Raw genomic sequence first — 288358 nt, 5'->3', positions numbered from 1 at the left:
ATAGATAAAGTTCCAACAATTGCAAAAAATACAATAGCTAGTTGAATATAAAACACCCAGTTTTGTCCGTTACCGTGTGGTAAGATAAGCCATGTTGCATCAAGTTAAGCCGTAGCCATGGCTAACACAGTCCCCCAACATGAATGTTAAAATTAATGACTTTTTTCTGTTCAGTTTAAATTCAAAAGGAAGGAAATCTATCATGAAGATGTATCACAGTAGGATACGTAAACTTCACGAGACGTGTATGCATATTTTTCGGATGATTTGACTTGATCACTTATAATCGATATCTCTATATATATGCTGAAATAAAGAAGATCAAATATCTTCTTCTCTAAAAAAAACAAAAAGAAAAAACTCCTCTTAGAAAACAGCAAAACAGAGGCAGTTGCAAGTTTTTGCTCTGTTTTGCTGCCCTCTCTCTCTCCTCAACTCTCTCTCTAAGTTTGTTATGCAGAGCCTACTTCAAAGCTCTTCGGTTTTCGACTAACAACTGGTATCAGAGCTTGGTTCTCCCACGTATCAGGTGAATCAAAAATTTCTCAGACCCGATGGCAACCTCAGTAACTACCCCTGCTCCGCAGTTCAATGGAGAAAATTACCATGTGTGGACAATAAAGATGAGAGCTCACCTCAAAGCTCTGGGTTTATGGGACGTTATTATAGACGATAGCGAACCAACCCCACTACAAGAAACTGCTACATTGAACCATATTAAAAGACATGAGGAAGAGAAGACCAAGAAACCAAAAGCATTTGCTTGTCTTTTCTCAGCGGTTTCGGACAGGGTTTTCTCTAGGATTATGAACTATGAATCACCCAAGGAAGCGTGGGAGAAACTGAAGGAAGAGTTTGATGGAGGAGACAGAAACAAGAAGATCAAGCTACTGAGGTTAAAAAGTGAATTTGCATTACTCAGAATGCAAGAAAATGAGTCTGTTAGGGACTATGCCTCCAAACTCTCGGATATTGTGAATAAAATGAGATTGTTGGGGGAGGACTTTCCTGAATCAAGGGTGGTAGAACAAATTCTTATAAGCTTACCACCAAAATTTGAGTCTAAAATCTCAGCTTTAGAGGAACTTGCAGATATTGATAAGATTTCTTCAGTTGAACTAATCAATAAACTGCAAACACAGGAGCAACGTGTCAACATGCATGCTCGTGTACCTATTGAAGGAGCCTTATTCTCATCTCAAATCAAAGCTACCCCTTCAAATCAGTATCAAGGGAGAAGGAATGGAAGAAATCAAACTGGAAACCAAAGTTCCAGAAAACAGAAGAAGTATCCTCCTTGCAGCATTTGCTCCCTCACAAATCATTTTGAGAATGAATGCTTGTATAAGGGAAAAAAAGCTATCCAATGCAACTTCTGCAAAAGACTGGGCCATAAGGAGAAGTTCTGTCGACAAAAACAAAAGCTGGAAGCGGCACAATCTAAGCAGGAGTTGCAACATGTAAATGTCACTGAGATATATAGTGAGCAAAGTAATACAATACTTGTTGCTTCAAGTGAATTGATAGTGGAAGATGACAGCCTCTGGGTTGTTGATAGTGGTTGCACTTCACACATGTGCAAGAATGAAGCCATGTTTGTGTCACTTGACAAATCAGCAACAGGCCAAGTAAGACTTGGAAATGGCATGATGGAAACCATTGAAGGTAAAGGCAACATTGCCATTGAAACCAAAGATGGCAGGAAACTTATCACTGATGTAAATTTTGTTTCTACCCTCTCCCAGAATCTACTCAGTATTAATCAGATGACTGATCGAGGCTACTCGGTTGGATTCAAGGATAACTGCTGCAGGATATATGATCCTGAGGATCGCTTGATTGCCTTCATCCAAAAGAAGAATAAAGTCTAGTCCTTGAAACTCAGAGAAGTAGTTGAAAGAGCCAGTGTTGCCTCTGTAACTGAAGGCGAGATTTGGCACAGGCGCCTTGGGTATTTTCATGCGGTTGGGCTACAACAACTGCAGAAGGAAAGTCTAACCAAGGACTTCCTAAATTTTGTTGTCACTGAGACAGTATGTGGAGCATGTCAGATGGGGAAATTGGCAAGAAACTCATTTCCTCTGCAAGCAGATTGGAGAGCGAAAGAGAAGCTGACACTTATCCATTCTGACATTTGTGGTCCAATGACAGAAAACTCTATGAGTGGTTGTAAGTATTTTGGCTTGTTCATAGATGATTTTTCCAGGATGATTTGGGTTTGTTTCCTGCAGAATAAAGCTCAAATTTTTGGTGAATTCAAGAGGTTCAAAGTTATTGCAGAGAAAGAAAGTGGCAGCGTACTGAGGTGCCTAAGGACAGATAATGAGCTTGAATTCAATTCCAGCCAATTCAATGATTTCTGTTATGAGAATGGGATCAAAAGGCAGCTCACGACACCATATTCTCCTCAGCAAAATGGTGTCTCAGAGAGGAAGAACAGAACCATTATGGAAATGGCAAGAAGCATGCTTGCTGACAAACACCTGCCTAAAGCCTTGTGGGCTGAGACAGTGAACACTGCTGTGTTCCTGCTTAACATGCTGCCTACAAAGGCTGTAAAATAGATGACACCGGTGGAGGCTTGGAGTGGCATCAAACCATCAACTAAGTATCTAAAGGTGTTTGGATAAGTGTGCTACTGCCATGTCTCGGATGACAAGAGATCCAAGCTAGATATGAAGGCTGAGTTGGGAATATTTTTGGGATACAGTACTGAAGCAAAAACATACAGAATTCTAAACCTGAGAACCAACAAGCTTATGATTCGAAGAAATGTAACGGTGGATGAAAACAGCTACTGGAATTGGGAGAAGCAAAAAGTCGAACGAGACTGTGTAACATATGAAGAAGGAAAGAAATCAGTGACAGTATCAAACTCAACTCAGAAAGATAAAGATGATGAAGATGGTGAAAATGATGACGATGATGAAGAATGTGAAGCAGAAGAGAGAATAAAATTGAAAAGTCTGGCTGACATCTATGAAAAGTGCAGTTTTGCCTCAAAAGAACCTTCCTCTGTTGAGGAAGCACTTCAGCAGCAAGAGTGGAGACTTGCTATGGAAGAGGAAATCAGAATGATTGACAAAAGGAAAATGAAAGAGTTCAAGCTGAAATTGGAGAAGGAATTTGAGATGTCTGATCTTGGAGAAGCTACCTACTTCCTGGGAATGGAAATTCATCAAAGCAGCTTGGGTATTTTTCTTTCACAAGGTAAGTATGCCAAAGAAATTCTAAATAAATTCAATATGAATCACTGTAAAACAGTATCTACACCACTGGTGTCCAACCTGAAATTGTCAAATGATGAGAAAGGTAGCCAAGTTGAAGAAGGGAATTACAGAAGTCTAATTGGGAGCCTTCTGTATCTCACAGCTAGCAGACCAGATATTTTGTTTGCAGTAAGTTTACTTTCAAGATACATGGCTTCACCGAGGGAATCACACTTCCAAGCTGTCAAACATGTGCTGAGGTACTTGAAAGGAACCTGGAATTTTGGTGTTCAATTCAAAGCAAGAGCAGAAGGTGGATTAGTCGGCTACAGTGACAGTGATTGGGCAGGAAGCGTAGAAGATGCACGTAGCACAACTGGGTACTTGTTCAAAATAGGCTCCGGTGTTTTTTCATGGGCATCTAAGAAACAGGATACTGTGGCTCAATCCATAGCTGAGGCTGAGTATGTAGCCACAGCTACAGCAACTAACCAAGCAATTTGGTTGAGGAAGGTGTTCAACGATCTAAAGCTGGAAGAACAATCACCTACAATGTTGTATGTTGACAACAAGTCTGCAATCGCCATTGTGAAAAATCCTGTAATGCACGGGAGAACTAAACACATCAACGTTAAGTATCATGCTATACGTGAGGCTGAGAGGAATCAAGAAATCAAGCTGATACATTGCTCCACTGATGATCAGCTTGCGGACATTCTAACCAAGGTCCTGTCTAAAGCTAAATTTGAGGATTTATGAGAAAAAATAGGGGTTGGTGGAAAAAGTCATTAAGAGGGAGTGTTAAAATTAATGACTTTTTTCTGTTCAGTTTAAATTCAAAAGGAAGGAAATCCATCGTGAAGATGTATCACAGTAGGATACGTAAACTTCACGAGACGTGTATGCATATTTTTCGGATGATTTGACTTGATCACTTGTAATCGATATCTCTATATATATGCTGAAATAAAGAAGATCAAATATCTTCTTCTCTCAAAAAACAGAAAGAAAAAACTCCTCTTAGAAAACAGCAAAACAGAGGCAGTTGCAGGTTTTTGCTCTGTTTTGCTGCCCTCTCTCTCTCCTCAACTCTCTCTCTAAGTTTGTTCTGCAGAGCCTACTTCAAAGCTCTTCGGTTTTCGACTAACAATGAACTTATGAACAATTTTTAGGAGCCACTTCAAACTATCATAATTTCCAGGAATTAGAGTTAAAAGAAGAGTGACAATGCACAAGGACAAGAACAAAACAAGAGTGTTACTTATCTAAAAGATCTTGAAAGCTGTGGTTTTATTAACTGTTGATTGACCTTTAAGAGCTCCATCGGTAAAGACACCGCCGGAAGGATTCATTCCGGCAGTATAAGAAACTGAGGCAATCAAAATGCATACAAGCTTATTCTGCATTATACTTTTTTTAATGGAATTTCTATATCAAAACTAATTATGGTATCTAAAAATTATGACTTTTTTAGTAGCAAAGAGAGGCAAAAAGCTAAAAAATTAAGAGCTCTTCAAGAACATCTTGAACCAAAAAAATTCTCATGGCATTGTTCGTGATAAGTTATTAGAGATCACCTACATATAAGCATGCAGATGAAAACCAGGCTATAATGAGAAGCTAGAAAACTAAGAGGTCCTCAAGTACATTCTGAACAAATAAATTCTCACGACATCGTTCGTGATAATTTATTAGAATTCACCTGACACATGAGCATATAGATAAAGACTAAACTATAATGAGAAACCAAAAAACTAAAAGCTCCTCAAGCACATCCTGATCTAAGAAACTCCTATGACATTGGTCGTAATAAATTATTGGAGATCACCTGACACATTAACATACAGATGAAGACCAAGCTATAATGAGAAACCAAAAAAATAAGAGCTCTTCAAGTATATCCTGAACTAAGAAACTCACATGGCATCATTTGTGATAAGTTATTGGAGATGACCTTAGCATGCAAATGAAGACCAAGCTATAACGAGAAGTCAAAAAATTAAGAGCTCTTCAAATACATCCTAAGCCAAAAAACTCCAATGACATTGTTCTTGTTGGAGATCATCTGACACATGAGCATATAGATAAAGACTAAAATATAATGAAAAGTCAAGATTCATCAACGAATCAGTGCATAATGAAATGAATTAAGTTGATTGTTGCAGCACTAATAAGTTATAAATTGATTATACGTTATATTTTGGTTTATTCATATTATATTATGATTAAACTAAAAGTCAATCCGAGAATAAATCAAGGCGACTTGATTCGGTTTAGTTTTTTTTGTAATATTCTTAAATTAAATAATTATTATTATTTGGATTATAAAAAAATTATAAGTAAATTAGACTCTCATAACTTAAACATTATGTCAAAGTAAAAGTAAAATATTTGATAAATCAAAATATTGAAAAGAAAAAAGAATTAGTATATTCAAAATATACAGCTAATAAACACCAAAACATACTGCTGAGTTCATTAATTCATAAGATATGATGAACTTATTTAACATGAAACAATGACAAGGTGAAAATAAGGGAATTTAGCGTTTGAATTGAAAGATTCTTCATCATAGTCTAGTAAATTTAGGATGAGATGAATCCTTCCTCTTGCGGGGATGTGGGGACGTGGATTTTGAATATATCCTTGCAATTATTCCAGACCTTTCTTTGCTGCGACTCCTTTCCCTTTCTGGAGACGACATAGTTTGTCTAAAATTTTCGTATGACACATCATTGTAGTAGTTTTTGTCGAAATTGATCGACATGTCTGTGTCTGATTCATTTTGATATGACATTTTATCTTCGCTTGATGTTTTTTTTTGTAGTTATTTTTTTGATATCGATGTGTCAGTTTAGAGGGTTGTGAGCTTTTTTTGTTAAGAGACTGATGAGATTCAGAATGTTGTGGTCTAATTTTTATAAGGGAATGAGAAGGAGAAGATTTAGAGGATGGAGTGATTTCTCTAGGGGAACGAGAAGGAGAAGATTTTGAGGATGGAGAGATTTCTCCATGTGAACGAGAAGGGGAAGATTTAAAGGGTTGATTGGTTTTTACAAGGGAATGAGAAGGAGGCAAATTTGACTCCTGACTGATATCTGTAGAGGAAGAAGAATGAGAAGATTTAACGGGCGGGTTGACTCTTCGAGGAGAATGAGAAGGAGAAGCATTAAAGGGTGGGTTGACTTCTCCAGGGGAATGAGAAGGAGAGGAATCTTGCTGGAAGCAATTACAACATTGCTTAATGGGATTATATGTATAAAAAACAAATAGAGTTCCAACAGTGGCAAAAAGTACGATGGCTAGTTGAACATAAAACACCCAGTTTTGTTCATTACCGCGCGGTAAGATGAGCCATGTTGCAGCAAGGTAAGCTGCAGCCATGGCAAACACAGCTCCCCACATGAACTTGTGAACAATCTTTAGGAGCCACTTCAAACTTTCATAATTTCCAGGAATTAAGGTTAGAAGAAGAGTGACGATGCACAAGGACAAGAACAAAGCAAGAGTGTTACTTATCTGAAAGATTTTGAAAGCTGTGGTTTTGTTCACTGTTGATTGACCTTTAAGAGGTCCATCGGTAAAGACACCGCCGGGAGGATTAATTCCGGCCGTATAAGAAACTGTGGCGATCAAAATGCATACAAGCGAGATCGTGTTTCTTGCATTTTGCAATGCTTCCATATGAATCTGATCAGCAAGCTGGGATCTGTCTCCTCTGTTGCTTGAATTCTGGCGCTCACGTGTTTGACTCATTTTCACTAGCCGCCTGCAGGGACGTACCTCAAAGCTCTCTGAAAATGGCTGGAATATTGAAATCAAGATGAGATGAGTTCACTCGTGGTCTTTTTCTAATAATACACCTATCAATCATTGTGTATAACAATTATAGTTGACCCAGGAGATGAGTGAGAACGATGATCAGTACCCAACAACTACGCCATGCAACTTGACAAAATTAACAATAATTAAACACTGCACCAGTCCTCGTCAGTTCACCAAAAAAGTCATTTTTAAATTAAACCTTGTTTTTATCTGGCTTCATTGTCAACAACCAATAAGTTTATCCATGTAAAGATAATTTATAAATTATATATATATATATATATATATATATATAAAGATCTTCATCTCAAGTATATATACATATATGTATTTATTAGTGTTATTATTATTTGGATTGAGAAAGAGTTATAAGCAAATTAGACTCCTAAGAGCTCGAGCATTTCTTTAATCCTGGCTAGGCCGAAGCTTATCCTCTTGCAAAATCTGCCTTAGCTCCCAAATAGAAATATATATGAAGGATAATATTTATATATTGAGAGACATAATACGTATTTGAACACAGGGGTGGAGAAAAAAATTACACCCATTAGGTTTTGTTCATTAATCAACTAAGTCCTGATATAATCGCTAGCTAAGTGACAAAAAAAAAAGTGAAGGATGGAAGAAGCTGAAGAGAAAACAGAGTGGGAGACGTATCATGGAAGGAGAAAGTATGAAGCTGACTAGATCAAAAGAACGTGAGGAGGAGAAGTTTTGATCTATCGAGGAAAGAAGATTAAGTCTAGTATCGGTGTTTGTAGACGATCTCGATCAGGCAATGGAAAGAAATCATCTTGCAAGGTCTTCCACAAAGTTTGAAGAGGTGAAGGATACTTTTATTTTCCAGAGAGTGTAGATAGAGCGACATAGATAAAATGCAGAGGGGTTCCTTTCCATGCTTGGTAGGAGAGATTCTTCAAGAAATTAGGTAATAGGTTTGGGAGGCATGTGAAGTTGGATGAAAACACATATGCAGAAATAGCTTATGAAGAGATAAGAATCTCCTTCGAATTACCAGCAGCTCATTATACAGTTCCAATAGTCCTGGTAGTTAAAGTATATGGAGATGTCTTCTGGATTGAATTGGAGGAGGAGAAACAATCAACGAACAGCCGGGAAGATCATGGAAGAGAGATGGATAGGTATATATGCAACTCATGGGGAATATACCATAATGATTGGTTGGAAAATCGACAAGAACAAAGAAGGAAAGTGGTATTCAAATGTTCAGAAAATGAACTCCATAAAGTGGAAATGTGACGGGGACTAGTCACAAGTTTCTACTTGTGTGCAAACCGCAGGCTTGGGAGAAGGAAGAAGCTGAGAAGACACATTGTAAAAGGAAAACAAGATGTTACTACTTTGAAGGTACTTTTACCTTTTATCATGCTAATAAACTCAAGATGTTCAAGAACGAGATGAGGAATTGACAGGAACAAAAAGATCTTAATGAAGAGACTGATGAAACTATTAGAGCGTGACAGAACAATCCAAATATGTCGTAGGATAGCAGGGATATTTGAAACAAGAAGTTGTAAAATACGGCACTTCCTCCGTGCCCAAGAAAGCATTTGAGATGATAATTCGAGGATTAGATGGTTGAAAGAGGGCTGAAGATGTCTTTCTTTAATACAAGATATGGAATGCGGTGTATGATTATGATGGTATTAGATCACTTGGTTCGTATGGTTTCTACTTTATCTTTTTGAGAAATCACTACGATATAATTAAAGATAATTTTCAAAAATTTATGTAGGATTTCCATATAAGCTGTAAATCTGTTCGTTTCATTAATATTACTTTCATCTCCTTATTCCCGAGTTCTCGAATCATTAGTGAATTTTTTGAAACATCAAGCGGTGCGTGAAGAAAAGAATGGTATCCTTAGCAAATAATAATGAACTGAAAAACACCTGAACAAACTGTTGACTTCATTAATTTATAAAATATGATAAGCTTACTTAACATGAAGCAATGACAAGCTGAAACTAAGGAAGTCTAGCTTTGAATTAAAAGGTTCTTCAGAACAATGAGTTAATTATAGGAAAAAATGAATCAAAACGTTTTATGTGATTCCTTTTAGTTTGACCATTCCGGTTAGGAGAAGTTGATTGTGAATATGTCCTTTCAGAACTTTCTTTATTACGACTCCTTATTTCTGGAGACGACATAGTATGTATAGAATTGATCGACATGTCTGTGTCTGATTCACTTTGATATGACGTACCGTCTTTGGCTGATATCTTCTTTTTGCTGTTGTTTTCCGAGAGTAGCGATGTGTTGGTTGAGGACGTGTTCCACGATGGAATTTAGATCTTGTGTGTAGTGGAATCTGGACGTCGGGTGCGGTACTGTGCAACGAAGGGGTCGACTCAATTTCAAGTGATTGTAAATTAGTTTATTTAAACCATGCAAACATGAAAGAAAATGCAGCCCTTTTTCTTGTATCATCTTCTCACAATTTTGTCGAAGCACAGAAACAGAGAACTTTGCAGGGTTATGCTCTGTTTCTGTGCCCTCTCTCTCTCTCTCTCTCTCTTACTTTTTTTCTCTACAAAAGCTACCGAATTAGTTTTTGAAAGCAGCAAATTTTCATGTTAAAATATTACATGGATATTTTCAGAGAGTTGTGAGCTTTTTTATTAAGAGACTGACGAAATTCAGAAAATTGTGCCCTAATTTTTGCAGAGGAATAAAGAGGAGAAGGTTTAGGGGATGGAATGATTTCTTTAAGGGACTTGACTTCTCCCAAGGAAACAGAAGCAACAGAAGATTCAAACTGTTGATTGGTTTCTCCACGGGGATGAGAAGGAGAAAGATCTCAAAGGGCATGAGAAGGTTGAGAGAGCTCTTACCGGAAGCAATTACACCATTGTTTAATGGGATGATAAAGTTCCAACAATTACAAAAAGTACGATAGCTGGTTGAATATAAAACACCCAGTTTTGTCCATTATCGTGTGGTAAGATAAGTCATGTTGCAGCAAGGTAAGCCGTAGCCATAGCTAACACAGCGCACCACATGAACTTATGAACAATCTTTAGGAGCAACTTCAAACTATCATAATTTCCAGGAATTAGAGTTAAAAGAAGAGTGACAATGCACAAGGGAAAGAACAAAGCAAGAGTGTTACTTAATCTGAAAGATCTTGAAAGCTGTGGTTTTGTTAACTGTTGATCAGTCTTTAACATCCTGTTTGAATAAATTTTAGTGATGGTTAATTAATGTATGGTAATTGGATAACAATGACATAAGATGGGAATGATAAATTTTTTTTATATTTGGATGATTGTATATTAATGTATGTTAATAATATATTTTTATTTGAATGATAGGATAGTATAGTTGTATTTTCAGTCAAGTTACTAATTTACCCATAACTATTATGTTAATTGTGTATATAAGAAATATATAATAAAAAAATTTAAATTTTTTACCAATATACATTTGTATTTAAATAAATAATTATTACAAAATAAATTTTTATATTTAATAAAATAAATAATAAATTGTGATGATAAAAATAGAATTAAGTATATTATATGAGAGTATAAAGGAAAAAAAAAAGTAATATGTCAGTCAAATACCACCACTGATTCGGTAATTTTAAAATTTATTTCAAATTTGTCGGTCAGATATCATTTGTTAATATTGAAAGTTGGAACAAACATGATTTTCTTACACCCGTAGAATATCATACATTAAAATTCTATCATTTATTACGATCCAAACAGAGTGTAAGAGGTCCATCGATAAAGACACCGTCAGAAGGATTTATTCGGCAGAATAAGAAACTGTGGCAATCAAAATACATACAAGCGAGATTGTATTTCTTGCATTCTGCAATGTTGGGATTTGTCTTCCCTGTTGCTTGAATTGTGGAGCTCCTAGGTTTGACTCATTTTCATCAAGCAGCTGCAGGGACGTATCTCAAAGCTCTCTGCAAATGGCTAAGATGAGTGATAATTATAATTGTATGACAATCATAGTTGACCAAGGAGATGAATGAGAAATTGACAAAACAAAAACCCTAATTGTTAACAATTATAGTTGACCCTGGAGATTTTTTTATTCTGCGTTATACTTTTTTTAATGGAATTTTTATATCAAAACTAATTATGATACTTGGTTAAAAACTTAATTAATCATGAATTTTTTTTTAGTAGCAAAGAGAGGCAAAAGGCTAAAAAACTAAGAGCTCTCCAAAGCACATCTTGAGCCAAGAAACTTTCGTGGCATTGTTCGTGATAAGTTATTGGAGATCACTTGACACATGAGCATGCAGATGAAGACCAAGGTATAATGAGAAGTCAAAAAATTAAGAGTTCCTCAAGTACATCCTGAACTTAAAAACTCATATGACATCATTTGTGATAAATTGTTAGAAATCACTTAACACATGAACATGTAGATGAAGACCAAGGTATAACGAGAAGCCGAAAAACTAAGAGCTCCTCAAGCACATCCTCTACTAAGAAACTCCTATGACATCGTTTGTGATCAATTATTGGATATCACTTAACACATAAGCATGCAGATAAATATCAAGTTATAACGAGAAGTAAAAAAACTAAGAGTTCTTCAAACATATCGTGAACCAAAAAACTCCAATGACATTGTTCTTATTGGAGATCACGTGACCTATGAGCACACAGATAAAGATTAAGCTATAATAAAAAGTCAAAATTCGTCAATCAGTCAGTGCATAAGTTGATTATTGCAACGCTAATGAGTTACAAATTAATTGTAGGTTATATTTTGCTTTATTCATATTATATTATTATTAAACTAAAAGTCAATCAGAAAGGCAACTTGATTTGAGAGTTAAATTTTTTATTAAAAAAAACATTCTTAAATTAAATAATTACAATTATTTGGATTTAAATAAAAATTATAAGCAAATTAAACTCTCATATCTTAAACATTATGTTAAGTAAAAGTAAAATATTTGATAAATCAAAATATTAAAAAGAAGAAAGAATTAATATGTTCAAAATATAAAGTTAAGAGACAATAAAACACACCGCTAAGTTCATTAATTCATAAGATATGATGAACTTATTTAACATGAAGTAATGATAAGGTGAAAATAAGCGAATTTAGCATCTGAAGTGAAAGATTCTTCATCACAGTTTAGTAAATTTAGGATGAGATGAACCCTTCCTTTTGCGGGGACGTGGATTTTGAATATATCTTTGTAATTATTCCAGACCTTTCTTTCCTGCGACTCCTTTCTCTTTCTGGAGATGACATAGTTTGTCTAAAATTCTGATATGACATATCATTGTAGTCTTTGTCAAAATTGATCGACATGTCTGTGTCTGATTCATTTTGATACAACATTTTGTCTTCACCTGATGTCTTTTTTTTTGTACTTGTTTTTTGAATATTGATGTGTGGTTTTACGGAATTGTGAGCTTTTTTCATTGAGAGACCGATGAGATTCAAAATGTTGTTGTCTAATTTTTATATGGGAATGAGAAGGAGAAGATTTAAAGGATAGAGTTATTTCTCCGAGGGAATGAGAAGGAGAAGATTTTAACCGTCAATTGATCTCTATGGCGGAATGAGAATGAGAAGATTTAAAGGATGGAGAGATTTCTCCATGCAAACGAGAGGGGGAAAATTTAAAGGGTTGATTGATTTCTACAAGGGAATGAGAAGAAGACGATTTTAACTGCCGACTGATCTCTCTAAAGGAAGAAGAAGGAGAAGACTTAACGGGTCGGTTGACTCCTCTAGGAGAATGAGAAGGAGAAGATCTAAACTGTTGATTGGTTTCTCCAAGGGGATGAGAAGGAGAAGCTTTGAAGGGTCGGTTGACTTCTCCAAGAGGATGAGAAGGAGAGGAATCTTGGTTGAAGCAATTACAACATTGTTTAATGGGATTATACATACAAAAGACAAACAAAGTTCCAACAGTGGCGAAAACTACAATAGCTAGTTGAACATAGAACACCCAGTTTTGTCCATTACCATGGGGTAAGATGAGCCATGTTGAAGTAATGTAAGCCGTAGCCATTGCTAATACAGCCCCCCACATGAACTTATGAACAATCTTTAGGAGCCACTTCAAACTTTCATAATTGTTAGGAATTAGAGTTAGAAGAAGAATGACAATGCACAAGGACAAGAACAAAGCAAGGGTGTTACTTATCTGAAAGATCTTGAAAGCTGTGGTTTTGCTAAGTGTTGATTGACCTTTAAGAGGTCCATCGGTAACGACACCGCCGGGAGGATTCATTCCGGCAGTATAAGAAACTGTGGCGATCAAAATGCATACAAGCGAGATCGTGTTTCTTTGCATTTTGCAATGCTTCCATATGAATCTGATCAGCGAGCTGGGATCTGTCTCCTCTGTTGCTTGAATTCTGAGGCTCATGTGTTTGACCCATTTTCATCAGCCAGTTGCAGGGACGTCACTCGAAGCTCTCTGCAAATGACTGGAATACTGAAACCAAGACGGGATGAACTGACTCTTGGTCCTTTCCTAATAATACACCTATCAATCATTGTGTATAACAACTATAGTTGACCCAGGAGAGAGCGAGAACAACAATCAGTTCACAACAACTACGCCATGCAACTTGACGAAATTAACATTGAGCAAACACTTCATCAATCCTCGTCATTTCTTTAATCCTAACTCTGCTGAGCTTATCATCTTGCAAAATCTGCTTTTAGCTTCCTGCATGTTCATGGCCCCCAGTACGTCTATCAGTTTTCCAAGCGAATGAATATCAACTTTTAAATTCTTATTCCCAGTTTTCTATAAAATATTTAGATTTCCACAGTATTCTCAATTATTAAATAATTCAACACAGAAATTCCCCTCTTGAACATTTTCTTATATACATCAATACATTACTATGTTATATGTTCTCATATTTTACTCTCATTATATTAATCATTTTGCAACTTAGATATACGCGAAGGAATTAACTTTGTTTTGCAAAGTTTGGAGAAGGCAAAGAATACTTTTATTACCAGGAAGAAAAAAACTTTGATTTGATGGATGATGATCAAAATAGTGAAGCTCCAACTATGTCCTATCAGATGAGTTGTCTAAAGAAACGGGAGAAGTAACGAAGATAAGAAAGCAGTGGATTTAAAAGGAAATGGAAGAAGCAGATGGTCTACCAAAATTCATGGGAGAAATGAATGCTAAAGCCTTGCTAAGTAGCAGCCCAACGAAAAAGAAGAATATGCTAATTGTTACAGCGAAGGGGATCGAACTCCATGACAATGAAATACAACAGAGAGCTCGTAATGAAATACAACAGCATGGGTGCGTGTAAATATATATATATATAAACACACACCAGTAAAGAGAGAAAGAGAAAGAGACCGTAAAACGCACGACAAACAGACGCAAATAAGTAGAATAAGTAAGGATCTAAAGCTTTCACAGTTTATTTCTCACATTGAAAGAAGCTAATTAACAATGAAAGTTGGCATACATACATATACATATATATATGTGTCATCATTTGACAAGATCATGAATATTCTGAACAAACTTATCAATATAACCACTCATTAAACCTGAGCTTCCCAGTGTTTCCTTCCACTTAGCATGATTCTTCCTCACCAAATCACCCTCTTCGCTATCTTTATTCATCACACATTTAATGGCATTGCAAAGATTCTCCTTTGACACCCATCCATTGTCCTCTTTTTTCACCTCTACAGCAACATTCAATTCATCCGCCAAAAGCTTCGTGTTCAACATCTGGTCACCCAGGTGAGGCACCAAAACTATCTGACAGTCGCTAATCAATGACTCCCACATCGACCCAAATCCACAATGATTCACAAAACAACCCACAGATGGGTGAACCAAAATCAATGGCTGCTGAACCCATGAACCCCAAACAACTCCTCTTCCTCTAACTCTCTGCTCGAACCCTTCCGGAAAAGCTTCTTCAATGGTTGATGCCCCAGCCGGTGGTTTTAGAGCTACCAGAAATGGTAAACCAGTGAGTTCAAACCCAAGCAAAAGTTCTTGAAATTGGTCTTTTTCAAGAATGAGTTGGCTACCGAATGCGCAAAAAACGACTGAATTTGGTTCAAACCCACCTAGCCATTTAACCCATTTCTCATCTAATGCCACTGTTTTCTCCGGTTCAGGTAAAACCGGACCGGTTAAGAAAACAGGTTTTTGATACTGACTCCCTAAGTAATCACAGAATTTTCCTTCTATTTCGCTGCATGTTCTTATCGCAATCGCATCGGAATTCTTCAATGCAATTGTTACCCGCTCGTAGAACGAGATCCCGTCTCCGAAAGGCAGCGATATAAACATCAAATTACGAGCATCTTGGCCTTTAAGCACCACTTTGGATGATGGGTACCCAGCGGGAGGCTCTGCAATTTCTTCCTCTGTAATGGGTTTGTCCTTACGAACATTTCGAGCCGGGACTATGGCGATGGCGATTGCCGCGGCGCAAACCACGTTGTAACATATAGTTTTGATGCCGAGCGGCTTTGTTATTTCTGGGATCCAATGAGCATTGTCGTACAAAACCAAGTTGGGTTTTGCCCGAACGATGAATTCTTGGACTTGGTCACGCGCAAGATCCATGGCTATGGCGAGCAAATGGTTCAAGAAAATGGGTATTTCAGAGGCTGTCTCGGTGCCAACCGGGAGTCCATCGACGTGGGGAATGGTTACAAGATGGAAGGTGATGAGATGAGGATGGAGATTCAGATGTTGCAGTTGCTGTTGAGCTTTCTTGGGTAGAAGATAAGTGACCTTGTGGCCTTTCTCGGCTAGCTTGTTAGCGAGATGGAGGTAGGGAGTCATGTGGCCCATTGCAAGCCATGGAAACATTGCTACGTGAAGGTTTGAGCCATTATTGGGATCCGCCATTATTGCTGTCTATTTTGTGTGAAGAATGTTCTTTGATTTTGGTTATTGGCCATGTGTATTCAATCTCACGTATATATAGCCACAGGGCTTTACTGTTATATGCGTTATACATACAGATGATTTTAGAGGGTTGTCCTTGTAATCTTCTTCGTAAAAATATATTTTTTCAACTAAAACAAAAAAAAAAATTGAAGTTTACAGAGTGCCACAGAAGGTGCAAAAGGATTGCAGGTATAGATGGTGAAGAACTAACCAAAGACTAATTATAAGATGTTTCAGAAATATAAATAAATAAATAAATTATCAAAACTTATAAATATGTTATCTCATAATATTTAAATTTTTTTAAATAAAAATTTATATATTTTATTAATTAAATAACACTTATATATTAATTATAATACAATCAATCATAATAAAATTTATAATATTATAATTTTTTTAATAAAAACAAATACAAAACATACATTTTATCTTATAATATAACATGAAATTTAATTGTACCACCATCAAATAATGTAAGTCAATTCACTTGTGTTGTTGTAGAACATCTTATAATTATTGTATTTTCAAATTAATATATATATATATATATATATATATAACATCGCATTTTAATTTTTAAGAAAAATATACAAAATACAAAACTCACCATCGTTATTAAATAATGGTATGTTGTAGTTATTTCAATTATAGAAATATAATCACCCGTCATTTTATTAAAACTAAATCTAAATTAATCAATACAATTCCATCAATATAATAATGAATTAAGTCATAAATTATTAATTTAAATATTATGTGTAGGTCATCATATACTCATAAAGTGACCAACTTTACGTTTTAATAAAATCTGAACTCTGTGACTTTCAAATGAGATTATAAAAATTTAATTATTAAACCATCGTGGTGGTAGTTGAAGATGGTAGGCATTAATACCTTGTAATAATACGTTGTGAATATTAATAAAAACGTACACGTGACACTTGATATTGTAAGAAAATATAATGATGGTCCGACGCTCTTAGTAAATTTTGAAATGTCATAAATACTATTTGCTATGGTGGTTGAAGATGATTGAAGAGTACATTAAGAATATTGATAAAGAGTACAATTTTTGAATACGTGACACTTTAAGAAAATTTAATGGTGCTCTAATATTTTTAGTAAAATTTGAAATGTCAAATATACTATTCATTAAAATGTTAGGATAAATTTTTAATCTTCTAAATATATTTTGACTTTTCATACATTACTATTTTTTTACTTTAATTACTCTTTAATATTAACTTCTTAGTTTACATATATTTATATATATATGTATATATTTTCCCTTTTTATTATCTATTTTTATTGCATATATTATGTTTAGTTTATATTTTAAATTTTAATTTTATGTTGTTGAATTCAATAGTTTTTATTATTCAAAAATCTATAATTAAGAATGTTAACTTGGTAACAATGCATTAATTTTATTTTATAAGTATTTTGTATTGTTGTTTAATATCTTCTATTATAATTAATTTGATATCTAACATGATGATTATAAAGACCTGAAACCTTAGAGGAAATAAATTTGTATTTCTAAATGTAGAAGCGAACAATATAGTTTATCATAATTAATAACCGAATGATTAGATAACCAAATAAAAAATACAGGAGAAACCAAATAAACCAGATAATCGAGAAGACTATATGAATTATCAATTTAAACATGCACAATATAATAGAAAATAAGTTAGGCAGTACATAAGAATAAACAAAGAGTCTGGATAAGTGTGAACCAATCAGTTATGACTCCACTAGTGACCTGTAATATTTTTAAGAATTTTCTAATTTTTTAGAAAACATACATTTATCGATTATTAATCCTCAATTTACTGTAACTAAGAAGATGGTGAGGGATCCTTACTAGGATCAGTGTTTCAAAATGTTATCTTATCTACTACACCTCTCAACGAGTCCTGGATTTCTTAAATTTTTCTTGCAAGTAATAAAATTTGCGTGCGATTTAGGGACTAAGTTGCCTTTTTATATCGTTAACTTTTGTCATTTTCTATTTTTTCTATTATATAATGAGAAATTATAGATATGATACCTGTACATATTACAAATTCATATTTAAATTTGATGTGTTTTAATTGATCACTTTTAAACATACTTAATAAATTAATAATCTGTTAAAAGTCCGCATTAAACCCATTTGTTGATAAAAAAATCTAATTATTATTATTTTTTTTAGATCATCTTATAATTATTTTGCATTCTCAAGATTAAAATTAAAAAATTATTAAATAGTCGTTAGACATGCACATAAATGTCGTTACAAGAAATAAATTTTTGTTTCGTGGCCACTCTATAATGTGTGCATGTCATATCAATTATTTGTCTTAGTAATTAAGAGGCTGAAAAATATGACTTGTATATATATATATATATATATATAGATATAGATATATAGATATATATATATATATAATTACATTAAAGCCCTATTATATGGTGACATCCAAATAATATTTAATGGGCTGGAATCATATTTGACATGGAATTAAGTTTAGGCCCACCGACTATAATTTTATAATTTAAATTGGGTTCTCATCTTTTTTATTCTCTCTCTTTTATTTATAATTTTTTTAATAAAAAAATTAAATTTAATCAATAAATAGACTTGAAATATGATATAATCCATTTTTTTCTTCTTAATTTAGTTATTGCAAATTGGTTTTTCTAATTATTTTTTTGAAAATTTTCTTTATATATATATATATATATATATAAACAATTAAATAGACTAACGAAAACAATCAGATACGAGTATTACACAGTTTAAATCAAAAAATACTAAATATACTACTCGTAGGAAAAGATTGCAGTAAGGTGTGGCCCTCTCGTGAATCCATCATAAACCAAGTTCGCGAAATAATCAACGGTAAAAAAGTTTTTTTTTTTACTTAAATTAAAAAAAAAATCATTTTTTTTACAAAATTTATTGTATTTTCCTTCAAATTTTATACGTTAATTAATCTATTTGGCGTATAATAATAAAATAAGCGCACAGACATTTTTATTGAATAAATTTTTATTTTAAATATTATGTAACATTTAATATATTAAAAATATTTAATTATTTTAATAAAATAAAAAATTTAAAAAAATAAATACGTCAGATATCACATGATATTTAAAATAAAAATTTATTCAATTAAAAATAGACACGTGTTTAGCTTTTTTATTATCTATTGAGAAATCTTAATAATATTTAATATGTATAAATTAATATATATGTATATATATATATATATATGTTTAAAGTAGATCAATTAGAATCCAAAAAAGAAATGAATTAAAGTAGTTTTACCCAAAAAAAGAAAAGCCTCTTATTCTTATGTTAAAATAGAAAAAGCTGAAAAGCTCAAACTTTTGGTGTAATTGAGAGTCGGATTAGCAAAGGTATAATATGCATCAAAAAGGGGAAGCAAATTTTGTACGCACAGACTTTTCTGTGTATTGATTCCACTTTCTAATGCCTGGGATCCCAATTCTCACAGCAAATTGGCTGGAAAGATGCCAAATTTCTGAGTCGGTGGCTCAGTTTTTTTACCCTCGTCCCCATCATGACAACACCCTTTGCAGCTCACCATTAGTAGATTTCGACACCTGCTTTATTTGATTTTGAATACGTTTAGATCATCTGTAACCTTAGCTGTCGCATAATAGACAAAAGAAAATACAAAGACAGAAACATCTCTCTTGCTTCTGTTGCTTCACAAACAGAAGGAACTTCACATGGCTTGTTTGCTGGCACGACAAGAGTCTTCTTGCATTACGATTAAATTCCACCCTCTTGAAGTTTTCTGTCATGGATTCATAATTGGACCTAATTAAAGAACATCCCCATGCTCGTATACCCTTTTCTCTCCCCCATAAAATATTCAGTCTTCTGACCTCACAGCACATGGTTTCTTCGGCCCACATGGCTTCTTCCCCTGCCCCATTTGCGGCTTTGAATTAGATAACTACACAATAAAATGATATACTATGGATGACCACAAGGATCCCCATGTGGGTCTCTTTAAATATTCCTTATTGTAGTTGATAAGTGTCTTCTTCTTCTTCGTCTTCTTCTCCTTCTCCTCCTTGTTTCTGCAGGTATGGAGACCACAATTGATATTCAAAAGTTGGAGTCCTCTCCTAGTGGTGGAGTTGACATAGAAGTAGATGTACATGTCGATGATCTATTCGACGAGTGCTGGTTCTACGGTAATCTGTTGGTCAACAGAAGAGCTAGGATGCCGAGGTGTTATTCTGATCCTTGTTCTTCGTCAAACTTCAACCAAGAAATTTCAAAGAATTCACACACTGCAAATTCTCAATCCACTAATGGCGGTTTGGTTCGTGCACCATCTTTGCCACCTTATATAGGTAGAAAAGATGAAGTTCAGCGAAGAGGAAAATTGGGCAGGCAATTATCTGATCGAATCTTGCCGCAGCAACCTACTAAACCGGAAGGAATTCAGAAAGAAAATGAAACCAGAAGAATCAAACCAGCTGCAGCCACTCATTCATCGTTGCAAAGAACACAAACCTTGCCGTCTTATATAGGCAGGGATCAAGATAAAGACAGTGATGCTCTGATGAGCACATTGATTCTTGAAGCATTGGCTAGCTCATCCAAAACCTCCCCTCACAGAGTAACTCCAAAGGTATAACCTTTACCGACACTATAATTCCCAGTTTCTTTATTAATATATATATATATATATATATTTATAAGACTTGCAATACGTTACCAATACAGAGTCCTAGCAGTTCAAGACATCGGCCACCGAGGAACCCAGATGTAGAAAGTATCAGCAACAAACATGATATGAAAGAAACAAGAAAGGAAAGCTTGAACCAGAAGAAACTGAGGAAAAGCTTGAGCTACCTTGAGGTAGAAGAATTACGAGGTTTCGAGGAGTTGGGATTCAGATTTGACAAGAGAAGAGAAGATGATCCAAATGAATTAGGTTACAAGATGGTGATGATGATGAGAAGTAGGCCTTATAATTGGTCTCAGTCATGGATGGAGAGGAGCTGTGCACCTCTCATTCCAACTTGGGTTGCCAAAAACTCTGCAGAAGACATGAAAGCTCACATCAAGTTCTGGGCAAGAACTGTCGCCACTAACGTGCGCCAAGAGTGTTAACGAAAAAACAAAGTTTAACCATATTGAGTTGACTGTAATTGGATTTAATAAAGAGCTTCACTACATTCATGATTCTGTACAGTTCACAATTTCATATTTTAATGAAATTCTTTCATTTTTACAGCCCGTTACAGTCGGGTTTCGTTCTCTCTGTTTTCCACAAATTATTTACTCCTAAACGGCACCGTTCGACTATCAAATAGAAGAAACAAAATGTTGAAAAATCCATAGAAGATATTTCGCCAAGTATCAGCGAACACCATTAAATCCAGAAATCTGAAAATCAAGAAGATACATATAATCGCACACGCATACCCTTCCAAGCTTCTAAAGAAGACGACGAACACAATGCTATAACTTTGTGTAAACTGAAAATTTGGTAACCCGAAAGGCAATACGAGAGAATGTCTGTGTTGCAGACCCACAATTATCTTCTGACCCCCAGCTTCCCTCCCTCCTTCTCTCATCATCAAAGTCACTCTTTCTCTCCTCTAATCTCAGTCCGCGCACCCGCTTCTCTCTTCACTCTGTCAGCTCTTCCTCGGACCAGGCCTGATACATGGCCCGCTCGAGTCCCCGAATCCAGTATACGCGTTGCTGCAGCAGAAGAAGAAGGCCCCATTGAGCTGCCACAGACTTCGTCGTCTACCTCCACCATTTTCGCTACAACCGACGACCCTTCTACTCTCCAGGTGGCCACCAGTGTTCTCCTCACTGGAGCCATTTCTATCTTCCTCTTTCGCTCGCTTCGCCGACGGGCTAAGCGCGCAAAAGAACTGGTAAAGCATCCGTTTTGTTCTTTAACCCTTTATTCTACTCTGTTTTTATTGTATATGTCTTTTTTTAAAGAAAAAAAACTCTGGTTCCTCGTGAAATTTGGTAGGGTTTTTTTATGTTTCTAAATTGATATTTCGTTGCAGAATTTACTTGCTTCATTCTCCTCCTTCATATATCTTATTTGTTTCACTATAGGCTACGTAATTATGTGGATTTTTTGCTGTTTCTGTTTTATGCAAAGCTAAGATCATATGTTTACTTCTGAGTTTGTTTTACTGGCCATCCAATACAATACCAGTTCGAAATTTTGATGAATCAGGCTTTATTTTTTTTCCGATTTCGTTGGTATTTTCTTTTGCGCGTCAATAGATTCTTCAGCGTGAATCTTTTAGATTTTTTCTGTTGGTTCCAAGCCATTTTGATTAGGCTAGTTGCTTTCAATTTGCATTCTGAGAACTGGGCTTAGCTTTTTTTTGAATCACTTTGTTATGTGCTAATATGATGTTTCTTTTAGTCCCTCTGTATGTGTTAATCATTTTGAGGAAATGTATTTTGTTGTTTGTAGAGATTTAGATCTTCAGAGGTAAAGAAGTCATTGAAGGATGAAGCATTGGATAACTTGAAAGCAATGGGGTCAGTTTCAATTCAACCTAAGTCCTCACCATCCCCAGTTCAAGCATTTTTAGGTGGAATAACTGCTGGTGTGATTGCCCTGATTCTTTACAAGTTCACCCTTACTATTGAGGCAGCTCTGAACCGCCAGACAATTTCAGATAATTTCTCGGTTCGTTCCTTCATAGCGTTTCGAAATGTTTTTTTTTTCTGAACTACATGTTCAAACCCATTGATTCTGCTAGTTTTCCTTTTTTTTTTCCACTGATAGTGTTGTTTAACTAATGAGGTTGCTTATTGCTTATGCTGGTCTGAACATCATTGCAAAAACTAATTTCCTACTTGGGTGAAAGCAATAGGCTTCAGATTGCCTTTTCAAAGGACTGCAACTTTTTGTCTGCATTTTTAATTTATCAGCTATGCAACATGGAAAGTAGAAACAAGTAGAAAAAGACAGCACCGATAAACAATATAATACTCGTTCTTTAAAATTTAATCAACAGAGAATAATATGAGAGAAGGATGGGAATCATATAAAAGTGCTTCAAAGTCATCAGTATCTCAATGCTCTATCTCTATTTGGCTAACCACTCAAAATCCAGGAGTTGTAATAATGGTCCTGAAAACATGATGGAGCCACTTGATTTTCATTGTAAGTATGACTATGTTTCCTCATTAAGAAGAAGCATAACACAGATCTTGTCTTATGTATCACGAAAGAACAGGGGCAAAAAGTTGAAGAAGGAACGATCATGAGGTTACACCTATACTACTTGAGAAGATAACGGGTTTACTCGTGTTTTCATAAAACAAAAAAACTATGGCAATATTTTCCTGTTAAGAGGGAGGACCTCTTTCTTTTTCTTAGGAAGAACAAGGGAAAAATAGGCTAGCACCATGGAGAATCAATATTCATTAGATAGCATCTCAGAGGAGCCATCATCCAAGCTCTTGATATTTATATTTTGAAAATCCGTCTAACGAAAATTAAGTTTATGGCTTTTTAGTATTCTATTGTTTTTAGCTCATTTCTTATGTCTTCGTAGTTGGAATTTCCATTCGCTCATGTAGTATTAAGTCCGTTCAAATGCTAACTACATACATTTTACCGATAAATCTACGGTTCACTCTCCCGAAGTTCCATCGGATCTTACTTTCTCCAAGAGCCTTGTCAATAGAAAATTATTCCATTAACAGCTTAAGTTTTTGGGTCAAGTTGGAGTAGCTCATGGATTCGACCATCAGTTAGGTTATGGTTCCCACCCTGTTTTTCTTTGAAGTCATTGTCTTTGTACTTCAATATTAACAACTTGAAAATATCTCTTTGAAGATTAAATTTTAAGAATACAGTTTATACATGCTACAAATTTTTGCTAGCATGTTTGCTGATGTGCTGATAAGTTAGTCTGTGACTGCAATGCTCTTTCATCGATATTATCATATGATGCAGCACATGGACTTCTCTTTTTATCAAATGAATATTTTCTTTGGATAGGAAAGTGATGGAGTTTTTGGGTAAGGGGTAGGATGGAAACTAATAGCGCAGTGAAACCATAGCTCTCACCTGATCTTGATTGGTTTCTTGCTTTCATACCTTCTATTTTCATATTCAGCATGGTTTCTTGCCTTTGAGAAACTACTGCTGCAGTGAAACCGCGGCTCGTACCTGATTTGATCTGTTTCTTGCCCCCATATATTCTACTTTCATATTCAGCATGGTTTCTTGCCTTTGGAGAAAATTAGTTTAAATTATTTGGATTGTTTGCATCAAATATTCATCACATGAGTCTGACTTTTACTGTGTTCCTGCATTTCAGGTTCGGCAAATAACAATAACCGTAAGGTAGCTTTCATGCTAGTGTCTTCCAGTAATGAATATGTAACAATTTATGTCTGAAAATCATGGTTGTCCCTTCTCCTCTATTTTTCAGGACTGTTGTGAATGGATTGTGCTACCTTGCAACATTTGTCTTTGGAATCAACTCTATTGGTTTATTCCTTTTATCTGGTCAGCTTGCGATCAACTCTTTCGTGGGAGAATCTACAAATGAAAAAAATGAAAGTAAAGGTGAAGAGCAGATAGCATCACTGAATTCAGTGACTGAGAATCCTTCAGATAACACTGAATTAAATAGCCGTGAAGAGAACCAAAATTCAGATGGTAAGCAATGATGGTAGAGAGAAACAAACTTAAAGCAAAAGGAACAGGTTGCTGTTCTTCAAATTTGTAAGACAGTTGTATCTCGAAATCTCTCACGCTCTTATATCATCTCATGTTGTTGATGTCCATCCTCAAATATTTCTATGCAATAAGAGTATATTGTTGCAGAAGATGACATGGGCGTAACATTCTGATATCTTCTAGGAGGTTCAGGCCCCTGAGTTTCTTCTCCATGTTGAGTTTAGCGTGCCACTTATTTTTCATCCAATCTAAATTATATTATTCATTGATATTTTTTAAGGAAAATCTATAGAAGATGGAGAGACATTTCATGACCATACACGTATTTGGGAGGATCATTATGATTATAGTATATATTTTTTTAATTCTGGAAAAGCTTTTATGGTAAATTTTCATAGACCAGAAAAGGCTCTGGAAAACTGATGATTATATCCAATGTAATTCACGAATTCAAAAATCATGGCAGGGAACTTGGTGAAATTAGAGATTTCTTTTTATCTTTTGTTACTTCCTCATTGTATTTGCTTGAGATGAAGATGATACGACTGCTTGAAAAGAGAGAAGAAAAGGGAGACAAATCTTGAGATCTCTCACATAATGATGCCTGAAGTAAAAAGAGCAAAAACACCATTTATTTCTGCTTCTTTATATTGCTGAGCAACATGACAGTCATAAAAGCTTCTCAATCAAGGAATACCAACAGATCAGCCTTGAAGGATTTGGTCTTACTTTTTTGCTTTGCTTGCCATTTTGGAGGATTTGTGGCTTGAATCAACTTGAAATCCTAATTTTGAAGCTGGCAACTCGGTGAGCCTACTGAAGTTGATGAAAAGGTAGAAACTGACTCTTAATATCCATGTTTAAGCTTTTACTTTCTTGTTCCTTGGTCTATGTTCAAATCCCGAGTGAATTGATCCTCAGCATATTCTTCTTAATGTTCATTGTAGACCTTGACCTCCTGAAATTTGCATGCAATCCCTTTAGCTGTCATGTTGATTCTCAGCGATCCTTGCTACTGTATTTATTTCCTTTTCAATCTTCTAATCAGAGCATGGTTCTCTGCAGGCTTGAATTTCTGTAGCAGGATTACAGTTGAGTCAAGAACGTCCAGAACAATGACCATGATCCCAGAAGCAGCAAATACCAGTTGTGGACCAAACATCCACAGCAGCAAAGTTTGTGGCAAAGTAGATGGCTTGCAGGCCAGCTGACTAAAAGGTACTTCCTCCTATTTCAGCCGTCTGCATGGCAGCTAAATGACTGGTATGTCTGTGTTTGGCCTTCTGAACCAGCACCTATATGACTGGTGTATCTTTGTTTGACATGCTGATGAGGAAACTGGCATGCACAAAATTCTTACATATTGAAGTCATTAGAAACATACTAGAATACTGGTATATTTGAAGGAGATGATGGATGAGCTTGTGTCTTGCTAGATCAGAGCCCCCCGATTTATGTCCCAAGTAGAGAGCTTGGGATGGAAAAATTGAACCCAAGAAAGTAATGCTGATATGGTGCCACTAATGGCTGTAAATGATAAACCTCCATCCTTTTGCGTAAACACTCCAGTTATAGAGTTTCCTTCTCGATCATTAGATAGAGTCTGGTCTGCAACATACTCTTGATCCAAGCCTTTTGCTATGATTCTCATAGCCAATGACACAGGGGTCTCAGAATACTTTAGGTTTCTGTGAACAAAATAGACATGATTACAAGAGAAAATCAACAGTCCACTAGGGACCAAGACCCATCCCCCAAAACCATTTGTTTGTCTCTTCCAATCAAGTACAGAGAAAATGTATAGGATTTTATTTGTCTCATATAAACTCGGACTTTTTGACCAAAAGGTGAACCCTTTAGTGAATTGTTGAAGTAATAACCCTCTGGTGGCTTGTCTCACGTGGGATCGGTTAATAATGGTGAGAGGCTGGAAGCAGCACGTGAAAAGCTGCCTTTTATTCACATCTTCATGCGGTGTATACTCTTATGTTTACTCCCTTTCTTTGTCAGTTTTGGTTGCAATCTTTTCTATTATTTCACAGAAGAAAGAAAGGGTAAATTTTATATTGTCTTTAACTTATGAGTTGTGTTACAATTGAGTCTTAATCTTTTTGTCTTTCGTGTTTTCTTGACATACTGTGATTTCAAACTTAATAGACTATTTTCAACTTTCCCATATATCATCTGAAGGGAAAGAAATAAAAGCTCTTTCAACTTTATTTGGGATTAATAGGGAAAAGACATATCAAAAATTTAAAACCACCATCTAAAGTGATTAATTTTGGAAGGCTATATATATATATATATATATACACAGTAAATCTTACACAAAGAACTTTGCTACACATGCTGCATTGATGTTTTGAATAGAGAATGAGATATGTGCCCTTTCAAATAAGGTCTACTAATTTATTTGTATAGAAATTTTCTTGCTTACACCATAGGCTCAGTATAGAACAAAAGAAATGATAAACAGAAGGAGACACTTTTCTGTCTCTTACTTTTGTTGCTTTTCATTTCTTTAATGACTTGTATGAGAATTTGTGCCCTCATTTTAGTGCCAATCTAAAACCCCATGACAGCCACTTTGCAATAGCAAAAGATTGTTTAGATTTTCCTACTCATAAAACAATTCGTCATAATAGAAAACAAGAAACCTAAATCTTAGAAACCCTTTTTTCTTGTTTCACAAAAGTTGGTATTCATGAATCATCAAAACACAATGATCCTTAAAAGCTAAAGAAAGCTTCATCACACGAGTTCATTATAATGCACACTGTGTGTATTTATGGAGGTATATGTAGGTGTATATCATGGCCCCATTGCATATAGATAAAACCCATTTAAGCAGATAACCAATTCTGAAAATTTCTTTCTGATTTTCTTTATTTAATTTTGTTGTCGTCTTTATTCAGCATGATAAAAAGGAGAAGACACCAGGTGCCCAAATAATGCATTAGACCTGGAAAGGCTGAAATCTCTTTAAAAGATGAGCACCAATTTGTTGCCCTTGAAACTTGAAACAATTGCAGACCATGATTGAGAGAATTGACTGTACCAGGCACCTATCTTTTATTATATTAATCCCATTCATTACAACTTATCATGCTCACTCAATGGTGGAAGGATTTCAAATATTTTACCGAGTCATCTTTCACTCTGTTTCTGATTCAAATTTTAATTATTTCAAGGAAAAAAAAAAAGAATTCGAAGGATTTTTGTGAGAGAATGGAATGAATTCTGCATGCATATGAAATTTTCTAGTGCACATGTTAAAGGGTAGGGATCAAAAGAGAAGAAAAAACGAGCGTCTTCGTTTTATTTTTCGGATACATTCTCAAATCCCACAGGGACGAAGATCGAAAGAGATTCTTTATAGTTTGCACCACAGAGTACGTGAATTGCATCTTTACTTATTTATCGTTCGAGTGATTATTTCTATTTTTTCTTCAAATATTTTCGATATTTTCTTGGAGTGTCTTTGCATTATCATTGTCAAATTCTCCAAATAAAATCTTTAGGAACTACAAATCAAGACCTTCAAAAGTAGGTAGTGCTAAGAAAATTCAGAATCTACAACTTAAAAGTTACAATTACAACCTACTTGATGACCACTTGATCACCACCTTTAACATAGAGCCCCTACTTATTGGAACTAATACAACATAGTTTCAAACCTTATCTCAACATATATCCCATGATGTTTCTTAGCAACCTATAATTGAAATGTGATAATGTCTTGACCTTGTTGACCACTTTGGACCACCATTCGTTATACATTATTTGGAGACATATCACATAACAAACTTGACTAAACATCTAATCCCATCCCACTTTTAATAATTCCAACTATCAATCAAATCACTATCCATCCATCCATCCATCAATCTGCCAACATCACACTCATCTAACGGCTGCTAATTCACCCCTAGTGGGCCCATTTTGATCCCTGTCAGACACATTACTAACATGCACTGCACTCTACCATTACCCTACTACCAAATTCACATAACAAACCATCAATAAAAATCCAAACTTTCTCTATGAAGCATCAATAAAAATCCCAACTTTCTCTATGAAGCATCAATAAAAATCCAAACTTTTTTTGTGAAGCGTCAGTAGAAATTCAGACTTCTTTTCCTTGATACTTCTTGTTATGTGCTCGCTATAAAAATATGCAATTCAAAGGAGGTACATGTAATGGAAAAGGACCAAAAAGATGAAAAGAATTGCTAGAAAAAGTAAATTTCAAAAATGAAAACTTTTTTACAGACACATATTAGGCTTTAAAAATGCAGTAAAATTACTCTGCATAAAGAAAGAAAAGCTACAATTACCCATGCAAACTTACCACACTTTGTTTTTTACCATATACCCTTTGCAAGCAGGCTCAAAACCCAACTCCAGCCGCGCCGATACCGAGTGTCGTCGGCCGATGGGGCTCAAGCTTCCTATTCTTCCAAAAACAATTCTCGGGCGCAAGCTTGGTTGAGGACCTCATCGGCTCAGACTTACAGCGAGTGAGAACGAACGGCTCGTAACTGTTGGCTCCGACCAGCTTCTGGTCAATCATTGTAGCCATGGAGGAGCCGCCGTTGGTCGCTATTAGAGATGGAGGTGCGGCAGGGAAGGAGCAGGAAGACCTCGGCGGCTGCAGTAGTAGCTTGTTAGCTGGCGGCTTGGTGGTAAACGGGGGCTGCATAAGATTTTTCGAAGCTATGCTGATTCTCTTCTTCGTCTCATCGCCGACGTTGGTCTTCTTGACGGGCGGCCTCTCCGGTAACCATCTGATGAAATCAGTACTACAAACCCATGTCTCCTTGGATACCTCCATTGACAGCTTTGGCTCGCACATCATCAGCAATAAGCAGTCTGGCAACAGTGGATCCTGAGTCGTTTCTCTCGCTGACTCTTCTTCTTTACTTCCCGGGAACTTTGACTCTGGACCCGGGTCTGGCTCCAGCGCCTCCGGGTCTTCAAGTACGGATCTTTCATGGGTCACTGTCTCTTCTTCCTCCTCTTTCTCACTTGTCCCTTTCTCTTCTGCTGCTACTACTGTTAATTCTTGAGTCTCCACTGAATCTTCTTCAGGTTCTTCCTCTGTACTAGTTTTGATTGCATCTTCAGCTTCAATATGTTTTTCTTGTTCCACTTCATTTTCGAGATCATTCTCGGTTTCATGGATCAAAGATGAGACAGCTTCATTTTCTGGATCGTCAAGGATTTCTGGTCGTGAAACATTCAACTCAGATTCCTCTACTGATTCTGTCTGCTTTGCTTCTACTGATTCTGTATACAGGCCTTCTGCCTCTGCCTCATGTCCATCTTCTCGATTCTTATAGGCGCTACTTTCCGATGCATTGAAGATATCAGGGCTTGTTCCTTGGTCATCACTTTCTCCTTCATCTTCAGTTTCTTCTGTCTGCAAAGCTGAACTTGTTTCCGCTTGCTGGTTTTCTTGTTTTTCAATAGATTCAGAAGTAGTCGCTCTTTCACATACCTCAGCCCGATCTTCATGCTCTGTTTCTCGCTCAACTCCCACTTGCAGCTCTCCTCTGAGTTCCGTATCCCTCTGTTTTTGCTCATTTTCTTCTTCCTCTTCTTCTTCCCCTTCTTCTTCTTCTTCTTCTTTTTCTTCTTCTCCTTGTTTTTCTTCTTCTTCTTCTTCTTTCTCTCCTTGTTCATCTTCATCTGGAGGCATGGGTGACTCCCAGAACCGGTTAGCGAGAGCTGCCATCTTCACTGGGTCAGATCTGCAACGCATCAGCAGCAACGCGTTCTTGGGCGGTATACAGATGCTGACTCTGGCTTCCTCTTCCTCGTTCTTGTCCTGGCATTGTGCGTTCTCGATTTCGAGTTCGTCGATTTCAATATTATCAAATATGTGTCTCCTTCTCCTCTCCGTGGGACTGTTCATGCTGTCTCTCCTTTCCTCCTCTTCTTCTCCGACCACCAACTCTATCTCCCTCGCTTTCCCTTCTCCTTCTTGCACCGCAACCAGCCACCGCGCAAATACTGCCCCGCAGGAACTGCTGTTTCCATTACCGTTCCCGGCTGACCCCAAAGCTTTCCCTTGTTTATCCCTCTGATTCGCCATGCAAGAAGACCTGCAGGGCAAGAAGCAGTTGAATTCAGCACCGAATGCCCTTAACGCTTCGCATATTGTGATGGGTAAATGGACCCATCTCTGATTCCTGTGCGGCAAACACTCCTGAGGCTGCTGCTGCTGCTGCTGCTGGTGATGGTGAAACTGACTGTCCAGATTGTACTCCTGATTTACACAGCTCTCTACATTGTTGCCTCTGCTATTCTGGTCTACTTTCCTAAAACTGACCTCCCCTCTTCTCTTAGATCTCGCTCTAATCTTCTTGCTCTGCTTCTTGGTCTTGACTCTGACTTGGCCTATACAAGTAACTTTAGGAGAAGATGGTTCAGGGTTTTCAAAAGCGCAGCCACGTTTCTTGCCGTTGGTGGGGAACATTGGGGAGGCTTGGCCACCTTTCATGCTGCCATTACTCCTGAGTCTCCTGCTGAGGGAGGAAGAGAGAGAGATTTGAGAGGGTTCCCTTGTACGGCCGGGGCTGAGAATAGACTTCGAAGATATTTTCATGGAGGAAGAGGAAGAAAGGCGCGAGGTGAAGCAAATGAAAAGCTCGCTCGATGCGTTACTGCCGCTATTGTTGCTGTTGATGCTACTGCTACGATGGGGTCTATCTGCGTCCATCATTGGAGATAGAATATTTTTTACAGTATGATTTTAGCCATAACTCGAAAATAATTACAACGCAAGAGATTTTCTTTTTTTTTTTCCCTTTTTCTCCGAAGGAGAGAGAACGACGGATAGTGTTTGTTTGGATGTATGGTTTTGTGCGTTTGAGTTTTCAGAGTTTACTGTAAACACCGTAATGGAGTCACGAAAAGAGAGAGAGAGAGTAGAAGGTGGAAGATGACGACATGCTCCTTGTCTTTAGCAAAACGTTAACTGGTAAAAAAAAAAAACTGGTGGATTCTTTTTGGGTGGTGGTGGGTCATGTGAAATGACGAAACTGCCCTTGAAGATCTCCAAAACCATTGACAGATGACTTCTGCTGGAGACCTGGGAATTAGAGGAAGAAGAAGAAGAAGCACAAGATGCTAAGATGATCTTGCGGTCATACAAATCGGTGGACCACGTGAAGTGAGAGTCAAAGAGTTTCACGTGTTCTCACATACACACAACACACGGTTGAAGAAGAAAGTAGAAAAGGTGACAGAAATCTTCACACGGACTTAGTCAACGGGGATTGGGTTGACCTCCCTCTTTCGTTACTCGCCTAAACATGCAATCTTTTTACGAGTGAAACGCACGTGCTTTGTTACTATAAGACTAAGAGACGTAGTTTTGTAAACTCTAACGTTGAATTTGGTTGATTTTTTTTTAGTAATTTAATAAAATAACAATTGCACTATATTCGAAAAAATTTATATATTAATGTACGGTAACGATAGTTGTTCTGTTTGGATTGATAGGATGATATAGTCGTATAAACTAATCGACGATTTAGAACAACTGGAGAGGGAAAATGAAGAAAACGTGATAGCAGATCCTGAAATTCGTTCAAGAAAAACCAAACATGTAGTGATTTTTACTGATAACTAATAGAATAACGATATTTGTACTAACATCAAAGATACTAATAATTATGAGGAAAGAGACGAAGTAGCTTTAATACGTTATTCACAACAATTAAATTTTCGTCGAGACATAATCAAACGATCCATGCGTCGGTCGTATGTTCAGTTAAACTACTAATTTATTTCTATCTTATCGTGTGTAATATTAATTAAAAAATATAAAAAAAATTTATTTAATTTATATAATTAAATTATTTAAATTGTAATTTTTAATAAAAGAAATTTAATACTTAATGTAAGAAAAATAAAATTTGGGATTTAAGGGTAAAACGGAAATTCACAAGTAATTGTGAAAAGTAAAATGAGAAGAAACATATTCTAACTGTTAAAAACTACAGAATCGGTGGTTAAAAACTAATTTACTACTAAAAATTATCCAATCAATCGTACCATTTATTCGAAAGTGATTTAAACGAGAGAAACTCAGTGAATTATCGTACCGTACATTAATGATTTATTATCTAAACTCCGCGATATAAATCGAGATATCGGAATCTAAAGCCATGTTCCCAAAAAGAAATGCACATTATGAAAACGTGGCCAGGTCATGGCATTACCCGTTTGGACGAGAGGGGCAAAAAAGTAAATTTGAAAAGTTTACGGGGTGTTTTTTGGGAATATGAAAATTATCCCACTCGTGCGTGTGGCCGTTTTTTTGTGGTACGTGAAAAAAAGGACGGAGGAGGGAGTGGCAGTTTCGAAATTAAGTGGAAAAGTATGGGGGTTTTGATAAGGGAAGATCACATGGGTAGAGGGCGAAGTGAAAAGAGCAAAGAGAAGAATCCAAAGGTGCACGTGACTGACCACAACCCGACCCAACTCTTTGCATTAAACCAACTAATCATGATCCTGCCACGTAGACACGTTTGTATTTTCGGACCCCACGCGCCTTCCTTTATCGTGCAATCACTCACCTCATCATTGCTTAATTTCTGTACTCTGTTTTTTTTTTTTTTTTTTTCTTTTGTCATTTTCCTTTTTAGCTTATTAATATTGGAATAATATTTAATATTTATTGTTGTATATTCATTATTCATTATTTTAATATTTTCTCCTTTGGAATTTTTTTTTCTCTAAAATATTTAAAAACATATACTTTGTATTATTATTATAAATTATTTAAATGTGTCGGTATAAATTTATAATGCTCGGAGGAAATTTAAAATTTTGGGAAATTATCATTGTTTTAGACTTTGAAAAATTAAGGAGAAAATGAAGTGGTGAAGATGATTGGGAAGTGTTTTTCTCTTAATTTTTTTAAAAAAATTAATTTATTTTTGGAAGGCAATACTTACTCTCGATCTTAATTAAAGTGAACAATTATAGAATCTATCGTGATAACATTAATTTTTTATGTTGTGTTGACCTTATTAGAGACGAAAATAGAGTGTGTCCTGGGAAGCTTTAACAAGAAAATGGGTAGTTGTTCAATGTTGCAATGCGAGCTTTAGGGGTTCTTAGATGGTCTTCAGCTAGCACGAACTGCTAGATACTGTTATATTATTCTTGATATTGATAATTCTTTAGTTGTAGAATTGTTTATTAAGAACTGTTGTTACTTAATGCTGATGCTGCTCTTGTCTGAATTATCAATAACTTGTTATTAAATGATTTACGTATTAAAATTCAATATATATTTCGCGAATGGAATAAATGCCCCAATTAATTGATAAATTTTAGTTTCTCGTTGTAACTTGATCTTTATCAGTATGTTCATATATCAGGTGATCTCCAACAACTTATCATAAACGATGTCATGGGAGTTTCTTAGCTCAAGATGGATAGTTTCTTAGTTCTTATCAGTATACTTTTTGACTCTTTTTGAAATAAAAAAATAATTTATTTTTATTTATATTACAAATTCTAAAAATATACATGATAATAATATAACAAAAATACATAAAAAAACATAAAAGGGTATAAAAAAGTAGACAATAAATCTTCTTCAAATTCATCATGTCACAAAGTTTCTCACAACTTCCACTTATATTATTGTATTAGGACATGAATTAGAAAATAAATTATAAAATTAATGAGGAAGTTATGGTAAGAAAAGAGATATAAAAATTTATAACTTATGAAATTTGAAGAATTCAATAACATTATCCATTGGATGTACGTTTTAAGATAGAAATATTATATAAAATTCGGTGAATATATCTATCGATCATTAAATTATAAGTAAGATTAATTATTAGAAGCAAAAGTATAATGTTAATTCATTATTATAAAAATAATCTTAATTTAATCAAAAATATAATATGAGAATAAATCTCTCCCTCATTCGTACTTAGAATATAAATAAAATAAACAGACAGTAATCATGGTACGACTGTGCACGCGCATGGAAAGGCGTGTGACCATGAAACCGATGCAGTTCAAAGAACCGAAGGCCTCGTTGGCAGAGAGAGACTCTGTGTGATGTACAACGTTCGCGTCGCACGCAATCACATAGAGAATCGCACACGATCAGCGCGTGATTTAACTATAAAAAAAAAAAAAAAAAAAAAACTAATCTGCTGTGTAAAGAACCACCGTAGACCATGTGGAATCTAAGAAATCTAACCAACGAATTATCTCCACGTCATGCGGTCAGACAGATTTGTCAATTACTGACTGAAAACCTATTTGGGTATTGTGGTAGGGTCGTGCAAAGAACTATAATTTAAATGGGGAGAGGGAGTTAGAACCGCCAAAAGGCTTAAATGAGTGAGTCAAAGGTTTTGCTTTGAATTGGGAATGGGGTTTTGACCGAACATTTACACCACAACCAGACAAAACCAGCTATTAAAAGCAGGGTCTCGCTTTAATAAATAAGGGGGAGATGATCCTAAGGAAGCCAGCTGTGGGAGGTTGGATGATAGGAATTGGATCCATGTTTACCAGAGGAATCTGGTTTAAGAACAGGTGGTCCATGGTTGGACTGGGAGGATTAAGCCCGGCTGACTTCACTGACTGTGCTGATTTACTCAAAGGATGGGATGGGGCTTAACTTATATTGGATCTAACCAAGCTGTTCCCATAAGAAAAAAGCAACCTTTCTACTTTTTTTATATACTCTATCCTGGATTTTTCAACAAAAAACAAAACACCACCCTGGTTTTTTTTGTTGGCTGTATCATATTTTGACAAACAACTAAACTCTTTTGACAGTACAAAAGAACAGATTCTCAGAGTTTTGCAACTTCTGAAGTCCTAACTGAATTCCAAAGTTACCCTCGTTTAATTTCTAGTTTTAATTCTCATGTTGGTCTTCATATACATATTGAAATACAAAATGTTATATTTGAAATACCACCACCACCAACACTTTCAACTTATTGATGATTAGAATTTAATCTACACCTTAGATGTAGGAACTGAATTTCTACCATCAAAACGTTCAAGATGCGGATGAGAGTAATTCAAGTATAGCAAATCATATCTTAATTGTGAGTACTAAGACCAACCTAAGAATTAGATACTGAACCAAACTCAGTCCTATATAGAAAGAGGAAGAGGACTCACAATACAGTAACCCCTCTCCAGAGGAAAGGTCAAAACTAAAAAAGAACATTTACATAAAGAGTTCATCTACGGTGCCCGATAGCACGTGATACTGTACCCTTATATTTATCCACTGCTGAATTCTGTTTCGTACAATTAAGTAGTGGCATCCAACAGTGATATAAGGGCACCGTACCATGAGAGAACCGTAGATAATACCTTTACATAAACACAAAAGCTAAATTAGCATAAATGATTTGTGAATGAGGACATTAGAACCAGCTTGTCGAATTATACTTCAGTTGAGTTCCAATACTACTTTACCAGGAATGTGCTTCCTGTCCTTGGCCTCGTGAGCCTCCTTCACTTGTGTGATTGGAAACGTTTTCTCCACGGGTATTTTTAGCTTTCCAGCTTCCACTAGCCTTCGGATCTCATCTAAACCTTCTGAGTCAGCCCTCATATACGTCCACCAATATTCTGGCCCATCAAAATACAAAATAGGAATTGGGTAATCAGATGCAGAATGTCCCATATCTTTTACTTATGTGAAAAACTAATTTAGATACAAATAAAGAGAAAAATGTAATATTTTGAATATTTTAAAAACAGGTGAAGAAAAAACAGCTAAGGGAAGTCCCAACTACCACAACCAACAGTGAAGAGAGAAGCCGGGCGAGGGATATCTAAGATGTACCCATAAATTTTTATCACATGCGCTCATGTCACATAATAGATTAAGTCATTTCTTATTAGCTTAAGATTTTAAATAAAAAGGTTTAACTTTATTATTTAACAAAGTATCAGGATTATAAATTCAGTGTTCAAATTTTGGCCGCCACCCAATTCCTATTATTAATTTGAGCACAAGGCAATTTTTACTTATGCTTGATCTACAAGTTCAGCCCAGTAAACTTTAGCATAAAGGGTGCCTTAATATGCAAATAATAGATTAAGTAATTTTCTATCAGCTCAAGCTTTTGGCAAAATAGTTCGACTCTATCATTTAAGAATCTGACAATATCTGGCACGAGGGCTGTGAAGTTAACTTGGTGACTCCTCCAGCGATAAAGATATCTCATGTTCATCTGCCATTTTAATTCTTAGGATGCGATATAGCTATTCCGGACTAAGTCAGATATCACCTATTGAACATGACATAAAGATTGAAAAACAAATCCTGGAGAACCCTTATGTAGTCCTGGTTAAAGCAAGGAAATCTTAAACAGTAACTGTTACCGACACTTTGTGTCTATATGCACATGGATATAGTGAAACTCAGCTACAGGAAGGCATCAAGGGAAAAGCTCCTCCAGAAAGGGTGAGAATTATTATTATTTTTTTAAACCTCGGCTTTTCTAGTTATTAAGGTAATAAGATTGCTTCTTGTAACTAAATACTGAAAGAAAGTATCCTACTACAGCCAAAATATTCTTATGCACATTTTAGATCAGATTTCTGTATGCATTGATTTATATGGGAAAATATACTATACTAAAGATGGTAAGTAATTTGTAATCCAATTCTCATGCCAACGAACTATTAAAAGGTAAAAATTATCCGCAGTTTGAACTCTGAATCAAAACAGGAAGAAGGAAAAGTGAGGAAAAAACTTTCCAGCTGATGCATATTTCCAAAAAGTAGCCTGCTCAAAGAATAATGTAGTAGAAGAATTTTAGTACCTATTCCATGAGAATAACGATATTGAAGCTGTTTCTTCAACAAAATACCCGTAGCTACAGGAATCCCAATTGCTAATCCATAACTGTCAGCCAATGATGCTGCCTCACCCTTTAAGAAAAGGGAACAAAATGTTAGATGTTTATGCAGAACATTTAACACATAAACAGTCAAAGAATTCTTCATCAAAGAAAACAAAGATGTCTCATTTCTTACCTGAAGTGTCATATAATTTCCTCCTCTGTTCAAAAAATTGATCCCTATTCTTTCTGTCTCTGGTACACCAATAGTATCCAAGACAGCATCAAATTTCCCCTTTATTGACAATTCAATATCCTGTAACCCAATCAGATCACCTATCAGAGAATTCATTTCGAGAATAGCTAACTAGCAGTTATTCATCTAACGAGGCACTAAAACTGAATGGTCACATAATCCAGAGGGAAACAGATGACCTCCGCAGTGTAGTCAACAGCTTGCTCAGCACCAGCTGCCAGAATCCGATCTACACTTTGACTTCCACAGGTAGTTGTAACGCGGCACCCCGCAGCCACTGCAAGCTGAATTGCAGCAAAACCTACTGCTCCTCCCCCACCCACAACTAATAGCCTCTGCCTGTATTAGAAAATTTTGAAAATGTAGTTGCGAGGAAACACAAAGTAATAGTTTGCATATAAAAATCCAGCATCAGTCCACCTAGAATTATATGCCAACCTCTTCTCAGCACTAGTTTTTGAAGTTGGCTCCTAGAAAGTTGCTTTAAGGCTATTCCTTTTATGAGTAGCCAAATTTGATTTACTACTATATCTCAAAGCAGAGGCTAAAAGTTAAATAACAAGAAAAAAATCTTGGAATACGAATATTGATGAGCAAATGGAGCTAACAAGGAGGAAGGGTAAAGCCATCGCTAATCATCAGGGGAAAAAGGTAAACATCGAACAGTAGTAGCTAGTGAGCAAATTATTTGACCTCTTCCGTCAATAAGTCCCAAATCCATGGCCAATACTGACCATATTGCCTTATAATAAAGATGAAGGACGTTCAGCACGGAGGAAAGACATCTTAAGCAAGCTTGTATTGCAGGGGAAAAAGGAGACAAGGTAAAAGAGAGCAGTTTGCCAATGCTAACACCCAGAAAATAAATGAATAAATAAAAGAAAAAAGGAGATTTCTTGGAACAAAGTTGATTGTCACAGCAATGGGAACATACCCTCCAGTTATCCTAGCAGTACTTTTTAGAGCACGCCAGGCAGTCAGTGCTGCAAAAGGAATGGCACTCGCTTCCTATACAAGCATGTTTAACAGTGAAAATGTAGCAAATAGATGTTACATCAACCAGAAACAAGTTACACAAAAGCAGTAGTGATTATTTTAAAAGTGCATTAAATGGAGAAAAACAAACTTTGTAAGTATTTTACAGGTTGCTTCCACTAACAAATTACTACTATAAGGGGCAGTGAGAAAGAAAGTTCTCCTTCAAAAGATTTTTCTGAGGGACACGTGAAGTTAGAATAAAATTTAGAGACTGGGATATTATGATTTAGAAACGCAATAAATGTATAACTATGTCCTGCAATCCAATCAGACATACACTCTTACGAGCTCCTGCACCAAACTATAAGGAAACCCCCCAAAAAAGGAAAAGAATGGTATTTTATATCTAGATCAAAAGAAAATAATCAAACACTTAAGGGCCCCAATGGAGCCATATAAACCACCAAGAGAAATCAAGATATTTTCTCTAGCTATAATAAAAAAATTCCAAAAATTACCACATGAGTAACTGACAATGGTTTTGGAGTAAGTTCATCTTCTGAAAGAACTGCATAGTCAGTATAAGTACCCCTCACAGCAGTTGGATGCAGCGCACCAAAAACTTCTTGACCAACAGTTAGCGACCGCACTGAACTGCCAACAGCTGCAACTTCACCACTAACATCACGACCTAATATGATGGGCAGAAGTGGTTCAAATATGGAACGGCCATAACCAGATCGCATCTGAAAAAATTAAATTCAGAACATGATAAAAGAAGTCGACTATAGTTCATTCAATGAACATGAATACGTTGATGCCTGAGGACGATCCAAAAAAAAAGTGGCATTAACCTTTTTAGCAGTTACTAGAAGTTCATAAAAGCCGAAGAAAAGCATCATCACGGTAATTCAAGAAGTTTATAACTGAAGGAGGAACCTAAACTAAGCATTAAACAATCTTATGCTGAATCTACTACACTAACTTGATATCGAGATTAATAACAGAATTTCAGATAGATTCTGGACATTCCATTCCGGCCAAATTCTAATTCTATCTTCTCTACCCGATTCCATTTCAATTTCCCGTGCTTTTTCAGCAACCAGACATGCATGAATAATAAGTACCTAAATAATCGAAACAAAGATCAATCCCTTGCCCTGCCATTTTCGCACCAATTCAATCCATTTCGCGCTTTTCTCTCAGCCAACAAAGGCCAAAGTAAACGAAAACAATAATGGAAAAAGAAAGAAATAAGGAAGATAAAAGCAACTAGAAAGAACTTCAACGAGAACCAGAGATGGATCAACTTACTCTGGTATCGAGAGGATTGATAGAGACAGCTCGAGCACGGACGAGGACCTCATTGGGCTTGAGATCAGGGACCGATACATTGGGCCGAAGCTCCAGCACGCCGGGCCCACCGAACCGCGGGAGCACCACCGCCCTGCAATTGGTGACGACGCAACGAATCGAACCTAGCCTCAACTGCTGGCAAAGCGAATAAACGCCATTCCAGTAATTGCTACGACTATTATAAGACGCTAATTTGAAGACTCGCATTTCTTTCAACGATTTCTGATTTTTTTAAAAAAAAAAATTTACTGATCTCAGTTCTTATGTTTTCACCTTTGTTTCTTTTTCTTGGAGCTTTGTGTGATTTTGAATCCACCTGGTTTTCTCAGGGAGTGAGGGTTTTCAGTTTTTGATTGCAGCGTTGGGCGAGCGAGAGAAGAAGACGACGTGTCCCTGTTCGCATCCGCAGTTCGGCTGTAATATTTACTTTTAATTTCTTTTAAACATTATTATAATAATTTATTTATAAAATTTACTTTAAAAATGTGTATTAAATGTATATGTTAATTATACCATATCCTATTTTTATAACTAATTAATTAATTAAACTATAGGTTATATTTTTATTTTTATTTTAAAATCATTTAATTAAGCTTAAATTAAGTACTAATATGTTAAATAGTAATACATTAAATTGAATTATTTTTTTAAAATTTTTTTTTTCAATATCTTTTATAGTTATGAATCAATATTTTTTTTTTATCATTTATTACATATTAAAATTTATTTTTCGTATAATATTTTTAATTTAATAAATTATTATTAATAGGTGTAACATATAATATACTCATGCACTATATTCAAAATATACAATTCTTAATTTTACGTGAAAAATTCTTTAATCTGAAAGTAAAGAGAAAAATCACGAAATCGTAGTTTAATTTTCAACTAATAAATTTTTAATCTTCATAATTATTCAACTATTCTTTTATATTAAATACGAGATTATTGTTGTATTCAACCTACGTCCATGAAGTTTCACCATGGCCATAATTGTGTTCGAGAAATTAAATTATCTAATTAATTTTAAATAAGAAAAAAAAATAAAACAATAGAAATAACAATAATAATACAAAAAACATCGAAATTTTTACGTAGAAACTATTCAGTTCAAAGTTTTTACATCGAAATTTTTACATATGGGACCGTAGTCTGATTTTTAACTGACAATAGTTATTTATCACAGTTCCCAAATAATTCTTCTACGAGGTTATCATTCCATTCATCTTACTCATGTAATTTTTCTCTATCAACTATAAGGTTGTTATTTCATTCAACCTCCTCTTACAGTTCTTCTTTATCAACTATGAGATTATCTTTCCGTTCAATCTCCTCCCACAATTCATCTATATCAGCTACAGGGTTGTCATTCTGTTCAACCTTCTCCTACAGTTCTTCTCTATCAACTGTGACATTGTCTTTTTGTTCAATCTCCTTCCACAATTCATCTATATCGACTGCGAAGTTTTCATTCCGTTCAACCTCCTTCTGCAATGGTGCAGCAACGATCATCTCCTCAACTATTTCTCCATCATTATACTCGGTTGCCAACGGTGCAGCAATGGCCAAAGGATTGATGTCCCCCATCGCCAAGGGTGAAACAACGATCATCTCTTCAACTATTTTTCTATCATTATATTCCGCCGTCAAGAGTGCAGTAGTGGCCAATGGATTGATATTTCCCACCACCAAGGATGCAGCAACGATCATCTCTTCAACTATTTCTTTATCATTAAACTCTGCCGCCAATGGTGTAGCAGTGGTCAATGGATTGATGTTCTCCGCTGCTATAGGTGCAGTAATGGTCATCTCCTCAGCTATTTCTCCGTCATTATACTCTGACACCAAGGGTGCAGCATTGGCCAATGGATTGATATCCCCCGCTGCCAAAGGTGTTGCATTCAATTTTCTCTTTTGAGTGTTGTTGTTATCTCGTTGATGATATACCGATTTAATTTTTGTTGGTTGTTGTAGTTTATCCATATTTTTGTTTCTAATTTTGCAGAGTACGTAATCGTCTGACTGTGTAAATTAAAAAGATTATATATATTAAAAAAAATTCATAATAATTTCAAAAGAAACTATTAAATAACATTTTTGATATAAATATAAAACAAAAAATATAAAAATTTAATATTATAATAATCAAGTTAATATTGGTATATTAGCACATAAGTGTATGTATAAAAGAAAATTTAAATTTCCTCCCAACATTATTCACAAATAAAATTTGGACCCTCCATATAGATTCAAGAAACTGTAATAAGAGACTTGCAAAAGTATGCATGAAAACTGATGATGATGGAATCTGAACCTTCAGATGATGGATTATAAAAGTGATTCATATAATATAATATATATATATATATATATATAAAAGAATCATTAGTTCTAATTTTACTCCTATATACACATATATATATATATACTTTTCACGAATACAAGAAACAGATGGCATACAAGGAAAGAGCAAGAAAATAAAAGCTTAAAGTTTATGTGTGCAAGAGCTGATGATGGTGGACAAGTACTGTATGGTTCTAATGAGGACTTGGAACAAGAACTCAGCATCTTCCCACAAAAGTCTTGAATATTCATGAATCTCAGTGGCAAATGGCAAGAAGTTGATTGCAATGCGAGAAATATAATATAAAAGAAACATACGTATATGTATATAAATATATATACAAACAAAGAAGAAAAAACTACTATAACTATATCCATACAATGCAAGAAGCTGATCAAAGAACTTCAAGAAAGTAAGAGTATCACATGTATATAACATAAAAAAAAAAATTACGCCTGCGATTCGGCGCATGGGAAAACTCGGACTGAAGAAATTATAGAAACGATACATATATATATGTAAAAGATCAGAGAAAGAATTATATATATATATATATATATTCTCCATGCAAGAAGCTGATTGCAGAAAGTAAAGAAAGAAAGCAAGAGAGAATACTCACATCCCGTAGGGAATACTCATGCATTATCCAGCGACCGTTCTCGGTGTTCTTCTTCTTATCCTCAAACCTAAGCATCTTCTTGAACCCTACAACGTTTTCCTCCCAGTCGACAACCTCCAGGGATCTCTCCATTTTCCATGTACCGCAACCGACCCTTCTCTCCATTCTTGTTTTGCTTTTCTTCTTCAGACTTGTAAACACATAAAACGTGGTCGGTTCATTCTTGTCGAACACCAGCCATGGCTCTTTCTCATACGGATCGACCTCAGTCACTCCGCCCCCTTCATATTCTCCTCTCAGCTTCATTTCAAGAATCTGAAACAGTTCTTCATCGTTCGGTGTAAAATGGAAACCAATCCTTGCGACGTCCATCACCATTCTCAACTCGTAAACTCTCACAAATCTGCTTCGAATCCTTTTGTTTTCGTCTTTCTTGCGTTTCTTTCTTTCTCTCTCTCTCTCTCTCTCTCTCGCTCTGCGTATTTCTCTCTCGCGTACTCCTTTCTTGCACCCCATTCTCTATATATATATAACACATACACACAAATATTTCTATATTTTTTCAATTAATATATATTCATATATTATATACAATATTAGATTAATTATGTATAGCTCTCGATAAACTTTTCAAAATATAATCAGTTAATTTATATATGATAAGTTTACGTATTAAATATTTTTAATATTAATCATATATTTTATATAAAATTTAATGACATGTAATACTTATTATTAATATATATATATATATATATATTGATCGAAAATTGAAAAAGAAACTAAATTAAACAAAAAATTTGATTTTTTACTTTCAATGAAAAATTTAAATTTTGTTTAATTTAGTTTCTATTTCGATTAAATTAGTGCTTTCAATTTGTATTTTAAAATTGTATATTTTATATAAAATTATATAAATTAATTAACATTAATAATAATATAATGATGATGAAGTTAAAAAAAAATAAATTGAAATATGGTTTTCAATATTTTCTACATATTTACTTTATTTATCTTTTGATTATTCTATAATATCTAATTTCTCTGTATTTTTGTTATAATTTATTTTAAAATTAATATACCAAATTTAGTCTTGAATTTTAATCTCTAATTTTACTAAATTAATTTTAATTTATTTTTTAAAACAAATAGTTTTGTACTATTATCATATAAAAAATATAGATAATATTCTAGTCAATTTTTTTTTATATAAATTAATTTTTCTTGTGACGTAAAAGATTATTAGTCTTACATTTCGAACTCAACAAAACAAATAATTCGCATACAAGCAACTCACGCACTTCTATTTCTATTCCTTTTCGAAATAGCTAACTTCAGTACGAACTTATGAGAGCGATACATTGATGTCCGAGGCAAAACTCTCCCGGACACGAAAATCAGAAAATGATCGGGTAGCTCTCGCTACTCGGGGAGGGATGTGGTTTAATCTTTTCAATACGTTAATTTAGTTGTCTTCATACTTCATCCTTGATGTGGAGAATCAAAAAGTGTTTACAATGAAAGAAAATGGAGGGGTAAAATTCCACCCCTTCACTTCCGTCTCTATAAAAACCCTAAAGAAAAAGAAGATCATTTTTTTTCCCTTCTATCTGTATCTGTCGAAACATACCCTAAGCAAATCCATGATCATTAAGTTAAAGCTGATCAATCAAGGATGACGGAACCGAAATGATCTTTAATAATTAATATGTAAATGAAGCTCCTACAAAAGTTCAAAGAGAGTGAATTACAAAACCTGTTCAGTTTCCCTACTTTCTCTACTGAATGTTTTCTCCAGAGCCACCAGAAATGGCACTGGCAGCAATCCCTGTGGCCAACGGCCCACCGACACCACTAGGATGAACAACAGGGTTGCCTGCATTCATCCCACTAACAACTACATGTTTTGCTTCTGGAAATGTAGCTTGAGTGGTTACGGAAGCATTACCATGCAAAACAGGGGCTGTTGCAGATATGTCCGAGCTGCTGTGCTGCTTCTGTGTTATCTCAGCGGATGCACTGACAACTCTCGGCGCATTGGCTGCAGGTTGATCCAAAATGGTTTTCTGCTGGTCAATGGTAGCCGAATCGTTTGTAGCATGAAGTTGCTGCAACCTGTAATCAGTCTCAGGCCGACGACAAACCTTCTTCAATGGCACAATTTCCTGAGGTTTACAAAATTAAGAACAAGCATGTAACACACACATCACATCCTCCATGACAATAAGAAATTAGAAATCCAGTGGTTCAAATGCTAACCTGTCATTGGTATACAGAATATAAGGAGAAAAATAGCGTTAAGACCACACACAAATCAAATATACGTCTATGTTTCAAGAAAGATTAAACTTTTGCACTTGGATGACCAGTGTGTTAATTGCACAAAATCTTTCGCAAAAAAATCCAAATGAACAAGGAAAAGAGTGATTTGTAGGCTACATTTGAAACAACCTTAAATGAAATTTTTATTTACAAATGCAACTTCCTTTAACTAAAAATTTGGGAAAATATTCTCTAAAATGATAAAAATAAACGGAATTCAAAATGCATTATTCCAATTGTATACAAAATTCCAAATAAGAGCAATTTTTATTTTCATCTAATATCTCTTCTAGTAGAATTAAGTGCAAATTTGTGAATGAACTACTCAAAATTTTAGATTTTTCTAAACAGAACCTTCTTAATGTTACTGTAACCTACTACATTTTTATGATTCAATGGAAATCAGTTTCCCCCAGTTCCCCCTTTCTGCATTTTTCCACCTCTTGTAACTATTAGATAAAAAATGTTAGTCATCAAATGCTCAGAAATGATTGAGAGCTGCAAAAAACAGGGAAAAAGAAAAGAAGAGGGGATGCAGGGAATTAGATTTTCTTGGACGATCAAGCATTGAAAATTTGATATTAACACAGATTTTAAAGTATTCATATTCCAAATAGATGCCTACCTATAACTTCACTAAAATCTAAAGTTGCAATATCCATCCACCTGCTGCACCTCAAAAAGTTATTTGCAAAACATTTCTACCATACCATTCAGAATTTTTTTTTTTTTCGAACTAAACATTTTTATGATTCTTTGTCGTTTATTGTACAAGATTTAACAAACATGTCAATTGTTAGATCATCCAGATAAGATTGTCTTTTCATTATCAGTATTTATTCATATTCATCTGGGTTGGCTAGTTGCATGGATTTACACAAGATAAACTTGTTTTTGGTATTCATTCATGATAATCAATTAATAGTTTAAATAGGTTAGGATTGTCAATAATTCCGTACTGTTCATGACCCCATCTGGAAGCCACACATCATAGAAATTATATATAAATGTGGGTAATCTTGCAACAAGCAAGCACACAACTAAGAAGGAAAACAATTTAAAAAAAGAAGACATGAATGAACTATTATAATATAAGTTATACCTCAGTCTGATCATGATCATAACGCACTAGAAACCGACATCGACATCCTCTTACATCGTGTCTTCTTCTTTGTGCATCAAGAACATGGGCATCAAAATAAAGAGCCTGATCTTTACCTTCCTGAAAAAAGAAGAGCATTGGACAAAGGATTTTGGAGCAGATCTGAACATTAAATCATGTTTAGCTTTCAACTGTATTTACAAGTAGAGAATCCCACCTGAAAACACAGTATAAGGTCTCCAGGAAGAACAGCAACGCATTCAGCTGCTTCACATGGGAGAGACCGCTGCCTAACATGCTTTTTGACATTAACCCACTCATCCTCCTCTGGTCCAAAACCAGCAAACCGAACTTGTACTTCCTGACGATAGACAGAAAATTTGAAACATAAAAAAAAAAGGACAAAGCACTAAGACAGAAGGTAGGAATCGGGATTTCCAGTCGAATCAAAGATCCTCATAAGAGCTGCATTGTAACTGGAACTTGAAAGACTTAACACTAAGACAACACCTAGTTTGAAAATAGTAGAATGAATAAAGCGGAAAAATGTTTGATGAGATAGAATAAACAAATTACCGGATCACCTGCATCCAAATTTCTATGAGATAGAAACATTTGAACATCATACCTAAAGAAAGAAAATAGAGAATTACACAATTGATTTGGTCATCAAGTAAAATGATCATTATAATAATATGAAGTGAAAGCTTCATGAATCAGCTTTCAGAATTCGTAACTTGAATGACCAGAAATACTTACCACGCACCATCTCTAGCAGATTTAGCTTCAAATTCCAAGTACGAACTTTCTGAAGCACTCCTCACCATGCTAGGAACTGAAAAAGAAAGACAACATATATATGTATAAGAACTGAACATAGCTGATCCGTACATTGTCAAGATGGAAATTTCGACAATTACTAACATAGAAGCTAGCAGAAGATTTCCAAATTATAGTTACCCAAAGCCTAGACATTCTCCTTACAGATATTTTGCCGAATTTCTAGCCCATTCAAAATTTAGAGGTTGTTTGAAATTAAAAAATATAACAGACTACTTTAAGTTATATAATTTCTTACTCGAAAAAAATAAATTGCTACGTGTTTGGACAAGATACTGATTGCAAAAACAAAACAAATTATTTTTCATTACAAAATTAATTAAAATATATTAATTACAAAAATTTTATTATTTCTATTAGTTTGTGTATATTTTTTAATTTTAAGAAAATAGAAAGAAAGTAAATAAGTAAATTAGTTAGATAAAAAAACAAAAACCTAAAAAGTTAGAAATAAGGCGTTTATTTTCTAACTTCTTGAAGTCTCTTTCAAAAACTTAATAAGCATGAACACGAAGATTAGATAAGGATCCTTATAACTGTTTATAAGCAACAAATGAATAATCTCAAAGATCCTCTAAATGGAAAGATCAATCGACAACTTAAAAAGATAACAATGACAAATTTCAATTCGAAGTTAGATCAAAACAGTACATCTGAACAAGCAATTGTGAAAAGCCCAAATTCAAGGAAATAAAAACTACATCAAGTCTTTGATAACAGAGCAGAACCCATCCTACCTGAAGGAGCAGGTATTTGAGCAGGCATGTGTGCCGGCATTGGAGTGGGTATAGGAGCAACTAAAGGTTGAGGCATATTTCTCACTAGAGGTGGATCATCTCGGGGCATGGATGATACATTCAACTTCCCTGGAGCCTTGCTAGATTTTGCTCTTATAGCATAGCGTCTATTTTGGAACCAATTCCAAACCTAAAACAAAAATTATATAATAAGACACCCAATTCTCAAATGATTCTCCTTCAGAAGGGAGCGAAGTAAATACATCTTCTTACTTGCTTAAATTGCACCGCAATCTTCCCTTTTCGATCTGCTGACTCACTACAACCAATAAGAAGTGCATCCATTTCAAATCAAACCAAGGAGGAGAAAATGAACCATAAAATATCTGGTGTTCTTAATTGGATATCAATCATACCTGAACCTCTCTGCTAGTCCTACAAGAATGTCACGAAGCGGCATTGCATTATTGTGCTGTTGCAGAATAGCTTCCATCTCAGCAACCTTAACCAAGATGCAACAAATGAGTATTGAATTTCCAGGAAATAAAGAAAAACTTATTGGCACGCACTGCCAACCCCACAACTGATCACATTCACAATAGATTGAGAGTGAGTATAATGATTCTCTATAACAATTATAGCAGGTCATTGATAATGAGCTCAAAATTGTTTAATATGTAGAGATACAAAACAAGTCCTAGAAAATTTACAAAAATTCTGTCATTGCATGAAAATTATTTTGTGCACAGAATAATCTTAAGTCAATGCCTTTGAACCACAAGAAGTTCTCAAGTCATTTGGATGGAGATTCATACTGAATCATGATTTTGCAGGGAATAACACATGGAACAAACACAAGGCAGGAAAAGGATAACTTGAAACAAAAGAACATTAAGATCTCAAAATTTTCAAAACTAAATTAGCACTATAGTTGCTTTATAGAACAAACTCCTAAAGGCAGACCACAATCACTACCAGATTAATCACCACAATATGTGTTTGCATGTAACCAAGTTAGAATAATGGATGTGGAAGATGAATTAGGATCCAAGTTAGACAGGAATGAAAAAGCTATTAGTTAGCAATAACAAATACTAGCCTGATTGTAACTGAAAGTGGCTGTTAGTCATTGTTCATTAGCTGGTAAATAATCAACAAGGGCCATAAATACTGAGAAATGGAAACATGCATGTAACGAAGAATCAACAAATACTCCTGTCTCTCTTCACTATTTGTTTCTCTTCTATTGGAATTTCCAAATATCAGAGGTATAAGAGCATCTTTTGGGGCAACAAAGGTGGTCTCTGAAAATACAACATGCAAGATTTTAGACAATTGGATGAGGTAAACTAGGAAACCTGGAGACAAGGGGTGACCAGTTTGATCAAGTTACCCAGAAAACAGAAGGTAATATGAACAAAATAAAACAAATGTTCGGACACCACAGTGACCATAATTTGATCAAGTTATCAGAACAGTGACCAACAGCGGAAGCTAAAATGGAAATGCAGCAGATGAGTCTCAAAAGGAACCGTTAAATCGGATGGAAGATGGCAACTCAGGTATGCAAAAAAAAAAACTTAAAACTGGAATGGGTGATTTGCATTGCATAAGCCTAAGGTGAAATTCCCAGAGTTTGAAAGGGAAAACCTTAGGAGGCTGGGTGTACATGGCAAAAAAGTTTTTTGACATTGAAGAAAGACCTAGAGAATTAAAGGTCGAGAATTGTGTCAGTATATATCTGGAGGGCAAGGCATTGGGGTGGCATCAGATGTACATGAAGATTAGATTGAGAAATGAGTGGCTTAGATGATAAGAGTAACTGCGGTTTTTGAATGCTAAATTTGGAAAGACCCTTTACTATACCTAATGGCTGAACTCACAAATTTAAGGTAAACTTGTTCCTTTTGATACTTTTGATGCCTTGTTGAGTAAAATTTCATACCAAATAAATACTGCCCAGCCATTTTTTAACTGGTTTAAAACCAGACCTTCAAGCCCCAGTGAGAACACAACAATGTTTAAATATCCATCATGCCTGTGCATTAGCCCAGTTACAAGAGGATGTACTAACCACTATATACCATCAACCTTACTCTTATAGCCCATCTTATTTTGGACTGCCTTTTTATCTACCAAATCTCAAGTATAAATAGTGAAATTGTACCAGACAACCAAACTCAAAATAGTAGGACTCATTAATACCTATAGCCAGTAGGCACCACCGCTCACTGAAGTGATCCTTCCACCAACCAGCCTACTGGTCTACACCCACCCTCTAACAAATAATCCGGACTGATAACAAAGCCAAGTACTGGAACCATCAAGCTTTCTCCACAAGATACTGAAAATAAAATAAGTAAAGACTTTTGCTACCTTTGTGATGAAAAATATGTTATAAATGTGAAAACAAAAATCAACTAATGGTAGCAGTACACAGAAAAGTAGAACAAGAAAAGGAAGAGGAGGCAAGGATTAAGCACAAAGATTTAGTTGAAGAGGAAGATTCTTGTATTTTCACATATTCTATGGAGTATGAAAAGCCACACAATATCACCAATTCAATGAGGGTAGTGGGAATGTATGGAAAAGGAGACTACATATACTTGTCAATTTAAGTGGTTGCCATAAATTTACAAATGCTCGAGTTACAAATGCAATTGGATGGTGACAAACTCCCAATTAAGCCAATAATAGTGGAAGTGGCAAGTTGAGAATCAGGCCTGTAACTTGGATGATGCAAGGACAACAGTACAGGCAGATTTCCTCACCTTACCACTGAGAAGCAAAAGTAGTCCTGGGAATCAAATGAATGTAGTGTGAATTTAAAAGGCTGTTACAAAGAGTAATAATGGGTGAGGCTATGTGGTGAATCTACCACCATAATCAAACAAATATCTGAAAATATGAAGCTGAAGTTACTGCAGAAAACCCCAACTGCATATATGTTTCTAGTGCAAGTGCAAGGAACAGAATCAGCAAAATCCACACAAGAACAGTACCTTGTGCAATAGAGCCACACTGGAATAATAGCAAGATATGTTTGAAAATCCCAAATTCCATGCCACCCAAATGCTCCAAGAATCATAGAATTCTTTTTGATAGATCCAAAGATGGTCAAAGAATTATTAGAAGCAGGAGCTATACAATCTAGCAATAATGATTCTTCATCTCTTACAGTCCTTGTAAAGAAAAGATGGCACGTGAAGAATGTGCAAAGATCACAAAGAGTTGAATAAGTGGAGAGTAAAGGATAAATTCCCAATACCAATCATCGAAGAACTGTTGGATGTGTTAGGGGGTCCACAATCTTTTATATGTTGGACCTGCAATCTTGTTATCACCAGATTCACTTAGCTGAACAGGATGTCCAGGAAAACTATATTCAAGGCACTGAAGGGCATTACAAATTCTTGGTAATGCCTTGTGGCTTAACCAACCTATACTAGAATAGTTTTATCTTTGTTTCTTTCTCTTCTTTGAACCAAGTTATGAATGCAGATTTCATTGGCTCCCTAGCAACTACCACAGGTTAATAAAAAATTGTGCAGTGTTTCATTAACCACTCATAGACATGCTAAAAACAGATATGTCAGAGTGTTCAGAAATAGAAGTTCAAGCATTTGAGTTTTAAAAAGTTGCTGTAACACAAGCACCAGTCTTGGCCTTACCAAGTTTCCAATATACAGTCATAGTGGAAACTAATGCAAATCAAGGGGCATTGAACAGTGAGAGATGACATTCCATTGCCTTCATACGCAAAAACCTTTTTACCAGTTAATTGCAATTCTATTTGCAGTATCCAAATCGCAGCAGTACTTTGTGGTCAGAAAGTTTATCATAACACGAATCACCATAGTCCTAAATACTTGCTAGAACAAAGAATTGCTCCTCACAATCAGCTAAACTCGTTATCTAAATTTATGGGTTTAGATTATGAAATTAAGTACCCAAAAGAGGCAAGGAGAATAGGGCAACCAAAGCCTTCAATCCTATACTAGCAGGCCAAATTCTGGCCCTTAAAGTCTCTTCTGTCGTTACAACTACTAGAAGAGGTCAAGGATAATTGCCTAAAGAACCTGCCACATAAGACCTGATATACGATTGAAGGATGGGAAACTCACTAATTCCTATTCACATGGCAACAAAATATGTTGCAAAGGAAAGGCAGATTGGTATGTGGCTATAATCCTAAGTTGAGGTCTAAGGGCTAAAAGGATTTTATAAATCAGGTAGAGCAAGTAACTTGGGAATGCAAGCTACTTTTGAATAACATCTTTACACTTCTGTTGAGAAGGAGTGATGAAGGATATTCAGAAGCAAATCCAACAGCATGACGTCATTTTTCAAGAATATAACATTGAGTTAGTGGTTTATCCAAGACTTTCGCAGCCACTGCCAGTACTAGAGGTACTGCAGATGATACTTCAACGGACTTTATTGAGGGTTACCAAAGCCAACTGGCAGGAACATTACTTTTGTAGTTGTGGACCGCCACATAAAATATGCTCGCTTCATGCTGTTGGGACAGCCTTGACAACAATCAAGGCAAAGATATTTCCAGATGTTGTCTTTAAATTCCATTAGTTACCAGCTACAATTGTTAATGATATGGCATTTCTCTAAATACCTCTTGGCAGGAATTATTTCAACTCCAAGTGGTAAATCTTACATATCCCACAGCTTATCATCCTTAGACAAATTACCAGATTGAGGTGGTGAACTGGTGTCTCGAAACATATTTGAGATGCACGTGCCATGACAAAATCAAGAATGGGCAATGGAAAAGGTTATTGGATAGGATTAGAGGGTTGTGACGTGGGTATTGATGGGAAAAACTATATCTGTAACGGGTATGGGCAACTATGGAGAGGCAGATACAGGTAGGAAAAAGTCTTTACCTGTCCCATAACTGTCCTGCCCCTTTATGCTTTTTAAAATTATGTTATGTATATCTCTATACATATACATATGTTGGAGTTGTTTTGAGATTTTAATTTTGGATATTCTTATTAAGTTTGCGTTTGAATTTTGTGGGTTGTCTATGGATGGTGAACGACAGTGTTATTTCTAACAGTAACTTAGATTTTTTTTATTAGATTATAAATATTAAATGATTAGGGTTTTTAAGCAGGTAACTAGAAGGCTGAGGGGTGTAGGAAGCATGGGAGATTACCTTGGGGCAAATATGAGTAAATATGTACCTGCCTTGCATATAGGACTGATACAGTAAAGAATTTTCTTAAAGAGGGTGAGTTGGGGATCAGTGTACTTGCCCAATATATTTCAATTGGTCATTAGTAGATCAGATGAACTGGTTATCAGTTGCATAATTCTGGTATAATACCAGGAACAATACATACAACCACTTTTATAATTCCATTTGAGGCTTTATATGGATATCCTGCTCCATTCCAAATTTGATACTCTGCCAGTGACCCAAAGATAAACAGCACGCAAAGTTATATGGTGGACAGAGAATGGAAACACTTAAGGGCGCTAAAGTTCAAAGTGCCTAGGGCAGGGCATACAATGGAAGAGTTGTACAACACACATTGCATAGGGAGTGCTCAACATTAGAGACACTGTCCTCGTTTTCCTGCACCTATACTGTCAACAACCAGTAGTTCAGAGCAGCAATCAAAGACTAGACACCATTTACAAAGCGCCATTTAGAATACTGGATGCTCCAGAAAAAGGGCCATAAACATCCTTAATCCTCTTGAAAATTACAACGCTCAGACCTAAACTCAATCCAACAAACGTAAATTAAGCAAAACAATGATCAATCATGTAACAAATTCCAACCAAACTAAGGATTAACTACCATTTCAAGATAGAATTGAATCCAACCAAAAACAGATTCCATAAAGTCACAAGCAGAAAAAGCATTAGGCAAATATACATAACCGTAGAACTTCAGAAAATAATCATAATCCAGTCAAGTACAACACAGATACTAAAGACTTCGAAAATTGAACAGATAAAAAAAACCTGCAATCAAAACGACGCAGTCCGTAGTTAGAACTCAAAATCAAAAAAATTAATCACCCATTCACCAAAAACACTCGCATAAACTGCAAATACACCACACACAAAAAAAACACGTGAATAATCAACTGAAGAGTAAATTTGAAGAAAATAAACAAAACCTCGGTTTGAGTAAAGCGGAAGGCGGGGCCTCCATTACTCGGAGGACGACCCATGTTTTCTCCTCCTCCTTCTCTTCCTTCTCCTTAACCAACCTCAAAAAAACAGTTCGAGAGGAGGAGCCCAAAAGCATCCGTTAAAGAAGCAAGCAGTAATTCACAGAGACAACAAACTGACTCGATTGCAAGAAGGAAAAAAAAAATGTTGTTTAAGAGAGAGACAAATTTTTGTTTGAATATTTGAAGGCAGAACAAAAGGGAAGGGGGGAGCGAGAGAGAGAGCGAGAGAGAGAGGGAGATCCTCCGGGTCCGACCCGGACGGTTATTCGATCGGGTCGTGGCTGCAAAATTGAGGCAACGAGATTGAGTTAGGATTGGGTTTTGCAAAACCCAAAATAATTCTCGCCGATGACACACACACACACGTGTATATATATATATATACATATATATTAAATTAAATTAAAAAATATATGCCATAATTTTTTTAATTAAAATTAAAAGCATATATATATATATTAAAATATATTATATTTTTATAATGACATTTAAGTTGTGAATTTTTATTAAAAAAATATATATTATCATGCATGAAATACATAAAAATACTAAAGAACTATAAATAATATAATTAAAAAATGAATTTCTAACTAATAAAAATACGCTCAATTTTATATTTAAATATCAAATTCGACACCATTTACATTTACATATTTTCATCTTTTTTTTTACAGTAATTTTTGTATAAAAATATATTATATTTGGCTACAGTAATTTGTATAAAATAATTTTTATGAAGCAAATAATAACACAATTCGACATTACTCCGAACACAAATATTTATACACAAATAAATCACCATACTCAATTGCGCGATTATGCTTGTAATTGAACTTTTCCGAAAACGTTTGCGGTCCCGTCCGCAACTTAGTTACGGTGCTGTCTAAATTTTGTTGTAAGGTTTCGAAACTGGATTAAAACTTTTCAAAGAAAATTCAGAGACTCACAAGCTTAATACGCGAAAAGGTATGTGCCGAATACTATTCCCATGCTATACAGAAACAACACAAATCCATTGCAAAATCCACCACAATCACCAGAGCCTTTGCTTTAGATTATTTAGGGGGCACATATCATCACTACAATTAACATGTCTGTATCTATGACATCCTTTTTCCATTATTACAACACATCATATGCTTCTAAGCACCATCATCTTCGAGGTTGTTGACCCGTTCGCATTCATCAATCCACTCACTGTATCTGCAGCACATAATTCTTAGTCAGACACAAATCAGAAAGAGGATATAACTGTAACTCTGAGCAAAAGCGCTGTTAGTTTCAACTTACATGTCTATGGGTTCGGTCAAAGCTGCCGAGAAAAAAGGAAAAACAAAGAACCATCAGTTGTCAATTACAGAAAACAAAACAAGGGCAAGCTCAGACAAGAGTAGGAAGCAGTAATTGTAACATATCATAATATTTGGGAATTGTATTGCGCTCTTGATACTTGTAATTTCACTTGAAAAAGAACTGCTAAAACCCTAAACAAGTTATCAATTGTATCAGGGAAAATTATTCTGATCTATAGTTATTCCATTACCCACCGAGAAACAGTTACTCAAGCAGCAGACAGAAACAAGGGTGTCGTTTACGAAAGTTGGATTTGATGCTACTAGAGCAATCTAATGTCTTCTCAATATTGACATCCATCAATAACATTTCCCATAATTTTAAATCAAAACTGATAGTACCTCGCGGGCTAAAAAAGTAACCTGTAATGTTGGTTCCAACGTTTGAAGTTATAAAAAATAATTTTTTTTTGAGCTCCAACATAGTTCCTAATTATCAGACCTAAGATAAAATAAACTGAGAGCATCATGAATCAACCAAGTGTTACAGATTTGAAGTAACCCATTTTCAAAACTATTCTAATATTTTCTTATCTAATTCTTTAACACGAATGAAGGTTAACCATCGCAGATCTGCATCATGAATTGTCTTCATTTTTGTAGTTACCACTTTATTTAGAAGAAAATGAGAAGAGATCTATTGACATGGTACCATGGGGGTGTAAGAAAATACAAACAACTTACGAATCGATGAAACTGTTAAGGTTCCTACATTCTCTAACCTGCCTATTTCTGAACTCCATCAGAATTTGGAGATCATTACTTTGGGTCATTAATTTATTATCTTCTTTATGAATTCTATTTATTTATGATTTTTTGGCTTACTATTGTCAGTAACTTCTGGAGGATAGCTCTTCCTCCTTTCTTTGACTAAACTGGAAGCCAACAGAAACTTTTGCCTCCCTGAAACAACCGTCCATCAAAATCAAAAACCATACTGCTGGGCGGGTATCTAAAACTCTCCTATTTCCCTAACAGAAGTTATGATATAAACTGAAACATTCTAAAAAATAATAGATGACAATGCTAATATCACTCTCACAAGTTCATATTCACCCTCCCACAATGTTAAAAACTGAATATAGCAAATCGTTAAAGATGTGTACTAAAATTGGGACCAGTGGAAAAAATGTTTTCCATAATAAAGAAAAACCAATGACACTTACTGACACCACCTATTTTTTCTCGTGCTCAATTTTCTTTAAGAGGTATTGTTCTCAAATGTAAAAGGTTTAAGTCTAAACATAATTTTATTGATATAGGACAAACTAGGGATCAATTCACGTACTTAAGGCGTTGGGACAAAACCTAGATATCACATTTAAAATTTCTTCAGCATCATACTTAAGACGTGATTGCATATAACCAGAAAAAATGAAAAAAATCTCAGGCACATTTTATTGAATAACTGAACTTCTACCAAAAGTGGGACTACAAGGTATTTATAGGCTACCTGAGTAACCTTTCCTAGATAGGATTTGACTAAAAATTTCCCAATGTATAGATACGATACTATTACTACTAACAGAAATATGATTATTCTAGATTTAAAAGATATGTAATTCTTAATCTATTTAGGAAATCAAGAATAAATCTATTCTGCATCATTTTTTGTAAAGTTCACAAAATCTAAGCCTATCCATACTTGTAAATGTTAACTACTAACAAAGTCAATCTCCCTAATTGGACCAAACTTTATTACACACATGGAGACCAAGGCACGAAAAAGGGTTCCCATTACCCTAATAACGTATAAGGAAGGAAGTACAATTTGAAAGTCAGAGTATTTATACATTTGACGGTGGCAGTTATTTATTTATTTTTTTCTAAATAAAAGTAGAAAGTTGTATTGAAGTAAAGGTACCAAGGGGCCACCGCCCATTTACAAAAAATTTACAGATCTATTAAACAATCGACAATAGAGCCAAGATCATCAAAGCATTCGATGTTATGTAATATCAGTATCACATACCTGTGATTGTTGTGCTGAAGCTTTCTTGGCAGATACTACAGACAGCCTCTCCAATCATGTTCTTCATATCACTAGGACCAGACAAATCTCCCAGATTAGTTAGAAAAAAATAATGCCACAGAAAGCATGCAAATAGATGAGTACAGAGTAAACAACACAAAAGTCATGCACATAGGTATGTAGAAAAAACCAAAATAGCTCAGTCTTTTCTTATAGCATGAAGTCACGTGTCTCAAGATAAATAGACAAAACAAAAGACAAAGAAAAATCTGAATGTTCAAGGTTGAGACATTTTCTTCATCTAAGCTGATTTTAGGTGAGACACATTCCATAAATACAACGATGAACAAAATCAAGTTTAGAAATGCTAAATATAAATTTTTGCAATTATAGCAGTAATAAAGTAACAAAACTCCATTTGGAAGTCGATACAGAAATTTTTGGATAGTTAAAACTTTTTATTAAGTCGGATACAGAAATTTTCGGATAATTAAAACTTTCTATTGAGAGAATCAAATCATTTGAATTTGATATAGAAAAAAATAAATTGGTATAAAAAGGAAAAATAAATTGAATCAACACTTACATACGACACTCGACGCTGGTCCCATGATTGCAGAAAGGACAGCTAAAAACAGTATCAAGCTTATCCATTCGCTTCTTAGGCGGTGGCTTTGCTCTGGATTTCCTTTTCCCCATTTTTTCACTGGAAGCCTGTCCCAAATCAATCATTCAAATAATAAGTTGAAGCTTTTAATAAGCAGAAACAACAGAAAATACATTTATATAATATCATTCCACAACAAGATACACAATTCATGATGCAGGGAAGGAAACTGAAGTGCCATTCAACTGAGTAATTTAACTGAAATGCATAAAATCCTATACATTCTCGTTTCAATATCCAAAGTACTAAAATTTGTAACTAACCCAGATCAACTGGGAAGCCTCAAAATAAGCGTTGGAGACGTTCGTCCAACGGGAAAGAAACCCTACACAAATAACAAGAAGTTAATAAAAGAACCAACATTAACTAAAACCTTTTTCCACTTCGGAATAGTTTTACAACCCAAGTGCCAAAGAAGAGAAATAAAAAAGCAAAAGAAACCCCCCATGGACAGAAACCAAGACAGGCGCAAAACATGCAAATCGATTGTTCTAAAAAAATATTAAAGAAAATTACTAACACAAGCTTTTGACTCGATCTCAATTTGGCTGACAAGGAAAAAAAAAAAATATATATATATATACATATATAAGGGGTAACGCGAAGCAAAATTCAGCGAGAATAAAAACCCTAAAAGAATTATGTTCTGACATAAAACAAATTAACCAGGAAACCACCTTAATTCCAGCAGAGTATATAAGAAATTATTCATAAGATTAGCACTAAGAATATGAAACTAGGGCTCCAAGAACTCGATGTCGTCCGCACAAAAGACAGGCGGATAACTAAATTAAACGTCAAACCCTAGAGGGACATCCATATCAAAAAATTAATTATTATCAAAAGACCTAATTAATCAAAGATAGAGAGTCGTAGCTACACAATAAGTATTTAGATTCACACAAATACCTAAATCAGACGCAGACCAGAACACGAGAGAACGAAAGAGAAGAAGGAACGAGAAAAGAGAAGGAGCCTTTTATAGTTGAAAAATCCGGACCGTGGTCTATTCGGATAAAGAAAACGGAAATCGGCCACGGAACGATGTCGTTTTACGTTAGGGTGGTTATAGTAATTTTACATTACATGTAAATATAAAACTTATATTATGAATTTTAGAAAAATAAACTCTCGAGTTCTGAAAATTTATCAAAAATAAAATGGTCAATATTATATATATATATATATATATATGTTTTTTACAATAAAAATAAGTGTTTTGAGGCAAAAGTATAAAATATTTTTGCTTTTAATAAAAACAAAGTTAGAAGCTATAAATATATGATTTTGAGAAGGAATGTAGATAATATTTTTAATTGGTATATTTATTAATTTTATATAATTTAAATCCATATGTTAAATATTTTATATGTTAATTTAGTTTTTGAAAATACAAGTATTTTGTATTTATTAATTAAAAAATATTATATATAGATATATTTATCTTATAATCTTATGCATAGTATCTTTAATATAATAAACTATCTAATCAATTTTAAATAAAAAAAATAGAAATACAAAAATAACAACAATAATACAATAAACATCGAAATTTTTATATAGAAACCATTCAATTTAAAGTTTTTACATATGAAACTGTAATTCAATTTTATAATAATAATAATTATTCATCATAGTTCCCTAATCATTCTTCTACGAAGTTGTCACTCTATTCAACCACCTTACGCAATTCTTCTCTATCAACCACGAAGTTGTCACTCCGTTCAACCTCCTCCCGAGAGTCTTCTCTATCAACTGCAAGGTTGTCTTTCTGTTTAATCTCTTCCCATAATTCATTTATATCAATTACGAGATTGTCATTCCATTCAATCTCCTCACGTAATTCTTCTCTATCAGCTACGAAGTTATCACTCCATTCAACCTATTTCCGTAATTCTTCTCTATCAACTGCGATGTTGTCTTTCCATTCAATCTCCTCCCATAATTCATCTATATCAACTACGAGGTTGTCATTCCATTCAACCTCTCGCAATTCTTCTATATCAACCACGAAGTTGTCACTCCATTCAAGTTGATCCCACAATTCTTCTCTATCAACTGCGAGGTTGTCTTTCCGTTCAATCTCCTCCCATAATTCATCTATATCAACTACGAAATTGTCATTCCATTAAACCTCTTTCCCGAATTCTTCTCTATCAACCACTAAGTTGTTACTCCATTCAACCTCCCCCCACAATTCTTCTATATCAACAATGAGGTTGTCTTTCCGACCAATCTCCTTCCACAATTCATCTATATCAAATACGAGATTGTCATTCTGCTCAACCTCATCCTGCAATGGTGCAGCAACGGTCATCTCTTCAGCTATTTCTCCATCATTATACTCCGCCGCCAAGGGTATAGCAGTGGCCAATGGATTGATATCCCTCGCCACCAAGGGTGCTGTAATGGTCATCTCCTCAACTACTTCTCTATCATTGTACTCTGTTGTCAATGGTGCAACAGTGGCCAATGAATTGATGTCTTCTGACGCCAAGGGTTCAGCAACTGTCATCTCCTCAACCAATTCTCTGTTATTATACTCCGTTGCCAATAGAGCAGCAGTGGTAAATGGATTGATGTCTCCTGTTGCCAATGGTGCAGTAGTGATCATCTCCTCAACGATCCATACATCACCAGTGGTAGACATTACAAATGATGAATTGATGCACTGGATTTTATTTTGATTATGGTCTTTTGTACCAGTGCTCAATTTTCTTTTGTGAGTATTGTTGCTGTTATTTTGTTGATGATATACCAATTTAATTTTTGTTGCTTGGTGAAGTTTATCTATACTTTTGTTTCTAATTTTGCAGAGTACGTAATTGTCAAACTGTACAAATTAAACAAAAATACATATTAGTTTTACTTTAAAAAAAATCCGATAATAATTCAAATTGAAAATATTGAATAACATTCTTGATGTAAATTATAAAGTAATCAAGATAGAAAATTGAGATTGAAGCAAACAAGCAAGTATCCACATATTAGTAGTGTATATATGTATATACAAAATTTCACTCCCTGTGAAAAAGATTTGGACTTCCTTCTAACATTAATCATAAAGAAAACTTAAACCCTCCCGCAGAGACTTGCAAATAAATGAATCGAAGCTTATGGAGGTGGAATCCTTAAGATGATGAATATATGGTTGTAGTACACTAATTTTGACTCTGCGAGTTTCTGATAGTCCCCATAAAAGCTCCAACTAATGATAACGATGAAGATGAAATCTTTGTGGCTTCTTTCTTCGTCACGAATGATCGCAACGCACAAATTCATTTGTAAGAATATATATATATATATATATATATATGGCTGGCTAGATGTTGTACAGCGAACATCACGTAGAAAGGTGTAAGGAACAGATAATGAGGTTCTACTGCAATACAACTCAGAATTTCTATATATATTCCATGCACTTCATGAATATAGTATAGTGTAGAAGAAAAATTAAACTCCGACGACTACGCACATGGAAGAACCCATATAAAGAAAGTAAAGAAAGGATATATACATATATACACACACACACACACGTCAAAGAAACTGATCGGAGAGAAAGAAAGAAAGAAAGAAAGAAAGAATGAATGAAAGAAAGCAAGAAAGAAAGCAAGAGAGAATACTCACGTCCCGTAGGGAATACTCGTGCATGATCCACCGACCATTCTCTGTGTTCTTCTTCTTCTCTTCAAACGTAAGCATCTTCTTGAACCCTATAACGTTTTCCTCCCAGTCGACGACCTCCGCGGATCTCTCCATTTTCCATGTACCGCAACCGACCTTTCTCTCCATTCTTGATCGGCTTTTCTTCTTCAGACTTGTAAACACATAAAACGTGGTCGGTTCATTCTTGTCGAACACCAGCCATGGCTCTTTCTCATACGGATCAGCCTCAATCACTGCACCCACTTCATACTCTCCTCTCAGCTCCATTGCAAGAATCTGAAACAGCTCTTCATCGCTCGGCGTAAAATGGAAACCAATCCTTTCGACGTCCATCACCACTCTCAACTCGTGAACTCTCACAAATCTGCTTCGAATCTTCTTGTTTTCGTCTTTCTTGCGTTTCTTTCTCTCTCTCTCTCTCTCTCTCTCTCTCTCTCTCTCTCTCTCTCTGCGTATTTCTCTCTCGCGTACTCCTTTCTTGGACCCCATTCCCTATATATATAACACATACGCACAAATATTTATAAATTTTTTCAATAATATACATAGCCGTATATTATGCGGATTAATTATATTTAATTAGTTTATATATAATAAATTACATACATATAAATATTTTTTATATTAATCATAACGAGTATAAGAATATTATATAGTTAAATATATATATATATCACAATAAGTATAATAATTTTATCTTTAACATCTCACAAAATTGAAATTAATGTCAGAATTCGATGGCCAAATCATATTTCATATTCTTTAAACTATTGTGTTAACAATGAAAAGAGTAGCATTTAAATATTGGACATGTAAATTCTCTAAATTACTGTGCTAATAGGAAGAAATCAACTAGAGGATTAAATAATAATAATAATGATGTATGAAATTATGAAATAATAATAATAATAATAACAATGATGTATGAAATTATATATATATGTATTATATAATAATAAGTTAGTGTTCAAAATATAATAAATATACTTTCATAAAACAAAGCAAGCATGATCATCCTGAACCCACAATCAATTCCTGGAAGAACATTCAAAGCATTATAAATTGAAGTAAAATGAGAAAGACATATATATATATATATATATATAGAACAGAGATGGAGTCTCCACTGTTTCAGGCTCCTCTATTTCTCCCTCATTCAATACAAAAAAAAAATCTCTCACCTTCGGCGTTCACCCTTTCTTCTTCTGGATTTTTCTATGGAGATTTTTCAGAAACTATAGTAAAATGAGAAAGACATATATATATATATATATATATATATAGAACATAGATGGAGTCTCCACTGTTTCAGGCTCCTCTATTTCTCCTTCATTCAATACAAAAAAAAAATCTTTCACCTTCGGCGTTCACCCTTTCTTCTTCAAGATTTTTCTATGGAGATTTTTCAGAAACAGAAGAATCCTCACCCAACAACACTGTTTGTATCCCTCCAAAACCCCTCTCGGCCTCCCTCTCTTCTCCTCTGTTTTCCTCATGGAAACCCGTTCGGGAAAGCTCCTCTCGGTCTGTTTTCTTCACCCTCAAAACGTTTTTTCTTCTTCGTCTTCTTCCTCCTCCAGCCGCTTCCCGCCTGCGAAAAAGAAGACATGTAAAGCATGTCCCTAAAACGATGCCGTTTCTGGAAGGCTGTAAAGGAGGCCCGCACGTTCTGGGCCGACGGGAAGAAAGCAAAAACAATTGAGCTGGGCCTGTTGGGGATTAATTTGGGCTTTTAAAATTGTATATTATTTATCTGGTAATTAATTTGGTTTTTGGAAATAAAAATATTTTGTATTTATTAATTAAAAATTATTAATATATAGATATATTTATCTTGTAATCTATTTAAAATAAAATTATGAAAATATTTCCATAACTATGTTTGAGAAATATACAAACACAAACTTTTGAAAGATAAAAAAATAAATAATGTATTAAAATTTACTTTTATGTTAAGGTATGTATGATGTAATAAATCATTTAATTAATTTTAAATAAGTAAAAAAAAAATAGAAAGATAGAAATAACAACAATAATATTAAAAAAATCAAAATTTTTTACACTGAAACCATTCAGTCTAAAGTTTTTACATCGAAATTTTTACATAGAGGACTGTAGTCTAATTTTTAACTAATAATAACTATTCATCACAGTTCCCTAATAATTCTTCCACGAAGTTGTCGTTCCATTCAATCTCCTCCTGCAATTTATCTCTATCAGTTACGAGATTGTCACTCCATTTAACTTCTTCCTGCAATTCTTCTCTATCAACTACGAGATTGTCTTTCTGTTCAATCTCATCCCACAATTTATCTATATCAAATACGAGGTTGTCATTCCATTCAACCTCCTCCTGCGAGGGTGCAGCGACGGTCATCCCCTCAACTATTTCTCCATCATTATACTCTGGCGCCAAGGGTGTAGCAGTAGCCAATGGATTGATGTCTCCCACCGCCAAGGGTGCAGCAGTGACCAATGGATCGATGTTCCCTATTGCCAAAGGTGCAGTAATAGCCATCTCCTCAACTGTTCTTGTATCATTAGTAGTAGGTATTACAAATGATGAATTGATGCACTGAATTTTATACTGAGTATGGTCTTCTGCATCAACATTCAATTTTCTTTTTCGAACGTTGTTGTCGTTATCTTGTTGATGATATACCAATTTAATTCTTATTGATTGTTGTCGTTTGTCTAGATTTTTGTTTCTAATTTTGCAGAGTACGTAATCGTCTGACTGCGTAAATTAAAAAAAGTTACATATATATATTAAAAAATTGATAATAATTTCAAATAAAACTTTTAAAAAATATTTTTAATATAAAATATAAAGCAATGAATATAGAAATTTAATATTACTGTAATCAAATTAATATTGGCGTATTAGCATTAAAAGTGTACATATAACAGAAAAATTAAATTTTCTCCCAACATTATTCACAAATAAAATTTGGATCGTTCATGCAGATTCAAGAAATGGTAATAAAAGACTTGCAAACGTATGCATGGAAACTGATGGAGATAGAATCTGAACCTTCAGATGATAGATTATAGAAGTGATTCATATAATATAATATAATATATATTATACAAAAGAAACATTAGTTCTAATTTTACACCAATATATATATATATATATATTTTTCACCAATACAAGAAACAGATGGCATACAAGGATTAGAGCAAGAAAATAAAATCTTGAAGTTTATGTGTGCAGCAGCTGATGATGGCGGACAAGTACTGTATGGTTCTAATGAGGACCTGGAACAAGAACTCAGCATCTTCCCACAAAAGTCTTGAATATTCATGAATCTCAGTGGCAAATGGCAAGAAGCTGATTGCAATGCGAGAAATATAATATAAAAGAAACATACGTATATGTATATAAATATATATACAAACAAAGAAGAAAGAACTACTATAACTACATCCATACGATGCAAGAAGCTGATCAAAGAACTTCAAGAAAGTAAGAGTATCACATGTATATAACATAAAAAAAAAAAAATTACGCCTACGATTCGGGGCATGGGAAAACTCGGACTGAAGAAATTATAGAAACGATACATATATATATATATGTAAAAGATCAAAGAAAGAATTACAGTGTGTGTATATATATATATATATATTCTCCATGCAAGAAGCCGATTGCAGAAAGTAAAGAAAGAAAGCAAGAGAGAATACTCACATCCCGTAGGGAATACTCGTGCATTATCCAGCGACCGTTCTCGGTGTTCTTCTTCTTCTCCTCAAACGTAAGCATCTTCTTGAACCCTACAACGTTTTCGTCCCAGTCGACAATCTCCAGGGATCTCTCCATTTTCCATGCACCGCAACCGACCCTTCTCTCCATTCTTGTTTTGCTTTTCTTCTTCAGACTTGTAAACACATAAAACGTGGTCGGTTCATTCTTGTCGAACACCAGCCACGGCTCTTTCTCATACGGATCAACCTCAGTCACTCCGCCCCCTTCATATTCTCCTCTCAGTTTCGTTCCAAGAATCTGAAACAGCTCTTCATCGCTCGGCGTAAAATGGAAACCAATCCTTGCGAAGTCCATCACCACTCTCACAACTCGTAAACTCTCACAAATCTGCTTCGAATCTTTTTGTTTTCGTCTTTCTTGCGTTTCTTTCTTTCTCTCTCTCTCTCTCTCTTTCGCTCTGCGTATTTCTCTCTCGCTCTGCGTATTTCTCTCTCGCGTATTCCTTTCTTGCAACCCATTCTCTCTCTATATATATAACACATACACACAAATATTTCTATATTTTTTCAATTAATATACATAGCCGTGTATTATCCGACATCGGATTAATTATATATACATAACCGTATAGCATGCGACATCGGATTAATATATATATATATATATATATGAAAGAAGCATTAGTTCTAATTTTACTCCTATATACACACACACATATATATATATATGAAAGAAGCATTAGTTCTAATTTTACTCCTATATACACATATATATATATACTTTTCACGAATACAAGAAACAGATGGCATACAAGGAAAGAGCAAGAAAATAAAAGCTTAAAGTTTATGTGTGCAGCAGCTGATGATGGCGGGCAAGTACTGTATGGTTCTAATGAGGACTTGGAACAAGAACTCAGCATCTTCCCACAAAAGTCTTGAATATTGATGAATCTCAGTGGCAAATGGCAAGAAGCTGATTGCAATGCGAGAAATATAATATAAAAGAAACATACGTATATGTATATAAATATATATACAAACAAAGAAGAAAGAACTACTATAACTATATCCATACGATGCAAGAAGCTGATCAAAGAACTTCAAGAAACAAAGATCACAGAACAGGCATGTCCAAGGCTCGTAGAACATCCTTGAATTCAAAATCTCGTGTTTCTTTATTAAACCGTTCAACGAGTTTGTACCTCGTATCATTCAGATAGAAAGACTGAACCGTCTCCAGAAGCCACTTCGCTTCTTCATCGGTGAGCTTGATGGTGAACACGACATCTCCCCGTATAAGTACCAAGTCCTTGGTTTCTGCAAATTCAGTGTAAAAAGTTGGAGTCAAGTAGGGAGCTGCTTGAGTTCCTCTTGCCTTGTAATCTTCATGACCAGCGAAAAGGATGTGTGGCATCTGCACTGCATATAAAATAGAATAAAAACCTATAGAAATAACAATTTCTTCAGCAGTAATGGATCTAGTTTAATTTCAGTTCAAATTTCACTTTATGAAATAGGAACAAAAATAAATATAAATGAAATAATAATTTAATTCATCAATATATACCACATACATTTTATTTCGAAAATTAATAATTTAATTTCAAGTAAATTACATGTCCAATTTAAATTTTGTTTTAGTTATTCTTTCCTAACTGTGAATGCAAATTTATCATTTTTTTTTATTGAGTCAAAGATATGATTAATAAAATTGTGACTGCCTGGTGAGAGAGATATGATTCAAGAGAGGTGAGAGTCTGATACCTGATTTAAATGGAGGGTGAGGCCATCACCTGTCGCTGTAGGGTGGGTGACTAGCGAATGCTGAGTAGGGAAGATCGTTGATCAGGGACAGGTGTGACTGGTGAATGTGAGTGAGAGTGTGAGAATGTGAGATATTAGATAAGATGAGAGAGAGAAATAGTTAGAGTCATAAAGATGAGAGAGAGAGCTGAGTAGATCTTAGAGAGAGAGCTTTGGTGGTTCTGCCATCATGGTCTGGACAACTCATGGCTGGATCTCTTCTGGTTCGACTGAGAGACAAAGTCTGAGGGAGTACGGGTTCAGTTGAGGCGCCAAGGGCTGAGAATGTAAGTGGATTGTGGGTGATGGTGTTTGAATCCAAGGCTTAATATATGATTTTGAGAAGGAATGTAGATAATATTTTTAATTGGTATATTTATTAATTTTATATAATTAAATATTTTATATGTTAATTTGGTTTTTGGAAATACAAGTATTTTGTATTTATTAATTAAAAAATACTATATATAGATATATTTATCTTATAATCTTATGTATAGTATCTTTAATATAATAAACTATCTACTAATCAATTTTAAATAAATAAATAAATAATAGAAATAAAAAAATAACAACAATAATACAATAAACATCGAAATTTTTATATAAAAACCATTCAATTTAAAGGTTTTACATATGAAACAGTAATTTAATTTTATAATAATAATAATTATTCATCGTAGTTCCCTAATCATTCTTCTACGAAGTTGTCACTCTATTCAACCACCTTACGCAATTCTTCTCTATCAACCACGAAGTTGTCACTCCGTTCAACCTCCTCCCGCAAGTCTTCTCTATCAACTGCAAGGTTGTCTTTCTGTTTAATCTCTTCCCATAATTCATTTATATCAATTACGAGATTGTCATTCCATTCAATCTCCTCACGTAATTCTTCTCTATCAACTACGAAGTTATCACTCCATTCAACCTATTTCCGTAATTCTTCTCTATCAACTGCGATGTTGTCTTTCCATTCAATCTCCTCCCATAATTCATCTATATCAACTACGAGGTTGTCATTCCATTCAACCTCTCGCAATTCTTCTATATCAACCACGAAGTTGTCACTCCATTCAACTTGCTCCCACAATTCTTCTCTATCAACTGCGAGGTTGTCATTCCGTTCAATCTCCTCCCATAATTCATCTATATCAACTACGAGATTGTCATTCCATTCAACCTCCTTCCCGAATTCTTCTCTATCAACCACTAAGTTGTTACTCCATTCAACCTCCTTCCCGAATTCTTCTCTATCAACCACTAAGTTGTTACTCCATTCAACCTCCCCCCACAATTCTTCTATATCAACAATGAGGTTGTCTTTCCGACCAATCTCCTTCCACAATTCATCTATATCAAATACGAGATTGTCATTCTGCTCAACCTCATCCTGCAATGGTGCAGCAACGGTCATCTCTTCAGCTATTTCTCCATCATTATACTCCGCCGCCAAGGGTATAGCAGTGGCCAATGGATTAATATCCCTCGCCACCAAGGGTGCTGTAATGGTCATCTCCTCAACTACTTCTCTATCATTGTACTCTGTTGTCAATGGTGCAACAGTGGCCAATGAATTGATGTCTTCTGACGCCAAGGGTTCAGCAACTGTCATCTCCTCAACCAATTCTCTGTTATTATACTCCGTTGCCAATAGAGCAGCAGCGGTAAATGGATTGATGTCTCCTGCTGCCAATGGTGCAGTAATGATCATCTCCTCAACGATTCTTACATCACCAGTAGTAGACATTACAAATGATGAATTGATACACTGGATTTTATTTTGATTATGGTCTTCTGTATCAGCGCTCAATTTTCTTTTGTAAGTGTTGTTGCTGTTATCTTGTTGATGATATGCCAATTTAATTTTTGTTGGTTGTTGAAGTTTATCTATACTTTTGTTTTTAATTTTGCAGAGTACATAATCGTCAAACTGTACAAATTAAATAAAAATACATATTAGTTTTACTTTAAAAAAAAAAACCGAAAATAATTCTAGATGTAAATTATAAAGTAATCAAGATAGAAAATTGAGATTGAAGCAAACAAGCAAATATCCGCATATTAGTACAGTAGTGTCTATATGTATATACAAAATTTCACTCCCTGTGAAAAAGATTTGGACTTCCTTCTAACATTAATCATAAAGAAAACTTAAACCCTCCCGCAGAGACTTGCAAATAAATGAATCGAAGCTTATGGAGGTGGAATCCATAAGATGATGAATATATGGTTGTAGTACACTAATTTTGACTCTGCGAGTTTCTGATAGTCCCCATAAAAGCTCCAACTAATGATAACGATGAAGATGAAATCTTTGTGGCTTCTTTCTTCGTCACGAATGATCGCAACGCACAAATTCATTTGTAAGAATATATATATATATATATGGCTGGCTAGATGTTGTACAGCGAACATCACGTAGAGAGGTGTAAGGAACAGATAATGAGGTTCTACTGCAATACAACTCAGAATTTCTATATATATTCCATGCACTTCATGAATATAGTATAGTGTAGAAGAAAAATTAAACTCCAACGACTACGTACATGGAAGAACCCATATAAAGAAAGTAAAGAAATGATATATACATATATACACACACACACACACACGTCAAAGAAACTGATCGGAGAGAAAGAAAGAAAGAAAGAAAGAAAGAATGAATGAAAGAAAGCAAGAAAGAAAGCAAGAGAGAATACTCACGTCCCGTAGGGAATACTCGTGCATGATCCACCGACCATTCTCTGTGTTCTTCTTCTTCTCTTCAAACGTAAGCATCTTCTTGAACCCTATAACGTTTTCCTCCCAGTCGACGACCTCCGCGGATCTCTCCATTTTCCATGTACCGCACCGACCTTTCTCTCCATTCTTGATCGGCTTTTCTTCTTCAGACTTGTAAACACATAAAACGTGGTCGGTTCATTCTTGTCGAACACCAGCCATGGCTCTTTCTCATACGGATCAGCCTCAATCACTGCACCCACTTCATACTCTCCTCTCAGCTCCATTGCAAGAATCTGAAACAGCTCTTCATCGCTCGGCGTAAAATGGAAACCAATCCTTTCGACGTCCATCACCACTCTCAACTCGTGAACTCTCACAAATATGCTTCGAATCTTCTTGTTTTCGTCTTTCTTGCGTTTCTTTCTCTCTCTCTCTCTCTCTGTCTCTCTCTCTCTCTCTGCGTATTTCTCTCTAGCGTACTCCTTTCTTGGACCCCATTCTCTATATATAACATATACGCACAAATATTTATAAATTTTTTCAATTAATATACATAGCCGTATATTATGCGGATTAATTATATTTAATTAGTTTATATATAATAAATTACATACATATAAATATTTTTTATATTAATCATAACGAGTATAAGAATATTATATAGTTAAATATATATATATATATATCACAATAAGTATAAGAACTTTATCTTTAACATCTCACAAAATTGAAATTAATGTCAGAATTCGATGGCCAAATCATATTTCATATTCTTTAAACTATTGTGTTAACAATGAAAAGAGTAGTATTTAAATATTGGACATGTAAATTCTCTAAATTACTGTGCTAATATGAAGAAATCAACTAGAGGATTAAATAATAATAATAATAATGTATGAAATTATGAAATAATAATAATAATAATACAATAATAATAACAATGATGTATGAAATTATATATATATGTATTATATAATAATAAGTTAGTGTTCAAAATATAATAAATATACTTTCATAAAACAAAGCAAGCATGATCATCCTGAACCCACAATCAATTCCTGGAAGAACATTCAAAGCATTATAAATTGAAGTAAAATGAGAAAGACATATATATATATATATATATATATATATAGAACAGAGATGGAGTCTCCACTGTTTCAGGCTCCTCTATTTCTCCCTCATTCAATACAAAAAAAAAATCTCTCACCTTCGGCGTTCACCCTTTCTTCTTCTGGATTTTTCTATGGAGATTTTTCAGAAACTATAGTAAAATGAGAAAGACATATATATATATATATATAGAACAGAGATGGAGTCTCCACTGTTTCAGGCTCCTCTATTTCTCCTTCATTCAATACAAAAAAAAAAAATCTTTCGCCTTCGGCGTTCACCCTTTCTTCTTCAAGATTTTTCTATGGAGATTTTTCAGAAACAGAAGAATCCTCACCCAACAACACTGTTTGTATCCCTCCAAAACCCCTCTCGGCCTCCCTCTCTTCTCCTCTGTTTTCCTCATGGAAACCCGTTCGGGAAAGCTCCTCTCGGTCTGTTTTCTTCTCCCTCAAAACGTTTTTTCTTCTTCGTCTTCTTCCTCCTCCAGCCGCTTCCCGCCTGCGAAAAAGAAGACATGTAAAGCATGTCCCTAAAACGATGCCGTTTCTGGAAGTCCGTAAAGGAGGCCCGCACGGGCTGGGCCCACGGGAAGAAAGCAAAAACAATTGAGCTGGGCCTGTTGGGGATTAATTTGGGCTTTTAAAATTGTATATTATTTATCTGGTAATTAATTTGGTTTTTGGAAATAAAAATATTTTGTATTTATTAATTAAAAATTATTAATATATAGATATATTTATCTTGTAATCTATTTAAAATAAAATTATGAAAATATTTCCATAACTATGTTTGAGAAATATACAAACACAAACTTTTGAAAGATAAAAAAATAAATAATGTATTAAAATTTACTTTTATGTTAAGGTATGTATGATGTAATAAATCATTTAATTAATTTTAAATAAGTAAAAAAAAATAGAAAGATAGAAATAACAACAATAATATTAAAAAAATCAAAATTTTTTACACTGAAACCATTCAGTCTAAAGTTTTTACATCGAAATTTTTACATAGAGGACTGTAGTCTAATTTTTAACTAATAATAACTATTCATCACAGTTCCCTAATAATTCTTCTACGAAGTTGTCGCTCCATTCAATCTCCTCCTGCAATTTATCTCTATCAGCTACGAGATTGTCACTCCATTTAACTTCTTCCTGCAATTCTTCTCTATCAACTACGAGATTGTCTTTCTGTTCAATCTCATCCCACAATTTATCTATATCAAATACGAGGTTGTCATTCCATTCAACCTCCTCCTGCGAGGGTGCAGCGACGGTCATCCCCTCAACTATTTCTCCATCATTATACTCTGGCGCCAAATGTGTAGCAGTAGCCAATGGATTGATGTCTCCCACCGCCAAAGGTGCAGCAGTGACCAATGGATCGATGTTCCTTATTGCCAAAGGTGCAGTAATAGCCATCTCCTCAACTGTTCTTGTATCATTAGTAGTAGGTATTACAAATGATGAATTGATGCACTGAATTTTATACTGAGTATGGTCTTCTGCATCAACATTCAATTTTCTTTTTCGAACGTTGTTGTCGTTATCTTGTTGATGATATACCAATTTAATTCTTGCTGACTGTTGTAGTTTATCTAGATTTTTGTTTCTAATTTTGCAGAGTACGTAATCGTCTGGCTGCGTAAATTAAAAAAAATTATATATATATATTAAAAAATTGATAATAATTTCAAATAAAACTTTTAAATAATATTTTTAATATAAAATATAAAGCAATGAATATAGAAATTTAATATTGCTGTAATCAAATTAATATTGGGGTATTAGCATTAAAAGTGTATATATAACAGAAAAAGTTAAATTTTCTCCCAACATTATTCACAAATAAAATTTGAATCGTTCATGCAGATTCAAGAAATGGTAATAAAAGACTTGCAAACGTATGCATGGAAACTGATGGAGATGGAATCTGAACCTTCAGATGATGGATTATTGAAGTGATTCATATAATATAATATAATATATATATAGAAAAGAAACATTAGTTCTAATTTTACACCTATATACATGTATATATATATATATATATATATATTTTTCACCAATACAAGAAACAGATGGCATACAAGGATTAGAGCAAGAAAATAAAATCTTGAAGTTTATGTGTGCAGCAGCTGATGATGGCGGACAAGTACTGTATGGTTCTAATGAGGACCTGGAACAAGAACTCAGCATCTTCCCACAAAAGTCTTGAATATTCATGAATCTCAGTGGCAAATGGCAAGAAGCTGATTGCAATGCGAGAAATATAATATAAAAGAAACATACGTATATGTATATAAATATATATACAAACAAAGAAGAAAGAACTACTATAACTACATCCATACGATGCAAGAAGCTGATCAAAGAACTTCAAGAAAGTAAGAGTATCACATGTATATAACATAAAAAAAAAAAAATTACGCCTACGATTCGGGGCATGGGAAAACTCGGACTGAAGAAATTATAGAAACGATACATATATATATATATGTAAAAGATCAAAGAAAGAATTACAGTGTGTGTATATATATATATATATATTCTCCATGCAAGAAGCCGATTGCAGAAAGTAAAGAAAGAAAGCAAGAGAGAATACTCACATCCCGTAGGGAATACTCGTGCATTATCCAGCGACCGTTCTCGGTGTTCTTCTTCTTCTCCTCAAACGTAAGCATCTTCTTGAACCCTACAACGTTTTCGTCCCAGTCGACAATCTCCAGGGATCTCTCCATTTTCCATGCACCGCAACCGACCCTTCTCTCCATTCTTGTTTTGCTTTTCTTCTTCAGACTTGTAAACACATAAAACGTGGTCGGTTCATTCTTGTCGAACACCAGCCACGGCTCTTTCTCATACGGATCAACCTCAGTCACTCCGCCCCCTTCATATTCTCCTCTCAGTTTCGTTCCAAGAATCTGAAACAGCTCTTCATCGCTCGGCGTAAAATGGAAACCAATCCTTGCGAAGTCCATCACCACTCTCACAACTCGTAAACTCTCACAAATCTGCTTCGAATCTTTTTGTTTTCGTCTTTCTTGCGTTTCTTTCTTTCTCTCTCTCTCTCTCTCTTTCGCTCTGCGTATTTCTCTCTCGCTCTGCGTATTTCTCTCTCGCGTATTCCTTTCTTGCAACCCATTCTCTCTCTATATATATAACACATACACACAAATATTTCTATATTTTTTCAATTAATATACATAGCCGTGTATTATCCGACATCGGATTAATTATATATACATAACCGTATAGCATGCGACATCGGATTAATATATATATATATATATATATATGAAAGAAGCATTAGTTCTAATTTTACTCCTATATACACACACAAATATATATATATATGAAAGAAGCATTAGTTCTAATTTTACTCCTATATACACATATATATATATACTTTTCACGAATACAAGAAACAGATGGCATACAAGGAAAGAGCAAGAAAATAAAAGCTTAAAGTTTATGTGTGCAGCAGCTGATGATGGCGGGCAAGTACTGTATGGTTCTAATGAGGACTTGGAACAAGAACTCAGCATCTTCCCACAAAAGTCTTGAATATTGATGAATCTCAGTGGCAAATGGCAAGAAGCTGATTGCAATGCGAGAAATATAATATAAAAGAAACATACGTATATGTATATAAATATATATACAAACAAAGAAGAAAGAACTACTATAACTATATCCATACGATGCAAGAAGCTGATCAAAGAACTTCAAGAAACAAAGATCACAGAACAGGCATGTCCAAGGCTCGTAGAACATCCTTGAATTCAAAATCTCGTGTTTCTTTATTAAACCGTTCAACGAGTTTGTACCTCGTATCATTCAGATAGAAAGACTGAACCGTCTCCAGAAGCCACTTCGCTTCTTCATCGGTGAGCTTGATGGTGAACACGACATCTCCCCGTATAAGTACCAAGTCCTTGGTTTCTGCAAATTCAGTGTAAAAAGTTGGAGTCAAGTAGGGAGCTGCTTGAGTTCCTCTTGCCTTGTAATCTTCATGACCAGCGAAAAGGATGTGTGGCATCTGCACTGCATATAAAATAGAATAAAAACCTATAGAAATAACAATTTCTTCAGCAGTAATGGATCTAGTTTAATTTCAGTTCAAATTTTACTTTATGAAATATGAACAAAAATAAATATAAATGAAACAATAATTTAATTCATCAATATATACCACATACATTTTATTTCGAAAATTAATAATTTAATTTCAAGTAAATTACATGTCCAATTTAAATTTTGTTTTAGTTATTCTTTCCTAAATGTGAATACAAATTTATCATTTTTTTTTATTGAGTCAAAGATATGATTAATAAAATTGTGACTGCCTGGTGAGAGAGATATGATTCAAGAGAGGTGAGAGTCTGATACCTGATTTAAATGGAGGGTGAGGCCATCACCTGTCGCTGTAGGGTGGGTGACTAGCGAATGCTGAGTAGGGAAGATCGTTGATCAGGGACAGGTGTGACTGGTGAATGTGAGTGAGAGTGTGAGAATGTGAGATATTAGATAAGATGAGAGAGAGAAATAGTTAGAGTCATAAAGATGAGAGAGAGAGCTGAGTAGATCTTAGAGAGAGAGCTTTGGTGGTTCTGCCATCATGGTCTGGACAACTCATGGCTGGATCTCTTCTGGTTCGACTGAGAGACAAAGTCTGAGGGAGTACGGGTTCAGTTGAGGCGCCAAGGGCTGAGAACGTAAGTGGATTGTGGGTGATGGTGTTTGAATCCAAGGCTTAATATATGATTTTGAGAAGGAATGTAGATAATATTTTTAATTGGTATATTTATTAATTTTATATAATTAAATATTTTATATGTTAATTTGGTTTTTGGAAATACAAGTATTTTGTATTTATTAATTAAAAAATACTATATATAGATATATTTATCTTATAATCTTATGTATAGTATCTTTAATATAATAAACTATCTAATCAATTTTAAATAAATAAATAAATAATAGAAATAAAAAAATAACAACAATAATACAATAAACATCGAAATTTTTATATAAAAACCATTCAATTTAAAGGTTTTACATATGAAACAGTAATTTAATTTTATAATAATAATAATTATTCATCGTAGTTCCCTAATCATTCTTCTACGAAGTTGTCACTCTATTCAACCACCTTACGCAATTCTTCTCTATCAACCACGAAGTTGTCACTCCGTTCAACCTCCTCCCGCAAGTCTTCTCTATCAACTGCAAGGTTGTCTTTCTGTTTAATCTCTTCCCATAATTCATTTATATCAATTACGAGATTGTCATTCCATTCAATCTCCTCACGTAATTCTTCTCTATCAACTACGAAGTTATCACTCCATTCAACCTATTTCCGTAATTCTTCTCTATCAACTGCGATGTTGTCTTTCCATTCAATCTCCTCCCATAATTCATCTATATCAACTACGAGGTTGTCATTCCATTCAACCTCTCGCAATTCTTCTATATCAACCACGAAGTTGTCACTCCATTCAACTTGCTCCCACAATTCTTCTCTATCAACTGCGAGGTTGTCATTCCGTTCAATCTCCTCCCATAATTCATCTATATCAACTACGAGATTGTCATTCCATTCAACCTCCTTCCCGAATTCTTCTCTATCAACCACTAAGTTGTTACTCCATTCAACCTCCCCCCACAATTCTTCTATATCAACAATGAGGTTGTCTTTCCGACCAATCTCCTTCCACAATTCATCTATATCAAATACGAGATTGTCATTCTGCTCAACCTCATCCTGCAATGGTGCAGCAACGGTCATCTCTTCAGCTATTTCTCCATCATTATACTCCGCCGCCAAGGGTATAGCAGTGGCCAATGGATTGATATCCCTCGCCACCAAGGGTGCTGTAATGGTCATCTCCTACACTACTTCTCTATCATTGTACTCTGTTGTCAATGGTGCAACAGTGGCCAATGAATTGATGTCTTCTGACGCCAAGGGTTCAGCAACTGTCATCTCCTCAACCAATTCTCTGTTATTATACTCCGTTGCCAATAGAGCAGCAGCGGTAAATGGATTGATGTCTCCTGCTGCCAATGGTGCAGTAATGATCATCTCCTCAACGATTCTTACATCACCAGTAGTAGACATTACAAATGATGAATTGATACACTGGATTTTATTTTGATTATGGTCTTCTGTATCAGCGCTCAATTTTCTTTTGTAAGTGTTGTTGCTGTTATCTTGTTGATGATATGCGAATTTAATTTTTGTTGGTTGTTGAAGTTTATCTATACTTTTGTTTCTAATTTTGCAGAGTACATAATCGTCAAACTGTACAAATTAAATAAAAATACATATTAGTTTTACTTTAAAAAAAAAAAACCGAAAATAATTCTAGATGTAAATTATAAAGTAATCAAGATAGAAAATTGAGATTGAAGCAAACAAGCAAATATCCGCATATTAGTACAGTAGTGTCTATATGTATATACAAAATTTCACTCCCTGTGAAAAAGATTTGGACTTCCTTCTAACATTAATCATAAAGAAAACTTAAACCCTCCCGCAGAGACTTGCAAATAAATGAATCGAAGCTTATGGAGGTGGAATCCATAAGATGATGAATATATGGTTGTAGTACACTAATTTTGACTCTGCGAGTTTCTGATAGTCCCCATAAAAGCTCCAACTAATGATAACGATGAAGATGAAATCTTTGTGGCTTCTTTCTTCGTCACGAATGATCGCAACGCACAAATTCATTTGTAAGAATATATATATATATATGGCTGGCTAGATGTTGTACAGCGAACATCACGTAGAGAGGTGTAAGGAACAGATAATGAGGTTCTACTGCAATACAACTCAGAATTTCTATATATATTCCATGCACTTCATGAATATAGTATAGTGTAGAAGAAAAATTAAACTCCAACGACTACGTACATGGAAGAACCCATATAAAGAAAGTAAAGAAAGGATATATACATATATACACACACACACACACGTCAAAGAAACTGATCGGAGAGAAAGAAAGAAAGAAAGAAAGAAAGAAAGAATGAAACAAAGCAAGAAAGAAAGCAAGAGAGAATACTCACGTCCCGTAGGGAATACTCGTGCATGATCCACCGACCATTCTCTGTGTTCTTCTTCTTCTCTTCAAACGTAAGCATCTTCTTGAACCCTATAACGTTTTCCTCCCAGTCGACGACCTCCGCGGATCTCTCCATTTTCCATGTACCGCAACCGACCTTTCTCTCCATTCTTGATCGGCTTTTCTTCTTCAGACTTGTAAACACATAAAACGTGGTCGGTTCATTCTTGTCGAACACCAGCCATGGCTCTTTCTCATACGGATCAGCCTCAATCACTGCACCCACTTCATACTCTCCTCTCAGCTCCATTGCAAGAATCTGAAACAGCTCTTCATCGCTCGGCGTAAAATGGAAACCAATCCTTTCGACGTCCATCACCACTCTCAACTCGTGAACTCTCACAAATCTGCTTCGAATCTTCTTGTTTTCGTCTTTCTTGCGTTTCTTTCTCTCTCTCTCTCTCTCTCTCTGTCTCTCTCTCTCTCTCTCTGCGTATTTCTCTCTCGCGTACTCCTTTCTTGGACCCCATTCTCTATATATATAACACATACGCACAAATATTTATAAATTTTTTCAATTAATATACATAGCCGTATATTATGCGGATTAATTATATTTAATTAGTTTATATATAATAAATTACATACATATAAATATTTTTTATATTAATCATAACGAGTATAAGAATATTATATAGTTAAATATATATATATATCACAATAAGTATAAGAATTTTATCTTTAACATCTCACAAAATTGAAATTAATGTCAGAATTCGATGGCCAAATCATATTTCATATTCTTTAAACTATTGTGTTAACAATGAAAAGAGTAGCATTTAAATATTGGACATGTAAATTCTCTAAATTACTGTGCTAATAGGAAGAAATCAACTAGAGGATTAAATAATAATAATAATTATGTATGAAATTATGAAATAATAATAATAATAATAACAATGATGTATGAAATTATATATATATGTATTATATAATAATAAGTTAGTGTTCAAAATATAATAAATATACTTTCATAAAACAAAGCAAGCATGATCATCCTGAACCCACAATCAATTCCTGGAAGAACATTCAAAGCATTATAAATTGAAGTAAAATGAGAAAGACATATATATATATATATATATATAGAACAGAGATGGAGTCTCCACTGTTTCAGGCTCCTCTATTTCTCCCTCATTCAATACAAAAAAAAAATCTCTCACCTTCGGCGTTCACCCTTTCTTCTTCTGGATTTTTCTATGGAGATTTTTCAGAAACTATAGTAAAATGAGAAAGACATATATATATATATATATATAGAACATAGATGGAGTCTCCACTGTTTCAGGCTCCTCTATTTCTCCTTCATTCAATACAAAAAAAAAATCTTTCACCTTCGGCGTTCACCCTTTCTTCTTCAAGATTTTTCTATGGAGATTTTTCAGAAACAGAAGAATCCTCACCCAACAACACTGTTTGTATCCCTCCAAAACCCCTCTCGGCCTCCCTCTCTTCTCCTCTGTTTTCCTCATGGAAACCCGTTCGGGAAAGCTCCTCTCGGTCTGTTTTCTTCTCCCTCAAAACGTTTTTTCTTCTTCGTCTTCTTCCTCCTCCAGCCGCTTCCCGCCTGCGAAAAAGAAGACATGTAAAGCATGTCCCTAAAACGATGCCGTTTCTGGAAGTCTGTAAAGGAGGCCCGCACGGGCTGGGCCCACGGGAAGAAAGCAAAAACAATTGAGCTGGGCATGTTGGGGATTAATTTGGGCTTTTAAAATTGTATATTATTTATCTGGTAATTAATTTGGTTTTTGGAAATAAAAATATTTTGTATTTATTAATTAAAAATTATTAATATATAGATATATTTATCTTGTAATCTATTTAAAATAAAATTATGAAAATATTTCCATAACTATGTTTGAGAAATATACAAACACAAACTTTTGAAAGATAAAAAAATAAATAATGTATTAAAATTTACTTTTATGTTAAGGTATGTATGATGTAATAAATCATTTAATTAATTTTAAATAAGTAGAAAAAAATAGAAAGATAGAAATAACAACAATAATATTAAAAAAATCAAAATTTTTTACACTGAAACCATTCAGTCTAAAGTTTTTACATCGAAATTTTTACATAGAGGACTGTAGTCTAATTTGCAACTAATAATAACTATTCATCACAGTTCCTTAATAATTCTTCTACGAAGTTGTCGCTCCATTCAATCTCCTCCTGCAATTTATCTCTATCAGCTACGAGATTGTCACTCCATTTAACCTCCTCCTGTAATTCTTCTCTATCAACTACGAGATTGTCTTTCTGTTCAATCTCATCCCACAATTTATCTATATCAAATACGAGGTTGTCATTCCATTCAACCTCCTCCTGCGAGGGTGCAGCGACGGTCATCCCCTCAACTATTTCTCCATCATTATACTCTGGCGCTAAGGGTGTAGCAGTAGCCAATGGATTGATGTCTCCCACCACCAAGGGTGTAGCAGTAGCCAATGGATTGATGTCTCCCACCACCAAGGGTGCAGCAGTGGCCAATAGATCGATGTTCCCTATTGCCAAAGGTGCAGTAATAGCCATCTCCTCAACTGTTCTTGTATCATTAGTAGTAGGTATTACAAATGATGAATTGATGCACTGAATTTTATATTGAGTATGGTCTTCTGCATCAACATTCAATTTTCTTTTTCGAACGTTGTTGTTGTTATCTTGTTGATGATATACCAATTTAATTCTTGCTGACTGTTGTAGTTTATCTAGGTTTTTGTTTCTAATTTTGCAGAGTACGTAATCGTCTGACTGCGTAAATTAAAAAAAATTATATATATATTAAAAAATTAATAATAATTTAAAATAAAACTGTTAAATAATATTTTTAATATAAAATATAAAGCAATGAATATAGAAATTTAATATTGCTGTAATCAAATTAATATTGGGGTATTAGCATTAAAAGTGTATATATAACAGAAAAATTAAATTTTCTCCCAACATTATTCACAAATAAAATTTGAATCGTTCATGCAGATTCAAGAAATGGTAATAAAAGACTTGCAAACGTATGCATGGAAATTGATGGAGATGGAATCTGAACCTTCAGATGATGGATTATAGAAGTGATTCATATAATATAATAATATATATATATATGAAAGAAGCATTAGTTCTAATTTTACACCTATATACATCTATATATATATATATATATATATTTTTCACCAATACAAGAAACAGATGGCATACAAGGATTAGAGCAAGAAAATAAAATCTTGAAGTTTATGTGTGCAGCAGCTGATGATGGCGGACAAGTAGTGTATGGTTCTATTGAGGACCTGGAACAAGAACTCAGCATCTTCCCACAAAAGTCTTGAATATTCATGAATCTCAGTGGCAAATGGCAAGAAGCTGATTGCAATGCAAGAAATATTATATAAAAGAAACATACGTATATGTATATAAATATATATACAAACAACGAAGAAAGAACTACTATAACTATATCCATACGATGCAAGAAGCTGATCAAAGAACTTCAAGAAAGTAAGAGTATGACATGTATACAGCATATAAAAAAAAATTACGCCTACGATTACGCGCATGGGAAAACTCGGACTGAAGAAATTATAGAAACGATACATATATATATGTAAAAGATCGAAGAAAGAATTACAGTGTGTGTATATATATATATATATATTCTCCATGCAAGAAGCCGATTGCAGAAAGTAAAGAAAGAAAGCAAGAGAGAATACTCACATCCCGTAGGGAATACTCGTGCATTATCCAGCGACCGTTCTCGCTGTTCTTCTTCTTCTCCTCAAACGTAAGCATCTTCTTGAACCCTACAACGTTTTCGTCCCAGTCGACAATCTCCAGGGATCTCTCCATTTTCCATGTACCGCAACCGACCCTTCTCTCCATTCTTGTTTTGCTTTTCTTCTTCAGACTTGTAAACACATAAAACGTGGTCGGTTCATTCTTGTCGAACACCAGCCACGGCTCTTTCTCATACGGATCAACCTCAGTCACTCCGCCCCCTTCATATTCTCCCCTCAGCTTCATTCCAAGAATCTGAAACAGCTCTTCATCGCTCGGCGTAAAATGGAAACCAATCCTTGCGAAGTCCATCACCACTCTCACAACTCGTAAACTCTCACAAATCTGCTTCGAATCTTTTTGTTTTCGTCTTTCTTGCGTTTCTTTCTCTCTCTCTCTCTCTCTCTCTTTCGCTCTGCGTATTTCTCTCTCGCTCTGCGTATTTCTCTCTCGCGTATTCCTTTCTTGCAACCCATTCTCTCTCTATATATATAACACATACACACAAATATTTCTATATTTTTTCAATTAATATACATAGCCGTGTATTATCCGATATCGGATTAATTATATATACATAACCGTATAGCATGCGACATCGGATTAATATATATATATATATATGAAAGAAGCATTAGTTCTAATTTTACTCCTATATACACATATATATATATACTTTTCACGAATACAAGAAACAGATGGCATACAAGGAAAGAGCAAGAAAATAAAAGCTTAAAGTTTATGTGTGCAGCAGCTGATGATGGCGGACAAGTACTGTATGGTTCTAATGAGGACTTGGAACAAGAACTCAGCATCTTCCCACGAAAGTCTTGAATATTCATGAATCTCAGTGACAAATGGCAAGAAGCTGATTGCAATGCGAGAAATATAATATAAAAGAAACATACGTATATGTATATAAATATATATACAAACAAAGAAGAAAGAACTACTATAACTATATCCATACGATGCAAGAAGCTGATCAAAGAACTTCAAGAAAGTAAGAGTATCACATGTATATAACATAAAAAAAAAAAAATTAAGCCTACGATTCGGGGCATGGGAAAACTCGGACTGAAGAAATTATAGAAACGATACATATATATATGTAAAAGATCGAAGAAAGAATTACAGTGTGTGTGTATATATATATATTCTCCATGCAAGAAGCCGATTGCAGAAAGTAAAGAAAGAAAGCAAGAGAGAATACTCACATCCCGTAGGGAATACTAGTGCATTATCCAGCGACCGTTCTCGCTGTTCTTCTTCTTCTCCTCAAACGTAAGCATCTTCTTGAACCCTACAACGTTTTCGTCCCAGTCGACAATCTCCAGGGATCTCTCCATTTTCCATGTACCGCAACCGACCCTTCTCTCCATTCTTGTTTTGCTTTTCTTCTTCAGACTTGTAAACATATAAAACGTGGTCGGTTCATTCTTGTCGAACACCAGCCACGGCTCTTTCTCATACGGATCAACCTCAGTCACTCCGCCCCCTTCATATTCTCCCCTCAGCTTCATTCCAAGAATCTGAAACAGCTCTTCATCGCTCGGCGTAAAATGGAAACCAATCCTTGCGACGTCCATCACCACTCTCACAACTCGTAAACTCTCACAAATCTGCTTCGAATCTTTTTGTTTTCGTCTTTCTTGCGTTTCTTTCTTTCTCTCTCTCTCTCTCTCGCTCTGCGTATTTCTCTCTCGCTCTCTCTCGCGTACTCCTTTCTTGCACCCCATTCTCTATATATATATAACACATACTGTAACACCAATTGAAATAAAATTACATTTTATTATTTTTATTTTTATTTAATTTATTTTAATTTGATTTAATTTATTGAAAAATAAAAATAATAATAATGACAAAATTGGGTAAAATATTATTTGGATTTAATTGAAATTGATTTTGGGAAAAAATGGTGAAAATTTGGATTCTTGGGGTATTTTTGAGAAGAAAATCGAAAGCCTGAGGTCAAAACGCAATTTAAAAAAATTGCACCACGTCAGCAGCCACGTCAGCGGCCGGTTAGCGGCACGGTCAGCAGCCCCGGCCAACCAGGACGCGCCACGTGACAAGAAAACGATGACCAGGGGACGGGCCACGTGGGCGATCCGCGTGCGCGCGATAGGACGGCCCAGATCCGTTCCCGCGCGTACGGAATGCTCAGATCAAACGTGCGCAAGGAAGGCCCAGATTCACGCGCACAGACGGCCCAGATTGCATCGCGATGGACGGATCAGATTTAATTCCAATTAAATCACGATCGAACGATCCAGATTTAATCTTGATGGACGGTTGAGATTAAAAGGCAAAGGGTATAAATAACCCCATCCACACCTGACCACAAAAACCCTAGCCGCCAATATCTCGCCGGAGAAGAAGAACCAGACGCCGGAGGAGCCGGACGCCGCCACCCGCCGCCGCACCGGGGAAGTTTCCGACCGCCAATGGAGGTAAATTTTCTCTCCCTTGCTCGTTTTTCGATGCTGAGTCCACCTATGGCCAAATCGGAGCCAAACCACCGGCCAAACGGCCGAAAAACCCAGCCGAAGCCCAGCGGCGCCGCCGCGCCCCTCCTCGATTTTTGCCTCCGATGAGGCCCTTCCCGGCCTCCGTTCGATGCAAATTTTATACCAATGTGATCACCGTTCTTTTCTCTACATGTTGGTCGGAGCCAAACATCAAAACACGACTCACGCCGGAGGAGCCGCCGCACCCGAGAGCATCACCGCCGGTAAGTTTCGATTTTTTGTGATTTTTTGGCCCACCGAGGGCTCTAGGATTGTTTTATCACAGGGACCGATGCAAGTGTGGCCGAATTCGGCCGAAAACGGCCAACCCGAGGCAAATCGCCACCGCAAGCAGCGGTGCCGTCACCGGAACACGGCGGAGCTGCCGTGCCAGAATTGCGATATTGGCCGAAAGGGGCCCTAGGTCTGATTTGAGATTTTTTGGGACACGTGCAGGTACCGGTAGTACGTTTCAGTTTTTCGGAAAAAATTCAGGGAAATTAGGGACAGCCTGTAGGCGCACTGTAGAGTCGAATTCAGATCCCAAAACGAGTAAGGACCCCTCATCCTATTTCCTATTACGGTATTAAAGCTAAATAAATAATTAAACTGTACTGTGTGACTTTATATATGTATAATTGACTAAGGTTGCCAATGGAGCCCGAGTCTGATATAGTATTAGTCTGTTATTGTTTAATCTAATTTTCAGTATTAAATGCAGTATGATATCTGATGTATTTATTTTATGGTTTCGTATGCATGAATCATGGTTTCTTTTATTATGGTTGATATTATGATTAACCCGATATTCTGTTGTCTTGTTTGGTGTCAATTACTGGGTTACATGTTGTGTATGATTGAATGATTGAGATCAAGAAAAAAGGCAAAAAGGTTATATGAATTGATAAATAGATAATGTGAACAGTCTGACTAGATATTTTGGGAGATGGTGGACGGACCGGGTCCGTAGGGAACCATACCGGGAAAGTGGTCTCTCATACCGGACGGGGTATGGAAACCTTATGTGTTTTGGCGCTCATACCGGACGGGGTATGGAGACGGCTCGTTTCACCCTCATACCAGACGGGGTATTGAGGTTCATGGTTTTGGCGCCCATACCGGACGGGGTATGGGGACGGCCCTGGAATCAGATTGTAAATGTTAATGGTTCATGTGTAGAGGGGACCCCCTATGGATCCCCAGGGATACTAGTAGGCTAGTAAAAGAGGAAATCTATTTCCTGATGACTGAAATGTAAAGGTGTGATATATGTTATGTTATAAAGTGTGTATGATTTCATGATATTATAAAATTATTGTTTTCATGGATCTCGCCGAGGTAAGTGGACAGTAAAAGATTTTATTACTGATTAATGAATTTGTTATAAATGATGCTCCATTGGTCATTTTTGTTTTCTACCCACCTTTATTTCCGTGGCAGTGAGATAGTGTGATGTCTTTACTGGGCTGGTGTAGCTCATTCCTTATTTAACCATTTCAGATTAGGAAGACGTTATTCCCGAGCCCGTTCCTCAGGAAGACGACGAATGGGACCCCTAAAAACTTTATAGTTATATTTTTAGTTTTTATTTCGAGTATCTTTCTTAGTTAGTTTTTAATTTCATGTTTTGAGTACGTTTTGGTTATTGTGTAAGGGATGTTAATCAAAATTTTTATTACGCTTCCGCATTTGACATTTTTAATACATATATTTCATTTAAATTTTCGGAGCCGTTACACATACACACAAATATTTCTATATTTTTTCAATTAATATACATAGCTGTGTATTATCTGACATCGGATTAATTATATATACATAACCGTATAGCATGCGACATCGGATTAATTATATATACCTCTCAATAAACCCGTACTAAATATTTTTAATATTAATCATATATCACTTTATTTTAAATATTTTACCAATTATATACAAATAAAATTTTAAACAATTGATATTAGTGTACTTAATTTTGTTATATAGTCTAATATATCTTTATTAATATTATAGATATCATTTTAATTTAAGTATTTTATAAAATTCATAAATTATGTTGCCTATAAGTATAAAATAAGGTAATCCAACACCAAGAACAGTAAAAAAAACAATATTACTTGCTTTAATTTAGCCATTACAATTTTCCAACAAATAAAGCTTATACAAACCTCTCAGTTTTTCTAAATATGGTTAATCTCAATATTAACTAGAGAAAAATCAATCTCGATCTACTTTTCTCTCGACATCGTACAAGGAATTCTATTCCACAATATCAAAATGCTTTGCGGGATTTTATTTTTTCAGAAAAAAAAAAAACAAAGATCACAGAACAGGCATGTCCAATGCTCGTAGAACATCCTTGAATTCAAAATCTCGTGTTTCTTTATTAAACCGTTCAACGAGTTTGTATCTCGTATCATTCAGATAGAAAGACTGAACCGTCTCCAGAAGCCACTTCGCTTCTTCATCGGTGAGCTTGCTGGTGAACACGACATCTCCCCGTATAAGTACCAAGTCCTTGGTTTCTGCAAATTCAGTGTAAAAAGTTGTAGTCAAGTAGGGAGCTGCTTGAGTTCCTCTTGCCTTGTAATCTTCAAGACCAGTGAAAAGGATGTGTGGCATCTGCACTGCATATAAAATAGAATAAAAACCTATAGAAATAACAATTTCTTCAGCAGTAATGGATCTAATTTAATTTCAGTTCAAATTTCACTTTATGAAATAGGAACAAAAAATAAATATAAATAAAACAATAATTTAATTCATCAATATATACCACATACTTTTTATTTCGAAAATAAATAATTTAATTTCAAGTAAATTACATGTCCAATTTAAATTTTGTTTCAGTTATTCTTTCCTAACTGTGAATACAAATTTATCATTTTTTTTATTGAGTCAAAGATATGATTAATAAAGTTGTGACTGCCTCGTGAGAGAGATATGATTCAAGAGAGGTGAGAGTCTGATACCTGATTTAAACGGAGGGTGAGGCCATCACCTGTCGCCGTAGGGTGGGTGACTAGCGAATGCTGAGTAGGGAAGATCGTTGATCAGGGGACAGGTGTGACTGGTGAATGTGAGTGAGAGTGTGAGAGGGTGAGAATGAGAGATATTAGATAAGATGAGAGAGAGAAATAGTTAGAGTCATAAAGATGAGAGAGAGAGCTTTGGTGGTTCTGCTGTCATGGTCTGGACAACTCATGGCTGGATCTCTTCTGGTTCGACTGAGAGACCAAGTCTGAGGGAGTACGGGTTCACTTGAGGCGCCAAGGGCTGAGAATGTAAGTGGACTGTGGGTGAAGGTGTTTGAATCCAAGGCTTAATAAAGGGATTCGGGGGTGGAGTGGGAGACAAGTGAAGAGGCATATATTATGATTGGAAACTTACATTACTACTGTCTCTTATTTGGCTCTTAATACTCAGGGTAAGAACTCATAGAAGTTTGTTTCTGTTCCTGAATTTTAGTCAGTAATTTGCATTCTCGTTCGTTTGTTTAAATGCAGTTACATAACTTGAGTGTTTTATTCTAGCAATTCTCAAGTAATGAATGAAAAACTTGTCACATGGTTGCAATTCTCTGCAATTCCTTTCTCTCATGGTCTCATCTTAGCATCTCTGTCTCTCTTCAACGTTCATTTTCTTTTTCCTTTTAGTTCTTCTTCTCTGGTTAGGACAAGATAAACCAGCATCCATTATTTCAAAAAAAAAAAGATAAACCAGCATCCAACTCCAACCGAACAGCTACACGGCTATAATAATATATTGTAGTATATGGTAACTATAAATCTCTAAAATCTTTGTCCATTTGGTTTTTCCTGTCTACCACAGTATTATATGTTCATCTATTTTTGTGCATTTCATACATGCAGCTGAAAGGAACAATTGTGTAAGATTGGTAATGAGTATCAGGATGTATAGAGGGTTAATCGAAAAGGTTAGTGAGTCCTATAGATGTTCTTCTTCTGGTGCAAAGGTTGAAATGAACAAATAACAAAAAAGCTACCAGCATAATGTTGTAGCTTAAGCAAAAGGCGAAGTTTATCAGTAAAAAGTTCTCCTTTCTTCTTTCTCTTCTATCCAGTTCCTTAAGCATTTAGGTTAAGTTTGAATTGAAGACATGACTGTAGTGGTTCACTTATACATTGAAGTATATAAATTATGAGTAAATTCTATATACCAAAATTAAATATCTACTAGAAGAACAAGAATAGAATAGACCTGAACCACATGAATTGCTGTAGTTTATTTTTAAAAAAACACATGCAGCGCTGTAGTTAAAATAAGTGAGTTCCACATAGTTCTAGATTTATGATCTCATGGTTTATTTCTCAAATGTGGTAACAACTGAACTCGATTCCTAAAATATGTAAGCAGGGTCTAATCAAGAAAGGAAATTTTTCACCAAAAGAAGCTCTATTTTTAAGTTGTAAATTCATCACAGAATGTAAGAAACTACTAGGCATTAGAGACCAAACCTTGAGCAAACATTGTTGTATAACCGCTTCCTCTCCACAAAGGAATGACAAAATACCGGCTGCCATCATAAGAAAAACTAACATCATGAAACAGGAAAGCACAAAGTATACATGCAATAATACCATTGAGTAAATGGATTACCAATCAGTTGCTCTTTGCTCCAACAAATGATAAAGCTTTGCTTTCATGGACAACCCAATATGACCTCTTCCCAGGTGATACTGAGACAACAAGAACCCCATAAAACCATAAATGATCCAATAAATGAAATCAAAGTTTTGATAATAATACATTGCTCCATAACCAGGTATTTCAACAAATATGACTTTTTTTAAATGCACAAGGGTGATCAGCAATTCAATTAGCCACCCGGCAGTATTATAGCCTTAAAAGGATTTCTCCTTTACCTTTAGGGGCTGAGTCCAAGTATCAACTCAGCAAAATTTCTGTCTGGATTCTGGCTCATGGATTTCAACAATTCCACCAGAAATAGCAGGAAGAAAGAGAGAAAATGGTAAAAGGTCAACGAGAGGAAGTAGAGAGAATGTAGGTAGAAGGGAGGGAGAACAGTAGGAAAGGATAGTGAAAATAGTCTGCTTTCTCATTGGTATCAATGAGTTGCAGAACCCCTAAATAGTATTACCTCGACCAATTAAGGAGAGAGGTAACAGTAATATTCCCTCACAGGATGATACAGCTATAGCCAGTGTAACCTAATAAACTGGTATATAGTAGAATGAAATTTGCAGAAAATAAAAAGCAACAAGGAAAACAAAAGGCAACATCCAAATGAAAAATTTCAAAGAAAACCTAACAGAAAACTACCCTTTGAATTTATTCCCGCCTTTACGAAAGGCTACGAATATCCAAAAACAAAAGAAAAGAAATTACAATCTAAGTACATGTGGGTATAAGAATAAACCAAAGAAAAAAGTAAAGAGCAAAATGAGATGACCAAGAAAATCCTCATGTAAAGCTCGCACATCAACAAACTCTTATTCAATCATAATGTCCAAAATTTTCTCTATCCTTCTATATAACCTCCAAATAGTTCAAACACAATTAGCTCTACTGGAACAAATCTGATCAATAGAGTGAAAAGATTTCCTACAAAGAAGCAAAAGGGAAAGGAACTCTAGGGATGGTAAAATCCATACAACATCAAAAGACTCTTATAAGCTTAAGGCGGTACAGTAGAATGTCTAATAGTATACACTAACACCCTGTTTGATCCAATTTTATTTTATTTTCTTCCAACTTAATTACCAATATATCTTCAGTATGTACAATTGGATAATAAATGTTGCTTGATTCAATTCTAATTCTAACTTGAATTCTAATTGGAAATTACACATCCATTTCAAGAAATTGAAAGTAGAAGTAAAGTTCATTCAAATATGAAAATCAATATCCAGTTCATAAACTACACCAATAGAAACTCATCAAAATTTTTTCTTATACTGTTTCCATCAATCCAACTCATGTAAATTCCTCAACAAATCAAGTTTTTTAATTTTTTTAATTAAAAAAAAAAAAAAAGCCTAGGCCTTAAGGACATCCATAACTAGTTACCAGTGCAACGCATGAATCCTACAAGCACTGAACAGAAAAGAACATTTCTCGCTCAACCTAAAATCAAAAGGGCATTGAACATACAAATAAACAAATTCAAGCCAAATGCAACAGGAACTACCATTTATAGTGAATTAAAAAACCAGAAAACGTAAAAGGAAAAAAAAAATCCATACGTCATCCCAGATAGAAACAAGCTCCTCAGTCGATTTACTCTTAGCTCTCTCGACATCCATGATGGAATCAATTGGCTTCGGCTCCAGCGGCGCGAACCCAGTAGCAAACCTTGAGGTTCTGAACGAACCAAGTAAAGCCCACTTCAAGAAATTACCCGGAATCGCCACGGGATGCAGATTTCCTCCATTCTTTCGGAGAGAAAAGGTGGTGAAACTGGGTTTTGAGTGAAAACCGCAAGGAGATGGTGATTTTGTGAACAAAATTGAGAACGAAGAGAGTACAGCTCGTCGAAATATGGATGATAATCGTTGCATTCTTTGAAATTAATAGTTAGATAAAAACTCAAAATCGAAATACTTGATAGCTTGGTTGTCGTCTGCCCGGTGGAGTTCTTACGGGACTTCTGTCGAGCACTTCCCGGACAAGTTCAACTGCATGCGGGGATTTTTTACGAAAAGGAAAAAACTGCAGGCGATGATGGATGATGCCAGTGAAATTTGTGAAGGGTAAAGTTGAAGACAAACGACGTCGTCTGAGGGGAGTTCAGAGTGCGACGCACCGTTTTGCATGTTAAAAAACGAGAAGTAGGCCCAAGAAATTGTAACAAGCCCAATATTCCTATTACTCTCAAGAATGTATATATATTATTTTTATATTTTATCATCAATATTCATTACGTCCAAAAAAAAAAAACACTGAAAGCATGCATGCATGCATGATATACTTTTGCTTATCATGCATCCATAAATGTGATGCATATAAACCCTTCGAACAAATTCTTTAAGTCATAATATATATATATATAAATGGATGAATGAATGTATATGTATATGTATATCTGTGTGTGTGTGTGTTTGCACATGCATAAAATGATAAAACACGAAGGTGCTAAAAGAATCTTGTAATGTGCGTAGCCATGAATGAATGAGATCATTGAGAAGCCAGGGATGCCATGGATTCCCTTCTTGATCTTTTAAGATATAATATTATTGTATATATATATTGTATATATGTATAAAAAACTTGATTCCATGGCGTGTATTGATAAATCATGGTCACATGCAAAGACAACCACCTTGCTCCAAAGGGTAATATTATATATGTAAAAATCATTTGCTAAGACATTAGAAAGTTGACTTTCTTACCTTCGAACATGTAACCACCCACTTTCTTATATAAGAAATAAGCACTACAACCACACACACACACATATAGAACTTTGATAAACAGTGCAGTAATATGCTAAAATTTGATACTCAATTATATATATTTTGCGCAAAGTTTTAATTCATGAGACTCACAAAATTTTTAATAATGTTTGTACAGTAAATTTTAGATCTATTCTATAAAATAATTTTTTAAAATCATAAAAGTATTCTTCTGAGTCTTCCTTTGACCTCGAATTTGCTCTCGGTCTTCCTATCCTGAAATTGATAAAAGTATTCATTTGCTCTTACTGTTGATCTTGCTCAATCATACATTCTCTTGCTCTTGGTCTTGCTCTTCTTGATCTCGGTTTTACTCTTATGAGTCTCATAAACTGTAACTTCACACAAGAAATGTATAGTTGAGTCTCAAATTTTAGCATATTATTGAATTGTTTTTTAAAGTTCTATACAGTGTGGTAGCACCTGTTTCTTATATGAAAAAAAAAAAAGAGTCATCACAAAACTTGTTAATATATAATTAATTAAATTATATTTTTAATTTACAAAAAAATATATATTGTTATTTAAACTTGACCAATAAATTATTACTTATTCAACATCAGAGTAATTTGCGAAAATCTATAAACAATAATAAGAAAACTATATTATATATTAAAATAATTGTAATTTCACACAAGAAATACATAGTTGAGTCTCAAATTTTAGCATATTATTGCGCTGTCTCTTAAAGTTCTATATGTGCGGTAGCACCCATTTCTTATATGAGAAAACGAGTCGTTACAAAATTTATTAATATTTATTATTATAATTTATTAATAAATTATTATTTATTTAACATCAGAGTAATTTACGAAAATTTACAATAAGAAAGCTATATTATATATTAAATAATTATTTTTAATAATTTTATAAAATTAATATTTATTATTATAGTTTTCAAAATTGCAAATAGTTGGATTAATAGTAAATAATGAGGTAATTAGGTGAATAATAGGTGGAGATTAGTGGGATAATGAAAAGGTAGTTGCAATTTCATATCATGAATAGAAGAAAAATTAAGGGTAATGGGTCATGATCATCATGGACAAAATGTCATAATAAATCCAGCTAATAATCTTATGGTAGATTTATATGAAAATATTTTCTTTTTTAAAAAAATAATTAATTTTAATTTTTACCATACGAAATATTAACAAATATAATAATACGAATTCGAGTAAAATTGTGCACGTGACCGTCAAGATGTAGGTAATATTATTACCTATGTTGTTATTGATATATAATTATAATCTAATTATTAAAAATATATAATTTTTACTAAAAGGAAACATAATATGCTTTACAAATAAGTTTGTTTCAATAATTTTTTTCTTTACAATATTATTTTAAATTTTTACTATTGAATACAACTATGTATAGGATAAACGTAACAGAAATATTTAATGAAAGATTTATATTTAAATTATTATACGAATTATTAAAATAAAAAAACTCACAGTATAACTAATCATAATCGCAATGAATATCTCTAAATAAGAAGTACAACTTAATTCGAACTCATAATTTCTTATGTAAATAGGATCACTTACTGATCATTCAGTTAAAAAAGTATTTAATTTAGATATAGTACAATTTAACTCAAATTCATAATCTATTGTATAAATAGGAACCCATATCAATTTGTAACACACGGGCCGAAAATCGGTATGGAATAAATTTTTTATTTATAAAAAAGTTTATAAATAATTACTTTGTTTTATTTTAATTTAAATTTTATTAAATTTTTGAAAAAAAATGAATTAGTGATGAAATTGAAAATAATTTTAAGTAAATTGAGTGAAATTTTGAATTCGGATAGTATTTTTTTTAAAAAAAATTGAAAATATAGGGTTAAATCGCCAAAAAAAAAAAGTTTGGCCACGTGGGACAACCCAGTCAGTAGCTCTGGCAAACCAAAGCAAGCCATGTGGCAACTCTGCTGACATCGGCACTGTAGCACCCGGAAAGGAGGAGGAAAAAAAAAAAAAAAAAAAAAAGGCGGCCACGTCAGCAGCCGCGTCAGCAGCCACGTCAGCAGTCCCGGCCAACCAGGGCCTGCCACGTGGCAAGATCGCGTCACTCCAAAAGGAGCCACGTTGGCGATCCGCGTGGGTGCGATCCGACGGCCCAGATCAATCACGCGATCGGACGGCCCAGATTCAATCGCACGGACGGCCCAGATTCAATCAAAAACGAACGGCCCAGATTAAAACAAAATGAACGGCTGTGATCAAAAGGCAAGGGGTTATAAATAGAACCCCCACACCAGACCACAAACCCTAGCCGCCAGCCGCTCGCCGGAGAAGACGAACCAGAGGCCGACCGCCGCCACCCCCCGCCACTCGCCGCCGCACCGGGGAAATTTCCGACCGCCGATCGAGGTAAATTTCATACCCCCGACTCGTTTTTCCCCACTGATTCCTCCTATGGCCAAATCGAAGCCGAAATCCCGGCCAAACGGCCGGAATACGCGGCCGAAGCCCAGCGGCGCCGCCGCGCCCCCTCTCGGTTTTTGCCTCCGACGAGGCCCTTCCCGGCCTCCGTTCGATGCAATTTTTATATCACCGTGATCACCATTCTTTTCTCTACAGGTTGACCGGAGCCGAATCACCAAAACACGAACCTCGCCGGAGAGCCGCTGCACCCGAGAGCGCCGCCACCGGTAAGCTCCGTTTTTCCGTATTTTTTGGCCCCCCGAGGGCCCTAGGGTTGTTTTCTGACAAGGACCAATGCGAGTGTGGCCGAATTCGGCCGAAAACGGCCGAAAACAGTCAACCTGAGGTGACTCGCCGCCGCCAGCGGCGGCGCCGTCGCCGGAGCACGGCGAAGCCGCCGTGCCGGAGTTGCGATTTGGGCCGAAAGAGGCCCTGGGCCTAATTTGGAATTTTTTTGGAACACGTGCAGGTACTGTTAGTGTGTTTCAGTTCCCCGAGAAAAATTCAGGGAAAATTAGGGACAGCCTGCAGGCGCACTGTGAATCGTATTCGGATCTCGAAAACAAGTAAGGACCCCTCACCCTATTTCCTATCACGGTATTAAAGTTCAAAATGATAAAACGGTATTTCTTGAATTAACGCATGTGTGAAATTGCTTAAGGTTGCTAATGGAGCCCGAGTCTAGTGTGATTGGTGATTTACTGTTATTTGGCCTGTTTACAGCTTTAAATGCAAAATGAGGTTTGATGTGTTCATTTTACAGATTTGTGTGCATATACTACGTTTTTATTAATCATGGGTTGAATGACTGAAAAAAACTGATACTGTATGTTGTCTGTTTGGCATGAATTACTGTTTGCTTGTTTAAATGTAAATTGATGATGTTGATTGAGGAAAAGGAAAATGAAAGATTGTATAGACTGATAATTGTATTATGGGGGTCAGCCTGACTAGATATCCTGGGAGATGGTGGACGGACCGGGTCCGTAGGGAACCCTACCGGGATTGTGGTCTTACATGCCGGACGGGGTATGAAGATCTTATGGTTTTGGCGCCCATACCGGACGGGGTATTGAGGTTTATGGTTTTGGCGCCCATACCGGACGGGGTATGGGGACGGCCCGTTTCACCCTCATACCGGACGGGGTATTGAGGTTCATGGTTTTGGCGCCCATACCGGACGGGGTATGGGGACGGCCCTGGAAACTGATTATGAATGTTAAAGGTTAACGGGTAGCGGAACCCCTATGGACCCCCACGGATACTAGTAGGCTGGTAAATGAGAAAAAAGGATATGTTGTACAATGATTGTATTACAAGAGGTGTGATAAGTGTTATGTTTTACAGCTTAGATTATTCAATGATTATGATAATGTTATTGTTTTCTCATATTGTTTTCATAAATTCCACCAAGGTAAGTGGATGGTAAAAGTTTTATTATTGATAAAAGGTTTTGTTGTAAATTATGCTCCATTGGTCTTTTTGTGGTTTTCTACCCACCTTTATCTCCGTGACGGTGAGATATCGTGATGTTCTTACTGGGCTAGTGTAGCTCACTCCTTAATTAACCATTTCAGATCAGGAAGACATGGTTCCCGAGCCCGTTCCGCAGGAGGACGACGAAGGGGATGCCTAGAGACTCTGTAGTCATACGCATAGTTTATTTTCGAGTTTTCTTTCTTAGTTAGTTTAACCTTTTATATTTTAAGTACGTTTGTTTGGTTTTTCGTGTAAGGGATGTTAATTGAAATTTTGATCTCGCTTCCGCATTCGATATGATTTAAATACTCATTTCATTTTAATATTTTCCGGGGCCGTTACAGGCACCATGCGAGAGGTCACGCAAGCGATCCACATGGCTGGCAATCTGACGATCTAGATCTTATTCCGCGCGCGTGAATAATTCAGATGCATTCAATCTTTAGACGCGATTAAACGATCAGATTCAATTTGATCATGCGGTCTAGATTCATTTTTCGAATAAGATAGATCCAACAGACGAAGAAGGGTTACGTGTTCCCGAATGAACAACCCAAATTGACATGAGGAGGGTATTTAAACATTGCGTTACAGGGAACCTTAACCTTAGCCACACCAGCTCTCGCCGGAGAAGAAAAATCAGACGCCGGAGAAAGAGCCCGACCACTGCCATCACTGCACCGGAGTCACCGCCGACTGCCAAAAAAGGTAAAAGTTTTTCCTTCATGCTCAAAATTCAATTTCGAGCTTTCTTGTAGCCATACCGGAGCAAAAGAGATGGCGGGTCAGCCGAAAACTGCGAGCAAATCTCAACCGATCTGTTGCAGCCAAAATTCAATACCCTCTCCGATGAGCCCCTTCTTATTTTTCATTTTACGCGATTTTTTGACTACCATGTTTATCGTCTCTTTCTAGTGCATGTTAGCCAAAGAGAGACCCCAGCTGCGAATGAGAACCGGTGGAGCCGTCGTACTCAGAGACACCCCCCATAAGTAGGTCTCGATTTTTTTATTTTTCTTGCCAATCAATGCCTCCTAACATGTTTTTTCGCAAGGATACTTGTAAAATCGGCTAAAACTGGCTAGGCTGAGGCGAATTAATGTCGTGGGCAGCGCAACCGATGCTAGAGCACAACGATGTTACTATGGCAGAACTCTAAAATTTGCCGAAAATGTTGTTCAACATCGATTTTGGCATTTTGGAGTATTTTTGGATACGTGATGGGTATTTTGATTTCTGTATGAAAAATTCAAGAAACCTAGAGACCATCAGGAAGTGTAGTAGATAACATGGTATTTTGAAACACCGATCTGGGTAAGAATCTCTCACTATATTCTCTGTTACGGTAAATTGAGACTTAATAATAGAATATCTTATGTTTTATAAAAAATTAAAAAAATCCTAAAAATAATTACATGTCACTAGTAGAGTCGAAATCGGTCAGTTCATATTTGCTCTTATTCACTGTGTAGTTTCTTGTGCTATTGAATTGCTTACTATTATGTTATGCGTATTTAATTGATGGTTTTGAATTATTTTCTCGGTTGTTTTGTTTACCTCACTGCACATACCTGTGTTGGTCTGTTCTGAAATAAAATATCTTAATTATGTTCTTAATATACATATCGTTTGTTTGCATAATTTACTGTTGATTTGTGAATACGAAATGTTAACATGAAATTGATGATTGATTGATGATATAAATATATGTATGGGAGGCTTATTGGGTACCCTGTAAAAGAATGGATAGATTTGGTACATAAAAAATCCTACTGTGGACTTTACCTTAGTCGAACAAACTGAGAAGTCTCATATCGGAAGGGTTTGAGAGATATAGTTCACCCTCATACCAGATGGGATATCGAGACAATGATGTATTTAACGCCCATTACCGAATGGAGTATAGAAACGACTAGGTTAACTGACAAATCTAGATATTAGGTTCACGAGTAAGGAAATATCCCTATGGACCCTCAGGGGTTCCAGTAAGTAGGTTAAAAAAGAGAATTGCTAATATTGTTTACTTGTATATGAAATCATAATATCTGAGTATTCGTCCTTATAAATTGATCTTACAAAACTCGCAATGGTAAGTACGAAATAAATAGTTTTATTTATGTTAAACGAATTTACTTAAATAAAGGGTTTCATTAGTTCTTTTATTATTTTTACCAACCTTCGATCTTTCGTATCAGTTATTAGCGTAATATTCTTACTGGCTAATATAGTTCACTTTTCTATTAACCATTTCAGATTAAGAAGAACAAAAATCATATTCTGATCAACAGGAGAGTTGTGAGTAGATTATTTCTCAGACCTCATCAAGTGTTAGTGGAGGTTAACCCCTTATGACATTTATTTACTTATTTTTAATCATTTCTTCATTTTTTTTTATGAACTGCTATAAAATATACATTTCTGTAACCCTATCAAACACTCAAATTTACTGTGTAAGAAATGTAATTCTAACATTATTGTTTGCTTCCTCATTTAAAAATACAAACTTATTTCCTTTTAAGTTCTGAAGAATTACACAATTATTCGAACTAACTAGTATTTAATCATTATCTAAATTCAATACTCTTTTAGTTTTCAATTTTAATTTATATTATATATATATATATATATATCTAGAGAAAGAAAGGGTAAACTTAAATTTTGATAACAGAAAGTAAGGAGGTGGTTTAAAATGACCCACATTAATAATTGAACTCTAATTATTGCCTCATCTTTGTTGAATGAATTCAAATTTACAAGTACTTTATAAATTATAAAAGTGGGAAACAACATTTTTTTTTTTCATAAACAACAATCACCCTCTCCCAAATCAAATTGGCTACATCCTTTTTAATAATTAAATTCAATAATCTCATAAATGAAAGTTATATTTGAACCAACAATGAAGCTTAAGGTCACCCTCTTTAGTTAAACACCATGATTGCTTCTTTTTTTTTTTTCTTTTTCTTTTTTAAATATCCCACAAACCCAAATCACAAATCTATAAGCAAATATATATATATATGTATATATTAAAATTTTATTAAATTAATTTCTACTATTACATTTGAAGAAATGGTCATGTTGATATTATTTATTTATTCTCTTTTTTACTTATTATAAAAATAAATATATGTATTTATTTTTAATATTTAATATATTATTAATCCATTTTTTGTCATTATTCTTTTGATAATTTGTCTCAAATTTAACAAAATTCTTTTTTTTTCTAAAATAAAAATTTTATAAGCTCAAAATTCTTCATTTTAATTCTATATTTATATTAAGATTATATATGAAACAAATAATATTTATTTAAAATTACTTTAAAAAATTCACATTCTAATACAACTTATAAAAAAATGTATACCCTCTTTTAAATAAATCTATAGATAATGATAAAATCAAATTGTAAATTTTATAATAACATAAAAAACTTATCTTTATTGAAATTTCATAAATTAAAATTTTACATAAATTAATGAATTTAAAATATAAAGTTCAAATTTTATCTTTAGTGAAAGTATGTATGTGTATATATATATATATATATATATATATAAATACAAATAAAATTTTCACTTTTTCTGATTATCATTATTGGTTATGATGTGAAGGTAAGGTGAAATTTAAGGATTTCACATGTGGAGAGTGAATGTCGGAGGAGGAGGAGGAGGAAGAGGAGATGTGTCTGTAAATTTTTGCTTGGCAGCTTTGAAAGCTGCTCTGCTTTCTTCATTATTCTTTGCCTACTCTCTTACTCCACTCCACTCCATCTTCTTTACAGTGACAGCCAAGCAAACAAAAACAAAATCAAACCTCACAATCAAAACCAAAAAGATACTCATTCTACTCATTCCGAGTCACTGAGTTCAAAGAAAAATATCGGAGAAAATTGACCACTCACCCGCTCAGAAACCTCACAACTCGTATGATATGGTCTCTGTTCAAGTCGGATTTTTGTTCCTTTCCTTTGTAGAAATATAGAGTGGAAAGAAAGGAAAATGTATGCATCCATGTCGGCGGATTTCATGTGAGGATCGGGACCCACTTCTCTAAGAACAAGAAGAAGAAGATCCATGTGATTAATCTTCCTACTTCTCCCTGCTTTTCTTTCTCGAATCCATGAATTATCTGCAACATTCTCTTTTTCTTTTTTATTTTTTAGTTTTTTTGGGTCGATAGAAAAATTAGCGCCTGCAATATTCTTGCGGGAAGCAAAAAAATAATGAAGTCTGCAAAAGAACACCTCCCAACATTGTTTGGAGTACTACAAGCCGAACCCACCAAGCTTTCAGAATAACAATTGAAAAATTTACAAACTTCCTCAAATCTGAACTTCTCTTCCTCTATCTCTCTCTGTTTATATCTGTAAAAGCTTGTGTCTCTCCCTGGATTTCCATGGACAGCAGGACCCGCCTTGATTATGCTCTTTTCCAGCTTACTCCCACCAGAACCAGGTACCTTTCATTCATATTGTTTTTGGGTATACATACATGTGTAAATATATGGATGTATTTATGTATAAATGGATACATTTACGTGGGTTTTCTAAATTCGTTGTGAAAATTTTGGAAGATGTGATCTGGTGATCTTTGCGGGGAAGGAGAGCGAGAAGCTGGCATCGGGGCTGTTGCAGCCGTTCGTTTCACATCTGGACTGGGCCAAAGATCAGATTTCAAAAGGTGGCTACTCCATCACTCTTCGCCCCGTTGGCTCTGATGCTTCCTGGTTCACCAAAGCCACTATGCAGAGGTTAATTTCCTTGTTTTGGTTTTGGTTTTCTCTTGACAATTTGATTGTCTTAACGGCTACTTTCTTCAATTTGGAAAATTTAGCAGAGTTAATTTGACGCTGAAAGAAACCATCCTTAAATTTCCTTGTTTAGGAGACTTCTTTTTTGAAAAGTTTTACCACTTTTTTCTATAGTAGTGAACAGTTTGGCAGTTGGATTAGACTGTGATTCTGGACTTGTAAAAAAAAAAGTTAGAAGGGAAGGCTTCTAAACACATCCTTAATATTACATGAATTCGTGACATGGGTAGCTAATCTCAGTTAAGAAAATGATTTGGAAAAAGAAAAAGATATAAACTTGTTCTTGAGATTAACTAGATATTATTTGCTTTGAGCAGATTTGTGAGATTTGTTAGCACACCAGAAATTCTTGAGAGATTTGTGACAGTAGAGAAAGAGATAGTGCAGATTGAGAATTCCATCCAGTCAAATGAAACTGCTGCTGCAACAGAAGGAGAAGGTTAGACTGGAAACTAACTTTTGCTTTCTGCAGATATCTTATAAAATTGGAGACTTTTTTTGTTTGACTTTGAGAAACAAGAATATAGACTTAGACGGGGTTGATTGTGTCAAAGGATCACTGAAACAGACCCCATCTTGCTGGGTGTATGATTTACTCTACCGTTTGGATTCTCGTATCTCATGGTGGCTATGAATCATTTTCTGTAAAGTCTCATAGTTTAATTTTCTGGAAATGCTGCAGAAATTTTATTAGTGCAGACTGTTGATTGAATATAAATTAGAAATTTTCTGGAAAGGCTCTCTAAAGTATTTATTGTTGATTGATTTGTGATTCGATCTACTTTCTTTAAACTGACAGGAAATGACTCGGTTACTAAATGGAATCCCTCGAAGTTAACAGCCTCGTCTAAGGTATGTCCTAATCATAACATAATTGTTCAATCATATTTTCACACAAAATCATGTAATCATTTGAGTCCTTTATATCATGATGTTGTATTTAGTCAAAAGGGGAATCTAATGGGACCAGTGGTGATGTACCAGAAGAAAATTCCAAGTAAGTTACACCATTCCGGTACTTGACATATTTGATGGTAGTACAAGCATAATTGTAATTCATTTATATTCTCATGGATTGATTGTTCAGCTGGGGGTGATGAACAGGATACGTCTTCAGCGTGTTCTGGAAACTAGGAAGGCAGTACTCAGCAAAGAGCAAGCAATGGCTTATGCCCGTGCTTTAGTTGCTGGGTTCGAACTGGACTTTATAGATGATCTTATATCCTTTGCAGATGCTTTTGGAGCATCACGTCTAAGGTAAGCTGGAACTTCAATAAATAGTTTTGGTTATACCAAACTGCTTCTTTGGTGACGAAATTAGTGGCTTGGTATCTAAAAGAATCATTTCTGTAACTTAGTGCTTCAGTTAAAATTTAAAATCAGTATCTGATTTCTCAGGGAAGCTTGCATAAATTTCATGGAATTATGCAAGAAAAAAAATGAAGACAGGCTCTGGATGGATGAAATTGCAGCAATGCAGGCCTGCTCTCGGCCAGACTTGTCTTTTATGGGAAATTCTGGAATTATACTTGCTGGTGAAGATAACGATATGATGAACGTGGCGGCGTTCTCTGGTGGGAAGCAGAATGGTTCAGTGGATGCTTCAAGTCAGGGAAGTGCAGAGGTTAACCAAGGTACATTTTCCCTTGGGACCCTTGCACAGTTGATCAACTTCCAAATTTCATCCTTACTATGTTTGTACGAATCTGGAGATATAGTAGAACTATTTGCAAACTCACACTAAATTTAACTAAAAGAAAATGTAAATTCTATTGTAAAATAAAATTTACATAAACTCAAATAAATTTCTAGATTTTTTTCCAAATATAGCCTTAAGAGTGATCTTTTGATTTGAGGCCTCTGGTAAATCGAAATCTGCAAATGGATAAGGTCACCTGTTCACTTAATGTTTTTTTTAGAAAAGAACTCCCTGTGAGCTTTCTTCTTTCTTTTATTTGATAAAGCAATAATATAAAGTAAAAGGAGCTTGTTCATTATGTCGTCATTCATTTCTTGTCACGGAGTCATAATATGACATTTATGACTATCTCCATCATTAATGTCTTTGGCTACAATTTCTACTGAATTACTTCAAAGATGGTTACTTTCAAGTAACTCCTGAATCAATCTTTTGATGCTGAATAATGTCTAGTACAGATGGTAGCTTGCCAACATCGCAGATGCTACCCACTGATGGGAAACCTCAGGTGCCAATGCAATGGCCACCACCATACATGCACAATTTTCACATGTTCCAACAAGTCCCATACCAGGGATACCTTTTCCCGGGAATGCAGGGTGCCTCGCCATATTATCCTGGGAACATGCAATGGCCGCCTCCAAATATGGAAGATTCTAGTCCTAATCATGATTGGGAACCTGGTGACCATAGGAATCAGAAATCATCTTCTAGGAGCAAGAAGAAATCGTCACGTGGAAAAGGATTGGAGAATTCAAAGCAAAACCAATCCACTGAGTCTCCTGATTCCAGCTGTGAGAGTGAATCAGATGAGCAGGGCAGTGAGATGCGCAAGAAAAAGCATGGGAAGAAGTCCTCACGGAAGGTAGTTATTCGCAACATTAACTACATTACTTCAAAGAGGAATGGAGAGAAGGGAAGTGATTCTGAGGATGAATCTGATGAGGAGGATTTTATTGATGGAGATTCGCTCAAACAACAGGTGGAGGAAGCTGTTGGATCAGTAGAGAGGCGTCATAAATTAACTTCACGCCATCATAGAAAACGTGAGAGTGGCAAGAACCATAATAATGGTTCATACGACGCAGCTGATCAGGAAACAAATAATGCTGCTGCAAATTCTGATGGAAAGAAAGGAAATGACAATTGGGATGCTTTCCAGAACCTCCTGATGAAGGAGAAAGATTCTGATAGTTTTGGACTAGAACCACTTCTTGTCCAGGGGGAATCCCTTTCAACTAAGAGCTCTGATGAGAGAAGTTTGTTGGCATTGAACATGGAGTCTGAGGGAGTAAGAAAGCAACGAGTAATTTCAAGTGACTCTTTTGTTGCTATGAAAGATACAAGGGCTGAAGGTGAAACTCGCAATGATACTTTTGAAATGGCTGCAAATGCCCGGCCAATTGTTAGGACAAGGGGAAGCACCTATGAGGAGGAGTTATTTTCACAAAGAACTGGAAATCCAGGTAATTCTTTGCAAGTTAATATATCCGATTATGCTGGAGAGTCTACCGTGATCAGAAGTCGCGGAGAAAGAGACTGGTTTATCAGTAAAAATGAACCAGCAAATCCAGATGAGAGCATAGGCCTCAAAAGCTTTGACGGTGATCTTGCATCAATTGCTGGTGTCCATTCTTGCGTTCAGAAGAAAAATGAGAATGCTTTGACTGATGACTCTTTTATGGTACAAGCTCGATCTACAGGAGATGATCAATCTGATTATCAGTTAAGGACGGACATAAGCATGGTTCCGGACATTGTTGGAGCCACTCACTATAAAAATGGCACACCTGAAGTGTCTCATGGTAAGCCAAAGAATGTTAGTGCACATGAACCAGATGACCTCTTCATGGTGCTTGGACGTGATTCAGCCATTGAGGATGCTGTTACGCCTTGGACTCCAGAAATTAACTATGAAAATGATATCTTGGCAGCTGAAGCAAGTGTAAGACACTGTGATGCTGAAGCAAATGGAGATGCTGATAATAAACTGTCTTCTGATGGTAAGGGCAGTAGTACTAAAAATTGTGGAATTGCTGGAGGAAAAGCTCCTAGTAAAGATGCAAGATCTAAAGTTCCAAATGGACCTGTTGGGAGGAGTAAATCTGATCTCGCATCAAGGAGCAGGAAACCACCTTCTGGGAGCAGAACAGCAGTCCCTAAGAGCAAATTTGAGAAGGTATGTAAAAAAATATCCATTCATTGACTTCCACCTTTGGTTCACTGGAGAGAGAAAGAAAGAGTGAGCATGAATAGAGGGAGATATCCTGGTAGGACAACTTTTCGTTCTTTTGCTTTTTCATGGAAAAGGGTGCAAATATCTTATAATGGTTTATTGAATTTACAACTACACCATTGCATTTTGCATTGAAATTTGATGCAAATAAATACTGCTTCTTCCACCATTTAAAGTGATTCTCAATAACTTGCATGGTTTAAGTTCTTGTTTGTCCACACTTTACCTTTTTCCTTTTTAATTATATACTATATCATTATCATGCAATGACCTTGTGACACTTGTTTTCTTAACTTTCTCATTTAATATCAATCTGGAAATGGCTTCCTAATCTGTCAAGGTCCCTTACAGGGGCCAGTATTTGCTACCAATGGCACAAAATAATCCAGTGCATATTAACAACTTGTGAATTCCTTAACTGAGTTAAATATCTATCTTTTCTTTTTAATTTGCTTTTACTCTTGCAAACAGGAAGAAGAGAACAGGAAGAGAATGGAGGAGCTACTGATTCAGCGGCAAAAGAGAATTGCTGAAAAAAGTGCTACCGGTGGTTCTAGTCCACTCACATCCAAGAAAGCTTCAACAGAAAATAGGACTGGTAAAGCTTCTACCAAAAATGAGAAGGCGAAAATTCAGTCACCAGCTGAAGAAACCAAGAAAATAAATAAACCGGTTCTAAGGAGTTCCACCATTGATCGACTTGCAACTGCACGGACAGTTCCAAAGGAGTTGCCGATTAAATCAAAATCCAGCCAACCCAAAAAGTTGTCTCAAAAGGCAAATGGAACTGCAGCAACCTTATCACAGAATATTGCTTGCGCTGATGATAAAAAGTCGACACCAAAAAAAAGCATATCTTCTGATAAGAAAAATGGTCAAAATAACATAGGCAAGTTGCTTTCTCATGAGTCTGATCTGAAGAGTAAGGAGGATCCAAAAGAAGCCGCAACAAGATTGCTAGTGGAATTAGCAGAAGAGAAAGCAACTCAACATGCTGATATTGTTGATGACTTCAAAAACATCAAGGAATTGCACAGTATTTCGTCAATCGAGAAGATCGAAGCTGAAGGCAATTTACCTTCACAGGTTAAGACAGATGATAAAAACTCCAATGGGGTGAATACTGAAGATGAGTTGGCACAGTCAAAATACTTGAATGGTGATCGAGAAATATTGAATGAATCAACAGCCATTTGTGAAGACAAAAATATCTCTAATGATTCTAGTGAACATACTCCTGAAATAACGGTTCATCCTAAATCAACAGCACCCAAGAAAGTTGTGAAGTTTTCTGATGTGACAATGGAGGATAATGTTGTAGTAAACCAGCATTATCTCTTGTCAAAAGTTTCTGAGATAGAAATCTCAACCCCTCCAACTGATGAAATGAGCACAGAACAAGTCCACTCCAGAAAAAAGTGGAGCAGTCAAGAGCACTCTCCTAAAGCTGCAAAAGGCTTTAGAAAGCTTCTTTTGTTTGGACGAAAAGGCCGAACATGATATCATGGAATGAGTTTGCTCGTAGATTAACGTGTCCATCATGTTTGGTTCGGGGTTAAAATTTGGATTCTTTAAGAGCCGGAAACGAACAACCAACAGTATATAGCAATCATTTGGCTAATGCATTCCGTATAGGACATTGTGTTAAACAAGGTAATTCGCTCCCTCACATAATAAGGCCTTTTGGTTTGTGTCGCCGCCACAAGGATTCATGTCGTAATTTATTTGGATCTACGAAGACCTTGATTGATATATTGTCTGATACTGCAGACATGCAGTATCTTTACTTGTTGATTGTTATTCCCATTTGTATGTGATTTGATATACATTTGATGGTATTATCTTTGAATTGCTTGTAAGTAGTAGTCAAATTCTTTGCTGTGTGTAAAGCTCTGTAGTTGCTGAAGTTTCAGAATATATATTCTTTGCTTGTTTGTTATCCTTTCGTATCTGCAGAATTCATCGTTTATTCAACAGATTAAGATCGAGAATAAAATTATAATTAATCAAAGATCAATTTTATCAACAAATATGTTTAAGGGTGACAAAGAAATTCATCATATAATAAATTTAAACCGAGCTATTTAAACATGTTCTAAAATAGTAATTATCGGATCAAATTTAAGATTCAAAACTTACACAAAACTCAAATACATTATATTATTATGCACTCGTATCGTATCTGTAACGTATTCAAATTTTTTTGTTTCATGAATATATCGAGATTGAATTTCGAAAAAAAAAAAAATTCATGGTTAGTTACATTTTCTTTAAAAGAAAAATTAGAATTTCACCCATAAATTATTAAAATATTTCTGTAAATAAAAAAAAAAAAATTGACCTCGTTGGACCTCAGTCAACGGAGAGATCTCGGGCCCACAATTATTTGACATCGCCTACGTGGCGCGAAATCACTGGAGGAGGTGCAGGAGTATGAACTGTACCCAGATGTACCATATCAAAAGTAATAATAAATTAATAGCTGTAGGAAAAAGACAGTCACAACACAATGAACCGCAAAGGCGCTCTTCTGTCGCAATCTTTGATGGATTGCGTTTTTCCCACGCGTCCCAAGAACTCGCCAGATCAGCCGTTGGATTTAAAGCATTTACTTATTTTTTTTACCAAAATTAATTATTATTCGTTGGATTTCTTCGCCGACAATTAGTTAATTTTATATTAATTTTAATTAAACATAAATTATAATGAGTTAATTAGAGATTAACATTCAGGTGGGAATTTAAAAAAAAAAAAATGAAGACTGTAAATGGAAGATTTCTAAGCTTTGCCGGTGAAATTGCCATTTTCAATGAATGGGTAACGCGTCCTTTTCTTCTGGTAATAATACTTTCTTCTTCTTCCTTCAATTGAAATCAATAAATAAAATTACTATTTTTTTAAATTGTTATCTTTTTAATAAGCTTCTTCTTCAATTCAAAACCAGCAGTCACTTTTATATCTACGGAGAGAGAGAGAGTGAGTTTGGGAGAGAAAAAAGAAAGGAGCAGGGACTTAGATCTTCTTGTGCATTGAAGCAGGACATCAATGGCGTCGAAGCTGCTGTTGATTCTTGTGTTTGCGTTGGATCTCATAGCTTTCGGATTAGCAGTTGCAGCCGAGCAGAGGAGAAGTACCGTGAGTTGTTTTTCTTTATTATTCTCGCTCTCAGTGCTTCAATGGTGGTTTCCCGGTATCTGGGGTTGTTTAATAATTGTTATGCTTCGATGGGTTTTGTTTAGTTAGGGGGAGGAATGTTTGTGTAGTTTCTGGGTTTTGCTGTTTGGTTGCTGAGAAAATTTGCAGGAACAATGGTAAGCAAAGTTTGGTTTCTTCTTGGTTAGGGGTAGGAATAAGAAATCTGAACAAGTTAAAGATATTACACCTAATTCAAGTTGCTGGTTAATCTTGTACGGAAATTACTAGATCTATATTACCCAACATTTATTTTTTCTGAATTTGAGAATGAAAATGGCAGATCTCTTGCTGTCGGAGCATGAAAAGTCACTGACTAATACATACCTTTTTTCCTTATCATTTAGTTAGAACTTAGAATTAGATCCCCAAGACACAGGTTATCATTAATGGTTAACACTTTTTTTTCAGTATTCTCTATTGTATTTATGGTGAATGCCTTGAAGGTTAGCAATTGCCTTAGAAATTCTCCATGTAGGGAAAGATTGGATTTGTGTCTGATGTTATTTATTCTGGGTATAGCTGGCTGTTAAGGAATTCTGGTTGTTAATGAATTAAGTATAGTTTTATCATCTATTTGTGATGTCATGATTACAGGCCAAGGTTGTCGACGACAGTGAAAAGGAGTATACTTACTGTGTGTATGATTCAGACATAGCAACTGGCTATGGTGTTGGTGCATTTTTGCTCCTCTTGGCCAGTCAAGTGCTTATAATGTGGGCAAGCAGATGCTTCTGCTGTGGCAAGACTTTGAGCCCTGGAGGTTCAAGGGCTTGGGCTGTCATTCTCTTCATAATCTGCTGGTATGTGTTCACACAACTATTGTACAATCTATACAATCTATCACATTTGGGTTTCTGCTAGATTACACTATCCAACTATATATATATATATATATGTGCTCATGTAGTATTAGACTCCGAACATAACAGCACTTGGTCTTTGGCTGCAATCTGGCATGATTTTGAGCCCGTCATGTTTTTGTCTCATGGCCATGTATATGCCTGCCTGATTACCTACGCCCTCTTGTGTGATCAGGTTCCCAAATACGAGTATTCGCGACAGTTTATTTGTTTGGATAGCTTTGCTTATAGTTATGCAATTTTGGGTTAGAACCTAACATAAGGAAGGAAGGGCTCAATTTTATTATTTATTTTGTAATTTGACATTTTCCTTCAAGCGCAAGTATAATTGCACTTGAACCAGACAGGCTCCTGCAGAATTGTGCATACAAACATGCACACAAGTGGAGTTGCTGCATACATATACATAGCTAAAGGTTTTACACCATTGGTTTTTCTAAAGTTAAAATTTAGATTTGTAGTGAAGAGCCAACAACAGCCAAGCTAGTAGGAGATATTGTATCTAAAAGCTTTGTATATGGACTTAAAAACCCCATTTTTCTTTTCATTATACTTTCGTTGTTTTTTATTATTCTTGCCTATCACCTATCCCAGGTTGTTTTTTATCATCGCCGAGGCTTGCTTGTTTGCGGGTTCTATCAGGAATGCCTACCACACCAGGTACAGGACCTTTTTCAACGAAAATCCTCCCTCTTGCCAAACTGTGAGGAAGGGAGTTTTTGCTGCAGGAGCAGCATTCATTTTCTTCACTACAATCGTCTCCGAATTCTACTACATCTGCTACTCAAGGGCAAGGGAAAGCTTCCAACCATATGGCGGAAGAGAGGCCGGCGTGGGTATGGGAACCTATAAATGAGTCGGTAACAGAACTATATCGCTCTCTAGCTGTGCCTTGATTTAATTAGCTTACTTCAGTTGCTGCTCTGAGTTGAATGATTGTATTAAGATTTGGAGTTATTAGTAGTAGACCATATTGTACTTGTAATTGATGATTCTTTTTCTACCATCTGGCTATTTTTCACATTGTAAAATTTTGGGTTATTAATCCTATACATATCAATAACACAAGGTGATTGTTCTTGTGTCTGTTATACTACTTGGAGATCAGTTGGACAATGTAGGTAAACATGTAAGTAGGTTGTGGGATGAAGAATCTAGTTTCTTCATCTTCATCTTCATCCTGTTACTATATATGATGTATTGATTGTATAATACAAGTTTCTCTAGTTTCCTCCCCATGGAGGCTTATGTTCTTTCTGAGGATGATCTGATTAACTCGTCTTGAATTTCTTTCCTGAGACTGTTCTGATTGGCTAGATTCAAACTTGTAATGGTTAATCATATACATTGATCCATAGTCTTTCTTTGAAATAAATTTTGAAATAATAATAATACTAACATTACATTTACTTTATTAAGAGACAGCATAATTTCTACTAAGGTTTTAGTGATAGAATAAAAATATTTTTTAAATCAATAAATCTGTAAATTTAAATACGTAATATCTTACTGAATTAATGAAAAATATAAGTGGAAGTGTACTTAAATTAATAGTGTAAGAATTATTTATACTTTATAATTGTTTGCATTCTATAATAAGTATTTTTAGGAATCAACACAATATTTTAAAATTAATTTTTTCTGATTGACGGAATTTTAAAAAAAATAAAATGTTGATTTTGTGATTCGAAAACTATAATCGTTTTTTATATTGATAAATTTTTATAATTTTTATTTTATTCATTATAAAACGAAAATATTATAAAAATTATATTTTGTACATTACAACTCAATGTTTAAGTTGATATTTTTTTTAATCGTATTTAATTATTTTTAAATGAATTCATTAAATTAATAATTTGATACGTAGTTTGAAAAAATCCAACACTTAATTAGCTATGATTGAAATTTCATAGCTTCTACTATAGTTTGAATCAAAACTGAAATATATGTGTGTGTGTGTGTATATATATATATATAGATATGCTAATTATTATGTTAATCTTTCTAATTAAAAATTTCTGAGTGAGATGGTACAAAATAGAGAGGTGTTTTTCTAAAAACTCCTCCCCTAAACGACGACGTTTTGGTGGCAATTAAGGGGATAAAAAAAAGAGAATGGGCTGGGCCTTCTGTGTATTAAAAGAAAAGAAGTAATGGGCAACTTCAAAATGAATTGGATTAATTTGAGTTAGCATTTAAAAGCAATATTATCTATTAATTAATTATTTTTATTAGAACAAAACATAATTAAGAACATTAAACATATAATTTAACATTTTATTCAGGAAAATAATATTTTTAATGATAAATTCAATGATTCTTAACACAAAAATCATAGATATAAAAATAAAATAATTACATTAATTATATAAACTTATGATATACAAACCTATATAATTTTAAACGATGAAAATATATATAAATAGCTATATTTATATTTCTTATACCCTAATTTTTAATGTCATTTTTCATAATTATATTAATTATTCTTTAAATAGCACCTTTTTTTTGTTTTAGATGTAATTTTATATAGATTTATTAATTCATATGACAAATAGAAAAGTAAAATCTATATAGTTTAGAAATTAAGGACATAATAAATGTAATAATTATAAGTATACTAAAATTAAACCAATTAAACAATATCATATATTACTGGTTAAACTTATAATTATTTGGTTTATTAAGTAATTAATAAATTTGAATTATAAGTATAAATTAATTCATAATTTCACAATATTTGTAAGCATTATAAATGCCCATTTTCATTATCTTCTTCTCGTGCATTTTTTCTTTGTTTATATATTTTTAAATATGTAAATTAGTAGCTCGCATAATTCGAGTAATTTTTAAATTCTATAATAACCTACAAATATTATAAATTTTTTATGTTCGATATTTACACATATATAAATTTATAAACTGTTATTTATAGTAATTAAATAGATGATTCATTAATCTGATATTTTATTTTTTCTCATCAACTCATAACGGTTAAAACTATATGAAATAACACTCAAAATAATAGATAACCGTTATAAAAGAAAACGTACTTTGATGAAATGTATATCCTTAAAATAAATTATATAATTAAATTATAATAATATAAACGATTACCATCATATTTAATTATCATGAATATATTTTAATATTTTTTTCATATATAAAATGAGTATATGTTTATTTTTCATTTAAATCTTTTATTAAGTAAAATTCTAAAATTTTTGTGCATAATAGTTAAATAGAAAGAATAAATAAGTAAGAATATTAATTTTTTTTTTTTCAATTGATCTCTCGATCACAATATGACTGTATTATATTCGAATAGTATGTAACTCTAACTTTATATTATTTTAAAAAATATATATATATTGAATTCAATAAAAATAATTTTTACATTAAATTTTTTTATATAAATAAGTACAGCATAATTATTGACATTTAATATAAATTAATATATATATATATATAGATGATATATTACTAGTGATCTGTCATTAGCTATATAAGTCATTATCATTGACAATTCAATTAATTGCCAACTTGATAAATAAAAAAAATCATAAATTTTCTTAATTATTTTTTATTTTTAGACTGTACCCACTTCCCTCTTAATCATGATTATTGTGGGAGATTGATTAATTTCCAAAGCAAAGCACGTTAGATTGATTAATTTTATTTCTCTTAATTTTAATTTAATTAGTAATTAGTTAATTAATTAATTAATTAATTAATTAATGAAATTAAAGCAAGAGAATCCATTTCAAGTTTAAACAGGCTGTTGGGAATCAAGCAACGTGGTGTGTCTTGGTGTCTTCGTTTTTTTATATATTGGAATTTTATTTTAATAATACATTAATTAATTAATTAATGTATTATTTATTTAATAGTGATTTGTAAATGGTGGAAGGCATGTGTAGAAGTACAAAGGGTGTCCAAGAAATGGGAAGAGAAGTAGTAACCCTTTCATAATCTCAATAGGCATAATTTGCCTAATTTTGTTTATTCAAATTTAAAAGGGTATTAATAATAATAATAACAACAATAATAATAATAATATATTTTTATACCAATATAATATAATGTTTAATAACTTTAAATTATAATTTATAACTCGCAGTTGATTAGAGTTTACTGTAATGATTAAAGTAATTAATTAAAAAAGTAGTACGACAATGTTTAGAGTTAAACTCTCTCAAAAGTGAAATTTTGGATATAAAAGAACGGTTTTAACTATTTCATGAACTACTGTATTACATTGTCTTGTAACCTACTTAATTGAAACGTCAGTTCTCAACTTCAACATGGTTCTGCGATCTACTATGATGAAATCGTATTCTGAATCATCTTCATCCCGAGCTGTCAATGCATTGTATACCTTATGGACGTTAACCTCCGTGATTCATGACCTTTGGACATGTGCGTGTATATACTCCAGTGCACTCAGGCACCCTAGTAGTTTCGTAGCATATGCTGAGCGATATTCCTTCAAACGTCACGAGAACACAACCAACGCATTGTCAATGATCGTGATTTGAATACAAATATATAGATTTGAATATACATTTGACGAAATTTCTTTACGTATTTGTTTATTTTCAAATACCAATAGTGGTGATTTTTCATTCATTATTTTATTTTTTTGCTTTTTATTTAATTATTTAACATCATTATGCATTATTATTTTTTGTTATTTATTTGACTACTATTTACTATTATTGCTTTTTTAAAAAAACTACATTATATGTATAAAAACAATTAACAAAATAACAATTGACAATCATAATACAAGAAATAACAGTGACAAAGATTAATAATAATAAAATCAAATATACTTAAAAAAATAATAATTATAAATAGTTATATTTAATAAAATATCTCTAAGATAAATAAACATATAATAAAAATTTCGACTTCTCATCTAAGTAAATAATATATGGATCATACTCTAATGGGTTTTTAGCCAAAAAAATTATTATTTAATCTAAAATTAATATATATTATATTATATTATATTCAATATATATAACTTTGAGTAAAGTGTATATTCAAATTAGGAATTTTAAGAATCATTTAAAATGCTATATACAATTTACCAATTGTAAATCATTATTCAATGCATTGACCAATTAAAGAATAAGCAAAAACATAAGACTTTGAATTAGTCCCCCTTGGTTATTATTATTATTATTATTGTTATTATTATATGTAATGCCCACCAAAGTCAATTCAAGGTAACATTTGGCTGTAGATCAAGACACTTACCTTAATAATAATAATAATAATACAATGTTTTTAATACTATATAATATTATATAATATCAATATTAATATTAATACTATATAATATTATATAATATTAATATTAATATTGATATTATATAGTATTATAAATCATGTAAATAGAAATCCAATTATGAGTGTAAAGGAATCCAAGAAGGATGATGGCATCTTTCTACAAAAAATATATATATATATATGTATATTTATATGTATATTATAAAATAAAAAACTGACATATGCTCTGTTTTACAAACAGAATTCATTAAAACACAGAATATTATTACTTTTTTTAATGTCTTAATTTTTTTTTTTTGAGTTTTAGTTTTGCATAATATTATTATATAGTAATTATGATTTAAATCAAATAATTTGCATTTAATGAATATTTCTAACAATAATATTCATATAAAAATACACACGGTTAAAGTGATTATACGTACACTTACGTGAATATATAGAACGGTTGAAAATTAATATAGAAATTATAATTTATTTTATTTATTAATTTAAATTTAAATAAATTTTTATTTTTAATTATATTTAATTTATGTTTATTTTTTAAATATTATATAATTAGTGAGAATTTTATTTTACGATATTTAATTTATATTTATCTCTTAAATAATAATATATTATTTTTTAAAATATTAATTTTGATATAAATTTATTTAAATGTATATTAATTTGTTAAATTTTTAGTTCGTAAAGTCAACGAAAATTTAAGTTTTTTTCATCCAAAAAACTATTACGATAACTTAATTTTATATTTTTAACTAGTAAAATTATAATTAAAATTTTTTTTTTTATTAAAATCTAATACAACAAATTAGATATATTAAACTACAAAATATAACTTACCCTCAAACCCTCATGTCATAGTAGATTTTTTGTTAGATTTATATCATAATATATTCTTATATATATATATATATTTATATGTGTGTGTATAAGTGTATTAAAGTGGGTATGGCCCAATTGGGACATAGATTAAAAAAGATGATGGTAGAGAGGCATGTCTCTTGAATTAATCAAAATTGATTTCAAATGCTATTTTGTCCAATTTCTTTTGACAATTTTCTTCTTGTCACACTTATTTTATTTTATTTTGGACCTATTGCACTTGAAACTTGAAACTACTTCTTGTAGGGTACCTTGTATATATCAATTATTGATTTATTTTCATGGTCTATATTTTATATTGCATTTTTTAGTGGGACCAAAACCCACAAAATCTTATGTGTGGGTGCACCAAATACATTTATGTAGGGTCACTTGATGTGATACACACATATATATATATATATACATACATATATAATGGCCCCAAAATATATGTTTAAGTAATATGATAGGATGGTTTTCATTGTCATGTTTTTTTGGTTTTTGTTCTTTAAATGTACCATATTATAAGATAAGATAATTAAATAATTAGGTTAGTCATTTGATAGGTTGTACAATTGAATATGTATAATTAAGATTCTCTGTCAAGAAAATAAGTATAATATAATTTTTAGCCATGGGTTTGGTGGTGTAACACTTTTTATTAAAAAAAAAAAAAAAAAATCATAAATTTTCCAACCTATTCAAATTTTATCTATATGTATATATATATATTAAACCTATTCAAATTTTATTTAATTTGTTATGAGTAAAAATAAATCATAACTAAGTAAATTTTATTTATCTATTCAATCACATAAAAATGTACTTGTATTACCATATAATTAATTAATAAACAAATCAAAAAACACTTAATTTAAATTAAACTTTGTGATAAAATTAAAAATTTATGTTATTTTTCTCCCAAGTATGCACAAAATATTAAATAATCCAATAAATTAAACAAATAATCATACATGGGTACATTATTTTATACAATGTTTTTGGTGGGTGGTGATATTTATAGATCATTAAATATATATATATATATATATATATATATATATATATATATAACATAACATAGATAGAGATTGGTGTAATTGTTTGAAGGGCCATTAAATTCCTCCAAACTTCTTATAATTTCTTCCAATGAAGTCTCTGTGGATTTTATTAGGATTCAAAACTCTTAAGGTTGCAAGAAATCACATATATAGTATTTTATTTTTCTTGATTTCTAATATATACAAATATAGATATAATATGTGTATATGTATATGTGTATATATATATATGTATGTGTAATGTAGTTTTTATATTCACTCAAAATTGATAAGACCAACAATAAAAAAATAAAATAAAATAAAATGACAAGACAAAGCTTGCTTTTTGGAGCTTTAGGTATGTGTCTTGTCTGAACTGAAAGAGTTGACAGTTAATTTAGTTTTTATTTTGTCAGCCATAATATGAATTTGGTTTGACTTGCTTTATTTTCACTATTAGGAAAAAAAAAGTTTTCCTCTTTACCATCAATAATTATAAGCGGGGGATAATATTTCGGGTCTAAAATTTAGTTCCGAATTAATTTTGAAAAATAAAATTAATATATAAAAATATAATTTTTAAATTTATAAATATTTATTTAATGTAAAAATTAGGAAAAAATATGTGGATGATGAAATTGAAAATAATTTTAAAAAAAAATTGTGAAAATTTAGATTTGTTGAGTATTTTTGAAAGGAAAATAGAAAATTAGGAGGTCATGCTGACAATCCGCGTGTCTGTGATCGGTCGGTCGCGATTAAATGCGATGAACGGTCCGGATCTGTTCTATCTTTAAATGTGATCGTACCGTCCAAATCAAATTGCGATAAACGGTCTAGATTTATTTTATCTTTAAATGCGATTCGGACAGTCGAAATCAAACGCGATGAACAGTCCATATTAAAGGGAGACGAGTATAAATATCTCACTTCACACCGAACCCTAACCCTAACCGCCAGCCCCCCCTCCCCCCTCCCCCCTCCCCCCTCCCCCCTCCCCCCCCCCCCCCCCCGCCAGCCAACCGCCGCTGTACCGGAGCCACCTCTGACCGCCGAAAAAGGTAAAAAAAAATTTATTCGCTCAAAATTTGATTTTGAACACCCCTATGGCCAAATTGGAGCAAAAAGATTGATGGATGAGTCAGAAACCGCGGGTAGAGCTCGGCGGTGCCGACGCAGAAAAAACTAAAAATTGATTCCGATGAGGTCATTCCCGATTCCTGTTTCATGCGATTTTTCTACAATTGTATTCACCATTTTGTTTTCTACAGGTTGACCGAAGAAAAATACCAAATCGCGAAGGTGAGCCGGTGGAGCAGCTGCACCAGAAAACTCTGCCGCTGGTAAGTTTCTGTTTTTCGATTTTTTTCGGCCAACCGAGACTCCTTAACGTGTTTTCGCACATGGATGAGTATAAAACCAGTCAAAATTGACTACAACTAGCCAAAAACGGCCAGTCCAAGGCAAACCGCCGTCGTACTGGAATTTTAAAATTAGCCAGAAAAGGTTTTTAACACTAATTTTTGAGTTTTTGGGGTATTTATAGGTACTTGAAGTGTGTTTCAATTTTCGCAGAAAAATCTAAAAAATCTGGGGGTTACCAATAAGCACAACCGAAAGTTTAGTATTTCAGACATCGATTCGAGTAAGAATCTCTCACCTTATTCCCTATCATAGAATTGAAGTTTAATTATAAATAATACGGTATTTTGCGTAATTTAGAAAATATTGATTATTAATTACAAGTTACTAATGGAGATAGAACCAGTTATGTAACGGCCCCGGAAATATTAAAATGAAATGAATATTTAAATATATCGAATGCGGAAGCGAGATCAAAATTTCAGTTAACATCCCTTACACGAAAAACCAAACAAACGTACTTAAAATATAAAAGGTTAAACTAACTAAGAAAGAAAACTCGAAAATAAACTATGCGTATGACTACAGAGTCTCTAGGCATCCCCTTCGTCGTCCTCCTGCGGAACGGGCTCGGGAACCATGTCTTCCTGATCTGAAATGGTTAATTAAGGAGTGAGCTACACTAGCCCAGTAAGAACATCACGATATCTCACCGTCACGGAGATAAAGGTGGGTAGAAAACCACAAAAAGACCAATGGAGCATAATTTACAACAAAACCTTTTATCAATAATAAAACTTTTACCATCCACTTACCTTGGTGGAATTTATGAAAACAATATGAGAAAAACAATAACATTATCATAATCATTGAATAATCTAAGCTGTAAAACATAACACTTATCACGCCTCTTGTAATTCAATCATTGTACAACATATCTTTTTTTTTCTCATTTACCAGCCTACTAGTATCCGTGGGGGTCCATAGGGGTTCCGCTACCCGTTAACCTTTAACATTCATAATCAGTTTCCGGGGCCGTCCCCATACCCCGTCCGGTATGGGCGCCAAAACCATGAACCTCAATACCCCGTCCGGTATGAGGGTGAAACGGGCCGTCCCCATACCCCGTCCGGTATGGGCGCCAAAACCATAAACCTCAATACCCCGTCCGGTATGAGGGTGAAACGGGCCGTCCCCATACCCCGTCCGGTATGGGCGCCAAAACCATAAGATCTCCATACCCCGTCCGGCATGTGAGACCACAATCCCGGTAGGGTTCCCTACGGACCCGGTCCGTCCACCATCTCCCAGGATATCTAGTCAGGCTGACCCCATCATACAATTATCAGTCTATACAATGTTTCATTTCCCTTTTTCCTCAATAAGCATCATCAATTCACATTTAAACAAGCAAATCGTAATTCATGCCGAACAGACAACATACAGTATCAGTTCTTCAGTCATTCAACCCATAATTAATAAAACAGTAATATATGCATTCGAAACTACAAAATGAACACATCAAACCCCATAATGCATTTAAAGCTGTAAAACATGCCAAATAACAGTAAATCATCAATCACACTAGACTCGGGCTCCATTAGCAACCTTAAGCAATTTCACACATGCGTTAATTCAAGAAATACCGTTTTATCATTTTGAACTTTAATACCGTGATAGGAAATAGGGTGAGGGGTCCTTACGTGTTTTCGAGATCCGAATACGATTCACAGTGCGCCTGCAGGCCGTCCCTAATTTTCCCTGAATTTTTTCCGGGGAACTGAAACACACTAACAGTACCTGCACGTGTTCCAAAAAAAATCCAAATTAGGCCCAGGGCCCCTTTCGGACCAAATCGCAACTCCGGCACGGCGGCTCCGCCGTGCTCCGGCGACGGCGCCGCTGCTGGCGGCGGCGAGTCGCCTCGGGTTGACTGTTTTCGGCCGTTTTCGGCCGAATTCGGCCACACTCGCATTGGTCCTTGTCAGAAAACAACCCTAGGGCCCTCGGGGGGCCAAAAAATCACGGAAAAACGGAGCTTACCGGCGGCGGCGCTCTCGGGTGCAGCGGCTCTCCGGCGAGGTTCGTGTTTTGGTGATTCGGCTCCGGTCAACCTGTAGAGAAAAGAATGGTGATCACGGTGATATAAAAATTGCATCGAACGGAGGCCGGGAAGGGCCTCGTCGGAGGCAAAAACCGAGAGGGGGCGCGGCGGCGCCGCTGGGCTTCGGCCGCGTATTCCGGCCGTTTGGCCAGGATTTCGGCCTCGATTTGGCCATAGGAGGAATCAGCGGGGAAAAACGAGTCGGGGGTATGAAATTTACCTCAATCGGCGGTCGGAAATTTCCCCGGTGCGGCGGCGAGTGGCGGCGGGTGGCGGCGGTCGGCCTCTGGTTCGTCTTCTCCGGCGAGCGGCTGGCGGCTAGGGTTTTTGGTCTGGTGTGGAGGTTCTATTTATAACCCCTTGCCTTTTGATCACAGCCGTTCATTTCGTTTTAATCTGGGCCGTTCGTTTTTGATTGAATCTGGGCCGTCCGTGCGTTTGAATCTGGGCCGTCCGATCGCGTGATTGATCTGGGCCGTCGGATCGCACCCACGCGGATCGCCAACGTGGCTCCCTTCGGAGTGACGCGATCTTGCCACGTGGCAGGCCCTGGTTGGCCGGGACTGCTGACGTGGCTGCTGACGCGGCTGCTGACGTGGCCCCCCCCTTTTTTTTTTTTTTTTTTTTTTTTTTTTTTTTCCTCCTCCTTTCCGGGTGCTACAACTCTCCCCCCCATAAAGAAATTTGGTCCCCAAATTTGCCTCATTACTCTTGATCAAACAGATGAGGATATTGGGCCCTAAATTCTGATTCCAGCTCCCAAGTCGCCTCCCTAGGCGTGTGGTTCTGCCACAAGACTTTTACAAATGATATTTCCCGGTTACGGAGTATTCTGCTTTCTCGGTCTGTGATACTGACCGGTACTTCTTCATAAGACAAGTCCTCTCGGAGTGAAAGCGGTTCATGAGCCACGACATGAGAAGGGTCCGGATTGTACTTGCGCAGCATAGATACATGAAACACATTGTGAACCCGGGAGAGCTCAGGGGGCAGTGCAAGTCTGTAGGCAGTGGTACCAATCTTGTCTAAGATTTCAAAGGGTCCAATGTATCTGGGGTTTAATTTTCCCCTTCTGCCGAACCTACTAATTCCCTTGAAGGGGGTGACTTTAAGAAACACCCGGTCACCTTTCTCAAAGGCCAGGTCTCTCCTCCGGGTATCAGCATAGCTCTTTTGCCTACTCTGAGCCGTCTGGATGTTCTTCTTGATCTTAACTATCTTGGACGTGGTTTCTTCCACCAAATCCGGGCCAAACAATCTTCTATCGCCCACTTCCTCCCAACAAATCGGTGACCTGCACGGACGACCGTATAGCGCCTCGTATGGGGCCATGCCGATGCTTGCTTGGTAACTGTTGTTGTAGGCAAACTCTATCAGGGGTAGATGGTCGTCCCAATGGCCTCCGGAGTCAAGGACACAAGCTCGGAGCATATCCTCCAGCGTACGGATTGTCCTCTCTGACTGTCCATCGGTTTGGGGGTGGAAGGCAGTACTAAGGGACAGCTTTGTTCCCATAGCTTGCTGGAAACTATTCCAGAACCGAGAAGTGAATCTGGGATCCCTGTCGGACACCACTGTTACTGGGACCCCATGCAGTCTGACTATTTCCCGGACATACATTCTTGCCAACTTGTCCAACGAATCAGTCATTCTGATGGCCAGGAAGTGGGAAGACTTAGTGAGTCGATCAACAATTACCCATATGGCATCGTGTCCCGATCGTGCCTTGGGTAGTCCCGATACGAAGTCCATGGTGATGTGTTCCCACTTCCATTCTGGAATCGGTAAAGGCTGAAGCAACCCCCCTGGGCGTTGATGTTCTGCCTTGACCTGCTGACATACCAAGCACTTAGATACAAAGTCGGCTATATCTCTCTTCATCCCATTCCACCAGAATCGGGGTCGCATAGTTTGGTACATTTTTGTACTTTCTGGATGCATGGCGAACCTTGAACTATGGGACTCTGTCATGATGTCTCTTTTTAATTCATTGTCGTCTGGGACACACATTCTGTCCTTGAAACGAATCAATCCGTCGGCAGAGATCTGAAATTCTGAGTTCACTCCTTGTTCTGCATCCTTCTTGCGGTTTACTAGGGCAGGGTCGACTGACTGGGCTTCCTTTATTCTTTGGATTAACTCGGGTTGGACTGCTAGGTGGCTCAAACATGTGGCCCTCTTCAGATCTTGCAGTCGAACCTGCTGCGTAGCCCCAATGGACCTGCATTCCGAAACCATCAGATGGGCTAGGGTGCCTGCACTCTTCCTACTGAGGGCATCGGCTACTACGTTGCCCTTACCTGGATGGTATAGGATGTCACAATCATAGTCCTTGAGGAGTTCCATCCACCTTCTCTGACGCATGTTGAGATCCTTCTGAGTGAAGATGTGCTTCAAACTCTTATGATCGGTGTAGATCTGAAAGGTCTCTCCATACAAATAATGGCGCCAGATTTTCAAGGCGTGTATGATTGCGGCAAGCTCCAAGTCATGGGTAGGATAGTTCTTCTCATGATTCTTTAGCTGTCTAGACCCATATGCTATAACCTTTCCATGCTGCATCAGGACACAACCCAGGCCCAGATAAGAGGCATCACTATAAACTGTATACCCTCCTGATCCACTCGGTAGAGCCAGCACGGGGCAGTAGTCAGTCGCTTCTTCAATTCTGAAAAACTCCTTTCGCAGTTCTCATTCCAATCAAACTTTGCATTCTTCTTTGTGAGTCGGGTTAGAGGGGCCGCTAGACTGGAGAACCCTTCGACAAACCGGCGGTAATAACCCGCCATCCCTAGGAAACTGCGAATTTCCTTAACTGTTGTCAGCCTTTCCCAACCAAGTACCGCTTCAACCTTTTCGGGGTTCACCGACACCCCTTCCTTTGATATAACATGTCCTAGGAAGGCGGTTTGCTCGAGCCAAAATCCACACTTGCTCAACTTTGCATACAACTTCTTTTCCCTGAGTACCTGGAGGACTTGGGCAAGATGATGAGCATGTTCTTCTCTACTTTTTGAGTAGACTAAGATATCATCGATGAACACGATGACAAATTTATCCAAAAACTCTCTGAAGATTCTGTTCATTAGATCCATAAAGATGGCCGGGGCGTTGGTTAGCCCAAACAGCATAACCAAGAACTCATAGTGTCCGTACCTGGTTCGGAATGCCGTCTTGGGGATGTCTTCTGCTCTCACTTTTACCTGATGGTAACCTGATCGTAGATCTATTTTAGAAAAGACCTGTGCACCCTGCAACTGATCGAAAAGGTCATCAATCCGGGGGAGAGGGTACTTGTTTTTAATTGTTACCTTGTTTATCCTTCTATAATCAATACACAGCCTCAACGTTCCATCTCCTTTCCTTGCAAAAGTAACCCCGGCATCCCATGGGGAAATGCTGTGTCTAATGAAGCCACTGTTTTGTAGCTCAGTGATTTGTTTCCTTAGCTCTTCCATTTCGATGCGGCTCATTCGGTAAGGAGCTACCGAGATGGGTTGGGTTCCTGGCTGTAAGTCTATGGTGAACTCGACCTCTCTGTCCCCTGGTAGACCGGGCAGTTCATCCGGAAATACGTCTGGAAAGTCTCGGACTACTGGAATCTCTTGGATACAAACTTCCTTCTTGGGTTTACCTAGTTAGGGAAAATACAATATCAACGCACTGGGAATTAAGAAGAAAAAAGAAAAAAAAAAAAAATTTGTCATTAGGGAGAATCAGTACCGAATAATTTTATTAACTTGTAAATGGCTCCTCGTTGGGAGGATTAAATACAATCTTTTTATTAAAGCAGTCTATGGTGGCGTGATACGCCGCCAGCCAATCCATTCCTAGGATTACATCAAAATCCCCTGTGTCTAACCCTATCAGGTCTACCCTCAATTTTCTATCTGCTATCTCCACGGCACATGCCCTGTAGACAACCTCTCTATGAAGCCGGGGTCGATCAAGGAGGGAGCGGGGTCCCGAGGTAAAGGAACTGGGGCCGGCTGAGGGTGAACCGGGGGACCCTGTGGTGGCGCCTGCTGATGGGGTGGGGGCACTGGAATATGCTGTGGCGGCGCCTGCTGGTACCGTGGCTGTGGTACAGGGTCGTACCGCGGCTGTGGCGCCGGGTGGTACTGTGGAGGAACAGGCTCCTGCCGGGGTGGCTCGGGATCAGCTTGCTGTAGCGGGGGCTCAACCTGCGCTAGCGGAGGAGGTCCGGGTAACTCCCTTCTCTCCTCTTGCCTTTGCTGGGCAGCTACGAGAGCCTCCACCATCTCAAATAGTCTGTCTAAATCCTCCCGAAGCGAATTATCTTGGGCCGCTTGGTTTAGTGGGGGCCTTCCTCTCCTCATTCCCGTGTACTCGTTTTCACAAGGAATGATTGAGTAACGATATATCGGTGAGTATTACTCTAAGGCATTATTGTGTAAGGGATGGGTCCGAGGAAATGCGGCTCTGATACCAACTGTAACGGCCCCGGAAATATTAAAATGAAATGAATATTTAAATATATCGAATGCGGAAGCGAGATCAAAATTTCAGTTAACATCCCTTACACGAAAAACCAAACAAACGTACTTAAAATATAAAAGGTTAAACTAACTAAGAAAGAAAACTCGAAAATAAACTATGCGTATGACTACAGAGTCTCTAGGCATCCCCTTCGTCGTCCTCCTGCGGAACGGGCTCGGGAACCATGTCTTCCTGATCTGAAATGGTTAATTAAGGAGTGAGCTACACTAGCCCAGTAAGAACATCACGATATCTCACCGTCACGGAGATAAAGGTGGGTAGAAAACCACAAAAAGACCAATGGAGCATAATTTACAACAAAACCTTTTATCAATAATAAAACTTTTACCATCCACTTACCTTGGTGGAATTTATGAAAACAATATGAGAAAAACAATAACATTATCATAATCATTGAATAATCTAAGCTGTAAAACATAACACTTATCACGCCTCTTGTAATTCAATCATTGTACAACATATCTTTTTTTTTTCTCATTTACCAGCCTACTAGTATCCGTGGGGGTCCATAGGGGTTCCGCTACCCATTAACCTTTAACATTCATAATCAGTTTCCGGGGCCGTCCCCATACCCCGTCCGGTATGGGCGCCAAAACCATGAACCTCAATACCCCGTCCGGTATGAGGGTGAAACGGGCCGTCCCCATACCCCGTCCGGTATGGGCGCCAAAACCATAAACCTCAATACCCCGTCCGGTATGAGGGTGAAACGGGCCGTCCCCATACCCCGTCCGGTATGGGCGCCAAAACCATAAGATCTCCATACCCCGTCCGGCATGTGAGACCACAATCCCGGTAGGGTTCCCTACGGACCCGGTCCGTCCACCATCTCCCAGGATATCTAGTCAGGCTGACCCCATCATACAATTATCAGTCTATACAATGTTTCATTTCCCTTTTTCCTCAATAAGCATCATCAATTCACATTTAAACAAGCAAATCGTAATTCATGCCGAACAGACAACATACAGTATCAGTTCTTCAGTCATTCAACCCATAATTAATAAAACAGTAATATATGCATTCGAAACTACAAAATGAACACATCAAACCCCATAATGCATTTAAAGCTGTAAAACATGCCAAATAACAGTAAATCATCAATCACACTAGACTCGGGCTCCATTAGCAACCTTAAGCAATTTCACACATGCGTTAATTCAAGAAATACCGTTTTATCATTTTGAACTTTAATACCGTGATAGGAAATAGGGTGAGGGGTCCTTACGTGTTTTCGAGATCCGAATACGATTCACAGTGCGCCTGCAGGCCGTCCCTAATTTTCCCTGAATTTTTTCCGGGGAACTGAAACACACTAACAGTACCTGCACGTGTTCCAAAAAAAATCCAAATTAGGCCCAGGGCCCCTTTCGGACCAAATCGCAACTCCGGCACGGCGGCTCCGCCGTGCTCCGGCGACGGCGCCGCTGCTGGCGGCGGCGAGTCGCCTCGGGTTGACTGTTTTCGGCCGTTTTCGGCCGAATTCGGCCACACTCGCATTGGTCCTTGTCAGAAAACAACCCTAGGGCCCTCGGGGGGCCAAAAAATCACGGAAAAACGGAGCTTACCGGCGGCGGCGCTCTCGGGTGCAGCGGCTCTCCGGCGAGGTTCGTGTTTTGGTGATTCGGCTCCGGTCAACCTGTAGAGAAAAGAATGGTGATCACGGTGATATAAAAATTGCATCGAACGGAGGCCGGGAAGGGCCTCGTCGGAGGCAAAAACCGAGAGGGGGCGCGGCGGCGCCGCTGGGCTTCGGCCGCGTATTCCGGCCGTTTGGCCAGGATTTCGGCCTCGATTTGGCCATAGGAGGAATCAGCGGGGAAAAACGAGTCGGGGGTATGAAATTTACCTCAATCGGCGGTCGGAAATTTCCCCGGTGCGGCGGCGAGTGGCGGCGGGTGGCGGCGGTCGGCCTCTGGTTCGTCTTCTCCGGCGAGCGGCTGGCGGCTAGGGTTTTTGGTCTGGTGTGGAGGTTCTATTTATAACCCCTTGCCTTTTGATCACAGCCGTTCATTTCGTTTTAATCTGGGCCGTTCGTTTTTGATTGAATCTGGGCCGTCCGTGCGTTTGAATCTGGGCCGTCCGATCGCGTGATTGATCTGGGCCGTCGGATCGCACCCACGCGGATCGCCAACGTGGCTCCCTTCGGAGTGACGCGATCTTGCCACGTGGCAGGCCCTGGTTGGCCGGGACTGCTGACGTGGCTGCTGACGCGGCTGCTGACGTGGCCCCCCCCTTTTTTTTTTTTTTTTTTTTTTTTTTTTTTTCCTCCTCCTTTCCGGGTGCTACAAGTTATTTATCATTATTTATCATGTTTTAACTAATTGATTGATTTTACAGTTTTAAATGCATAATAATACGTTGGAGTTTGTAAGATGATTTAGTTGTGCTTCTTTGATGCATGTATTGCTTATTTTACGTGATTTATAGTTAAATTGTGAAACTAAAAATTAAATGTAAACGAAAATTTTTTGAGTGAATGAATGATAACATTACTGGATATCCTGAGAGATGGTGGACAGACCGGGTACATAGGAAACTTTATCGTAAACATTACCTCATACCAGATGGGGTATCGAGAATTGGTATTTTGGCGCTCATACCAGAAGAATTAGAGAGACGACCCGTTTCACCCTCATATCGGACGAGGTATTGAGGAATGATATTTTTGACACTCATACCGGACGAGGTATGGAGACGACCGATTAGTGGACAATGTTGAGTAAGGGTTCACGTATAGTGGGGACATCCCTATGGACCCTCATGAATACCAGTAGACAGATAAAAAGAGAAAGTTGTTGTTCTGGTTAATTAAATATGAGATTATGATGTTATTTGTGTTATTACCTGTATATGTCAGTTTTGAAAATCTTGTTATGGTAAGTATGCAATAATTGATTTTATTGATAATAAATGAATTTACTTAAATTGAGAGTTTCATTAGTTGTTTTTATAATTTTTACCGACATTCATTTCTGTATCGATGAGTATTGTGACATTTTTAATAGGTTAGCGTAGCTCACTCTTTCATTAACCATTTCAGATCAAGAGGATTAAGATCCAGATCCTGATCCACAAGAGGGTTGCGAATAGGATGCCCAATTATTTACTTTCTATTTATTTCTTTGATTTTTTGTTTATTCATTTAGAATTGTCATTCTCGTAACCCTATTGGGTATTTTAAATTATTGTATAAGAAATATAAACTCTAACTTTATTATTTCGCTTCCGTATTCAATTTGTAAGTTATTTTATTTTAAGTTACGGAATGTTATAATATATATACACACACACATTTAAAACCTTAACTGTGGTTATGAAAATATTGCTTTTAGTGGTTATTAAGGTAATTTGCCCTAATTTTTATATATTAATTTATATATTTTTTAAATTTTTTTAATGGATGAGTGTATTTTGTACTTCAGATATTAATAGTAGTTTCAAAATTTTATTTTCAAATATTTACTAACATAAAATAAATATGGATGTTACATTAATACTTACTCCATTGTTATCCAAGTTATAAGAATCCATATGGGTATAAATTAAATGTTTTAAATTTAATACATTATAGAGAGGGAATGTAACACCCCGTTTTTTTCCTTTTCCTTTTTCCTCTTTTTACGTCTAGGCATAATTAAAAACAACCAATTCCATAATCAAATCAGTCATGCACATAGAAACATTATCACGATATCAAATTCAATGGTCAAGATAAACCTACAATCATGTACGAGACATCGCATACAATACAACTGTACTCACTATCTACACTACTATCAACTTTTACACACTCAATTCTGTTAAAAGAAAAGAAAATCTTTATCATGTTGCTCTATACACTAGGTTCAGACGCTAGCAACTTCGATCCGAATTCCGTTCCTACATCATCTGTAAAGAGTAAAGAGTGAGTCCATATAACTCAATACAGTAAAAATCAAATTACAGGTGTGAGATGCAACAATATAAAACCCCATTCTTCTACCAATATTTCATTACTTAACCTAAGCCCCCCTTACTATCACTATGAGGCTACTCAGGGCTAAAGCTCACCCTGGTATCCCAACGATCATACCTATCCAGGGTTACCGTCCCCCAACGCCACCCCAAGCGTGCCAGCATTGTCACCCACCACCAAAATCGGTGACCACCGTCCGCCTCTCGACCTTTACTAGGCCACGCACGCACACCATTATCATTCACTCTCGTCACCAATATCGACGACCATCATCCACCTACCAACCCCTATCGGGCCACGCACATACACACACTGATCATTCTCTCCTGTCACCAACATCGGCGACCATTAGTCACGTCTCGACCACTAATGGGCCACATACGCACACAGTTATCATTCTCTCCCGTCACTAACATCAGCGACCATTAGTCACCTCCCGACCACTAATGGGCCACACACGCACACAGTTATCATTCTCTCCCGTTACTAACATCAGTGACCATTAGCCACCTTTCGACCACTAATGGCCCACACACGCATATCGTTACCATTCTCTCCCGTCACCAATATCGGTGACCTAGCCCCCCGTCCATTAGAATCTCCCAACTAACACCACATCGATGGCCAACCTACTCTCTCTACTCGTAGCCACCAAGGTCGGCGTTTCCCTCTATAGTGTATCAAGTAATACTTAACCTACGCACAACCGTAAATTTCCTTTGCCGACCACAAAGGCACGACCACCTATGTATAATTTTCCACTATGCACGCTCCACAAGTCTCCCTTTCTTACTCTCAAATGTCCCAGCATAACTCTACTCCCAACCCTGTTTTCCTTTCCCATGCTTGCATTAATCCCAACCTCCCACTGCTCCTCGTTTCCCCCTCCACCTGCGGCATACTCTAAGTGTTCCCACTCCCACCGCTTTCCCCCATCCATCACAGACTCCACTCACGCTGCCTACTCCTCATCTCTTTCCCCCTTGTTGCTCACCCGGTCCTACTCTCTCCCAAGGCTCCAGCAATCACACTCCACTCCCTCATAGACCTCACTCACGCCACGAATCCTTTTCTCTCCCAGCCTTCACTCACTTCGCCTCCTTACCTCTCTCTCGGACTTCATTCTCACCGCCATCAAATATTTCTCTCTCCTCCCGCGATGCTCACGCAGGCTAGCTCCCTCTCACGCCTCACTAACACCACTACTCTTTCTCTCTCCTCCCTCGATGCTCACACAGGCCAGCTCCCTCTCATACATCTCACTAACACCTCAAATCCTTCTCTCTCCCAGCCTCCATTCACTCTGCACCCCTACCTCTCTCTCGGACCTCACTCGCACCGCCATCCTCCTTCTCTCTCCTCCCGTGGTACACACGCGGCCAACTTCCTTCCACGTACCTCACTCACCGCACACTCACACCCTACACGGCCTCCTCCGTACACCGCCACCTCCATAAGCATACACCAATCCACACCACACCTCCAAATTTCTCATTCGCATTTCAAATACTAAATCTACACATGAAATTGAATTTTTACCGTACCTCCCATTTCCATCTTCCTTTATCTTGCCGATCGCGCTATCACCGTCTGCGGTCTCCTTTTCTCTCCCATCTCGCTCCTCTCTGCTCCGCTTCCCTTCTCTCTTTCTGGAAGCTTCCTTCCTCTATTCTTTCTCCTTCCCGCAATCTTCTTTCTCTGTTTTTTTCTTTTTCTTTCCTTTCCCGTTCCCTATTTATATCCCACTAGTTTTCTCAAAACGACGTCGTTTTCTCCCTTTTAAAATGACGTCGTTTTTCTCCTCTTCAAAACAATGTCGTTTTTTCCTTTTTAAAACGGTGTCGTTTCTCCCCCTCTTTTTTTTTCCAGTTATTACAAGGAAACTGGTGTGTTAAATTTCTGACAAATCACGCATTCTCTGCCCCTCCTGAGCTCCATTTCCACGTCACATTTTCGCCGATCTAGCTCAACTCACCAGAGAACGATCTCGTCAGTGTTTCTTAACCTAAAATATGTATCGTTTAAGTTTTGTCATATTTTCTCTCCTTTATTTTATAAAAAAAAAAATTAGATTTTAAAAAAAATATTTTTATGAGTGAATGTATTTTGTACTTTGCATATTAATAATAGTTTGAACGTTTTATTTTCAAATATTTGTTAGCATGAATGTGGATGTTACATTAATAATAAAAATTGACATTCATATATATATATATATATATATTAATTAACTTTATGGGGATGTTTAATTTGTTACAATAAATAAGTTTGTCTCAATTTTTTTTTAATTCCAATTTTCAAACATTTTTTAATCGGAGGGAATTATTTTAAATTGAACTAATATATGTACATGGGTGTGTGTATAGCCATTGACCTATACATACATAGTTGTAAATTTGTAATGTTAATCACCTAAAAAAATGAAGTGTAAATAATTTGTACAAAGAAGTTTTTTTTTTCCTTGGGTTGTATTTAATTAGAATAATTAAATTATAGTACCAGAAAAATATAGTTTACTAATTATAGATAATAAGTATTACAACAGTTCCTAATTAGGAAACTAAATTTCTCAATTAGGAAAGTGGCACCCACAAAAAGGAAATTAAGTGGGATAATAACATCACATTTTTTTTTTTTAATAAATGATAAAGAAATGGAAAGTAAGTCTGCAGGTTGACTTTTTCTGGTTTTGAATTGAATTTTTAATGCACGATGTTGACTTTCAAAATCCAGGCTGGGTTTAGAGTTATAGCCGTATAGGTGTAATTAATTAATTATGGGATCCAATATTTGGATTATTTTATTTTAATTTTTTAACAAGAGTATTAATTAATTAAAATATTATAAATATTTTAAAAATTAAACAATTATTTATCTAAAATACCCGATAATTATAAAAAAAAATAAATAAATATTTTTGAAAAAAAAAAAATTAACTTATAAATATATATATATAATAAATGAGATTAGGAGGAGTCAAAATTTAAGTTAACAGTGATGGGCTGGATTTATAGCACGTGGAAAGTGTGGGTTTTTACCATCTATTTCCGGCCCATTTATTACTAATTTTCGAGTTTTTTTTTTAAATATTTCTATTTTTATTTTCGGAAAATAATTTTCTGATTTTATCAACATAGACAAAAAAAAAAGGAGTAGATATTTTTAACAATTTTTACAATAATTTTAATTTCGCTAATTTTTTGTCAAATTTCGTTAATTTCTAAATCGTGTTTTTTATTTTATTTTATAGAATTTTATTAAATTTAGTATATTTTTTTTGACTAATTTTTTGTTGACTTTTGCTAATTTCTACTATGTATTTGGTATTAGTGGAAATAGTTGGTGTGTGTGTTAATTTAGTGAGGGAGAAAGCAACATTTTTGTAGCTTTATAATATATGTTATACATATAACTTAAAATTAATAGGGTGTATAAATATAAATATATATATATATATATATATATATATATATATTACTATTCTTATGGTGGTCCGTATGGGAAATTTTTTTTGAAATACAAACAATTTTCAAAATCTAACGAAAATTTTGGATTCAATCTAAATTTGACCCAACATGGTTTATCGTATATTTATAACTTTCTTGATTATGGCTATTCGCAAGTGTTACATATTATATTATTTTAATCATATATTAAAAATAAGTAATTAAATTAATTTGAATATAAATTTTAAAATATGATATATGTAATTTAATAATATTAAATTTACGTACGATATTAAATTTTATGATTTATAATTTTTTTTTTTAAAGGGAACAATGAATTCGATGCAGGCATTGTAAATGTTATGATGATTTTGCTTTAATGTTATATGATGGTTGATATTATATAGTTTTGGATTATAATATGTGATATTTGATAATATTTCATATGTGTGTGTATGTATATATATTGTATTTTGTAATAGATATATATATATATATGTGTGTGTGTGACGGTTGAAAATTGTGATATTAGATTCAATTAATAGTTAACAAAAATGGGTTAGTGGTTTGAAAAAAATTGAAATAAAAAAATAAAATAAAATTCTAAAAAAGAATTCCCGTTTCAACACAGACGAACCGGTACCAAAACCGAAGAAAAAAACACCCAAATATCTCTCTCTCTCTCTCTGTTTCACTTCCCACACAAAACATCACCGAACCCGAACTTTCTCTCTCAGAATCCAATACCAGACGCGTTTAGGCTTTGAGTTTCTCTTTGTCCACCATCGGATCTGAGTTTCTCTCGAAAACCCACGAGCGATCTTCTCAAATTTCGGAGATAGGGAGCCCCCAATTGTGGAGTTGGGGGCGAACCCAGTGAGTTCGAAGTAAAAAAAACATTGGAGAAAACCGGAGGTCGGAGACGAAGAAGAAGTTGAAGGGGAGTAGTGGGTTGTGATCCGTTTTGGTTATATTTTTGGCAGGGGCATTTCCCCAATCTGAAATGGGAATGCCCAGGCACCCAGCAAGACGTCCACGATGAGCAGGCAAAACGACGAAGAAGACGAAGAGAACGAGTGCTTCTACGAGTCCCTCGATCGGATAGTCTCCTCTTGTTCCTGCTCCACTTCCAACTCGGATTCTGACTCTGAGCACAGCAATTCGGACTCGCCCACCTCAACTCATGACCCGGCCACCGACAACGATCGCGCCAGCCCGTTTCCTGTCCCCAGGTTTCCCATGGGTGTCACCAAGTTTGATATATGGATCTCCGAGCCCGCATCGGTGTCCGAGAGGCGTAGCCGGCTCCTGCGAGAAATGGGTCTCAGTGGCGACCCGGCTCTCTCGCGGTCAAGGCCCGGATCGGAAATCGACTGCGTGAGTGTTGCTGATTTTAGCCGATCGGCTTCGTCTGATCAGTTGAACCCGCAAGATCACAGAAAGACTTCGGACAATGGCAGTGGTGTTGGCGAAGTTTCTTGCATGGTCCGATCGAAATCAGACGGTGCAGCGAGTTGCTGCGGCGGCGGAAAGGGAAATGGTAACGATGACGATCGAGGTCATCAACTTCAGCGTAACTCTTGTTCTCATTCGTGTTCATTCTCTCTTTGTTCTTCTTCAATTCTTTCTATTCGTTCCCTCGCGGAGACTGGTAAACCCAGTCCCGCTCTTGTAAATAATAATCGTAACCAGAACTATGATCATAATGATGATGATGATGATGATAATCGTGTCCTCGATGAGTCACGGAGCAGCAAGAGCAATGACGGATCCGTTGCCAGTGGTGCATCCCAAAATAAGCCACCCTCAGGGAAGAACCGTAGGCGGGTTAACGACTCCACTAGTTTGAATGGTAGTGTAGGTGGTAACTCATTATCTCTATTGGGAAATGCGTGTGGGCAGGGAACTGTTGAGGATTTGGACTGTAATGGGATGGAGATCGTTAATGTGAATGAGCAAGCGTGTACTATTAAGAATCTAGATAACGGGAAGGAGTTTGTGGTGAAGGAGATTAGGGAAGATGGGATGTGGGACAAGTTGAAGGAAGTGGGAACTGGCAGGCAGTTGACTATGGAGGAGTTCGAGATGACTGTTGGGCACTCACCAATTGTACAAGAGTTGATGAGGAGGCAGAACGTGGAGGATGGTTCTAAAGATAGTTCTGATTTGAACGCCAATGGCAGTGGAAGTGGGGGGTCGAAGTCGAAGAAGAAAGGGAGCTGGTTGAAGAGTATAAGGAGTGTTGCGAGCAGTGTGACAGGGTATAAGGAGAGGCGAAGCAGTGATGAGAGGGATACTTCATCAGAGAAAGGTGGGCGGAGGTCAAGTTCTGCAACAGATGATAGTCAGGATGTTTCATTTCACGGACCAGAAAGAGTGAGGGTTCGTCAGTATGGGAAGTCTTGTAAAGAGATCACGGCTCTTTACAGGAGCCAGGAGATTCAGGCTCATAATGGGTCTATTTGGAGCATCAAGTTTAGTTTGGATGGTAGGTATCTTGCGAGTGCAGGAGAGGATTGTGTCATCCATATTTGGCAGGTTGTGGAGTCAGAAAGGAAGGGGGAGTTGTTGGTGGAGAAACCAGAAGATGGAAATTTAAATTTGTTGCTCATGGCCAATGGATCCCCAGAACCAACCACAATGTCACCCAAGAGAAGAGGGAGGACATCTATAGGTCGAAAGTCATTAAGTTTGGACCAAATTATGGTGCCAGAAACTGTTTTTGGGCTCTCAGAAAAACCTGTTTGCTCATTTCAGGGACATCTGGATGATGTGCTCGACCTATCATGGTCCAAGTCTCAGGTTAGTTATCCTCCTGGAATCTCCTTGCTCTTGCAATCAATATGTACCAATATTTGCCTTCTTGAGTGTTAGTATTACTTCTGTAACGGTCGGATTCTGGACTTATGATACAGATATTGTTTAGAATTATGAACTTTCTGCCTTTCTTGAAGGGTCATTCATTATCTGGATCATTTCTTTCTTTTCGTACAATGTGGGTTCCTCTTATGTGAAATTTGAAGTTACCTGCTATTTACGTATCAACCTGTTGTTTTGGTTAAATCGGTAAATGTTTTGAAGTAATTGGAGCAAGATTTGCTTATTCTCATGTGGATGCTTTTCTACGCCTTTGTAAGTTCAGAAAAATTTTGAAAATATAAGAGAAGATTTAACTGATTGAGTTCAATGAAAATTCGAAGATGCCAAATAGTGGAAGCATTTGAGTTCATCAATTGAGTTTTTCTAGCGATATGTAGGAAGTCTAAGAACAATTCTAATGTTGCATATTTATGTCTAAATTGATCTGTTTAGTTCACCTACTGGAATCAGTAGATAGCTGGAAAAGGAGAAAGTTGAGTAACTGTCATCATCTAAAACTGGAGAACACTGACCAATCTGGCTAAATGTGAACATGGAATCCTGCATGATGGATGCTTTTGTTGCTCTAAAAATTTTGATTAGATATGTTTCAGTTGTAGTTCACATTGATGTGATCATGCATAAAAAGGTGCAGCTATTCTTCTTCCTTAGTTACTTCAAAGAAATGAAGTAGGCTTTCTCAATTCTCAGCTTAATAATATCTTTTAACTTACAATAATCATTTGGCTCTGCCTAATATTACTTCCTTTGAATTTGGGGTATGGGTGGCTAGGTACTAACATAGAACTTGATAATATGTTGATGCAATTGAAACTAAGATCTGGTGGTTAAAATTCAGAACTAGAAGTATGTAGTGTTTCCCGGCCAAGTAATGTTAAAGTAGTATGATATTTGGTAAGCAATACTGGCTGAGATAACCTTTGTACCTGGTTGGAAACATGAACCACTTCTACAAATTTAGTAAGATCCATAGTGGCCAACAGAACAACCTCCTTTCCCCAGAAACATGGTGGGATTTAATTTGCTTAATTTAATTGTAGGAAGCATGTTGCAAGTGGCAAGATGGGATTAGAGATAGTGCTTCTGTGTTCTTTGAATACATTCTAGTTTGACAATGGTTTATTGCACACAGAAAGTCAAGTACGTGGTAGACTGCAGCAGCTTGTATTTACAATGGAGTGTTTCGGCTGTGATTCATTGAAGCAATTAATCGGCACTTCTTTGTGCCCTTCTAGTTTAGAAGCTTCAAATATTGCTAGGAATGTATGTTTGCCTGCCCAATTAAGGTGCTTTATCCCACACATGATGGTTAGAGAGAAATTTTATGAAATGGTTGAACTTAAACCACAGCAGACCAACAATGGCTTTTGATTATTTGCATTTAACTCTTATGGATACATTAGCTTTACAAATTGTAATTTAGTTATTCTAAAAAAAGGGTCATTTAATTATTCTTCTTGAATTGAGAACCACTTGTATAACAACTTCCCCATCTCCTCTTAAAAGTTTCCCTCTTTTTCTTTCAGCACTTGCTTTCATCTTCAATGGACAAAACTGTTCGGCTATGGCATTTATCCAGCAAGACTTGTTTGAAAATATTTTCACACAGCGATTATGGTAAGTAGTATCCTGTTAGTTTCTGTGTATAATTACGAATTTCAACTCTGTTAAAGTGAAAATGCTACTGCTTGGAAATCTCCCAAGGGTGCATCCCTTGGTTTACTTTAAACAGTTCGACTCTTTTCTCTTACAAAGGAAAAAACAGAGTTTGTTTCTTTCTAGCAGAAAAGGAAAACATCTTGGTTGAGTCAGTTTGGTTCAATTGAAAGATTAGGGTTCTCTTTTTTTCCTTTAAAAAGAAATGAAGAAATAGAAGAAAAATAATGAAGAGACAGAAAATAAATGTTGATACAGAATTACAGTTCAATAGTATCTTTGGACAAATAACTTTCTTGTTTGTATGTCTGTTGCCCTATCTACCAATTAACTGAAGCCAGCAATGCTAAAGTGTTGGTTTCCTCTTTTCCTTTCTTTCTTATCCAAAAAAGAAAAAGATAAATACATAGAAAAGATAAGGGCTTTTGTGAGTGGTTTATATATGCTAATCACACTTTATTTTTATGGATCTGCCTTACACAGTTACTTGCATCCAGTTTAATCCTGTTGATGATAGATACTTCATTAGTGGATCCTTAGATGCTAAAGTTCGTATATGGAGCATTCCCGATCGTCAAGTTGTTGATTGGAATGATCTGCATGAGATGGTCACGGCAGCCTGTTACACACCAGATGGTCAGGTTGGACCATGTTAACATTTTCTTTATCTGTGTAACATCCAGAAAGTATTAGGCCGTAGATTAAGAAATTTTTGTTTATTTTTTAAGGGAGCACTTGTTGGTTCATACAAAGGGAGCTGCTGTTTATACAACACATCTGGTACAAGCTATAAGTATTTTTCTCCCTCTGTGTGTGCATATATATTTCAATAATGCACCTGTGCTGGTTGTCCTGCTGAGTCGTAATTGTATTTTTGATGTCTATGTATCATTTCAGATAACAAGTTGCAACAGAAAAGTCAAATTAATCTGCAGAATAGGAAGAAGAAATCTCATCACAAGAAAATCACTGGGTTCCAGGTACTTAATTGGCAGTATATCCATATCAATACTTACAAGTTACAATTATCTATCAATCCATGCAGGAAGGGTTATGTTCATTTTTCTTTTAACTTGTAATTTCTATCTTCTGCATTAACTTTCTTCCTAGTTTGTTATTATCCCTGTGGTTGTTAACTGGTAACTGAAAACAGTTTGCCCCTGGAAGTTCATCAGAAGTGCTCATCACATCTGCAGATTCACGAGTACGTGTTATTGAAGGTGTTGACCTGGTTCACAAGTTTAAAGGTAAGAAACATGTATCTCTTTGTTCATTATTATTTATAGTATATATTATGTGTGACTATAATTTAGACATTTTTTCTTCGCCAGATGCTCTTTTTTGTTTTGGTTTACAATGAAATGAAATACTTGTTAAAGATGAGCATAGCAATGTAAGAAAAACATAGACTACAATGAATAAGACTTTGAATGATTGATTACATTCTGACATCAAGCTAAGCATTCTATCAAAACTTATGGTTCCTGTAACTTATCAAGTCCTGTTTCATGTTATCTGAAATTTCAGTATGAACTGGCATGTCTGCGGCATATGATTTCATTTATATACAATTCTGTAAAGTCATAAAGCTGGTGATAAAGTCTGATGCTTTTAAGCATGTATGAACTGTGCTTCCATACTCAAGATTATGTTGACAGGATAAGCTGTGTTTCCACACTGCCCATTATTTTAACAGGATAAGCTGTGTTTCCACACCAGAATTTTTTGACAGGTCAAGCTGTATGTATTTTGACAGGGTTTCGCAACACAAATAGCCAAATCTCAGCTTCCCTCACTGCAAACGGGAAATATGTGGTCTGTGCTAGCGAGGACTCCTATGTGTATATTTGGAAACATGAAGCTGACTACCGACCCAGCAGAAGTAAAGGTGTCTCTGTTACTCGTTCATACGAGCATTTCCATTGTCAAGATGTGTCTGTGGCTGTACCTTGGCCTGGCATGGGTGACACATGGGGGATGCACGACGGCCATTCTGAAGACCAAAATGGCTTTGATAATAATCTAGATGAGGTCTCCACAGCAAACCATCCTCCCACTCCCATCGAGGAGCTCTGTGGTAACGATGGCTCACGACCGGCATCAGGGTGCACCAATAGTCCACTTAATGGGATCATTTCAAGTGCAACGAACAGTTACTTCTTTGATAGAATCTCAGCAACGTGGCCCGAGGAAAAACTTCTTCTAGCTACTAGGAATCGTAGTCCTTACAGCAGCATGGAACTCTCCAACGGAATGAACCCTAACTTGTCGGCCTGGGGTATGGTGATTGTAACTGCTGGGCTCCGCGGCGAAATCAGAACTTTCCAGAATTTTGGATTGCCGGTTCGACTATGAGCGTTGGGAGTGTTGGGGGAGGAAATGAGTCCTTCCCCTTTGGTTGGAATTGTACAGAGAGATATTGGGTGAGATTTGTAAGATTAGCTGAGTTTAAATTTTTTCTTTTGTGGTTGTGCCCATTGGATGTGGAGATGGATTTGCTGTCTCTTGTGGGCACTGAGGAAGTATAGATTTGTTTAAAAAGAAGAAGGAAGGAAAAAAAAAAAAAAGAAAACTACACTGTGAATTTTAGAAGCCGATGTATTTCTGAGATCGGGAATTGTAGAGTTTTATGAGCATGGCAAAGGGTTACTGAATTGAAAGGAAAAGAAATTGAAATTCTTTTACAATTAATTGTTAAGTCTCATGCATTCTGGTTTGGAAACTCTCTTTTGATCGACCAAATATATAAACCATATATATTATATGTATGTCTTAAGTAGGTTCAACAGACAAATTTTCTTTGAACATACTCTCAAATGCAATAAGTTTATTATGGTCTTGTATGCCAATTAATGTAAATTTTAGAGACCAATTTTTTCAATACTAGTATAATATATCTCTTAAACTTAATTACATATATAATTTCAAATGGAAAATGGTCCAACAAATACTTTTGGATTCAATATAATGATCTTTTAGGGCCTTAAATATCGTTAGACAAATTTTTTCATAAATTATGAAATCGTGAACTTTTTGATATTATTGTGTAAATTTTTACAAACTTGAATTTTATACTTATTTTTATTATAAATATCGTGAGCAATAATTTTAAACGTGTAAAGTTAAAATTTTTTGTTATTATCGTATCGTTCTTTCTCAGAGTAAAAAGATTTGAAAAAATTTACTTTAAAAGGATTATTAAATTCAATTTAGTGGACATTTGAAGTGATCAACATTATGAGTTTATGTATTCGGTGTTGGTAGCGATTTTATTTAAAAAGCACTAATAGTTCAATATTATTGTACAGATTTTTATTGATATACGAAGAAAAAGAAGAAGAAATGTTACGTTAGCTATTAAGGTTGATCTTGAAAAAACTTATGACCGATTAAGTTGAAACTTCATTTAGGATACCCTTTGAATTGCGTGGCTCCCTCCTTGTTGGATTAACTACATGCGCATGCATCAAAACAACGACCGTGAAGATCAATATCAACAAGAATTCCACTACCCATTTTAATTTGTCTCGTGTTTTTAAGTAGGGTGACCATCTCTCGTATCTTTTTTTTTTTCATTTGAATGGAAAGACTTTTATATATTATCTAAAAGAAAATTATAAATGAGAATGGAAACCCCTTAAAATGAGTAGAACTAGTCTTACATATCTCATCTTTCTTTTAGAGATCTCATATTTTTTTATGTAAGCCTTCTACAATTAAATACTCACTATTAAAACTTATTTTGATGTGTTTTATTCTTCTTTTAATAAGAGAATTAGGACATCATAAACTCGAATTTTATTTTCTAGGAACATTAGCCACGGGACTGCTTCCACTTTGAGCGACATGAGTACAACCCCTCGCATCAATGATCTCGGTAAGTATCTAACAGTCATGTTACTCTATTCGATGGTCATGAAATACATTTACCATGATATCTAAAAAAATCGAACTGTTAAGATATTCGGTTTTGGTTGTAGTCTTAAAATTGATTGATTAGATTCGATTACTTTTAATTAGTTACTACATTTTTAAATGCAATCTTGTTTTATCTCCTATTTTTAGCCTAAAAAATTATTTAAATAATTTCTAAAATCAAACTTTATAATTTTTTAATATTTTAATTTTCACGAACTAATATCTCAACACTTTATAGGTGTTACTTTCTATATATTGAAGTTATATTTATTATAATAATAAAAAATATTTATATTTTAAAATAGTTCTGAAAAAAATCATATATGAAAAGTATTCTCTGTCAATATTACGATTTTTAAAAATGCTAAATACATAAGTGACTTAGTTATTATATTATAACTTTTTTTTTTTATACTAAAATTTTAAATATTGTAGACTATTATTCTTGAATGGACTTAAAATAAAAATCAGTTCAAGTTTTATGGCTTTTAACATTTTAAATATTGTGAATTAATCATCAATGATTATGTAAGTATAAGTCTTAAATATATATATTTCTGACTTAGATGTTGTAAACTTAAAGCATATTTTTTTTTAAAAAAACCAAATCACTAAATCTATGTTATAAAAGGAAAAACAGGAAGTAAGATGAAATTAGAATAAAATGAAAGATTAAAAGCTTGAATTCACTATTATATATTGTTTTTCTGCAAGCAATGTCTTAAGAAAATGGCCATTGCTGTACTGCTGCTGCAATCGGACTCCACTGCCACTCCCTTATCCTTTTCAAAGGTTTCCATACTTTCTGGCCCATACCCATATGGAGTGGGACTGTTGACAGCTTTGGGAACCTCAACTAAATATCCTTTCTGAAGGGGATATCAATCAAAAATCAACCCTCCAATAAAGTTAAAAGAAGAAATATCAGGAAATCTCAGCCTCAAACTCTGATTGGCAGCCAGGAAATGATGTGGAAAAAATTCTCTCTGCAAATTATCTTATCCACTCATATCCAAACTTTTTTTTTTTTTTCTCCTCACATATTAGCTGCTGCCATCTTCCCATCTCGTTATATATATATATATATACATCCCTTTTAATATCTAATTGAGATTCAGACACTCAGCTTCTGCTTTACCTTCTTCACTGCTGTACTGCGCTGCACTGTGACAATGGCTCTCCAGGCTGCTGCTGCTGCTCTGGTTCCCTCTGCTTTTTCCATCCCCAAGGAGGTTTGTTGTCAGTTCTGTTCTGATGTTGGTGTTGAAAACTTTGGATTTCTTCTGGGGTTGATGATGGATTTGTCTTGTGTTTACAGGGAAAGTCCAGTGCATCATTCAAGGACTCAAGTCTTTTTGGAGTTTCAGTCTCTGAAAATCTCAAATCTGACGTTAGGCCTTCTGCATTGATATCCAATGTAAGCTAATACTAAATTATCCCAATTGGGTTCTACATTTTTTGTGATTATTAAACGTAAAGCTATTTGTGGAAGAAATCAGTAATTTTGTGAAATTAGATTGGAAATATACATTTAATTCTATTGTGACATGAAGCTGTGGATTTTATTAGAAGATGATAAAATTAATTTTATATAGAAGTGTATGTATAATTAGAACTAGAATTTTCCAAAATCTACTGGGGAATATTGTTCCATTTTCTCTCAAACTTCAATGTAAGATACTTGTTATAATTTTTAGGGGGGACTTTCATTGTCTTTTAGGTGAACTAAGGGTGATAAGCATCACAAAGTTTTTGTGTTTGTTCGTTTAAGATTGGTCTGGGAATTCTTGAAGACGTTAGAAGATGGGTTTTTATGGCTCTTGGTGGGTATAATTTGACCGTGTTTTATAATCTGCAGAGGAAATTTAGTCAAAGAACTAGTTCAGTGAGAGCCCAAACAGCGGCTACTACAACCCCAGGTATCAGTAAATCTGCATTAGAAGGAAAGAAAACACTGAGAAAAGGAAGTGTTATCATCACTGGTGCCTCTTCTGGGTTGGGTCTAGCCACGGCCAAGGCGCTGGCAGAGACTGGTAAATGGCATGTTATCATGGCCTGCAGGGATTTTCTCAAGGCTCAGAGGGCGGCTAAATCTGCCGGCATGACCAAGGAAAACTACACTGTGATGCATTTGGACCTTGCCTCACTGGACAGTGTCCGGCAATTTGTCCAAAACTTTAGGCAATCAGGGAGGCCTCTTGATGTTTTGGTTTGCAATGCTGCTGTTTACTTGCCAACGGCTAAGGATCCTACCTTTACTGCTGAAGGGTTTGAACTTAGTGTTGGGACAAACCATCTGGGTCATTTCCTACTTTCAAGGTTACTGCTTGATGACTTGAAACAATCTGATTACCCTTCAAAGCGTCTAATCATTGTTGGCTCAATTACAGGTACTAATTCATTGATGATAAGCATGATTCACGCATGTATAATATGCACAAAATTGTGAACGCTTGATTTTGTCGAATGGGCTAATGGAGGTGTTGGTGACCTGAATCAGGGAACACAAATACCTTGGCTGGGAATGTACCTCCTAAGGCCAACCTTGGGGATTTGAGGGGACTTGCAGGAGGCTTAAACGGGCTAAACAGCTCAGCCATGATTGATGGTGGACATTTTGATGGTGCCAAGGCCTACAAGGACAGCAAAGTATGCAACATGCTCACAATGCAGGAGTTCCACAGGCGGTATCATGAAGAAACTGGCATCACCTTCACATCTCTTTACCCTGGTTGCATTGCCACAACAGGTTTGTTCAGGGAACACATTCCCTTGTTCAGGCTTCTCTTCCCGCCATTCCAGAAGTATATCACTAAGGGATTTGTCTCTGAGGAGGAATCTGGCAAAAGACTAGCTCAGGTAAAACAATATAGCATTGCAGCAAGATATCAACATTACAAATAATGTATCATTTACAGTTATCATATATCTCCATTTTGTGTGGTGGATTGATATCTTTGGTTGGTTCTGGTTTAGGTTGTAAGCGATCCAAGCTTGACGAAATCCGGTGTATATTGGAGCTGGAATAAAGATTCAGCTTCCTTTGAGAACCAGTTGTCTCAAGAAGCTAGTGATGCAGACAAGGCAAGGAAAGTGTGGGAGCTGAGCGAGAAGCTTGTTGGGTTGGCCTAATTCAGAAGCTTATGCGGTTCTTGGAATGTGATCTTTTCCACCAACATGGATTGATATTTGCTGAGGGACTACTGAGTCCATTTGTTAGTGCAGGTTTTGGATTTCAGATGCCTTTGTGCTGGTAAACATTGTTCTATGTAGGTGTGCGGATGAGTTTTTGAACCAATTGACAAATAAAATAGTCAACCTTTCACAAAATCCAAGATGCCACAATTATAAAATATATATTCTAGAGAACAGAACAAAAGCCTTATGATCATTGTATTTCATAATTGCCGCAGTAAATGAATGATGGAAAATGAGCAGAAATATCTAACACCACCTTTTCATATATCACAATAATGTCATTAAGCTTTCTCATGTATGTACCTTTCTCCCATTCATAAAACAAGCTTAAAGTTCATAAGCAGGAAACCTAGCTTCAGATGGTACATTCATGTCAAGAAACATATAAGCCAGTCCTCCAATACCTTCAAAGAGTGAATAGGGGCGATCCCCTCCATGCATCTCTCCCTCTTGTATTAATTTAAGGGCTCTATCATGTAAAAAGGAGGCAAATGCTTTGGCCCTGTGTAAATATTTTGCATTTCCTGTTAACCGGTAAAGTGAAAGAAACGCGTAAGTGTTCCCACTAATACCATGACAAATGCCCACTCGCTTAAGAAGACCCCTGTTCCATACAACTTCCCCTGCATCCACAGCTGCTTGCAAGAACTCCTTGTCTCCAAAAACCTAGTGGTTTAAAATTTGGTAAGAGAATCTGATATCAAATTATCATTTGTTGGATAGTATCTCTTAACCTGACCCCTTTCCCTAGCCATTTCTAGGATTATCGCTTCCATCAACAAGACTAAGGGATCAGGTAACCAACTGTGCTTATTACTCTTGAAAAATTGATGCAATCATGCAGGATTTACCCATAAAGCCTAACAATCTCATCAAAATAATAAAAGATGCTATGCATATATATATATATATATGGGATGGGGAAGGAAGCGTTTAAAAAGGGCTAGTATTCTTGTAAGTGTTAAATGCCAGTTTCATACTGAAAACAGAAGTTCTCTATATTAAAAGCTACTAAACAAAATTATGCTCCTCGAAATTGTTTGAAAAAGGGCAACTTTAGTTTTCAGAAATCAAAAGCACAAGTTGAATACATCACAAAAAGCTCTGCTTTTTTCAAAAGGTCACAAGATTTATTGAACCTTCATTTCTTTAGCTCTTTAGCTGTCATTGCTGTTGTAACTTAATCCTAAAATATAGATTGTAGTAAAGATTGTAATTAATGACGATTACCTCAGCTGCTTTTATGAGGGTAAGGGCAACCCCTGGAGCACCATGGCACCAGTGTACAAGGCGGTCAGATTCGCTTCCTTCACTCGATGGATAGTTGCCACTTGGAAATCGATTTTTAATCATGTAACGGATTGTACCCTTGACATCCTCCAACTCATCTGGTTTCAGTTCCATGTCCATCAAAACATTCATTATTCCAGCCAATCCATGTGCAGCACCCCAGTACCTCTTCCCATGCCATTCATACATCAATGGGCAGCTGCCTTCGCTAGCCAATTGCCTACCAGCCCTTATAATTTGATCCACAACTGCTTGCTGGAATAATTTTTTTCTCAATACAAGAATTAGTTTGGTGCTCTCAATTAAGATAAAATAGTTTGAAAGAAAGAGCAAAATATCTTACCATGTGAGCATGAGATATTGTGTTTTTACCGATATGCTTGTTTAAGAATGAACAGGCCCACAAGAATCCTGCCCTACCATATAGTAACTCTTCTGGAAGACCAGTAGGAAATGTTATCTGCTCTCATGAGCAAAATTCAATCAAAGGATCAGAACTCACTCCTCCAACCCCGCAAGAAAAGGAAAAAAAATCAGATTGAAGTAAATAGTTTGAACACCAACTAAGGTCAGAAAAACATAAATTTTGAAAAGAAAAAAGAAATAGCAATAAGTTACTTCTTTAAATTGCGTCAAGTAGCGATCAAGTAGCCTCTTGTCACTGGCATGCTTTGCCAGAACAGCACCAAGAGCATAAACACCAGCACGTCCACATATAAAAGTCACGCGCCTACAAACATGCCCCAGATAATGGGGCAAGTCAAGTTGGATTATTCATTCCAACAGCACCTTAAGGTTGAACGTAAGACGTCAATAGATTGTCTTATTCCAAATTCCGACACTTTTAAGCAAATCCCATGGGCACTATGACATTGTTACTTCAGTAAAATTGTCACTTTCGCAGTGTTGCAAGCTTTGCTGGAAACTGTATCTCCTTTTATTATCCAACATATCTTATAAGTATTCAGTAAGCTAGACATTCCATCTAAAATCAGGTGTATGTTTATACCAATTGCCATTTGAGCACTCCTCTATACCACTCAACAGACAATTCTGCCCAAAATCCAGCCTATACAATGACAGTATGACCGATCTGATGCAGATTCCATCAAACATAAAAATTTCTACTAATATTGAATCCTAAGGTAACATTGAGTCAAAAAAGTTCACAAATTAGTAGACTTGGTAATAACAGCTTGCTCATCTCAATGAGCATCTGCAGAAAGATAGAGAGAGGAAAATCACCCAGAGTCTCTTGAAGCAGATTCACAAGCCTTAACAATTTCAGATCCCGATTGAAGATCATTCTGATTCTTGGTGACTTGATAAGCTTTAAAGACCAAATAAGCGGTCCCAAGAACTCCCGTGTAAAGAGTATAATCTTGCACACGCTTTCCACCAAATCCCCATGTCTCCCTCACCACCTAAACAATAATAGCTCAAGAATTTTAATGGCAAATACCAATATATCCAATCCAACTACAAAACCCCATAAACCCAGAAGCCAAACTTCCTACTATACATACATATTTGAGTTGATGAAAAAGAAACATTGTAATTGAAATACCAACAGTCCATCCAACTACAAAAACCCATAGATTGTTATGTGTCAATTAAGAAAGGAAGTCGAATAGGAAACTTGGGGTTTAAGAAACAGAAATTCCTGCGTAGAGAGATTAGGGAAATATAATTGATAACAGTAAGTAGTTAAAACAGTTAAGTAAACAGTGAAGATAACACAAAATTCCTCACATAACAGTGGTAACAAAGCATCTTTCCTCGCAGAATTGTTAGGTGAGAAATTCTTTGCGGACTGTGGATTACACAAGCTGAGAATTGTTGCATCTAATCTTAGAATCGTTGCAGAGAGAGGGAGGAGAAAGAAAGAGGGAGAATCACAAAGAGTGGTCCGGTTAAATAACATTTCATTTCATTTCTTGATGCCTTATATCTTCTGAATACAAGTATTTATACACGCCTACTTAACTGTTTTAACTACTTTTCTATCAATTCTACTTTCCTCATTTCTCCGTATAGGAATTCCTGTTTCCTAATCCCTACTTTCCTAGTCGACTTCCTCCTAATTGACGCATAACACCCAGAGCCCAAACTTCAACTATAGATCATTTTTTTTCTTTGAGCGAAGAGTTATGTATAGAATTCATGAAGGTGAGAAAGCAAAAAAGAAGAAAGTTAACGTTAATGTTCATTTACAGAACCCTCAAATACACACAAAACCCCAATAGACATATCATGAGAAATTCAAGTCTACCCATGTGTCTGATGCAAAGCCTGTTGATGGATAAATCTTAAAATGAATCAAAATTAGAACTTTAAAGCAAGAGAAAGCAAAAAAGTGAAAACCCAGATGTAGACACGTTATAGAAAGCTATTAAAGTACGGTTTGTTTTATGTCCAGAGCTGATCTCTCTAGTTTATCGAAAAAAGTCTCGTCGGGAAGAAAGAGGAGCTTGGTGAGTGAATCTTCTGTTCTATCGATGACTGGGACTTTTGAAGCATCGGCAGTTGCTCCGGGGCCAGCGACGAAGTCAGGTAACTCATTGGGGAAAAATCGGTCGGCCATCTCTCTCTTTCTCTTGGTTGTGCTTCTCCTGCCGACGTCCGCTTTGTGCATTTGGGTGCCTGTGGGCGAGAGAGAGAGAGGCTGTGTTCTTAATCCTCTGAGAGAAATGGAGTCAGCAGAAAGCAAAGCTCGCACCTTGGCGGTGTTATATCCATGACCCGACTGACCTTATTAAACGTACTCTACATTACTTGAATCATTATTTTGCCCAACCAGTTGAAGATTTGACAAACCCAACTATTTTTCAAATTTAATTTTCTCTTTCTGATATAGGGATGGAGTAATTGGGTAAAGATTGAAGTACATTGGTTTCTTAGTTAAATTTTGACTGAAAGTAAAGATTTTATTCTGTCATTGGTTGTATCTTTGTTACAAATTTTTGTAGTTGATCAGGCAGATTTACCAAAAAGTGAATGTAAGCTCAAGTTCCATGATCCAGTTCATTAGCTCGAGAATTCTGGCCTACGATCCAGTTCAAAAGCTCAAGTTCTAAGGGCACTTTCTTGATGAGGAAGACAAACTTTTATCTAATTCATTACATGATGCAAAGACTTTTCAGTCCACAAATCCACAAATTTCTTTGTAGAGCATGCCTAATCTTACACCATAAAGGAAGAAAGGCAAGAGACTTGCAGCAGTCTTAGTTATGTCTAGTAAGATAACATAAAGGAAATAACTAAGTAAACATCTGGTTGCTAATTATAAGTATATATACGATATAACGTTGGAATCCGGAGTAGCGGAGCACAGATACTTCACCTACAAAGTAGATATTATAGACGCCATAAATTCAACTCATAAAAATAGGTAGTTAGGAAAGGCAATTGTAACAAACAAAACAAAATCTGCTTCTTCATGCAGGATACAATATGATGAAGTAGCACTGAGCTTCCCTTCACCATCGAAGTATTGCAAAGCAAACAAGGGAGAGTCCAGGAATATCATTCTCTCCACATGTTTGCAAACTCATCCGGCTCCAATGGATGTTCAAGCTCGTGCATCTTCCTTCTCTTTTTTGCTTTGATTTTCTTAGCATATTTCCCAGCCTTCTGTCTTTTCTCCATTGCTCGGATCTGGAGGCATTAACAACAAGAGGTATCACGTCTTTTTTCTTTTCTCAAAATAAATAAAAAAGGAAGAGTTATCACATTATTCATACCTCAGAATATAACTACTAAATCAGAAAAACAGAAAAATACAGTAACAGCAAGTAGAGACTGCATTATTAGATGGGCCCTTGAGAGGGATCATCATGTCTATATGCATAAAGTAGTCAACGATATTGATACTGAAATCAAAATAAGCTTCAACTTCTCTAACCTGATTTGGCGATATGTATAGTGGATTCTCATATAGTGTCGGGCCGCCAAAGCTGCCACCAAATATTTTTATTGGGTTCAAACAAAACCTGGGACCAACCTATACGCACCAAATATTGTAGGATTAAGATTAAAACCTATGACAATTAAATTGTATAAATTAGAAGTTATGCCCAACAAACCTCAACAAGGGTCATTTTATCCAGGCCACCTCGAACCATTTTATCTGATTCATTATGAGGAACTGATATCTGCATTTGGAAACATAAAAAAAGGAAGAAAAAGAAAATTAGTACATAAATCACAAGATGGGAAATGCAAACTAGGTCCAGAACTTCTGGTTAGAGTCCTAACTACCAATTTGTTTAGAGCATTTATGATTTGATAATAAGTTCTATGTTCTCCTGCAATCCTCCTCTTATGAATCTTTTTAATCTTGAAAACAACACAAATCATTTTCCCACACTGAGATACCTCTATCAAGAATCCCGGATGTTATTCACATAACCCATATCTCAGAATTTGAGAAGAATCAAAGAGATCTACTGTGAAGAGGTCTCCAGTAGATATTATAAACCAGAAAATATATCTATGTTAGAGGCTGCTGAAAAATTTGATATGTAATGACGGCAGACAAGAATTTCAGACAAGACTGTTAATTAGCATCATGCCATTTGCATAAATTAGCAGCAGATAGCTTCATTTACTACGGCCACGGAAAATAAGATGCTTAGAATCATTGATTAACTCTGACAAGCAATTAGCAACAGCCTGGAATTTTTGTCCCTTTTGGAGAGTCCAGGTTTATGGATGTTCACAAAGAAGCATCCAAGCTTCTTTGTGAAAGAATGGTGTTCTTGCTTCACTGCAGGCTAAGGCTCATGGCTTCATTCAGGGGTTTTCTTCATCTACTTTGCAAAAAGGATTCAGTAATTAGTTGCCGACTGTATTGAAGGATCTTCTGCTGTCTTCATTTTTCCATGCTTTCTTAGTAGGATATTTTTTCCTCACTTTTTGCACTACCTCTCCCTTCCTCTAATAATATTTCTTTTAAATTTTCAATAAGTCACTAGAGCTACAGACAAATATATCACCACGCAAAACAGGACCATGTATTTCTATTTACTATTATTAAACATGTAAATTTTGGAATATCACAAACCTGGTAATTGCGAAACCATATGTGGTCATCAACAATGGAGAAAACAAATACATGATCATGATAAGGCTTAGATTTCCTGTGCTCCTTTGGAGTCCCAAATATCTGATGAAAGGGAACCAGATAAATTAGCAACAAGTCATTTGTCTTTTAATACTCAAATAAAAAACTTCAAATGCAATTCATAATCATATTTTATATGGAAAAACTAAAATTTCAATGATCTGATATAGATCCAAGAAACATCAGAACTAATCTCCTTATATTAGCTCGTAGGTTAACCTAAACAATTTATATATATATATATAGATATGAACTTAACTACCTTTGCTTCAGCCATTTGACAGAATGGTTTAAAATCAACTAACTATGATATTTTCCTAGATGATTTTCTTATGTTCATGCAGCTGCAGGTCAATGATGAAATAACATGCACAAGCACATGAACGTGTTTTGATCTTTTGTGCATTTCAGACAGATTCTAATTGCATATATAAAATATAACACAAGACTGCAAGTTTTCAACATGTGGAGGTGAGCATCTGGAACAAAAACAGCAGCATGAATCAAACTAAAAAAATTCTGATGAATCTTGGGTTGATTTTCTATTACCTATTAAGTATTCAGAAAAGCAATAATTCTATTTAGGTTCTTACAAGTGTGAAGAAGTGAAAAACAAACAAATTGTTGCAGTAAGCAAGCAAGATTTACTTGAATGATCATCTCCTTCAAAAGTTTCCAGTGGGCATCTTTGTCAAAATTGGATGAAAAAGTCAAGAGAGGGCGTGACCCTTGAAGATGATTTCCCGTAAGCTTCAGTTCTTCCATTGTGTGTACTTCAGAAACAAAATAAAGAAAATTAAAATCCAGGGAAACTGCAAATAATAAAAACTTGCTAGATTTTTAACAAATTACCAGAAGAGGTGAACCCATAATGTCAGAGTAATGAGTATAAACAGTAAAATTTATACCAATTTTGCCCTTTTTTTATAGAAGATGAAATATCACTGAAAAGAGAAGGTAACAATACAAAAAGTACAGCAGAAAAGCTATCTAGCTAAAGAAATATGGAAAAGATTTTTTTTTTTGAGATAAAAGAAATATGGAAAAGATAAGAAAACAAAAACAAAGTAATAAAAAACCAATGGAAGCAGACAACATCTCCCGTGACCATAGCATCCCAACTCCTATGTAAAACAGACAGGAAGATATATGAGTAGTTCCCATGAGGTTTAGCCCAAAGAGAAGCCAAGAAGGTCATCGAACTAGTTCCGGGAAAGAATGATTGTAATGCATAATAAGAATTTGATAAGAAAATTACCAGCATTAACCAAAAATTTCACAGATGGTCCACCTGGAGACTTGACCATCCAGAGATAAAGGTCTTTGTGTTTCCTGCACTGAAGCATAAATTTTAAAAAATAAGATGTAAATCGCAGGGGAATAATAAGAACCCAGAGAAGACGAAACTACAGTGCATTAATCTGTTCTTCCTAGAATCAAAGTGTCCTCGCACTAAAAATTTCACTAAACCAGAACAATGATTCATGATTTTATAAAAAATGGAGCATTTAACCCAAAAGTAAGAAACAAATCAAACTGAATTGCAATAACTGACAATCAATTGCACTAATATTTTCAATGTTTGTCCCCAAATAAAAACAGAGAATACACTATATGCTTAGGTAGTAAAAATCACAGCTTCAATTTACAGAAGCGAACTCAAAAAATTTATACTGACCCAGAAGACTGCTTTGAAACAAACAGGTCCAGAAATTTACCTCAAAAAACAGACAGGAAGAACCACTTTTAAGCTCAACAAGCTCATTCAGGGTTGCGCCTTTGGTACTTTTAGACTCAACCTTGCTATCCTTCTTGCAGTGAGGCAAGAGGGACACCAGATTCAGCATCAAATGCCGATACCTATAAGATTAAATACACAATTCAATTTCATGTCAAACAAACAAAACACAAAGGCTAATCAGAAACAAAACAATGACTATTACCTGTAGTTAATTCGCCTGGAACAGGTAACCAAAACCTTCTCTTTGTTCCTAAAACCTGAAAAAGATTCAGTTGACTCTTCCTCACCTTTATCTTTCCAGCCTAAGAGCGCCCTTTTAGGCCGCTGGGGAGCACTTTCATTCTTTTTTGCAGGAACCTCAGTCTCAGTGTGCTTTCGCTTCTTCCCCATTAGTTTAGAGAGATCCTAGGATTTTAGGTATTGGGCTGAAAGGAATGCCAACAGAGCAGTTTCAAGAAGCACCCTTAATCAACCATAAAATGCTATATCAGAATGCAAATTACAACATAACCAAAGCACTAGAACCTAAAATCAATAGCAAACGTAACATGTAACAAGACCATGGAAGTCTTCTCAAACAGGTTATAGGATCTTTTTTATATAGATATCTAAGAGTTTGAGGGAGCTCAATGAGAAGGAAATAATGATACCATGGGAGAGACTGAGAGACCTTAAGTTACTGTCTTGAAGCAGGTGTTGTTCAGTACACCATAAATGGTCATTTCTAAAACCATGCCATGGTTACAGGCAGTAGAAGAGATCAACAAAGTCAGACTCCCAAGTCTAAGCAGCAGGAAAAAAAAAAGGAACTAGATACCATATTAATAATTTTTTTTAGATAAGATACCATATTAATCATGAGGCCCATTTCGTCCACATCTAAAGCACAAAACTTCCTTACTTTTAGGAGTTTTGAAATTTGATCTTGATCCATTCTTCAGCTCACCTTTTGATTCAAATGTATCTTTAGGAACGGATTCTACAATGTTTCTTGGGATTGGATATTTCAAATATTCTTCCACACCAAGGGTCGATTGGTAAATTTGTGCTATATTGGCAGGAAGCTGTCAAATTAACTCTTTTTAATATCAACTTTAGTCCTGCCTTGGATTGAGATGCAGCTTCATTATCATCTTCGACTAGCTAATTCCAAATCTTTAGTTTTTCAAACTCCTGTGTCTACTCAGTTACGAACATGTTATCTTAGACTAAAATGTAAATTGGGCCATGAAGTTTGTCAAAGTAGTTGGGAGGTAGGTACTTTTCACAAAGAGTAGTTTTTATCTAATCCCATGTTTCAATTGTTGGTTGTCTAGCTCTTGTTATATTTTCATCAATGGCATACCATCATATTTTTGCAAGTCCAACCAACATCTTGGCAAATCAAACTCTTCTTGCATATGACATGGCATACCAGTGAAGTACTCTTTCATTAAATTAAGCCAATCAAGGAAGAAATTAAAGTCTCTTCTTCCGTCAAAATCAGGAGCTTTGACCTTTACCCCTTGGTAATATCTCCAGTATTATTTTCAGTATGTCTTCTATTGGCAGCTTGTTTAACTTGTATATTTTGAATTAGTGGACGTACTTGTGCTGTGCTTAAGTGTCTCAGTTCTTCTAAGATCCTTTCAATAGTGTTTGCATTACTTCCAATCTAGTATTAGTGGTTGCTTATGTGTCTCAAATTTTGCATTTAAGTCCACATTAGTCACCATTGTTGAAGCTTAATTTCTCTTTAGAAAATTCAAGTCGAATCGGGAACTCATCGAGGAAGCCAAAACATAACAAATTGCACAAGGTCTAATCACGGCTGGCCAGATGTGAGCTTCATGCACCGGCTTCCAATCATCAGATAATGATGACTACTTTGGGATTTTTGATTTTTTTCCAGTCGGATTTGGGATTGTTTGGATGTAAATGTTTTGAGAATTTGGATGTAGGATTCTTTTAACTCTAGTACCAAATTAATCAAGAATAAATTAAGGTTGATTTTCCTACTAAGAAATTTGAGAAAACCTAGATATCACACACCTACGATTCTTAGGCATCACACCTAAGGATTGATTGAGTCACACAATCAGTTATGAAAAATTCTCAAAAATATTACTAAATAACTTGAATGTTCTAATAAGTGAACTTACGAATTATTTCTAATCATCTCTAAACAATCTTTCCCAAGTAAAATCAAACTAAAAAAATAGTAAACTAGTAAAATTAGAAATATTAATCCTAACAAGAGTAAAAATTAATACTAATGAAATTAAAAATACCAATCTTAATAGTTATGAAAATACTGATAAAAATTAAAATCTTAAATTACTAAAACTATAATAATACCCCTAAATAATATAAAACAGACTCCTAAATAGTATAATAGTTTTACATTTAACATAATTACAATTCCTAATTTATTTAGGAAATCTAGTACTAGTCCATTCTGCACTAATAGTGCTTAAATATAAAATCCCAATCTAACTATAGCTAACAAATGCTAATAGAAAAGTTATTTCTTATAAGAATTCCAGCTATAATAAAATCCTAATGCTAATAAAGTACTAATCTTATCCATAAGATTAAATAGACTATAGATTTGATAGAAATTTGCTTTTAAGTATATTTTGCAATTCTAAATCCAACCCATTCTGCATCACACAATCTCTTATTTTAAAAAGCAACCATATATAATAACAAAAGAGCAACGTATTAGAAAAATGAAAAAAGAAAACTTCAGCATTGATAAAAAATGATCATATTCTTATTCAAAGTATCTGATTACTCTCAAACCAAAATAAACCCCTCAAAGAACCCACATAGCAATGAAGACAAGATACCCCACATGCAGCACAAGCAAATTCCCAGAAAACAATTGTACATCCAGTAACATCACAAAGGTCTATTCTACTGCCAACCCCTCGTATGCACACGATATTTAATCAATCCAAAATCTGATATGGTTGACTCCAACATCAAGAAGAACGTACAAGAACATGAATAATTCCAGAAAAACCACCTAGCTATGAGTTGATGGTCTGTAAGTTACAAATATATATCCCAATCAAAACAGCTAAAGAAGCCAAAATCAAGAAATTAGTCAGATAGAGCCTTCAAAATGTTATCGGACAGCTAGCATTCGTTTTTTCTTAAGAGAAATTTGCACTTAGAAACCACAACATGAAAGTCCAGATGATAAACACTGTACAAGCAGAAAACCGGAAGTTACAAGCATCCTTAAATTAAAAAAAATAAAAATAAATTAGCAGCATAGTTTCATGCGTACATCACTTTCAAGAGGTCCAATCATTTAAACGGAGACTGTAACAAACATATATATACACGACGCTGACAATGGAAAGAAACTTTACCTGTTCCAATAATAGGTTAAGGAAACCGAAAATATCTGCCGCGTAAGTTGATGTAGCCTCAGCTCCCGAGAACACCTATGTAATGAGCTTCTCCCTGAATGAGGTGACACGAACACCTCCGAGTGTTCAATCCTGGGGGAAGCAGACTGATTTTCGGGATTCCAAACTGGAGAAACCGAAGAGAAGAGCAATGGGGTTTAGGGTCGCTTTACAGTTGGTTAGGGTTTTAGAGAGAGAGAGAGAGAGAGAGAGAGAAAGAGGAAATCTTTTTGGGCTGAAAATTCAGGCTTTACAATGGGCTTGGGATTTCCATATTTTTATCTTATTGTTTTTTTAATTATTTTTTTCTCTCTTTATATATATATATATATAACTTTGAATTTTTTATCTCTATCTGAAATAAATTCAATAATAAATACATAATTTAATTACAAGAAGTGTAAATCAAGAGAATATAAAATTTGAATAAATATTAAATTTCATTATGTTAAAATTTTAAATATATTGTTCCAAATTTATATAAAATTATATATAAATTCAATTTTTAACCTTACTTTAATCATCACATAATAAAAATAACATGAATATTATAAAATAATTTAACATTTATTTTGTATATATATATATATACATATGTTAATAAAATATTCATGAAAACATGTATTTTTTGGAAAAAATAAAGTTAAATAAAATTTGTTTCCTTACAATTTTCAAGATAAATTTAAAGTGAAAATTATATGATATTTTTATTTATTCTATAATGATAATTAGTAATTTTTATAATTGTTGTTATTATTATTAAATTGCATATTAAGAACACTTAATTAATGTGACCTTAGAGATTTTACTTTGAATTTCTATTAGTAACTTGCTAGAAATCCAAATTTGTAAATACAATTTTAAGAATAATTTTTTAATTATACTTTTAATCGTAACATAATCTTACAGTAATATATAACCGAGTTCCTGTATAATATTATTATAAAATTATTATTCATAATAATTATATAAAATTATTTATAGTGACAGAAAACTCGACTTCGTATATAATTATAAGAATATATCTTTCGTGAATTATAACAAATATTTTTATAATTTGACACTTACAAAAGGTCTCTTATCCTAATCTCTTTAGTACCATATAGTTATACTTATTTCACCTACACATTAGTTTTCACCTAAAATTAGCATGCCTATTAGTTATTGTGCCTCATTTTTCCATTTTATGATATATACATGTATATATATATATATATATATACATTTTCAGATACATAAAGTAAGAGATAATAACATTGAACTAAAAAATTGATTAATGATCAAATTGATGTATATTGAGAACAATTAATTAATGGGTATATACTAATATACTAATGTTCGTACTAAATTACAATCGATAACATTTTTGTTTTCTTTAAACTTCTCGAATAATATTATTAGACTAAATAGTAATATATTATTAAAATATTTTCGCTCTCAAAATAGTTATTAGAATTCAAGACTATAAAAAACATATTACTACCTGTAGCTCCCGGATCGGGAAGAAAAGAAAAGGAAAAAAAAAAAAAAGCCACGTCGGCAGCCACGGCAGCAGGCCCGGTCAGCAGTCCCGGCCAACCGAGACCTGCCACGTGGCAAAACCACGTCGTTCCAAAAAAGACCACGTTGGCGATCCGCGTGGGTGCGATCGGACGGCCCAGATTTAATAAAAAACGGACGGCCCAGATTAAAACAAAATGGACGGCTGAGATCAAAAGGCAATGGGTTATAAATAGAACCCCCACACCAGACCACAAACCCTAGCCGCCTGCCACTCGTCGGAGAAGACGAACCAGAAGCCGGCCGCCGCCACCCGCCGCCGCACCGGAGGAACTTCCGACCACCGATCGAGGTAAATTTCGTACCCCCGACTCGTTTTTCCACGCTGATTCCTCCTGTGGCCAAATCGGAGCCAAAATCCCGGCCAAACGGCCGGAATACACGGCCGAAGCCCAGCAGCGCCGCCGCGCCCTTCTCGATTTTTAACTCCGATGAGGCCCTTTCCGGCCTCCGTTTGATGCAATTTTTATATCACCGTGATCACCATTCTTTTCTCTACAGGTTAACCGGAGCCGAATCACCAAAACACGAACCTCGCCGGAGAGCCGCCGCACCCGAGAGCGCCGCCGCCGGTAAGCTCCGTTTTTCCGTGATTTTTTGGCCCCCCGAGGGCCCTAGGGTTGTTTTTCTCGCAGGGACCGATGCGAGTGTGGCCGAATTCGGCCGGAAACGGCCGAAAACAGCCAACTCGAGGCGAATCGCCGCCGCCAGCGGCGGTGCCGTCGCCGGAGCACGGCGGAGCCGCCGTGCTGGAGTTGCGATTTGGGCCGAAAGGGGCCCTGGGCCTAATTTGGAATTTTTTGGAACACGTGCAGGTACCAGTAGTGCGTTTCAGTTCCCCGAGGAAAATTCAGGGAAAATTAGGGACAGCCTACAAGCGCACTGTGAAGCCGTGTTCGGACCCCGAAACGAGTAAGGACCCCTCACCCTATTTCCTATCACGGTTTTAAAGTCCAATAAATGATAAAACGGTATTTCATGAATCAACGAATGTGTGAAATTGCTTAAGGTCGCTAATGGAGCCCGAGTCTAGTGTGTTTGTCGGTTAACTGTTATTTGGCCTGTTTTACAGTTTTGAATACAGCATGAGGTTCGATGTTTTCATTTTATAGTTTCGTGTGCATATTTTACTGTTTTATTGATTATGGATTGAATGACTGGGATATTGGTGCTATATGTAACGGCCCCGGAAATATTAAAATGAAATGAGTATTTAAATATATCGAATGCGGAAGCGAGATCAAAATTTCAGTTAACATCCCTTACACGAAAAACCAAACAAACGTACTTAAAATATAAAAGGTTAAACTAACTAAGAAAGAAAACTCGAAAATAAACTATGCGTATGACTACAGAGTCTCTAGGCATCCCCTTCGTCGTCCTCCTGCGGAACGGGCTCGGGAACCATGTCTTCCTGATCTGAAATGGTTAATTAAGGAGTGAGCTACACTAGCCTAGTAAGAACATCACGATATCTCACCGTCACGGAGATAAAGGTGGGTAGAAAACCACAAAAAGACCAATGGAGCAAAATTTACAACAAAACCTTTTATCAATAATAAAACTTTTACCATCCACTTACCTTGGTGGAATTTATGAAAACAATATGAGAAAAACAATAACATTATCATAATCATTGAATAATCTAAGCTGTAAAACATAACATTTATCACGCCTCTTGTAATTCAATCATTGTACAACATATCTTTTTTCTCCTTTACCAGCCTACTAGTATCCGTGGGGGTCCATAGGGGTTCCGCTACCCGTTAACCTTTAACATTCATAATCAGTTTCCAGGGCCGTCCCCATACCCCGTCCGGTATGGGCGCCAAAACCATGAACCTCAATACCCCGTCCGGTATGAGGGTGAAACGGGCCGTCCCCATACCCCGTCCGGTATGGGCGCCAAAACCATAAACCTCAATACCCCGTCCGGTATGAGGGTGAAACGGGCCGTCCCCATACCCCGTCCGGTATGGGCGCCAAAACCATAAGATCTCCATACCCCGTCCGGCATGTGAGACCACAATCCCGGTAGGGTTCCCTACGGACCCGGTCCGTCCACCATCTCCCAGGATATCTAGTCAGGCTGACCCCCATAATACAATTATCAGTCTACACAATCTTTCATTTTCCTTTTCCTCAATCAGCATCATCAATTCACATTTAAACAAGCAAATCGTAATTCATACCAAACAGACAACATACAGTATCAGTTTTTCAGTCATTCAACCCATAATTAATAAAAACGTAGTACATGCACACAAATCTGTAAAATGAACACATCAAACCTCATTTTGCATTTAAAGCTGTAAACATGCCAAATAACAGTAAATCATCAATCACACTAGACTCGGGCTCCATTAGCAACCTTAAGCAATTTCACACATGCGTTAATTCAAGAAATACCGTTTTATCATTTTGAACTTTAATACCGTGATAGGAAATAGGGTGAGGGGTCCTTACTTGTTTTCGGGATCCGAATACGATTCACAGTGCGCCTGCAGGCCGTCCCTAATTTTCCCTGAATTTTTCCTGGGGAACTGAAACACACTAACAGTACCTGCACGTGTTCCAAAAAAAATCCAAATTAGGCCCAGGGCCCCTTTCGGACCAAATCGCAACTCCGGCACGGCGGCTCTGCCGTGCTCCGGCGGCGAGTCGCCTCGGGTTGGCTGTTTTCGGCCGAATTCGGCCACGCTCGCATTGGTCCTTGTCAGAAAACAACCCTAGGGCCCTCGGGGGGCCAAAAAATCACGGAAAAACGGAGCTTACCGGCGGCGGCGCTCTCGGGTGCAGCGGCTCTCCGGCGAGGTTCGTGTTTTGGTTATTCGGCTCCGGTCAACCTGTAGAAAAAAGAATGGTGATCACGGTGATATAAAAATTGCATCGAACGGAGGCCGGGAAGGGCCTCGTCGGAGGCAAAAACCGAGAGGGGCGCGGCGGCGCCGCTGGGTTTCGGCCGCGTATTCCGGCCGTTTGGCCGGGATTTCGGCCTCAATTTGGCCATAGGAGGAATCAGTGGAGAAAAACGAGTCGGGGGTATGAAATTTACCTCGATCGGCGGTCGGAAATTTCCCCGGTGCGGCGGCGAGTGGCGGCGGGTGGCGGCGGTCGACCTCTGGTTCGTCTTCTCCGGCGAGCGGCTGGCGGCTAGGGTTTTTGGTCTGGTGTGGAGGTTCTATTTATAACCCCTTGCCTTTTGATCACAGCCGTTCATTTCGTTTTAATCTGGGCCGTTCGTTTTTTATTGAATCTGGGCCGTCCGATCGCGTGATTGATCTGGGCCGTCGGATCGCACCCACGCGGATCGCCAACGTGGCTCCTTTCGGAGTGACGCGATCTTACCACGTGGCAGGCCCTGGTTGGCCGGGACTGCTGACCGGGCCTGCTGACGTGGCTGCTGACGTGGCACCTTTTTTTTTTTTTTTTTTTTTTTTCCTCCTCCTTTCCGGGTGCTACACTATATGTTGTCTGTTTGGCATAAATTATCGTTTTGCTTGTTTGTATGTGATTGATAATGCTGACTGAGGAAAAAGGAGAATGAAAGATTATGTGAATGGAAATTGTATAATGTGTTCAACCCGACTAGATATCCTGGGAGATGGTGGACGGACCGGGTTCGTAGGGAACCCTACCGGGATTATGGTCTCCCATACCGGACGGGGTATGGAGATCTTGTGTGTTTTGGCGCCCATACTGGACGGGGTATGGGGACGGCCCGTTTCACCCTCATACCGGACGGGGTATTGAGGTTTATGGTTTTGGCGCCCATACCGGACGGGGTATGGGGACGGTCCGTTTCACCCTCATACCGGACGGGGTATTGAGGTTTATGGTTTTGGCGCCCATACCGGACGGGGTATGGGGACGGCCCTGGAATCCGATGACGAATGTTAAAGGTTAACGGGTAGCAGGACCCCTATGGACCCCCACGGATACTAGTAGGCTGGTAAATAAGGAAAAGATATGTTGTATAATGATTGAATTACAAAAGGCGTGATAAGTGTTATGTTTTACAGTTTATATGATTCCATGATTATGATAATGTTATTGCTTTCGTATATTGTTTTATAAATTCCACCGAGGTAAGTGGATGGTAAAGGTTTTATTATTAATAAAAGGATTTGTCGTAAATCATGCTCCATTGGTCTTTTGTGTTTTCTACCCACCTTTATCTCCGTGACGGTGAGATATCGTGATGTCTTTACTGGGCTAGTGTAGCTCATTCCTTATTTAATCATTTCAGATCAAGAGGACATCGTTCCCGAGCCGGTTCCGCAGGAGGACGACGAAGGGGACGCCTAAGGACTCCATAGTCACATTCGTAGTTTTTACTTTCAAGTTTCCCCTTTAGGTAGTTTAATCTTTTATATTTTGTGAGCACGTTTTTGGTTTTAGTGTAAGGGATGTTAATCAATTTTGTCTTCGCTTCCGCATTTGATATTTATAATATAATTTCCATTATGAATTACCGGGGCTGCTACACTACCGAGATAATAGTTTAACAATCAAAATTATTATATTTAAGTCAAATATATTTTTATTATGATTTAACAAATTTATAATATTCGATTTTAAATAACTTAAAGTATAATATTATATAACTAAAATTACGATAATTAAATTAAAATTTATCTTAATAAATATAAAATATTTGAAAAAAAAATTATTACAATAAATACAAACGAACTAATAAATCTAACTTATTATATTTTTTATTAAATAAAAGATATGAGAGATTTTGTAGACGACCCACAAATCTTTTATTTTTGACACGATCTGATCTGCAGCACAAGGCCACTACCTTTTTATTATTATTATTATTATAACATGATTTGTAAATTGTAAAGAAAGCATTTCATATTTATTTATAAATGATTTTTTTTATTATTATTATCTATACAGAAAAGTATAATTTATAAATAAATTATGTATATATTCTTAACTATTTTTTTAAAAATAAATTAACATTTATTTTTAATTTTATCGTAAAATATGATTTTTTAATTACTAAAGTTTTAATTAATTATATGTAAAAATTATTGTGCATAAAAAATTATTAAATTAATTAAGTTTGTTTAAAATAATCTAATAAAATTACGTATATTTTAAATTTTAATATATTAAATTAAATATGAATTTTTATGTACAGAGACCAAATCATTATTTTTAATTTTGTAATGTGTTAAATTAGAAACAATGAATGTTAATAGACGGTTAACTGATATATCTAGTTATGATCCTTAATTTATTCGAACGTTAATTTTATTTTGATATCTTATCATCAGAAATAAAGAGTGTGAGAGAAAACTCTCAAGAACTATGTACTAATTTAAAAGATTAACGGCAAAACGTGATTATTAAAAAAAATTTAAAGAATTATGTACTAATTTAAAAGATTAACGGCAAAACGTGGTTATTATCTCCCGTTGTAGCTGCTATTTCAATATGTTATGAGAAGAAATTTATGATTAAAAAAGGGCAAAAATGGGCCACACAGTAAGTGGAAAATATACTACACAAAAATCTGCATTTAGTGGGTACTTTTTATATCATTTATATCTCTTCAGCAGTTTCTATAGATTGTACAAACCAAAAATGGCAGACCTCCAGATGATATCAACAACAACCGTTCAGCCAGCTTCTCCCAATAATTCAACTCACAGAATCCATCTAACTCCATGGGATCTATCTCTCCTTTCAGTTGAGTACAGCCAGAGAGGTCTTCTTTTCCTCAAACCTACATCATCACCAGATGGTAACAACGACCTGATCAGTCGCCTCAAAACCTCCATCTCGCTCGCATTGGACGCTTTCCCTCCCTTCGCTGGTTGCCTTGTTGTTGTTTGCAACGAAGACAGCACCGCCTCTTTCTTTGTAGAGTACAACGGCAGCAGCTCGGGCATTGAGTTTGTTCATGCAGTTTCTGATACCATTTCTGTTGCTCATGTTCTTAGCTCTGTCTATGTTCCTGATATTGTCTTCTCCTTTTTCCCATTTAATGGAGTCAGAAGTTGTGAGGGAATTAACAAATCATTGTTTGCCGTTCAAGTAACGGAGCTTATCGATGGCATCTTCGTTGGTTGCAGCTGGAATCATATGCTTGCAGATGGTACAACCTTCTGGGATTTTATCAACATTTGGTCTGAGATCTCAAGGAATTCTTATTCCAATCACACACCGAACCCTCTTGTTCTCAGCGGTTGGTTTGTTGGTGGAGTTGATCCTCCTCTTCGCTTGCCATTCTCATACCAAGAGATAATCTCTGAGAAGCATATTTTGCCACCATTGCAAGTTAGAGTTTTTCATTTTACGAAAGAAAAGATTGCAGAGCTCAAAGCAAAAGCCAACGCAGAAATGGGCACAATCACAATCTCTTCCCTTCAAGCACTTGTGGGCTATATTTGGAGATTGGTATTTCGGTGTCGCGGTAATCTCAAGGCTGATCAAGAAATTGGTTGCAGGGTATTGGTGAACATGAGGCAGAGACTGAACCCACCGCTGCTGGAAGGTTGCTTTGGAAATGTAGTTCACTTCGGGACTGCAACAGCTACGGTAGGGGAGCTGCTGGAGCACGGATTCAGTTGGGCTGCTTGGCAAATAAACAAGATGGTGGGTTTGCAAACAGCTGAAGAAGCCAGAAAGCATTTGGAAAATTGGGTTAGGAACCCCGAGTTGGCAACACTGAGTAGCTTGGCAAGTAACGCTATAGTAATAGCAAGCTCACTGAGGTTCAATGTTTATGGCAATGACTTTGGTTGGGGACGGCCAATTGCTGCTCGAGGAGGCGCGGGGAATAATTTTGATGGAAAAATTACAGTTTCTCCAGGAGTAGAAGAAGGTAGTGTGGATATTGAAGCTTGTCTCTTGTATGAGACACTGCAGGCAATTTCCAATGATCCAGAGTTTATGGAGGTCGTTGAGGTCTAAAATTTCTAATCTGAAAGCTCGTTGGTGAACAAGTCTGTATGTTGCTGCAGTGGAAGCTTAATTGGGGATGTTCTTGTACCTACTTAAATCTTGTTATGGGATTTCGATAAATAATATATTAAAAGAGAATCGAGAGATCTCTTAGAGTTTAAACATACCCAATAAACTTCTTAATAATCCACTGCATAACGTTTATTCATATCGGTACTCTAGTTTGATACAAGAAACCTAAGTGCTCCTAAGAAAGAGTAAATTTCCTGCTTTAAAATAACAATTTCTCAGGTTTGCAGAAACTACCTTCCCGCTTGTTCTAATAATTGTTGTAGCATCCGATAGAACTACATGCCTAAGTAAGGAACAAAATCAAAGTACATAATCAAATAAAATAATTCCTCCTCCATTCCAGAAACCATGTGTCCCTCGGTTGTTAGCTCATAACAGGGAACTGAAAGTACTTGGCATGTCTGAATAATAGTTTCTCTAGTTGACAGTCTAATTTACTCCCGTTTCCATTCAAGCGAATAGAAATTCAAATCATTCATTCTGCTATCTAGACAAATTAATTAGCTTAAATTAGACCGATCAATTGGACAGTGAAACTGAAAATTTTCCATGTCACAACATGCAAATGTTTTTAATTGGACAGTCTTTAAGTGAATTGATCATGTACCTCCAGATTTGAAATTAGTAACTTCTAACAAGAAACTAATAAAGTAACGAAAAGGCTTCGATTAGCTACATTGTCTATTATTCACTAGTCTCAACAAACAATAATTTTAACATATTTTTTTGCCAAAGAAATGACTATTAAACCAAAAACCTAATTCCAATAATGCAGAAATATTATGTGGCAAATCATCTATGTATTTCACTTGTCCGAATTTAGCGTCTGAAGACAAATTAAGAAGAAAGTTCTCCCTCACCTATTCATCTTTAATAGCAGCATTTTGCTGCTTATCATCCTCCATTTGATCAAAATAGAAAAGCGATGCCAAATAAATTAGGACATCTGTGATGATAAGGCCCACCACGTCGAAAACAAACTTTGGTGCAAATAGTCCCCAAACCTGCAAGAGTATAAAATAGTTTGTATCAGAATAATATCATTGAATTTTGTAAAACTGTATATAAGAGACAATTAGTTTAGATTATGACAGAAATCAAATAAAGGCTGAAGTGAGAATAATGAAGGAAAGGAATCGATTTAATTGTAAATCAAAAATGAAAATTACGATTTTAATCCTACATATGAAAAAAATGAGGTTAGTGAATAGATAGGAATTAAATACTAGGGTAGCAAGTAAGCCAATGTTACCATTAGATGCCTTCTTTGAATAGTGACACATAGAATGGTGGCAGTTACAGCCGTGGAGATAATGAGACCGTGTGCCAGATATATCTAAAACAAAAGTGAGCACCAATTAGCATTTGCTATTACCATACAACACAGAGCAACATACCTAATTCCTTGGTAAAACTTACTTGAAACAATCGCATAAAAACTAAACGCTTCTGTTGATCAGTTTGACCCGGTAAATCTTGGCACACGACAAGAAATGGAAGTCCAAATACCGGAAGGATGTGAGAAAAGCCAAATGTCTCAATCGCAAGAATAATTGCTTGGCGAAGAAGAACAAATTCGTCAAATCTAAAAAATCATTTAAAGATCAAAATCATTCATCTGCCAACCACTTCTTTCAACTTAAGTAACTTTCTATTATTGTTAATTAAAAATAAGATTTATGGTAAAACTTATAAAGCATTTGCTTGAAGTTAGTGTTAAAAAAGTATAAAATTATTCGAAAAGACGCATAAAAATAAAAGACAATTTTACTCTTTAAACATGATAATAATTTTTAAATAAAAAATAATTATTATGTAAAAATTAATAAAATATAATAATAGAAATAATAATATATAAACATAAATGTGTACTGGCTGACCACAAGATTGCACAATCGATCAAAGTCAAGAGCAAGGGTAGTCAACGCTAGGTCATTTTGTGCACGAGGCAACACAATAAGGCCTTTGCCTACCTCATGACTAGCCCTATGACTAAACCTAGCCAGTAATGCCGTATGGCTTGATTGGGTAGTCCCTCACCAAATTTAGCTAGCTTTTCAAAATGAGTAGACAAGTGAGAGTGTTTATTAAGGGCCCTGCTGCCCAGTCCTGGCTCAGGCCTTTGGACAGTCTCTTCCAGGCCTAGACTAGTCAGATAATGGTCCACACAATGCATTAGAATTGACCTACTTCAATACCCGTCATGGCAGTTTCTGGAAAAAAAAATATCATGACAGAGATATGGTTATGCAGCTACTTGGAGAGACAAGCATATTCGTGATGATTAACAAGTGCAATGCATGCTAATGCCCATGACTTACCCAACAAATGCAGCGCCATATCGAAGACCATCAAAAGCACACCTGAACATAAAGTCAATACAGGCTTCAGAGGTACTACTGGGAATACAAACCTGAAAGAAAATCTTTATGAGCAGCTTACCAGTGACCAGTGGCAAAAAACATACACACGGCTAAAAGGCTCCATTGTGTCACAGAAAGATGATCCAAAGTAAAGGATCGAGGAGCTCCATCCATTCTGATCTGTTCTATAGCTTCCAACCTCATTATGCAATAACCTGATAGATGCTCAAACATCACATATTAAATGTATGTATAAAAATTAAGAGGTAAAAAAATTTATGCAGTGAGAATGAATAGTAAGGAGACACACCCCCAATTACTGATGCTAATGCAATCAATGGACCTTGTTTTCCTGACAAAATAATGATTGTTGAACTGCATGCAGATAACAAGCCAACTGTTTTAATAACCAAGGTTGTCTGGCAATTCAAAGTTTTTCCCTTGTAGAAGGCTTGTGCGAAGACTAATAGCAAAAGTTGACCAAATCCAAAAGCATAAATTGTTTGAGGGATGAAATTCCTTCCAATTCCTTGAAGTAAAAGACCTAGACTGAACATATTACTTTCTGAGGACCATTGCACTGCAATGAGGAGATGGTTCAATATACTTCCAATGATAATATATTTCCAGATTTTCTCTGCTGAGCTTCTAGCAATCACCATGTACAGCATGTAAACCAATATGACTAAAGATAGCAGTGGCACAATTTCAACCAAATGCTTCCATAATGGATGGCCTGGAGCTATTGCAAGCATCCATGAAGCAGAACTGCTCATAAATTGAGAAGTGGCTGCCTGCTTTGACAGTCCAATTTCTATGGAAATTCTGAGAATGAAGACTAATATTATGAAAGTAACTGCCTGCAAGTAAATTTTCCACATTGAAAATTTTAAAGCAACTCATTAGGATCAGATTCATATATATAAGAATAAGATATTCACCCATTCATGATAAATAACCCCTACTGCCACTAATACCTACTTCCAGAAGCATCTGCTTTTTCATGATTGAATGTCGTAGTTTGAGAAAACCAGTTGTGGCCAAAAGAAAATTCGCAACTTTCCCTTCTTCCACTGATCAACAAGGATATGAATTTGCCGGAAAAAATCAGTGAGAAGTTACAAATAGAAAAAAATACTGAATTAAGAAAATCATGCCCACAACTTACAAATATAGCTATTTGAAAGGAAGCTGCAAGCACGTATCACCAATACAATGTAAGAAAAAATTTGCTCGAAAGAAACCTCAGTGTCTCCAGATCCACAAAGAGGAATACCATATGCCTTATTCACTCTTTTAATTGCACGAAAATGAATATAAAGTGATATTATCATTATCCCGAAACCAGTAGCCATCATCTTTAAATCAAATTCGGTCCATTTCAAGCGTGCTAGTTCAATGACACTTGACAGAAAATTATAATATGCATCGATTTGCCTCTTCAGAGCAGGTAATGATGCATTGCGATCTTCATTCTTATGTAGCAATAGATTCTTAATAGAATGTGACCAGTTCTTCTCAGCTTGAGCATATAAATGTGATATCTGCGACAGATCTTCAGAAGAGAAACCGATGACTGATGAACTTGAATAGATATCTATATATCTTTTCACCTGCAGGAACATAGTTCAGTTTTACTGAAAATAGGGAGAATTTATCAAGAGAAAGTTTCAGCCTAAATGTTGGAACAAAGTAAAAAGAAAATCCTTACATAATCTGTGAGAAAAAGCAATTAATTAGAAATATATATGTGTATATATATTTTTTCCTTTTTTATAAAGATTGTATCCCTAGATTTACACCTATTTAATTAGATGTCTGTTACGGTAGAATATCCCATAAAAAGTGAGACCTCAAAATAACCATGTTTCTTTTCTATAGCTAGGTTTGCAGTATATAAAATGTGTCACTTTCGTGTATTATTTATCAATAAGAAATCAATTCTTCCATATATTTTCAAAGCTAAAGGACTAAATTTTTCTCTCTTTCTCTTCAAACTGTAACCAGCCAGCCTTTGTAGCCAGGGATCCTCCCTGCCTGCCTTCATCACTGGTCACTCTGCCTCGTGTATTATTTATCAATAAGAAATCAATTCTTCCATATAGTATCAAAGCTAAAGGACTACTTTTTTCTCTCTTTCTCTTCAAACTGTAACCAGCCAGCCTTCGTAGCCAGGGATCCTCCCTGCCTGCCTTCATCACTGGTCACTCTGCAGCACCATCCAGCCTTTATCGCCAGCAGTGCATATACCAGCACTGCACAGCCAGCTGTGTGCACAGACCAGCTGTGCACCAGCTGCTCTCCGAGCCTCGCACCTCCATCCAGCTGCACCATGACCAGAAACGGCCTCCATTCCTGGTAGCACTGCACCCATGACCAACTTTCATCACTGGTGATCTTTATGCTTCACAAAACCACCTAGAAGCTGTTTCCTCTCCGTAGAAGATGTCGGAGGTTACATAATCCAACAATCTAGTCCAACTGGGTGAGATTATTCGGCCTCAACAATCCAAGGAAATTGCAAAACATCCAGGCAACATATAGACTGGATAAAAAAACTATCTTAAATGGTTTAAAATTATTCTTACTGAGTAAAAAGAAAAGGGAAGATCAACCATCTCATATGGATGGGAACGAAATCACAAGATCCTCGGTTGGAACCTTGGGATGAAGAAGATGCCATAACTATGACATGACTATGGAACTCTATGACGCCCGAGATCAGTGACATACATATGTTCTTCATTAATGCCAAGGATATTTGGAACGCACTTCAACAGACTTACCCTAACGCTAGAGGCAGCTCAAGCATACGAGATTAAGACAAAAACGATTGCTGCGAAACAAGGAAATAGAACAATTACTCAGTATGTTAATCAACTAAAGATCTTGTGTCAAAAACTTGGCCACTATAGGGTAAACAACCAGATATTCTGAGGATGCTGCTGTTCTCAAGAAACTGATTGAACACGACAAAGTTACGACTTCCCCTTTAGACATAATTTAGAATTCAACCAAGTAAGAATTCATAATCTAGGTAAGTCTGAAGTTCTGTGTTCTAATGAGGTGATAACACTAACTCAAGGTGAGAAAAGTAGAAGAGATGCCTGATGCTTGAACCACACAACACATACAGCTCCATTATGGTGGCTAGTGGTGGCAAGAACACAACTAATAGAATAAAAATTTTTGACAATGGAAAACTTGGTTAAACAAAAATGCAAAATTGTGATAGCTTGTAGCATACTTACTGCAAGAAAGCACGTCACACTTGGGAACAATGTTGGAAACTTCATGGAGGTGAGGGTGGGGATAAAAAGGAGAACAACAAAGAAATATGAGCAGACCCATGTTACTATGACATAGGAAGATGACATAATATCACAGGAATCAGGCAGTTTGAATAATGAAGAGATTGAGAGGGTGAAATCTCTTATTAGCAATTGGACAAATTTAGGTACCTGCTCATTGGCATATTCAGGTAAATTTCTATTTTCTATTGGATTAAATGTCTCAGGTACAACCGGAGCCAACTCTTGGGTCATGGACTTTGGAGCTAGTAATCACATGAGCCACTCATCAAAGATTTTTTCCACTTATTCCCAATGCCCCAAGTAACAAGAAAATAGCCATAGCTGATGGTTCTTTGATCACTGTAGTAAGAGTAGGAGATGTCAAACTAAGCTCATCTCTGACTCTAAAATATGTCCTTATATTCCAAACCATCCACAGACCTTGTCTCTATTAAACAACTTACTTGATATTTGCATTGCAATATTGTTTTTCATCATAGCTACTGTGTAGTCAAGATGAGAATTTATGAAAGATAATCGGACATGCTAGAGAAACATGATGGGCTTTACTACCTTAAAGCATCGAGTTAATCAAGTATTCCAAGGGCAAGGTTCCTCACTGTTTATTTCTGACTCTTTTTCATCCAATAAGGAGAAAGATGTTGTTTCCTTCTTTATTCAAAGGTCTAGATGTTGAACATTTTCATAATGAAGTGTGCAAACTATCTAAATACAAACATGAGTTTGTGTTTAATGAATAACGAATCAAATTTGTTCCTAATGCCATTTATCCCTTCTTTATTCAAATTAAAATACAAACTATCTTAATGTATAGTGATATTTGGGGATCCTCTACTATTCCTAATGTCATAGAGGTAAGTTTGCGTCATTTATTGGTTATTGTACTCATGTCACATGGATTGTTTTGCACAAACATGAGTATGAAGTCAGTACTATCCTTCCAAATTTTTGTTTCATAATTAAGAATCAATTTGGGGTTATTATCAAAAGATTTATGAGGGATAATGCTAAAGACAATTTCAATAAAGTCTTAACCCCATTTTCTCAAAATGAAGGGGTAGTACATGAGTTCTCTTGTGCCAACACTCCACAGCATAATGGAGTGGTGGAAAGAAAAAAATAACCACCTTCTTGAAACCACTAAAGCCATTCTGTTTCAGGAAAACGTACTTAAATTATTCTGAGGAAGAATTTGTTCTTACAACCACACATCTTATAAATCATGTACCTTCAAGAGTCATAGGATTGAAGAGCCTAAAGGACATTCTCTCCACATACTACCCTAATCTACACATAACAAATCATCTTGTCCCTAGAATATTTAGGCGCGTCTAGTTTGTCATACTTATTATCCTACTTGAGGAAAATTAGATCCAAGGGCGTTAAAGTGTATCTTTGTGGGTTACTCATTGATTTAGAAGGAATATAAGTATTGCCATCCTCCATAAAAAAAGATTCTGTGTCGGTGGATGTTACTTTCCACGAGCACAAATCTTATTCTACCATTCATTATCTTCAGGAGGAGAACATCATTAAAGAAAGATAAAGATCTTGTATTTGACTTGCCAGCACTACTTGTTCCTAACCAAGAGTCCTTATCTTGTTCCTCTGTGTCAAACTCCGTGTCTGAACTGGTACCCAACACTTCCCAAGAGACAATGGATCTCGCTCTTGAGAATGTGAGATTTGACAAAGAGAAGGGCTTTCAAAGAAGAATGTGACTATGCTGAAATCTGTGCAAGTCCCAAACTCCAACTTAGATAATGTGAGTGAGGTAACAATCTCTAATCCTTATTGCAAGATGAACTGAATCTCATTTGGGCAATAATTAACATGATGTTCCCATTGCAGCTAGGAATGGGATTAAAAGATGCACAAAATGACTCTTATGCCCTCTTTCACATTTTTTGTCTATTAAAAAATCTCACCATCTCATAAGGTCTTCCTCGTTAGCTTGAACACTATTGTTATTCCTACTACCTTATCCGAAACTTTATTCAATGAGAAATGGAAACAAACTATGAATGCGGAAATGGAAGCATTTGAAAAAAAAAAAAAACAAAACTTAAGAGTTAGTGAAATTACAGACGGAAAAGAAATTGCTAGGTTGTAAACAGGTATATATAGTGAAGTACAGAGCAAATGGAATGATAGAAAGATACAAGACAAGACTGATAGCTAATTGATATACCTAAATTTACATAATAGATTATCTAAAAATATTTGCTCCATTTAGAAAGATGGATACTGTCAGAATATTATTATTTAGGAACTAATTTTCTCTGATTGTAGCAGTTCGATGTTAAGAATGCATTTTTGCATGGAGAATAGAGGAAGAAATTTACATGGACGTCTTGTCAGGTTGTGGAGGCAATTTGGCTACTCTTTATATCTGTGTAAGTGAAGAAGACCTTGTACGGACTTAATCAATCACCACGAGCAGGGTTCGACAAATTTGTAAGAGTTATAATGACCATGAGATATAAGTAGAGCCAACAGAACTATATGTTATTCATTAAATATCATTCTTAGAGAATCACAGTTCTTCTAATATATGTTGATGACATAATAGTAACATGGGACAGTGATAAGGAGAGACAACATCTAAATCAGTGTTTAGCTAAGGAGTTTGAGATCAAAGCACTATGACCATTGAAATATTTTACTAGGATTGAGGTATCTACTCTAACATGGCCTTTTTATCTCCCAGCAGAAGTTTGTTGCTGATTTTCTTCAATAAATAGGCAAGACAGCATGCAAACAAACTAGTATTCTAATAAACCCAAATCTTTGAAAAACCAAAAGAAGATGCAGCAGTAGAGGAGAGAAATGTATCAAAACCTGGTAGTAAGTGTGATCTATCAGTTTATGCATAGTCTTGAAGAAGTTTATTTACAGGTAGCTTACTGAGTGTTGCAATATCTTAAAGGCATACCAGGTAAAGGTACTCTCTTCCAAATGAGTAAAGGTTTAATTCTTGAAGCATATACATATATATATGTATATGCTAATTATGCTGGGTCAATCATTGATTGGAGGTCAACCTTCGGATATTACACCTTTTTTGGTGGTAATCTGGTGACATGAAGGAGTAAAAAATAAAATGTGGTAGCGCAGTTAAGTGGAGAAGCAGAATTTTGGGCAATGACCGAGGATGTGTATGAACTGCTTTAGATAAAGATCATCTTAGAAAATTTGAAAATTAAATGGGATGGTCCAATGAAGCTCTATTGTGATAATAAATCTGCCATTAGTATAATCATAATCCAGCACAACACTATCAAATGAAGCATATTGAAGTTGACAGATACTTCATTAAAGAAAAACTAGAGTGGATTAATTTGTACACTTTATGTGCTCACATTGATGGAAGGAAAACCTTTTCTGCAGTTGGTGAACTATTGACAAGCTAATCTACCAGGTAACAACTTTTCTCAAGCTTAGAAGACGTAAGGTTTTTTGAAACGAAAGCTTAGAAGACTTAAGTTAGGAACATTTTATTCATCATTGAATTTAAGAGAGAAGTAGCACATCATCAGCCAGCCATCAACATAGTTAGTAACCATCAAAATGTTTATTCAATAAAGTTAGCAACATAATTTTCAAAGTTAATATTAACCAGAATAGGCAGAGAAATTTAATGAAACACAAGTAAATATACCTGCCAAGAATTAATGCAAAGCAGATTCACATAATTCTCCATGCTTTCCTCAAGTGCTGACTGACTTTCCAAACTCCCCACAGTAGTGCTTTCCATTCGACTATCAGCACCCAAAGCATATAGCTCAGGATTGACACGTCCAATGCTGAAAATTTAACAAGGCAAAGTACCAACAAAAGAAAAACTGTAAGTCATATCATCTGCACCATTTGATGTAAAAATTGTCACACACCTGGAATGCAGGCTAAGAAGCTAATGATATGTGAATAAAAAAAAAAAGAAGCTAAAATTAACATGATGCTTACACGGCACCTTCCAAAGGGAAAGGGGATCCCAAGCAAGGCTGACATTGTTACTGCAAAATCAACCTGATGACGATTCCTAAACAAAATAAGCCTCGCAAAGAGGTAAATAAAGCTACTCAGAATACTAAGACTGTACTAACCTGCTGGATGGAGCTGACACACACCTTCTTCCTGTCCTGAAATTTAAAGCATTGAAAAACAGTAATTTACTTAGAAGAAAACTAATGCTTGTCCCAGGTCACAAGAAATTAGTAATATGCAACATGACAGTTAAATTGCCAATTCTCTTCTGAAGATGAAGGGAAGTCTTAGAGAAAGTAAGAGCATGTGCCAGATATGCAATACTGTTGTTGCTATAGACCTTCAGTTTGCTAACTATTTCTCCATCTACACAATGGAACTTTCTTGTGGTTAAAAGAAAATCCCATTTGTTTCTAGAAGGGAGTACTAAGGATATTGTTATGGTCCCAGATGTGCAGCCAAATCCAAATGCTAAGAAATGCCTTTTGACTAGGTTTACTAGCAGAGAATAATACTTTTTTTAAAGAGTAAAAAGTATATTAATTTGGCACCAAATAGATGCAACCTGTATGTAAAACTATTTATATTTCTAACAATATATTAATAAGGTCACCAAGACCCTCACAACCTTCCCTCACAGTGCAAAAAATGACCTAAATCAATCCCAAAAAGCCGTAAACCAAAGCCCAAAGCCAGTAAGCAAGTGAGCACCAAGGAGGATATGGTTGCATGTCATCTCGCCAAGCTTGTACAAATAGCACGAATTAACCAGGATTCTCCTCATTCTGTTCAGCTTCTGCAACACGAGAACACTCTCCCTGGTTGTTTCCTACACTAAAAAAGTCACCCTAGGGTATCACCTTCACTTTTCAGATCATGCTTGAGGAAAACTTTTCATCACCTCCCTCCTTCCTCGTCAAGTGCAAGTAAAGAGACTTAACTAAAAGCTGCCAGTTCTTGTTGAGACTCCATACAGGCTCGTTCTCAACTCCTCCTAAAACTAACACCCAAGTAAAGAAGTTAAGAAGATTCAGATATTCACCAATCTCCCAATCATTCAGATTCCTTGTTAAAATAATCAACCATGTGCACACCCCGCTACAAAAGGAATCTTAACAGAAATGTTCTTATGCTGTGCAATAGTATAGAGAGAAGGGAACTGCATGAAAAAGACCTCCCTTCCATCCTTCTCGTCTTTCCAGAACCTCACCCCATCCCCCAGCCCAACTCTCCATTTGATACAATTCTGAAAGGTCTCTTTTGCTGAGTGAATCTCCTTCCACAAGCCCACACTGTGCGCCAATTGAGATTAGTGACAAACCCCGAGAGATATCTAAACTAAAGTTTGGCACTATCACCTTTCTCCAGGATTCTCCCTTTCCACCATATACCTCCAGAGTCATTTGCTTCGAAATGCAGCATCAAATTCAACCAATGAGCTCACCCCCTCTCTCCTCCAGAATCGGATGTTTCACTACATCCCAGGCCACAAGCTGATACCTCCTTTCCTCTGAATCACCCAAAAAGAATCTATGTTATACCACCTCTAACCTCCTTGTCACACTTACAGGGATGATGGCCAAAGACATGAAATAGATTGGAATATTGACCATGACACTTTTAATAAGAGTCAGCCTCCTCCCCTTAGAAAGTAGTCTCCTTTTCTTCTCAAAAAGCCTAGACCCAAATCTACTCACTACTGGATCCCACACTGAGACTTTCTTGAATTTAGCACCAAGAGGAAGACTTGGGTATTTCATTGGAAGATTCCCACTTTTCCACCCCAAAATGATAGCAAATTTTCGTCCCCCCTATTACCAGCAGCATTTAAGAATAATAATAAAAGGATGTTACTTATGTTATGTTTAAATCTTACGATATTGTGTTAGTAATTTGCTGTCTATTATGGTTCAATGAAAATGTCTGTTAGTTTGCTGTTCTCCTATGATGGTTCACTGCCATATATCAGTCATGGTAGTGCATGCGGCTGGGCCAGGGTACGAGGCTGCAGAGAGCAATGACTGGAATTTGCGTGACTGAGTAGTCGTGAAGCTGAAAACGATGCGCGGGTGGACAGGATGGGCATATGGCTGCAAGGAGCAGCAGCTAGAGTGCAGCTGGGAGTAGCATTTGTGGTGTTTGACAGCAAGAGTGGCTGCTGGAGCAGTGGCTGGGAGGTTGGTTGCACAAATCAGACGGGCTGCAGCTGCTATTTTCCCGACTATGAAGGCTGGTAGCTGCAGTGTTGGTGGCTAGCTATGGAGGCTGGCCCCATTAAAGTTTTTTGGGTTTTTCTTGTTTTGGCGATTAGGGGCTATTAGAGAGTTTGCAAAAAGTTTTTCTTCTTAAAGTTATGATACCATGTGGAGAGTAGAATCAATATTATTGAGAAAAAATGATCCAATATATACATAATTCTTAGTACAGGAAAAGAAACCCTAATATCAATTACATATGGGTATTTTACTACAATACTTTTACAAATTAAAATACACATATATATTTCTTTTAATACCAACATAAATTGTGGGCTAAAAAGGAAAAGCTGGAAAGTAGGGGTTGTGGGGTTTGAGAAATTGAACAACAGTTTTGTTGGCAGAAAAGGTGATGGGAGTCTCCACTCTAAATTTCTGAATTTGGCAGGGAATGTCTTTATCTGCTATAAGAAATTTTCAAAGGATGAAGTTATATATTTACTGTTTCCCTTATTTTTCAACACTTCTTGGTACTAGTTTCCTCTCTCATCTTTACTACTACCTCCATTAAGTAGAAGATTCTGAAAACTAAAGAACAAACACAATCTTATAGGTGCAAAACAGAAAGGAAATAATTCAAGCAAGAAGCAAGATGTTGAAGATACAGCAGCATGCAAGCATGCATTAAATTAAGTGAATCTTATAAAGAATAAAATAAATGAGAGGCCAATACCATATCTAATTCACAAAATGAGGTATCAAATTCTGATGGAATGTGAGAAGGAGGCTTTTTAAAACTCATGGCAAAAATTGATGTCTCAACCTGCACATTGAGATACCAGTTATCACCTACAGAAAATCTTTTAGGATGAAACCAAATTTCTCTAAAGAGTATGCCAAATGCTGCACCTCTTCGTCACTGCCTCCACCATGATCACCATTTAAGGTTTGGCCATGATCGCCCATCACAACAAGAAAGGTATTCTCATGTATGCCGCCTGGTCCAGACTGACTCTCGAGCACTTCAACTACTTTCTGAAGCATAGCATATGAATTTAGTAAGCAATTTGGAAATGGAAAACTTATAACCCAAAAGATTTTTACGCAAGTAGAAATGGGCAGTAAAACCAAGTTAATAATAAATCAAGATTTTTCCTCCTCCAAATGATATTCAAGGTGACCAAACTCTTGAAGTAAAACCAGCAGGAAAATAATTGTAAATAAAAACAGACTGTTTGCTCACTTAAGCAAAGAATTGTTTAGCAAACCCAATGAGCATTTATTTCTGTTGAGCAGTATATTTGTATAGTAAGTATGGTACATGGCATATTACTATATCCCTCTCATATAATTAAGTGTTTTTCCTTTTATTATTCATATAAACCTTTCTATATAGGATTTTATTATTTAGTAAAATTCATACTTCATTTTTCACATGACATCAAAATTCTAGGTTAAAAAAAACTCTGAACTTTTTTATAAACTCTGTTCAGCAGTCAGTGCTGAAATAAGACACAAAACCTTAAGAGGGTCAGCTTTCGTTGCCGACCACCAACATGCAGCTGCTGGCCAGCAGCACACCAGCTTGTGCGCCAATGTTCCTGCCACCAGCCGCCTGCTCCTGGTCGTCGCACCACCCACCAGCATCTGCCCACGCATAGGTACAGTTCCAACAAACACAAGCCACCAGCTCCACTTCTTAGTGCACAGCTATCCAGCTGTGGTCTTGACACAGTTTTATTTTTTTTAATTGGTCTTAGTTGCCACAAGTTTTTGAAAGATGTCGAAGGTTATGTCTCAATCTACCAGCACACACTTCCCAATGAGAAACTCAGCATAGAACAACAATGAATTTCAGTCAATTCAGGCTGCCTACTGCTTCCATGGCAAAGATTACTTGAGTTTCTCACAACTGATTCAAACCACTCTTAAGGATACAAGAAAGCTAAGTCATCTCCTTAGAACTGGACCAAATACAAGAAATCCCACTTTGGATACTTGGGATAAGGAAGCTTTGATGATTATAATTTGGTTCTGGAACTTTATGCCACCAGAGATTAGTAAACCATTTATGTATCTGCCTAGTGCAAAGGAGATTTGGGATGCAACTTGACAAAACTATTTTAAAGAAAAAGATACAGCTTAGATATATAACCTAACCATCAAAACCTGCACAACTAAATGGGGCAATAAGACAATCACAAAATATAACCTTCTAAAAGACTTAAAGGAAGAACTTGACCAATACAATAGTATTATTATGAAAAGTAGTGAAAATTCAGCAACTTAAAAAGACTAGTTGAGAAAGATAGAACATACTAATTTATAACAGGACTTAACAAAAGATATGATCAAATGAAGATCCAGATCCTAGGAAAGGAAGAGATAACATTACTGAATGAGGTGATATCCTTAGCACAGAGAAAGGTAGAAGAGATTAAGCTTGAATCTTGCACCAACGTTGGCTCAACAATGGTTAAAACTCCAAACCACGTCAACTCGGGAAGGAACCAAATCAAATGAGACCTTAGCTACCGGCTGAAGAAGGGAAAATCTCTAATATATCTTCTATACAAAACCAAGGCACACCAGAGAAAAATGTTGCAAGCTTCATGAAAAACCAACCACCTCTAGCAAGGATTAAGGATACAAGAAGTGTGACGGACATGCACATCTAGCCCAGGAGGAGAAGACTACAAAGACCTGAGATTTCAAGGCAGAAATCAAGCGCTTGCAGACCTGACTCAAGCAACTTGAAAAACCTAATAGTATAGGTCTCTTAAAACATTCAGGTGTACTCCCTATTTCACATGGTTTAAATGTTTTAGATAAATCTTTTGCATTGTCATGGATCGTGGATTAAGGAGCTACCGACCACATAATCAATTCTTTTAAATTGTTTAATATTAATATTTCATGTCCAGCCAATAGGAAAATTGCCTCTGGCGATGGTTTACTAACCATATTAGTAGGACTTTGAACTATAAACCTTAATCCTTACCTCACTCTTAGGGATGTTCTCCATGTACATAAATTGCGGTACCGATTTTATAATGGTAATCAAAATATCTCATGACCTTAGTTGCAAAGTGATTTTTTTCCTTCTCTTTGTGAACTTTAAGACTATAACTCAGGGAGGATGATTAGACGTGCTAAGGCTGGTGAGGGATTATATTTCCTAGATACACCTAATGTATCCATTCTTTCTACCAACACGTACCACAAGAGACTAGGACAACCTTCTTTATTCATTCTTAAGATCATGTTTCCCTCTTTATTTTTTCAATGTAATAATAAAAATTTATAGTGCAATGTATTTGAACTGACAAAACACAAACATGTAACTTCTTCCTCTAGTAATAAAAAAAATAATTTTCCTTTTCAATTAATTCTTAGCGATGCTTAAGGTCCCCCTAGTATTCCTAATACCTCTGGGGCAGATGATGTTTCATTTCTTTTATTGATGAATGTACTTGGATCATTGGATTCTCTTATTGGAATTTAAAACTAAACTTAGCCATATTGTTCTCCAATTTTATGTCATGATTAAAACACAATTGAGGATAACAATTAAATGTTTTAGAATAGATATGCTCGATATTACTTTAATCAACCCTTAATATCTTTTTATCAAAATGAATGAATTGTTCACGAGTCTTCTTGTATTTATACTTCACAACAAAATGAAGTCGCAGAAGACAAAAATAACCACTTGCTTACTACTACACGTCTTCTTATTTCAAAACCATGTATCTAAACACTATTGCGGAGAAGCTGTGTTAACTGTCATATATGTTATGAACCAATTATCATCTAGAACACGAGACTTTCAAAGTTCGATGGAAATTCTAACTACATTCTTCCAGAAGTACAAATAACAAATTACCTTATCCCTCGTGCCTTTGGGCATATTACCTATATTCACATACATCAGTCTCAAATAGAGAAACTTGACCCCAAGGCTGTTAAGTTTATCTTTGTGGGACATTCACCAACCCAAAAAGGATACGTGTTAACATTCAACCACAAAAATATATATATATGTATCGCATGATGATATTTTTGTTAAGATAAGTCATTTTTTACCAACTCTATCTTCAGGAAGAGACTATTAGAAGATAAGGGAGACTTGTTGTTTGACATTCCTCCATCGCTCTTAACCACTATGCCTATATCTAAGACCACCATTCCACTAGAAGATCAGAAGCCACAAAATGAGCCTAAAAATCACAAACCTCACAAGATGAGCCTGAACCACAACCCATACAAGACCCATGTTTTACCCGTTGTACCCAAGAAGGAAAAACTTGCACTCTGGTCCAAAATAGCTTCAAGAATCCGAGCTAAAAAGTAGAAATGAGGTAAACCTGAGAATTACAGTCTTTCTAATAGTGATATACCTATTCCACTTAGAAAACGAATTAGAAAATGCACTAAACACCACTCTATCCAATTTTTAACTTTGTATCTTTTAAAAATTGTTCTCCAGTTGACCAAAAATTTCTTATGAGTCGGATATAATATCCACTCTCAAAACATTATATGAGACTTTAACAAGTAAGTGATAAAAAAATATGAGTATTAAAGTGCAGGCACAAAAAACCAAACTTGGAAAGTGGTAGATCTACCTAAGAGAAAAGACCGGTTGGATGAAAATGAGTGTTCATTGTGAAACATAAACTCAATGGAACTAATGAAAGACACAAGGCAAGATCAGTGGATAAAGAATATATCTAGAGCTATGACATTGACTACCAAGATATTTTTACACCTATTGCAAAGATGAAAACATATCCTGCTACCCTTAACTGCAAGCATCCATTGATAGTTTTAAATAGTTTGAAGTGAAGAATGAGCTTCCTGCATGAATTTTGGGAGAGGAAAGAATAAAATATGCAAACCGAAAAAAGCATAGTATGGACTTAATCAATCTTTCCGAACATAGTTTGGGAGATTTGCCAAAGTGGCCATCCATGGGATACAGAGATTTAGGGAGATCACACGCTTCTCATCAAGCACCCGAAGTCAGGGGGAGTCAGTCCTACTAGTGTATGTAAATGATATAATTATTACAAGAAATTATAAAGAAGAAAAGGTGACCTTTAAACAGTGTCTGATTAAATAATTTGAAATTAAATAATGCGAAAATTAAAAAATTTCACCAGGATAGAGGCACCCCACTCAAAATCTAGAATATGTATATCTCAGCAAAAATATATTAAAAATCTCTTAATGGAAACTGACAAGCTAGCATGCAAGCCAATCTACCAATGAATCCCAATCACAAATTGAACTTGCAAAGGAAAATCCAAGGTGAACAAGGAAATGTATCAAAGACTAGTAGATAAATTGAGACTAATAGATATATTGGTATACTTATCACATACAATAGTAGACATTGCATATACAGTAAGTGTAGTGAGTCAATTTATGCAAAATCCTAAAGTACATTTGCAAGTTACCTATAGAATATTCCACTACTTGAAGGGTACTCTAGAAAAAAGAAATTATATCTAAGAAAAACAATAAGTTACTCCTTAAAACATATATTTGTGCTGACTATGTAGGTTCATTAGTTGACAGAAAGTTTACGTCCGAATACTGCATCTTTCTTGGAGAAAACCTACCGACCTGGAGAAATATGAAACAAAATGTAGTATCCTTATCTAGTGCTGAGCAAGAATTTAGGGCTATGATCCAATGGGTATGTGAGCTCCTATAAGACCCTACTGCGATAATAAGTCAATAATTAGCATTACTCACAATCTTGTATAATATGAAAAATCGAAACATATTGAAGTTGATTATTATTTGATCAAAGAAAAGTTGGATAGAAGGTTGGTATGCACATCATACATACCTACTACTTTGCAACTTGTAGACATATTGACTAAGGAGTTGAGTACCCCTGAATTTCAAACTATTATTGGTAAACTGAGAATGGATAATATCTATTCACCAGTTTGAGGGGGAACGTTGCAAAAGTATGTTTATATAATAAGTAGGATAAATGGTGTTTAAATACCCCTCTCATCAAATAAGTGTGTTTCCTTTTATTGTTCATATAAACTTATATATATAGAGGCCTATTATTTAATAAAATTCATACTTTATTCTCCACAATTTTTTTCTCTGTAGAATTAAACAATTATTTTAATAACCTGAAAGGTATGTCTTAGCTGATGGTCCAATGAACTCGGACATAATTAATTCATTCTTATTAAACATAAATATATTATTTTACAGAAAGTTACCTCCAGAACAATATTATATTGCTCCAGTTTTTCTATCATTGGAATGGAATCAACACCAAATATATGCCCAGCATGATCCTGAACAAAGCATGGAAATAGAAACTATTAGTGCCCAATACAAAGGTGTCTCTGTAAGTTTAAATCTGTCAAAGAGCATGGTAGTAAAACATATAAAGAAATTAAAAAAGAAAAAAAAAAAGGGTTGAAAATGAAGTCAGAGCATGGTAGTGATATTAGAAATAAGGTCAATCTCTCATATCCAACACTTTGAAGCCTTGCTCCTAATGTCAGATTTGCTTTTCTTTGATAAAATAAGATTCGTTGATACCGAAAGAGGGAAGTACCAGAAATGAGAATCAGAAATCCTCCCAAAAGAATGGAAGAAAAGAAAAAGAAAAAAGGAAAAACAATAGGCACCAATTAACAGAAGTAAAATAAAAATAGCAAAAGAGAAACTTAACTATCATGAATAATGATCTTCCAATTTCATTGAAGATCGTAGATAGAAAACTCCTGATAGTAGTCGTGCCCTTTAGTCCAGAAAGATACCAAAAAGATCTCCTTACCCCGCAAGCCAGCAAAGAGAACACCCTGACGCAAAAGTTTGGCATTCTTCCTCAACCCATTCCCATCAAAAAATGTAGAAAGGAAACTCACTACAGTAGGTGGCAACGCTCATACAATACCAAACATTAAAAAAATCAGTCGAAAAGTTTCCAAGCCACCCACAGTGAAGAAACAAATGTTCATGTACTTCTCCACCATCAAAGCACATAAAATAAATATCTGAAAAAGAAACTGATAAGGATGACGAATTTGAAGCAAGTCATTTGTATTGAGCTTTTGGTGAATAGCAGCCCAAACAAAGAGCTCACCTTAGAGAGAACATGAACCATCCAAAAGCCCTTGGCAATATGATCCTGGCATGCAGTGGGAGATGTGCTACTCGGAGAGCCTATAACAAGGCCAGAAGATTCTAAGCTCCAACGTCTACCACTCAGCTGTGAGGATGGCATGACAGGAGTCAAAACGTTCAATAGAAGGATATGTCTAGAGTCTCCATATCAGAGAGGTTATAAGAGAAGTGGAAATTCCATGATATCTCATCCACAGTGTGAGTCAAAAATTGAGAAACTGTGGCTTAGTGTGGAGGAAATGTTGTCTAATATGGGAAACTGGGTGGTTAATGGTTAGTTATCTAACTTGATCCTCTCAAAACCCCAAAGCAGATCCATCTCCAACTTGAAAGTATGTATAGAGAAGAAAAATAGGTTAAGCTTGTGAGATTGCTTTCCAGGGACCGGGGTAAGAGACATCTTTCTGCAGAGACATTCCAAACATCCCTCACGCTTCCATGGATGCTTCTGGTCACCCTATGCAACAAAAATTCTGGTTCCCTTGGGAACCACCAAAGCCATTTGACCAATAATAATAGGTTTTTTTAACCAAAGATTCCTTATTCCCAACCTAAATTCTTAGATTTACAACACACCTCCAAATTAACTAAATGATCCTTGAAATCCTCAGCTACTTCCGACCAGAGAAATTTTCTCATGTATCTCTCAATCCTATCTACTACCCTAAAATGCTTATTTCCTCCAAAATTCCTGTCTTTTTCACGAAGATATTCCTAAATCCCTCCTTATTTCTCTTTTTGATGATTTCCTTTAGGTTTTCCAATTTGTACAAAAATTTAAAACTTTTTCCAATTACACCCGTCCTCCATCTGCCACCCTCCTGTCACCAAACTTTTGGATCCCAGGTGGTTCACCCGCATATTTTCAAACCTAAAAGGTGTGGGCTCCCAATTGAGATGCTGAGATTCCAGCAGAATAGAGAAATGATCAGAAACATGTATAAAGAATGTTTCCTGTGACAACCCAAGGAAAGAGTCCTCTCAATTGGTAGATGCCAAAAATCGATGTAACCGAGAGGACACTGTACCATGTCTATCCACTAACCATGTAAATATTGTGTTTCCAAAAAGGCAAATCTCTAAGACAGTTTTCCTCAATAAAAGTGCTAAAGTTGCACATAGATGTAGTCATGTCACTACATCTAATGGATTACAAAGACTGGCCAAATAGGACATGTCCTCCCAAAAAAAGATATTTTCTATATCTTGTAGGTTCATAAACACTAATAAACCACCAACACCCCTTCTCTATTCTGTAGTAAGACTAATGTCCCAAATGATCATGAACCACCCGAAGCCCCAAGAGATAGGATGATTGCCCAATTCTTATATCTATAGTCCCAGATACACTGAATGAAATATCTATCCACCTCTTTTCTTTTATTCCCTGGATCATAACCAACACAGGATTTGCTCTTCCTAGAATGTCTTTGATCTTCTTCCTTTTATTCTGGCTTCCTAACCCATCAACATTCCAGTAGATTATCTTCATTTATTATTTTCTGTTTCCCTCTTTTTGTTCCCTTCCTGTTGCTTGTTTTCTAGGCCACTTTCCTAATCCTTGATTCCGTAGCTTTTTCCTACATACATAAATTTTTGGCGGTATTACTAATTTCACTTCCTCTCCACTCTCCCCAATAACTCTGAAATCTAATTTTTCCACGAGAATAGACAGGTCTTCCTGATTATTACCTATCATTACTGGGTTAATAGCAATTTCCTTTGGTTATTCCACTCTCCTTTGGCATATCATGATTCCCCACAACTATAGTTTGTTCAGAAAGGCCTAAAATATCTTAATGAAATGAATGTTATTCAATTTCTTCCCTGAATCACAAAGAAAAACAGTGGGGTTAAAGGTGTAGGATAGGATAGGAGTTTTACCAAGAAATTTTATAAGATTGCCATTAGAGTTTCTCCCCCGTTGGTGATTGCCCTTTGAGTACACTGTCAACTGCCTCCTCCATGACACTCATAACTAGGTTCTGCTCTGCCTCCTTATGATGTTCTTTCTTCTCATTGTCATTGAAGAAGAAGTGTAATCCCTCTTATACCTTATTCAAAATTTTGCACACAAACTCTCTCATTATCATAGGGCTAGTTGAGTGTTTCTTCTTCCACCACATCAACCGAGTCAAAAAAAGACCAATCACTTTCTCCATCCTTCTGAGCCCAATTGCTGATGCTAGGATTTTTACCTCGAAAGGTATTTGCATTTTTTTGTCTCTGATTGCACACAACCTTCAGGTCATTAATATGTTCCTCCACCCACTCCCTTAACTCACTAATATCTGTGTTTGATTGGGTTTTATCTGCATCCTCCACTTCTTCTTTGTCAGGTTCAGAATAGATGCGGAAGATTCTGTTCCCACACAATAATGAATTCCAACTTTCTGGTGCCATCTGTTTGCTGTTGTGAGTCTATCTGTTCCTGCCATTGAGCAACGTCAGCAGCATTCTCCAGATCGTCGGCCTCTGCTGGAGGTGTCGTGGATGAGCTGCTTTTCAGGTCAAGGTTTTTGGGCCTCCATCTCTTTAGTGATTTATTTGCAGGGCTCCAGTAATAGGTCTAATTAAATTAAGATTGGGTTAATCTAAGTAGAACTAGGTTGGATTGAGAGCCCAGGCTCCTTAAAGTTGCGTCCTTGTAACTTACACTCAGAGGTTGTTGCTGAGCTGGCTTAACGATCCACTTCACCCAGTGATTTTTTGCTCATTCGTCGTTATGCATAATGCATAATCTTCAATTGCCTTGTTTATCTCTGTAATTCCTCCCTCATCAAATCCGAAAGTTTATAGTGTCATAGCAAATTGTTTGGCACTATTTCAGCCCTTTTGAAAATTGAATCCTACATGCCACTAATCCTCCTCTATTATGTGCCATCGACGACCCTCTGTTCTGTATCCATGTAGTGGGTAGCACTCCTTTGCATATGATTTTCGAGGGAGATTTCCATGGGATGTCCTTTGTGTTTTGTGATGAGAGCTAGCTTGCAGACTATTTGTGCATGAAATTCTCCTTGATTACCTGTCACCACCGTGTATAGTGCTTCGGAGGTTTTCAAGCAACCCATCCCTGAAAATGCCCCAGGGATGCAAATTCTGGAAGACAAGGCCACCCCTTTAAACTACAAGATCTTTATATACCTCCCCTATTCATTTCTATTGAGCGTTATTATCAAGTAACCCTCACCAATCCTGCACAGCGGACTGTATTAAGAGCCCTTCCTCTACTGAAGATACAAGGAAATTTGCAGCCATTCAACTTCTCTCACCAACATGAAGGAGAAACTTGTGTCTATTTCATTGCTCTTGAATTGTCACAGTCCCTGATTCAACATCTCTCCATATTGTGAATACTTTCCTTTCCATCGAAAATACCATCCGTGATCGCACTCGCTTCACCTTCACCCCGGACATCTCACCTAACAAACTTAACTATTTGAGGGAACTTTTTTCAACAGTATAAACAGATTTTTTCGACTCCATTCTAGGATGAGTGCAGGCCTCTCACCCTATCATTTCACCCTTATCATTTCATGATTTGAAAACAATTTAAAAAAATTGTTTGAATAAAATAATATTAAAAAAGTCAGATGAGGGTAGGTAGCAGACTTTTTAGTTGTGATTTGGGCCAGAAGGTGCGAATCATTTTTTAGCCCTCTTCCAATAGAAATGTATCTCACAGTCTAGATGTATGAACATAAAGAATTTTCTCGTAAAATCCAAATTCTATAGATGTATGAACATAAAGGATTTCAGTGATACATAAATTTCACATATTTGTCAGTATCTATTGTATACTTCGTGATAGCACCAACTGTGATGGAAAATTTAACTTCCACAATATGCAAATTTCAGCCATGACTTAAAAACCATTGCCAGGAGTTTTCTTAACCATATCCCAAGCCCCTTTTCAAAATCTATCCTTCTGAAAAACTACTCCTTGTTCTCAGTTTATAATCTACAAACCCTCCTAATCATTTGATATGAAATAGTTATTTACATAACAAGCTGATATTGCACTGTCTAAAATCAAATTGATAACCTAATATTGCTTATTCACTGTCACTTCCCAATTCGATGAGTGCATCATATAGGTTGATCAGCATTTTTTTATAGAAAAGATTAAGTATTATAGACAAAAGGCACCAAGTGGTGCCACCAATGTAAAAAAGAGAAGACTATTTTCCTTTAGTTTGTTAATATTGATTATCATCATTTGTAGCATAAGCTTCTAAATAACTACTACAATAACTTCTCAAAGTAACAATTAGAATAAATTAAACATGATGGTCCTACCACACCAAGAAAATGTGCAATAAGAACATCCCAATCTTCTTGATGCAGAGATGGCAACAAGTGATCAATGCATCCGTTGTCCACCTGAAAGAAAGATATCCATTAATTTGTCTTTAAATTATTGGAGCTTTCTACAATACCCCCAGTATTTTGAGGTACCGATATAAGTGGGTCATTACAGACTATACATAGTTGCCGAATAATCACATATGGCTATCCTTTACTGCCACATATGCTATATTTTGTTGTCACTCTTTGCTGTCCATGATTGCTACATGTGGGTATCCACAGTTGTTATCATTATATATCCTTTGTTATCGTCTTTGGCTAGTAATGATTGCCACACATGGCTATCCACGATTGACATCATTGGTTATCCTTTGTTACCATCTTTAACTATCTATGATTGTTGCCACTGAGCTATCAATAACCATATGTAGGCAACTACAGATAGACAAAGATTGCAGCAAAGGACAATCAATAATTGCAACTAAGAATAAGGACACGTGATAATGATAAATAGCCAAAGAAAGGCAATGGATAAAAGCCAAATGCGGCAACAAAAACAGCCATAAGTGGCAATTCAGCAACTATGAATGGCTAATGAAGATCCCATATATCATGAGGTACCATTACCTTGACATACTTCGAGCTACAGTAGAAATGCTCTAATTTATTATATAACAGATATTTCAATGGAATTCAAAAAAGCTAAATTCCAATAATATTTTCCTAAACCATACCGTATGAAGATCTTTAACATTGAAAGAGGGGTAAGGATACGACTTTTCAAAATGATGAGGAAACAACTGAATCCATGTATCGTCGCCCATCATCCACACTCGTTTCCCATTTTGAACCAACTGTTAGACATCCCAAAAATGAAATGTAAGAGTCAATCCATACTACTTTTTTTTTTGTTAATAAGTGACAATTCATTATACAAAGTTTATAAAGATGGAACTATAACAAAGAAATATCAAGTTATCTTTATTATCCATATTATCTTTCACTCCTTTGAATGAATGACACCCGTAAGAGCTTGTTTGGCAACTTAAATTGGAATAGTTTATAAACTCTAAATATAAGCTTCACTAACTTAAAACTGCATGGCTTATTTAACAAATAAATTTTGTTGAAAAATCCTTCAATCTCTTGTCTTAATGCTATGAAACAATCAAAAATAAGAGACCGATCATAAATCTCAATTATACCGAGATATGACTTGATTTAGTGTCATTAATTTCCTACTTTTTCTCTTTGTAACAACTATATACACACACACATATGTATGCTCCTTTCAATAGATGAGAAATTTAGTTTCTCTCTAAATTTCATATGCTACCAGAGGCCTGCGCTCTTTTTTCATTCTTGTTATTCTTCCTTTAATAAACAAAAAACAAATAGAGCTTGTATTGGAACTGCTCCAACACACGCATCCATCTGAGTGCACACTTGCTACCTCTGCGAGTACCTGTGCAAGCCAAAGCCAACTCTGATGACTTATCTTTCTCGCTCTTTGTCAGTTTTTTTGCATGTGCCCTTTATTGCCGCACAGTTGACGCCAATCTTCATTGTTTGATCCTTCACTAGACTCGAATTCTTTGTCAGCAACCGAAATAACCAGGATCCTTGTTGAACACCTCTACTGTTTGATCCTTGCAAGAGGAGACCTGAAATGCCTCTATGAAGAAGAAGCCAAACAATGGGAAAGATGACATCATCTTTCGACATCATTGGAAAACCTACGAAATTCCCATCAATCAACTAATAGCGGAACTCCAAGTTGGGAAGTATATTTGTATAGTAAGTAGGGCAAATGGTATATTAGTAATATACTCATCCCACGTAGTTAATAGTGTTTTCTTTTTATTGTTTACAAAATCTATATATATAGGGTTCTGTTATTCAATAAAATTCATAACTCATTTTCCACATGATATCAAAACCCTATGTTAAATAAATCCTAAACTCTCCTACAAACTATATTTGGTTTTCATTGCCAAAATATGAAAACTCTAAATGGGGGCAAACTTCATAACTGGCCACCACACTTCAACCACCGGCCACCACAAGATCAGCCATCTCCACCACAAGCTGGCCGTAGCTCCCAAACTGCACGACTAGAAGCAACTAGAGGAGCCACTCAACTACCAGCCACTAGAACCACACGCCTCCACCTATATAACTTCTATTGTGCCAAGCCTTAGCCGTGCGCCTATCTTCCTCATTCGCACACCCAAACCCCTTTACCACGCATCCAGCAACTTGCACAGCATGGCCTACTACGTCGGGATTATTTAGAGACCTTTATACCTATTACAAAGATGAATACAGTATGTATCCTACTATCCTTAACTGCTAATTTCAACTAGTAGTTACAACAGTTCGGTGAGGAATGTCTTTCTGCATGGGGAATTTAAAGAGCAAAATTATATAGAGATTCTCCCTAGATTCACCAAAGTGAAAAAATGCAATAAGTTATGCAAACTAAAAAAGACACTCTATGAACTTAAACAATCTCCTCAAGCATGGTTTGGGAGATTTGCCAAAGTGATGCTATCCACGGGCTACAGACAAATTCAGGGACATCACACCCTATTTATTAAATACTCAGAGTCAAGGAGCTACAGCTACTAGTGTATGTAAATGATATAATTGTTATAGGAAATGACAAATGGTAGAATATGGTCTCCACACTTTTCTCTGGTGTGTTGGTTTCTTATAGAAGGTACATGAGAGACTTTCCATGTTTTCTCTGCCAGTAGTTGAGGTCTCACTGTGATTTGGTTTCTTTCCTAGTTAACATGGTTTGAAAACTTTAGTTACCATTGTAAAATCATCATCATCTTTACAGGATTCAAGTGCCTAGAAATCAACAACACAAAAACTTTGTTCTAAATTACTCCTTTTCCTTCATTGTGATCAGGACTAAGAAAAATGGTTGGGCCAACAAACATCCATCTCGTTCGTACTTTGGATACCCGTTCAAACATCCATCCAGATGTGTCCATACTTGGCCTATAGCTTTATCCAGAAACTTGAATGATAAAGAGTAATGATTATACGAGACTTCCAATTCTCTATATTAGGTGGTGATACTAACAGTTCTAAAGATGAGCCAATATACTCAGCAAAAAAGGACTTTTCTCAATCAAGACTTCTTTTACTCGTTCTTGATCAAGAGAGAGGATGCTAATGAAAAGTTTCCATTGGGTATGATTTAGAGGGTGAAGGCAACCCCCAAGGTGGTGCTTTTTACTTGGGAAGCTATTTGGGAGCGTATCCTTACAACGTTAGATAAGCTAGTGAGGGGGGGAATCCTGTACATGGTTGTTACTTGTGCAAGGGGAATGTACAGACATGCAAGGATCTCTTTTTGTGGTGCCTGTTTGCTCATCGTTTTTGGCTTATAATATTTTGTGACTGAGTTGAGTGGGCATTGGATTTGTGAAGGAGGAGTAGTGAGAGTGGGGGCATTCAGAGTGATAAGAGGTTAACACGTTCACATCTGATTCTAAAACCGATTTATCTCTGCGCGGAGGGAGATCTCTTCTTTAATGTCTGTTTTGAGAGATAGTTAAAGATAAGACATTTTGGATTAACAATGGGAGAGAAGAGATTAGGTGGCTGATGTAGTTTTTGAAGAGAGCTTGCAAAGAGGAAAAGAGTTGATTGTAGTAGTGTGATCTTTTCTTTTTTTTTTTAAATAAAAAGTATAATATATATTAACAAGGCACCAAAATAGGAGGTATCACCCATGTACAAAAATTTTACATCATATTAGCATATCAATAGCATTCCCAAAATCTACATCACTAATAATGTCATGTTCTAACAAAATAAAACCAAAATAGTGAATCCACCTATTTTTTAATTTATTGGAACTATTTCCAACACTATCAAAAGTCCTATCATTTCTTTCCTTCTAAATGACCCAAAAAACAGTCAAATGAATCAAGTTGGCAATCTCTTTTTTAACATACAGCCCGTCCCACGCCCATAATTCTCCCTTAACAGACCCCGCAATAACCCAATTAATCCCCACAAGGTCGTAGATCAAACACCATAAGCTGTATACTAACGAGCACCATAATAAGAGATGGTTACACGATTCCTCCGCTTGCAAGCAGCAATAACAGCCGTTAACCAATACTCTACCTCTAATTCTCAACTTGTCAATAGTCAAAATCCTCTCCCAACAAGCCTCCCAAGCAAAAAAAGCAATACGGGGTGGAGCCTTTGTTTTCCAAATTTGCTTGGCTGGAAAATTATGTCTCGTCACATTCACTTTACTGCTAAGATGGTTGTAGTAAGACTTGACTGAGAAATTGCCACTTTTTTCAAATTTCCATACAATCCGGTCCATTTCGTTGTCAACCACCTTGCCGGCCAGCATCTTTATCAAACCCTCACATTCAGCAACCTCCCAATCATTCAAATTCCGAATGACATTGATAGACCATACACTTTTGTCATTAACAGCTCGGTAAGCTTCCTCAACAGTCATCTCCTTAGATTGTGCAATATTGAGAAATCGACTCTTTAAGCAACCCTCTCTAATCCAATCATCCTCCCAAAAAATGATCTAATTTCCTCTCCCCAATTTCCAAGTGACAAGTTGTGGAAAGTTGCTCCTTTGCATTAGAATTTTTCGCCATAAGCCTCTACCATGAGATAAGGGAATTCGTAGCAGGGTGATCTTTAGAGAAGATAACCACTACTTCCTGGCTGATGTGAAGGAAAATCTAAGAGGAAGGTTCATGATGGTATCAGAAATATTTTATGCAGGAGAGCAGTGCATTATGCATGAAGGTGCTAGGGAAAGTGGTGGTTGAGAATGGTGAAAGCACTTCTGTAATTTTTTTTGAAGCAAAGCTCCAAAAGACGGAAACTTTCAGAAGTAAGGTCTTTCGAGGTCATGGTACCACTGTGTTCCTTCCCAACATACTGTGAGTGGCTGAATTCATGGAGAAAACATTTTCAGTGTCAAGAGCACCAAAAACAGGAAGTTGACTTTTTCTGAACTAGCAGGAATCAAGTTTGGCAATAATTGAAGGAGACGAGGGGATTACATTAGCAAATTTTGGAAAGAGATCCCGTGTCTTCCATAGGGAATAAATCTATAATTATTTTAGTCAACTAGAAGGGAGAGAGAGATTTTTGTATAGAAAATGTCCAAATAAACAGGACTCAAGAAGGAAAGTTAAAGAATCCATTTTTTGATAGAACTAGGCCCAATCTGAATATGGCCCAAAAAACCCAAGCTCCTATCAGAACTTTACAGGGATCGCTTTGGGGAAAACAGAGATTATCAATATTCAGGTTCAATCTACTAAGAGGCCACCTAAATAGTGGGTTAAAAAGTCCAAAATGCAACCGTGTGATAATTCTACTCTCAGTCTTTCTACCAAGACTGTGATAAACATTCAAACATTACCGCCAATCTGCATGAAGAAAACACATTCCCTTCTGTTGAAGCTTCCAAGCATCTCCATTCAATAATTTTGTTCCAAAACAATGTCTTTGCTGGAAATCATAAGTTTTGAACAGAAAAAGAGAGTTTGGAGGTAAATGGTGGGAACATAAGATAAGTTCCCCAGGGCCAGACACGACTCTGAAGCGGGTGGGTGGCTCTAGCTCTCATAAAGGGTCAACCCCGTCAGTAAAAACTAGGCATGATATCTCAGCCATTTTTGGTGGAGAGGCAACCGACATTGTACAGAAAGAGGAGGGTTATGATGTTGAATCTAACTTGAATGTTTCTTTTGTCTTCTCAGTTGGAAGAGGACGAGGCTTTAGTGGGTTTTGGAAGAGGAAAATTAATTTGCAATGACAAGGTAGACAATGATCTCTTGCGGGATGATGGTTTTATTATTTTCGCTAATGGTTTCGAGGTAGTAAGGAACGATTTTGGTCCATCATCTTGAACATAACACATGCAAAGGCAAAACCAACAGTACCTGCGGTTTTACCAAACAAATCAGGTAGGAGGCGATGAAAGAACAAATGAAAGGGCTGGAACCTGCATCTGACCAGAGAGTTGGTCTTCTTTAAAAGGCCTACATTTCTAGCTTTCCCCTTTTCACAACCTTAAATTCAAATCTTAAATCTCTTAACCCTTCTTAGCGTGGCTTTGGCAAGTGGCATGACTAAGGTTTACACTACTGAATAAACTTTGCCTACTCCATCAGGAGGACTAAGCTTTCTCTAATGTTCTTTATGGCCTTTTCTTAAGGCCAATTTTGACAGGAAAATATTCGAGAGTCCTGTCGAGCTTTTGGGTAAATTATTTTTTCAACTTGTGTGGTCATCGAGTAAGGACATGAAGGTTGTAATTTCACCAAAAATCTACACCGGGAGAAATAAAACTAAAGCTAGAAATTAGAGAATAGACGCTATAATTTCATCTGGTAGTTAAAAAGGAAGTAAGAGGAAATACATTTTCTCATGGAGAATATAAGTCAATGTCCTGAAATGAAGAAAATAAAATAAGTGATTTCTAGGGCTATTTCAGACATTGCATGGTTTCATGAGATCAGAAAGGAGTCTGTGGATAAGATGTTTGCTAATAGTATTTGTCACTCCAACTTTAAGGAGTGGTTACATGCACCTTCAACAATAGCTAGTTCCAAACTACAGCATAGGTGAAACAGTAGCTAGTCCAAGTGTCAACAAAGATCAAAAACCAAACCTGATTAATCAAATTATCTTCAATAATGGCCGGAGCACCAAAACTATTCCCAATATCAATAAAAGTAGGCAATCCACCAGTCGTCAAGCCCTGGAAAACATTAGAAGTGATGGAAAATATAGTCAAAATTAGGAGGGTACTGTGCCACATGAATGTATATAAACTCCGACTTCTATGTTAGAAGAGAAACAGATAAGAAATAACAGCACAATTGCAAAAATTACACTTGGTTTAAACTTTCATCAAAAACAATTTTTACATCATTTTTTTTTAAATAATAAAAAAAAACAATTTTTACATCATACTCAACAACAAAATCTGAAAGCTACTCCTCTACACAGCATGCTGCAAAATCAGGTTACTGATTTTGACACTATCAAGGATAGATGGTTTCATTTTTTTGAATTAACTGTTCTTGTTCATAACCTGGATAAGTTCAAAAATTTTGGATCTATTGTAGATATACTCATAGATCTGTAAATTCTTTTTCTTTCTCTTGTACATGGGTTGCGCCCCCTTGGCATTCCAGCCAAGACCCAACACCAATGAAGAGAGGATCACACAACCATACCTTAAGCTTCTTCCTCGTCCAACCTCTCAGATGAATGGATAAAAAACGCAGAAAAGTTGGGGAACAAACTCACAATGCTCCATGTCCACAAAAAGCTAAACAACATAACTGCAGAAAGCTTCTAACCACATTCCCACATGTACTTGTAATTAAAAATGAAAGTAAAAAAGATAAAAGGTTGACAATGGTGGATGGAAAAGACAAAAAAGAGAAAAAGACTTTGATGTGGAAAATTAAGGCAATCTGATGCCAGGAGGCCTAAATATAGAGATGACTAGGAAACTAAAAAAGTGTTATGGTGCACGTCGTGTATCTTAATGAGTATATCAACATTTAGGTGTAAAATAATTATGTAATTGATAGATAGCATATAGGTATTAAAATGTTGTACTATGTCTGTATGTGTCGTAATGTGTGTATTTGGTGTGTATTATGTGTATTTGGAAAAGAGAATCTTTTTGATAGAAAAAGAAGCTTTGTTAAGAGAAGAGGGAAAATATGTACAACAAGAAGAATAAGACATCCTCTTAATCTTGTCAACCAACAAAAAATCCTAATAAAATGTAAGTGAACAATTATATGGACTGTTAATGAACAAAAACGATACCCTCCTAATTCCAATGGAGATCGGAAATAGCTATCTCAAAAAAGTGTGCATGTGCCTTGACTCGTAAGGTTGCCAGAAAAGTCATTCTCTCTCATAGCTCATGGAAGGATGTATGTCTCTCACTAAAGATTCTTCAATTACTTCAAAGCCACATTGTCCACAAACCGGAGAAATAATCCCTCACTACAATGCTTTCACTTCCCTTCTTACCCAATCACCTTTTATCTATAAACGTAAGAAGCTCTCAACTACAAGAGTGACCCAACTGAATCTAGACAAGCTGAACATTCTTGTCTAAATCTTCCAAGTTATCTCACAGTGGAGGAGTAAATATGACTGAGACTCTCTTTCTCTAAAGACATAACAAAAAGCATCTCATCGGTATTGAGCCTTTGATGCATGCCTTACCAAGTAAAAACCTTTTACCTTTAACAAAACAAATGCTTTCTAAAACACTTCGGCAATATGGAACTAGCTTAAAGGATGGTTCTCAGTTAGATAATCAAAGAAAGACTCCCTAGTGTATGACTCTGATGATGCTATGGCCAAGTTTTGGTGCCAAGCCACGAGGATAGTTGAACCGATTCCAATAGTCCCAATAGATTTTGTACTTCCAGTTCCAATTTAAAAGATTCACAAGTGAAATGTAAGTTCCAAACCACGATCCCCTTGCAGGTGGAAATGAATTGAGAGACTAGGATATATGTCTAGATCATAGGTTAAACAAGCAAGGGAATTGAGTAGATAAAGGTTGGTCTCCCACCCGAGTGTCTTCCCAAAACATCCCTCTAGATCCACCTCCCACATGCAATCAGGTTAGGTAGGGGCAAAAATAAAAGAAAAGTTTGGGAGACGGATTTCTAAGGGCTACCGTGGGATATAGATCTTCCTGCAATGATGTCCCACCCATCCCTGCCAATCTTATGGATACTGTTTATCACCTTGTGCCACAAAGAATTTGGTTCTCATGGGAAATGCTAAAGTCTTTTAGCAATAAAAATACAGGAAAACTCTTGGACTGGCAAGACACCTCCCAGCTAACTAAATGGTCAAGGTCTCCCTAATCAGCTCCGCCCATAGAGATTTCCTCATTCATTTCTTGATATCTTTTTACCTTCGTGTGTGTCATGAGAAAAGAATAAAATATAAAGTGGTACACATGATAGACATGCCAGAATGAAAGTCAAGCTACCTCCTACAAGAAAAAAAATCCATTTTTCCAACTATCTAGCCTCTTAGCCACTTCATTCTCCATCCCTTGCCAAAAATGTTTATTCCTCGGGCAACCCCCAAGAGGGCTCCCAAATATGTCAAAGGCCAATAAGTTCTAGCATACTCCACTGACTTCGCTAGACGCACCAGAATTTGATCATCCATATTAATTCCTATGAGACCACTTTCCCCAAATTGATTTTCAATTCTAAGATAACATTCACGAACTCAGAAATTTGCTCTACATAACATCCAAGTCAACACATCCACTACCCAAGTAAAGAGAAAGGGGAAGATAGGGTTCCCCTGTCTCAATCCTCTTGATGCCTGGAACTATTCTCTGGTTTTCCATTAACAATTACTGCAAAGGAGACTGATGATAAGCAACTCTAGTTCCCCCTTCTCCATCTTGTGTCAAATCCTTTACATTCCATCCCTCTTCTAAAACTTCAGTCAACCCTATCATAGGTCTTTCCGAAATCCAGTTTGAGAATAATCCTTTTTCTTTAGATCTATGAATATGATCAAGTACCTTCTCCACGAGCAAATATGCATCAAGGATTTGTCTACCTCCACGAAGGCACTCTAGTTTAGTGAAATTATGTTGTCCAAAATCTCATAAATCCTTAAGACATAACCTTAATGATGATTTTATAAGCACTTGTCATTAAACTAATCGAGTAATAATCGAAGACCTTCCCTGACTTGCCCTTTTTGGTAGTTAAAGTGATGAAAGTAGCTTTCATGCTCTTACCTATGGTGGCATTCAAATAGAACTCCACAAATACTCTAATCAAATTCATTTTGACCGATGTCCCAACATTCTTTGAGGAACTCTATAGAAAACCCATCTGGGTAAGGCGCTTTTTTCACTCCCTAGATCTCTCCCCCCTTCACCTTTTGTCTCCAACTTCGTTCTTTTGAACATCATTTCCTCTAACTCGTTTTTTAGGTCTAATAAAGTCTCTTTTTGGCTTTCAGAAGTGGTTCACTCAATCGCGAATTTGTCTAGATCCTTCATCTGCTCTAGAATTTCTACTTTTCTCAAGCCTACATTCCCAAACTCTTCCTTATTCCATGATTTCAATTTTCTCTTTAAATACTTCAGTTTCCTCATAAATTCCCACCCAACTTTGTACCCCCCTACCACTATTACTTTACAAATCAGTACCATTAAAAAGTGACAATATCTTCCTTCTTATTCCAGGACACAAATCTTATGCATATGCCAACCACCAGCATATCTTGACAAGGATATTAAGTGCTCTCCCTTGTTTTGTTTACCTTCCACAAGCAGATACCTGTTAACCATCTCAGCACACCAAAGAGTGAATGATAACTTCATGGGTTCCATTCCACTTACTCACCGAAAAAAATTTTTATTTTAAAGAAAACATTACTCTTAATCAACTAAGGAGGCTCATGCTAACTTAGTGAATGCAAAACTCAAAAGATAATCAACCTGCAGGCTCAAGGGACTAGGCCATTTTTCGGTTAGATACGCGATCTATACAAATCTATGAGGTTACCTTGCAAAGCAAGAACAAATGATTATTATTTTCTGAGTCTGTAGAATAGAACATAGAAAGATTAGGAGAAATTGCTCTACTTGGGGTTATCATCTCTAAACAAGGTCATACGTGTTAAATCCTGCCAAGTACTACACTCCAACTAAAACTTTGACCCTTAAGAAAATTTTCACCTTCCAGAAAGAGTTAATAAACAACACATTCATAATAAGATTCTGAGTCAAATCCAAAAGGTGACAAAAAATTTACAAGATAATAGAATTCTATTAGAAGATAATAAAAATAACATGGACTTACAAATGAGTTCTACACAAACTTTTGGATTTCTTTCAAACATAATCTAGATTAAAGGTCTCTATGTTATTTAAGTGTCTAACAATATGGAATTCCAAAAACATGAGGACCTTGCCAGGTGATAGAAGAAGAATTCTCTCTGTTATGACATCAGGAAAGCCTATAACGGTGAGAAAATAATATGGAAAAACAACATTCTCCTAACCAGGGATCTCCCTATAACAAAAAACAAGAACCATCTCCCCACCATCTTCCTCTCAAGTATCATGAAAGAAGGAGGTTCCAGGATTCGCCTCAGTTTACTTGAGCTAAATTGAGTGGCTGCTGGGTTTGGCTGTGCTAAGGGCTGATAACAACATCCGGCTGGATATAACTGAAAAAAATCTAGTATATCTCATTCCTCTAACAAAATTTTGGATTTTCCAAATGTGAGAAAGCTTTTTAAGACATTCTCTATTTTTGGTAGGTCTCGAGATCTCTCTAGTTCCAGCACTTGCATATTTTTTTAAAGGTCAGTTTTCTAAAAAGGAGAAGATCATGGGAATCTCATAGACAATTATTCACTTTTTTGTGATTTTGTTCTACATGGACAGCAGTTCTTAGTGCCTTGTCTATAATTCTTCCTTTTTCTTCTGAAAATAAAAAAAAAAATTAAAAAAAAAAAAGAAAAACCTAAGGCAATGAAATGAATAAAATGTCCTAGTATTAGGTATGCAAAAATTTTGTTCAGATAATTGAAAGCAGGCAATGTGAAACTATTAATATCAGTAAAGCTGTTGTTAAATGCTAATCTTTTAAATTAAACATAATGCAAAGTTGTTGAAAAAAATAAGCGAGAGAAAGAGCACGAATGTGCATTGAGATTTACGATGGAAGGGAAAAAAGAAAAGGACCTTGAGGCGCTGCAAGCTAGTGGTAGGAGGATCTGCAAAAGCTTTGAAAATCCTAGCAGATGATCCATTAACAGATGCCAGCTTTTGAAGCACTCGCAACTTGTCCATCCATGGTTTTGATTCTGCAATAAAACAAGCACTTAGGTTCAAAACTGGTTATAATCAAAAGCACTAGCATTAACAACTGCTTTTCACCTGGGAAAAAGGAACTTGGAGCCACAAAATCAAATCTGCAAGCCAAAAACACATGCAGCTTTATGAAGTTAATTAAGAGAAATAAATAGTTGAAATTTAAAAAAGAGAAATTGAAACCTGAGGGCATCAAGAACAATGATGACGAGTCGACTTATAGGTGGTCTAGTCCAACAATACTGATGATAATCGAAATGGGTTTGATTCTCAAGATGTGCTTTAACATCGGAGGAGAAGCAAGGAAATTGCAACAGATCAGAGCAATTGCTGTGAAAGGGAAGTTCTGTTCGAGTAAGCAGAAAACCACGAGTGAAAATGAGAATTGCAACTCCATGAATAACGATCATGACCAGTATTGCTCTTCTCATCTCCATCCAAGTCACTCTCTTCCACCATCCTTCCATCCTCCACAAACCAAACATCTTTCCTTTTTTTTTATCTTTTCACTCTTGCGTGTCAAGACTCCAGTCTGATGAAATAACACAAAACCCCAAAGAAGAAGGCAAAAGTAGATTAGAGGAGTGGCAAAGGAGTCCAACTATGTCATCCTCTCCTACCACGTATTTGTCATATCCTAGTATTTGCATAATCATGATAAAGTCACCCACTTCATCCTCAAATGCCTTGAAGAGGGAAGTCAGATGCAGCATGCATACTGTGGAGTAACATGAAGCAGACATGAATTACATTCAACTAAGTCACCATCACCATTATAATCACATATTCTCATCCTTAATTTAAAAATAAACAATAATAATAACACTATATCTTCATCCTAATAATTCAACTCACCAGGCTCTTAATTTTATTTAAATACAACTTTATATCCAATACACTTCATGACAGAGAAATACCATTCAATTCCAGTGACAAATAATCAAATACTGTTGTTCCATAGTTTACAACTCGATGGGCAAAAACTTCTTTTCGGATAGAAACAATCAGAGAAAGAGAAATAGATTGAAAGTTATAAAGATTGAAAAGTAAAATTAGATACCATGAATTGGCAATTACCCATTTCACATGACATCTTACCATGACAGACATAAACCCAAAAACTAAAATTTGAATTCATTCTAATTTCACATATTAACACAAATAAATGCCAGAAAAAGATGCTAGCATTTTTAATGTACTCATATTTTTTTTTGCAGAGAAAACGACCTACATATTTCTGGAGTTGACAGTTAACAAGATCATAATCGGTGAAGGGCATAGGAAATTAACTATTGAGCCCAAACTCATATTGCAGAGACATTACCAGTGCTATTTTTCTTCAGAAGGAAAAAGTACGATACACACATCCACTGAAGAACAAAAAGTATTCATAGTGGTGGTTTGGGGATAAGATCTCTTGTCAACATGAATTTGGCTCTCCAAGGAAAATGTTTATGGAAGTTTTTGAATGAAGCTTACAAGCTATGGAGAAAAATTGTGCTTGTCCGCTGGGGTGATCTGAATGCGGTATGTGATGGGGCCAGCTCTAGACCTCATGGACGAGGCTTGTGGAAGAGTATAATGAAACAATGGCCAAGGTTCTACAGCTGTATTAAATGGAACCTGGGGGAAGGGAATAAAATTAGTTTCTGACGTGAAAAATGGGTTGGTGATGACAGTTTGCAGAACAGGTTTCCCAGCATTTTTGAGATTGCCCATTCGAAATTGATGTTAGCGGCTGATGCATACCGGATTTGCAATGATTGTGTCGTATGGTCTGTCAGAGTGAATAGGCACTTAAATGACTGGAAAATTCAAGAGTTTGAAGAACTCTTGGTGCTTTTGGAGAAGCAGAATGTGAAAGAGGGCTCGGATCAGGTCTCCTGGAAGTTAGAAAAAATGGGAAATTTTTCTGTCCATTCATACTACAGAATGCTGATTGGTGGGGATGGAGATGACAGTTGGGATTTCCCTTTTAAACAAATTTGGAATTCTAAAGTCCCTCCTAGAGTGGCTTTTTTGGCGTGGGAAGGAAGCAGGGAAAGTATTCTCACCATGGACAAATTAAAAAGGAGGGGGCTATTTATTGTTAACAGATGCTACCTTTGTATGTGTGCAGAGGAAACTTGCAATCACTTACTTTTATGATGCCCCGTGGCCTATAGTGTGTGGTGCATAATTTATGGGCTGGTGGGGATTAATTGGGTTGTGGCTAGGAATGTTAGGGATGAAATTTGGGCTTGGGAGGAGCATAAGATCAATGGTAATGTTCCTACTTTGGTTCCATTGACCGTTTTTTGAGTTATTTGGAAAGAAAGAAATGCTAGAGCATTTGAGGGGAAAGAAGTAGGATTATATAAATTAAGAGATAGATGGTTTAATTATTTTGGGACAAGCTTCTTACGGCATGTTATAATGAATGAGGATGATTTTGGGATTGCTTACTACTCTGTAATTCTTTTGTAAATGGGTTGGTACCCCTGTTTTGGTACCATGTTAATATACTAATATATTTTTATTTCAAAAAAAAAAAACAAATAAGATCAAAATTTTTTACCTTCTTTCGCCGTTCTTTCAATTCACTCTACAAAAGCAACTTGCAACCAGTGGAAAAAGAATATATATTCTACATATTAGTGTAAGTTATATGTAAAAGGGTGTAAAGAAATATTGGATGGTAATTTCATTAATCAAATGAATGTGTTATTTCCAAATGTAACAAGACATTAGGATGTAAAGTTCTAATCTTTTTTTTTTTTTTCAAATAGTAAAGTTTGAATTCTAATAATACAAAGAAATATAAGAATGGTAATAACCACAAATTATAATACAGACTGAATAGAATATCTTTATCCCTTCACCCCTTAGAAGCTCTGCAATAACACAGAGATTTGGACCTGAAGTGATTGAACCTTATAGAAAAAAGTTCTTCAACGAATATCAGCTAACTGATCTTGACTGACAATATATCGTACTACTAACTGTCCTCCTTGTGTTTTTTCTTAAACAAAGTGAATGCACAGCTCAATATGCTCATGACGAGCATGATTGACCAGATTAAAAGCCATAAAATTAATGCTGAAATTGTCACTAAAACCTAGGAGGTTCAGATGAAGCCAAATGAAGCTCCAAGAGCATGTTTGTTAACGAGGATAAGTCAGAGTCTACTGCAGCAATAACATGATATTGAGCCTCGTACTGTATTTCAGTAAAAAAAATGATATTCAGCCTCATAATGGAACAAGAAACCGTAGTCTGCTTCTTGAAGATCAAATTGGTACCACGCAAAATGCAGCAAATCGTGATACACCAGTTGGTTTTGGGACATCCTACCCAATCTGCATTCAAGTGTACTACTAAACGCATAGGCCAGTCAAACAAAAGCTGAAGGTCACAATATAGAGTATCCAGTATGTAGCATAATATATACTTTAAACCGTGAAAATAGTCCTCACCATGTTCATGCATATGTTGACAAGTTTGATTAACAGCAATGAAAATTTTGAGGCTAGTCAAGGAGAGATATTGCAAGGCTCCAACAGTACCACGACATAAAATAATATCTTAAAGCAGGGAACAAGAACCTTTCCTGATTTCACCAGAGGACTGAACTGGAGTAGACAGGGGCTTAAAGTCCTCCATATCATTTCATCAAAACAAATCCATAGCATACTTGTTTTGGTTAAAAAGAGGTCACTGAAAACACTTTTTTCAAGTTGAAAAGTAAATCCTACAATAAGTCACTAAGAGAAGCAATTGAAAATGGTACTACCAACGTTTAACAGGGTTATAGTCATTTGAGAACCATCACTGGATAAACACATATGTCTCTGCAAGAATTGAGATGAAGCCTCGAGTAGAAAGAAAAGATGTAAAACATTGAAATAAAGCTCAAGAGTCTTGTTTATAGAGGTTGAAGGATAGTTTTTAAAAAAAAAATAAAAAGCATAAAGGTATATTACTAGGCACCAAATGGGTGCCACCTATGGGCAAAAATATTTACAATGAAGTAATTGTATCTATGACATTCCCAAAATCCTCCCACCTGTACATGTCATGACCTAATAGAACCGAACCAAAAAGGTGCAACCATCTATTCCTAATTCTTGTCATACCACCCCTCAATACCATCAAAAACCCTAATGTTACGCTCTTTCCAAATAACCCAAAAAATCGTTAAAGGGATAAGTTTTAAATGATTTTTCTTTTTACATAACCCCTTCCAAGCCCAAAGTTCCTCCCTCACTGAACCCCCCATCACCCACTTGATTCCAATTAGATTATAGAGGTTGAAGGATGGTTGAACTTTCCTTTTGAGAACACCATAAAGAAAAGTATTCTTGACATTAACTTAATGAATTAGGCAGCAATGAGAAACAACATGGACAAGACAGAACGAACTGTAGAAGCTTGACAACTGGATTATAAGTTCTAGCATAATAATGTAAGGTTGTTATTGAAAACCATGAGCAACTAATCGAAATTTATAATGTTCCTGAAAAAATCAACTTTCTGTTTGACCTTATAGACCTCACAACATCCAATAATATTGGCACCAGGTGGTGGAGAAATAAGCTGTTACATATAATAGAAGCAAGAGCATCAACTTCATTTCTCATAGCCTGTTCTCAGTGGGGAAAGGTAATAGGAATTAGTTTCTTCAGGTCAAACAGAGGAGACGATACTAGTGATGTTCAACTCAGGGATGAAGCTGAGGCGTAAATTGGTTAATGTGTTGATTTCATCCAACCATCAAGATTTCACACTCAGTACACGCATTCTTTATGTTGGCTATTGAAGAGAATGACTATGCACAACGTTCGTTAAATTTCATAATGAAACCTGAATATCAAGTATCTACATCATTCACCACTTCCATAACTCATGAACAAGTTTCTCCAACCAGAGAAGAATAATGCAAAATGAGTTAACCTTAAATAGCCTAAATAGATCAGAATTTATAATTTTATTAAATATAAAACTACAATATTATTTAGAAGTCTATTATTATAGTTTTTCTTTTGTTTTAATATTTTTTGTCTGTATCAGGATTAGTCATCATAATATTATTAGTATTAATTTCATATTTTATTAGGCGTAATATTCCTAATTTTACTAGATTTAATCTTTCTTAGTTTAATCCTATCTAGTAAAGGTTACTTAAAGAGCACTATAAATATCTTTGTTGTTTGCAAGATTTCAATTTTCTAGTTCTATGATACAATTAAATTCTTAAATGTGATACTTATGACTTTCTATATGTGATGTCTAAGAAACATTAGCTGTGATGTCTAACTTTTTATCCTCAAATACCTAATTGGACAAATCAACTCTATTTTTCCTACATCAATTTCTGAGCTTTGCACTCAATGCTTAAGCAAACCAAATACTAAACTGCCAATCACCTAGGCTTGCAACCCATCAGCTATGAAGAAAATCTAACAAAACACTTTTGGTCCAAGAAATCTTAACCATCGTTGGAAATGAAACATCATAACTAGCTAATGCGATTGCCCAAATACAAAACTCAAGCATGCAGCACGGTTAAGAACGATGGCGGGGATAAAATCAAATACAAAAATGCTATATACTTGAATCCGCCAATCCATACAGAGTAAACAAAGAATAAAAAATTAATGTCCTATTTTGCGCAGCATTTTGGCATCAAGCTATCAAAACCAAAATCACAGGACAAGTATAGAAATATTAGCCTGCAGTGTATTTGAGTAAATAAATTTTGCTAAGAGTTTCAAGTTGACTGAGAGGCACCAAGGGGATCATTCCACCTAAAAGATGAATATTCATTGCTGCAAGGGAAGAACGCGCAACCAGGCACAGCGGTTGTCGCGGCAGATAAAGGAGAATATCTCAAAGTCAACTATTCAGTACTGTGAACTCACATGCCAACTAAAAGAACTCCATTGAAACAATTCAACAAACACCTGGCGTTCGGCATGTCAACTCAGCACATTTCAATTCAGAATCCCCACATTTCATTCCTCATTTCGACATAAATCATCACAGTGCAAGGAGAAGAGATTTGAGCAACAGCAACCATGCCGATCAAAACAAGAAAAGGAAAGCAACAACAATGAATTGAAACAAGTTGCTTACAGTAGACGATCGAATTTATGAATACGACGGTACAGTCGCGAAACGCCGTACGTATAGTTGCCTCTTTGGGAACGGATGCTGCTGTACAGAACTCTCTTCTCTCTCACTACCTCTCTGATTTCCCCCCGCTCGTCTTCTCGATCAGCTTCAATCCCCAATCCCGCTGTCTCTCCAACCAAGAATTTTTACGGTTTGTTTGGTAGTAATTTTATATCTCTCAAATTTTTATTTATTTGATTCATAAAACATTATAAAAATAAATTAAAATAATAAAAATATTATTTTAATTATTTTATTTATACTTTAAATACAAAAAGAAATTTCAATTACTCGCATAACTACATGATTTTTACATATTAAATAAATACATAATAATATATAAAATTTATAAAATACAATAAATATAACTCCAAATTTTTTAAACTAAAATTCAATTAATCATATTGAAACTACTTAATTTGAAATTCATTAAATTATTTTTTATTTATATAATTAATCTTCAGATTGAAATTTCAAATGTAGACAAAATTCTAATATATATATATATATATACACACACACACATATATATATATCAAGTAATTAACAAATAAAAGTTGATTTAGAACAGAATAAGCTTTTAAGTAATTGAGTTTAATAAAGCTTCTTCACTAACAACATGAAAAATTAAAGTGAACTACAAATCATGGATTCTACATATAAATGCTCATAAACCCAGTATTTACATTCGTGTTCTCTTCCTTTTAGGAAGATGAACATAGAACAGAACAAGAAAGGAGAAAGAAGAGAAGAACAGAAGATGGAGAAACATAAACAGGGTAGAGCACGGGTAGCTTGTAACTTGATTAGGTTTTCGAAAATTTTAATGATTCAGCTAATGAGAATCGCCGAGAGTCCAATTAGCTTCGCTTCCCCGGCGAGGAATGCTGTTCACCCTGGTGTACATATCGACCTTAAAATTAGCTCCGCACAGCACTCCTTCACTGTCAATTCTCGGCATTGCCTTTATCTTGTTCGTCGGATGCTCGAAGCTCATCAACCCACCTTCACTATGAAACATAAACCCTACACACAGACAATATTGTTTAAGAGGAAATTTATGAGACTTAAAGTTTTTTTGTGGGGTAAAATTCGATTTAAAGAAGTTACCGGTTGGGAAAGGAGCAAATGATTTGGCACAGCCTTCTTTTATGACCTCCAAATCATCAGATATCACCACAGACCCATCAGCTGCTATGCCCCAGTAGAGCTTAACTCCACCATCAGAACCCTACCATCATCATCATATTCACAATTCACTAATGCGTACACGGGTGTATGTGTGTGTGTGTGTATATATATATATATGTATGTATGTTATAGACATTCAAAATCAGCATATGGGTATTTGTAATTTATACCAGTGCAGCAAAGACACAGCCGGCTTTGCTGTCGTAGACAACAAACGCAAAGCTGCCGTCCATGTCTTTGACAACCTGATCAGCAGGGTAGGGACCCCGGTCACGCAGTGTCCGATAGGCTTCAATCACAAACATGGCTTCGTCAGAGTTCTTCGTCAAACCATATTGTCTGTTCAGATGGCAGAGGTTGTTCAAAGCACCCAGGAAAATACAGTATACATCGTCGAAACCACAGAACAACCTGCAACTACCCACAGTATACATCAAAAAAATCTACACATCCACATAAATTTAACTAAAGGTCAATATAAATCAAGGCAAGAAAGCAGAACAACTTAACCCGGCAAAAAAAGCTGCCGGCAAAGCTACGGAACAGCTGAGAAAGGAAGAGGATAAGAAGAAGAAGAAGAAGAAGAAGAAGAAGAAGAAGAGGACCTTTGGTGAAGGGAAAAGGGGTTGTCAGATTTGACATAAGCAAGAACAGCAGCTTGACCAAAGGTCATGGAAAAAGCGTTGTGAGGATGATGAGAGAGGAAATCATTGAGGGTTTCATCAGGTAGCTTAGGTTTCTTGCTGGTTTTTTGAGAAGCAGGACTGTTAAGCTCCTCCGGCGGATGAGCAAAAGTTTTGTGAAAAATAGCCAACATTTTTCTTCTGATGTTTCTTTAATTGATCTTTCTCGATGATGAAGATGAACAACGAGAGAGATGGAACCAGAGGATTCTCGAAAGTTTTTATACAGAAGCTACCGTTGATGGTTTTTGATTTTTCCTGGTTTTCTGTGACAGGAATTTCGGTGGGGACGAACACGGACGGAAAGAAAATGGAGCTTGGTTCAAAAAGGTGGCGGATTTTTATCCTCTCTCAGATCTGGAACCTTGTGGGAGAGGATAAGGATTAATTCTCGTACTTCAATGTAGTCTTATCGTTTTCTTTTTATTATAATATATAAATTATAATTATAATTATAATAACTATAGGTTAAATACAATATTTTAGTGTGCAAACTATATGGTAAATTCTTGTAACAAAGTTTTTAAATATTTTTTTAATAATAAATTTCATAAAAAATAATCATGTCATAACTCATTTCTTTATTCTAATATACGTCCAATTAGTAGTAATATATAAAATTATTTTTACATATTTTTATTATAACAATTACATATAAAATAATATTAAAAAAATTAAAGATAAAATATTATTTATATTTTAAATTGCGTATACGAGTTCTCCTTTTGGTACCCCACGTGAACAAAAATATTCCTTTTATAAACTTTTGTCTTCGTAATAATTTTTTATTTAATTAATTATATTTTAATGATTGAGTGCTAATTCAATATTTAATTTTAAGTATTAAATATTTTAACTAATAAATTATTTGTTCTTGATAATAAAATTATTTTTTTTATTGCACAATAAATTTATCGACCATAATTAATTACATAAGTAAGAAAGAATAACAGAGATAATTCGTGCGAGCTTATTTAGGATTTAGGGTTTAAGTTTATAATCACGGTGATCGGTTTTGTAATTTAGTCTTGAGTTGATTAATGACATATATAAAAGGTTTAAGAATTTTTTTTTATTTTATTTTTTAATTTAAAAATATTAATAGTCTAAGTATTTTGTACATTTATCTATCAGAATCATGTAAACTAATCAGTACGATAACATATTTATTTATCGAAATTATGTTAGCTAATGGGTGTAATAGTGTATTGTTAAAATTAAAAAATAAAAAATTGAGGTTAAATTATTGAAGTGGTGATGTAAATCAAGTCAAAAATATTAAACGCATGAACAAACTGTACGTAATTCGTAAAAGAAAAACTGGATCTGAATCTAAAACGACAATCGTGGTTATAGTATATCAAAAATATTTAAATGTGAAACATAAGAGTACTTGAATCCATAACGAAAGAAAACTGCACATTATGCAGTAAACTTGTCAAATTAACACGTAATCCATTAAAATTTTTTTACTCTCTTTATTTCTACGTGATAATTAAAAAAGAAAATTACATATAATTTTGACACCATAACTGCATATTCATAAATAAACTTACTTATTAATTTTTTTATTCATAATTTAATTAATCACAAAATTAAAAATTACATATCTAATCTTTACACATATAAAAAAAAAAATTATATTTTAATTTGATGTATTAAAACTCAATATTTCAGTAGCGTCAGTAGTATTAACCCGTGAACTCGGTGTTGCAATAATTTTTTTTTTTTTTTTTAAAGGAAAAAGAAAAAAAAAGTAAGAGAATAAAATTGTTTAAAAGAAATGACAAGACTATCAAAAAGCATGAGGAATTCTGTGAATTATAAAAGGCAAGAAATTAATGATTATCCATAAGTGGGAATAGTGACGTAGATGATGACGACAGGTGATGGCTGTAAAAAATTTGGATAGCCAGTGTTTTTTAGGAAATCTCTGTGGTCCATCCAGCCACTTGTTTTTATCAAGTTATTATTTCTTTGTTTCTATTTATATATACATATACCATAAATTTCTCCAATAATGTATAAACTGATACTGTTAATTTACTTATGTATTTAGCAAATGGATAACTCAACAGCTGTAAAAAAAAAAAAATTTAAAAATTACTTATATATATATATATATGTAGAGATATCAAAATATATATTGTCTAAATTTTATTATTAATTATATTTTTAAAATAATTAAAATATAAAAATAAAAATAATCCATCGTTATTTTCTCGAATAACATCTTAAAAGACATGTCATCTTATTTTGTAGAATTATTAGACTGTCGGCGAGTACTTTAATTTCTCACTTAACAGGTATGCATTGCACTCACTTTTAAATAAACAGACAATTCATAGTTTGAATACATTGTTGATGACCGTAAATCTGTATTAAATTTTATACTGAATGTATTTATTCAATTGATTAAGAGATATGATATTATAGTGGGACACTAAATTGACAGATCAGTTTATTTCTACCTCGATTTTTATATTTAAAAAAGTTTTCGTACTGATGTATCGTGTTTATTTTGAGATTGAATAATAATTTACGTTTAAATACCTTTTCAAGTTCATTAGAATAAGTTTGAAAGGTTTTGTTCAATAAAATGAGAACAAGTGGCAACTTGGTTTAATCATTAGGTTAGGTAGGTAAATGCTAAAGAATTACTTATATAGTTAGGTAATAATTGTAACTTTGTTGATTGTGTGTATATTTATATATTAATATGTTATAGATGTAGCACCCGGAAAGGAGGAGGAAAAAAAAAAAAAAAAAGCCACGTCAGCAGCCCCGGTCAGCAGTCCCGGCCAACCGGGGCCTGCCACGTGGCAAGACCACGTCACTCCGAAAGGTAGCCACGTTGGCGATCCGCGTGGGTGAAATCCGACGGCCTAGATCAATCGCGCGATCGGACGGCCCAGATACAATCGCACGGACGACCCAGATTCAATCAAAAACGAACGGCCCAGATTAAAACAAAATGGACGGCTGAGATCAAAAGGCAAGGGGTTATAAATAGAACCCCCACACCAGACCACAAACCCTAGCCGCCTGCCGCTCGCCGGAGAAGACGAACCAGAGGCCGACCGCCGCCACCCGCCGCCGTACCGGGGAAATTTCCGACCGCCGATCGAGGTAAATTTCATACCCCCGACTCGTTTTTCCACGCTGATTCCTCCTATGGCCAAATTGAAGCCAAAATCCCGGCCAAACGGTCGGAATACGCGGCCGAAGACCAGCGGCGCCGCTGCGCCCCCTCTCGGTTTTTGCATCCGACGAGGCCCTTCCCGGCCTCCGTTCGATGCAATTTTTATATCACCGTGATCACCATTCTTTTCTCTACAGGTTGACCGGAGCCGAATCACCAAAACACGAATCTCGCCGGAGAGCCGCCGCACCCGAGAACGCCACCGCCGGTAAGCTCCGTTTTTCCGTGATTTTTTGGCCCCCCGAGGGCCCTAGGGTTGTTTTCTCACAAGGACCGATGCGAGTGTGGCCGAAAACAGCCAACCCAAGGCGACTCGTCGCCGTCGCCGGAGCACGGCGGAGCCGCCGTGCCGGAGTTGCGATTTGGGCCGAAAGAGGCCCTGGGCCTAATTTGGATTTTTTTTAGAATACGTGCAGATACTGTTAGTGTGTTTCAGTTCCCCGGGAAAAATTCAGGGAAAATTAGGGACGGCCTGCAGGCGCACTGTGAATCGTATTCGAATCCCGAAAACAAGTAAGGACCCCTCACCCTATTTCCTATCACGGTATTAAAGTTCAAAATGATAAAACGGTATTTCTTGAATTAACGAATGTGTGAAATTACTTAAGGTGGCTAATGGAGCCCGAGTCTAGTGTGATTGGTGATTTACTGTTATTTGGTCTGTTTACAGCTTTAAATGCAAAATGAGGTTTGATGTGTTCATTTTACAGATTTGTGTGCATATACTACGTTTTTATTAATCATGGGTTGAATGACTGAAAAACTAATACTGTATGTTGTCTGTTTGGCATGAATTACTGTTTTGCTTGTTTGTATGTGAATTGATGATGCTGACTGAGGAAAAGGAAAATGAAAGATTGTGTAGACTGATAATTGTATTATGGGGGTCAGCCTGACTAGATATCCTGGGAGATGGTGAACGGACCGGGTCCGTAGGGAACCCTACCGAGATTGTGGTTTCACATGCCGGACGGGGTATGAAGATCTTATGGTTTTGGCGCCCATACCGGACGGGGTATGGGGACGGCCCGTTTCACCCTCATACCGGACGGGGTATTGAGGTTTATAGTTTTGGCGCCCATACCGGACGGGGTATGGGGACGGCCCGTTTCACCCTCATACCGGACGGGGTATTGAGGTTCATGGTTTTGGCGCCCATACCGGACGGGGTATGGGGACGGCCCTGGAAACTGATTATGAATGTTAAAGGTTAACGGGTAGCGGAACCCCTATGGACCCCCACGGATACTAGTAGGCTGGTAAATGAGAAAAAGATATGTTGTACAATGATTGAATTACAAGAGGCGTGATAAGTGTTATGTTTTACAGCTTATATTATTCAATGATTATGATAATGTTATTGTTTTTCTTATATTGTTTTCATAAATTCCACCGAGGTAAGTGGATGGTAAAGGTTTTCATGTTAATAAACGAGTTTGTTGTAAATTATGCTCCATTGGTCTTTTTGTGTTTTTCTACCCACCTTTACCTCCGTGACGGTGAGATATTGTGATGTTCTTACTGGGCTAGTGTAGCTCACTCCTTATTTAACCATTTCAGATCAGGAAGACATGGTTCCCGAGCCCGTTCCGCAGGAGGACGACGAAGGGAATGCCTAGAGACTCTGTAGTCATACTCATAGTTTTATTTTCGAGTTTCTCTCTTAGTTAGTTTAATCTTTTATATTTTAAGTACGTTTTTGGTTTTTCGTGTAAGGGATGTTAACTGAAATTTTGATCTCGCTTCCGCATTTGATATATTTAAATACTCATTTCATTTTAATATTTCCGGGGCCGTTACAGTTCCCCGGGAAAAATTCAGGGAAAATTAGGGACGGCCTGCAGGCGCACTGTGAATCGTATTCGGATCCCGAAAACAAGTAAGGACCCCTCACCCTATTTTCTATCACGGTATTAAAGTTCAAAATGATAAAACGGTATTTCTTGAATTAACGAATGTGTGAAATTGCTTAAGGTGGCTAATGGAGCCCGAGTCTAGTGTGATTGGTGATTTACTGTTATTTGGCCTGTTTACAGCTTTAAATGCAAAATGAGGTTTGATGTGTTCATTTTACAGATTTGTGTGCATATACTACGTTTTTATTAATCATAGGTTGAATGACTGAAATACTGATACTGTATGTTGTCTGTTTGGCATGAATTACTGTTTTGCTTGTTTGTATGTGAATTGATGATACTGACTGAGGAAAAGGAAAATGAAAGATTGTGTAGACTGATAATTGTATTATGGGGGTCAGCCTGACTAGATATCCTGGGAGATGGTGGACGGACCGGGTCCGTAGGGAACCCTACCGGGATTGTGGTTTCACATGCCGGACGGGGTATAGAGATCTTATGGTTTTGGCGCCCATACCGGACGGGGTATGGGGACGGCCCGTTTCACCCTCATACCGGACGGGGTATTGAGGTTTATGGTTTTGGCGCCCATACCGGACGGGGTATGGGGACGGCCCGTTTCACCCTCATACCAGACGGGGTATTGAGGTTCATGGTTTTGGCGCCCATACCGGACGGGGTATGGGGACGGCCCTGGAAACTGATTATGAATGTTAAAGGTTAACGGGTAGCGGAACCCCTATGGACCCCCACGGATACTAGTAGGCTGGTAAATGAGAAAAAGATATGTTGTACAATGATTGAATTACAAGAGGCGTGATAAGTGTTATGTTTTACAGCTTATATTATTCAATGATTATGATAATGTTATTGTTTTTCTTATATTGTTTTCATAAATTCCACCGAAGTAAGTGGATGGTAAAGGTTTTCATGTTAATAAACGAGTTTGTTGTAAATTATGCTCCATTGGTCTTTTTGTGTTTTTCTACCCACCTTTACCTCCGTGACGGTGAGATATCGTGATGTTCTTACTGGGCTAGTGTAGCTCACTCCTTATTTAACCATTTCAGATCAGGAAGACATGGTTCCCGAGCCCATTCCGCAGGAGGACGACGAAGGGAATGCCTAGAGACTCTGTAGTCATACTCATAGTTTTATTTTCGAGTTTCTCTCTTAGTTAGTTTAATCTTTTATATTTTAAGTACGTTTTTGGTTTTTCGTGTAAGGGATGTTAACTGAAATTTTGATCTCGCTTCCGCATTTGATATATTTAAATACTCATTTCATTTTAATATTTCCGGGGCCGTTACAATAGATATACATGTGTCTCTACAATATATATATATATATGTATGTATGTACAGGGTTAGGAATCTTGGCTACCTTTGTTTTTATTTATTTTTGCATACTTATTCAAAATTGACCTCTTGAATTTGATAGTAAACATAATACATTTTTTTTTAGTTCATAATAAGCACAATGCTAATATTTAAAAGATGATGAAAAGATTAAGTCACATTTTTTTAACTTGTTATAATTATATCAATTAAAAAAATTTACACTAATTAATAGATAAAATATTTTTAAAAAATTAATAAAAAATTATGTCTGTCAGTAAGTATTTTAATTTAGAAAATCTAATAGTTACGAAGTATCAATTTTGTCATAATTTATTAAATTTTAACTCAGTTTAATCATTATAATCTCATAAATATATTAATAAATAATAAATTTAATAATTTTGGTCATATAAATATACTAAATTACCAGTAAAACTAATTAATTAATCAGAATCGATTAAAAATCAATAAAAATTTGATATAATTAAACCGAATTAGTTCAAATAATAAAAATTGATCATTTAGATTTTTCTTATTTAAATTTAATTTTAATGATGAAATTTAACTAGTAACACAATATTTTATGTATTCAATATTATTAGTAATTACTAGTTATAAACTTTAAATAATGTAATTATAATTTTAAAAACTATATATTTTTCGGAATTTACGAGTTTATTTTTTATTTTTAAAAACTAAATTATACCTTCTTTTTTTTTTTAATTCAAGTTCATTGTAGTTTAATTTTTATGATTTATTAAACGAAATTCATTTATCAAAATTCAAAGTTACATCAATTGGGCCAAAACTTCAAAAGAATTGAGAGCCCATTTAGAAATTAAAGATTAAAATTACGAGATAAAAGCCCATACAAACACTTCATAGTTGTATATATGTATATTGCCAGATATATATCTATATATATCTATGTATATACATTATTATACCAAGTTTATAACTTAATTTAGTTACCGTAATTCCAACAATATCGTAATGAGTTAAATTTTTTATTCTATTGAATCAAATATTATAAACCGATTATCATTAGTACATAATACATTAATAAAATAACGAACATCAATTAAAACAAAAACTATATTACAAAATATATTATTTCATTGGTAAAAATACAATGATATAGTCAAAATATAATAAATTTTATTACAATATAATTTATTCTACTCGCGATAATATAATAATATGGTAAAAATAATATAAGATTAACGAAGAAACTATCCATCGGAGAGAATTTGTGGTGGCTAGGGTTGGCTAGGGTTGATTTCTTTATTTTATATATATATATATGTATGTATAATAATTTTTGGGCATGACCCCCTTCCATTCGCCAAAGAATAAAATATTAGTAACAAAAAATTTGAAAGTTTATCAAGAAAAAATAATTATAATGACAATATCATATGAAAGTAATTGAATTCAATGTGACATATACGTATTAATTAGATTATTAATGTATATATATTATATATTTTGAAATTAGAGAAGATTATGATTAAATTCCTTTTACTATTTTTCATTATACGATTCATTGATCATAATAAATTTTGACTATTCCAATAATATTATAAACATATATATATATATACATGAGTTTATGAAAATTTAAATCATATATTAATTTGTGAAAATGTAACATAATATCTAGTGATTACTTTTCCAATTTCTATGTGTATTTCATGATAAGTAGTAATAATAACATGACCAATTTTTACTAACAAAATTCACATTCAAATTTCATTAACTAAGATTCGAATTAAATTCAACCTCGGATATAAAAACTAAAGAAAACTAGAAAGCATGTGAATTATCGGTTCTATTATAAATAAAATAGTTATATTTTAAAATTAATTTAATTAAAATAAAGTTATTTTTTAATTAATCGTTGTATTATAAATATCAGAATACGAATTATTAAATAATTCAACATAAATAAATAACGTATCAATTAAATTCAACCTAATTTATATGGTAAAGTATTTAATTTAAATACAAATTCATTAATTTGAAATAAAATTAATTTTAATATTTTATTACGTATTAAATAGTGTCTTATTTATACGAAAGTGTATTATCTTATTATAAAAAAAAAATTGTGAACTCTAATATAATATAAAATATATTTTTTACACAAATATAATATCATACTCGACGAGATTTAATTAGTTAAAAATAACTCTCGATATATTTGATTAGTAAACAATAATTTCTACAATCGTTGTAAATAATGGGAATAGCTTCACCTATAATTTTTTCGCATCAATGTATTATTATTATTTGATTGATACTTATGAAACTACATAAAATTATAGTTACTTCTAATAGTTAATAAATTGATCGAACAAAATTCGAGGCTGATTTTTCAAAAATAAAAAACAAATAATAAAACACAATCTATAAATTCTTGTATTATACATAAATTCATTTCTATATTTTATAATATCAATTATAAATTTTGGTAAAAAATCTAAATAAAAGTACAAGTTATTGGAATATAAAATATAAAAGATTTATGTTCAATAAAAAAGAACGCAGATATATAACAATTCACAACATATACGTAGACAATGATAGACTCGTCTATATATTGCTATTTAATCGTTTATTTATCACGATTTAATTTTTTGTTAGTTTACTTTAATTATTATAATAATTAATTTATAATTTTATTCGTAATAGATAAACTTCTTCCAAAACAGATATATTTTTAGATGCAGATAGTGATATTTATACAGATTAATCTTATACGTATCGTATAATGAAGTACCACACGAGTGGATATATAGGAATACAAATCCGCCGAACAACTCACATTATGATCCCCTACATCTTTGTAGCACCCGGAAAGGAGGAGGAAAAAAAAAAAAAAAAAAAAAAAAGGGAGGGGGCCACGTCAGCAGCCACGTCAGCAGGCCCGGTCAGCAGTCCCGGCCAACCAGGGCCTGCCACGTGGCAAGATCGCGTCACTCCGAAAGGAGCCACGTTGACGATCCGCGTGGGTACGATTCGACGGCCCAGATCAAATCGCGCGATCGGACGGCCCAGATTCAAACGCACGGACGGCCCAGATTCAATCAAAAACGAACGGCCCAGATTAAAACGAAATGAACGGCTGTGATCAAAAGGCAAGGGGTTATAAATAGAACCCCCACACCAGACCACAAACCCTAGCCGCCAGCCGCTCGCCGGAGAAGACGAACCAGAGGCCGACCGCCGCCACCCGCCGCCACTCGCCGCCGCACCGGGGAAATTTTCGACCGCCGATCGAGGTAAATTTCATACCCCCGACTCGTTCTTCCCCACTGATTCCTCCTATGGCCAAATCGAAGCCGAAATCCCGGCTAAACGGCCGGAATACGCGGCCGAAGCCCAGCGGCGCCGCCGCGCCCCCTCTCGGTTTTTGCCTCCGACGAGGCCCTTCCCGGCCTCCGTTCGATGCAATTTTTATATCACCGTGATCACCATTCTTTTCTCTACAGGTTGACCGAAGCCAAATCACCAAAACACGAACCTCGCCGGAGAGTCGCCGTACCCGAGAGCGCCGCCGCCGGTAAGCTCCGCTTTTCCGTGATTTTCTGGCCCCCCGAGGGCCCTAGGGTTGTTTTCTGACAAGGACCAATGCGAGAGTGGCCGAATTCGGCCGAAAACGGCCGAAAACAGTCAACCCGAGGCGACTCGCCGCCGCCAGCGGCGGCGCCGTCGCCGGAGCACAGCGGAGCCGCCGTGCCGGAGTTGCGATTTAGGCCGAAAGAGGCCCTGGGCCTAATTTGGATTTTTTTGGAACACGTGCAGGTACTGTTAGTGTGTTTCAGTTCCCCGGAAAAAATTCAGGGAAAATTAGGGACAGCCTGCAGGCGCACTGTGAATCGTATTCGGATCCCGAAAACAAGTAAGGACCCCTCACCCTATTTCCTATCACGGTATTAAAGTTCAAAATGATAAAACGGTATTTCTTGAATTAACGCATGTGTGAATTTGCTTAAGGTTGCTAATGGAGCCCGAGTCTAGTGTGATTGATGATTTACTGTTATTTGGCCTGTTTACAGCTTTAAATGCAAAATGAGGTTTGATGTGTTCATTTTACAGATTTGTGTGCATGTACTACGTTTTTATTAATTATCGGTTGAATGACTGAAAAACTGATACTGTATGTTGTCTGTTTGGTATGAATTACGATTTGCTTGTTTAAATGTGAATTGATGATGCTGATTGAGGAAAAGGAAAATGAAAGATTGTGTAGACTGATAATTGTATTATGGGGGGTCAGTCTGACTAGATATCCTGGGAGATGGTGGACGGACCGGGTCCGTAGGGAACCCTACCGGGATTGTGGTCTCACATGCCGGACGGGGTATGGAGATCTTATGGTTTTGGCGCCCATACCGGACGGGTATGGGGACGGCCCGTTTCACCCTCATACCGGACGGGGTATTGAGGTTTATGGTTTTGGCGCCTATACCGGACGGGGTATGGGGACGGCCCGTTTCACCCTCATACCGGACGGGGTATTGAGGTTCATGGTTTTGGCGCCCATAACGGACGGGGTATGGGGACGGCCCTGGAAACTGATTATGAATGTTAAAGGTTAACGGGTAGCGGAACCCCTATGGACCCCCACGGATACTAGTAGGCTGGTAAATGAGAAAAAAGATATGTTGTACAATGATTGAATTACAAGAGGCGTGACAAGTGTTATGTTTTACAGCTTAGATTATTCAATGATTATGATAATGTTATTGTTTTTCTCATATTGTTTTCATAAATTCCACCAAGGTAAGTGGATGGTAAAAGTTTTATTATTGATAAAAGGTTTTGTTGTAAATTATGCTCCATTGGTCTTTTTGTGGTTTTCTACCCACCTTTATCTCCGTGACGGTGAGATATCGTGATGTTCTTACTGGGCTAGTGTAGCTCACTCCTTAATTAACCATTTCAGATCAGGAAGACATGGTTCCCGAGCCCGTTCCGCAGGAAGACGACGAAGGGGATGCCTAGAGACTCTGTAGTCATACGCATAGTTTATTTTCGAGTTTTCTTTCTTAGTTAGTTTAACCTTTTATATTTTAAGTACGTTTGTTTGGTTTTTCGTGTAAGGGATGTTAACTTTAAATTTTGATCTCGCTTCCGCATTCGATATATTTAAATACTCATTTCATTTTAATATTTTCCGGGGCTGTTACAATCTTAAACATTCAGACCGAATCACTCTATAAAATTACGTTGGTAGTTCCACGTATCACAAATAACGTACTAGACATCTCATCTTTATTTTTTATTTCGAAGTGTCTCTAGAATTAATCGTACAATTTATTTATGATTTTCGTAATTTTAAATAGTTCACTACCCGAACTTCATTATAATGCTAGTGAATATCGTCTTAGTATAACTAATCATTTACTTTTCATTTATTTATTGATCTTTCGTTTGTTATTATAGAATGGTCATTCTTGTAATCCTATTGGGTACTCTAAATCATCGCGTAAGAAATGTAAACCATAACTCTATTATTTTACTTATGCATTCAATTTTTTAATTTATTTCATTTTAAGTTCTGGATCCATACACCGAATCACTCTATGAAATTACGTTGATAATTCCACACATTACGGATGACGTAGTAGACATCTCTATTTTTCTTTCGAAGCGTCTCTAGAATTAATCGTACAATTTATTTATGATTTTTATAATTTTGAATCATATTTTCAAACACAAATTACATTGTGAAAAAAAAAAACAAAATTATGAGTTTAGCATGTGATGTTGACCGGCGAGATAAGCCAGTCCTCAGCTCACACCTATCTCCTGCCGTTTCATACTTTCACTCCTTTCAAAACGCTCTGCCAAATTTTTTTTTTTTTTTGGGTACTTATCTGTCACATGTGAAAAGTACGGAGTAGCGACAGCTAATAGACCAGAAATGATCGAGTGTGGTGGGGTCCATCGTAGTACTTGATCATGTGGCTGTGTCCTCATCATCTTCTCCACTTTCTTTTGGAATCTTTTTTTTTTTGGGGGGTCTATTGTTATTTCTTTGTATTTCCAAGGTTAATTAAGTCATTTCACTTTTTATTAATTCATTTCTTTTATATAAAAGATTAGTAATTTAAATTAGATAAATTTTTTAATTATTACTTGTTAAAAAAATAAATCTCTAAAGTATGCACGATCACACCAAAATAAATACAAAAAAATATATGTATATAAAATTTTAACGTGATTCGACAGTATGCTTATATTTACAGACGAGACCGACAAAAAAATATTTTATTATAATCAAATAATAGTACATCGTAATAGATTAATAAATCTATTTATTGAGAATTTTTTTAAAAAGTATATCAAATATTCTATATAATAAATACAAAAATATTTCGAATATATACGTAAAATATATATTAGAACAATCATAAATTATTTTTTAAAATATAAATAAATATTACTAAAATTCAAGTTACGTTAATATTATTATTATCTCTCTTTTTAAAAAAAATTAATTTTCACTGTTGTCAAAAAATTATGATCAATGTCGGGTTAATAGATTCTTATTGCTTAAACGATAATCTAATTATTCATTTTAAAACCTTACATAAAGATATATGCCAAGTCTTATACACTCTAGATTTAGTTAAGTAATCACATATATAATTTTTCAATGTGATGATATAAAACTTTTCTTAAAGCAAATTATTTATATTAGATATACTAATATGATTATCTACGAGATATATGTAGATCTACTAACTAATCCATATATAATTAATTTTGTCTCCTTGTGTGTGTGTGTATGTGTATGTGTATATATATATATATATACATATATTAGATATTAATGTATGTTAGTTAACTAGTGTTAATTGTGATCTATCGTCTCCAACCATTAGCTTTAGAAAAAAAAAATTATAAAGAATCTTTGTTACTTAGACTTATTTTTTTGTCTGGTACTGATAAGTTATTAAGAACACCAACTTGATGACCAAAAACGAAGATTAAATATTATACGAACATAAAATAACTGCGTATATATATATATAATGTGGTAGTGTATGTATACGTGTATAATTTGTCTTTTGGTAAGAGAACATATAATTAATGTAGATGCTGCTTATAAATTACTTGAGAAAACTGAAAATGAAGGGCTGGACGTTCTTGTTTATCTATTTAAGTACATGATCTGACGTGCCTACTTATATATATATATATATATATATGTATACAGTTGATATATTATATTGGTATTGGTTACCCTTTTCAGTATTATATTGATATTGCTTACCCTTTTCATCTTTTAAAAGATAAGCGTATAAATATATACATATATATATATATATGTGTGTGTGTGTATTAATCGTTATGCCCTTTGATTTTTTTCAATAAGTGAGAAGGAAAATCACCTCAGATGTACTTATATAATCGAATCAAAACATGTGAGAATATTCTTGATCGTTCCCAATACGTACAAATTACAGACCTGCTACTACGTACTGTTTAACGTTTTCCATCTACTTGCATGCATATATATATATATATATATGTATATGTATATATATATGTATACAAAAATAGATTAATTAATTCAACTTATTCAAGCAAATACTATTTAGCTTGGATAATCATGTTGGTAATTATACGATTATTAAATACTTGAAAGTGAAAATTAGAATAATTAGGTTTATTATTTTGAAAAAAAATATATATTTCATTTTTGTGTTTGAAATAAATATTACAAATTTAATCAATTTATTATTGAATTCGTGCTGTAAAAACATAATATTTTTGGAAAATCCATAGTGGCAGAAACAAACATCTAAAAAGTTGAGCATAATCGATACCTTATTTTTGTGCAGTTGCAGCTAAATTTTTGATAATCACACGAAATAAATTGGTGGGTGGAGTGTGAAAATCATGCATAGGTAGAAGATGAACAAATTATCACGGGCAAACAAAGAAGTAATGTTGAAAGTAGTAGAGCAGACAATTCGTACTGACTTTATTAGTATCTTCATGTTCCTTAAGACTATCTGCTTGCAACTAAAAAGAATTGTTACTAAATTTTGGAATGGTAAAAAAAAAAAAAGGTGAGAGGAAGATCCATTTGGTGGCCCGATCAAAGTTATGTTCAAGAAATTTGAGGATGATTAACGTTTCGAGATTTTTGAAGTCTTAACTTGGTGATGCTAGCGAAATAAACACAACCACTTGTGGGTAATTCCTCTTCTATGTTATATGAAATGTTGCAGAGTAGATATTTTAGAAGTATAAAATTTATGAGTGTCCAAGTAGGATCACGATCCAATTATACATGGAGGAGTACTGTCGTAGGAAAAAGTTTATATAAGAAGTTTTTTGGTGGCATGTGGAAAATGGAAAACATTCCCTTATGGAAGTAATGTTGCTTGATGTAATGTGGTTAAATACTCCGATATAGAATAGTAACCTAATTAGAAATTTGTTTATTCCATTTTAAGTTAATCAGAGTTTTAATATTTAATTAATTAGAAAACTATCTCCAGATAAACTCATTTACAATCATTCTAGATATGAAATTTACAAAGAAGAGATGAGTTATCATCAAGCTTGATTTATACGGTGGCCAAACAAAGAAGGTAGAACATACGGAGCTCATAGTTTTTCATGTAAAATGATGTGACATATATCGATTTTTCCTATGATGAAACACCTACTATGTAGATTATACAAAGATATCCTCTTAGTAGAAAGTAGATTGCAATAAAAAAAAGTACAAGTAGATAACCACTGCCCTATGTATGGGGATCATAATAAGAAAATTTGAGTATTTATTCATATATTGTTCACGTGTCAAACAAACTTGGAATGTAAGTGCCTTGTCAAGTAATTTTCTGACAACTTTATCTTTTTAACAATAGTTGATTAATGGTCTTTCTATTCATAAGAATGATAATAGAGTATAGTTCATGTTAACTTTTTAGAGAATATGGTGGGACCAAATTTTATAGATATATAAAGGTAAGTGGGTAAACCCTTTTGTAACAATACAATGATTGCATAATATTTTCCTCAAGATGAATTATATCGAAGGGAATGATGAGATAAGAAAGACATTGTCCCAAAAATCGAGTGAATAAATGGTTACCTCCAACAAAATGAATATACAAGCTAAATTATGATGTTTTTATAGGGTGTGTGAATAAATAGTTATTGGTATTATACGTTAGAATTGAAAATAGCGAAGTAATTTTTATAACTAGATGATGTATATTAAACTTAAAGTAAATCGATATCACTGAAATATCAACACCACTGTATGGTTCGGAGCCTTCACGTGGCGCGGGAATCCAAAACATAATGGTGAGGAAGATTCATAAATTGTTGACAGAGGTATCTTCTCTAACATTTTTCTTTATCAGAATTTGCGATATTTATGGATGATGTATTTAGTTTTCACAAATATTTTACTTTTTTTTCTCTTTGTTATAGATTTCAAAAACTTGTAACTATATCATAAATACCTTGACACAAGAGGCAATGCAACTACTTGATTCCTCTAGAGTTGTGATGGAACTTTTTGTGTTTTATTTTGGATTTCGCTTCTGCACTTAAATTATTATATACTTTATTTTGGATTTTTGGGGTCGTTACACTAGAGTTGTGATGGAACTTTTTGTGTTTTTTTATTTTTCTTATTCGACAAGATTTAAGTTGTTAATGATTTCTTGATTGAATAATAATGCTTATTTTTTTGTTAAAAAATATATTTTTTTTTTCTTTAATACATAGCACTGTGGAATTGTTTTTCCAAAAGTAAACATACACATTAAATTGGTAGTTCAAAACCAATCTCACAAGTATATATATATATATATATTATATGTATACTAGGAAATTACAATTTTATACTTCATAGTTTGTGCTAAATACAATTCAATTTTTGTAGAATATCATGTGATAGCTTATAAGTACTATAGTAATTTGATTTTCTCATCATTATATATACACGCGCGCGCGTAAAAGTGTGACTTGTAAGTAGATATATACTTGGACGAAATTTAAATTTCAAATGAAAACAAAAATAGTTGTCATAGTAGACCATCGACTTGTCTCACATTTTTATAATGCATGAATCTAACGAATGAAATTAGGAGATGAATAAATTCAGTTTAGATAGCTAGCATTCACATGGTGTGCCTTCTTAAACTTAATTAGATACATACAATCTTCATATGATACACACGTGTGTGTGTGTGTGTGTGTGTATATATATATATATATTTAATGGGTCCAAAATTAAGTTGATTTTGGTCCCTAAATAGTACAATTCATAACACTAAATATCCAAATTAATTATACCATGTTGGTACAATTTCGTCTTTGCATATATGTACGGTCTAAATAGTAGCCATCAACTTATCTATCTTTACCAAAAAAAATCTTAATCCTTGTTGCCATATTCATTGTGCATGTACGTATAGGTTGTTGTATATGTAAGAGTGGGCGACGGTGAAAAAATAAAATAAATAATATGTTCTATTAAAAAATTATGGTAATATTTTGTTATAAATAAATATATTTTTAATAATAAATTTTGACCGAACACTTATTAAAGTTTTCGTTCGTATTATATTTAAATTTCGAGTTTTACCTAATAAAAAATGATATATATTACGTTATATTAAAAAAAAAATATTCTTTTAATTTTAATTACGAGACAGTAAAATTTATACGAGTTATTAATATTTATTGATTTGGAAAATCTATTATAAGATATAAATTTATTTTACTGTGAATTTATGTACGTTTTCGTTACAGATCTAATTTCTTTGATTCAATATAAGCATGATGATTTAAATTTCAGATCTATTTTTTAAATTCCTACACATATATAAATACATATAAGAAAGAAATTTCAAATTGTTTTGATACGAAACTTACGTGAGTTATTAATATTTATTGATTTGAAAGATCTATTACAGGACTTGTAAATTTTTTTTTATTATAAATTCAAGTATGCTTTCGTTACAGATATAATTTTTTTGATTTAATACGAGCATGGTGATTTAAATTTCAGATATGTTTTTTAAATCCCTACATATATATATATATGTGAAACAAATTTCAAATTGTTTTCTAAAAAGAAATTATAAAGCATACAAAAGTTTGGATATAATAGGGTCATTATTATATAAAAAATATTGTAACTTTTTGTGGAGTTCATGATTTCTCCCAATTTAACATTTAATTTAAGACATGTCATTCTCAAATATTATAACTTTAATCATAATCATTCTAATTGAAAATTAATTAAGGAAATGATTATTCAATAACAATGATTAATTAAGAAAATTTTGTTATAATGAGCTCAACCTTGTTAATATTAATCATAAATATACATTACTCATTTATTAAATATTATCGTTTTAAAAATATATTACGATTAAAATCAATCGATTAGTATTATAAATTTTTAACGGGTATGATCTCGTAATTTAAAAATTTTATAAATATAATTAATATATTTTAAAATTTTAATAATTTTTTATAAAAAAATTAAAAATTAATTACATTGTGGAGTCTACCATATCAACTCGATTTAATAATTGTTTTGAAAAATAGGTATTATTTTAATAGAAAAAATTATAAATTAATTTATACATATATATGTATGTATATATTATAACATGCATGCGACATGAGGCATGATAATGGACTTATTTATGACTTCTAAATTATATTACTATAAACTGCAATATTTTGGTCTCTTACGTAAATTAAAATTTATACATACATACATACATATATATATGTATATATATTATAATATGCATGCGACAAGAGGCATGGTGATGGACTTCTACGCAGAAGATACTTATGGGTTCTGATCGGGTACGGTGGACCCATTCATAAGTACAAGAGAAGCGAGCACTTTGTTTGTTTCGGATTGTGGACCCCACCCTAATGTGAACGTACGATAGGACATCCTGTTCGTCAAACTCCACGTGGCGGACCCCATCAGCCATCGAACCGTGATTATCAACCTATGATCTGATGGGAAATGGGTCCCCCCCCCCCCCCCGCACTTCTTTCTATTTTAATTTAATTTAATTATAATTTTTTTATTCATATTTTAAAGGACTGTATATAATTTTATAATATGAAAATTATGAAATCTTAAAATAAAAATGTAATTTTGTAATAAAATTTCTATATTTCCCTCCTCCTTTATATATGTTTAGTTTGAGTAAATTATATTTAAATTATTTTTAAAAATTAAAATTATTATTATTATTTTTTATTTTATTAGTTTAAAATATGAATTACATCGTTTAAATGAAATTACCCTAAAAAATCTAATACCCAAAAAATTCATCCACATAATATATGTGTGTGTGTATATATATATATATGTATATATTTTTTCACATCCAAACGGTTTGTCGTTTAATAGAAAAAGCGTACAACAAACACCTAAGTGTGCCAAATGTATGAATGTTAGAAACGACACGTGGTGGTTAATACATATATATATATGTGTGCGTGTGCGTATATATATATATATATATATTTGTGTTTAGTTTTAATTTATTTTGTTTTTAATTAGTTCTTAAATTTTAATTTTATAAATAAATATATTTAATTTGTAAGAGTTGATTCTTGTATTATGGGTGGGTGAATGTTAAAATTAAAATCAAACCATATCTGAAAAAATCCTAAACGAATTTTGTACTAAATTTATACCAAAATTTTTTTTTTGCATTACATCTTTTAAATCGACACGTAATCTTTTTAATATTTTTTTTTGTTGGTGGGATAACAAAAAAATAAAAATAAAATTTGTGACACTCAAGTATTTTAATTTTATTCTTATTATCTTTATATTTTTTTTTTGTATTTGAATTTTTATTTTTATTTTTATTTAATTTAATTTGATTTAATTTAATTTAATTTAATTTAAATAAAAATAATAATAATGATAAAATTGGGTAAAAATATTATTTGGATTTAATTGAAATTGATTTTGGAAAAAATGGGTGAAAATTTAGATTCTGGGAGTGTTTTTGAAAAGAAAATCAGAAACCGGGAGTCAAAACGCAATCCAGAAAAGTTGTGCCACGTCAGCAGCCACGTCAGCGGCCCGGTCAGCAGCCCCGGCCAACCAGGACATGTTGCGTGGCAAGAAAACGCTGACCAGGGGACGGGCCACGTGGGCGATCCGCGTGCGCGCGATCGGACGGCCTAGATCAAACGTGCGCACGGATGGCCCAGATTCACGCGTACGAACAACCCAGATTCAATCAGGCACGGACGGCCCAGATTGCATCGCGATGGACGGTCCAGATTTAATCCTAATTAAATCGCGATCGGACGGTTCAGATTTAATTTTGATGGACGGTTGAGATTAAAAGGCAAAGGGTATAAATAACCCCACCCACACCTGAACACAAAACCCTAGCCGCCAGTGCCTCGCCGGAGAAGAAGAACCAAACGCCGGAGGAGCCGGCCGCCGCCACCCGCCGCCGCACCGGGGAGTTTCCGACCGTCGATCGAGGTAAATTTTCTCCCTCTGGCTCATTTTTCGATGCTGAGTTCGCCTATGGCCAAATCGGAGCCAAACTACCGGCCAAACGGCCGAAAAACCCAGCCGAAGTCCAGCGGCGCCGTCGCACCCCCCCTCTGTTTTTGCCTCTGATGAGGCCCTTTCCGGGCTCCGTTCGATGCAAATTTTATACCACTATGATCACGGTTCTTTTCTCTACAGGTTAATCGGAGCCAAACATCAAATTGCGACTCACGCCGGAGGAGCCGCCGTACCCAAGAGCACTGCCGCCGGTAAGTTTCGATTTTTCGTGATTTTTTGGCCCACCGAGGGGCCTAAGATTGTTTTATCGTAGGGACCGATGCAAGTGTGGCCGAATTCGACCGAAAAAGGCCAACCCGAGGCAAATCGCTGCCGCTTGTCGCTGGAGCACGACGGAGCCGCCGTGCCGGAATTCCGATATTGGCCGAAAGGGGCCCTAGGTTTGATTTGAGATTTTTTGGGACACGTGCAGGTACCAGTAGTGCGTTTCAGTTTTCCGGAAAAAAAATTCAGGAAAATTATGGACAGCCTGTAGGCACACTGTAAAGTCGAATTCAGACCCCGAAACAAGTAAGGACCCCTCACCCTATTTCCTATCACGGTATTAAAGCTAAATAAATAATTAAACTGTACTGTGTGACTTTATATATGCATAATTGATTAAGGTTGCCAATGGAGCCCGAGTCTGATACAATATTGGTCTATTATTGTTTGATCTAATTTTCAGTATTAAATGCAGTATGATATTTGATGTAATTATGTTATGGTCTCGTATGCATGAATCATGGTTTCTTTTATTACAGTTTGTATTATGGTGAACCCAATACTGTGTTGTCTTGTTTGGTGTCAAATTACTGGTTTACATGTTGTGTATGATTGGATGATTGAGATCAAGGAAAAAAGCAAAATGGATAATGTGGACAGTCTGACTAGATATCCTGGGAGATGGTGGACGGATCGGGTTCGTAGGGAACCCTACCGGGTACGTGGTCTCTCATACCGGACGGGGTATGGAGACCTTATGTGTTTTGGCGCCTATACCGGACGGGGTATGAGGACGCCCCTGGAATCAGGTTGTAAATGTTAATAGTTCACGTGTAGCGGGGACCCCCTATGGATCCCCAGGGATACTAGTAGGCTGGTAAAAGAGGAAATCTGTTTTCTGATGATTGAAATGTAAAAGCATGATATGTGTTATGTTATAAAGTGTGTATGATTTCATGATATTATAAGGTTATTATTTTCATATATTGTTTTCATAGATCTCACCGAGGTAAGTGGACAGTAAAGGTTTTTATGTTAATAAACGAGTTCGTTATAAATTATGCTCTATTGGTCATTTTGTTTTCTACCCACATTTACTTCTGTGGCAGTTAGATAGTGTGATGTCTTTACTGGGCTGGTGTAGCTCATTCCTTATATAACCATTTCAGATCAGGAAGACGTTGTTCCCGAGCCCGTTCCGTAGGAAGACGGCGAAGGGGACGCCTAAAGACTTTATAGTTATATTTATAGTTTTTATTTCGAGTATCTTTTTTAATTAGTTTGTTCCTTCATATTTTGAGTACGTTTTGGTTATTGTGTAAGGGATGTTAATCAAAATTTTTATTACGCTTCCGCAATTGAGATTTTTAATACATATATTTCATTTAAATTTCTGGGGCCGTTACAAAATTCTTACGTATAATTTATGAACTATAACCGTTTTTTTATATCGTTAACTTTTGTTATTTTATATTTTATCCATTATAAAATGAAAAATTATAAATATGGTATATACACATATTACAAAATAATATTTAAATTCGATGTATTAAGGATTCATAACTGTTTAACCATAATTGATCACTTTTAAACGAGTTTAATAAACTGTAATTTATTAGCACTAAGGCCAACATTAAGTCTATTTATGGATAAAAGTTAAATATTTACTTATAAATATTTTATTATATAAAATATAATTACTAAAGTTTTATATAATTATTAAGATTATAAATTAATTTTTACTTGATAATTTTATTTATTTAATGACTCATAAATTAGCAACTTATTAATATGAACAAATATTTTTTATGTTGTTCTTCAATAAATAGTGTAAATTATTATTGAATAAAGGTAAATAAATATAGGATTTTTACACATACTCCATCTTCTCTAACAAAAGGTATTTATATTTATATTTATATTTTTTTAATTAAATACAAATTTTCCTTTAATATTATACTAACCCGTTAAGTCTCTCCAATCATTTCACAAACATAAACATATAGATACAATATAATATAAATATATTGTGGTCGACTTATTCCTAATAGTCTTGACTTGACATTTGTATCATGCTTAATAAGGATATTCCCTTCATAATTAAGAGTCTTGAATTTTATTATCTATTGTTTAGAAATTTAAAGAGGAAGTTTAAGACTAATTAATTTACAAATCATTTATAAATTAATTATGTTTAATTTATATAAATGTGTTAAAAAAAATATATATATATATATAAATTATGTGAACACGAAAAAAAATACATTCTATATCTATATATAAATACAATGGATTTTATATATAAGGAGAAGAGGAAATGCCAAATCGCCAAATGTTTAAAATAAATACAAGAGTTAGATTAATTTAATTTAATTTATACTTTCACATTTGACACCAAACATTTATAAGATTTATATAAACATATATATATACATAATTTACTCATAATTAATTAACTTCACACATATGGTTTTAATATTACGTTTTTTAATTTACCACGTGGTTTATATGTGCAAATTGTTGCGCATAAAAAATTATTAAATTAATTGAATTCGGTTAAAAGTGATTTGATACAGTTAAAAGTATATTGACTTTTAATACGTCAAATTAAAGTGTTCACTTTATTCTTATGTGCAGAAATCATACTTATAATTCTTTATTTTGTGATGAGTCAGATTATGAATGAAGAAAATTGACACGCACATTTGTTGTGGTTCATAAATTAAAGTGCGAACTATACTTTTATGTGTAGAGACTATATTTATAATTTTTTATTTTACGATGAGTCAAATTATGAATAAAAAAAAAATTGACATGCATGTTTGTTATGGTCCACAAATTATACGTAAGATTTTTATATTCGATAAAATAAAATAACTTCAAGAGACTACGTGCTAATTTAGAATATCAACCGCAAAACATGTTTTTTTTTTTTTTTTATCACGTACTGTTTTACGTTTCTGATTCAGAAAATAAGATAACTATATTTATTCGGGTTTTTTTTTTTTTTAATTACTGTTTGATCTTTAGAATGAATATTTTCGTAACCCTATTTAGCATTATAAATTATTGTGTGAGAAATGTAAATCCTAACTTTATTATTCGCTTTTACATTTAAATTATAAATTCATTTCCTTTAAGTTTTTGGACATTTACATGACGTGTTGTTTTCTTTCATCGTAGATTCAGTTACGTTTCGATTCAGATCAAGATCTCTTTGATTTGATACGGACATGTTGGTTTTATTCAAATTTAATTTAATTTTTTTTTTTTATTCCCTACATCATGTTCGTATATATATATTATATATATATAGATATAGTAAAATACTTAAATTAGGAAAGAAATAAATTTAATATTCGAAATGTTTTTCCTTTTCAATTTTACCATAATTGAAATTTATGTTAAAATAACAAATAGCTATCGGTGAAAAAAGGAAACAATATCTTTCCAGAATCTTTTAGTCGGTCCCCACTTTCCCATTCTTTGATTTTTTAAACCCTAATTTCCTCACAAACTTTACTTCCTACCCCCCACTACTTTAGTATCTACCTACCACTAAAAACATGGTATTGAAAACGAACGGTCCTGATGTCGCCATCAAAATCGGACGGCCCCGTGCGCTGCATATTACCATGATTACATCTTGGCCATTCCATCACCGTCAATCGCTCATCATAATCGCATCCATCATGGTGATGATTTTTCCTCTTAGTGAAATCACTACCCTTTTGTGTTTATAAATCATACGTCATTTTCATGGTTCAATTTTATTTTCATTAGTCTTCTTAAAGAAATAAAATTTGGATTTTATTAATTAACATAAAAAATTATATATTAAATATATTGCTTCAAAAGATTTTATGACCCATGAAAATTTTTTTATTATTATTTTAAGAGGATGTTTTTTTTTTAATGTTCAAATTTAATTTAATGTATTAAAAAAATTAAGAAAATATTTATTGTCAACTGAGTTTATATAACTCGTGAGTTAGAGACAATTTAATAATATGATATGATGCTTTTATGGAATAACTTTAAGAGTAAGGAATTATGCCTAACTTTGAAGTCAACCGGAAGATGATAAGTAAACAATGATCGTAGTCAAATATAGAGAATACCGATAAATATTAACGAAGACTTAAGTTATTACTAAAAGGATTGACCTAATAGGGGCAAAAGAAGAGGAAATACAAAGAGGAGTGATAAGTTTTACCTTGGAACAAAAAGCAAAAATAAGGTAAGCCAAGCTCTAATGGAGTATGTAAAAAGATTATTAAATATAAAAATAACGTGGATGTATCTCTGGAAGAATTCTTTTCCTAAGTTCTCTATAGACTAGGAAGAAAGAAAGTAAATTTCTAGAGTTAAACAAAAAGAGAAGAATAAATACAACTGCTTCTGAAAAAAATATGGTGATACTTTTTGACTAAACTATAATGTTGACAATCTATAAAAAAAAAAACAAATGAACACACATATATAAATATATATTTATAATGATAAATATCAGAAAAAAAGGATATATATAAGATTTTACAAGTCTGTAATTGCATAATTAGTATATACGTAGAGGCATTAGCAAGACAAAAAGTCGGATAATAAGTATTTAAGAGTGATTTTCATACTGGGAATGAAATGAATAAAATATAAAGTAAACAAGGATTTCGATAGAATGCATGTTGTATACCTTTAGTAATTCTTGATCCGCCTTCATGAAATTATGTTTTCTTTCTTTTGTAATTCCTAGTTCCCTTTATAATGTCTGTGTATTTGTTGGTAGGGTATTATAATCATTTTTACTAAGTATATGAAACTCACCAAAATTCACCGTGGTATTACAGATTTATATCAAAATGCAATAAAGGACAAAACAAGATAATAAAGATTTGAAACCTTAGATTCTAAGGATTAATCGACGACAAGGTAGAATAAGTGGTTCAAATGATTTTAAGATCTTGAGAATTGGCACCTCATGTTACTTTGTAAATCATTTTGTAATAAGTAATGTTTATGTAACACCTAGCAGGCCTAAGGTCTCCTTCAACCCAATGAAATATGAAAAAAATCCACCCGAGCCCGAATCCCAGGCTTGCACAAATAGCTTTTCCTTTTCTTATTTTCATTTGAGACACCAGAAGGGTTGAGGGTGAGGTTAGTAGAAAGAAAAAGGGAGAAAGCTCGATTGAGAAGGAAAGGCAAAAATGACTTTCGAAAGGTTAAGGAGGAGGAGGTAGCGTGAGAGACTTCGTCGGAGGGCAACCATAGAAGAGGGAGGTTGTTTGAAAGGAGGTCCATCACTGCGATCCGACACCACACTCGAAAAGGAGATGTAAGTGGATGTTGAATGGTGAACTCTGTAATGGTAAGTCAATTGTGAAATTCTGGCGAGATTGTTTGGCAAGTGAGCATCGAATACTAGAAAGGGGTAAAGAAGTTTTGAATTCTAATATGGCGACTCACCTTGAATTCTTACTTTTGTGGTTTGTGAAAAGAGGAATGGAAAGGGAAATAGATAATGTTGCAAATAGTTCAGGTAGTAGGAAAGTCTGAGTCGAGGTTAGGGGTGATAGGAAGGAATTACGTGCAGAACGAGAAGGCAAGGATGAAAATAAGTAAAAACATTTGGGAGCATCACCAGATTTTGAAGGAGTGTGTGTTCTGGTGTGTCGGTAAGGCTCTATGTGTGTGTATGAGTGGCCATTCGATGGCCAGTTACTTTGGTGTGCCAGTAAGGGCTGTCTGTGTGTGTGTATGAGTGGCCGTTCGATGGTCAGTTGTCAATGATGGCGGAATGGGATGAGTGTGTGGCTGTATAATGGCTGGTGTGTAACGGCCCCGAAAATTTAAAATGAAATATGTCTATTAAAAATGTCAATACAGAAACGAAGTCAAAATTCGATTAACATCCCTTACATTGAAACCAGAAAAACGTGCTCAAAATATAAATGATCAAACTAACTAAAAGAAAAATTCGAAAGTAAGCTATGAATATGACTTTGGAGTCTTTAGGCGTCCCCTTTGTCGTCTTCTTGCGGAACGGGCTCGGGAACAATGTCTTCCTGATCTGAAATGATTAAATAAGGAATGAGCTACACTAGCCTAGTAAGGACATCACGATATCTCACCGTCACGGAGGTAAAGGTGGGTAGAAAACACAAAAAGACCAATGGAGCATAATTTACAATAAACTCATTTATCAGTAATAAAACTTTTTACCATTCACTTACCTCGGTGAAATTCATAAAACAATATACGAAAGCAATAACATTATCATCATCATGAAATCACATAAACTGTGTAACATAATACTTATCACGCCTTTACAAATCATCATTTCATAATTACTTTTCCTCATTCACCAGCCTACTAGTATCCATGGGGATCCATAGGGGTCCCGCTACCCGTTACCCTTAATACTTGTAATCAGATTCCAGGGCCGTCCCCATACCCCGTCCGGTATGGGCGCCAAAACTGTAAACCTCAATACCTCGTCCGGTATGAGGGTGAAACGGGCCGTCCCCATACCCCGTCCGGTATGGGCGCTAAAACACATACGGTCTCCATACCCCGTCCGGTATGAGAGACCGCATTTCCGGTAGGGTCCCCTACGGACCCGGTCCGTCCACCATCTCCCAGGATATCTAGTCAGGCTGACCACGTTATACAATTACCTATTTACATAATCTTTCATTCTCTTTTTCCTCAGTCAGCATCATCAATCCACATATAAACAAGCAAAACGGTAATTTATGCCCAACAGACAACATACAGCATCAATATCCCAGTCATTCAATCCATAATCAATAAAACAATACAATATGCACACGAAACTATAAAATAAAAACATCAAACCTCATACTGCATTTAAAACTGTAAAACAGACCACATAACAGTTAATCGACAAACACACTAGACTCGGGCTCCATTAGCGACCTTAAACAATTTCATACATTCCTTGATTCATGAAATACCATTTTATCACTTATTGAACTTTAATACCGTGATAGGAAATAGGGTGAGGGGTCCTTACTCGTTTAGGGGTCCGAACACGGCTTCACAGTGCGCCTACAAGCTGTCGTCAATTTTTCCTGAATTTTTTCCGGGGAACTGAAACGCACTACTGGTACCTGCACGTGTTCCAAAAAATCTCAAATTAGGTCCAGGGCCCCTTTCGGCCAATATCGCAACTCCGGCACGGCGGCTCCGCCGTGCTCCAGCGACGGCGCCGCCGCATGCGGCGGCTATTCACCTCGGGTTGACTGTTTTCGGCCGAATTCGGCCATACTCGCACTGGTTTCTGTGAATAAACAAACCTACGGTCCTCGGGGGGCCAAAAAATTACGAAAAAATGAAGCTTACCGGCGGCGGTACTCTCGGGTGCGGCAGCTCTCCGGCGAGGTTCTTCTTTTGGTGATTCGGCTCCAGTCAACCTGTAGAGAAAAGAATGGTGATCACGGTGATATAAAAATTGCATCAAACGGAGGCCGGGAAGGGCCTCATTGGAGGCAAAAACCGAGGAGGGGCGCGGCGGCGCCGCTGGCTTTCGGCCGTGTTTTCCGGCCGTTTGGCCAGGATTTTGGCTCCGATTTGGCCACAGGGGAAATCAGCGTGGAAAAACGAGTCGGGGGTATGAAATTTACCTAGATCGGCGGTCAGAAATCTCCCTGGTGCGGCGGCGGCCGACTTCTGGTTCGTCTTCTCCGGCGAGGGCAGGCGGCTAGGGTTTTGTGGTCTGGTGTGGAGGTTCTATTTATACCTTTTTGCCTTTTGATCTCAACCGTTCATTTTGTTTTAATCTGGGCCGTCCGATCGCGCGCACGCGGATCGCCAACGTGGCCCGTCCCCGGTCGACGTGGTTTTGCCACGTGGCAGGTCCTGGTTGGCCAGGACTGCTGACTGGGTCTACTGACGTGGCTGCTAACGTGGCACACATTTTTTTTTTCCCTCTTTTCGGGCATTACACGGTTGGTGCTAATGGTGGCGGAACAGTGTGTGTAGCCTTGAGGGAGGTTGGTGTGGCAGAACAGTGTGTGTGTGGCCTTGGAATGGTCGTTGTGGGGCGAACTAAGAAAGTGTAGTGCATGTGTGGCCTTGAGACGACCGGTGATTGGCCAATAGTGGTAAAATGGTGTGCGTGTATGGCCTAGGGGTGGCTGTTGGGTTGCCAACAATGGCACTTGGTGGCTGTTGGGTGAGGGTTGGTGTGGTGATGATGTGTGTGTGTGGCCGATGTGGTGGAGGTAGGTGGCCGAGTGAGGGCCGTTGGGGGTTAGAGTGTGTGTGGGTAGCCAAATGAGGGCCGCTGGGCATTAGTGTGTGTGTCTGTGTGGCCGAGTGAGGGTCGATGGGGTGTTAGTGTGTGTGTATGTGGCCAAGTAAGGGTTGTTATAGTGTTGGTGTGTGTGAGTGCGGTCGAGTGAGGGCCGGTGTAGTGTTGGTGTGGGTGGCCGAGTGAAAGTCGGCGTATGCATGTGTTATATGGTTGATCTACTATAGTAATGTATCACTTGGGATTACTGTTATGGTGTTTTTGTTGGGTCATAGTGAGTGACTGACTGATGGGGATATTCTGGTGCCGATGCAGTTGGCATGACTATACATGTATGTAAGATAATTGTACTTTGGATACAGGTTTAGAGTAAGCTTATATAATTGTCATATATTGTGAAATATGGGCTAGTTAGGTCTCTGTAGGTACAAGACACACCAACGGTAATAAAGAGGTAGACTAGTCAGTATTATTAATTTGTTGGAGAAGGGTTGGGGACTTTTGAGGGAGACGGGTGGAAGTAAGTGGTTGGGGTATATCTGCACATGGAGTAGGTTTACACGTGGGATGCCATACTAGAAATGCAAATATTTTTTCATACTTTGTTTTACGTTCCGAAGTCACTTTACTGAATTAGAGTATGCTCATTCCATATCATTTTCAGGTGCAATAGTACATGGGACGGAAATAGAAATACCAACTACAGTACAATATTTAAAAGAAGCGGATTAATCAAACCGTATAGACTCATCTTGACTTACACTTATGAAGTTATAATTTAACATTTTCTTTTGTAAACTTGAGTTTCCACCTTTCATTTTCGTATTGATGGTTGTAATGTGCGATATATTAAATTGATTTGGACGAATTGAATTATTTAATGTATAGCGGGTGGTAGTCGAACGTAAAAAAAAAATGCCTGTTTAGTAGTCATAGTTTGGTTAAGGGATGATAACAGCTACATTAAACGCTCAAAAATTTAAGGGTGTTACATTTTATAATAATTAAATTTATAACTTGTAAACAATAGCTTATCGTACAATAAATTAGAATATTATTTTAATTTACGTGTGCCAACATCCGTTTTCTTAACGAGAGTACGAGACATTATTACTTGATATTTGAATTGAGTAAATAATTTTCATTGAAACAAGGACCAAATAATTACGTTACATTACTTTTTTTTCACTATAAATTTTTTTAGACAATAGAATAAATTATATAATTTTGGTCACCAAACAAAAAAAAATTAGGAACTCAATTACAACATTATGATCATAATTTGCAAATTAAAATAATTATAGCATGTAATTAGTTAAAGTAATTATTTTAATATTTTTTTTTTCTTGAAAAGTAAGTTAACATAAAATAGCTCAATTTGTATATACATATTATATATGTAACAGCCCCGGAAAATATTAAAAAGAAATGAGTATTTAAATATATCGAATGTGGAAGCGAGATCAAAATTTCAGTTAACATCCCTTACACGAAAAACCAAAAACGTACTTAAAATATAAAAGATTAAACTAACTAAGAAAGAAAACTCGAAAATAAACTATGCGTATGACTACAGAGTCTCTAGGCATCCCCTTCGTCGTCCTCCTGCGGAACGGGCTCGGGAACCATGTCTTCCTGATCTGAAATGGTTAATTAAGGAGTGAGCTACACTAGCCCAGTAAGAACATCACGATATCTCACCGTCACGGAGATAAAGGTGGGTAGAAAAACACAAAAAGACCAATGGAGCATAATTTACAACAAACTCGTTTATTAACATGAAAACCTTTACCATCCACTTACCTTGGTGGAATTTATGAAAACAATATGAAAAAAACAATAACATTATCATAATCATTGAATAATCTAAGCTGTAAAACATAACACTTATCACGCCTCTTGTAATTCAATCATTGTACAACATATCTTTTTCTCATTTACCAGCCTACTAGTATCCGTGGGGGTCCATAGGGGTTCCGCTACCCGTTAACCTTTAACATTCATAATCAGTTTCCAGGGCCGTCCCCATACCCCGTCCGGTATGGGCGCCAAAACCATAAACCTCAATACCCCGTCCGGTATGAGGGTGAAACGGGCCGTCCCCATACCCCGTCCGGTATGGGCGCCAAAACCATAAGATCTCCATACCCCGTCCGGCATGTGATACCACCATCCCGGTAGGGTTCCCTACGGACCCGGTCCGTCCACCATCTCCCAAGATATCTAGTCAGGCTGACCCCCATAATATAATTATCAGTCTACACAATCTTTCATTTTCCTTTTCCTCAATCAGCATCATCAATTCACATTTAAACAAGCAAATCGTAATTCATACCAAACAGACAACATACAGTATTAGTTTTTCAGTCATTCAACCCATAATTAATAAAAACGTAGTATATGCACACAAATCTGTAAAATGAACACATCAAACCTCATTTTGCATTTAAAGCTGTAAACAGGCCAAATAACAGTAAATCACCAATCACACTAGACTCGGGCTCCATTAGCCACCTTAAGCAATTTCACACATTCGTTAATTCAAGAAATACCGTTTTATCATTTTGAACTTTAATACCGTGATAGGAAATAGGGTGAGGGGTCCTTACTTGTTTTCGAGATCCGAATACGATTCACAGTGCGCCTGCAGGCCGTCCCTAATTTTCCCTGAATTTTTCCCGGGAAACTGAAACACACTAAGAGTACCTGCACGTGTTCCAAAAAAAATCCAAATTAGGCCCAGGGCCTCTTTCGGCCCAAATCGCAACTCCGGCACGGCGGCTCCGCCGTGCTCCGGCGACGATGACGCCGCTGGCGGCGGCGAGTCGCCTCGGGTTGGCTGTTTTCGGCCGAATTCGGCCACACTCGCATTGGTCCTTGTCAGAAAACAACCCTAGGGCCCTCGGGGGGCCAAAAAATCACGGAAAAACGGAGCTTACCGGCAGCGGCGCTCTCGGGTGCGGCGGCTCTCCGGCGAGGTTCGTGTTTTGGTGATTCGGCTCCGGTCAACCTGTAGAGAAAAGAATGGTGATCACGGTGATATAAAAATTGCATCGAACGGAGGCCGGGAAGGGCCTCGTCGGAGGCAAAAATCGAGAGGGGGCGCGGCGGCGCCGCTGGGCTACGGCCGCGTATTCCGGCCGTTTGGCCGGGATTTCGGCCTCGATTTGGCCATAGGAGGAATCAGCGGGGAAAAACGAGTCGGGGGTATGAAATTTACCTCGATCGGCGGTCGGAAATTTCCCCGGTGCGGCGGCGAGTGGCGGCGGGTGGCGGCGGTCGGCCTCTGGTTCGTCTTCTCCGGCGAGCGGCTGGCGGCTAGGGTTTGTGGTCTGGTGTGGGGGTTCTATTTATAACCCCTTGCCTTTTGATCACAGCCGTTCATTTCGTTTTAATCTGGGTCGTTCGTTTTTGATTGAATCTGGGTCGTCCGTGCGTTTGAATCTGGGCCGTCCGATCGCGCGATTGATCTGGGCCGTCGGATCGCACCCACGCGGATCGCCAACGTGGCTCCTTTCGGAGTGACGCGATCTTGCCACGTGGCAGGCCCTGGTTGGCCGGGACTGCTGACCGGGCCTGCTGACGTGGCTGCTGACGTGGCCTTTTTTTTTTTTTCCTCCTTTCCGGGTGCTACAATATACTATAGTAATAAACATTAGTTTAAAAAAATTAAATCATTATTCAAAAGGGTCAATTTCCTCCTTTCATATAATATTAATGTTAATCATGATTAAGTGGAACCAACATAAATGATTAGTTTAAGAACACGATTACCATTACAGTCAATTTGAATATATGTATATATATATATATATATATATATATATATGAATGTGAAGTTTTGATTTTTGACCATATTATTAAGACAAAATTTCCACTTAATAATGTACACGCATCAAATTAAGTAACCAAACAAATCATTTTATAAGAAATAAAAAAAAACCCATGCTTATATTTTTAATTTGTGTGAACAATGTGTATATATATATTTTAAAATAATGTTATATATATGTGTGTGTGTGTGTGTGTATATATATATATATAAAGAACTAAGGGTTTTGTCATCCTCAACCAAAAAGTAAATAAATTAATTCACACAATTTAATTATATATATGTTTGAGGTTAGACGGACACTTCTACAAACCACATTAATTAATTGTTAAATACGAATATGTATATGTATATATATATATATATACACACTTTTGTATTTTAGGAACTTTATATATATATATATATATATATTTATATTTAAATATATTTACAAATTGAAAAAAGAAAACGTACATGTTTTTTTTAATTAAATTAATTAAAATTTTAATACCACTAGTGGTATTACGGCTTATTTGTTTGTCTCCACGCGCAAATGCATTTACATGTCACACAATAATTTTTAGAAAATAAATAAATAAATTTAATTTTGTAACTTTATTTAGAACTAAATTTTTAATTTAATTACAAAATAATTAAAATATAGTTCATTAATTAAAATTTAATGCAATATATACTAAAATATTTTAAAAAATATATAACTATTATAACTCACCCAAAAATATACTATTTTAAATTTAATTTTAACTAAATTTTATTGAACCATGAAATTATAAAATATAATCTTACAATTAATTATTAATTTTAATTTAACTACAAAAATTAAGTTAAATTTAAACGAACGAAACTACGTCGTATTATTATTTAAAGATATATAATTTAAAAAAATAGTGGACCCCACTAATTTTCGGTGACGTGGCACGGTCATGGGTAAACAGTGTAAAGATCCCTGACCTGGTTTTTCCTTGTAGACTTGATTCGTAATTATAAATACCGACTCACCGTTTCTCTGTGAGTTATCTTCTTCATCGTCTTCAGCTTCTCTGGAAAACTCCATTTTCGTTTCTTTCATTTTTTTCTCAAACAAAGCTCTTCTACTCTGCTGCTTCTTTGTATGGCAGTGAGTTTACTGGCGCAGGATGTATCGGACCTCTGTCTTGGGAAGCCGGCGCTGAGGTCTCTCTCCGTCTCTGCTACCCTCGCCGATGCACTTGCCGTGCTGAAGAACTCCGGCGATAACTTTGTCAGCGTCTGGAGTTGCTGCCACGGCGTAGGGACTGGTCTTGGGTTTGGTGATGGTGATGAGCAAGAGGAGCAATGTGGTGGTTCGTGTCGATGTGTTGGCAAGATTTGCATGGTGGATGTGATTTGTTATCTTTGTGAAGATGAGAAGAATCTCTTGTCACCTTCTCTTGCTTTACAGGCACCCGTGTCTGTCATCTTGCATAAGGTTAATGGCCTTGTTGTGCACGTTGAACCATCTTGCAGGTGCTGATATGGGAGATTTGTGTTTCTGGTTTAATTTGTTTTGCGCCACACAATGTTTTCCTCTTTCAATGCAAATGGGCACGTGGGTTTTCATTTTTTTTAAAATTGGGTTTGATTAGTTTTTCCCCAGTTCGAGAAAAATTTCCCAGATTTCTCCATCTGTCTGTCTCGTGAACTGAAAATTTGGCAGTTTTTTCAGATGGGTTGTCTCTGTTTCTCTGAATTTATCCTAGATGCAGATAATTGAGTCTGGTTTGAAATTCTAGTTATGTTAATCGTAGTATTTGTTTTTGGAATTTGATTTTGCAGCTTATTAGAAGCGATTGATCTAATAATCAAAGGAGCACAGAATCTTGTGGTTCCAATCCAAACCAGACCCAGAAGAAAACAACAATATCTGAAGCCATCGACGACGAGCTCCACTAGCCACAACGGCCGGGAATTCTGCTGGTTAACTCACGAGGATGTAATCCGTTTCATGCTCAGCTCTATCGGTGTTTTCTCCCCAATCCCGGCGGTTTCCATCGACGACCTTGGCATCATCAGCACAGACTTCTTGGCTGTTGAGTACTACTCCCCTGCACTCGCCGCCATCGGAGCAATCTCCCGCTCCCTCGTCGACCAAACCTCCGTCGCCGTGGTCGACGGTGAAGGGATTCTCATCGGCGAGATCTCACCCTTCACGCTCGCTTGCTGCGACGAAACAGCGTCAGCCGCCGTTGCAACGCTCTCCGCCGGCGACCTGATGGCCTACATTGACTGCGGAGGCCCGCCGGAGGAGCTTGTCCGAGTCGTCAAAGCGATGTTGAAGGAGAAAGGATTACAGGGTATGCTGCAATACATGGCGCCATTCTATTCTTCTTCCTCGTCTTCTTCCTCCTGCTCCTCGCTCTCATCATCAGACGAAGAATCCCCTGCAACTCCTCCGAGTGGTGGAAGATCACTAGGACGGCATAGCCGGTCCATGAGCTACTCAGCTAGGATGATGAGGAGAGCAGAAGCTATTGTTTGCCATCCCAAAAGCTCGTTAATTGCAGTAATGGTTCAGGGAATCACACACAGAGTGAACTACGTTTGGGTTGTCGAAGAAGACTGTAGCTTGGTCGGCATAGTCACCTTCTCTGACATGCTAAAAGTTCTCAGAGAACACCTGGATGAGGCAACGGACTGAATAATTTAGACGTTTAAACTTTTCCATCTACTTCCAACCCCCCCGGCCTTTAGATAATCTCAAGAATGCTGAGTTGAAATTTCATAAACACAAATAAAACTTTTTGTGTGAATATGAACTTTATTCAAATCTTTTTTTACTGCAATTTGTGATCTGGGTATCATTTATTTATGCGATTTAGTATATTTTCTGATGTGGGTTTATGTTAATTGGCGTATGTTCTTGTGAGGGATTCAATGTCTGATCATAAAACCCACACAAAATCCAGATTTAAAAGTTTGGTGTCCCCCTCTCCATTTTTAAACCTACTCAGCCAAAAAGATTGTAAGTAAATCATGTGCTTATATGGACTGACCCATTTCAATATTATTTTAAAGAGTCATTGCCAAGACTATGTTTCTCCAACTAATATGCATGGTGACAGCTAATGAATGGTTTTAAATAAGCTTATACAATGTTTTTCTTGTGACAAATGGAGAAGAAATGTAGTAAAAAATCGAAAAAACGAGAAGCGAACGTCTAAATTTTACGCATCTTAAGTCAAGAGACACCAATATTATATTTTAACGAACAATATAAAACCCTTTGTTTTGGGTAAGTGACGAATTTTTCTAAAGTTACTGTTTATTTTTTTCATATTATAAATATATAATTTTAAATTAATAAGAATAAATATTACATTTGATCTTAGCTAAAAAGTCAAGAGAGCTAATCATAAGGAACGAAGAAAGTGATTTAAATGTTATTTTAACAAGATCTATATGATTAAAATATATATATATATAATTGTTTGACATTTAATTTTAAAATTTATAAAAAATAATGCATAATTTATTTTAATAAATAGCACAAAATACAAAACTTAAACTTATATTTTTTGAAGAAAAAAAAATATTAAAGAGATATTATCTAATTCTCCAATAAGTTTACCATAGTCTTATATGAATTCACTTCCTTTGTTGTTATATATGTATATATATAGGTATATAATTTCACTTTATAATTAAAAAAGATCATCATGGGTAACATGTAAATTACATGGAAATGTGAGAAATTATTGTGTGGTAGTGCAGGTGGGGAATGAGAATGGCATGAAGATTAATATATGTATATATATATGTATATATGTATACATATACATATACACACACACACACACAAAGATAAATAAAATTTTGAATGTATTAAAATGATTCAATAATTATGAAGAGAAATTAATAATATTTAATAATTTTTTATGGGTTAGAGACAACATAAATAATGTATATGTGATTTTAAAAATAATTAAGAGCATTACAAATTTTAATAATGAATATGAAAAAAGTGAATATTTTTTTTTAATTAATTTTCGGCCACTAATTTATTATATTATTTATTTTAAAATTTATACCGTCAATCAAAATTACATAATACATATAATCATAATTCATTATAAGTAGCGAACTATAATTACAAAGTGGAACTTACTAAGCATCTCCATTCGGTTGTTCATAAAATTAATAATTACTTTGAAAAAAGTAAATCAATATGATGATAATTCATGAAAAATTAAATCATACACCATTGACTAATTATATTTTCTATACCGTTAAATTTATTTGAATTAACTTAGCAAATTAAAATAGGTTACAGAGATGATAACACAAAAACATAAAAAATAAAAACCCTAATTGCTATAAATTAATACGATGCGTTCGTCGTATCTATCACAAAATGAATAAATATTTTAACTTATCGACCAATATTCCATGAGCATGTGTCGAATAATTTCTATCAGTTACTTATTAATAATATTATGGATATTTATTGGTTTATAATGTGCGCGAAGACTTCTTAATTTTTATCTCTCTTTGTAATAAAAAAATTACCATTATGAATTTATATATATATATATATATGTATATATACACTTTTAATTTTGATACTATGGGTATTTTTGGAAATAGAAAAATTCAAGAGAAAGAAAATCGATTAATACACATGGGTTCTTATATAATTTATTCAATTATTTGTCTTTAATTATAAATGTGTGTGTGTTTGTGTGTGTGTATATATATATATATATATATATGTATTATGTATATGGCATGAACTTGATCTGTTTTCGAGGCACTCTTTACTCTGAGTCATGTATGGGTGTAAGCAGACATGTGAAATTTCGTCAGAGACAAAACTTGTTCTCTCCACAGTAATCATGTGTGTATATATAAATGTGTGTGTGTATATATAAATGTGTGTGTGTATATTTATATTTATATTTATATCTAATGTATTTGTTTATACATAATTTATAAACAACACACACGTTAGATTTAAAGATTATTTTATTTTTCAGAAAAATATTATTTCTTTTTTATTTCAAAGCAATACATTTTGTAAGAAACAACTTTGAAGAGGCTGTATTATTTATTACTAAATTTGAAGTATTTGATATATAAAATTTAATCACATTTGATAATCCATTCATAATCTCAATTTTACCTAAAAAAAATTTTGTAACGCCGCAATTTTCACTACGATTATCAGATACTGAGTAATTCAAATAATTAAGAAAATAGATATTAGAGACTCAAATAAAAATTTCCGTATTCTATTTTACACGAGTAATGTATATATTTAATTTTGACTCTACATAATTTCAATTATACGAGGATTTAATTATCTCGTACGTACGTTGTAATTTAATATTACAATTATATAAGTGATAAATACTTTCAACTCATGATCTAGAATTGGTTGTTATACTATTTGCTCTTAAGATCTGGCATCATAAATTATAATAATAATTAATTTAATTTTAACTTAAAATAAAATATTTATTTATATGATATTCTACACCTTATCACAATCTCGTAAATATATATATATATAATATATATCAATTTTAAAATCATTTGTAAGGATTTGGTCATGGAGAATCTTCTTATATAGCTCATAACCTAGAAGATTGTGTGGGATTCATCAATTTCTTCCTCTGAAAGACTATACACTTCAGTATTATAAGAATATTTTGATACTATATCTAACTAAATTCAGAGACTTATAAGAGAATTGACTCTTGAAAAATTGGACAACCACTTTTTTTTTTTTTTTTTCTTCTTTAAAGAACAAAATACAGAAGGATTTTGCTGTAATAATATGCATCTAATTTTAGTTTGATTAAAATATGACAATTTAAAACAGTAAATTTTAATGCATCAAATTAAAATATGAATTTTTATGTATAAAAAATAAAAATTTTAAAACCAAATTATAAAAATAATTAGAAATTAAATCGAACCAAGTATTCAAATTCGGAAATTATTTGATAATTTGGTATTCTTTTTATTGGTAAGTTTATGGGTAAAATTAGGTTTGCCTAACACATATAACCATTTTCTCTACCTTCATGGATTGGAGTAAATGAAGTAAACCTTAAGTTATGACCTTTAATGAAATATATATTGGTGTGTGTGTGTGTGTGTGTGTATATATATGTGCCAAACAAGTCAGAATAGAACTGAGAGTTTCCAACAAAGAATATGAAAGGTCCAATAAAAGTTCATAGGATGAAATAATTTGTAGTGTATTTCTTAAGAGGGGCTAGATCATGTATCAATATCTCAAGGATGGTCCCAAAGAATAAACATAAAAAACTGTAATGAAGTTCCCATGGCAGACCTCCAGGCAGAGATTATTTCCAGGGAAAAACCCAACCATGACACTTATTCATTCCCATCTTTAAGGAGTTTAACTTTTCATTATCTTCCAAGAAGCTTATAAAAATAATCATGATGCTAATTCTCAATTTCAATTAACACAGCAGAGATATATTATGCATTAATGATTTAAAAAATCTCTTATGCAACTCTACAAGACATGTAAAGAAAAAAAAATAAAACCTACTAAGTAATCAATTCATTACCAGGATGTGAATGGTTCAAGCACTTTCTGAAACAACATCCGGGTCACCTTCTACTTGTGGAAGAAAAATTTCAGTTGGCTCAAGGCATCCTCTCAGCGTGTCGTGTCCAAGTTGTGCTCGTTCATTATCTCCAAAACCAAATAATTGTCCTCGTTGAGTGACTACAATAGTATGGTAAAGCCCTGTGCTAATCTGTGAGACGCGGTGGGCTCTCAAGCTATCAAGGATCCGAGGCCTCATGACTTTGTCAGATACTCCCCTGTCTGGAAACCCAAGACTACCAAAGCCCATCCACCCAAAACCATAAACAAAGCCCCCGTCAACAAGAACGAACGTTTTCCTCTTTCTTGCACAGACCTAGAAGTTATGGTAAGCAAGGTAATTGGTTGTATCTGAGGATGTTAAGAACAAATGCAAAAAGATAATGAAATAACAATAAGGACATCAAAGAGATAGCAGATCATATAACTCAAGTTATTAAACTACCCTGACAAAAATAGTTTTTTGTTTAAAAAATTATGAACTTCAGATAACAATATAGCTAGGACTCTTCAAATTTAATTATCAGAAATCTGCACGTACAAAAAAGATTCAGAACTAGAAATTAACAATCTACCAAGAGTGTTGGACTTGCTAAAAAAAAAAAACAATTATGTACTGACTGCATCCTCTACCCACAAATTTTTGGAAACAAGTAGCACCAAACAGAAGAAATAAAAACAGCATGCTGTTATAAGAAGGATTCTTGATTACACTGGAAGTCCCAAACTTAGATTGCCTTTAGCACATAACATTTTTCAGTTTTCATTCCTTATGGTATGTATTTACATATGTATGTGTATATTATTAATACTTATACGCTTATATATGGATATATATCTATATATGTGTTTATGTATGCATTTATATATATATATTTGATTTCTCCATACCAGAAAGAACAAGGAGAAACAAGGAGAAAACAACCACTTATGACTGAGAAGGAATGGAGGAAGAAGTTTCAACCCAAATGCCTTACATGCACATGAAATTTGGCCCAACAGAGTTCTGGAACTATGCTTGAACATTTTAAGAATTTGCTCAAGATAGTTCTTAATAGGAAGAAAGAAACGTGCATGAATGAAGCTAACCTGCACAGCAAGGCGGCTGTTAAGACTATTCAAGTGTTCTGGAAGAGTCTTGTCAATCTCATCTCCATGGCCTAATGCTCCACAGTAACCTTTACCCCATGTGTATACCTAAAAAAATGGCACAGACCAACATGACTTAAGTTTACGAAAATCAAACATGATCAAGATAAGTAAAAACCCCACCTAAACACAGTTTAACTTACCAATCCATTTGAATCAAGTGCTACTGCATGCTCATCACCAGCAGATACTCGAACAACATGGATACCCTTTCTCCTAAATGTCTGGATTGCACGGGGTTGGAATTCATTATGTTGCTCCCCATGCCCAAGACAGAAATTAGAACCAGAGCCAAAGGAGTAAACTGCACCATTGTTAGTTACAGCTAAGACATAGCTTGGACCAGCAGCAATCTGGACTACAGAGCCAAGTTCCGCAAGAAGTTCAATCATTTTAGGTGTTGGTCTGTCTAGAGTATCACCATGACCAAGCTGGCCATGTGCATTTGTCCCACAAGTATATACATGGCCTTGTCTCGTAAGAAACACAGTAAAGTTAAGCCCAGCAGCTACCTGAAAAAGCGTAAGCTTGTTAATATTGCATGAAATCTTACAACAAAGATAAAGGCAAATGCTGGGAATATCAAGTCCTCAAACGAGGTGAAAAATGGCCAGTTTCTTCACACTAAAGAAGGAACATTTTATTGCCCCAATATGGGGATAAAATGTAGAATCCCCTACCCAGAAATAGGTATCAGATACAAAGGGGAAAAAGAACAAAAACTGATTGCCACTGGAAGAACGTAATACTCCACAAGATGCTGAAAACATGAATATGATTCAGCACATAACAAAAATAAACATGCAAGTGCTCCAGCTTGCTAACTGACAATCTAATGACTGAATATTACACTAACACAGTGGCTCCAGAGTATAAGAAGTATTTGGAACTATTTTGTGAGGTATGGCAGACAATGACCAAAATGCTGACTCGGCAATCTTAAAAGAAAAAAAAAAACTAAAATTACGGACTGTTGATAAGCAATGCAGCTTTTATACTCCTTTTCTGGATAGGATTAAGATTCTTAACAAGAGATCAAAATCAGTCATCCTGTTCTCCTACCATAATGCAGGAAGGAAAAGAAACACAACTCAGATGTAAAACTAACTTAACTTTTTAAAATTTACATCAAACACAAACTAAATGAGTCTATATTTGACAAGTAAACTATGGGACAAGTCTCACCAATCTTAGGCAACTGTATTCATGCATAATGCAAAAACAGGGATGTGCTATCTACCTGTTTGCAGGGAGCTCCCTTCAGAGCTTCAACAAGCCTAGGTCTAAATATGGGACGGCCAGTATCTCTGTGCCCACAACAAAATGACGAATTATCTCCGCATGTGAAAACCTGCATTAGTAATTGTGAACCCCATGAACATGGAGCCATAAAACAAATTCATATGTTATATGTACAAGAACTCAAATATAAGAAAGAACCATAGGATTACATGATTGCAGAAAAAGAATCTATTATATCTGCAAGAAGACGAAGACAGAAAGATCAAGTCATCCGGAAAAACAAAGGCAAGACATGACATACTGGTCTGATACCGCCGAAACACGGTTATGCAGAGTCAAAAACAAACCAAATGCATTTAAACTCACTTTTTGATTTCTAAACTCTGCATAATTCCCAACATCCAAATACCTAGTATAGTTTAATGAAAAAAATTTGGTAACTTGAGAAGGAAAGAAAGAATTATCATATTATCATAAATTAAACTTTCAGCAACAAAATAGAATTTTATCAAGAACAAAGTGCATCAGACTTCAAACAAAAGTAATCTGAAAAATCATACTAACTAGAAAAGCATTCCAGACTCATGTTTGAAGCCCAAACAACGGGGTCCACACCATCTTAACAGCACCCGCAAGTCCTACCAGTGAAAATCAAGGAAGCTAAGCAATAACATAGAGTACTTATACACAACACCATGTTGCAGATGCATTTCTCATTCAACTATTGTTGGCAAGGATTATCCCAGAATGTGAAGAAATAAGCCCCAACATGATAATGACCTAAATTTTACAAATGCAATGCTGCAATAGCATGTTTCTGCAAAATCCAACCTATTACCCCAGAATTAACCAAAATGGTTATCTCCTAGTTATGATTTTAGTGGCACTGCCAAGAGAATATAGAGAATTCTTAAAAGTTGGTTCAAAAGCTACTGGCCTTAAAGCAATCTCTACTCTGTAGATCTTAGCATCTACAGGTCTAAAAGTTCCATGCATAAATGGTACATGCCACAATGGTACAGATTAAAGAGCATATTCTAATAACATAATAATCTAAAGAATTCTTTTAATAAGAGATCATCAAGCCACACCCCCCAAGGTGAGCAGGATCAATAGATCCTCTTGCACTACAAGTAGCAGCCTCGAAAAACTCATGAACAGACCAAGAAAATTATTCGATATACGAAATCAAATAAAATTCAAGGGACAGAAAAATGAACGGAAAATAATGGAATACTTGGGTTTTAAAAGAGTTCAGCCTATACCAAGGAACATTGAAAATATGGAAACTTTCTTAATTTAGTATTCCTAGATGTGAAATAAGACTAATGAAATCTGCATGGCTAGTTGTTTTCAATTCCATTTTTCAAAAGTTTGCCAATCTCCCAAATGAGAATGTTCATGATCAGAAGCCATATTCAGCGTTATAGTAGATTGCAAATAGGCCAAACATCTAATACCTTGATGTTGTTCACTCTTTGTCCATACTAATTAAGCTACTGTACTCCAAGTATACTCTTTGTTATGGAAAAATTGGGAAAATAAGAGTGGAGCAGCACAGGGGAAAAAATAAAAGTTATGTACCTCTCCAGACTGCAGAATAAATGCAGCATGGTTGTGAGAGGCTGACACTTGAGCCACTTGCACAGAGTTTGGAAAATTAATACGTGAAAACGCCACACATTGTGTTGTCTCAGGGCCATGACCAAGTACCCCACATAAACTGGAACCACAAGAGTACACTGTTGAGTTGCTGATCAGCAATGTATGATACCTTCCAGTTGTGATTTGCATCTGCTGATTAAAAAAGGTAGTAAGCAACTTAAAATCTTCTAGTATAACATAGAAAGCATCAACAGAAAGCAGTGAGCATGAGACAATCATCATTTTCCACTTTAGGCCGTAGCCCGTGAACCGGTTGCTCTTCAATCTCACTCCACACAGTTCAATACAATGGTGAACAAGATTTTATTACTCATAACAAAAAACACAGTTAGCCTTCCTCTTATCATGAGCTTTTTACAAGTTAGGGCATAACCCGTGATGACCAGCAGCTGTTCAATCTCATTCCACACAGCAAGTACAACGGTGAACAATATTTTATTGTTCATAACAAAAAACACAGTTAGACTTACTCTTATCATGAGCTTTTTTAATGAAAGTCAATATCACATATAGGAAATAATATTATAACCATTTGCAGACCAATTATTAGTAATATATACCCTGAGCGGAAAGAAGCAAAGAAAAAGAGACAAGAAAAAGAAACTCTGCAGACTGCAAACTGTCTTCATCTTACCCTGAGGTTGCAAGCATTGTCAGGTACCAACAACTAGATCATAAGAAAGTTCACTTTCTATCGTAAACCCTAATTTCTATCATAAACCCTACCTAGATAACAAGCAGATAACTCATTCACTAAAAAATATAAGCAACCATTAAAGAAATAGTACATTGCCTGCTGAAGTCTCGACTATATCTGAAGACTGTTCCACAGACTGCAAGAACCTCAGGACCCGCTTCCAATTTGCATTACACCGATCAAAGAGCCCCCTCTGAGTGTTTCGACACATCCCGACATAAATAGGATGCGAAGCACAAAGCTGAAAGGTGGCAAAATCTACCAACGACCTAAATTTTTGAGAATACAGACCATGACTACCTCCGAACGTCCTGGAAGTCAGCTCTAAACATACAAGATCGACAGCACTAAGCCGGCCGGCCATCAATATCTCCAAAATCAAGTGTGAAGGCAAATCTTCAAAGGAAACCGCTCGATACCGGTCAGCCATTTTTCAGATGTTATGTCACTCTTTCCAATCTCAAATAATTTGTTTGATGTTAATAAGCAATACTGGTAGAAGCCAAAGAGGACGAACAATGTGGGCTGATCAGAAGAGGGATTATCAAATTTTTAGGCGAAATCTCAAGCAATTAAGGCAACATATAAAGAACACATCGGAGGGAAGAAAAATATGGGAAATTGAATACAGAAACGGGGTTCTAGATGGAAAATTCACAGGTAAATGATGCAATGATTGGAAATAAAACATCAGAAGGGATCAATAACACCACCAAGGTATCGTAAATTCGAACAATCGTTCAACGTTTTCCTGCAAATTGAGCACCAAGACAATCAACCAACAGCAAACATAAACGGATGCAGAAAGGAAATCAAAATGGGCGATACTGATCGCAGATTATGAGATGAATGTTCAGTTCTCCCAGGTTAAAGATGTTGGTAAAAACCCAATTAAGTGGCCGGAGAAAAGTACTGAACATGAGAGGTCTTACCGAAAATAAAATAAAAAAGGCAATAATTGAGAATTTTTCGGTGCCGATCTCCACTTTTCTTCACCGAAATCTTGCAAATTGAGCTCCAATTATAATAAATTTAAATACAAACAGAAAGCTGAAAGGGAAGATACTGAGAAAGCAAAAGAGAACGGATCGATGACTTGGCCTCCACTTGGAAAGACAAAACAAAAACAAGACCAAAATCAAAACAAAAAAGCTAGGGTTTTGAGCATTCTTTATGGCGACATTTCCTCGCTGTCGTGCTTTCTCTCTCAAAAACACGCACAAACTATATACCTCCACTCCCTTCTTCTTCTCTCTCTCTCTCTCTATAAAAAGAATCTTTCGGGCTGGTCGTGGAACCAGAGAGATGTTTGTTTCATTCAGTGCTTTGGTCGTCAGAGTATGAGCCGCCACGTGGAAGACTCAGAATTCTCCACGTGGATGAAAACTATAGGAAGACTTTCATCATTCTCCCTCTGTTTCATTGCTCACACGCGCGGCACCCCGGAACTGCAGATACGCGCTGTTATGGCAAGGTGGAAGTTCTAGAAGGTTTTTGGTTTTTCAATTTTTCAGATTTTGAAGTCTGGTAATTTTTTTTTTTTGGTTAAATGCAAATTTTATTATTTTAAAATCTATCCAAAATAATAAATGAAATTTACCCAAATTTTAAATATATTCCGTAAATTACATTTGGTCAATGTTTTAGAATAAATTTAAAATTATTAATTTTATTGACAAATCAATATTTATTTAAATATTTTCTTAAAATTTTGAGAATATTTAATAATTGCACGTGCTATAATAGCATTCAAGAATGTTGTTACGGCTCGCAAGCAAGGCCTGGAGGTTGGCAGGTGGACTATTAATAATTTCTTAATGGCTAATTAAATACACAAAGCAATAGTTTTTATTTTCTCCCACGAGAGGGTGTCAGGAAGGTCGGTTCATCATTATTACTTAGTGGGTAATTTAGGTGCTCCCAATTTCCTGGAAATTATGAAATGCTTAATCATGAATTCACAAATTTTTACTATATAGTTTTGTTACTTACCCTTTAACACGTAAAAATAAAAAGTCTATAATTATTGATTTAAAAAATGTAAGTAAATTTGACTTTATTATTTATGAAATTCATGAATTATGATTAGTTTTTTTTATATTTATGAAATACATAAATAGATGAAATAGATTTTGAACAATTTCCGAGAAGTACCGAATGGTTAATGCCTATGAAACTATTTAACAGCCAATAAAGCAACATCATAATAAGATAAAATAAAGTAAAAATAAATATTATAATGCTGATTCAATTTCATATTTAGTTTTTAAAATATATATATGTGTGTGTGATTTCTTAAGCGAATGAAATTTTTTAAATAATTTTTTTTTTAATAAGTTATGAAATACAACAGTAATATAATTAATTTTGTAGTAAACATTCTCTAATCATCTACTATATTAGAAGATATATTTTGTAACTTTTAAAAATTTTTAAAAAATTATATACAAGCAACAGTAAATTTTAATTAGTATATTATGTTCATAATTTGACAATTTGATTCGATTTGCTATTCTCGATCCAAGAATCTAAGCTCTAGTTTTGCAGGTCAATCCGATTTAATGCAAGCATAGCCATCAAAATACGAACATAAAACACTTGTGTGCACTTGTTTTACAAAGAAGTTTTCTTTAAGCAGTAGGAGAAGAAATATCTCACACCCAAAACTTTCTGATGAAAGACAATCCAGATAACTTTAAAATGGAAAGTATCACAAGCAGCAGAAATGGAGATAGAGAGAGAGAGAGAGAGAGAGAGAGAGAGAGAGAGAGAGAGGTAATTACTGCTCAGGAAGTTTGTCTTTCAAATATTTTAGAATAGCTTTAGTTCCTTTGTCCAATATCGTCCTCCGAATGCTGTTAAAAACATGAACAAATAAAAGGTGAGGCTTTGCTAAGATATGGGAACTGGCAGTCAAAATGCTACTTGAAACTCTCTCAATCTTTTTCAAATACTTTTTCTAGCTTTTGTTCCACTATTAAAGGAATGGTTATCTGTAATTTTCGAGAACTTTTGACAATTACATTACTGCACAATGAAAACTATAAAAAACAATAATATGTGATGTGAACGAAAGCATCGTCACGCTCTCTAGGGCGACCTCGAAGATGTTTAAGACTTTTCGAGAAAAAAAAAAATTGGTTACAGTGAAGCAGGGTGGGAACACGGCAAAAGTAGAACCTTTAACCTTCTACATGGAAGGTAAGGAGGTATTCCACTCAGCTAAATGGCCGGGTGTTTTAGGAAAAATTTTTATTAATAATTGAAAAATAAAAAGAGAAAAACGTGAAGATATAACTTACCTTCTCAATGGGTTCCCCTCGAGTCTTAATGCATCTAGGCTGGGTTCAAGCAAACCCTAATAAGAATATTCACATCTTAGAATAACATAACAAAATGAAGTTGGATGCTGAATAAATTCATTAGAACTACCAGAAAACTCTAATGGTTAATAAACTGGATAAATTTTGCAAATGATGAAGAGACAAGAGAGAAAGAATGACAGAAGCTATAGAACTTATTTTTTCAGCTAGGTACAAAATTTATCCTGTGAAGTGAGCCACCTACCGAAGAACCATTTCTTTTCATTGTGAGGATGGGCATGTGGTCTATGGTCAATCCATGAATGCCTAATGGGACAAAAAGAACGGTTCTTCGTAATTCATTTTGCTACAAGTACACAACAATACCAGAATCTATGATGCAGGACCAATTCAGATTAATCTGCTTACATGGAAATTATAATTAAACCTAGGAATCACACTTAGACTTCTTAGATACCACACCTAAGAAAAAGGATCCCTTTCTGCCACATGGCTCAAATTTGAGCTACTGAAGCCCCATGCCTGAGGCTCCACTCCAACCAAGTAGTTGGTGGTAGTCAAGGGGTCATTTAGCACCGTAATTAAGTGTGATTACATCACTTTACCACAGAGCATAAACCGTAGTAAATTCTCTCAGTAATTGTTGTATTTTCTTGAAAGAAATACAAACATCAAATGGATTTTGTTAATCTTAGTTCAACCATGCCTAGAAATCATATAATAACTTATACCAATTCAAGCAGTCCCAATAGGAAACTGCTGCAGAAGAAGTAAAGATAAAAAGTCTCAATGCCACTAACATTATAATAACATAAATAAATTAACTTGAAACTATCTTACACCTTCAACTATTAGCATGTTCCATTACCTCTGCTAGGAAATACAATATTATCCATCAGAATTCAGGTCTAGCTAGATTATCTCGGATAAAACAGCATACTAAACATGTTTCCATTTGCTTTTCCTTTTCTCCTTGGGAGTGAGGGTTGGAATGGGGTATGCAAAATCATTCTCATCACACATGAAACAGCAATAAATCAAAGAAACAGAGAAATGTTTTCAAATACTAACCAGCTCCGGGGGAAGTGCCGAAATGCTATTGTCAGACAAGTCAAGCACTGAAAGGGATGTAAGATTCTTAAACCCCTGCATCCCCAAATATAATAGTAAATCAAAGAGGAACTCTAATGTGCAGAAGATTGCTCTATTATTTAACAAAGAACTATGCTACCTCTGGAACTGATTGAAGAGAATTCTGGCTCATGTCAAGAATCTGAAGACGTTCTAGGATCATTATATCTGAAGGAACTTCATGCAGCTGAGTCCGTCTGACACGTACATATGGCGGTCACATATAATGGATCAGTAGACTAGTGTAACTACTTTCGGTGCAGGTAGAGGCATCAAGCATGCCAGCCAAACACCCAGATACATGCACACATGGATTCAGGGATGGATCCAGAAAGTTTATATGCAATTCTGTACTATAACTACAAATTCTTTAACAGAAGTCAAGATAATAGATATTATGTAATCTATCAAACAACTTTCTTGTGCCTATAGCCTTGTGCTGTTATTGCAATAAGGATAGAATAAAACAAAAAACCCCTAAGGTAGATATTTTCTCCTGGGCTCAAAGAGTCACTTTTCCTTTTTCTTTTCTTAAAAATATTATCTTACACATAAAAGAAATAAAAACAGATATGAGATAAAGCTCCCTAATGTTGAGTTAAGAATTGAAGGAACTAATTGAGAATCTGCGCACGTGGAAGCATTATTTCCACCCAGATAACTTACCTGAGGTAAAGCTCTTGCAAATGTGGTAAACTGGCAAATGCTGGATATTCTGATAATGCAGCTGTATTACCACTAAGATCCAGAATCTGGAGCCTACTAACTGCCTCAAATCCATCTAAGGGAATCTACATGTGAAGCAAATAAAAGAGTGGCCAGGTCATACAGCTGAAGATAATTACAAACACATTTTTAACATACAAATACAATTATATCCAAAGCCTGGATTCTTCTTTCAAAAAAAAGTTCACAATGTGTCTGGTTAAGCAAATCATGACAAAAAGAAGATGAAAAGATAAAGAACTGATAAAATTCTTGAAGATTTTTTACTATGTAGGACTGACTAAACTAGTTCTAAAGTTTTAACTGTGATGTTAATCTCATGAAATGAGTAATTCACAAACCCACAAATAATTATATGTATGATTGCTATGTCTCTTCTCCTGCTTCATAAAGTAGTCTCTCAATTTACATCAGATATCAAATAAATCTTGTTGACTTCTAATAGCTATAATTTTTGGTACTTGGTTGGCACTCTGTTGGTGCTCGTCATTTGAAACTCTATTTCTGCAGAAAAGATCTAAGAACCTGAAAGGTAGGACATAGGTTGGAGAAGACTTTGGAGAGGCTTGGGAAAGGAGGATTTCCAGAGCAATAGCTCTTCAGTTCTGCCAAATTGCTATTATGCTACCCATCCATTTATTGTATATAATGCCAAACAAGGTCACAAATCATATAATCTTTACATTCCAAAGGCATACACACAGTGCAAACTCAGTTGAAAAAGACGAGGACTGACATCATAAAACCAAGCAATTGTATGTTTTCAAAAGCATTAATTTATTTAACATGGAGCATAATGGAATCATATCAAATCTACCATACCTGTCTAAGTGGATTATTGTCCAACTTCAGACATTGGAGATTAGGCAGTGACTTCAAAATTGCACCTGGCCAGTCTTTAATCTTATTTCGTGATAAAATTAGAGTCTGAACATTTGAAAAAGAACGTCAACATGGATCCAAAAATCATCTTAGATTCAAATCATCTTAAAAGCCTGTCTGCCTGAACCATGATCAACTAGGTCATCAGGAAAACAATTTGTTATGCATGGTTAATAGCTCAGAAATGCAATTTCTCAGTATTATATTGTAATTGATCACCTAGGAGATCTTTTACCTAAATACCCAGAGGTCAACTTATAGTCAGATAGCGGCCATTAAAAAAATAAATAATCCCTTGAGTGTAGAGGTGTGGTGATAAGCTCAGCATCACCTCCAAACATGAGAAAATGAGTCAATTTAAGCATTGAAATGGTCAGACTGAGATTATTATCTGCCAATGTTGTTGACATCCACGCACCAACAAAGGCTGTAGATAACTGGAAGTTGAAAACTTCAAAAGTCAAGGATGCATATTGAGCAATTACTTGAGATCTGTAAAACCATCAATCAGTTGACTTTCCACACTGCATTCGTTCTCTCTAAATCTAACTTCTCATTGCAAAAGTTATAACAAAGATAAAAGAACAATAAGTAGGTGTAGTTTATCTGATAAATGTGGCACTCTTAGAAGTTGATCTTAAATGTGAAGAAACTCCCTTCACTATCTGGAACTTTGAGAAAATGCGGTGAATGATCATTGCGCATAAAGAAAATCACAGATATATAAATGACACGCACCTGGAGGGAGACACAAAAAGAAAGTTCAACTGGTAGCTCTTCAATGGAATTTCTTGAAAGATCAACTTTTATGATTTCACCTACTTTACATAATTCTGATGGAACATCAGTCAAACCCTGACCTTCCAAAGAAAGCTCCTAAAACAAATCAAAAGGTGGTGAACAAATCCAATTTAATTGGTAAAATAACAATCATTTGTCAGAATGCAACTAATATACCTTTGAAGTGATAGACAATCGAGCTGCCATGGCAATTACATCTTTTGTTGGAGTACTAGCTTCAGAATCTACATGAAAACTCAATATTTATTAATCAAAACATAATATAGCTGGAGCTGTAATTCATTTTTTTAAGAAGAAAAATAAAGATTATATATAAAGAAAAGCACCAAAGGGATGTGTCCCCTATACAAAAATATTTAGATGGCTAACAGATATCAATAAGATCCACCAAATCCTTGCCATAACAAAACAGTTGGCCCCTTAACAAAAAGCTAAAAGTCTAGAACTATCTTTAAAACTACCAAAAGAAGATTCTTTCCCTTCAAAACCTCTCCTATTTCTCTCTTATCTAATAACCCAAAAGATAACCAGAGGGATAAGCTTTATTAATAGCTTATCACTCTGAATGCCCTTCCACGCCCACAACTCCTCGTTCACATAACCAGCAATGATGTGCATCCACCTTGCACTAGTAACCATTCACCAGGGTTTTCCTTCTCCTGATTAACGTATCCAGCATAAGAATACGCTCACACTGCTCCCAAGTAAGAAAAGCCACCTGATAGTTGCCTTCACCTTTGATGATGGAAACTTTTGACTAGCAGTCCCGCTCCTGATCAATTACAAATAAAATGACTTGACAAATAAAATCCTTCTTTACTGGAGCTCCATATAAGCATGTCTTCAAAACCATCAGAAATCGCCATCTACAATAAAGAGTTGAAAAGTTTTGTTTAGTTACTTACCTCCCAATTGGTCAGGTTCCTGTTTAATAAAACCAACATGGATCCCCCATAAGAATCTTTAACTGGATACTATTATTCTGAAAGATAGCAAAAATAGTGGGAAAAGCCCCACTTTCTACCCACTTGTCCCACTAGAGTCTAATCCTTTTCCCTGACCCAACTCTCCATTTAATGTATTTCTCAAAACCTCTTTCTCAATGTTGATACTCTTCCACAAACCAACTACCTGCAGTCCCGTAGGCTTCTTCACATATCAACTAGAGTTGTATGGACCAACCTTGACCTCAATCACCTTCCTCAAACCACCTATGAATCTCCAAAGCCATTTGCCTTGAAGGCCTGTATTGAATTCTACCAAAGATCTCAACCTCAATCCACACCTGAATCGATTGTTTCACCATATCTCAGGCCACTAAGTGATACCTCTTCGTTTCTTCCCGTGTTGGATTATATCCAACCTCTCAGTCATATTAACTGGAATAATTGACAGGGTCACAAAAGAAATGAGGATACTCGTCATGGTATTCTTGATAAGAGTAAGCCTTCCTCCTTTGGAGAGAAGTCCTATCTTCCACCCAAATAAACGAGACTCAAATTTACTCACCACCAGGTTCCATGTCAAGACTTCCTTGAATTTTATACCAAGAGGAAGACCCAAATGTTTAATTAGGAGGCTCCCTATTTTGCACCCCAAGATCTAAGTCAGCTTCGGGCTCGGCAAACAAAGCATCTCTCTTTAGGTTTTCTATCCCCAAATTCTCCTTACTTCAACTTTATTTCCGAATCTAAATAGAAAAGAGTCTCATCTAATACGGTTCACCTCCAAACAAATAGAACAGTGATCACAAACTGTGTTGAAGAATCTTTTACATCAAACCTGAAAGATTAGTTTGGAAAGATAAAGAAACAATAAACCAGTCAAAACTAGAGAAAGATGGATACTCCATGGAGTTAGACCAAGTCCACCTACCATAAAGAGAGGCAAGTATATTATGGTCAATCTATTCCAAATTATCATGAAACTCTTTTGCACAAGTTCTAGAGAAGTTTTCTCTCGATATCTTGAAGCTGTTCAAAACCATAGTGAAGTTTCCACCAGTTACTCATGGATGCTCCTATTTCCTATGACATTCCTCCAAGTCACCCCATAGCATATGCCTATCTCTTCCCTCCTAAACATACACAACTGTAAAAAATCCATCTCCATCCCTTCACCTTGGATCTGAAGATGCAAGAAATAGAATATTTTCTCCTCATATGATCTTCAATTTCCAAAACATCTGCATTCCATAACACTACCATCCCCCGCCCCCTGCAAACCCCACCATAGGCAAGTCCATCCAACCTACCTCCCTAATCCTCCAAATATTGGAGCCATTAGTTATAAACATTTCCGATTTTGATTTTGGAAACAAATAACATTAAGTTTCCATCTAGAAATACACCCTTTGATAACTGCCATCTTATTAGAATCATTTAACTGGAAATGTAATATATGAAACTCTTTGGTTTAAATATATGTTAATCAAAAAAAGTGAAAACTCTTATCTTAGGTAATTGTGGTAAAAAGCAGCATACCAGTATTGCCAGATATACGGCTTCTAAGATACGTTAATAAAGCAGGTGTAGGTCCAGATACCAATGAGCTGCAAGGAGAAAAAACATTATTTGTGTAAACTCATAATCAATAGCAGTATCAAGCAAGCATGCACCAAAAAACAATGCAAGCCTCATACCTTCTAAGAGTGCGGATAGGATTACCAGTGAGCAAAAGTCTTCGCAAAGTAGTCATATTTCCTAGAAAATAAATAAAAGGTTAAAATTTACATATTTCTTGCTGATGAAGTTAAGCTAAGTACTTAAGATGTTTAAAAACCTTTCTAGTATCTTGTGTGGTTACTTACGCACAAAATTTGAAATGAAATTTAAGGACTCACACATGGGATAAGTTGGATCAGAGTGATAATAGTTTAGACTCAATAATAGATCCTCCTGTTGGACACTACAAGATAGTAGTTTACCAACCATCATCTGCTACACATATTTGCTACTAAATTGAATTATGATTACATTTGATAATAGCATATTAATTGCTATCATTTCAAAAAAATGGTATATTACTTGCTAATATTACCAAGCTCAGTGGGCAACCCAGTCAATGAATTATTTGAAAGATCCAGGACCGAAAGATTTAATGCGCATGCCTCAACTGGATACTCTTTCAACTGCATACATTTATATAAGTATTAGTATCCACCATTTCCTTGTATTTCCAGGGCAAAAAAAGAGATTAGCAACCAAAACTCATATTGAGATGAGTCCATAAAATAACATTAATAACACCAGCAATTGTCACTTATACTTTTATTTGCTTCGAGGGCAAATAACTAAAATCACTTCTTGCTATTACCTCCAATAGAGACCATTTTGTCTTCTCCTATTCTTAGCATGCTAATAAACTGAGCACAGTAGGATGGTCACTCGCCAGCTTAAACCATGTTAATGGTTAGACAACCAAAAATTAGTCATTTCCAATATAAGTGGAATCGCTAATGATATACCTTTAAATCATTTGCTTATAAAACAGTTTTAATTCCGTAGAACATCAACAATTTCCTTCAAATAGAACAGCAATTAAATACCTTGGTTGGGAGTTAACCTGGCCAGGGCTTGAGCTCTTCAATGATCCTTCATGAGAATTTCATTTCATCCTTTTAAAGGCAAATCCAGTTTACCATTACCCATTCATGTTAAACCAATTAATTAAATATATGCAACAGGTTTGACTAGGTTGAATATGAATGTTATGATTTGCTTTCTGTCATATAAAAGAATCATGCCAGTCAAAAATTAGGTGACCAGATCATTACTCTGGTAAAACAGTTAGTAAAAGTCCCAATTTCTGAGTATTAGAAATATGGAAGGGAAAAGTGTTCAAATAACTTATGTCTTGTACCTTTTCTACACTTCTCATTTATGAACTCTATATATATGAACAGAAGTAAATGCATTTTTTATTCTCTTCTCCGTGCAACAATGTGAAAAGCAATAGCCCTTTTATGTTGGCTAATAATTAACTACTAGTGGAATCAATTAAACTCACTAAAAGCTATCGTATATCATATGCAACAAAAGGTTAAATATGTTAAAAGAAGCCAGATCAGACAACAAATTTGTGCAGAAGCTTTCAATTAAGTGATAGCGATCGTGAGGAAATGCTGTAGCATACTTTATTTGTGTCAACAAGCACATAAAAAGATATACCAAAAATACCAAGCACTTACAGAATACCAAAATGAAATGAAGCACATACTTGATTTGAGTGAAGATCTAAGGTCCCCAGTTGTGAAAGTTCCCCCATTTCCTTTGGTAATGTAGACAGAGCATTGTTCCTAAAAATTAAGGTAAAAATTGGAAGATTAATGTCAGACAAGTTTCAGGTAAAAGAAATATCACATACTGCAAACACAGTTAACATTCTAAAGGCATAGCAGTGGATGAGAATGTTACCCCATGAACAACTCCATTAGGGAATAACAACCCTTTATCGATGCAGGGATTGATACAATTCCTGCATAAAATCACAGAGGAGGAGAACTGCTGACAGGTGAAACGAAAGGGCTCCAGTGATACCATGAAATAATTTTTGGCAAGATAACCATGCTTAATTTACTCACTGTTCTGATGTAGGTCAAGACGAACAAGACGTGAAAGACTTCCAATATTCTCTGGCATACCACTTAGCAAATTTTTTGCTGCACATTTAAACATTCTGGTTTAACTGGAAATAGCATATCCTTCATATGTAAAAACTAATCTCGCGCACAGTTATAGATAATTACAGGCATTGACTTCTGTAAGTGCTGTCCACGATGCAATCAAATTCTCAGAGATTGATGCCAGTTTGTTTCCCTGGATACAGAGTGAAGAAACATTCAATTTTTTTTTCTAGTAAACTGGTATGATAAAAAACAGTGAAAGAAACAATCATTCACCACCCACAATACCCAATAAATATATAATAAAAGTGGAAGAGATAAACAGGTCTCATCACTTTTAAGGTATAGAAATTAATAAATTTTGCTAGTACCTCCACATCTAGTTTTAACAATTTTGAACAGTTCGCAAGTTCTTTGGGCAAGCTGGTAATGCAGTTGTTTGATGCCTGTAAGAAAGGAAGCACACAACTATTATTACACACAGCTTATGGTGCTAAAGGACAGGTAAAATCGAAATAGAATGGAATAGTTAAGTCCAATCATGCTTGCAAGAAAATCAAAAATACGACCTTGCAACAGGAATCCTATCATTGCAGAGATATCAGGAACAAGTGCTTAAACAATAAAACCAATTATACTCATAATGCCACATCTATAATAACGAAATGAATAGTGAGCGACCACGGCTCTGTTTCTGCATTGTGCATAAGTACATGGGAATTAAGATATAATTTGTTGGGAAGTATATTTGTATGGTATGTAGGGTATAGGGTATATTAGTAATATACCTATCTCATGTCAGTGTATTTCCTTTTATTGTTCATATAAACTTGGATATATAGGACCTTATTATTCAATAAAATTCATACTTCATTCTTCATATGGTATGAGAGCTTTAGGTTAAAAGAAAAAACATAAACTCTTTTACAAACTCTATTCAGTCTTCATTGTCAAAATAAGACACTAACACTACGGGGCCAGCCTTCATTCTTGGCCACCACTGCCCAGCTGCCAGCCACCATAGACCAGCCACCAGCACAAAGACTAGCCTTCATTGCCGGTGCCAAAATCCTTCAGTTGTGCCTCCAGCCGCGCTCATCTCTATCCAGCTGCACATCTATTACTTGTCTGTGAGCTGTCTATGCCTCCATTCTGTTGGGAACACAAGAAGATTGAGGGACAGAAATTTATAGCCTAGGAGGAGAAGACTGCAGAGATACGTGATCTCAAGGAAAAAGTTGAGCGCCTGTAGACTCAATTTGAGCAACTTGAAAAACCTAAAAGCACAGGCATCCTAGTGCATTCAGGTGCCTTTCCTATTTCTCATGATTTAAACACCTCCGATAAAACTTTTGCATTGTCATGAATCATGGACTAAGGAGCGACCGACCACATGACCAACTCCTCTAAATTATTTCACACTTATATTCCATATCTCAGCAATAGGAAAATTGTAACTGTTGATGGTTCACTAATCACAATAGCAGGAATTGGAACCATAAACCTCAATCCCTATCTCACTCCTTGGGATATTCTTCCATGTACCTAAATTGTGTACCGATCTTATATAGTAACCAAATTGTCTCATAGCCTTGATCAAAAAGTGATTTCATCTCCTTCTATTTGTGAATTTCATGACTGAAACTCAGGGAGAATTATTAGACGGGGTAATGCTTGTGACGGGTTATACTTCATAGATATAGCTGACATACCCAAGACTGTTCTTTCTACCAGCAAATTAGGTAAGTTCTGTTTGTACCACAAGAAACTAGTACACCCTTCTTTCTCCACTCTTAAGATAATGTTTCCCTTCCTATTTTCTAATTGCAAGTTTACACTGCAACATATGAGAACTAGAAAAACATCAATGTGTAACTTCTTCTTCTACTAATAAAAGAAGTAATTTTCTTTTTTCAATTGATTCATAGCTGTTTGAGGTCCTAAAATACTTTTTTGGCATGGAGGTCATCTACTTTAAGTCCAAAATATTTATATCTCAGTAAAAATATATTATAAATCCCTTGAAAGAAGCTGGCAAGCTAGCATACAAGCTTGCCAATATATCAATTGATCCCAATCACAAACTAAGATTGACAAAGGAAGACCCCGAAGTGGACAAGAAAGTGGCAAGATTGATATAGTTGTCACATACAAGACCAAATATTGCATATGCAACAGATATAATGAGTTAATTCATGGACAAGTTCAGAGAAGCACATTTGCAAGCTGCCTATAGGATTCTCAACTACTTAAAGGTACTCTACGAAAGGGAATTATGTTCATGAGAAATAATTAGCTGCTCCTTGAAACATATACTAATATTGACTATATAGGTTTATTAGTTGACAAAATGTATACGTCTGAATACTATACCTCTCTTGGAGAAAACTAGTGACTTGGAGAAATAAGAAGCAGAATGTAGTATTCCAACCCAATACCAAGTTAGAGTTTAGGCTATGACCCAAGAGATATATGAGCTCCTATGGTTGAAGATGATTTTAAAAAACTTGAAGATTCAGTCGAATTGACCTATGAGACTCTATTGCAATAATAAGCTAGCAATTAGCATTGCACACAATCCTGTAAAACATGGCAACATGAGATGTATTAAAGTTTATCAACACTTAATCAAAGAAAAGCTAGATAGTGGATTGATATGCATGTTTTACATGCACACTACTTTGTAACTTGCAGATGTATTGAGTACAAGATTGATTAATCCTGGGTTTCAGACTATTATTCACAATCTGAAAATAGATAATATATATTTATCAGTTTGCGGAGGAGTGATGAGAAGTGTATTTATATGTAGGGTAAATGATATATTAGTAATATACTCCTCTCATGTAAGTAACTATATTTCCTTTATTGTTTATACAAACCTATATATATAAGGACCTATTGTTCAATAAAATTCATACTTCATTCTCCACATAATTGGCTACTCATAATCTTCCTGTGTATAAGTTCATAAAAGTGAAAGAAAACTTGCAAACACAGGCGCAAAAAAAAATGAAAAAAATACTTATGCGTCCAAGAGAAGATTCTTAATGCAACTCTATGACTTATCCACTCTGTAACTAAAAGATACAATCACCCTTTGATTACCTAGTTATCAACACTTTTTACCTATCTTTCACTCTGATATCTTACCTCTCTAGGCTACTCCTACTGATACACTTGTGCTTAAGCAACTAAAGACAACTTAATGATAACTAAATTGTAAGTTCAAATTCAATCAACCAAGACAACTCTTCTAGCAGGCTATGAAATCACTATTATAAAATGACAAATGTGCCAAAAAAAACCAATGTTCTAGACTCATTGCCAAGTGAGAATCCACATAAGCAAATATTTTCAGATTGTCAACTCAGCCAAGTCAAACCATTACCACTTTAACTATTTCTGGATCTTGACATTACAAGATCATATCACAATTTATTTTAAAAAAAAGACCATATCACAATTTTGCAACAAATTAATATCCACAATCAGATATCCAAGTAATTATGCTACAACAATGATATTATGCGAAAAGAATAATGAAACTTGATTGTGGGTTGTCTGGGGAGGTAAAAGAGCACAACTGTGGAGTTTGTTCAGACTTAAACAGGATAAAGGATTATTAGTTTCAAAAGCTATTTTTTTTCTTCAAGGATCACTGCCACATTCAAAATGGAGGATTTAGGGGATATCATTGATATTTTGAGTCTTCACCAACTTGTAAGTATTCCTTCGTACAATGTCCCGTCAATACTGTGCTTTTTTCCTTTAAAATAATATTAAAAACGACATGATGCCAACCTACTGAAATTGATAAAGTGAGGTCCTGAAACCAGAATATCCAATGAAACAGAAAAAGCATGGCTTTTCTGGTCAATAAGCCCCAAGAAAAGATAGTTCATGATTCACAGTTTGGCAAGCCTGGCATTATATTTTACATATCAGTTTAGTTCTTATTATTGAAGTCTTATATTTCAAATCAAACATATCATTGATTCTACAGCAATCCTGTTGTGCTGTGTTGGCAGAATGCAGCCTGAAATATCCCAAGGTTTGGTGGCAAGAAGTTAGCAAAATTAATGATCATGTCTTATTAATCAACAATGTTAGGTGATTGCTGGTACTCGAGGGATGAGATTTGGGTGTGGAAAGAGATCAGTAACGCAGAGAACTCAGTAAGCCTTATTCTTTTGGTAACATTCTGGATGGTTTGGAAAGAAAGAAATTGGAGAGAGCGTTTAAGGATATAAAAGCTAATTTTGATAGTCTCATGAGTACTTGGTTCTAGGCCCTAGGTTTTTCAATTAAGGGTTATTCTCTTTATTTTACGTGAGACTTTTAGAGATCTTATTGACATTTTACTAGTATGTAAATATTTTGTACATGGGTTTGCACCTCTTTGGTGCTCATGAACAAGATATTATTTTTATTTTAAAAGAAAATTAATCAAGACTATTGTCCCACAGCTGCACAATGATGACTACATCAAGTTACAGTATTACCTTCAGTTCAGATAAATTTAAACATCTTCCAAGTGAGCATGGAAGTTCCTTCAGCTGATTACTTGAACAATCTAACCTGAAGAATCAGATAAAAATTGAACCAGTCAATAGACAAATAGCTATAACCATACTCTGAAAGACTAAGGCATAGAACCATAAACATGAGTTGAAGATACCACAGCTTTGTTGGAGTAAATTTTGTTATCAGAGTGACTTAGATAGCATAGTAACCTGCAAGCCTCATCTCCCTCTCCTATTAAAATAAGTCAAGTTTCATCCTTCTTTCTTTCCTTATCTTTTTTCCTTTTGTTTGTGCATGCATGCATGTACGTGAGGCAGAGATAACAGCACAGCTGAATATCCCATTCAATATTGGAACTTGGAATGTGCTCTTCAGATGTTAATCTCGAAATGAAATAATGGTTGTATTGGGCTTTGTTAAAAATAACCATTGAACTATTTGGTTTTCCCATTAATTACACAGGTTTTCTGAAGTTGGATTCAGTTTAGTTTTCAAGCAATAAGATCAAATCTAAGTTTCTGTTTTAATTTTTCATTAAACTTATTGTTGTTTATATTTATTTATAGAAACAGAAGGGGTCTTTAACAACTATAAGGCAGTTAACCTTTCCACTGCCTGCTACTCAGTTTAGATATAACAGCCAATAAAAGTTATTTATTAATTCATGCATTTATTTGTTTAATCCATTTGAGAAAGAAAGAGAGAAAGAAGCATACTTAACAAGAGAAGTTGCAGATCCAATTTCAGGTAATTTTGATATTGAGTTGAAAGCCACTTCTAATGACTTCAGCATTTGCAGCCTGTGGAACTTAATGGAATGGGACAGTAAATATCCAAGCACTTGAGATACACATAACTAAATACCTAAAGGATAAAGTTAAGACGTAGATAGTAGTTATAGAGAGTTTAGGAAGCTCACTCCCCGATTGCAGCTGGAAGTTCGGAAAGCTTGTTGTGGCTAACATTGAGCACGGTCAAAAGAGGCAAATTCCTTAGTTCTTCTCTTAATGACTCAATATTATTATGAGCCAAAATTAGCTTTTGCAGATCAACAGCCTGGAAACAAGGAACACCATCAGTACCCCGGTCTATGCAAACCTTAGATTTGAATGCAAATTCACTATCTATAAAATTTGATGACAGATTTAAGTGTATTACATAAAAACGAATGACATCAAAGGCCAAAAGACAAACAAACTACCTCCCACCAGTTTTCGCCTTCTCCGACAGCATCTAGACTTTGATATACCTCATTAGGCACCTCCCTGCAAGGTAAAACTCAATTTAGCAACTAAGTACAAACAAGCACCTATAACATACTTGATAAAAACATATAAGTTTTACAACGACCATAGAAGATCAAAAGCATTTTAAAATCCTTATTCATAAACAACTTACTCATCCTAAGACGTGGTATAACAACAATAAGAGAATCTAAAACATGATGCATTCATCATCGTCGGACCAAATCTCTCTTTTGCCTGACCTGAGACAGACTCGACTAGTATACGCGAGCTTCAAGCAAAATTTAATTCGATTATTCAACAGACACAAAATTGAGATTAAAAAAAATATATATCTTAGCCGGATTACCAAATAAATAAACGCAATTTGGATTTGTTTTAATTAGCCAACTAGACGAAAGCTTCGCTTTAAGTTTTCAGAAATATCAATCTACATAAAAGATAATGGAATTTGCGCGGAAACTCGGGAGAAATGGATTTTGATTCGGCGGGTAAAGCGAGAAGGTTACTTGCCTGAGAGAACGATTTGACAAATTGAGAGAACCAGAGGTTCGTGCAGCTTTAAGCACCCGATCCATAGGTTTAAACTCAAAGACGAAATGCAAGCAAAATTATTAGTCTCCTGTCTGTTGCAAGGTTTCTGAGATCTGCAAGTCCCGGTAAAATTCCGAGAGGAACGATCGAAGGAGACTGCATGCTACTTTCGGTTTAGTTCAAATGGCCACCATCGTGGGGTGGCGACAAAGACATGTTGGAGTATTGACTCAGAATCCAATTCAAATATTAATATATATATTAAAAGACATGCGTCTGAATTTTATGTAATATATAATATATATTTCGTTTTTATATTTTTTATTATAAAATAATATTTGAATTATTATACATAAAAATTTATTTTCTTTTTTCTTTTAAATTTTTTTTATTGCACTTTTATCATTTCTAGAAGTTAAAGATAATAAACGCTAGTAATAACACTTTTGTTTGTTCTTACTACAAAACTTAATCACTCGTAAATTTTATTTTATAAAAAAATTACGAAACTAAATATTCAACAAATAAATTACGAAACTAATGAAGGGAGGTTACTAAGGAAGTTCAAATCAATAAACTTATTAGTTATCTAAAATAAAATTGAGTTCTTTAACTATTTGCGACAGATGTCATTATCAATAATTTCAATAAGAATAATTACATATTATAAACACAAGAGATCCAGTTAATCTCTAAAGACAAATATATAGAAAAAGAGAGAGAAAGAATGATAATAAAACACGTTAAAACGTTAAGAATTTAATATGACTGATACCGCATAACTTATGAAAAATCTCGAAGAAGAAGAAAAAGAAAACATAGGTACGCAATAGGCTATGCAATCGGAAAGATGTCATTTTCAAATAGATAGCTCATTAAGAAAGCAGCATTACCGAAGTTTGAAGATTTTGCGCTCAAGTAAATAGATGTATACTTCTAATTATACGATCTTATGTAACATGTACTTTCGTATCGGTACTTTTATTATAGTAACTATATATTCAATTTTTAAATTCAAATTTTTTTTTCGACTGATACATAATATAGTATAAACTTTTATTTTTAATATATTTTTAAGAATTTAAGTGCTCAGCCAACTAGGATAGTTGTTCACCTTCAACTTTAAAATATTTATAAGCTAGAGACAATTTAAATATGATTTATATTATTAAATTTATGTTACTAAAACAAAAACTAAAAGCCAAATTTAATATGTGCTATTTATTAGTTACCAAATATGTCATTAAATCTAAATTTTAATCGAAATACACTTAAAAAAATTATGTAACTTTTAAGTTAAAGAATATAATGTAAGCTAAGAACATCCAATGTTTTATTTCTCTTTAAAATTTAAAGAGAAGCAACCAATAATGCCATATAAATTTGACCTAAAACTTAATTACTCCAAAGTAGATTATTTGCAATTTTGATAAAATTTCTCATTCTCATTCTATCAATCCCCATTCAGAACCCCATTTACCAGCTAATTGGCTTGACTCAACAAATATTGTCTCCATGTACAAATTACTTCCACTTCACATTTTAAATTAAAGCATGGACCTTCATTTCATTTTTCTCATCTTCCCCTTTCATTACAATACATTTCCTCTCATTTAGAAAATCTATAATGATCGAGGATAACTACTTTATTGCAATTTTAATAGGAAAAATTTAAGATATTCTCATAATTATTAAGAATAGGAAATCTATAATGATCGAGGATAACTACTTTATTGCAATTTTAATAGAAAAAATTTAAGATATTCTCATAATTATTAAGAATAGGGTTAAGCAAATGTTTTTCTTTTGCTTGTTGAATTAGGAATCAATTAGTTTTCAAAATCCTTATGCGAGTTTCTTTGGACTAGAGGTCATAAGTCTTAATGTAAGATTTCTATAAGGGTATATCACATGATCTCCAGTAAATTAGGTAATAAAATTGGGATAAAACTTTTGGAGCACAAAAATAGAGGGAGTTACATAAAAGGATTTTGGTAGTAGTAAGTTTAGTTTGTAGCATAGATCTTGCAAAAGGTATGTTGGTTGTTTTGGCAAATCTTTATTGGTCAATGATGAGATGGATGTTGAATAAGGTCAAGGCATTCAAGTAGAACAGGCCAATGCATATTCTTTTAAGCATAGCATTAAGGTCCATACGTCTCCCTACTTCTTGAGTGGAAACAGTAGTGATATCGTAATTCTCTGCCCTTATTATAAGAAATAAATAATAGTAAATATCTTATTAAATAAATAGAAGATATGAAATCTTATATCGTTACATTAGTGGTTTCTCTATCACCTTCTATACAAAAAAACAATGAAACTTTTTGAATTTCAAAATAAAAAAATAATCTTAGGAGGAACTACTATCAGGTTGAAGTTGGAGTTGAACTAGGCCAGCCAATCGTAGCTAACCACCCCATAACTTAAGCGTTTAAAAAGGACAAATGGGTTCCTATTTTGGAAGTCCATTGTATGTCTTTTCTACTCATGCCCAAACCTCTTTAAAGCATTTCCCCCAAACAAAAAGAAGAGGGTTTATGTCTTATATGACAATTTTTTTGTTGGGAGGCAAGTTTTTTGCGCATATATTGCTACAAATAAAGAAAAGAAAAAAAAAGAGTTCGACTATTTTAGAAATTTTTTATTTTGAATAAATTTCACATAGACTTCTCACTAAATGAACATTAAATTTTTTTCTTCCTAATTTAAAGACACTGGCAGAGGATATTAAAGCTATTATGCTAACATTCCCTATGGTTATTATTTATAACGAAATTGGAAGATATTTTTGATTGACTATTCTAGTTTTTTTTTTAATGATAGTAGGATGTTTGTAATGGACGTGTTGATGATGTGGTTGTCTCACTTGTTTATGTCAATAAAGTTTGACGGAGGGAAACATCTGTTTCAGTGAGAGACAAAATTTTGAAGATATATAAAATGATGAGACTAGTATTTTAGGAGCTTAAATAAATTTTTTTTTTATTTGTTTTCGATTATTACGATTACAGAAAAAATGAGAATCTTTATTAAATAAAACTATAATATTAATTAATTTAAATTATTTGATATTAATAAATATAAAATGTAACATATTTTATTTTTAATGTATATATAATATTGAAATTAATTTGGTTGAGGTTGCATGCCCAATATTTTTTTTAGGAGCATGAAAAGTAATTTTTTTGTGGATTTACCATGCTTATTTTTTTTTTACATGGCATGCTATGTGGTAAAAAAAAAAAAAATTAATATTTTTATTTAAATATTTAAATAAAATCATTAAACTAAATTAATTTAAAATTTTATGCACTTAATTAAACAAAATAAAATATTTAATAATTAATTGCATATTTATATAAAAATTAATCATTTAGTCAAAATACAATTGGTAATGTTTGAGAGTTTGGAAGGCATTAAAACTATTCTAAGATCATATATGGGCCGACATTGCGATCCGACCCGAACCATATTACTTGAAAACGGGTCGACCCAACTGATAAAAGTTGTCGTCACTTTCCCCAATCCCTCTTCAACAAAACCCCAGACACCAGCCGCCGGGCCAAAGTCGGCGGGCACCGCCTCCTCCTGCAAATTACGCCTATTTCCATTTCGTTCGGTTTCCCACGCTTTACGAGCAACCGAACACCAAAATCAGTCCGTCAATTCTTTACACTTGCAAAAGAGTAACACTAGAAGGGCCAATATGGTGAAGAAGAAAGAAAAGACGGTGAACGTAAACGGAAAACCGAAGCACTCGCTTGACGCGAACCGTAAGAATGGGAAGACCAGCAACGTGCGCAGCGCCTCCACGGTGCGGCGGCTCAAGATGTACAACACCAGGCCCACGCGCGATAGCAAGGGCAAGATCCTCAAGAACGAGTTTCAGTCCAAGGAATTGCCAAGCACTCGTATACAACCCGATCGGCGCTGGTTTGGTAGGTCAAATTATATAAATGTATACCTATAGATTTGTATAGATTATTGGTTTTGTGAAAAAGGAGCGGCTGCTTTGGCTATGATCTAATGCTAGTGTTTTGTAGGGAATACTCGGGTTGTGAATCAGAAAGAGCTCGAATTTTTTAGGGAAGAGCTCCAGAGCCGAATGTCAAGTAGCTATAATGTCATTTTGAAGGAGAAAAAGCTGCCCTTGTCCCTCTTAACTGATCACAGGAAGGTAATTATTTTTTTTCCCCTTCGGAAGATTGAAAGCTGAAATTGTTTGTAAACCTAATGTACTGAGCTCGAGTGATGTGTGCTTTCAACTTTATAGGATTACCATGTTTTAAACCATGTGATACATGGAGGTGCATATATGTTATGTCTGATGAAACAGTGTTCTTATTTGATTATATATATATATATATATATATATATATATATATATGTATTTCTCACTTTTTTCCTTTTGTTTTTGGATCAATATTTGAAGCAAGCTAGAGTTCATCTTCTCGACACAGAACCTTTCCAGGATGCATTTGGACCAAAGACGAAGAGGAAACGCCCAAAGCTCTTGGCATCTGATTATGAGTCTTTAGTTAAGAAAGCTGATGATTCTTATGGTAAACGAATTTATTAATTCAGTCTTTTGTTTTGTTTTGATGTGCAAGTTGGCTTTTCCCTTTCTTCATATAATTTGAGTCTTTTTGAAATGACAATATGCACCATTAATTTATTTATAAACTTTCTAGATGCCTATGATCAAAAGTATGGTGCCGGCACATCTGCTGAAGGAACTGAAGGAGATGGATTTAGAGACTTGGTTAGGCATACGATGTTTGAGAAGGGTCAGAGTAAAAGAATATGGGGTGAACTCTACAAAGTAATAGACTCATCAGATGTGGTTGTCCAGGTCAGCATTTTGTTTTGTGGTGAAATATTTACTGGGCGGCGCAAGTTTTTCTATTTCGGTTCATGCTTTCTCTTGGCTATATCTAATGTAGGATTTGTGTGGACCATTGTGAACCATGAGTGTTCCTTGTCTGTGTTATATTCAAAAGCCATAAATGTTGGAATTTACATATCTCTTTAGATATGTCTACTTTTGTACACAAAAGGGTCATGATTGTGAGTTTATTGTTGTCTTTGCGTTGCAAAAAGAGGTGATGCAGAATGAATTAGTTATATGTACATAAATATATCAAGAAGTTGTACTTCTATCAAATATAAAACTACTATACTATTTAGAATCCTATTAATAGTATTAGAAATTGTGAGTTTTGTTTGTTGCCTTTGCTTTGCAAAAAGAGGTGATGCAGAATGAATTAGTTATATTTACAAAAAGACACTAGGAATCATAATTCTATCAAATATAAAACTACTATACTATTTAGGATTCTATTGTTATAGTTTTAGGAATGTCATAATTCTACTATATAGGATTCTATCAAATATTTAGGGTTCTATTGTTTTGTTTTACTTTTCTTTTTTTAGAAAAAAAATAATTGGATGATTTTATTTTTATTTGTACTTGTATTTATTATCTTACTACAAGTAGTATTTCCTATCTTATTAGTCTTAGTATCTCTTAGTCAAATTCTACTCAAGAAGTACTTACTTGACACTGTACAAATGCTTTTTAATCTTTTTGAGATCATGATTCAATTATTCATAACATACTTCGAGAATTTCTGGATATTTGATTTTATAATGCAATGAAGCTCTGAAGTGTCTATTTTGCCCAGCTTCTATTTCTACCATCAAGCACAAAACACTAATTGTTTTTCGTTTTTGATAAAGGTGAAATCAGAAGCTGGAAATAGATGCATTAAGAAATGACTGTTCTATTTCCTAAAAAGTATGCTTAAAGCACTTTTACAAACTCACAGCACAAGCATCAGCTGTGCCAAACAGATCCTAAGAATGATATTTAAGACTTCTTAGATGTAATGTCTAAAAAACATTAGGTGTAATGTCTAGATTTTTATCCCCAAATCCCTAAATTAACTCTAATTTGTCATACATCAAAAGGGTTCTTAAAAGGTTGCAAGAAATGGTATGAAGCACGTGTGACTGGTCCTTCCAGAGTTAGTAGCCCAAGTTCTTGGAATACTAAAAGAGAGCATTATGGATCACACTGATTTCTTATATGTGTTTCCAGAATACAAAGACTAAAAAGTACTACCTGTGACAAGAATGCTCATTGGTTGATTTTCAAAGTTAAGACATGAAATTGTTTGTGTGTCCATGTGTGCTTATGTGTTATTGTCTTTCAAAATTTTTTTATTTTTTAAATTTTTGGCTTACCCAAATTTTCAATTATAGGTTTTGGATGCAAGGGACCCGCAAGGTACGAGGTGTTATCATTTAGAGAAGCACTTGAAAGAGCATTGCAGTCATAAGCACTTGATTCTTCTGTTAAACAAGGTTACCTGCATCTTCATTCTTCGAGTTACTCGTGGTTATTCATTTTTCTATCCCTTTCTGTTTGCCACTTGCTTTGCTTCTATTCTCTTAATAAATGATTTTATCTTTCAGTGTGACCTGGTTCCCGCTTGGGCAACGAAAGGTTGGCTTAGAGTATTATCCAAGGAATATCCAACTCTAGCATTTCATGCAAGCATCAATAAATCATTTGGCAAGGTAAGTCAAAAGTGTTTTAGATGTCCAATAGCATCTCTGCATCTTGATATTGTAGGATTCTAGTATTATCTTTCTTGTTTCTAAAGTAAACCATCTTTGCTATGCTTTTTCATTTTCACATATTTCCAATTAACTTTCTCTCTGATTGATATTATCTTAGTTTGTTGTATATTCTGTTGTTGACTTATTATCTTTTGCTACCAATTTTTAGTTGATAGTTGCTTTCCAGGTATTGAGATTTATTGTTTCATATCCAGGGGTCTCTTCTATCTGTGCTGAGACAATTTTCCCGCCTAAAAAGTGACAAGCAGGCTATATCTGTGGGATTTGTTGGATATCCCAATGTTGGAAAGTCATCGGTTATCAATACATTGCGCACGAAGAATGTAAGAATCCAATCTTCTTGACTTTTGCTTTAGTTCACATATTTTTCAATGCTAAGTTGATAGTATGAGCATAATCTTTTGAAGAAAATAAAAGAAGTTAATTGATTTATAATATTTATTTGTTGGACTGACACACATTAATAATTAAACGTGGAACTTGGAATCATTGAATTGCCTACAATAGAGGAATTTTTAGATTAGTAAAATGCTCTGACTTACTTAGTGATTGTAATTTATTTCTTGATATGGCTTTCCTAATTTTCTCGGATGTGCAGAGGGCCTCGGACCTTCATAGCATCTTACATAAAACACTTTTGCATTATCTCAAAAAAAGAAAAAAACACTTTTGCATTCTTCAATATAATCTCAAAACTGTCTGGAACAAAGCAGCTCTGTGATAGTTGAATGGTTGCCCTACTCCACGTATCACCTATCTTTTCTGAAGAAAAAAATTAATCTACGAGGGGCTAAGACAAATTATAATACATGACTTGCCGAAAGTCTATAAACCAACTATACCCAGTAATTGTTGAATAAAAAAATTTAAGATCAGTAGCCTTTTGGAAGTTATATGCCTGTAGTTGGAATGTATGCGTGTGTTCAAGTTGGCATCATATCTTAGAAGGGAAGTCACCATTGTGCTTAATGGCATTCACTCGTACACATTAATCTTTTACTCTTGATGTGACAAAGTCTTGAGATGATAATGTGTGGGTTTTGTGGAGCCTTTCATAAAATCAAAACCTGGCACGCAATCATTATGTGAGAACCTGAACCTCACTCTGGGTTCTGTGCGGGTTATTAATTTTGCATGATTTCAGCCTGTATGGGTTTTTCAAGAAGCTCAAAACAGAACCAACAGCTATGTGTGAATTAATTAGTTATTTATAAATATATATAATCAAGATTTAATTAATTAGGTCAACAACAATTAAACAGTTCAACAAAGTAGCTTAGTTATAAAAAAATAATCATAATATTTTTAATAACAATGTTAAGAATATTATAGAAAATAATTTCTTATATATAAGTGGTTCAGGTTCAAACTAGTTTTATAATTATAAACCCAGAATTGACTTGCTCCGGTATTGCGTGAATTACTAATCTGACCCACCCTATCCAAATCCGAATTATTTGAAAAAATTGATACAGGACGGATTAGGTCTGTTAGAATTTAACAAGTTCAGATTTTTTGCCATCCTTAGCAAAGACTTAAATGGGCTACTATGATTGTTAGTGCATTTTGTATTTTTTCATCACAATTTAGGTCACTGATAGCATAAGCTGCATTTATGAAGAAGTAAGGTTTGTGTGTTAGTGCTAGTAGAGACTTTTGATTGAATCACAAATTTAAGATGCTTAGAGTTGTTTGATGTGCATTTTTTCATCAAGACAGATGTTGCATTCTTTATTATTTTTACCATTTTGTACAGAGGAGACTACTTTTCGTGGTTCAATGCAATAGACTTTGATGCTCTCTCTCTCTCTCTCACTAGGTTTGCAAGGTTGCTCCTATTCCAGGGGAGACTAAGGTGTGGCAGTACATAACACTTACAAAGAGGATCTTCTTAATTGACTGCCCTGGGGTTGTTTACCAGAACAGTGATTCAGAGACTGATATTGTATTGAAGGGTGTGGTATGTTTATTCTTATATTGCATCTTCGGCCAATTGTTATGAGCTAGACATGTTTATCAATTTGCTGGCTAATCCTTGATTGTACTGACAGGTCTAGTATGTTTATTCTTCTATCGCAACTTTGGCCATTTGTTATGAGCTAGACATGCTTATCCATTTGCTGGATAATCCTTGTTTCTTCCCTGTTTTTTCTTTTTAAGATGTTTTGGTTTCTTGTTTTGCTTTATTTTTGAGATAAGAGTGACATCAAAAGGCACTTAGGGATTGTCGCCCATTTGCAAGGAATTTATAAAGATCAATATAAAAAAATGCCAGTGAGATTCCCCAAATCCTCAATATCAAGAGTAGGATTCCTTGTAAACAAATAAGGAGTTTCTCTTAGATTTGCATGGTCTAGTACCTGACCGAGCCCAAGACAAATTAACGATGTTATAACAGAATATCCTTCTAGCTTCCAAACACCATAGAAGGAGATTAAACTAAAATAATATCTAACAAAACAAATTACAGATTATTTTAGTTTTAGTTATAATTATTATATTCTTTTAAAATTTTTATGAAATTTTAATGTAATTTAAAATTAATATCAAAATGAAACTAAAATAATAACTAAGGGGACTATGGTGATTTGGATTCTGATTTACTTTTGTCCAGGTCTATTGACCAAACAACGGCATTCTTATTTAAAAATACAAATTTATTTTATTTTTTTGTTGAAATAAACAAGTGAGGTATATATTAACATGGTACCAAAAAAGGGTACTACCCAAGAACAATTTACATGAGTATTAGCGTATTTATGACATTTCTAAAATCTTCATCATCAATAATATCATGTCCTAACAAAATAGTCTCAAAAAAATGAATCCATCTATCCCTTAATTTGTACATACTACTCCCAACACCCTCAAAAATTTTAGAATTCTTTTTTTTCCAAATAATTCAGAAAACAGTCAGAGGAATTAAGTTAGCAATATTGCTCTTTACATAAACACCATCCCAAGCCCATATTTCCATACTAACCGAACCAGCCACCACTCACTCAGTCCCTAAAAACCCATACACCATACACCATAAGTTGTACGCTGTAGGACACCACAACAAAAGATGATTACATGTCTCCTCTGTTTGAAGACAGCCATAGCACCCATTAACCAACTGCAGTCCCCTCTTTCATTCCCACTAAAAGATTGTTCCTTTTATTCTTTTTCTTTTTCTTTTATGAAAATAGAAGTGTAGTATTAACAAGCACCAAAGAGGTCCAACTTGTATCATTCATTTCATTCTTATTTCACTAAGTAAACCAAATATACCCTAAATGCTTAGCTACCTTAAGGAAATAAACTAGAACATCAATGGTCCTTGTTATACTTGTTTTTAACTGACTTGATCTTCTAATGACATGATGTTTGGTTTATGTAGCGTACATCTCATTCTAATTTTAATTGTTCTTTGTTTTGTTTCCTCACCTTCTCCTACCCACATAAGGAGATATATGTATATTTTGGGGGAGGGGGGAAGGGGGGGGGGGAGGGGGGGAGGCTGGTGGAGAGCTCAAAAAAGAGGGTAGTTCATTTCAGTTGATGACAAATTGTTGCTTACGAGATGCTTGAAACTTTTATGCCAAAATTTCCCATTTGTAGTTCTTTATTCTTGAGCCATGCATATTGTTGGCGGCAGGTACGCGTGACAAACTTGGAGGATGCTGCTGAACACATTGGAGAAGTTCTGAACCGTGTAAAGAAGGAGCATCTGGAGAGAGCTTATAAAATAAAAGACTGGTTAGCTGCCTCTTGTCATGCTTAGCTTCTATGCTCTTGATATATGATTCAAAACTCTTGCATCTTTTTAGCATTTTTCCCTTCTGACTCTTCTTTCTTCATGATATTTTACCTGGAAATCTTATTTTTCATTTTCACATACTAGAAAGAGTTTTGCTCTAGATTTTCCTTTTTTGTTGGGGAAGTTTTGTTTTTCTCCTTTTTTTCCCTAAAGGGGAGAGAGGGTTGTTTATGCAACTTGTTATAATGAGATTGAAAAAATGTTTTCAATCAGTTATGTTAGTTCCAAAACTTTTAAGGGTTGCTGGTGTCATGAAATCCAGACGATAACTTTCAAAAATATGGAGGCATGTTGTTTCTTTTCCTTTTCTGGATATAGTTCTTTTATTCATCCATCTCTCCGGAACAGGAATTTCAGATACTACCTCGTTTGTGTTATCAGGGGAAAAATCATCCTAATTTCTTTAGACCATAGATCCTAAACCTACGCTTATCGGGGGAAAAAGATCGTCCTAGTTTTTAACATAAAAAAATAAGTCAAGAACTAGAGAAAGTAATTGCTTTGTTATTATTTTTGAATCTAGGAAGATGCACAGGAAAGAATTCTGATCATGGGTAAGTTGAGGAGAAGAGGAAAACTTATTGTCATTTGTTATCCTTTATGCCTTCGCGAGTATGAATCCTCCAGTCATCTCCTTCCATGGTCTTCGAGGGCTAGAAGACACAGATTTTGTTTTAGATCTCCCTTAATTTGTCTTGGATTTTTCAGGTTCGAGGCCTGTGAACATTGGGCTCGGTTGGGTATAAAACATGGGAACAGTTATTCAATCTCATTCCTGTATCTAATTTTTTGTTCATTTGGAGAAAAAATGGAACAAGAGCATTTCTGGGAGCACTTTTCTCCTTTTGAAAAGACTAGAGATTACTGGCTTCGTACTCTAAATATTTTGTTTACAATGCATCCTATTCACGATGTTGTGGATTTGGATCTAGTAGGCCTTTGGTTTCTGATCTTTCGTTATTTGGTGGCACACTGGCATTCCTTTGGTGCCTTTGAGTATTACTTTCTTTTAATGTCAATAAAGAAAAGAACTAACTGTGTTTCACTTTGCTACTTTTGTCAGGGTGGATGAAAATGACTTTCTAGTTCAGCTATGCAAATTAACAGGCAAACTATTGAGGGTATGCTTTCAGTTCCAATATTTGTTCTTTTTATTTGGACAAGCAGTTGATTACTTTTTAAATTTGGGTCTTGATGCTAGGCCAGTAGTTGGTAATCTTTTTTTTTGGAGCTAGTCAATTGATGCTTATGTTTCACGTTCAGATGGATTTGCCAATGGCAAGGAAACTATAAGTTTCTTTGTTCCCTTAGGAAAGAGAAGAGGGTGTTTATATTAAAGAATTTTCTTTTTTAAAAGAAAAGGTGTAGTGTGGTACTATTATTAACAAAAGTACTAAAAGGGTAATGCCCGTATATAAGATATTTACATGTCAATTAAAAGGTCAATGACATTTCCAAAATTTTCCAACCTATTAATGTTATGACCCAGTACCAGTTTTATATTAAAGAAATATTTTGTAGGTATACTTTTATCGGTTGTATGAGGAATTCACGTCTTGCTTGTGTTTATGTGATGTGGCATCTGAAATTGAATTTGACTTGATATCATTAGGCAACTGCCACCAGAGCAAGGATACAATGACACAATTTGGTGATGTAGGAAGAATATCTATCACTAGTGGAAGTTGACTTTAATCGACAATATGATTTATTGAATTAAGAGCATCGTCAACATTCAACCTTGCTGCTTCTGTTTCTAGACTGGTTGTAGAATCGTCATAACTACTGATTTGTCATTCTGAAAATAAAACGTCGCGACTTTGTACATTTGATATTTTTTTGTTATTGTTTTACTTTTATAATGTACACGGAGTGTGAATTGCTTGTTCCAGGGTGGTGAACCTGACTTGATGACTGCGGCAAAGATGGTGCTCCATGACTGGCAGAGGGGTAGGATACCCTTCTTTGTTCCCCCTCCACGACAAGATGAATCCTCAGAGGAACCCAGTGTGTGTGGGATAGATACAGAAGCAGTTGCAGATAATCAGGCCGCGGCAGCATTTAAAGCCATTGCAACTGTAATGTCCTCGCAGCAGCTAAAAAGCGTTCCAGTCCAAAGAGATCTCTTCAGTGAGGAGGAATTAAAGGGGAGTGAGTCAACCGATGAGCAACCAGATGTTGATGGTGAGAGAGCCAATGAACTGGCCACCAGTGAGGATGAGTTACCAGATACTGATGGTAACAAAGCCAATGAACAGCCTGCCAATGGGGGGGAGACGGATAAGCAGGTACCTATCAACTGAGTCATAGAATCTTGTGTCATTGATAATGTAAGTTTTGCAGCAGTAGGATAAAATTTATCAGCATCCAGAAAATTATCATGTTATGGACAGTTACAACTTACCAGCCTTGTCTAAGCTACACATCTCAGTGAATTCTTTCCCATTTCTTCTGCATCATGGACGATCGTGGTTAAATTAGAAATGCATGTCAAGCTCTTTTATGATTTTTGTTTTTGTTATTTTTTGGCTGAGTGTTTCATTTAAGTACTGGAGTTAAGAGGGTACAAGTTCATGGACATGATTTGTCATTTACTTCTATAGTTGTAGAGCTGCTGGATCTTCGAGACAATTAATGTGAACAAGAGGAGAGAAAATCATATAAAACAAAAGACCCTTTTGATTTGCATGCTGTTCAAACACAGGAAAGCTTTCTCTTTTCTTTTAGAATTTCCGGCCCTCGAAACATAACGAAAACTTCTTTAACCTTTCATCGTCTACCGTTAAAAACCTAACCTAAAATTCCAGTATCATCTTCACAAAACCCCAAAAATCTCCTCTCTTCCCCTCCCTGCAATAACCCCAAAACATTCCTTGTTATCCTGTTTATCATCTTCCCATCTCTCTCTCTCAAGCTCACCTTCTTTTGTGGTAGTAACACCACCAGCCTCCATATCCTTTTCTATTTGCTCATCTCAATCTACCTCTGCCAAACCTTCCTTGATCACTCATCCCCACACTGAATAATTGAGGATAACTGAGATTACTCTCCATAATCTAACTTCATAGTGTTTATTAATGGTCTATGTCATAATATAGTTAATTGCTTAATTGGTCAAACTCAAAATTCTTGACTGGGGGATAACTGGATTGAACTAGCCACTAGGGCAGTTCATCACCTAAAGGTGGTGAGAGTATCCAATTAGTTTGGTAAAACATTAATTGGAGATCTTGATTATGAGGACCTTAAAAGTCCATAGCTCATGAGTTTTTTGAAGTGTTTGGAACTACCTTTGGACCAAATTCAGAAATTTAGTGGATCTTATTCATAAATTGAACACAATCTAATTAAAACATAATGAAAATTCTTATTAAAATACATGTAAAGACTTATTTTGTATCGAGTTTGTATCGAATTTAATATCGTATTTCAAATTCTATCGGTTTTACTTTTAAGAATTAGTCTAACTTGTATTGAAACGAGCGTATACTTTTCGCATGGTCTTTAGGATATAAAAATTGATTCAAAAATGTATTTATTGTAAACAAATTATTGATCTTGATAAAATGTAAAATAAAATATAGTAATTTCAAACGAAATTTCTTACGATACTGAATTTTTAAATAAAATTTAAATATTTTATAAATAAAATTAGAGAAGTAAATTCTTTAAATTTATGAACTTATTCGAACATTACACTGATAAGAAATCAACTGAATCGTCTATTATCAATTAGAACGGTGAATTAGTGGTTAATATTTTAGTACTCTATTTTAAAAGTCAACTATATTATGAACGTATACTTCGTCATTTTTTCAATATATTATAAGTTGATAGTTATAAAACTATAATGTTCGATTCAATAAATTTAAATTCTATATCGATGAATTACTATAATTATAGAAATATGAATATTTTGTTACGATTAAATTCTTTCAATTGAAAACCAACGGGCGTTCTCGAGTAGGAGGTGTAATCTCATCTATGTGAGGTTCTAGTCATGATCAAATGACTGGTCTCTAGTGGTGGTTCAGCCCTTGCTGGTAAAGGCTACCCCATTCTTCACATTTCAAATTAGCTTGAAGAAGGACATATAATTTATATGTCCATTCAAATTGGAACACAATTGAAACCAACAAATAATTTGATTTGCACCAATCCATTGGTTATATATATATATATATATATATATATATATATATATAATATTTTATATATGCACAAGTTGTTTCATCCTACATTATTCATAATTTAAAATTTTTTTTTATTTCTAAAAAAATATTAGTCTTTTTCTACACAACTTTTTAGGTAACACAATTTAATCAAACGTATCAATCAAATTCTTATTTAATTTAGAATTTGATCAAACAATCGTGTTTTCGAAAGAAAAGAAGTCGACTTCAGAATGTTCGCTCACAACTGGTTCTATTATTACGGGTTCATTATTTTTAAATATAATATTAAATACTTGAATGATCTCGATTTTATAGTCTGATTGTTTAAATTATTTGTAAATAGACAATACTCTTTATCATCTTTACTTTAATACAATTTTATATTTTTAATCTTCACTGACAACTGGTTTTATTATTACGGGTCCACTATTTTTAAATATAATATCGAATACTTGAATGATTTAAATTTTATAATCTGATTGTTTAAACTATTTATAAATAGACAGTACTCTTTGTCATCTTTACTTTAATACAATTTTATATTTTTAATCTTCACTGACAGCTGGTTCCATTATTACGGGTCCATTATTTTTAAATATAATATCGAAAACTTGAATGATCTCGATTTTATAGTCTGATTGTTTAAATTATTTGTAAATAGACAGTACTCTTTCTCATTTTTACTTTAATACAACTTCATATTTTTTTAAAAAAATCATATAATATCATTGATGGTATTTATAAAAACTTAAAAAATTAAATTTCAATCTAAAATTTGGGGATTTCACAAAAATGTATTATGTGCTCTAAATGAACTGACCCATATGGGGTATGTACCATAAATGTAAGAATTTGACCTAAAGTTTATCATATTGGTAGCTCACAAATACCACTTGCTTACACCCCCCCCCCCCCCCCTATATATATATATATATATATATGCAGCATATATGATGTTAAACATAGAAAATACATGTTGACAATATCCTGAAAAAAAAAAACCCACATGCATGCATAAAACCTGGACATTGGAGGGAAAGAAGTTGATGGGTCTTTCCATGTCACCATTTCATATCATGCCCATCAATCATCCAAAACCACTGCACGTTTTGTGGGGGTCAGATGATATAAATACTATATTATATAGATAGATAGATATAATTAGTTTCTTGACCATATAATATACATTAGTTATCATGGGTAACATCAAATCTTAGAGTAGGGTATTGCAAATTGACCCATGTTTGTTCCAACAATTATTTCTTATAATTTCATAGATGTTATTTATTTTACTTTGTTATATGTATAATGGGTATGTGAATGGATGGTATAATAATTATCCATGTAATATAATAATAATAAGCTCAAATATTGTAATATAATAATTAGTTTGAACTACATCAAAATTAATCTAACCCTAATTTCAAAGTATATAATACTGAAAATATATATATATATGTATATAAATTAGTAAAAATTTTCATATTTAATCGACGCGAATTATAATCTCGTTAATGTTTCTATTTATTTTTAAATTTTGGTTGAGAACTAGAAAATTAATGTTATTATTTTTAATGTTAATTTTATGTTACTTTTAATATTTTTTTATAGTATAATATTTAGCTTTATTTTTTAAAAATAAAATATTATATATATATATTTTTTTTTTTTTTCGGCCCTGTCGAGTGGGCCTCAAAAGACTGGCCCATTAGACATTTTCAGGCCTCTACTAGTTTCCTTTTGGGCCTCACACATCCCTTAAGGACCCCACTAGGCCACCCTGTTCACACACCTATACACACACACACACACACACACACACATATACGCACGTGTGTATATATATATATATATGAAACATAATACCCACTAAATGTTTTTAAAGTTCACTACATATTTATAATGTTTAATTGAACTAAATGTAAGATTCAAATCTTCATTGTATTAGTAAAATTATTATAACTTAATTGTATTTTATTTAATTAAATTATAACATATTATGAAAAAAAAAATATATTTTTTTTAAAATTAAGTTTTCTTAGTTGAAATAAACACAATTGACTAAAAAAAACTTCAATGAAATATTTTTCATTTTTAAAAAAAATATTTTTTTTAAATATATTGTCCAATTTTGTGAATTATTAAACCATTTTTCTTATAACTTTTTTATTAAAAAAAATTGTTATGATGTATTTAAATTTTTTAATAAAAGTTTATATATTTTAATTGTTTGTAATTGGTACTAATTTTAGTACGAAAATAATAGGATCATACGCTCGCTTACTCTCCACATATAACGATTATTTTTTGCTGACGCTCTTAACTATCTCTATGTTTTTTTTAATATTACTAGAGTGCCGAATAATATTCACATTCCAAAGTTTCTTGGTAAAATATTATTCTTGATAAACATAAACAATTTTTTTTTTTTTTTATATAAGTTCACAAAGAACCGTTATTTTAATAATGCATATTTTTATAAAATAAAGAGTTAAATTAACGAACCTGCGTATATCGTCAAAACTACAATTATTGTTAACCAAGAAAAATAATTCGTGGTAAAGACAAGATATGTTTTGACCAAAAAACCCGTACTCAAAAAAAAATTTCATTTTTTTTGAATACAATAAAAAAAATCAAATGTATTCAACTGAGATTTTCTCGAACGTATCAATAAATTAGACCCATGCTTCGAGTTGTTTCAGACCCTAAATAAACTCGAACGCTCAAAAAATCCGTTGGACATGCGGATTCAAATCTCTTACACCCAACACAGTCCTCTGTTCTTGGAGCGGAAGTAATTTGCTTAGCTTTACATCCGTCCTAAGGTATCATTTCTAATACATCGAGTAAAAAAATAAAATTATTTACAAAATTATTTTTATAGTTATTGTGGATGTTTCTAATATTATATAACATCAATAATTATTGTATTAATTAAATATCACATATACACTAATAAAAAAAATTTTAAAAAAAAGAATATTATAATCTTCTAAAATAATACACAAACATACATAGTGAGACAAAATTTACACTCTTACTAAGTATAGAGACATAACATTTTGATTAATAGTAGTAAATTAATCTTTGAAAGTTTTGAAATTTTCTTGAAATAATAATTTTTTTTTATTTTTTACACGTGGGAAGTGGGTAAAACAAAAGGAAAAAAAATACAACAAATATAATTAGTGTGTGTGTGTATATATATGTGTATGTATATGTGTATGTACCAAAATTTGTATTTGCTAATATTATTATTATTTTTTTGTGGGTAGGTGTAACGGCAAAAATTGGAACTTGACGTAACAATTATCCAACTGTCAAGGCGGGTTTTAATGCTTCCAATTAATGTTGTTTACTAGACATGATGTTTGCTTGACAATTAAAACTGTATTCAACCGGGCCCCACAGTTCATTCCGTCTTATCAATTTTCGTTTTATTAATTAAAATAAAATAAATTATTAATTTTTTAATCGAATAAATTTTAACGATGGTTAATTAATATATAGTAGCGACAGTAATTGAATGAATAAATTTTTTTTACGTTTGAATGATTGTATATTAATATAAGTTAATGACGTATTTTTTGTTTTGATAATATGATGGTGTGATTGTATTTTCAGTCAAATTACTAATTCACTCATACTTAATTATGTAATAGTAAGTAGTGTATAAGAAATATACAATCAAAAAAAAAATTGAATTGTTTACCGATATAATTATATTTGTATTTAAATAATAAATTATTATGATAAAAATAGAATTAAATATATTATACGAAAGTATAAAGAGACAAAAAAAATAACTTGTCAGTTACGTACTATTGATTCGATGATTTTAAAATTAATCTCAAATTTGTCAGTTATATACCATTTGTTATTATTAGAAGTTGAAACAAATATGATTTTCTCATACCCGTAGAGTAATATACATTAAAATACTATCATTTACTACAATCCAAACAAAGCCTTAATCTAGTACTTAATTTTTTTTTTATTTTTTTAATTTGTAATTTACATTTCATTTAGAACATCTAATTCATTACTTTAAGTGTATTATAGTTTAATGTTAGTCGACTTATAATATTTGATTTAGCGACATCAATAACTTAATTTACTAGTGTGCTAATAAAATTACAGTAATCAAGTCGATTTTAGTATCACTATAAAAAAATTTGGTATCTTTCTATCGTCATCTGATACGAAATTTATGTTTACATTGAATAATTTCAAAATGTATATATACCTGAAATGAAATGTAACTTGTTTTATTTTTGAAAAATCGATCCCACAACATATTTATTATAAAGTTTGATGTATCCGATAAAAATAATATTTTATACTGGCTAATTTCATATATAATTCACTATTTTATAAACATATTTTTTTTAATATATAATATTTGATTCAACGATACTAATAATTTAATTTTATTAGCGTATTTATAGAATAATAGTAATCAAATCGAATACAATCTTAATGAATCATAATATATTTAGTGAAAACGACGTTACGTAATGACTATATTCCGTTAATTGTGGTAGCCATAACAAATTAAATATTTGAAATAATTTTTTTTTAATAAATAAATCAAAATAAGTTGATAATTTTTTTTTTTAAAACATAAATTTTAAGTGATGTTTTGTTTTTAATAAAAACTAAGTTTTAATTAAATAATTATAAAGTAATAATGATTATTCATTAATTCTAAAGTAACAATGATTTTTTCTTTTGAAGAATAAGTAGTAATAATAATTAAATCATCAATAATTGTGTTTAAAGAAATATAATTAAATTATAATTATGTGCATTTGAAAATAAATATAAATTTTTCAGATTAAAAAATTGTAAAATCATTTATTACGATAAAATTATAAATTAATATTTAGATTATTCTAATTACTTAATTATATAAACCATATAATAAAATACTTAATTATATTTATAATTGGAGGTCGGCGAATACATACAAAACGAAGAATATAGTTAGTGGGCCCCACTTTATTGGTCAAGGATGGTGATCAGACGACCGAGAATTCTCCGCCGTTGATTTGAATTACCGTTAATCCCTGCTTGATCGACGTAGAGTAGTGGAATATTATTCTTACTTTTTTTTTTTTTTTTTTGTAATTATGTAGTATAATATACTTTTATATTTTGTAATATAAATTTCGAGATCCATGCTTTAAAAATAATAATGATAAATAGAAAAAAATAAAAACATAATATACATATATATATATATACACACACACATACATATTTGTTGGTATTATATATTATTTATTATTGTTTTGGTTATTATGATTGGATGCAATTTAATATGATTTAATTTCACGTGAGAAATCTTGAAAATCATATTAATTTAATGTAACATATTTATATGGACCGACACATGCGTCACATTTGCTCCTCTCTCTTTTTTTAATTACTTTTTCTTCATATTATATAGTTCATATATAATAAAATAAATCTATATGTTAGATAAATCGTATATAAGTTGCATATTTACCACGAACCTAATAAAAAAATTTTCTTTATAATTTTTTTTAAACTTTAGAAATATTTTTAGAGTTCAGATCATTTCGTAGAGACTTCTAAATTGTAAGTATAATTAATAGGTAACCTGAAACCTACATAACATAAATTTTTATTAGATTTCATTGATCAGATTAATAAGAAATTATACGAGCATTCGTGAATAAAATTATATTTTGTAACCGA

At 35.1% G+C, this 288358-nt stretch overlaps 24 protein-coding genes and 1 long non-coding RNA gene across 41 annotated transcripts; 10 read left to right on the top strand and 15 right to left on the bottom strand.

Annotated features, from left to right (window-relative positions):
* The first annotated feature begins 554 nt into the window (after positions 1-554).
* On the top strand, positions 555-1871 carry LOC148266556 (uncharacterized). The gene has a single exon (XM_088219126.1). It carries the CDS (start codon positions 555-557, stop codon positions 1869-1871), a length of 1317 nt encoding a protein of 438 aa, XP_088075252.1.
* A 12552-nt stretch (positions 1872-14423) lies between these two features.
* Positions 14424-15985, bottom strand: LOC110812227 (UDP-glycosyltransferase 79B3-like). The gene has a single exon (XM_022038950.2). The coding sequence runs from the start codon at positions 15904-15906 to the stop codon at positions 14521-14523; it is 1386 nt and encodes a 461-aa protein (XP_021894642.2). The 5' UTR covers positions 15907-15985; the 3' UTR covers positions 14424-14520.
* Positions 15986-19511: 3526 nt separating this feature from the next.
* On the top strand, positions 19512-21228 carry LOC110812275 (serine/arginine repetitive matrix protein). Its single transcript, XM_022039005.2, has 2 exons — positions 19512-20612; positions 20708-21228. Exons 1-2 carry the CDS (start codon positions 20061-20063, stop codon positions 21095-21097), a joined length of 942 nt encoding a protein of 313 aa, XP_021894697.2. The 5' UTR covers positions 19512-20060; the 3' UTR covers positions 21098-21228.
* Positions 21229-21363: 135 nt separating this feature from the next.
* Positions 21364-25164, top strand: LOC110812276 (uncharacterized). The gene is made up of 4 exons (XM_022039006.2): positions 21364-21876; positions 22440-22658; positions 24304-24329; positions 24418-25164. The coding sequence occupies exons 1-4, from the start codon at positions 21502-21504 to the stop codon at positions 24656-24658; spliced, it is 861 nt and encodes a 286-aa protein (XP_021894698.2). The 5' UTR covers positions 21364-21501; the 3' UTR covers positions 24659-25164.
* Positions 25165-28888: 3724 nt separating this feature from the next.
* Positions 28889-31612, bottom strand: HCF243 (Serine/Threonine-kinase pakA-like protein). The gene has a single exon (XM_022038989.2). The coding sequence runs from the start codon at positions 31393-31395 to the stop codon at positions 29059-29061; it is 2337 nt and encodes a 778-aa protein (XP_021894681.2). The 5' UTR covers positions 31396-31612; the 3' UTR covers positions 28889-29058.
* A 4124-nt stretch (positions 31613-35736) lies between these two features.
* On the bottom strand, positions 35737-40539 carry LOC110812300 (GroES-like zinc-binding alcohol dehydrogenase family protein). Its single transcript, XM_022039039.2, has 7 exons — positions 40077-40539; positions 39281-39508; positions 38719-38792; positions 37964-38123; positions 37725-37844; positions 37511-37619; positions 35737-36308 (listed from the first exon to the last, which is right to left on the bottom strand). The coding sequence occupies exons 1-7, from the start codon at positions 40323-40325 to the stop codon at positions 36127-36129; spliced, it is 1122 nt and encodes a 373-aa protein (XP_021894731.1). The 5' UTR covers positions 40326-40539; the 3' UTR covers positions 35737-36126.
* A 710-nt stretch (positions 40540-41249) lies between these two features.
* On the bottom strand, positions 41250-43561 carry LOC148266555 (NAC domain-containing protein 14-like). The gene is made up of 2 exons (XM_088217035.1): positions 43082-43561; positions 41250-42140 (listed from the first exon to the last, which is right to left on the bottom strand). Exons 1-2 carry the CDS (start codon positions 43457-43459, stop codon positions 41505-41507), a joined length of 1014 nt encoding a protein of 337 aa, XP_088073161.1. The 5' UTR covers positions 43460-43561; the 3' UTR covers positions 41250-41504.
* A 1196-nt stretch (positions 43562-44757) lies between these two features.
* On the bottom strand, positions 44758-54629 carry SHH2 (DNA-BINDING TRANSCRIPTION FACTOR 2). 2 transcript variants are annotated; one of them, XM_088218975.1, is made up of 10 exons: positions 54235-54629; positions 50288-50426; positions 48499-48584; positions 48356-48401; positions 48083-48272; positions 47265-47340; positions 47082-47133; positions 46723-46866; positions 46506-46625; positions 44758-45246 (listed from the first exon to the last, which is right to left on the bottom strand). In XM_088218975.1, exons 3-10 carry the CDS (start codon positions 48573-48575, stop codon positions 44860-44862), a joined length of 1092 nt encoding a protein of 363 aa, XP_088075101.1. In that variant the 5' UTR covers positions 48576-48584; positions 50288-50426; positions 54235-54629; the 3' UTR covers positions 44758-44859. The 2 variants fall into 2 exon arrangements, with proteins under 2 accessions (XP_088075101.1, XP_088075100.1); XM_088218974.1 differs by lacking the exon at positions 50288-50426.
* A 656-nt stretch (positions 54630-55285) lies between these two features.
* On the bottom strand, positions 55286-59328 carry LOC148266554 (transcription elongation factor-like protein). Of its 2 annotated transcripts, XM_088218976.1 has the most exons (6): positions 59192-59328; positions 58546-58607; positions 58202-58329; positions 57616-57686; positions 55582-55603; positions 55286-55494 (listed from the first exon to the last, which is right to left on the bottom strand). In XM_088218976.1, the coding sequence occupies exons 3-6, from the start codon at positions 58312-58314 to the stop codon at positions 55434-55436; spliced, it is 267 nt and encodes an 88-aa protein (XP_088075102.1). In that variant the 5' UTR covers positions 58315-58329; positions 58546-58607; positions 59192-59328; the 3' UTR covers positions 55286-55433. The 2 variants fall into 2 exon arrangements, with proteins under 2 accessions (XP_088075102.1, XP_088075103.1); XM_088218977.1 differs by lacking the exon at positions 58546-58607 and having other exon boundaries at positions 59192-59270.
* A 4763-nt stretch (positions 59329-64091) lies between these two features.
* LOC110812238 (uncharacterized) lies at positions 64092-66304 on the bottom strand. The gene is made up of 2 exons (XM_088219125.1): positions 65643-66304; positions 64092-64688 (listed from the first exon to the last, which is right to left on the bottom strand). The coding sequence occupies exons 1-2, from the start codon at positions 66012-66014 to the stop codon at positions 64092-64094; spliced, it is 969 nt and encodes a 322-aa protein (XP_088075251.1). The 5' UTR covers positions 66015-66304.
* A 20510-nt stretch (positions 66305-86814) lies between these two features.
* LOC110812340 (ATP synthase F1 complex assembly factor) lies at positions 86815-91447 on the bottom strand. Its single transcript, XM_022039099.2, has 4 exons — positions 90949-91447; positions 89342-89421; positions 89200-89258; positions 86815-87348 (listed from the first exon to the last, which is right to left on the bottom strand). The coding sequence occupies exons 1-4, from the start codon at positions 91261-91263 to the stop codon at positions 87044-87046; spliced, it is 759 nt and encodes a 252-aa protein (XP_021894791.2). The 5' UTR covers positions 91264-91447; the 3' UTR covers positions 86815-87043.
* An 8235-nt stretch (positions 91448-99682) lies between these two features.
* Positions 99683-106757, top strand: CIP7 (COP1-interacting protein 7). Of its 2 annotated transcripts, XM_022038963.2 has the most exons (9): positions 99683-100528; positions 100647-100823; positions 101201-101322; positions 101683-101735; positions 101828-101880; positions 101988-102140; positions 102282-102517; positions 103041-104761; positions 105290-106757. In XM_022038963.2, exons 1-9 carry the CDS (start codon positions 100470-100472, stop codon positions 106316-106318), a joined length of 3603 nt encoding a protein of 1200 aa, XP_021894655.2. In that variant the 5' UTR covers positions 99683-100469; the 3' UTR covers positions 106319-106757. The 2 variants fall into 2 exon arrangements, with proteins under 2 accessions (XP_021894655.2, XP_088075099.1); XM_088218973.1 differs by lacking the exons at positions 99683-100528; positions 100647-100823; positions 101201-101322 and having other exon boundaries at positions 101971-102140.
* Positions 106758-107551: 794 nt separating this feature from the next.
* LOC110812342 (uncharacterized) lies at positions 107552-110126 on the top strand. Its single transcript, XM_022039100.2, has 4 exons — positions 107552-107656; positions 107766-107953; positions 108608-108813; positions 109468-110126. The coding sequence occupies exons 2-4, from the start codon at positions 107864-107866 to the stop codon at positions 109727-109729; spliced, it is 558 nt and encodes a 185-aa protein (XP_021894792.2). The 5' UTR covers positions 107552-107656; positions 107766-107863; the 3' UTR covers positions 109730-110126.
* Positions 110127-124291: 14165 nt separating this feature from the next.
* On the bottom strand, positions 124292-126331 carry LOC148266553 (uncharacterized). Its single transcript, XR_015818728.1, has 3 exons — positions 125918-126331; positions 125637-125707; positions 124292-125393 (listed from the first exon to the last, which is right to left on the bottom strand). It is a non-coding gene; the product is annotated as an uncharacterized LOC148266553 (long non-coding RNA).
* Positions 126332-132086: 5755 nt separating this feature from the next.
* On the top strand, positions 132087-138699 carry LOC110812274 (Transducin/WD40 repeat-like superfamily protein). Its single transcript, XM_088218972.1, has 7 exons — positions 132087-134274; positions 135879-135969; positions 136492-136649; positions 136737-136788; positions 136906-136988; positions 137162-137255; positions 137765-138699. Exons 1-7 carry the CDS (start codon positions 132511-132513, stop codon positions 138361-138363), a joined length of 2841 nt encoding a protein of 946 aa, XP_088075098.1. The 5' UTR covers positions 132087-132510; the 3' UTR covers positions 138364-138699.
* A 2297-nt stretch (positions 138700-140996) lies between these two features.
* PORB (protochlorophyllide oxidoreductase B) lies at positions 140997-143256 on the top strand. Its single transcript, XM_022039027.2, has 5 exons — positions 140997-141158; positions 141245-141343; positions 141785-142316; positions 142427-142785; positions 142903-143256. The coding sequence occupies exons 1-5, from the start codon at positions 141099-141101 to the stop codon at positions 143056-143058; spliced, it is 1206 nt and encodes a 401-aa protein (XP_021894719.1). The 5' UTR covers positions 140997-141098; the 3' UTR covers positions 143059-143256.
* Positions 143257-143357: 101 nt separating this feature from the next.
* Positions 143358-147179, bottom strand: GPCR (G protein coupled receptor). 2 transcript variants are annotated; one of them, XM_022039025.2, is made up of 6 exons: positions 146816-147179; positions 145660-145838; positions 145033-145144; positions 144758-144874; positions 144355-144669; positions 143358-143790 (listed from the first exon to the last, which is right to left on the bottom strand). In XM_022039025.2, the coding sequence occupies exons 1-6, from the start codon at positions 147047-147049 to the stop codon at positions 143452-143454; spliced, it is 1296 nt and encodes a 431-aa protein (XP_021894717.2). In that variant the 5' UTR covers positions 147050-147179; the 3' UTR covers positions 143358-143451. The 2 variants fall into 2 exon arrangements, with proteins under 2 accessions (XP_021894717.2, XP_021894718.2); XM_022039026.2 differs by lacking the exon at positions 146816-147179 and adding an exon at positions 145941-146111.
* A 511-nt stretch (positions 147180-147690) lies between these two features.
* LOC110812291 (Ribosomal RNA processing Brix domain protein) lies at positions 147691-154828 on the bottom strand. Of its 2 annotated transcripts, none has more exons than XM_088218970.1 (9): positions 154643-154828; positions 151483-151705; positions 151258-151399; positions 150798-150876; positions 150188-150312; positions 149480-149581; positions 148500-148568; positions 148319-148417; positions 147691-148071 (listed from the first exon to the last, which is right to left on the bottom strand). In XM_088218970.1, the coding sequence occupies exons 2-9, from the start codon at positions 151668-151670 to the stop codon at positions 147940-147942; spliced, it is 936 nt and encodes a 311-aa protein (XP_088075096.1). In that variant the 5' UTR covers positions 151671-151705; positions 154643-154828; the 3' UTR covers positions 147691-147939. The 2 variants fall into 2 exon arrangements, with proteins under 2 accessions (XP_088075096.1, XP_088075097.1); XM_088218971.1 differs by having other exon boundaries at positions 151483-151743; positions 154643-154782.
* Positions 154829-161754: 6926 nt separating this feature from the next.
* Positions 161755-204821, bottom strand: LOC110812324 (Alkaline-phosphatase-like family protein). 9 transcript variants are annotated; one of them, XM_088218961.1, is made up of 22 exons: positions 204612-204821; positions 198681-199029; positions 198564-198598; positions 198369-198490; positions 193263-193352; positions 187312-187431; positions 186569-186652; positions 181351-181428; positions 176006-176131; positions 175830-175919; positions 173021-173056; positions 172888-172943; positions 172576-172720; positions 166769-167213; positions 166582-166673; positions 165911-166460; positions 165680-165815; positions 165559-165600; positions 164657-164822; positions 164490-164573; positions 164098-164241; positions 161755-163253 (listed from the first exon to the last, which is right to left on the bottom strand). In XM_088218961.1, the coding sequence occupies exons 2-21, from the start codon at positions 198980-198982 to the stop codon at positions 164098-164100; spliced, it is 2943 nt and encodes a 980-aa protein (XP_088075087.1). In that variant the 5' UTR covers positions 198983-199029; positions 204612-204821; the 3' UTR covers positions 161755-163253. The 9 variants fall into 9 exon arrangements, with proteins under 9 accessions (XP_088075087.1, XP_088075089.1, XP_088075090.1 ...); XM_088218963.1 differs by having other exon boundaries at positions 161755-162509; XM_088218964.1 differs by lacking the exon at positions 161755-163253 and adding an exon at positions 163342-163724.
* On the top strand, positions 161843-163329 carry LOC148266552 (putative acetyltransferase At3g50280). The gene has a single exon (XM_088218968.1). It carries the CDS (start codon positions 161843-161845, stop codon positions 163172-163174), a length of 1332 nt encoding a protein of 443 aa, XP_088075094.1. The 3' UTR covers positions 163175-163329.
* A 417-nt stretch (positions 204822-205238) lies between the features above and the next one.
* Positions 205239-206825, bottom strand: LOC110812327 (stem-specific protein TSJT1). Its single transcript, XM_022039081.2, has 4 exons — positions 206447-206825; positions 206012-206252; positions 205761-205881; positions 205239-205676 (listed from the first exon to the last, which is right to left on the bottom strand). The coding sequence occupies exons 1-4, from the start codon at positions 206656-206658 to the stop codon at positions 205486-205488; spliced, it is 765 nt and encodes a 254-aa protein (XP_021894773.1). The 5' UTR covers positions 206659-206825; the 3' UTR covers positions 205239-205485.
* A 33041-nt stretch (positions 206826-239866) lies between these two features.
* LOC148266551 (CBS domain-containing protein CBSX5-like) lies at positions 239867-241709 on the top strand. Its single transcript, XM_088218957.1, has 2 exons — positions 239867-240345; positions 240655-241709. Exons 1-2 carry the CDS (start codon positions 239972-239974, stop codon positions 241514-241516), a joined length of 1236 nt encoding a protein of 411 aa, XP_088075083.1. The 5' UTR covers positions 239867-239971; the 3' UTR covers positions 241517-241709.
* Positions 241710-245303: 3594 nt separating this feature from the next.
* Positions 245304-251514, bottom strand: LOC110812278 (Regulator of chromosome condensation (RCC1) family protein). Of its 4 annotated transcripts, none has more exons than XM_022039008.2 (7): positions 251147-251511; positions 250306-250965; positions 249437-249649; positions 247851-247961; positions 246754-247122; positions 246551-246658; positions 245304-245777 (listed from the first exon to the last, which is right to left on the bottom strand). In XM_022039008.2, the coding sequence occupies exons 2-7, from the start codon at positions 250642-250644 to the stop codon at positions 245436-245438; spliced, it is 1482 nt and encodes a 493-aa protein (XP_021894700.1). In that variant the 5' UTR covers positions 250645-250965; positions 251147-251511; the 3' UTR covers positions 245304-245435. The 4 variants fall into 4 exon arrangements, with proteins under 4 accessions (XP_021894700.1, XP_021894701.1, XP_088075082.1 ...); XM_022039009.2 differs by having other exon boundaries at positions 249437-249646; positions 251147-251510; XM_022039010.2 differs by having other exon boundaries at positions 245516-245812; positions 251147-251514.
* Positions 251515-252753: 1239 nt separating this feature from the next.
* On the bottom strand, positions 252754-268247 carry LOC110812287 (Leucine-rich repeat (LRR) family protein). Its single transcript, XM_088218955.1, has 21 exons — positions 267982-268247; positions 267430-267489; positions 267148-267284; positions 266945-267028; positions 266207-266282; positions 262073-262147; positions 261825-261894; positions 261660-261737; positions 261493-261553; positions 261296-261374; positions 260117-260207; positions 259719-259779; positions 259561-259628; positions 257234-257301; positions 257015-257152; positions 256217-256321; positions 255335-255459; positions 254769-254865; positions 254609-254683; positions 253517-253572; positions 252754-253069 (listed from the first exon to the last, which is right to left on the bottom strand). The coding sequence occupies exons 1-21, from the start codon at positions 268048-268050 to the stop codon at positions 252994-252996; spliced, it is 1749 nt and encodes a 582-aa protein (XP_088075081.1). The 5' UTR covers positions 268051-268247; the 3' UTR covers positions 252754-252993.
* Positions 268248-271528: 3281 nt separating this feature from the next.
* Positions 271529-280962, top strand: ATNUG2 (GTP-binding family protein). Its single transcript, XM_088218954.1, has 11 exons — positions 271529-271947; positions 272053-272186; positions 272442-272571; positions 272701-272861; positions 274274-274375; positions 274487-274591; positions 274849-274977; positions 276474-276614; positions 278295-278395; positions 279520-279577; positions 280349-280962. The coding sequence occupies exons 1-11, from the start codon at positions 271716-271718 to the stop codon at positions 280757-280759; spliced, it is 1704 nt and encodes a 567-aa protein (XP_088075080.1). The 5' UTR covers positions 271529-271715; the 3' UTR covers positions 280760-280962.
* Positions 280963-288358: the final 7396 nt, after the last annotated feature.

This window comes from Carica papaya, chromosome 4 (assembly GCF_054855325.1).
Source record: "Carica papaya isolate Zhongbai chromosome 4, ASM5485532v1, whole genome shotgun sequence".
Lineage (NCBI taxonomy): Eukaryota > Viridiplantae > Streptophyta > Magnoliopsida > Brassicales > Caricaceae > Carica > Carica papaya.
Note: the sequence above shows the minus strand (reverse complement) of the source record. Positions and strands in the feature narration are given on the sequence as shown.

What these genes read in the sequence shown, in the direction of transcription:
- LOC110812238 (XM_088219125.1), bottom strand. Translation starts at nt 66,014, where the DNA reads ATGGACTTCGCAAGGATTGGTTTCCATTTTACGCCGAGCGATGAAGAG. An exon ending in ACGAGTATTCCCTACGGGAT is followed by an intron (nt 64,689 to 65,642) that starts GTGAGTATTCTC and finishes TAATTTACGCAG; the next exon opens with TCAGACGATTACGTACTCTG.
- LOC110812275 (XM_022039005.2), top strand. Translation starts at nt 20,061, where the DNA reads ATGGAGACCACAATTGATATTCAAAAGTTGGAGTCCTCTCCTAGTGGT. An exon ending in CTCACAGAGTAACTCCAAAG is followed by an intron (nt 20,613 to 20,707) that starts GTATAACCTTTA and finishes TTACCAATACAG; the next exon opens with AGTCCTAGCAGTTCAAGACA.
- LOC110812287 (XM_088218955.1), bottom strand. Translation starts at nt 268,050, where the DNA reads ATGGATCGGGTGCTTAAAGCTGCACGAACCTCTGGTTCTCTCAATTTG. An exon ending in TCTTGACCTACATCAGAACA is followed by an intron (nt 261,554 to 261,659) that starts GTGAGTAAATTA and finishes GATTTTATGCAG; the next exon opens with GAATTGTATCAATCCCTGCA. An exon ending in CCGTATATCTGGCAATACTG is followed by an intron (nt 257,302 to 259,560) that starts GTATGCTGCTTT and finishes GTTTTCATGTAG; the next exon opens with ATTCTGAAGCTAGTACTCCA.
- LOC110812340 (XM_022039099.2), bottom strand. Translation starts at nt 91,263, where the DNA reads ATGCAACGATTATCATCCATATTTCGACGAGCTGTACTCTCTTCGTTC. An exon ending in TTGTTTCTATCTGGGATGAC is followed by an intron (nt 89,422 to 90,948) that starts GTATGGATTTTT and finishes TTGTTGTCTCAG; the next exon opens with TATCACCTGGGAAGAGGTCA. An exon ending in TACAACAATGTTTGCTCAAG is followed by an intron (nt 87,349 to 89,199) that starts GTTTGGTCTCTA and finishes TTTTATATGCAG; the next exon opens with TGCAGATGCCACACATCCTT.
- GPCR (XM_022039025.2), bottom strand. Translation starts at nt 147,049, where the DNA reads ATGCACAAAGCGGACGTCGGCAGGAGAAGCACAACCAAGAGAAAGAGA. An exon ending in CTCTGGACATAAAACAAACC is followed by an intron (nt 145,839 to 146,815) that starts GTACTTTAATAG and finishes ATTATTGTTTAG; the next exon opens with GTGGTGAGGGAGACATGGGG. An exon ending in ACTTGACGCAATTTAAAGAA is followed by an intron (nt 144,875 to 145,032) that starts GTAACTTATTGC and finishes TCATGAGAGCAG; the next exon opens with ATAACATTTCCTACTGGTCT.
- ATNUG2 (XM_088218954.1), top strand. Translation starts at nt 271,716, where the DNA reads ATGGTGAAGAAGAAAGAAAAGACGGTGAACGTAAACGGAAAACCGAAG. An exon ending in ATACATTGCGCACGAAGAAT is followed by an intron (nt 274,978 to 276,473) that starts GTAAGAATCCAA and finishes CTCTCTCACTAG; the next exon opens with GTTTGCAAGGTTGCTCCTAT. An exon ending in TAACAGGCAAACTATTGAGG is followed by an intron (nt 279,578 to 280,348) that starts GTATGCTTTCAG and finishes TGCTTGTTCCAG; the next exon opens with GGTGGTGAACCTGACTTGAT.
- LOC110812278 (XM_022039008.2), bottom strand. Translation starts at nt 250,644, where the DNA reads ATGGCTGACCGGTATCGAGCGGTTTCCTTTGAAGATTTGCCTTCACAC. An exon ending in TTATTCTGCAGTCTGGAGAG is followed by an intron (nt 247,962 to 249,436) that starts GTACATAACTTT and finishes TTACTAATGCAG; the next exon opens with GTTTTCACATGCGGAGATAA. An exon ending in AGGGAGCTCCCTGCAAACAG is followed by an intron (nt 247,123 to 247,850) that starts GTAGATAGCACA and finishes ACGCTTTTTCAG; the next exon opens with GTAGCTGCTGGGCTTAACTT.
- LOC148266556 (XM_088219126.1), top strand. Translation starts at nt 555, where the DNA reads ATGGCAACCTCAGTAACTACCCCTGCTCCGCAGTTCAATGGAGAAAAT.
- LOC148266554 (XM_088218976.1), bottom strand. Translation starts at nt 58,314, where the DNA reads ATGGGGAAAAGGAAATCCAGAGCAAAGCCACCGCCTAAGAAGCGAATG. An exon ending in ACCAGCGTCGAGTGTCGTAT is followed by an intron (nt 57,687 to 58,201) that starts GTAAGTGTTGAT and finishes GTCTGGTCCTAG; the next exon opens with TGATATGAAGAACATGATTG. An exon ending in CTTCAGCACAACAATCACAG is followed by an intron (nt 55,604 to 57,615) that starts GTATGTGATACT and finishes TTTTCTCGGCAG; the next exon opens with CTTTGACCGAACCCATAGAC.
- CIP7 (XM_022038963.2), top strand. Translation starts at nt 100,470, where the DNA reads ATGGACAGCAGGACCCGCCTTGATTATGCTCTTTTCCAGCTTACTCCC. An exon ending in GTACCAGAAGAAAATTCCAA is followed by an intron (nt 101,881 to 101,987) that starts GTAAGTTACACC and finishes GGTGATGAACAG; the next exon opens with GATACGTCTTCAGCGTGTTC. An exon ending in AAGTGCAGAGGTTAACCAAG is followed by an intron (nt 102,518 to 103,040) that starts GTACATTTTCCC and finishes TGTCTAGTACAG; the next exon opens with ATGGTAGCTTGCCAACATCG.
- LOC148266555 (XM_088217035.1), bottom strand. Translation starts at nt 43,459, where the DNA reads ATGGTGATGGACGTCGCAAGGATTGGTTTCCATTTTACACCGAACGAT. An exon ending in ATGAGTATTCCCTACGGGAT is followed by an intron (nt 42,141 to 43,081) that starts GTGAGTATTCTC and finishes TAATTTACACAG; the next exon opens with TCAGACGATTACGTACTCTG.
- LOC110812291 (XM_088218970.1), bottom strand. Translation starts at nt 151,670, where the DNA reads ATGGGGAAGAAGCGAAAGCACACTGAGACTGAGGTTCCTGCAAAAAAG. An exon ending in GAAATTTTTGGTTAATGCTG is followed by an intron (nt 150,313 to 150,797) that starts GTAATTTTCTTA and finishes TTGTTTCTGAAG; the next exon opens with TACACACAATGGAAGAACTG. An exon ending in TATGGTTTCGCAATTACCAG is followed by an intron (nt 148,569 to 149,479) that starts GTTTGTGATATT and finishes TTCCAAATGCAG; the next exon opens with ATATCAGTTCCTCATAATGA.
- LOC110812342 (XM_022039100.2), top strand. Translation starts at nt 107,864, where the DNA reads ATGGCGTCGAAGCTGCTGTTGATTCTTGTGTTTGCGTTGGATCTCATA. An exon ending in CCGAGCAGAGGAGAAGTACC is followed by an intron (nt 107,954 to 108,607) that starts GTGAGTTGTTTT and finishes TCATGATTACAG; the next exon opens with GCCAAGGTTGTCGACGACAG. An exon ending in ATTCTCTTCATAATCTGCTG is followed by an intron (nt 108,814 to 109,467) that starts GTATGTGTTCAC and finishes CACCTATCCCAG; the next exon opens with GTTGTTTTTTATCATCGCCG.
- LOC148266552 (XM_088218968.1), top strand. Translation starts at nt 161,843, where the DNA reads ATGGCAGACCTCCAGATGATATCAACAACAACCGTTCAGCCAGCTTCT.
- LOC110812300 (XM_022039039.2), bottom strand. Translation starts at nt 40,325, where the DNA reads ATGCGAGTCTTCAAATTAGCGTCTTATAATAGTCGTAGCAATTACTGG. An exon ending in ACTGCTAGGATAACTGGAGG is followed by an intron (nt 38,124 to 38,718) that starts GTATGTTCCCAT and finishes TTTCTAATACAG; the next exon opens with GCAGAGGCTATTAGTTGTGG. An exon ending in TCGTTATTCTCATGGAATAG is followed by an intron (nt 36,309 to 37,510) that starts GTACTAAAATTC and finishes TTGATGGGCCAG; the next exon opens with AATATTGGTGGACGTATATG.
- LOC148266551 (XM_088218957.1), top strand. Translation starts at nt 239,972, where the DNA reads ATGGCAGTGAGTTTACTGGCGCAGGATGTATCGGACCTCTGTCTTGGG. An exon ending in CACGTTGAACCATCTTGCAG is followed by an intron (nt 240,346 to 240,654) that starts GTGCTGATATGG and finishes TTGATTTTGCAG; the next exon opens with CTTATTAGAAGCGATTGATC.
- PORB (XM_022039027.2), top strand. Translation starts at nt 141,099, where the DNA reads ATGGCTCTCCAGGCTGCTGCTGCTGCTCTGGTTCCCTCTGCTTTTTCC. An exon ending in CTTCTGCATTGATATCCAAT is followed by an intron (nt 141,344 to 141,784) that starts GTAAGCTAATAC and finishes TATAATCTGCAG; the next exon opens with AGGAAATTTAGTCAAAGAAC. An exon ending in CTGGCAAAAGACTAGCTCAG is followed by an intron (nt 142,786 to 142,902) that starts GTAAAACAATAT and finishes GTTCTGGTTTAG; the next exon opens with GTTGTAAGCGATCCAAGCTT.
- LOC110812324 (XM_088218961.1), bottom strand. Translation starts at nt 198,982, where the DNA reads ATGTTTGGTTTGTGGAGGATGGAAGGATGGTGGAAGAGAGTGACTTGG. An exon ending in CTAGCTTGCAGCGCCTCAAG is followed by an intron (nt 193,353 to 198,368) that starts GTCCTTTTCTTT and finishes AATGTTTTCCAG; the next exon opens with GGCTTGACGACTGGTGGATT. An exon ending in AAAAGCAGATGCTTCTGGAA is followed by an intron (nt 166,461 to 166,581) that starts GTAGGTATTAGT and finishes ATTTACTTGCAG; the next exon opens with GCAGTTACTTTCATAATATT.
- HCF243 (XM_022038989.2), bottom strand. Translation starts at nt 31,395, where the DNA reads ATGATGGACGCAGATAGACCCCATCGTAGCAGTAGCATCAACAGCAAC.
- SHH2 (XM_088218974.1), bottom strand. Translation starts at nt 54,288, where the DNA reads ATGGGTCGTCCTCCGAGTAATGGAGGCCCCGCCTTCCGCTTTACTCAA. An exon ending in TCAAATACCTGCTCCTTCAG is followed by an intron (nt 47,341 to 48,082) that starts GTAGGATGGGTT and finishes TTTCTTTTTCAG; the next exon opens with TTCCTAGCATGGTGAGGAGT. An exon ending in ATTTGGATGCAGGTGATCCG is followed by an intron (nt 46,867 to 47,081) that starts GTAATTTGTTTA and finishes GTCTATCGTCAG; the next exon opens with GAAGTACAAGTTCGGTTTGC.
- LOC110812227 (XM_022038950.2), bottom strand. Translation starts at nt 15,906, where the DNA reads ATGGCGGATCCCAATAATGGCTCAAACCTTCACGTAGCAATGTTTCCA.
- LOC110812327 (XM_022039081.2), bottom strand. Translation starts at nt 206,658, where the DNA reads ATGTTGGCTATTTTTCACAAAACTTTTGCTCATCCGCCGGAGGAGCTT. An exon ending in CCCTTTTCCCTTCACCAAAG is followed by an intron (nt 206,253 to 206,446) that starts GTCCTCTTCTTC and finishes GGGTAGTTGCAG; the next exon opens with GTTGTTCTGTGGTTTCGACG. An exon ending in ATTTGCTCCTTTCCCAACCG is followed by an intron (nt 205,677 to 205,760) that starts GTAACTTCTTTA and finishes GTCTGTGTGTAG; the next exon opens with GGTTTATGTTTCATAGTGAA.
- LOC110812274 (XM_088218972.1), top strand. Translation starts at nt 132,511, where the DNA reads ATGAGCAGGCAAAACGACGAAGAAGACGAAGAGAACGAGTGCTTCTAC. An exon ending in ATTTTCACACAGCGATTATG is followed by an intron (nt 135,970 to 136,491) that starts GTAAGTAGTATC and finishes TGCCTTACACAG; the next exon opens with TTACTTGCATCCAGTTTAAT. An exon ending in CTGTTTATACAACACATCTG is followed by an intron (nt 136,789 to 136,905) that starts GTACAAGCTATA and finishes GTATCATTTCAG; the next exon opens with ATAACAAGTTGCAACAGAAA.
- LOC110812276 (XM_022039006.2), top strand. Translation starts at nt 21,502, where the DNA reads ATGTCTGTGTTGCAGACCCACAATTATCTTCTGACCCCCAGCTTCCCT. An exon ending in CAATTTCAGATAATTTCTCG is followed by an intron (nt 22,659 to 24,303) that starts GTTCGTTCCTTC and finishes CCTGCATTTCAG; the next exon opens with GTTCGGCAAATAACAATAAC. An exon ending in CAAATAACAATAACCGTAAG is followed by an intron (nt 24,330 to 24,417) that starts GTAGCTTTCATG and finishes TCTATTTTTCAG; the next exon opens with GACTGTTGTGAATGGATTGT.